At 38.6% G+C, this 288,358-nt stretch overlaps 15 protein-coding genes across 27 annotated transcripts in view; 9 read left to right on the top strand and 6 right to left on the bottom strand.

Annotated features, from left to right (window-relative positions):
* Window positions 1-739, top strand: part of uts2r5 (urotensin-2 receptor 5) — a gene marked incomplete at both ends in the record, with an annotated part of 1,129 nt that extends 390 nt beyond the window's left edge. The window contains 2 exon segments of the mRNA XM_079832379.1: window positions 1-701; window positions 703-739. The exon segment at window positions 1-701 is cut by the window's left edge and continues 390 nt beyond it. Of these exon segments, the coding sequence (XP_079688505.1) occupies window positions 1-701; window positions 703-739 (738 nt within the window).
* A 3,337-nt stretch (window positions 740-4,076) lies between these two features.
* On the top strand, window positions 4,077-36,542 carry rnf216 (ring finger protein 216). The gene is made up of 17 exons (XM_079819916.1): window positions 4,077-4,245; window positions 6,297-6,437; window positions 6,528-6,664; window positions 8,131-8,721; window positions 8,809-8,885; window positions 8,976-9,078; window positions 9,205-9,366; window positions 11,175-11,289; window positions 11,385-11,521; window positions 11,663-11,713; window positions 12,480-12,617; window positions 13,467-13,615; window positions 14,235-14,313; window positions 29,411-29,508; window positions 33,035-33,257; window positions 34,928-35,003; window positions 35,087-36,542. Exons 2-17 carry the CDS (start codon window positions 6,371-6,373, stop codon window positions 35,377-35,379), a joined length of 2,496 nt encoding a protein of 831 aa, XP_079676042.1. The 5' UTR covers window positions 4,077-4,245; window positions 6,297-6,370; the 3' UTR covers window positions 35,380-36,542.
* Window positions 36,543-47,024: 10,482 nt separating this feature from the next.
* fscn1a (fascin actin-bundling protein 1a) lies at window positions 47,025-54,930 on the bottom strand. Of its 2 annotated transcripts, XR_013817094.1 has the most exons (6): window positions 53,178-54,113; window positions 50,326-50,482; window positions 49,171-49,292; window positions 48,817-48,984; window positions 48,236-48,738; window positions 47,025-47,993 (listed from the first exon to the last, which is right to left on the bottom strand). XR_013817094.1 is itself a non-coding variant. In XM_079824080.1 (5 exons), the coding sequence occupies exons 1-5, from the start codon at window positions 53,998-54,000 to the stop codon at window positions 48,533-48,535; spliced, it is 1,476 nt and encodes a 491-aa protein (XP_079680206.1). In that variant the 5' UTR covers window positions 54,001-54,930; the 3' UTR covers window positions 47,025-48,532. The 2 variants fall into 2 exon arrangements, 1 of the variants encoding a protein (XP_079680206.1); XM_079824080.1 differs by having other exon boundaries at window positions 47,025-48,738; window positions 53,178-54,930.
* Window positions 54,931-82,570: 27,640 nt separating this feature from the next.
* On the top strand, window positions 82,571-86,297 carry actb2 (actin, beta 2). Of its 2 annotated transcripts, XM_079824106.1 has the most exons (6): window positions 82,571-82,716; window positions 84,026-84,155; window positions 84,243-84,482; window positions 84,788-85,226; window positions 85,315-85,496; window positions 85,602-86,297. In XM_079824106.1, exons 2-6 carry the CDS (start codon window positions 84,033-84,035, stop codon window positions 85,743-85,745), a joined length of 1,128 nt encoding a protein of 375 aa, XP_079680232.1. In that variant the 5' UTR covers window positions 82,571-82,716; window positions 84,026-84,032; the 3' UTR covers window positions 85,746-86,297. The 2 variants fall into 2 exon arrangements, with proteins under 2 accessions (XP_079680232.1, XP_079680233.1); XM_079824107.1 differs by lacking the exons at window positions 82,571-82,716; window positions 84,026-84,155 and adding an exon at window positions 84,577-84,628 and having other exon boundaries at window positions 84,394-84,482.
* A 19,737-nt stretch (window positions 86,298-106,034) lies between these two features.
* On the bottom strand, window positions 106,035-168,904 carry tnrc18 (trinucleotide repeat containing 18). Of its 5 annotated transcripts, none has more exons than XM_079823962.1 (30): window positions 168,728-168,904; window positions 167,036-167,371; window positions 149,348-149,494; window positions 141,475-141,579; window positions 138,724-140,472; window positions 137,036-137,138; window positions 134,279-134,484; window positions 133,549-133,695; window positions 133,192-133,376; window positions 132,473-132,899; window positions 130,813-131,775; window positions 130,253-130,404; window positions 129,316-129,449; window positions 129,021-129,188; window positions 128,753-128,936; window positions 128,154-128,526; window positions 127,020-127,280; window positions 123,341-123,583; window positions 122,223-122,617; window positions 121,713-121,841; window positions 120,537-120,681; window positions 119,306-119,423; window positions 113,349-113,424; window positions 112,777-112,885; window positions 112,124-112,240; window positions 111,517-111,675; window positions 109,903-111,197; window positions 108,630-108,866; window positions 108,426-108,500; window positions 106,035-108,340 (listed from the first exon to the last, which is right to left on the bottom strand). In XM_079823962.1, the coding sequence occupies exons 2-30, from the start codon at window positions 167,244-167,246 to the stop codon at window positions 108,134-108,136; spliced, it is 8,820 nt and encodes a 2,939-aa protein (XP_079680088.1). In that variant the 5' UTR covers window positions 167,247-167,371; window positions 168,728-168,904; the 3' UTR covers window positions 106,035-108,133. The 5 variants fall into 5 exon arrangements, with proteins under 5 accessions (XP_079680088.1, XP_079680090.1, XP_079680091.1 ...); XM_079823964.1 differs by having other exon boundaries at window positions 120,537-120,678; XM_079823965.1 differs by having other exon boundaries at window positions 121,713-121,838.
* A 27,233-nt stretch (window positions 168,905-196,137) lies between these two features.
* On the bottom strand, window positions 196,138-208,968 carry slc29a4a (solute carrier family 29 member 4a). 4 transcript variants are annotated; one of them, XM_079823929.1, is made up of 11 exons: window positions 208,659-208,968; window positions 206,764-206,985; window positions 205,898-206,029; window positions 204,558-204,671; window positions 202,735-202,863; window positions 202,547-202,621; window positions 202,181-202,446; window positions 198,398-198,521; window positions 197,347-197,534; window positions 197,010-197,250; window positions 196,138-196,862 (listed from the first exon to the last, which is right to left on the bottom strand). In XM_079823929.1, exons 2-11 carry the CDS (start codon window positions 206,924-206,926, stop codon window positions 196,729-196,731), a joined length of 1,566 nt encoding a protein of 521 aa, XP_079680055.1. In that variant the 5' UTR covers window positions 206,927-206,985; window positions 208,659-208,968; the 3' UTR covers window positions 196,138-196,728. The 4 variants fall into 4 exon arrangements, with proteins under 4 accessions (XP_079680055.1, XP_079680057.1, XP_079680058.1 ...); XM_079823931.1 differs by having other exon boundaries at window positions 202,190-202,446; window positions 208,659-208,868; XM_079823932.1 differs by having other exon boundaries at window positions 202,190-202,446; window positions 208,744-208,868.
* Window positions 208,969-220,042: 11,074 nt separating this feature from the next.
* On the top strand, window positions 220,043-221,683 carry atp5mf (ATP synthase membrane subunit f). The gene is made up of 4 exons (XM_079817762.1): window positions 220,043-220,120; window positions 221,133-221,240; window positions 221,342-221,458; window positions 221,564-221,683. Exons 1-4 carry the CDS (start codon window positions 220,105-220,107, stop codon window positions 221,590-221,592), a joined length of 270 nt encoding a protein of 89 aa, XP_079673888.1. The 5' UTR covers window positions 220,043-220,104; the 3' UTR covers window positions 221,593-221,683.
* Window positions 221,678-225,242, bottom strand: cpsf4 (cleavage and polyadenylation specific factor 4). Of its 2 annotated transcripts, none has more exons than XM_079817743.1 (8): window positions 224,823-225,242; window positions 224,626-224,676; window positions 224,384-224,536; window positions 224,123-224,218; window positions 223,797-223,890; window positions 223,621-223,699; window positions 222,644-222,811; window positions 221,678-222,549 (listed from the first exon to the last, which is right to left on the bottom strand). In XM_079817743.1, exons 1-8 carry the CDS (start codon window positions 224,923-224,925, stop codon window positions 222,481-222,483), a joined length of 813 nt encoding a protein of 270 aa, XP_079673869.1. In that variant the 5' UTR covers window positions 224,926-225,242; the 3' UTR covers window positions 221,678-222,480. The 2 variants fall into 2 exon arrangements, with proteins under 2 accessions (XP_079673869.1, XP_079673868.1); XM_079817742.1 differs by having other exon boundaries at window positions 221,682-222,549; window positions 222,644-222,808.
* A 1,612-nt stretch (window positions 225,243-226,854) lies between these two features.
* bud31 (BUD31 homolog) lies at window positions 226,855-230,381 on the bottom strand. Its single transcript, XM_079817435.1, has 4 exons — window positions 229,958-230,381; window positions 229,596-229,718; window positions 229,343-229,509; window positions 226,855-227,065 (listed from the first exon to the last, which is right to left on the bottom strand). Exons 1-4 carry the CDS (start codon window positions 230,049-230,051, stop codon window positions 227,015-227,017), a joined length of 435 nt encoding a protein of 144 aa, XP_079673561.1. The 5' UTR covers window positions 230,052-230,381; the 3' UTR covers window positions 226,855-227,014.
* pdap1b (pdgfa associated protein 1b) lies at window positions 230,162-234,839 on the top strand. 2 transcript variants are annotated; one of them, XM_079817414.1, is made up of 7 exons: window positions 230,163-230,452; window positions 230,554-230,696; window positions 231,002-231,093; window positions 231,729-231,824; window positions 232,645-232,763; window positions 232,956-233,107; window positions 234,306-234,839. In XM_079817414.1, exons 2-7 carry the CDS (start codon window positions 230,684-230,686, stop codon window positions 234,368-234,370), a joined length of 537 nt encoding a protein of 178 aa, XP_079673540.1. In that variant the 5' UTR covers window positions 230,163-230,452; window positions 230,554-230,683; the 3' UTR covers window positions 234,371-234,839. The 2 variants fall into 2 exon arrangements, with proteins under 2 accessions (XP_079673539.1, XP_079673540.1); XM_079817413.1 differs by having other exon boundaries at window positions 230,162-230,696.
* Window positions 234,840-235,525: 686 nt separating this feature from the next.
* shmt1 (serine hydroxymethyltransferase 1 (soluble)) lies at window positions 235,526-241,717 on the top strand. The gene is made up of 12 exons (XM_079817400.1): window positions 235,526-235,662; window positions 236,577-236,675; window positions 236,891-237,036; window positions 237,202-237,317; window positions 237,426-237,586; window positions 238,424-238,505; window positions 238,895-239,107; window positions 239,727-239,843; window positions 240,622-240,744; window positions 240,863-240,979; window positions 241,105-241,215; window positions 241,303-241,717. Exons 2-12 carry the CDS (start codon window positions 236,589-236,591, stop codon window positions 241,473-241,475), a joined length of 1,446 nt encoding a protein of 481 aa, XP_079673526.1. The 5' UTR covers window positions 235,526-235,662; window positions 236,577-236,588; the 3' UTR covers window positions 241,476-241,717.
* A 201-nt stretch (window positions 241,718-241,918) lies between these two features.
* On the bottom strand, window positions 241,919-246,706 carry smcr8a (Smith-Magenis syndrome chromosome region, candidate 8a). The gene is made up of 2 exons (XM_079817390.1): window positions 244,155-246,706; window positions 241,919-244,032 (listed from the first exon to the last, which is right to left on the bottom strand). Exons 1-2 carry the CDS (start codon window positions 246,293-246,295, stop codon window positions 243,585-243,587), a joined length of 2,589 nt encoding a protein of 862 aa, XP_079673516.1. The 5' UTR covers window positions 246,296-246,706; the 3' UTR covers window positions 241,919-243,584.
* Window positions 246,707-246,846: 140 nt separating this feature from the next.
* On the top strand, window positions 246,847-256,465 carry top3a (DNA topoisomerase III alpha). The gene is made up of 19 exons (XM_079823508.1): window positions 246,847-247,446; window positions 247,563-247,622; window positions 247,715-247,788; window positions 247,965-248,040; window positions 248,131-248,239; window positions 249,004-249,147; window positions 249,241-249,411; window positions 249,503-249,606; window positions 249,699-249,773; window positions 249,950-250,032; window positions 250,251-250,458; window positions 251,395-251,580; window positions 251,669-251,798; window positions 252,666-252,779; window positions 252,901-253,066; window positions 253,223-253,369; window positions 253,479-253,601; window positions 254,693-255,426; window positions 256,127-256,465. Exons 1-19 carry the CDS (start codon window positions 247,276-247,278, stop codon window positions 256,279-256,281), a joined length of 3,030 nt encoding a protein of 1,009 aa, XP_079679634.1. The 5' UTR covers window positions 246,847-247,275; the 3' UTR covers window positions 256,282-256,465.
* Window positions 256,466-257,541: 1,076 nt separating this feature from the next.
* On the top strand, window positions 257,542-270,839 carry flii (FLII actin remodeling protein). The gene is made up of 30 exons (XM_079836797.1): window positions 257,542-257,655; window positions 258,876-258,986; window positions 259,104-259,175; window positions 259,788-259,868; window positions 260,060-260,145; window positions 261,593-261,754; window positions 261,910-262,013; window positions 262,118-262,293; window positions 262,468-262,625; window positions 262,724-262,808; window positions 262,966-263,113; window positions 263,792-263,925; window positions 264,017-264,229; window positions 264,372-264,551; window positions 264,644-264,726; window positions 264,818-264,892; window positions 264,981-265,064; window positions 265,143-265,314; window positions 265,400-265,504; window positions 265,626-265,817; window positions 265,927-266,115; window positions 266,226-266,365; window positions 266,650-266,857; window positions 267,249-267,403; window positions 267,497-267,557; window positions 267,659-267,787; window positions 267,889-267,995; window positions 268,583-268,688; window positions 268,989-269,054; window positions 269,462-270,839. Exons 1-30 carry the CDS (start codon window positions 257,593-257,595, stop codon window positions 269,594-269,596), a joined length of 3,780 nt encoding a protein of 1,259 aa, XP_079692923.1. The 5' UTR covers window positions 257,542-257,592; the 3' UTR covers window positions 269,597-270,839.
* Window positions 270,840-271,164: 325 nt separating this feature from the next.
* Window positions 271,165-283,686, top strand: znf598 (zinc finger protein 598). 2 transcript variants are annotated; one of them, XR_013817029.1, is made up of 13 exons: window positions 271,165-271,500; window positions 272,299-272,411; window positions 274,870-274,999; window positions 275,083-275,294; window positions 275,715-275,932; window positions 276,019-276,136; window positions 276,211-276,386; window positions 276,472-276,559; window positions 277,753-278,603; window positions 279,942-280,101; window positions 281,140-281,284; window positions 281,774-282,239; window positions 282,993-283,097. XR_013817029.1 is itself a non-coding variant. In XM_079823270.1 (12 exons), the coding sequence occupies exons 1-12, from the start codon at window positions 271,174-271,176 to the stop codon at window positions 282,131-282,133; spliced, it is 2,898 nt and encodes a 965-aa protein (XP_079679396.1). In that variant the 5' UTR covers window positions 271,165-271,173; the 3' UTR covers window positions 282,134-283,686. The 2 variants fall into 2 exon arrangements, 1 of the variants encoding a protein (XP_079679396.1); XM_079823270.1 differs by having other exon boundaries at window positions 281,774-283,686.
* Window positions 283,687-288,358: the final 4,672 nt, after the last annotated feature.

Genomic DNA, 288,358 nt, shown 5'->3' with positions numbered 1-288,358 from the left:
ATCTTCATCTTGACCATCATGTGCACGGAGCGCTATCTGGCTGTCGTGAACCCGCTTGACACCTTCGGCCGGTCCCGGCGCTACAGGCGCGCGGTCACCTGCCTCGTGTGGCTCTTTTCCTTCATCCTGGCTCTACCGACCATGATCATGATCGACCTCAAGAGAGACGTGCACAACGGAGTAGAGAAGCGCATGTGCCACCCGACCTGGCAGATGACCGCGTACAGGGTGTACCTGACCGTTCTGTTCAACACCTGCATCTTGGCTCCTGGATTAATCATCTGTTATCTCTATCTGAAGTTAGCCCGGACCTACTGGCTATCGCAAACCTCTGTGTTACGATCCAGAGAAATGAAGACGTGTCCTAAGCAAAAGGTGTTATATATGATCTTCGGTATAGTTCTGACCTATTGGGCGTGTTTTTTACCCTTCTGGTTGTGGCAGTTGCTCAGTATCTATTATTACGCGCACGGGAGGCTCTCGAGCGGCACGGTGGTGTACATTAACTTTGTTGTGACTTGTTTGGCGTACAGTAACAGTTGCATCAACCCTTTCTTGTACACTTTATTAACGAGAAATTATCAGGAATATGTGAGGGACAGACAAAAAAACAGCAAAGAGTTTAAGAAGAGGTTCAGACTGTCATCTCAAAGGTCTGTGTCTTCTGGGAGTCAACAGTTCTCTAATACTTTGACTAATACACACTAATGGCATTCTGGACGCATATAGCAAATTGTGAGAATATTTCTTAAACATGGCATTTGGATAATTGATATTGAATTGAAGTCATGGTGTTCAGGTTATTCATTTCACAAGGGCTGAGTCTAGTGTGGTGAAAAGAAGGATTTTAGGGGTCACTCATTTTTTTCACACAACCAAACAGACAAACTTTAACCATGATATTACAACAGATTGTTAGAATCTGCAAACAGAAATACCATTCATATCAATTATTCTTATCTTTAAAAAAGGACAGTATGGGGTCCAGATATGGCTATAGTCCTGCCCCAAATAATATTAGTTGGTGAATGTTCTAGCAATGTTAGCTTTTGGTTCCCATAACGTTCTCAGAACAAACATTTTTTAAATCCCCCTCCCCCAAAAATGCCAAAACCTAGACATTTTGGTTTTTAGTTAGCTTTCTTTACATATAGAATTACCTTTTGTTCTAAAATAATTATGAGGTATGTTGGAAGCTAGATGATACGATCAATGGACCATTTCTGTATAGATTGATCATTATATGAATGTTAACATTTTGCACTATTTGTTCTTCATGTTATGCATATATCACTGAACAATTCTGATATTTAGATATTAGTAAAATGGCGACGTGGTTCTGAACTAAAGGACCATAAATACAGACAGGGTGTTTCTTAATAAATAAAGAGCTTAATGTGCAATAGTAAGTTATGTGTTCAGTTTGATATTCAGTTTCTGTTTATTTTAAATCACACACAACCCTCAATATCATTTGTATTATGTGCTTGTATGTGTTACTGTATATAAAAAGGCTAGTTTACACATGAAATATTTTGTACTTTATATTGTAGTTTTAAAACTATTGTCAGTTGTGATATTTTTTGTTCAGCTGCATGCTATTAATAAAAGAGAAAGCAGATTATGTGCTTGAAATACTTATGTTGCATATGACCAGACCTGCAAAAATGTCCACATTTATGTCTCAACTTATTTTTAAGCCCTGATGCCTGGAATATTATCAATGCATCACATACCTATAGGCTATTTTGTGTTCTGTTTTACTAAATTGTTAAATAATAATGCATGAAAAACGTTATTATTTGTATGTTTCCTCTTAAGTTTGTCTTCTTGTTTGTGGAAATAAACCTAAAGCCACACGATCATCAATTTCCATAGCAGTGAAAGCGGTATTGTTTTCATGGCCTGAGTAAACTTTGCTTAAGTGCTGAGCAGTGAGCTGTGAAATCGCTTTCAGCTGCTTATACAGGTTCACACCACCAATAAACTAATGCTCAGAGTCACTTCAGGCTGTTTTCCATAAACAGGTTAGTACATTGTTAAGCATCCAGTATTCTCTTGGACAAATAATTTTTTGAATTCTCTAAACGGTCAAGTGGTATCGAAGCCAAACACTTATCAGATATTGTTCACATGCACACGCTGTACTGGCTGTTCTATTATATATTTATTGAGGAATTGAAACCATATATTTGGCTACTGTTATCCTGGTGATCAATGCTTTTTGGACTTCTCGACTTTCCTTCGGTTGTGCAATAAAGTAATAAATGTCATGACATGGCTACTATTCATGAAAGATGTACTTCAGTAAACAATTTATATCTCATGCAAGAAATATATTTCCACACAGCAATATTTTAGCTTACATTTGAGTGACAGAAAAAAGTAGAACCGACAGTCTCATAGTTTTTGTATTAACTTTTTTATGAAAAAGAGGTGCTAAAAAAGCATGAAAAATTAATCCAATGGAAGAGAGAAAATGTAATGAAAATACAGTTATTAATGAGTTTAATTAATACTGAGCAACATTAAAATAATAAATAAAAAGGTACAAAAAAGTATTGTAATAATTAAAGAATTTTAATAATAGGCCTACGTAACAAAACATTATTTTTACATGGGTTTTAAATCCCAAAAAAATTTATTATTTTGTAAATATGTGGCTGTTGCATGCCACCATCACTTTGTTGAGCCACAGATCAAAAGATGTTCTTTAACAAACCAACAGATTAACCAATGAATGTATTTGAATCACGTTCAAAGCAGCAATTTTCTGTAACATTTTCTGTTGGTGCATCTTCTCTTTTTCGAACAGCAAAGCTGTGTACGGAGGTGTTCTGATCATTTTGAATGTAAAATGAACATGCACAAGCTCTTTAACATTATGGTTAATAAAGCTATTTCTATCTTTTGGACAGAGCAAATCTGTTCTTATTTTGATGAAAGATTTAGAAAGATCCCATTTGCACGTGTTGGCTACCGTTTTTAGTGGCTTGGCAGTCATAATTGCAGGGTTCTGAATCTGATTTCATTGATGGCATCTCAATAGATTATCCTGCTGTTTATGTCTGAATTTGCCTGACGACTGCCCAGGTGACACAACCAGATTTTTTCCCCCCTGACTTTTATGAATAGCTGATATGTTTGTATAGCTATTTGCAGATGAACCATTCATTCTGGAACAAAAATATGTTTTTTAATGAGAATACAAAAGCATTTAGAGTAGGCTATGGCACATGAGTTGAAGCCCACAGGTGCTTCCTCTCTTTGAGTTAGAGAAGCAACGACTGTGGTGGCAGTTTACATTGGTAAGATCCCATGTTTCGATTCCAAGTTCATTCTTCCATATGGCGCCATGCAGTCATGGCCACCCTATGCATGCTTTTCAACTCACACTGACCCACTTTGAAATGTCTTCATCATTTCAATCATCACCTTTTGCAGCAGAGCCTGTTGCATCCTAAGGGAGTCTCAGCATAATTGGCCACTGTTCATCTCTCCCAGGGCCAGCATATTTTCCATTTTCACAAAATGAAGCAAAGGATGGTCACTTTGTTTGACTTGGATCTGTGCCACTCAGAATAAAGACTTGCTTTCTTGGTTGTGCAAAATTGTGACTCTTTAAAGTCACCATTCTATCTATCTATCTATCTATCTATCTATCTATCTATCTATCTATCTATCTATCTATCTATCTATCTATCTATCTATCTATCTATCTATCTATCTATCTATCTATCTATCTATCTATCTATCTATCTATCTATCTATCTATCTATCTATCCGAGATTGATAGTAGTGATTTGTCCATTTGTTCATTAATTTTCAAAACTCAAAACGGTCTTCACGTGTAACTCAAGCTGTTTTATTACAAAACTTTGCATAGTGTATTCATAAAGTTGTATTAATTGTGTATTAAATAAGTAACCTGACTGAAAAATGTAGGCTAGGCGCTGTGATAATCGGTTGGTCCGGAGGTTTATGTCGAGTTTTGAAAAATAACATCAAGGTTTTGATATTAGCGCCACAGCGATTGTATACTTTTTTATTAAGGAAAACAGAGACACCTAGAGGACATACACAAACGAACAAGAGAAAACAACGGAGGAGAACTACAACTCTCATGATCCTTCACCTATAGCACGACGCATTTGCGTCTGACGTCACACTCTGGCTTGTTTTGGCCGTTTGTTTCGATATCCGGCGATCAAACGCTTTCGATGTGCTGGAAATTGTGACTGAGAGGTACGTGCAATTCACGAAACAGTCTTCGTGTGTTGTAGTCTTATTAGAGCTTGTTTACCCTCGCCATTAAGTTAGGATGAAATGCCTGGCTGAGAGTGAAAATCTGTCTTGTTTAACTGATGTCAGCTGGCGCGGAGGGTTAACGCCAAGCAGCTACGTTACGTTAGCTGAGCCTGGCTAGGGACTTTAGCGAGTACATATTTGTTTGTTTCTTTTGTCCTGCTTTATATTTTACTTCTCTAACAATATCCACCTCGCGTTTTAAAGAAAAAGGAAAACGAACGACCATATTCGTAACATCAACAGTGTTTCTCAGCACTGCTATGCGAAATCAGCTAGTCTGTTCTGGACAATCTAATGCAATTAACAGGCTGTGTTTTAAAACCTTGTGAGCTGACTACTTAGACTGCTGGTCTGGGTGTCACAGAGGCGTTTGATCTGAACCATCATAGATAAACAAAACAGAAACACACATGTCTGCACACAGAGATACTCAGTGACAGCACGAAATTTAAATATAAAAGCATTATTCCTCAAGGACATCAACTCGTCTAACTCTTTTACCTTCAACTTCCTGTGTTGTTCTTAAACTCAAGCTAATAATGGTCATGAATATAATGTTGTGGTGACAATCTTTAATTCTAGGCTGCTTTAAAAATGTTTGGAAACTACATCCCTTCGTGGGAAATGAGATCTTGTGTGCACGCGCAGCCTCTCACAGATCTGATCTAGTGCATCATTAAAGTCAGCATGAAATCAAAATGGACCATTCTTATTTTCATGGAATATTGCAGTATTTATTATAAAATATTTACCTGTGCACGTTATTATTATTATTTTAATTAATGTGCACTAATCTTTAAAGGAACTCTCCACTTTTTTTGAAAATGGGCTCATTTTACAAGTCCCCTAGAGTTAAATAGTTGAGTTTTACCGTTTTTGAATCCATTCAGCCGATCTTTGTATCTGGCGGTAGCACTTTTAGCATAGCTTAGCATACATCATTGATTCTGATCAGTCCATTAGCATCTCATTCAAAAAATGACCAAAGACACTTTCAATATTTTTCCTATTTAAACCTTGACTCTTCTACAGTTACATCGTGTGCTAAGACAAACTGAAAATGAAAAGTTGCGATTTTCTACACCTATATGGCTAGGAACTACTTTCTCATTCCTGCGTAATAGTCGCGGATCTTCGCGGCCGTACCATGGCTGCAGCGGCGCAATGATTCGTTGGTATTCTGTGAAACATGGTGGTAGTTACACCTTCGACTTACAGTCACAGCCCTTTACAACACACAGAACCATGGCTAATCCACAGGTAAATCCACAACACAATTTGTCGGCTGCAAGCCTGAAACTTTCTCTGCAACTACACAAACTTTGTGCCGGCCACATTGAAAGTTACCTAGCTGGGGGCTACTTTCAGGCGCTGTAATATCATTGCGCTGCTGCAGCCATGGTACGGCCGTGAAGATCCGCGACTATTACGCAGGAATGAGAAAGTAGTTCCTAGCCATATAGGTGTAGAAAAGCGCAACTTTTCATTTTCAGTTTGTCTTAGCACACGATGTAACTGTAGAAGAGTCAAGTTTTAAATAAGAAAAAATATTGAAAGTGTCTTTGGTCATTTTTTGAACGAGATGCTAATGGACTGATCAGAATCAATGATGTATGCTAAGCTATGCTTAAAGTGCTACCGCCAGATACAAAGATCGGCTGAATGGATTCAAAAACGGTAAAACTCAACTATTTAACTCTAGGGGACTTGTAAAATGAGCCCATTTTCAAAAAAAGTGGCGTGTTCCTTTAATCAAAACAACATCTCTTCAATGACATGTTTACAGGTGTGAGGGCGTAATTTTGTTCATATGAAACCTCAATTTTTTTCTTGTTTGAGAAGCCATTTTACTCAATTATACGTCATAATAGGGAAGAAAAGACTATCGCAACTGCTGTATTTTACTGATTTTAAGCAACTATGACTGTGTTTAGATCAAAACTGTGATGATTTCACCATGTAAGGTAATTAATGTGGGGTTATTTCAGGTTCCTGTGTGTGTGCATGGGTGTTTGTGTGAGAGGGAGAAGGTGGACGACTCAGGGAGTCTGTGTGTCTTATCATGGCTGACGGGTCCAGTGATGATGATGTCATCCACCTGGCTAGTTTCAACACCCATCGCAGTCGAGGTACTAACACTAATGCTTTATTATAAGGAATAGTGGCATTCTGTATGTCTTGACCCCTTTTTGTGTTTCATGTTTTTTTTTTTGTGTCAGCTAAGAAAGTTAGGACGAGGACGTCCTACATAACCATATCCTCATCGTCGGATTCGGATGATGAACCTGTCAGATTTGTACCAAATGCTCCTGTTGTGGTCAAGGATGATGAAGAGGAGGAATTGAGCATCTTAGAGGTAACTGGAGCTGTGTGTAGTGTTCCCTGCTCCCTACACACTTAGCACAGCTTATCCGTGGAAATATGATAATAAAGTTAGTATGATAATATAGCCTACTAGTGGTGGGAGTCAGCAGAGACCTGGTGATTTATGATTTTTATGTCAAATGGGTTATATGAAAAAATAGCATGATAGTCATTTAGAACTTTGATTTATTGAAAAAGAAATGAACAAATATCTGCATGTGGCTTTGATACTTTGTACAGTTGTTTTTCCTATTTCGTTTTAATTTTGTTCGATTTGTTTCATTTAATATTAATGTAAAAAAATTAATTCTATGATATATTAACGTAAACATTTAAGGTGATTATCATAATCCTGAAGCAAAGCCAAAGGGGGTTATTTTGCAATATTGACTGGATGACTGTACGTTATTCAATTCAATTCAATTAAATTCAATACATTTATTGCCATGTCAACAAGTTGATAGGAATTTGTCTTGGTACAACTCTCAGACATAAATTACATAAATGACAGACATCATAAGTACAACAACAGACAATGTTCCCCAACAATGCCCAGAATGCCCAGTTATCCTGCTTATGACATGGTTGGTTACATACCAAATCAATAAATCAATTATCAAATGATAAATTGCTTCCCTTCATTTGTAAGCAGCTTTGGGTAAAAGTGTCTGCCACAGTCGACCAGTCAAATGATTCAAAGAGCTGTCTAATAGGCTTGCTGTTGTATATAGACGATATCGGTATGCAATTTTATACAGACTTGAAGATGGAAACATTATGAATGTTTTTTTTTTCTGTACTTTTTTTATACACAAGAAGCACGTTCAACATGCCATGGTAACAAACAATATAATACCTGCTTATCAGTGAAAATGTTCTGCATTTTCTACCAATTGATATTGAGAGGAAAATGAGGGAATACAGCATTTTTTTTAGATTACATGTAGTCCCACTTGTTTCTGTGAGGGGCCCAAGTTGAGGACATGTGTGCAGTTTCATTAGTTTTTGGTAAAACTAATCCTCTGAGTGTGTAAATTAATAATTTACTTTCCTTTACCTTTCAGTTTCATCTTAATTTTGTAGGTTAAGTTAAAATAAATACAAATAAAATTCAAAGTTTAGCATCTTTTATGTGTAGGCTGTTGCACAGAAAAAAACATAGCGGCCCCCTAGCGTCAAACCAGCACTAATACATGTATAACTGGTTTTAATGTAGATATTGTACCGATATGAAAGTCTACTGTCTAGTGTTTAAGTGTGACTTAAATGTCCAAATGCTTTTTTGGACCGCTGTACTATGTTTTTGTTTTTGCCACAAAATCTTTTTCTCAGGAAAAGTAACCTAAGAGAATGAGAAGTGATCTTTCTGTTCAGTGCCTGAATCCTGAAAATTGCACTAAAATGTGATGAGTGGTTCCTGTTCAAATTTTAATTACACACTCTCTTTCCATCTGACAGCCACAGCCCTCGCCTCATCGTGAGCTGATCCGACCTGCAGCCAAGTGGGCTGCGAGCACCTTCCCAAGCCAGGCATCTGGGTCCAACAGACATCCTACCAGCGCACACGCTCATCATCCTTCTGTAGTCGTCGCACATCCTACATTAGGAATTCAAGCCATAGGTGTCTTAACCACGGACCAGAATGCTGTACCCTCGACGTCTAGAGAAAATGCCTTGCACAGACCTCCATTGCCTGTTAAGGACTCACTGCCCATTGATAAGGACCCTTCAGCTAGTGCACACTCAGTGAATCAGGCCAATATTGTTTTGTCAGCTCCACCCACCACTGAATCAGGTCAGTCCGACTTGGCCCGCAAAATTGACGTTGTTGTCTGGTCAAGAACTGAAAGGCCTTCTAAAAGGCCTCGGACGCCACAGGACACTGTGCTAGTAGATGTCAGACAGAATGAGCAGCCGGCGGCCCCTCTCTCTCCTGCACGATTCCTCGAACCGGCTGACAACGAGAGGCCTGGGCCGTCAGCACCCAGAGAACCCCTCATACAGCAGGCCCCTGACCGGACGTCCCGCGATATCCTGGTGAAGGGGGTGGTGAGTCTTCTGATTAGCACCTCACGTGATATGCGACTGTTTGTGTCCTACATTAAAGCTTTGGTTTGTTTTGACTCAAATTTTCAGATGGACCTTTTCCCCGATGTGCAGGACGCATATGTAGCAGAACTGATAGAGAGTGGTGATCTGAAAGATTTAAATGTGTAAGCACAAGCCTTTATCTTATTTCTTGCTCAGACGTACTTTGTTCACATGTGATGTTTGTGAGACATCGTTTGGCTTCTTTAACACAGAATATGCAATATGTTGTTGGAAAACCCTGACTATCCGAAGAAAGCAAACTCAGTTTTGACACAAAGCAGTGTTCTCCTCGAGACAAATGATTCTGAGACGCAGGTTTGTACTTTGTTTTTTATCCATAGTTATTTAGTCAGTAGATGTATTTGGTGTTGCTACTATGAATTAATTACATTTAAAATATGTAACTAATATGATATAACTTACTTTTTCTCTGTCATGCAGGAAAGTGAAAATTATTTTGATTATTTCAAACTAAAGACTGTTGGCCCAGAGGTTGTCATTCAAGCTGCAGACTTGCTGATGGGTGACTTCAGAATGTTGAGCTGTCAGGATATCAAATGGGCCCTGAATTGCCTCAAAGGACACTATGCAATCACACGAAAGGTGCTCATTCATACCTATTAGAATTCTTCTACAAACTCTGTAACCTTTATGTCAGGTTGAGGTTGACATCCAACATCATTCTGTCATTAAGTGTTGATGAAGCTTGCGGATATCAGGTGTAATAATTAATCTGCCAATTTTATTAGGCTTTTTGAGATTATCTACTGCAGTGCCATATTAAAAGTGGTGTCAATTGAAACTGCAGATATCCTACATTTTCAAATGTCATTGTATGGTTTTATGGAAAAACTGAGTCAATATCTCAATATTGATTTAAAACTATTTTGTGTTAAGAGTGGTCACACTCACATTTACTGTTGCTTGGCAAGATTTTGAGTGAAATCTAGTCATTTCATGGTAATCTGCAAGATGAAGAATTTCTCCTGGTGGACTTCAAATGGCAAAGAAATTTCCATGTGCAAATTTTGCATCAGGTTCAAGTTTGGTCAACTTGACACAAATTCACAGTGAGTCAAGTCAAGTCACCTTTATTTATATAGCGCTTTTTACAATGGCGATTTTTCAAAGCAGCTTTACAGTGTTAGACAGGAAAATAATGCAACAGAATTTAATTTGGCTGTACAGCCCCTCTGGAGAAAAAACGGTGATGTCATCCAGCTCATTTCAATTATCATATAGTGACAATGCGGGCAGATCAGTAATTTAGTTGAAAATCTATTTGAATATTTAGTTGAAAAATAATGTCCCCAACTGAACGGGTTTATTGAGGATGTCGTGTCGATGAGGCAATTATCAGATAGGAATATTCGAAAGATCGGAGTCATCACGCCAGAGACGGGTTTATTGAGGATGTCATGTCGATGAGGCAATTTCAGGTCTAATTTAAAGTGCCGACCAATAGCAAACCTCTTGGTTCGCCATGACCTTTCCTTGTGCGGAGATTCATAAATTTGCAAAAAGCAACAGAGTAAAGCTGATTATATTGACGCTGACTACACAGCCAGTTTTGTATAGCACTACACTTCAGTGTTTTAAAATGATCCATTAAAAAGGAGGCGATTTGAAAAGCAGTTGTTTAGGATTGGTTAAATTGCTAGTTGGCAGAATTGCTTTAGGTGTTTATTTCATCGTTATTATTCCTGTATCTTTCATTGTATGTTGTCACATTTAGTCCTGGTTTCTTCCACCTGCAAAATGCCATTTGCTATCATACACATTTTATTAAATTGAACATTTATTGTATTGGTTCAGAGTGCTGAATATAGTGCTTGTATAGACTCTTAAAGGTATAGTTCACCCCAAAATTAAAATTATCCCATGATTTACTCACCCTCAAGCCATCCTAGGTGTATATGGCATTCATCTTTCAGACGAAAACAAACAGAGCTATATAAAAATGTCCCGGCTCTTCCAAGCTTTATAATGGCAGTAAATGGCAGCCCAAAATTTAAAGCCCAGAAAAGTGCATCCGTCCATTCTGAAGCGAACCGATGGGTTTGTAAGAAAAATATCTATATTTAAAACTTTATACAAGTAAAATATCTAGCTTCCGCTAGACCGCCTTCCGTATTCATAGTTACGAAGAATGTGTAAAATTTTGGGCTGCCATTATAATGCTTGGATTAGCCAGGACATTTTTTTTAAACTCTGATTATATTTGTCTGAAAGTAGAATGTCAAGTACACTTAGGGTGGCTTGAGGGTGAGTAAATCATGGAGTAATTTTCACTTTTGGGTGAACTATCCCTTAAAGATATTGGCATTTGCATCAGCCATTGAAAACCCCATATTGTTTTACCATATTGTTAGTCAGTTGTATGGTATTAATCTCTCTGGTATCTCTTGAAGGCCTTATTCGAAGCCCTCAAGAAGTGGCAAGAAAACTCCACTGACCCCTCAGGGAAGAAGAAGAGAAGGAGAGAGCCAAATGAACGCGCCTTCATCGACTTCAAGTTTGAGCAGGGTGACTACATAGGTTTTCCTCCTTTTTCATCCCTTTAAACGCAAAATAAAACCAGGTAAAAGGTGAAATGCTCATTTTCCTCTTATTCATCTCAGGTTCTTTTAAACTGGAAAGAAAGATGTACTTTTTGGAAAAGAATCGCAGATGGAGTCGCGGTAACGAGACTACACTGGAGCCGTCTCTTGTGAAAGAGCAGCAGTTCTACGAGCAGAAAGCCAAGGAAATGGCTGAGGTACTTTACACGGCACACTTCTTCAATTTACTTCTGATGGTTCCTTCTGAAACAACCCAAAGAAACAGGGTTGTGTTGAATTGAGCTGACAGGCTGTTAATTGTTCAAATAATTACCAGGGCTTTTTTCCCTTGCCTATAGCACGAAGATTTCCTTTTGGCTTTACAAGTGAACGAGGAGCAGTATCAAAAGGTGGGTGTGAAGAACCAGTTGTTTATGTACTTTTGATGCTCCTGTAATGACATGTCCAACCACATCATAAGAAACAAATTGCAACTTAAAGAGTCTATATTATGCCCTTTTGCAAAATCTTGATTTTGTTTTTTGGCTGTACTAGAATAGGTTTTAATGCTTGATGTAAAAAAACAACATATATTTTACATTGTTGCAACATCTCTTCCCAGTTTTTCAGTAATGTCCTGTTTAGTTCCTGTCTCTATGAAGCCCCTCTTTCAAAAAGTTCAATGTGCTGTGATTGGCCATCTGGACCAGTGTGTTGTGATTGGTCAGACACTTCCAGTGTGTTTGGCCAATGTCACACCTCTTACCATAACTGCTATTTTTAACACACTAGCAACTCAACCAGGCCTCTGCCCTTTTTTTTGCATATGCCTTATTATTTAAATGAGGAATATTGTGATGTGTACATTACTGGAAATAAACTCAAGACTACAATCGAGGCATTTGTGGGAGTTCAGAAACAGTGCTTACCGATATAGAGAATAACTCCCTTTGGAGTGACTTTGTAACTCTGCAGATCTTTTTCATGCTCAAACAGCAATTTACACACTTTTGTCTTTTTCAGTGGTTTGATTGTTGGAAAATATTGTATTAAACAGACAGTTCCAGCTGTAAAATCCGATTAGAGGGACCTCTTTCATCCTAGTAATGTGTTTGATTTATAATCCTGAACTTTGTGATTTTGAGAGCATGTGACACTTTTGACCTGTGCTCTCAGGACGGGCAGTTGATTGAATGTGGCTGCTGCTGTGGGGAGTTTGCCTTTGAGGAGATGACCCAGTGTACAGACGGCCATCTATTCTGCAAGGAATGCCTGGTTAAATATGCCCAGGAGGCAGTGTTCGGCTCAGGAAGGGTAAGTCATCTGTGACTGGAGAATTGAGAATAGACTTTCAGTCTCTGGGGTTACCTTTGTTTCTTTTGAATTGTATTACTGGAAACGGCATATGCGGTCACAACCATTATGATGTCATGATGTTTTCAGGCATTGTGCACAGTGTTGTTCTCATGGTTTTAAAAATCCTGTGTTTTGGTTTCGCTTTGCCTTGGGGTTTTTGGGTTCTTCCCAGTTTTTCTCCCATTGTTCTTTCATTTTCATTCTAATAATCATAAACAAGTTCTAGCATAATTTGTTTGTATGAAGTTAATTCCCATTAGACAAAATATCAGTGTTAAGACACACTAGCATTCAATTTGACTTCTGATTTTTTTAATGTTTGAGGTCTCTTATGCTCACCAAGGCAGTGTTTATTTGATCAAAAAATACTGTAAAATGAAGGAATGGATCTTTAGCATCATTACTCCAGTCTTCAGTGTCACGTGATCCATCAGAAATCATTCTAATATGAATGTTTGCTGCTCAAGAAACATTTATGATTATTATCAATGTTGAAAACAATATGCTCAATATTTTTGTGAAAACTGTAATTTTTTCAGGATTTTTGATGAATAGAAAGTTCAAAAGAATAGCATTTATTTGAAATAGAAATATTTTGTAACAAAATAAATGTCTTTCACTTTTGATCGACTTAATGCATCATTGCTAAATAAGTGTTGTTTGAAAAAGAAAAAAAAAACACTTACTGACCCCAAACTTTTGAATTGTGAAGTTTGTAGGTTCAATGTATGCAGGTTGCCACCACAGGCACTCACTGAATTTTACAGTTACAGTGTATTTTGTAAAAATAGTTTTGTTTGGTTGCAGTCAGAGTTGAGCTGTATGGATGGGAACTGCACCTGTTCCTTCCCTACCAGTGAGCTGGAGAAAGTTTTACCTGAAAACATTCTGTGCAAATATTACGAGCGACAAGCAGAGGAGGCCATAGCAGCCACCTGTGCTGATGAACTAGTCAGGTGAGTTAAACACTTTACTTACTTGGTAACACTTTACGGTCTCATTTGTTAACAGTAGTTAATGTATGAACTAACAATGAGCAATACATTTGTTTCAGTATTTATAATCTTTGTTAATGTTAGTTAAAAAACTGTTCATTGATTGTTCATGTTAGTTCACAGTGCATGAAATTAATGTTAACAAATACAACTTTTGATTTTAATAATGTATTAGTAAATGTTAAAATGAACATTAAGATTAACATGCTGTAGAAGTATTGTTCATTATTAGTTCATGTTAACTAAAGATAAACATTTAAACCTTGTTTCCATTTACTCTCATGTTGATAGAAAGATGTATGACTTTTCTTTATTTGTGAAACACAAAAGATGTTTTAATCAAGGTAAGTGGGTGGTAATTAGAGCTGTCAAGGAGCAAAAAGGATAGAAAAGTAATCCACATAAATAGTTCATACAATTTGTGCTCTATATTTTCAGAAAAAAAAAATATTGACAGCCATGTGATAGCTTTGAGTGAGAAAAATTTATTCAAAACAGAGAAAATGTGGACACTTCAGATTTAAATGATTCATTGTGTTAATTCCTGACAACATTATTTTGCTCACTTTCTGTTTTCAAGGTGCCCGTTTTGTAACTTCCCAGCACTTTTGGATAAAGGCATTTCCCTGTTCAGTTGCCCAAACCCTCGCTGCAGAAAGGTTAGTCTGTGTGTCTGGATACACAAGTGTTTGAGTGTTGTTCATATATTGCATCTCTCTTTGCAGTGATCTCTTTATAAAAAAAATATGGTCATGAGCTGGTTCACTTCTCTCTCCCTCTTTCCACTTCTATTTCTGAGCCCCCGAATGGTCACTTGGCGGCGCCATGTGGCTGTGGAAAGGGTCAGCTGAGTCTTTGGTTTGCTTCGGTCTGGGGCCCCATAATGAACCATGCTAGTGGATGTGAAACTAATGGTATTTTTTCACTGGCAGGGTTTACTCTGCTGGAATTAGTCCGGTCAGGGGAAGAACAGAGATGGGTATTCATCACGTCAGCACTCTGAACCCTAAACAGAACTTAACAAAGGTTGGGAAGTTCAGCATAACTAGATAAATCAGTATTCCGGTATATCACGGTCTCATGACGTTTCGGAAATCATAACCAGGAAAAAGTGGATTATCCCTCCAGGAACATGTTGTGCTTTGTTAACCAAGGTTTCAGAAAAACAGACTGAATAGCATCAAGTGTTTGTTACAAGCAGTTAAGGACTACCTTAATTACATTTTTATAACAGTGTAATAGTAGCTCGGCTGGTTTCAAAATAAGGAAGCTTTTCCAGTAATAACTTTCTTTTTCCAACAAGTAGTGACAAAAGCATGACATTGCTGGTTATCACATTGCATTTTCATTCTAAATGAAACTGAACTATGTTACATTGTGCTGTTAATAACTATGTTGTTGGCTTCTTTATAGAATTAGAGTGCTTTGTAGTTTTATTTTTGCTCAAGTTTCATGGAACATAAAAGGTGTCCAATTTCCACATAATAATTCAACCCTGGAAATTGTCAGGGTTGTTCCATTGTTCTCTTTCGTCATGGAAAACCTGTCAATATCAGAGATTTTTTTTTTTAAATCTTTGATTTCTTTCCAGGCGTGGAAAAGTCTAAATGACTTAGATGTCAGTTTAAATCATGTAAGTTAAATATATATATATAAAATATACTCTTTCAGATAAAATAAATGTATTTACTTTTCAAATTCAGCTTTGCCATTACACAAATAAATTGCATTTTAAAATATTACTATATTGCCAAAAGTTTTGGGACGCCTGCCTTCCCATGCACATGAACTTTAATGACATCCGATTCTTAATCCGTATGATTTAATATGGAGTTGGCCCACCCTTTGCGGCTATAACAGCTTCAACTCTTTTGGGAAAGCTTGGAAAAATGGGAATTTTTGACCATTTTTATAGAAATGCATTTTTGAGGTCAGGCACTGATGTTGGACGAGAAGGCCTGGTTCGCAGTCTCAGCTCTAATTCATCCCAAAGGTGTTCTATAGGTTCTAGAGGTCATGCCAGTCAAATTCCTCCACACCAAACTCGCTCATCCATGTCTTAGTGACCTTGCTTTGTGCACTGGTGCGCAGTCATGTTGGAACAGGAAGGGGCCATCCCCAAACTGTTCCCACAAAGTTGGGACCATGAAATTTTCCAAAATGTCTTGGTATGCTGAAGCTTTAAGAGTTCCTTTCACTGGAACTAAGGGCCCCAGCCCAACCCCAGAAAAACAACCCCACACCATAATCTCCCCTCCACCAAACTTTACACTTGGCACAATGCAGTCAGGCAAGTACCGTTCTCCTGGCAACCGCCAAACCCAGACTCGCCCATCGGATTGCCAGACAGAGAAGTGTGATTCATCACTCCAGAGAACACGTCTCCACTGCTCTAGAGTCCAGTGTTGGCGAGCTTTAAACCACTGCATCCGACGCTTTGCATTGCACTTGGGGATGTAAGGCTTGGATGCAGCTGCTCGGCCATGGAAACCCATTCCATGAAGCTCTCTACACACTGTTCTTGAGCTAATCTGAAGGCCACAGAAGTTTGGAGGTTTGTAGCTATTGACTCTGCAGAAAGTTGGCTACTTCTGCGCACTGTGCACCTCAGCATGCGCTGACCTCGCTCTGTGGTCTTACATGGCCAACCACTTCGTGGCTGAGTTGCTGTTGTCCCCAATTGCTTTCACTTTATTTTTCCACTAACAGTTGACCGTAGAATATTTAGTAGTGAGGAAATTTCACGAATGGACTAAATGCACAGGTGGCAACCTATCACAGTACCACGCTTGAATTCACTGAGCTCCTGAGAGCGACCCATTCGCTCACAAATGTTTGTAGAAGCGTCTGCATGCCTAGGTGCTTGATTTTATACACCTGTGGCCATGGAAGTGATTGGAACACCTGAATTCAATGATTTGCAGGGGAGTATCAATACTTTTGGCAATATAGTGTATATTAAAATATTTTAAATTCTAATAATAGTTCACCATTTTGATAGATACATGCAGCCTTAGTAAGCATAAGAAACTTCCTTCAAAACCCCAAACTTTTGGATGGTAGTGTAGGTCATCTTAATTTCTTTTTGTGAGTGCAGTTGCTATAAAATGTACATCAAAAACCAAATAGTTAGGGGTCAAGCACAGACGGTTTTGTTAGTAGTTTGTAGCTTGACAAGATTCACAGTAGCCCTCCCAACACTGGTTACAAGAACATCTGATGTTTAGTCTTTAGTCTTATCAGTGTTGGGCTGTGAGGAATGCATCAGGCAGTGCCAGGACACAGAGAGCTGTCTGTCCGTCTATGTGTTAGTGGATGTGTCAGCTCACAGGCGGAACATGTCAAGGACTCTGAACTCACAGCTACTTTCTCAACAGGCCTGAGAGGAATGCTAGAGCCATCTGCAGTTTTTCAGGGCTATCTTTCCATTCATCTGCCATCCTTTATTTCTATCTCTGTCTCTATTTTAAACGGGAAGCCGCTCGATCGGCCATGTCTTTGGCCTTCCTCTCTATCACTTTTAAAGTAATACAAACATGTGGGAGGGCTGTGATCATGAGTGCCTGTAAGCTATGTATGTACACATACATTGTAATTGAATGTAAAGTATGTTTTGAGTTCCTGACATTTTGAAGCAGATTACTATTTCCCAGATCACTTTTGAGTCTTGGAGTGCCAGGGGAAAATGTTTCTTGTCCATTTGTGTGATATTCACAAGCAGGGGTAACAAGCAAACTTCACCCTTTGGGTGAATGACCAAAGTGATACTTTTAAACCTGCAAAGTCAGCTTTGAAGAAGCTGTCCAACTTGTAACTGCGGCTTAAAGGGTCATGATACGAGTTGTTTTTTTGTAAATGTTCCTTGAGGTTCACTTAAAATGTTAATACATTTTTTTTAAAATGACAAAAAAACAAAAAAAAAATTGTGACAAAAGGATTATTTTACTTTCAAAGTTACATTACACTGTGCCTCGTTTACAAAACAAAGTTTTCCGAACAAACGTATAATCCTCCGACATGATCTGGGACGCCGTTAAAATAATGCACTTGTCTCCAATGATGACTTTAATAGTGCTACATCCTCTCCTAGTCTAGGGGTGAATAGGGAACGACGAACAAAAAAACATATAGAGATACTTTGAGCTTTCCAGCCCCAGAATCACCAAACCAAACATTGATGTTTTATTTTATTTTCTTATAAAGCAGGGATAAGAAATAAAAAGCTACGACTAAAACAAAAGTACACAAAAAAGAAACAAAGGACAAAATATTTCCCCTGGAGGAGGACCCAAACAAAAGAAAACAAAATGCCTCTACCTAAAGGGAAATGAGCTTTAACTTGAAAATATGGTCCACCCTACGATACCCAGAAACTTTTAACATATCACGAATTACATCTACCAAAAAAGCACATTGTGAAACATATATTGTAAATGAACTAATCTCCGACTGGTGGGTGGAAAACCTCAAACACACAGTCTCTCGCCTTCCCCAACGCTCTCTATTGAGCTTTATCTTGAAATCCTCTGGCACGCACCAGTCAGTGCATGGACAGTGCCTACGTAGGCGATTGAAAGCAGGTTATCGCTGTTAATCTATCAGGGAAGCAAGCAAAGCGAAAGAAAGAGGAACACAGATTCCAGTAATTATGGTTTTAGGAACAATAACCTGAAACTTGCATTGAGAGAAATCTTATAACTGTGGTATAAATGGAATTATGAACCATTGACCGTCTTTGTAAAAGGCATGATGACGGTAGGTGTTCCCTTTATAAGACTTGAATAGCCCACAAGCAAGTATATGCAACATGGTACTTGTGTTTTCTGTCATATACCGGTTGTCCTCTTGGTGGCGCTCTTGTTCTATAATGCCAGTGCAGTTTTGTTGTTCCACACATCTGCTGCTGATTACACACTCAACCCCGCCTCACATTTCTGCAGCAGCTCTCAGCAGGGCAGGAGAGGGGTGCAGGGGAAGCTGCTCGAACGGCCATGTCTTTGGCCTTCCTCTCGGCGCCAAAGATAGATTAAGTGTGCCATCAGGCAGGATCTCCATTTTCTCCTATACATCTTCCTCCTGGTGGAGTCACAGGACTGGATGGGGGAAATTGAAAACAGTTGTGTGGTATAATTTCATAATGTGACCCACTTTCACTTCCTCTTTCTGGCTCTCGGCGTGGCATTCCTATCGAGATGGAGAACTGAGCTCTCTTGCACAGCAGTGCTTGACTTGGCCAGCATCATGAAAACTTTTCCAAAGCTGTGCTTCTCTGGAACAAATTTGTTGGATAGCTAATCTGTATGAATTGACACCCGCCTAATAAATGGTGCATTATAGTGAGCATATAGGCAGTGCTGTGGTTAAGTGGTAAAACATCTGGGTTGCCTGAAAGGATGTAGGTTTCAAAGGGTTGATCTATGGTTTTGCGTCATCATTTTTTTGTTTTGTTTTGTTTTCTCCAGAATTCCATGTGGCAGCAGCACATTACATTTCTGAAGAAATAGAAACTTCTGATGATACATTTTCCACTGAAGTAAAATGTCAACAAAAAAAACATTGTTCAGTAAAATTAAGGCCCAAAAAGGTCTATTGTCAGTAGTGTAGCGCTGTGTAAAATTATATGAAATATTACATAGAAATCACTTTCCAACCATGCTGCTTTCTGTTGGTCAATGAGGCGAATTCACATGACCAACTTGAACCCACAAAATCTGCTTGGGGAAATTTTTCGCCCTTGCACGAAATTCCCAAACATTTCTTTTTAAATGACTGGATTTCGCCTGTGAAAATTGGGCAGGCACTGTAAATGTGACCACAAGTGTTTTTATTAAGCCCCTTCCACACAAAGCATTGATCCCAGAAAATTGCTAAGAGTGGCTTCTGTGTGATCCCGAACACATCAATCCTGGGATGGGGACCTAGTTACATTGCCAGCATCAGTCCCAGAAAGCGCCCTGTGTGAACTAAAGGCAGGATCAATGCGTAAGGTGTGTGTTGTAGTGATGACGCTGAAGCGGAGATCGTTCGCCAGCTTAGTGGAACAATACGTGATGCGCTAGTTTGTGAGCAAATATATCAGATCATAAGCAAACTTATCCGATGTCAAGGGTTTTTACGGGATGTGTGAACGCACGTACAGATTCCAGAAAATCACCCTCTGTGTGAATGAACCAAAATCTGTGTGAAAGCCTGCTTTACAGTTCCTTATAACATTACCGGCCACTGGTGAGTTTTATTCACTTGCGCTATTGATAGACCTCTACTCTGAATATTGAGGGTCTTCCACTCGGTGTCTGTGGCAGTTATGTGCCTGCTCTAATCATTGTGTATGGAGATGTTTGCAGCTGTCTAACCCACATTTGTCCATGGTAGTAACAGTCGGATGTGGAAAACTCTGGAATTCCAGTCCCACATCAATGACTTGAGTACTCATGTTTTGGCACATGTTTTTCCCTTCTGTCTCTCTCATGTCTGATGTCCCATATTTGTATATGTGGTGATGTGTGCTCTCAAGTTCCTGTCTTCAGTTGTGAGGAGACGTCTCTCTTCCGGCCCTCTTTTTCGCTCTTTTCCCTCGGTGAAGTTGAAAGTTGTATAACTGACACACTTTTCCCTCTCTGCTACCTCTGTGGTTCCACCCCTCGTAGTGAATTCAGGACTCTCATTGGCTAGACCTAGATCCTTCAAATTTGAAATGTGGTACAGTTTATATTCGACCCAGATTTGTTGTTTTTTTTCTTAGGTTTGCACATTTCCAAAAAATGCATTTTTCTCACTGTGATTTGTTAGTTGAGGCTTTCACATGCAGATCTGCCAACTTTCCCCTCTCTCTGGCTCAATAGACTGGCTTTTGTTTGCACTTTATTTCCCATGTATCCATGTTTCTCATCTTTGTTTTGATGGACTGCAGCAACTGCAGCCTGTTTTCTAAAACTCATGATTTTGCACGAGTTCAAGAGTTTAATAAGAGAGAGAAATTTGAGAATTTGGTATAGTTAAGATAATTAGTAATTTTTTTCTGCAGCTTTGATATAATCCAACATGCTCTACCATTCAAAAGTTTTAGATTGGTATGATTTGTTAATATATTAAGTCTATTATGCTCACTAAGGCTGCATTAATTAATTGAATGAATCACAAAAGAAGCAGTTGTGAAATATTTTTGTGGAAACTTTTTTTTTTTCAGGAATTTTTGATGAATAGGACGTTCAAAAGAACAGCATTTATTTGAAATGGTAATGTTTTTTAACAATATAGATGTGTTTGCTGTCACTCTGGATCAATATAATGAGTCCTTGCTGAATACAAGTATTTCTTAAAAAAAAGAATCTTACTGACCCAAACTTTTGAACGGTTGTTTATATAGTATATATTCTGCTCTGTATTGCATTCCATCGAACAGATCCAGTTCAGACATGCTGCATACTCCATCATAGTTGAGTTTATAGGGAGCTGTGTTTGTTCGGCCCTGCCTCACAGTACTTATCATTAGCCAAACCCTAAAATCTTGTGCGTTTCATTAAAAACACTTTTGTGTTCTAGCTTTATGATATGTAGCTCTGGCTGAGGGATGGTTGTGTGTGTTAGCACACGCTGTGGGTGTGTCGCTCTGTCCCTGAGGCTCATTCAGGCCTGTGCTTCTCTAGAACAAGCAGCCCCCCAATCAGATGCTCAGCAAATCTCCTCTTCTGCCTTATAAGGTCTGCTGCTGCTGCACGTCTGGTGAGGAGAGAAGCACTGAGCTTATTCACAGTGCCTCAACAGATGTTGCAACAGTTTGTACTATTAACACTCTGTAACTATGCTGTTTTACTTTGGAGAACTAGCCATACATGCACTGGAATAGGTCTTGGTAGCTGCATGATTATGACAGAAGTCAAAATGTTATTTATTTCCTTTGATATTGCCATTTTAGATTATTAGAGTTTACAATAAAATGCTTTCATTTTATATAGTACATAATTACATAGTGATAATTAATGCTCCCATCTCATTATAAACAATAAATGCATAATTTCACATGACAATGTGTCCCGAATGTGCAAGCAAACACACTGTCCTGCAGCCAGCTGCGACAAGCCCCTTAAAGGGTTAGTTCACCCAAAAATGAAAATTCTGTCATTAATTACTCACCCTCATGTCGTTCGACACCCGTAAGACCTCCGTTCATATTCGGAACACAAATGAAGATATTTTTGTTGAAAGCTGATGGCTGAGGAAGGCTTCAGATAGGCCTCCATTGGCATTCAGTACATTTACACTCCCAAGACCCATAAAAGGCACTAAAAACGTCGTTACAAAGTCCATCTCACCACAGTGACTCTACAATAATTTTACGATGCGACAACAATAGTTTTTGTGCGCAAAAAAAAATCAAAATAACACCTTTATCCAACTTGTTCTTGTCTTCTGTGTGTGCCTCCACGACGCATGCGCGAGAATATGACGTAGCGCCAGCGTTCGGGAATCCATGAAATGCACACTTTAGCCCGATTTTGAGAACTACGCCGAGACCTAAAGCACGATCAATGTAGAATCCAACAGCTTAGACACGCGCGTCTTCCTCTGCTTGTAAACAAATCCCTTCTGGGTCATTTGTCTGAGCGCCGGATCTGCGTCATATTCTCGCGCATGCGTCGTGGAGGCACACACGGAAGACAATAACAAGTTGGATAAAGGTGTTATTTAGATTTTTTTTTTTGCGCACAAAAACTATTGTCGTCGCATCGTAAAATTATTGTAGAGCCACTGTGGTGAGATGGACTTTGTAAAGATGTTTTAAGTGCCTTTTATGGGTCTTGGGAGTGTAAATGTACTGAATGCCAATGGAGGCCTATCTGAAGCCTTTCTCAGCCATCAGCTTTCAACTAAAATATCTTCATTTGTGTTCCGAATATGAACGGAGGTCTTACGGGTGTCGAACGACATGAGGGTGAGTAATTAATGACAGAATTTTCATTTTTGGGTGAACTAACCCTTTAAAGGGATGTTACTTTTTAACATTTTATTTTATTTTACTGAACTAAACAATACATGTACAGTACCACCTTTAAAGGTAGGGTAGGCAATTTCGGAGAGGCTAGCTTTGAAAGCATAAGATCCCACCCTCCCTTCAGAGCGTTCTACAAAACCACGCCTCCTTCAAAACACATGAACGTGAACAGTAGAGTCTGCAAAGCTTCACGAGAGACAGCGTTAAATTACCTCATGTCTTAAAGCACATAACATTACAATAATAATAAACGTAAACCACTTGCAGAGCTCGGACTTATACCACCTGACTGCTGTAGATTCATTTCGCCGTTGATGGACTCAGATTCTACATCAAAACTGATGACGTGAACAGTGCTAGGTACGTCACAGGTTGCCATCTAGTAATTATTGTTATGACATGGCATGAACGCAGCTTAAGCTTGTTGTTTTGGTTCTGGAGGAACTGTAAAAGGTGGCTGCTGTTTGTTTGCGGCGCTCAGTGACTACAACTCAGCATAGCCTTACAGAACGCGCTGTTGTTGACGTGTGATGTCTGAGCAAGCAGGGTGCGCAGAAATATTGAAATGCATATGTTGACAGGCAGGTTAGAAATTGTTTCATTGCATTTGGACTAGACATGTGCCGGTAAACGGTAATACGATATAGCGCAATAATGAACATGCACAATATTATCGTGGGCACTTCAAAATACCGTGAATAATTATTTCTTATGAATTATTGCGATTTTTAGAATGCATTTTAAAAATACTTTACCCATCAACCGTTTAAAATGAACAATACGTCAAAGAGGAACGCGTACTGATGTAAACAAACCCAACGTGCATGAGCCGAGCACATGGCGGAAGGAGTGAAGGACATGTCCTGAATGAAACGCACATTCACTCTCTGGCAGCAGAGGGCGCTGACAGAACAGCAGAAATGCAGCCGTTTCCCCGGTAATTCTCGTAAACAAAACCAAATACTTAATACTTAAGGCTATTCATTTTCAAACTCAAACATTTTATATTTTAATCTGGACTAAATTACATGCCCTAGATGTTGTTTGAATATGTTCTGATTGTTATTCAGTCACACACTTCACAATAAGGCTCTATTATTTACCATTAGTTAATTCATTAACAAACTGACAATGAAAAATACTTCTAAAGCATGTATTCATCTTAGTTAAATGTAAATTTCAGCATTTAATAACACATTATTAATATCAAAAGTTGTAACTGTATTATTTAATGGACCTGAGCTAACACTGACTAACAGTTGCTTTTTTAACTAACATTATCAAAGAATAATAACTGTAAAAATGTAGTTATTCGCTCTTTGTTGATGTTAATGCATTAACTAGTGAGACCTTATTGTAAAGTGTTACCTATTGTTCTTTATCATTCTTTTGCACTTAATCTGTTTTAAATATTTGTTTACTTTATACAGTTTTGTGTATTGCTTTCTTGTATTTAAATGTTTGGTTCTTTTGTTATAAGAAAGTTATTAAACCTGTTATAATATGACCACTTTTTTTGCAACAAATTTCAATATCGTGATAATACCGTATACCGTGATAAAAGCTTCAGCAATTAATCGCAACATGAAAATTTGATACCGGCACATGCCTAATTTGGACTGAATGCAATGATTGGACGAACAAAGTTGCAAGCAAAAACGGCAGCATTTGATCATTTTCACAAAGCTTTTATTCTAGCTTCATGCATTCATTTGAACCAAAAGACTTGAATAAGTTGCATTAAAAAAGCTGACAAAATCATGTTTTTTCCCAAGGCCACAACGTGCATAAGCAATGCATTTATCGCTTGTTTCTGTTTCTTTTTTGCCTGTATTTTGGTTTGATTTAATAGCGCCCCCTGCTATATAAACGTGAACAATGGCAGGGGAAGAGTTAAGGGTTAGTTCCATAGATATACATAATAAAGGCTAGATGTCTTACGGCGGAGTCTCTAACGTCATCACAGGCAAGCTTTCTGGCGGGCTCTGTGGTACATGATGTAAATTGAGTGATCTGGACGAACACAAATACTCTTATCTCACTGAAATCTTGACGGATTTACGAATGGTTTGTTTTTTTTACAAACGTTATTAACGTGGCTATAATTCTGGATGCTTGAACAAATTCTGAATAATTATTCATAAGTATGCAGTGTCATAACTACATCTCTGACGTTTATAACAAACCGAACAGTTTGAAAATCGGTAGACTATTGAGCAAGTTATGGTTATTTAAAAAGTACATGCACCACTAAAACACAATGTTACGAGTGAGCGAGCTGACTGTGACAAGATGGCCGTGTGTAAACAGCGCAGCACTTCCAGAACACCGGCCTAACATTGGTCGATGTGCACGAGTCGTTCTGCCGGTGAAACTAGGAAGCACTGCACTGTTTACACTGTCAACATCGTAAGAGTCTGACATAGACTAGAAGAAATTGTTGAATAAAGTCATTATTTTTGTTTGTTTTTTGTGCACAAAAAGTATTTTTGTCGCTTCATAAAATTAAGGTTGAACCACTGGAGTCACATGTGCGATTTTAACAATGTCTTCACTACCTTCTGGGCCTTGAAAGTGTTAATTAAATAGCTGTCTATGGAGGGGTCAGAAAGCTCTTGGATTTCATCAAAAATATCTTAATTTGTGTCCCGAAGATGAACGAACGTCTTGCGTGTTTGGAACGACATGAGGGTGAGTAATTAATAACAATTTTCATTTTTGGGTGAGCTAACCCTTTAAAAATAACCATATAAGGTTACTCATTAAAACAATCTCGGCAGTACCATTATAAATTATATTATTATATCAAACATTTGATAGCTTATCGTATTAGAACACCCCCCTCTATATATTTTTTTAAAGGGATAATTTATGCAATTTAAAATTCTCACTTTCATGTTGTTCCAAAACTGCACTTACTTTCTTCTGTGGAAAAGAAGATATTTTCAGATATTCCGATTATATATATATATATATATATATATATATATATATATATTTCATATGAATCCGTGATCTCCAAAAGTGTTTGGTTACCAACATTCTTCATAATACCATCTTTTTTTGATCCGCAGAAGAAAGTAAGTGTGCTTTTGTGGACTCTCCCATTGTAATCAATGAAATTGCCTTGACTGGAGAATAAATGTCTTATTTTTACCATGTTTATACCTTGTTGATTATAATTGAATTGTTTTAGTTTTGTTACATCTCGGTTATTAGAACAAGATGTTGTTATTGATAGGCCTATAGACTAATTTATATGGTTCTGATTGATAAGCGCATTCATATGGATATTGGTTACAATACTCAGCCACTGCAAAGAAAGAAGCGAATAATATTTTGATGCATTGTCAATTAGACCTTAATAAAAACGGCTTGTGGCTTCTCATCTGAGGGGATGTGGCTATGATATGAAAGCTGAGTCCATCAGATGAATGGACCGTTTACACCGAAAATATGTTCAGCCCAGATAAAACTAGCGTGACTACCTAGAGCTGTGGTTTCGGGTTGTAAGGTTTCAGCTTAAATAAAGGTATGCACACAGCGATTAACAGGAAAAGGAGGGTTATGCGTTTTGGTGAATCAGATTTATGTTACAAGAATGTGCGGCATGACCACAATCGTCACCCTAGGCTTGTTTTTCTGAGATAAAGACTTGCCGTTAAAGCCGTTTTCCTCTTGTCGCAGAAGCTGTTTTTCCAGTTTGTTGTGGTACTTTGATCGCTGCGCTAGATGTCAACCATCTATCTTTATTACACAAAATAGACCCTTATGCGGGTGCAAGCGAACGCTACATGCATCCTGTGTGGGTAAAAGGTTCCTTTGGTTCATCTGCAACAGCATTTTAGTGATAAATTATGTCTTCACTTTTTTTTTTCCTGCTCATTAGATATATCACCCTGTGCAGCATTCAGTACTGATTCATGGCACACTAGCCTGCCCGATGTCTTTTCCTGCAAGAAAGCGTATTTTTCCTTTCATTTCTGTAGTAATTTTTGCTAAAAGGGTTAGATGACGGCTTAGAAATCATGAAAGAATAATGTTAATGGGGCTATATATTTCTTTGGTTGCTCATACACTCCGTAAATCATACTTGCTTTGAAGGAATCCGCAATGTTTGCCAACACAGATAAGAGCCGTTGCATAACTCTGAATCTGAGGCTGACTCTGGCCTCTGTCTGAGAGTGTGCGCCCTGCTGATCAGGAAGTGTCAGCCTGGCCTTGCAAGGTATACTTTGCACCAGGAAGCACTGTTTGAAGTGATGTCAGTGTGACGTCACAGCTGTATTTTTAGTCGCGTATATAAACGAAGGTACCAGCAGTGTGTTCACACCTCTGACTGTGATAGTCACCTCAACTGAGAGTTGCATTAATTTCCTGTTAACTGTGTACATGCAATTCAGTGACGAACACTTGAATCAATAGTTAAAGACAATTCAGGAGATTTAAAATATGATGCCTCCTAACTTTTGTAATGTAATGTAATTTTTTTTTTTTTTTAAACAAATTAGTTGTTATTTTTTTAAAGGAAAGTCACGGCAGATGGTTTTTCTTGATCTGTAAACCGCTGCTTTTTTGATGGGTCAGTCGTTACTTATTTTGTTTTCAAAAAATATATTATGTATTCTTTCTTTTAAGCTTTGAACCCAAACCCAAGAATTTGCATACCCGAATTAAAATGGATATAGTTCATGAAGCCTTTGAAATAGAAGCATAATTGTGGTCTCACATGGCCGTTTGTTATCATCAAGTCATAAATTGGTTAGAATAATTAAGAAATCATGGCTTAAATGTGTTGTAAAGTTTTTTAGAAAATAATCTGTTGAATGGCGTTGACCCTCCCATGCTGTGCTGTTGTGCTCCACTAGGGGGCAGTACAATACTGTAGTACTATAGGTCACATGTCTCCATGCTTCACACCTCGTGGCTATCATCTGGCCTGAGGTTTGCATCATTTCACTAGTGTTTCTGGTTCAGCTTTTTCACTACAATACTGATGAATGATTTTTTTTTTTTTTTTTTTTTTTACAACATGCAGCCTGAGGCTGGATTCCATAAATGTATTTCTGAGGAAGCCACTTTGCCTATTGTAGCTGGTCATATAGAGATGTTTCCCACTTAAGATGACGCCTGGGGACCAGGAGCAATTGTTCTGAGGGCTTCTGCATCTAACACTAAGTTGTCATTTATCATCTGTCACTGTCGTTAATATTCAGCTTTATCTTTAATTATTTATGCTAATGGAATTTTCCATGGGGACTGTTACCAGGCAACACTGGGTTATGGGATTAGAGTCAGCTCTCAGTGGATAGTGGCCACATGTGCCGCTTCTCCATCAGTGTATCTCGTTCTTGTTGGGTTACAGACTGAGGAGAAAGGGGCTGGATCCTCTAAAGCAGCTGCACACAAAAAACAACTAAGATTTTTCACACAACTTCAGCTAGTATCTTAAAAATGCATGCAACTCTGCCATTTTGGAATTATAATACTTGGCTGCAATCCATATTTGGTTGACAAATGTGATGGACCGTAGCAATTGTAGATGTGTCCATTAAATCCTAATGTTTTGTAATAGCCAGGTCTGTGCCTGTGAAATGCGTAGGCGTTTACATAGTCTTCACGCTCTGAAGGTTTAGCTGCATGTTGCACTCAGATGTCCTTTCCAGTCAGCTGAAAGGCAAAGCATTGTGGGCAGGCATGGCTAAAATGGAACAGATGAAAATGTTGTTCCTAGGCAACCAGACAGATGACGAATCACATCCAAAGTGGAGGGCAGGGAGCTCTGCACCCTTAGTCTGCGGTAGCTGCTTTCTGTCATGTTAAGAACGAAAACGGCTCTAATTGAACGTTTAGATTACCGTACTTTATTCTTATTATAATTAACAATTCTATAGCCAGCCTTTCTTTCAATATTCAGGGTCATCTATTCGAGGTCAAGGATGTTCCTTTATTTGAATTGTTTGCTGAGGCAAGCTATTGCACATACTTATGATTAGGCATGTGAACAAACCTCTAACTTGGCTTAAGTGTTTAACTTATACATGAAACGTATCCTTTACTGTTTATTCTGTTGAGATGGGTTTTTTTTAGCCAACAGACCTACTTTTTTCACCTGGCGTACAGTAAAATGGCTGAAAATCCCATAGACTTACATTGAAAGAGGAATGTGCTCCATATCAAGGGACCCAAATGGACTAAATTTACATATGAACACGACCGGAGAAGAAAAAAAAAAAACCACGTTGAGTGCGTGTTAGAAAATCCGGTCTGTGCATTTTTGACTACCTTTGGAAGTGGTCGAAAGTGGACAAGCTCAAAACGTTTTAGAACCCGTTTACACCTGTATTTAACGTCGTACACTAGTGATTCAATCGACCAAAACGCATCCTAATACCAGGTGTAAACAGGGCCTTAGAAACGCACTTAAACATGCATATTTTCTATTCAGTGTATGTGCAGTTATATTCGTGTACAGTAACACTGGTTGTACAATACATTGTATTGTATTGACATTGGGGTTAATTTCAGAAGGATCATACCCAAAATACTAGCAGATTATGCAGGACTAGGAAGCAATATTCACCTCTGAAACAATGCAGGCAACACTGGCTTCTTCCGTATGCACAAACAGAGGTGACTGAGCAACAGGAACGTGGCCCTTTTTCCCACTGGATGAATGAAGTGTAGTCCAGGTGTTTCTTGTTCCACTCTGCTTTTCAATTGTGATCAATAACACAGATGCTTGTTTGTGTCCCCTTCCTCAGGAGAGTTGCAGGAAGTGCCATGTGGTGTGGAAGGAGCATGCGGGAAAGACCTGCGAGCAGGTGATGGAGAGGGACGAGATCCGGCTGCGGGTGGCCTTGTAAGTGCCTGACTGAAAACTCTTAGCATAGGCTTGTTAATAATGCATCCATGCACTCGGTGGTGCTCGGTAGTGTAGCGAACCACCTGGGAGATCATTAGCATTAGCCTAATGCTGAGTCAGCCATCGTTTCCCCAGGCCTTTCTCATGGCACACTAAAACACTCGCTGTATTTGACGGATTCCCCTGAGTGTTGTGTTTGCAAATACACATCATCCAGAGCTGCCCCTGTGCACAGCAGGCATTCATGAGGAAGTGTGCTGGAGCGCGAGTGTCTGTGTAAACTGGGGCAGCCTATCACTGCTGGTCGATCTCTAAACTGGACAGGATGTGATTGCATGGTTTCCTTCCTGTCATTGGATGGGTTATACACATGGATCAAAGACTGTGTGTCCTGTTTGCCCTGAACCTTTTCTTTGCCTACATTTATAGAGACAGGAAAAAGACCCTAACTGAGAGAATGAATTACAAATGGTGTCACAATGGCCAATTGTGTTTTCACATTGATATGATGCAGTGAGATAATCTCTTATTGGTAAGCTTCAATACCAGTATGCTTGCTGTCTATATGTAGCTAGTGAACAGCAGCTTTCTACTAAGGCAGCATCCTAATGCAGGAACACATTAAGCTTGTTTGTAATGCTCCTCATAGGCAGCAATACAAATAGAGCTTTTCATGTCAAGCACGCAATAGAGTTTGATGTTAGCATTTAGCCAAGCTAATGGTGTTGTACTCTAAAAAGCATTACAAAATACATGATAGAAATATTAGTTAACTCTCTCCCTGCCATTGATTGAATTTCTGTTATACAGTAGGGGGTGCTATTACGCATCTTCTGAAAGAGTGCTGATTCTCTGCATCAAAACAGACCAAAAAAGAAGAGTAGAAACAAGTGATAAAAGCATTGCTTTTGCACGTTGTAAAACACTATTTTCTCTCACTATTTTACACTGTTTTTTTCTTCAAAATGTTGCTTTTTTCATAAAACGTATCCACATTCAAGTGTTGATTTAAAAACAAAAAAGCTAGAACATGAAGCTAGAATAAAACAGTTTGTTTTTTCTTTTGATTAATTGCATGTTCAAATATTCATACATCAAAATATTCTGGGGGCTATGACATTTTTGTGAAAATTATCAAAAACACAAGCGGTGGCTGGCAACTTTTTTTTTCTTTCTTCAAATGCTGGTGGAGAAAGAGTTAAAAGAGTCAATTTAGTGCTGTCAAATTCATTAATCACATCCGAAATAAAAGTTTGTGTTTACATAATGTCTGTGTATGTATTGTGTATAATTATTCTGTATATATAAATACACACACATGCATGAATATATTTAAGATTTGTTTATATATATATATATATATATATATATATATATATATATATATATATATATATATATATATATATATATATATATATATATATATATATATATATATATATATATATATATATATATATATATTCAGAATAATTATTCACAATACATACACAGACATTATGTAAACACAAACTTTTATTTTGGATTTGATTAATCGCAATTTAATTTTCAATATAACAATTTTTGTTGAATGAAAAACAAGTACATTTATATCACCTTTCTTAGTAACGCTTTACTATAAGGTTCCATTTGTTAAAGGGTTAGTTCACCAAAAAATGAAAATTCTGTCATTAATTACTTACCCTCATGTCGTTCGACACCCGTCAGACCTCCGTTCATCTTCGGAACACAAAATTCAGATATTTTTATATACTAAAGACGTCGTTACAAAGTCCATCTCTCTACAGTGGTTCTAAAATAACTTAATGAATCGGCCACAATAGTTTTTGTGCGCAAAAAAACCCTAAATAGCGACTTACATAGTGATGACAATTTCAAAACAAAGCATTATGAAGCTTCGAAGCGTTATGAGTCACTGAGCCGAATGATGATTCGGATCGCGTGTCAAACCGCCAAACTGCGGAAATTTGGCGATTCAAACCGCTGAATCGACTCAGTGATTCATAACGCTTCAAAGCTTCATGATGCTTTGTTTTGAAATCGTCATCACTATGTAAGTCGTTATTTAGGGTTTTTTTGCGCACAAAAACTATTGTCGCCGATTCATTAAGTTATTTTAGAACCACTGTAGTGAGATGGACTTTGTAACGACGTCTTTAGTACCTTTTAAGGGTCTTGAGAGTGAACCGTGCCATTGTGCCAATGGAGGCCTTTCAGAGCCATCAGATTTCAACTAAAATATCTTCATTTCTGTTCCGAAGATGAACTGAGGTCTTACGGGTGTCGAACGACATGAGGGTAAGTAATTAAAGACAGAATTTTCATTTTTGGGTGAACTAACCCTTTAACATTAGTCAACGTGAACTAACAATGAAAAATACTTAAATGAAAAGCACAGGACGCGGACATTTAATAAAAACAATTAACCAAATTATTATATTGTGCACACAATTTAGTAATACGAGGGAACGAATTAGTAAAACATGCTGACTTATTAGCAAGTCGTGGGATTTTTTTAATTTGTGGCCTAAAGGCCTGTTCACACCGGGACGATTTTCATGCGGGTTTATCGCAGACGTTTAACGCCTTGCGACTAAACAAAGGCCGCCAATGTGATTGTGCACACCGCCAGACGTCTAAAACGCCAGACGTAAAAGCGGCATTTAAAAAAAAAACGCCTCGGGTTCGTTTTTTTATTTTGACGCAGTGCGTTAAAAACTGGCCGACCAATGAGATCAGCGCTTTTGTTCATGTGCCTGGAGCTGCTGAAGTGACAGTAAAACAGGACTTGGTGGCTCTCAAGCACAAAGCGGTCTTGCCGAGCAAACACTGATACGCCGAAGAAGTAGTAAGTAGATCAAAGAAGAAGATGAGCTGCTAATGCTACTTGTTAGTTAGCAAAAAGTGTGTGAGTGGTTTTGGCCATAGACATAATATATCTGTGGTTTTGGCAAGCACGTAAATACTGTCTCTCCTCTTCTTCTGTGTGACAAGCGAGTGTCAGAAGCGTAAAGTGCTGCAGCACCACCTTGTGTACCGGGAGCGCATCTACTGAATGTGCACGTTCACTCACCGCATCCCAAGTGAAAATCGATTGGGTGTGAACACTCAAGACGCGCCGAAAAACGTCACGAAAAACGCTGGCGATAAGCGTGCGCGATATTCGTCCCGGTGTGTACAGGCCTTTAATGTATTTTTTCTGCATGTCGTGCGAGACTCTGTAATTATTATCATCATTATTAATAATAATTTAATAACAAATGTATTGCTCATTGTTAGTGTAATGCATTAACTAACGTTAACTAATAGGACCTTTTTGTAAAGAGTTACAAATTTTTATCGTAATATTTGCATTTTAATTTTTTTTTACCAATTTTAATTTTTTTTTACACTGAGCTTCTAGCACTGCACTATGGTATTTGGAATTTAAAGCAACATTGTTAAGGTAGGCAGCGCATTAGATTTTGAAACAGAGCTTGCATATAAACCTAAACCCAAATGTCATTTGTTTTATGGCCAGTGAGGAAAAGATGACCGCTGCCCGTGTCAGGAAGTGCCACAAGTGTGCCACAGGTCTGGTGAAGTCAGAGGGCTGCAACCGAATGTCGTGCCGCTGCGGCGCCTTCATGTGCTACCTCTGCCGAGACCCTATTAACGGCTACAACCACTTCTGCCAGCACGCTCGCTCGCCCGGCGCCCCCTGCCGACACTGCAAGAAGTGCTCGCTGTGGACGGACCCCACGGTAAATATTACACTTCACACTTCAGCATCCACTTCTTTTGCTGAGAAAGGCTCCTTTCATGATCAACGATAGCGTGAGATCATCCTTTTTAAAACAGCAAACACCTTTACTTTCTATACATCTACTCGGTTTACAACAGGTTTAGTCCTCCTGTAAAACATTTCAAGCCCTTTGTTCACAAACATAATCCTGTTACAAGTGGTATTTCCTGCTCCTTCTTTTTGAGCCTTATTTTGTTATGTGATTTTAGCTATTTATAATTTTTTTAAATCATGCCCTAAATGTGATGCATTGATAGTTTACTCATCGTAAGAGTTTCAATGCGGTCCTAGAATAAACATCAGCTCATAAATGGTTTAATGGCTTTGTGTCAGCTTTGTAAACAGTTTAACATATGAGAAGTACGTCAGTGAAGCATGTTTGTTCACATACATGTTGATGGATGAGCAGTGTTACCGCATGAGTACTGCAGCTACCTGAGTCAACCATCAAGCATTCGCCTTATTGTTTTTACATTTTTAGCACTCAGTACGATGATGACTACAGCAAAAATTGCTCATTCATTATTGATAACACACTGAGAAATTTCCCATTTATTAATCACAAAAGGATGTTATAGTACATTCATAGTAGATCAATAAATGGCAAACATTATACAAGAATTTAAGACATTGTCTTCTTTTTTTATCCTTATTTTGCTCAAAATTATTTTTTTGTTTAAATGAATTAATAAAAACGTTACCTAATAGAATGTCAAGATTTTCCACATTCTCCACATTTAATAGTATGTAACACAATTAATCGTCGACTTAAATATATATTGTCAATATTATATCATATATGTAGGTTTTTAGGTTGGGGCGAAGGAAAGGGTTGCACTGGATTTATAAAGCATCATTGGAATATGGAACAATAATCATTTTTGTCTTGATTACCTTTTTTAATAATCATTGGAAACCAAAATAAAATCGATTTAATCATCCAGATCTTCTCCACACCATAAAAGAAGGATGAGAAGCTTCATTCGTTCAGACTTTGTGCATCATGAACATGCCAAGTTTGAATGTAGGGTAACTTAAATTAGATCAGAGAGCTAGTTTTTGGCCTTGACGTGTGTGTGGTCACCATCACAAATTCTGCTAGTTGTCCATGGGAACAATAAAGTCCGGGTTTGGAACGACTTAAGGATGAGTAGATGACGATGGAATTGTCATTTTTCAGGCAACTATCCCTAAGCAATGAGAATAATTGAGAAATCCTTTTCCGGTTGATCCAGGAGTTTCACTAATTATCCGATTATGGCATTTGAATCCTGTTTTTGTGTGAAGAGCGCAGTCAGGGTGCCGTCCTGCTGACAGCCCGGGGGCTGCAATTACCCCTCCATTCAGAGCCGTGCCTAATCACCTGGCACCATACACCAGGCTGACTGGTGAACTTGGGCGGTTTTGTGTTTGAGCGATGAAGTGGATTCCTCCCAAGTTCATCTCATGTCCCGTTTTCGCCAAGGCTGTGGTCTGACGCGGACATTGGCATGGGATCGTTTCTGGCGGGGGTTTGCTGGTCTTTTCACATGGTTGAACCGTAACCGGAGAGCCTGATTGCTGTGCCTTTTTGAAAGGCTTTGTTGTTTTCTCTACTTGCTCATTTTCTGTGTCTTTTTCAATCCACAGCAAGACGATGAGCGAATCATTCAGGAGATTCAAAAAGAAGGCGAAGCCGAGTTAAATAAGACCACCAATCAGTCAGGTCCGTGTTCCTCAACTGGATAACTTTATTGGGCCACCTAAACCCGAGTCCTGTCTAATGATCTCCTGTAATCTCTCCCACAGAAAACACAGGGAAGCGAGTGGGTCCTCCCCCCGAGCCCATCCCAGCGAAGCGCCCTCGGGTCACAGTGCAGGCCCCCAACGCAGCTCCTCAGGCCGTACGCGCCCCTCTGCTCATCCCCCAGGTCATGCTGCCCGGGCCGCAGCAGCGTTTTTTCCTTCAGCCCATTCCAGCCCCCTACGTGCCCCCGTTGCCCAACCTCCCTCCAGTAAACTACAACCCACGTAACCTGAACTTTGACTTCAATATGCCTATGCACTATGGACCACCGCATCGCTTCTTCAGACATCTTTGAGGACACCATGGTACAGAGAGCCACGTTCGAACTACTAAAAAAAAAATCTAAGCTTCTGTGTCTTAACTGTTAGCCCTCGCCGTTTTTTTTCTACGTATTTTGTAACCAGATCCAAACTGATTTTTCTGAAGAGTTTTAAGGGCCGCCTGTTGGCTTCTTTGTTGAAAGTCGTTTTTTTGAACAACATACAGAGTGAATAATATGAACGCCTGTTAGTTTTCAGTTGAATAAAACCAACTTGATTGAAATTTAAACATTGTTTCTTTGCGAAATCAGTCAATATGGGCCGCTTTCTGAAATTGCAAATATATTTGGGTTTGGCTGCAGAATTCAGTGCATTCGACAAACTAGTTAATTTTTTTGTTTGACTTATTTGACATTTTTACTACTGTAAATGCAAATGCCTAGATTATGATTATATTTTGATGGCTGTTGATGCCATTTCCGATCTATAAATCAAACTTGCTAATTGTTTGCTACTAAAGTTTACATTACCATTCAAAAAAATGTTTGGGGTCAGTCCATTTTTAAAAAATAAATTATTACTTTTATTCAGCTAGAATGCATTAAATTAGTCAAAAGTGACAGCAAAGACATTTATAGTGTTAAAAAAGGTTTATATTTCAAAATGCTGTTCTTTCGAACTGTATCAAAGAATCCTGAAAAACATTTTTTTAATGAAAATGTAAGATCTTATCAAGGATCTTATCACGAAGACCAGTAGATGGAGGAACTGTAGATGTAAATGTGATGGTGGAGAGTATTCAAATTTATTTGGATAGACATTTCTTTGTTCTTGCACTTTCATACTGTGAGCTTAACACGCTCTCTCGTGGATGTTTTTGAATTTAGATCTGTTGAGATATTTTTATACACTTCCTTGCTTTCCATGTTCATACATAGCTGAAAAAAGACTTCTTAAAGCTGAACATCAGCAAGCCCGTTGATGCTGAGGAGAAATCGGCAGTATTCTGCAAAATATATGTAAACATGATCTAACGTGTTAAGGTGTGGTCAACTTAGCCAAATTTTTGCAAAATGTCATGGGCAAAGAATGTCTATTGTCAAATGTGTAGCGATCCATGGTCACTTCCAAACTAAGCAGGTCTATATAGGTCAGATTAGTCAATATATTTAATAAATGAACATACAACTTGTTGCAGAAATCTGCTTGTTCCTCAAGTTTTTACAGGCACTGTCCATGTGGACCTGCTAATCAGACACTGATCCTCTCACAAAATTATTCAGGAACTGTTGCTTTTGGCTTATATAATGGAGCTGCTCAATAATTTAGCACATAGGCCCATAATGCCTGTGGAGTGCGTTGTTTATTGTGTTGTATTGCGTGACTCGTCCGTTGGCGTGACTGCAGGGCAGTGAGACTCCTGCAGAGAGTCCTGTCCTCTTGCCCAGAGCTTCAACAAAGAGCCAGAGCTCTTGCCCATTAATGGAGCCCGCATGATCCACTCCTCCTGCCCAGAGGTCCAGCTCTCCTCCCCACTGGCACCAGCCCCTCTGCCCCAGGCCTTGTTCGGACCCCTCATGCCTCGTAAAGCACATTACTCGCCCCACACAGAGCACAAGGCACTTACAGAAGCCTTTTCTTGGTGAAATGTAAAGGACCATCAAGTGGCAATCAAACTAGAAGACATAACCAGCAGCCCCCGAAATCAATGCTGAGGTGTAGCACAATCCTCAAGAGATTAGGGTAATCTGGCCATCTGCACCCATCGGTTGTCGGTGGCATATCTGAGGCAAATGAGAAATGTCTTAAGCAGAGAAGGCCCAATGTCAGTAGTGTAGTGATGCATGAAGAGCCACTTTACTCAAGAGGTCACTTCCAAACTAAGCTAACGTGACAAATTTGTGTACACAACAAACTTGAATATGATGCGAACGCATCCCTCATGCAAAATTCCCAATTGTGCATATTTCTATTCAGATGACTGCATTTTGGCTGCTGAATTTCACCATACCAAGTTAAAAGTGAGCACAATCTTACACCGAGTGTGTTACAGTCTTACTGGTAGCTGGACAACCATCCCAATTCTGCTGAAATCTGCAGATTTTTCTCTGGTTTTTACAGGCACAGTTCGTGTTGACCTGCTAATCCGAGACTGAACATCTGACCAAATTACTCAGGAACTGTTGCTTAAGGTGTCTCCGTTTGACTTTGTAACCTCCTAATGGGCCAGCAGATGGAAGATCTTTAGGCCTACAGGTGTGAAGGGGTCGACCCTGGCAGCTTGAGCTCAATGCGCCCACAGCTTAAGAGCTTCCTGAAACTGGATATGTGCCCCTGAATCTTCTGCCTTATGTTTCATTAAGTCTGTATGACTAGATATGGCTCGAGCGAATCCTTCAATGTAAGTCTACCTGAAGATAGATCCAAATCAAGATATTATGAAGATATGATAATATGCGGATGATTTACTGAGGGATGTTATAATCGCTTGTTCAGTTTTCTTTCTTTTGTGTTACTCAACCCCTGCGTAAAGGGCTGGACTCGCAGTCACGAGAGTGTCATCATCCCCTGTTTTGATGCCCTAGGCGGTGGTCAAGCATGTGGTCATGTGACTGCTGGAGCTGCTGTCCGTGTCTTATGATTTCAAACTCCCAGAGACTTTGCTATATTATAGGAAGCAGTAACAAGGAAACTATTTTTATTTCTGTACCAGTACACCCATGTTTTTTTTCCTGGCTTTTGCTATTCATATAGAATTACTAGGCTTTCTGAAAGTCTGGGATTTGAGAAACAGTCACTGGTGTTTTTTCAGCTCTTCTGAACAGACACTGCATCGTCTTTTGGAATTCATTTTCGTAGTGTGTCCATGATCATTTTCTGTATGCATTGTTGATTTGTTGAGTGTGTTCCGCATGCATTCAGCCGATCAGTCAAGCAGTATGCTAACCTAATGTAGCAAGCGGAATTAGTTTGGCTATAATTTGCATGTTTCCATTCTTTATAAGGAAAAGACTTGAATTGTTTTGGCATACTATTAGTATTTCTCCAGTATGTACACTACCATTTAAAGGTTTGGAGTCGGTAAGACTGTTTAATACTTCTATATTCAGCGAGGTTACACTAAATTGACCAAACGGACAGTAGACATTCATAATGTTACACAAGATTTATATCTCAAATAAATGCTGTTCTTTTGAACTTCCTATTAATCAAACAATCCTGAAAAAAATTTGATTTCCACAAAAAATATTAAAGCTGCTGTAAATAATTTTATTTGTGTTCAAGATTCACAAAATGTATATAATGAGAACGTACAACATGCATCCATTTTCCAAACTGTGTTTTTTGTCTTACCCTGAATCATTATGGTACACTTATAATAAGTGTTTATATTGGGACTATCTCAGACCGGTCTGGTAGGAACCGCTGCGGAGGAGCACAGTCCCTGCGTGACTCGCGCCATAGGCATAAACAGAGAGAAGTAGATCCGGCTACAATGTTCTTCCGCAAGACACGTGCAGTTCTGTTTATTAACCACTAGAGCGCAAAAAGTTAGGGACTGCTAGCCTGACAAGCCAGACCCACATCAAGATGTTGGGTCTGGGAACTCACCATTGGCAGGGCTCAATCCGAGGGGTGGGATAAACGGTTGTCTATCAAATTCCCTCTGCACGCAATAGGATAGCGCTACAACCAACCAGAGCAACGAAGAAGGTTAAGCGGAGCTAGTTGATAGATTAAACCTTTGCCATATCCGGTCGGCAAAACTCCGAACACATCTTCCTTTATTATGAATGACTTCAGTGCCGTTCTTTTCTCAAAGAAATGCTTAACTCCAAGTCTTCCAGAGTCGCGGCCAAAGCCGTTTCGAAAAACCACTGTTCGCCAGCTTCTTTGTTTTCAAGTAGCACGCGGAACCGCGGCAACTCTGCCGTCATTATGTTAAGCCCGCCCACCGACTCATATACACGATGTGATTGGCCTGACTAGAGTTTGGTTTTTCCAGCTCACAAGACAACGGAGAGTTGCTGGACGCCACATTATTTTTTGCTGCAGCTAGGGTGCGTCTAGATATTTTAGGCTAACGGACTGCAGCTTTAAGCAACTGTTTTTAACTTTGATAAGAAATGTTTCTTGAGTACCAAATTAGCTAAGAATGATTTCTAGATGATCACATTGTCACAGGAATTGTAATTGCTTGCTTTCTTGACTGTATTCGATAAAAATTTTGACAGACCAATCGATTTTGAAAGTTTTACACAAAACTGAATATTGAAACTTGCAAAATTGCCTTTTCGAGGTACAATGTTGCAAGATGGGGTCATGTGAGTAGGCTATTGTTTGAAATGAAGGAAGCGTACTGTCAGTGTACCATGTACAGTATTCTATTACGCACAGATCTTGTTAAAAATAAAAATAGCTTTGCTGTCACAAAAAAAATGCAAATGCATGGAAAACTTAGAAACCACATGCATAATTAAAGAAACGTCATGACCTCTCGCACAGTGCAAACATTGTTCTTTTCACACCGACCGTTACAGACACATCTGTGCAAAAGCTGCTGCTCTGATCCGTTCATTCAAAGGCCCACGTCTGAATCTGAACTCAGCTTCTGTGATCTCGACCGCCACATACGTCTCGTGAAAATGATGTCTAGAAGAAAATCACTGCCTGCCCACCTGAAAACTGCAGTTCCAGACCCACCATCAACCCCCACAATAGAGCCCCCTTCATTTCACATGGTCTGAGTTGCCATGGAAACATTAGTCCTCAGCCAGGCTAGATCATTTAACCCTTTCAGTTTCTTCTCTTAGTTCATTGAAAGCCTGAATGGGCGTCATCTTCAGCAGTCATGTTCAGGCTTTATTGTCATAATCATATATAGCCCAGTTTGAAGACAGGCATAAAGTTGGTTTGACGTTGGACGTTTGCAAATTTAGGGAGTGTCTCTAAAGTTACATACGACATTGGTATACACATTTCTAACTTCAATTACATTTGAACGGAATGACTTACAGTATCCAACCCAACTGTAAAGTATTCATCTAAGTGTCGGCTATGATGCACACCTTTTACATATCAGGGGCCGGTTGCATAAACCGTTAAGACTAGTCTTACAAGTTAGACATACATTTTTTTCTTTAAGACTGTTCATAATTTTTTTTAATCAGTTACATAAAAACATGTAATTAATTGGCTAATTTGATACGAAAAGTAAGACTGAATGCCACTTGCCTAACTGCTAGTGGCTCATACTAGATCTTAAGACACTGTCTTAACATAATGTCTTAGTTTATGCAACTGGCCCCTGATCATATTTTATCAAATAAACTGTCAAATCATATCTAAATATGGATGCTTTTCTGCTAATTTGCCATATTTTGTAACTGATCCTGTACAGTAGCGAAAAGCATCAATATTTCGACATGATTTGACAGTTTATTTGAAAAATTATCAAATACGTAAAAGGTGTGCATCATAGCTGACACTAAGATGAACACTTTACAGTTGGTTTTGATACTGCAAGTCATTCTGTTCAAATGCTATTGAGCGTTAAAGTATGGCATATTTTGTATATGATCCTGTTCAGTAGTGAAAAGTATCAATATTTCGACATGATTTGACAGTTTATTTGAAAAATGATCAAGTATGTAAAAGGTGTGTATCATAGCTGACACTTGGATGAACACTTTTCAGTTGTTTTTTTACTGTAAGTCATTCTGTTCAAATGCTATTGAGCTTTAAAGTATGGCATATTTTGTATATGAAAATTTTTGACATGATTTGACAGTTTATTTGAAAAATTATCAAGTATGTAAAAGGTGTGTATCATAGCTGACTCTTGGATGAACACTTTTCAGTTGTTTTTTTACTGTAAGTCAATCTGTTCAAATGCTATTGAGCTTTAAAGTATGGCATATTTTGTATATGAAAATTATCAAAATTTCGACATGATTTGACAGTTTATTTGAAAAATGATCAAATACGTAAAAGGTGTGCATCATACACTCTAAATAATGCTGGGTTAAAAATAACCCAAATTGGGTTGAAAATGGACAAACCCAGCAATTGGGTTATTTTAAGCAAACATTTAACCCGACCGCTTGGTTAAAACAACCCAATTGCTGGGCTAGTCCATTTTCAACCCAACTTGGGTTATTTTTAACCCAGCATTTTGTAGAGTGTAGCTGACACTTAGATGAACACTTTACAGTTGGTTTTGATACTGTAAGTCATTCTGTTCAAATGTTATTGAAGTTAGAAATGTGTAGGCCTATACCAATGTCGTATGTAACTTGAGCGACGATCCCTAAATTTGCGAATATCGAACGTCAAACCAACTTAATGCCAGTCTCATATTGGCTTATTAGACTGACAATCAATTTGGTGTGAACTCACAAATGGCTGAGCGGCTTCCTGTTCGATGACCTAAACCAAATTTCACAGAGTAAAGAATATGATACAAACTGTCTTTTTTGTGTGTGAATGACCCTGAGAGCACCCTGCATTTTCTGCCATGGCCTGGCTTTAAAAAACGTTATTTAGTCATTTCTGAGAATTGTATTTGTAGTTGGCTATTCCGCAAAAAAAACAGTTGAAAGAAACGGTTCCTCATTTATAAACTGTTGCATAGAAACAGTCCTAAAAGAGCACAAGTCAATGTCCAAATGCTTTACTTGAGAACGGCGAGTTGCAAGAATGGCTCAGTTCAGGGGTTTTCAAACTCGGGTCCTTTAGGGGTCACAAGACAAAGCGTATATGTTTGCTTTGTATCTTTCTAGTGAGTTTTTCTCACTATAGTACCCTTTATCTCGCTCACCGGGGTTGTGAGTATTTTTAACGCAATACATAAGCTGCTTACATACATTTATTGTGAAAGCTGCTTAAACAAATCATTTTTAATAGAAAATGTTCTTCTTCAGGTTTATACATCCAACATTAAGTATAGCCACTTTAAGTTGGGAAACAATGTATTTATAATTGCACACTATTTATCTAACAATTTAAATGTTTTTTCATATAAAAATATATAGACGAATTTTAGGAAGGGGGTCCCTCATAAAAGGTTCATCATATTTGGGCATCATAAAGTTTGAAAATTTATAATAATATCTTCAGTATTACTCAGAAGTCTAGTTTCAAATATAATTCCTTCGACGTTTTGGTGCTTTATGTAACGCTATGTAGTGTACATGATAAAACCCGTTCAACATTTGTGTTAGCTACTGTATACAGGCCACCAGGGCATAATACAGACTTTATCAAAGAATTTGCTGATTTTCTATCAGAGTTAGTACTGGCCGTAGATAAAGTACTAATTGTTGGTGATTTTAATATCCATGTAGACAACGGAAAAGACGTATTAGGATTAGCATTTAAAGACACACTAAACTCTATTGGAGTTAGGCAACACGTGTCAGGAGCCACTCATCGCCATAATCATACTTTAGACCTAATATTGTCACATGGAATAAATGTTGATACCGTTGAAATTCTGCAGCAGAGCGATGACATCTCAGATCATTACTTAGTATCATGTATACTTAATTTAGCTAAGGTTGCAAAGCCGCCCCCTCGCTTCAAAAATGGCAGGACAATCACTGCCGCTACTAAAGATTTATTTTTAAATAATCTTCCTCATCAGTATCATCTGCTCAGCATCCCAGATAGTATAGAAGAACTCGATGTTGCAACAGAAACTATTGACTCTCTCTTTTGCAGTACTTTAGACACAGTTGCTCCTCTGCGCTTAAAGAAGATTAAAGAAAATAGTCCAACGCCGTGGTACAACGAGCACACCCGGGCCCTTAAAACAGCAGCCAGAAAAATGGAGCGCAGCTGGAAGAAAACAAAACTAGAGGTATTTCGTAATTCGTGGAAAGAGCACATGATCACATACAGAAAGGCCATAAAAACTGCTAGATCTGCTTATTTCTCAACTCTCTTGGAAGAAAACAAACACAGGTATTTATTCGATACAGTGGCTAAATTAACCACAATTAAAGCTTCAACTTCTGATGATTGTAAACAGCACAGCAGTAATGACTTTATGAACTTCTTCACATGTAAGATTGATAATATTAGGAAGAACATTTTAACCATGCAGCCGTCTACTACAGTATCACATCAGACAGAGTATTGTAGTGTCACTGAGGAAAAATTACACTCATTCACTGCTATAGGAGAAGAAGAATTGGCTAAACTCGTTAAATCATCAAAATCAACAACATGTATGCTTGACCCTGTACCGACTAGGCTATTAAAAGAGATGCTACCAGAGGTCATAGATCCTCTTCTTAATATCCTTAATTCCTCTTTGTCATTAGGATATGTACCGAAAACTTTTAAGTTGGCTATTATTAAACCACTTATTAAAAAAAACGCTACTTGATCCTACAGAATTAGTCAATTATAGACCAATCTCAAATCTACCCTTTCTGTCAAAAATACTAGAAAAGGCAGTGTCTTCACAATTATGTTCCTTTTTAGAAAGAAATGGAATCTGTGAGGATTTCCAGTCAGGATTTAAACCGTATCATAGCACTGAGACTGCTCTCATCAGAGTTACAAATGATTTACTCTTATCATCCGATCGTGGCTGCATCTCTCTATTAGTGTTACTCGATCTTAGCGCTGCATTTGATACTATCGACCACAACATTCTTTTGAATAGACTCGAAAATGATGTAGGTATTAGTGGAATTGCTTTATCATGGTTTAAATCATACCTATGCGACCGTTATCAGTTTGTAGCAGTAAATGAAGAGATGTCACACCGATTGCAAGTTCAGTATGGAGTACCGCAGGGCTCAGTGCTAGGACCGCTACTCTTCACCCTGTACATGCTACCACTGGGAGATATCATTAGGCGTTAGTTTTCATTATGCTGACGATACTCAGCTCTATATTTTTTCACGCCCTGAAGAAACTTACCAATTCACAAGATTAACGGAATGCATAGCTGATATAAAACATTGGATGACCGGTAATTTCCTGCAACTCAATTCAGAAAAAACTGAATTTTTAATTATTGGACAAAAAAGCTCCACAAGTAGTAACCTAGAATACTCTCTAACACTTGATGGCTGCTCTGTCAAGTCCTCGTCGTCAGTGAGGAACCTGGGTGTGCTCTTTGATACCAATCTTTCGTTTGAAAGCCACGTTTCTAGCATCTATAAAACTGCATTCTACCATCTTAAAAATATATCTAAATTACGGCACATGCTCTCAATGCAAAATGCTGAACAGTTAGTTCATGCGTTCATGACCTCAAGGCTAGATTATTGTAATGCTCTACTGGGTGGTTGCCCTGCTCGCCTAATAAATAAACTCCAGCTGGTCCAAAACGCAGCAGCTCGAGTTCTTACTAGAACCAGGAAGTATGACCATATTAGCCCAGTTCTGTCAACACTGCACTGGCTGCCTATTAAACATCGCATACATTTTAAAATCTTGCTTATTACTTACAAAGCACTAAATGGTTTAGCTCCCCAATACTTGAGCGAGCTCTTAACATATTATACTCCATCACGTCTACTGCGGTCTCAAAATTCTGGCCAGTTGATAATACAGAGAATATCCAAATCAATTGCAGGCGGTCGATCCTTTTCCTATTTAGCTCCGAAACTCTGGAACAGTCTTCCTAACATTGTTCGGGAAGCAGACACACTCTGTCAGTTTAAATGTAGACTAAAAACACATCTCTTTACTGTGGCATACACATAAAACACTTTTTCAATGAAATGATTGTTAGGCTGCATTAACTAGGTCAGCCGGAACCGGGAACACTTCCCATAACACCTGATGTACTCGTTACATCATCAGAAGAATGGCATCTACGCTAATGATAGTCTCTCTGTTTTATCCCGAGGTTTACTGCAGTCAGCCGGATCCGGGCCGTATCCAGTTCAGAGGGTGGACCTGCGCCCAGAGAAGACCAACACAGGACCCCGAAGTGTCTGGGAGACCGTGATTAGACTCCCCCTGCAACTGCCTCATCGACACGGCATCTCAATAAACCCATCTCCGGCGTGTTGACTCCGATTGTTCGAATATTACAATTAAATAATACTTAAATCGATATGTCATCCTCAATAAACCCGTCTCCAGCGTGTTGCCTCCGATCATTCGAATATTGCACTTTAATAATTATTTAATCAACATCATCCTCAATAAACCCGTCTCCAGCATGTTGCCTCCGGTCCCTCGAATATTCCGATCTATTATGACCTCTGACCTGTAAAGCTGCCAGAATAATAATAATAATACGCTGTTTGTTAATTGGCCAGAGGAGAACTGGCACCCCGACTGAGCCTGGTTTCTCCCAAGGTTTATTTTTCTCCATTAGGTCACCTAATGGGGTTTTGGTTTCCTTGCCACTGTTGCCTCTGGCTTGGCGTGCTCAGTTGGGGACACTAAATTTTTCAACTAAACATCAAAATAAATCTAATTAATAAACTAAATTAACCATATAAACTAAATTACTGATCTAAAGCCCACACTGTCACTGTATGATAACTGAAATGAACTGATGACATCAGCGTTTTCTCCAGAATGGCTATACAGCTGAATAAAATTATGCTGCATTATTTTCCTGTTTAACACTGTAAAACTGCTTTGAAACAATCTACATTGTTAAAAGCGCTATATAAATAAAGTTGACTTGACTATTCCACGTCAAAGACCGTTCTTATAGTAAATATGAATGTTCAACGTTTGCCGTGGATTTTAGCATATGTTCAAATCTGCGTATGCGCATTTTATAAATGATGCCCAGTGTCCCACAGCCCTGACGTATAATGATATTGAAGTAAAGCCGTTATGGGGACGTTAAAATAATGACAAGAACGTTCTACAAACCAAAAACTAACATTCTATTTCCATTAAGAAAACTTTTTTGGCTAACCAATAACAAACCTTAAAAAGGAACATTAGAACAATGTTAGGGGAATTAATTTTGTTATACAAGCCAAAAACTAACCTCCTATTTCCATTAAGAAATCTTTCCTGGTGTTAAAATAACGCTATGAGAACATTAGAATAACGTTCTACAAACCAACGCCAACCAAAAACTGGTAACCAAGAATTGTTAGCTGGATCAAGCCTATGGTCTGAGCATACCCATTTCTTTATACATATTCACATTCAGAAACACTGAAATATTTAGCTTTTTTTAATCCATTTACGATCCTTGCAGCAAGGATCACATGCTCTGAATTTGTATTTCTATCTGCATTTTAGCTACTGAAACCTTCATTGTCTGCTGGCAGTACAGCATCCACTCAGACTATTTTAGACTACTTGATCTTCTAAAAATGACACTTTTGTTGTTTCAATAACTCAGCAGATGGGATCGAAATCATTTTGCAAACCACAGCTCCAGCAATAACACAGAACAAAAGCCTCATTGATGGAGTGGCCGCCAGCTAAAGGAAAAAAAAAAATGGAGTTGAGGTCTCAGGAGAAAACAAATTTGTCTCCTTTTGAGCTCTGCTGCAGCCGGGTAAGCTTTCGAAACAAACTCTGGGAGCTGCGGTCATACTTCAGCGAATCCTGGTCAAGCCTCGTGACAATTAGCTAGATAAAGACATATCACAATCTTTATGGTGGTTTTGCCACTTAAAGAGAATTCAAACGTTTGAACGTTTCTTTTCTAGAATTAAAAACAAATTCAGAGTTTCATATTCAAACCGTATTTATTTCCGGATTTAATTTGTACCCATGGCACATGAGGAAACATAACCATAATATCAAAACAATATAAAAAGACATTTGTAAAGACTTTACAAAGTATAGATGTGGAATGTCTTTTTCCCCCCATATTGGCCTTGTAAGGCACAGTCATTATCATTCCCTTAGCAATGCGAGATCAATATTCAAGATGTAGTATAAACCATTCTTTAATGAACGGTTAATGGCTCTGTTAGTTTGATGCATACCTGAAATCTAATTAAATCTTCAATCAATCAATCTTGTGTGGCGTTACAGTCTTCTTTTCTGCTTTTTCCACTGAGATCTTAATGCACTGTAATGTGTATAATGGAGCAAGGTTTATGATAATGCCTGTGCCTTCTCAAAAACAGCAGCAAAAGTGTAAGGTGACATTTCCAGTGACTTTTCCAGATCAGACCACTGCACGATTCCAGTGAGCGCAGATCCGCCATTCCTTTGGGATTTGTCAGGATCAAGAGGAAAAGTGGTTTAAATTGACCATAAATACTGTTGAACCTGCAACAACATACCTCACATCGGTATCATCACACCCACAGCACACAAATTACTGATGACATCACTTTTGAGTTGCAGAAAACATTTTCATTTTTTAATATCCATTTTACAATTCCAGGCGCATCCCTAAGTTTGAGATGAGGGACTGTACCCTATCAATCCATTTCTCTTGGTTTTTCCTCTTTTTAAACATTAAAATTACTTCTAATGGCACAGATAGTGAGGCAGTTCCATCACTGCCGTACTTCAAATACGAAAACAAAACAGTGTAGCTCATCACCATTTCAGCGGTTTAAGAGCTTCCTTCATAACTCTGTCAAGTGTATGGAACGGAAAGAAAAAAAACCCACAACAGAAACATTCATACATTTACCTGTAAATATTGCCTTTGTCCTCGGATCATGAGGGTAGGTACTTATGACTGGCAATACAGTGGGAGGCATTACATATCAATAGCTCACAGTCACAAGGTTTTCTTTAACATATTTTGCTATGTGTTAATATTAAGAGAGTGTGAGGCTCATACAGGACTGTGCAAAGACAAGGGAGAGGGATCACACTACAATCTGGTACATCAAAATCCTGTGGCTCGACATGTGGCCCCCGAATAGTCGATCTTCCAGAGAGTAGACGGAGATTTGAATGCCAGTCAAATATTATGACAGATTAAGAGATGACATGAGATGCGCTTTAACCACACAACACAAATTTGGATGCCAGTTAAGTCCCAGAAGTTCCAGTTGTGGCCACTCGTCATCAATGGAAACCGCACGACATTGTGGCACACAAAGCTGGAGTATTTAGACATGTATACGTGACTAAAGTAAGTCCCTTCACCTTTAGGTTTCTCTCTGCTATCGGCCTGTGTGCTCACTCGTATTCAAAAACCATATTCAAAATGCATAACAGAAAGGGAAAAAAAACTGGAAAGAAAAAGCCACAGTGGTTACTTAAGTGCTTTTAGTACTCCCACATAGTGGAGCCGTCCAGATCATCGGCGTTGGCCTTCAGAACACCTGCGTGATCGCCCTTGAGATATTTCCCCTCGGCTGACTTGATGGCCACTTTGTTGTAGTCGCAAAACTCGAGGAAGAAGTCCACCGGGGTGTCGCTACTGCTGATCACGTTCGATTCACTGCCCACCATCCAGTACTTCCCTGTGGAGTCTGAGAAGAGATTCCAGGGGTCAAGGGAAGTCTTAACCTTCATCAAGGTAAAGTCAAAATTGAAAAGTGCAAACAAACCTTGTAAGCTGTAGGCTCCATCTCTGAACTCCAACCCAAAGACATCATATGAGGAGCGGTTGGAGTCCAGGGTGCCCGTCACCTTCCTGCAGCCAATGAAGCCATGCTCCCCTCTCAGGACGATGAGGGGCCGATTGATGAGCTTCATCAAGAACTCCTCGGTCTCACCTGAAAAAGAAATTTCCCCGAATTAAGAATAATACTCACGCGATAACATTGTGCTATTGATGGGTTTCATTTAACATGGCCACCCACTGAGTGGCAATCCATCAACATGCAGTCTTAGTAAATCACTGCAGCATTGCCAAACAAAAGGTTGAAACCGCGGAAATGGTGTACAACACTCCACCCCACCTGCTGAGTCAATAGTGGCAGCCAGCTGTCCATTCTTTTTGGCGGCCACATATTTTCCATTGGTGGCACGCAGGGTTATCTTCTTCCCATGCCACTCAATGTCAAAATAGCAGTTGGCAGACCTGGGTGAAGAGATTGTACATGAAACTATGAAATGTCTCTGGAAATCATAATAAAGAGAACAAACAAACAGGGCAATAAAAGACCTAAAAAAATGTGTTAACCTATAAAAAAAAAACTTTTACTGAACCACAGAACGAGTTTGTGAAGGAATAATATTCTAGAGTGCTCTTGTTATACTACATTAACAGGATTAAATAATTTAAAAGGTTTTGTTGTATTTTAGTGGCTTGCCAGCTTGCAAAATGGCAGCCAGTTTAAACTTTGCATGGTACAAATATAACAAAATATAATTGAATTCAATTAAAACTGAACGAAAGAACGAAAACATTTTTATTCCACAAGGATTAAATTGATCAAAAGTGACAAATCTTTTGTGACATTAATGTTTTTAATAATTCAAGTAAATGCTTCTATTCAAACAATCCTCTGAATTAAAAAAAAAAATGCATCACGGTTTCCACAAAAATATTAAGCAGTGGTTTTCAAAATTGATAAGAAATGTTTCGAGCACTGCATCAGCATATTATGATTTCTGAAGGATTATGTGACACTGAAGACTGGAGTAATGATGCTTGAAATTCAGCTTTGACATCACAGGAGTATATATTAAAATATAATACAATTATTTCAAAATATTTACATTTTACTGTATTTTTAATTGAATAATGCAGCCTCTGTGAAAATAAGACGCTTTCAAAAAAAATTTTTTAAACATCTTACCAACCCCAAATTTGTGTGGTCTCATTTTAATGGTTTTCAAAAGGGTCTATAAATTAATTTATCATCATTTTAATGTACAATTCTGATGTTGAAGAAAATTGGGAAGGGTTGAAAATACAGCTTATAGTTTTTATCTGATTTTCGGTCTACAATTGGTTCATGATTGACCCACAACACACAGAATGCAAGATGACATTAAAATTGGACCTACCAGTACACAGATTTTTACCCACTATCTAGTATGAAAACATCTACAATTCTAAGCTCGTATGATACTCTTCATTGTGGTATGTTTCTGTGATTCACACTCACTTAGTCGAGGCAGTGCACTGGAGGCCACCATTGGCTGTGAGGGTCCAGTATTTGCCAGTGCAGGTCCTGAAGGCACACTTCTGCGTGTCCTTGCTGATTTCCATCTGGAAGGTCTCCTGGTCACCTTCTTCATCCTGGTTGGCAGAGAGGTCCATGCCTGACAAAACACAAAACACAGCCTACTGTAAACCCCATTATAAAAACCACCAAACCCCTTGCAACGCATCAGTATGAGCCCACAACGCATCTTTGATCTGGATCAGACATGGTGAGTGAGCAGAGACGGAGTTAACGGCCGTTTAGGGATGCTGATCTTTGGAATTACTTGACTAAAGAGTGTTGAATGCCAGGGACTATCGCTCAGGCAATTGCTTCGACCTCCTCTCACACACACATACACAGAGTTAATCTCCTTAGGAATTTTGGACTGTCATATATGCCAGGATGCTTAGTGGGAGGCTTCAGGACAACAATAGTCAATGCATCCGGTTTGTGGCTTGGATTCATGAAGCTCGGTGAAAGACCAGACCACCAGTCCTCTACTGCAGGAAATCGAATTAAACTCCATTGTATGCATTTAGACAGACATTCATCAGATAAAGTTTGTATTTATGGTCTAAACCTCTTTAGAGAGGAAAACATAATTTAATGTCAGGTTTTTCAAAGGAAACATCAAAGATACATTAAGGGAAACATGACATGCAAGAGCTGTCATGTTATTTTAACCTCTACTTTAATAAATCCTCCAAAAGTTGGTTGGAGAAATCGAGAAACGGTCAACTGTGGTTTATTCTTCAAATATACATGGTCATACACATAACCTATATTTTTAATCTGCGATTCACCATGATTGCTTTCATGTTCCCATTTCACCAAGCTCCTAATACATCTACATGAAATTGCGTATTACCACCGCCGTGGCCTGGCCTCTGGAAGGCGGATTGAGTTTCCCCAGAAATATGCGTGCCTGAATGAGCAAGGAAAATAAATGACCAAGATGAGAAACACATGGCTGCAAATGGAAGATCTGCACAGGAGGATGACTAAGACACATGGAGACTTGCTCTAAATCAGTCTCGGGCAGGACAAGGGGGTGGGAAATTCCCTCAATCATTCTAAGGAGGTACGTATCCTCAACCGGCATTTAAATGGTTTGGGAGGATCTTAAGCCACCAGCAGACACACCCCCCAACCCCCATCACTCGATTCATCCACACGACAACTGGAGGGGTTCTATTCCCCAGCGAAAAGCCTTTAACCTTGGCAGCAAAATATTGTAGGAACATACTTCCTGGAGGTTTTAGGTTTATTTCACAATTACAGTGAATTGCCAAACACTAAAATGAGCTCATCGGTCAAGCAGCCGCCATCCTATAGCAGAATGGACAAACAATTCGCAAACGAATACAAAATATTAGCGCAAGACACGGTTGGGAAATCATTTGAGCATTTCTGGAATGACAGACATCCGATGTCGTTACCACAAAGGAAGGAAGAGCAGGCAAGCGAGCAGGGAGACTCCTAATCTTTTAAAGACAGATGCATTTAAGCGAGAGTGTTTTTTTTTGTGCATGCTGAAATGGCTAAACTTGTGCATAGCGAGGCTCTATTGTTCTGCGTGCGGGGCTGCCTGAAGACTCTCAGCAGCTGGGCTGCATGGTGAGCTGGGGCCCAGAGCATGCTGTCTTTGTTCTCCTTCTACGCTCAGCACACGCCTGAAATCTCGACCCCCTCACAGATTTTCTGAGGAAGGGCTCAAAGGGAACATGCCACAAACATTGAACCTTAGGATTGTATCCCTGAAGGCAAATATTTGATTTAGGACAGGGTGAATGGAGAGGACTAGTGGGGTCTTAGTGTAGTAAGATGTGATTTGGATGTCAAAATTAAATCCAGATTGTTGCGAGCAATTGGCACGAACTGCTTTAAAAGAAAAGTCTTGCACTGCCACAAGGCTGAACGAATCACAAATTTAACAGAGGCGAGTTTTAAGAAACAAAGGCCATATAGAAGAGCCAATCGTGACCTGCAGAGACCACGTGCTTCCTGGCACAGGCCCAACACACTGGCACGGTCCGGTCTCATCCAGCCATACTGGTAAACCAGAGCCGAGATTGCCAAATAAATCCCAGACATCCTCTCTTAATGATGCCATTCATGTCATTTCATGTCAATTTAGCGGTTATTAAAACCTAGCGGAATGTCTCATTTCATTTTCTGCAGTAATGGCGCTGTTATTGTGACACCAAAAAATAGCAATATATCACCAGTCCAGCACTGTATAATTTGGTCCATTATATCAGTCTGGCAGTCTCCGGTCAGCTCCTCTGGGTGTTTACAGTATAATGATTGCCTTCACTCTCAACTTAATTACAGTATGCTGGCCTCGCCAAAATACCGCATTATAGAATTAACCGAACAGTTCTGTGCAAAACTGAAGGGCTTGAGTATGGATTTCACTCTCAGCAAACAGATTTCTATTGTGACAATAACCAGTGTACTGTAACCCACAGGGAGTCAGACAGACAGACAGAAAATGGAAGCAAAATGGAACCTTACTTGAATGCACAACCAGATTAATCCATTCTCAGGAAACATTTGTGAGTAGACTAAACTGGGGCAAAGTGAGGGATATGGATTTTTTGCAGGCTTTTTCCCCGCATTTGCACTGATCCACCCAGGAACCACAAGAGAGAGAAAAGAGTTGAATAGCTATAATTAAGAATGAACTGTAGATAATTATGGAGGATTTATAGCAACCCAACCCTGACTGATGATGCCCAGATAAAATGGCCACTCTTTCATAGATGAACACATCATCAAATAGCTATGAATAAAGCAGCATCGTTTACCTTGCCTGGTGGACACATTCCTGTCGTTGCCAGCGGTGAGGACCACTTGAGGGTGGCTCTGCTCCAGAACAAAAAGCTCGTCTTTGCCAACCTTCGAACTCTTGCCGGACTTCATGGTTCCACTGGGGCCAGAGGGAGCCAGGTACTTCCCAGTGCAATCTCCGAAGGCAACCTTCCCGGACCTGAACTCCAGCGTGTATCCAGTGGTCTTGTCGGGCTTCTGGGACAGGCTTCCGTCGTTCTTCAGGAAGCGGTTGTCGGAGGTCTGTAGGTGGTACCTCTGGTCCTGGAAGACCAAGGTGATGAGGGAATCAACGCCCCAGGGAACATCTCGGTCAATGGCGATCTCGTTCTGCTCGGAGCTCAGGTGCGCGTATCTTTTCCTGGTGACGCTGAAGATGTTGACCTGAGGGTGCATGGCAATGTGCACGCTCCATTTCTCTGCGATGGAGATCGTCTGGGCGAAGCAGGTAATTCTGTCCTCGGTGCCACCCAGGTAGCGCTTGTGAGGCTCGGACTGCAGTGACCAGCGCCCATCATCATGTGCAGTGATTATGAACCGACAATCCTCGGCCGGGGTCTCACAGTCACCCGTGATGTTGCCGTCTTTGTCAGCTGCGATGTACCTCCCCAGGTGGCTCTTCAGGAAGAACATGTTCGAGTCGTCGCCGTCCTGCTCCAGGGTCCAGATCTGTTTCTTCTTCATGCTGGTGGCTGATGCATTGATCTTGAAGCCGAACGTTTCAGCCGTGAGGTACTTGTTCCCACAGTTGATCAATCCGAACTGGATTTTAAGCATGTCGCTGGTTCCGTTCGCAGTCATGTTTGCTGTTGGCCTTCCTGGAATGGGTTCTGCTGGTGCACTGTGGATGATGTTGATGGGTCTCTTTGTTTTAAAGGAGCGAGCGTGCGCGCGCCTCTCTCTTTGCAGCCTCACAGCGCGAGCGCACTGACACAGCTGTGGCTTTTATAGACATGAGTGATGTCACGCGCGCGTCCCGCCTCCATTCAGCACATCCCAAATTAAGTTGGGAAACACAGAATTGGATAATATGATGACTTTTCTGTCCCTATGATTTACTTACTCATATATTTTATAAAACGAGTCACATATTTATAAGAAATGGCTTAAATTAGTCTTCTTTATCGCTTAAACAGATGTAAAAGACATTAAAAATACTATTTTGTATTTTACACACCTTTTTATTGATATATGCATTCAATTTGATCATGTCCTCAGTGCAAAGTAATCAACTTCCACAAGAACTATAAACCATGAAACGATAAAGGCTATGCCTCTAATCATAAACACAAATCATGTTCAACTTTAGTTATTTTTTGTAAAATTTTCTTAATTAACCGTGTCCCTGAAGTCATCTTCCACCCTGTTAGGATGTATTTCTCGACTTCCAAAAAAGACCACAATTCCATTTAGACCATTTTCAGGAAATTACATCATTTATTTTTCCTGCTGGAATTCAACCGTACAAAATTAAGTAAGCTTCAACTCTCACCTCTACCTTTTTTTTTTTTTTTTTTAGTTTTTGAAATGTTATCCTGCTTGTCCCACTCTTAAAGTTCCACCCTGTTAGGCTCTGTTATGAAGAATGTTTGTCCGGTCAAAAAAACAAACAAAAAAACATATCTGACATGGTTATAAAAGTTCTGTTTATCTGTAGGTTAGCTAGCTAAACGTTGATCAGTCCAAGAGCTATGGCTAACTTAGCTTTAAAATTGTCCACCCTGTTAGGTCTATAAACCTAACAGGGTGGAAATTCTAATAGAATAAATTGTATTTAGTGTGTATTGCAAATTCTATACACTGTTATGGTCTTCCACCCTGTTAGGCGCCGTTCCACCCTGTTATAGGCGCCGTTCCACCCTGTTAGGCGGGTCATTTTTAAATAATAATTTGACAGCAACGTTGAATGTTTTGCATACTTATGTCTTATTTTGAGAGGTGAGGAGCATTAACAGCATACAGTATATGTTTTTGAACACATTTTTTTTTATTATTTACCATGAATGGGTAATGGGAAAATGGGTACAAAAGTACCAGTTCTTAATAATCAAGACATTCCATTCATTATTGTTTCAAGAATAAAAAACAATACCATGATGGCATAAGGGACATATACTATCCAAGAAAAGCTCATTATTGTTTAACATTTACATTATTAACATTTTGTCCCTAACAGGGTGGAAAACCTTCACTGCCAGTGTCTGAACAATGAATCTACCCATAATTATTATTTTTTAAGTCCCTGAGCTTGACCAATGTGTATTCCTGATAGTTAAACGTGTCACAATTTTGGGAGAATACTTTTTTACCCCAACATTTATGAAGCCAAAATGTTACCGCATTCCAGGAATGACCCGACTAGTGAAAGCGTTTAACATATGACAACTTTTTGAAATACAGTGGTTCTAATGCATAAAATAGACGCAAGCGTCCTCGCGCATTTGAGGTCGAACTCATTGTGTGCACTTAAAAAGAAAGTTCACTAAAAAAATCTTAAAATGTATTCACCCTCATGTCTTTACAACTCTGTTAACTGTATGGAAGAGGGAAAAAACGAAGACATTAAAAAAACAAAAAAAACAAAAAAACAACAAAGACATGCTGCTGAGTAAATGATGCAGAGCAGTAGGCATGTAAAAACATTTTTTAATATGACAAATCACATAACAGATCTTGGTGTAGGATTTCCATAAACCATGAATTTCCATAATGTTCATGCTTCATGACATCTCTCAGCATTTGTTTTACTGCAGGACAAATTCCGCTTCACTGGCCAGTGAGAGGATGAGGAAACACAATGCTGTGTTTATTCTGCACAAAGATATATTCATAGGCTGCACATGTTGGTCAGTGGGTTCAGGAAGGTCTAGTCAAATAAACAGCAACTCCATCCAAACACCCCTGGCAGAGTTTCAACAGCAGCACACAGGCATGAGAAAATGATGCAGGACAAACATTCCACAGTCTTTGTAGTTTCTAAGATTCTTTCATATGATTCATCATCAGTCACACATTCCTAAAGAAATGCTTGAAATGTCTTTATTGGCATACATTTACTACTACAGGAACTCTTCAAAATGCATTAGTGTAAATACACAAGCACATTACAGCTTGTTTGAAAAAATCAGCTAAATTGAGGGGTAAATTCAGGGTGATTGGGACACTTTTTGCCATTGAGAACTTGGAAAAAGTGTCCAAATTCACTGAATTCATTTCAATAACTATTGTAACATTAAAGCCAAATTCTGTTATTAGATTATTTAATCAAATAAATGCAAAGATGGGCATTTTGTGTAGTGTAACTGGACCAGACAACGAGTCACCTGTTGTATTTGCATGTCAGATATGTATCAGACATACTGTTAAAAGGTGAATAAGGGTGTTTGAAGGGGGATTCTCAAAACAGCATTCATTTTGTATGGTTATTTATTTTTATTCATCTTTGGAGAAGTTCAGAGTATCTCTGAAAAGTAAAGTAGTGGATTCTGGTGTATAATTATGAGAGAGATAATGGCCCGGTTTCACAGACAGGGTTTAGATTAAGCCTAGATTAAGTCTTAGTTCAAGTCAAATTAAGTCAACTTCATTTCTATAGCCCTTTTCACAGCACAGATTGCTTCAAAGCAGCTTCACAGTGATGACAGGAAATTCATTTAGTTTTAGATGAAAAGCTAAAGTAAGTTTTTGATTGATTCATTTCTGTTGTAAAAACTGATTTCAAAATGTAAAAAAAATATTGCACAAAATTAAAACAATAATGTAAATATTTTTATTATAAGTGTGAATGTCATATTTTTGACTTTTTATCTAATAATGAGGACTTTTAAAATCATATTTTCAACATTTTATCTTATAATTATGACTTAGCATGTCGTATTTTCGACTTTTTATCTCACTATTATGACTTTTTAAATCATATTTTGGACTTTTTATCTAATAATGAGGACTTTTAAAATCATATTTTCAACATTTTATCTTATAATTATGACTAAGCATGTCGTATTTTTGACTTTTTATCTCACTATTATGACTTTTTAAATCATATTTTTGACTTTTTATCTAATAATGAGGACATTTAAAATCAAATTTTCAACATTTTATCTTATAATTATGACTTAGCATGTCGTATATTTTCGACTTTTTATCTCACTATTATGACTTAAAATCATATTTTGGATTTTTTTTTTAATCTAATAATGAGGACTTTTAAAATCATATTTTCAACATTTTATCTTATAATTTTGACTTAGCATGTCGTATTTTCGACTTTTTATCTCACTATTATGACTTTTAAAATCATATTTTGGATTTTTTTATCTAATAATGAGGACTTTTTAAATCATATTTTCAACTTTTTATCTTATAATTATGACTTAATGATAATTGAAATGAGCTGATCAGTAATATAGTTGAATATTTAGTGTCCCCAACTGAGCAAGCCAAAGCCAAAGGTGACAGAGGCGACATTTAGGACACCTAAGTAGCTTTTTAAAAATGTTTAGGGGAAAAAAAACATATATCAGGTCAAGTTGCTTTCAGTTAACAGCTAAAACATGCATTTTAATCAGGGACTAGCTTAAGCCTTGTCTGTGAAACCGGCCATGAAAGACAAAAAAATGGTGAATGTGTGAGTGAAAGAGAACATATTTTCAGATTTAGCTGGACAAATAAAATACTGGGATAGGACAGTTATGCTACTCAGTTTGTTGCATTTTCTTTTGTATAGTGCTTTGGTAATATCGTTATATTGTGTGTAAAAGCAATAATTTCTATAAAGACAGAGCAAGAAAGAAAGATGAAATCTACAACTTCCAGTCAACTGCATTTTAGCTGCCATCACTTATCTGGGACGATTAATGAGCTGAGAATGGCCGTCTACTTTACACAAATGTAAAAGGAAGTGCCGATTTAGCAAAGCCATCTCCCTTTTGATCCTCATGCATAATGGCGGACAGTTGTGGCATTTGTCTAGGGTGACGTTTACTTAAAGAGATAAAGTGCAAACCACATCATGTCTGCAGCACAAAATTTCACTTTAATCCTTCCAAAAGATAAAGCTGCTGGATTCAGAATGGGTGGGAATCTATCTGCATTTCTAAGTGAAAGCTATCTTTGTTAACAGTGTGAAGCCAGAGCAGTTGCCATGGGGATGATGCTCCAATCTGCTGTGCTAAAATAAACCAAGGTCTGCAGCGTTAGCACAATGAAAGCTGATCACAGCAAAGCAGACACACGAGGACTTTCAGACACAGAATCTGTAGAAAGCAATGGCATACTGGTCAAAAGTTAACAGAACCAGAAATGGTTCTTGTGCCAACATAAGGTGTCATATCATTAAGCATGCATGTCCTGTAATTTACATAAGGAGGACATTTTAAACATTAATAAAAGCCTCACTGAGAAAAACAAATAGTCCTATATTAAGTAAACGCATCAACTGAAAGACTGTGGCCCTGCTGTGCATAATGTTCTGTCTGATCCAAACAGAGTCTTTTGTGTGCTGAGAGTGGCAGAGCGGGGTGGGCATGACTGCTGATGTGAGGCTGACTTTGCAGATGCCTGAAGCCACGCGGCATGGCAACAGCACACAAACTCTTGTGTGGCTGAACGCTCGGTCACATTCAACCCACTCTCTCTCTCTCTCTCTCTCTCTCTCTCTCTCTCTCCAAACAGCAGATGTGCACATGGAAATCTTTTGAAACATTTCGCATTGTCTCACTTGAAGAAGACGAGGAAGAGGTGCAGTGCCTGGCATTTTGATGCCATGCTGCAGTACTGCGTCAGTATGCGACCTGGCAGCCCCCGGAGCAGATGCAGACTCCTCCAGCGCCCACATCCTTGACACTCACACCCCTCTGGAGCCCAGCCAATCAGACAGAGCTGCTGACAGACACAGCCTCATGCAGCCCCTCCCTCTAAGTGAAACCATCAGAGCCGAGAGTCTGCATCACAGAGCTTCTTTGTGTTCACCATGATGAGTAATTTCTCATTTCAGCAGCACATTTACCTCCCGGGCACTAGATGAGTTGACAAAGTAAGCAAAACAGTTGTTACTGTGCACTTTTGGCTTTGCATGTGCTCTTAGACTTCCACAATAATAGTGATTGTGTTACAATAAATGCAACATACGCACACAAACTCATATGTTGGTTGCTTAAATGCTCCTTTACAACAAAACCTGAAACATTTGTCAAACGTGTTTAGATGATTTACAGTGGCCCAAGAGAATATTTGGCATTTTTGTCCTAATTTTGAACACTATATCTAAAATATAGCAAAAATGTTATCATTTAAAAACTTGCATTAAAAGTGTGTTTGTGTTCTCTTCTCTTGTGAAAAAAAGTGCACTTAATTGTATTGAATGTGCACTCGCCGTGTAATTTAAATCTTAAAATCAAAGAAAGGTCACTTACACTCTAAAAAAAAAAAGGTTCTATATGGCACCAAAAATAGTTCTTGTAATCATAGGGGAACCTTTTTTAGTGCTATATAGCACCATTTTTGGTGCTTCAGTGGTTCTTCAGCGGTTCTTCAGAGGTTCTTCACCGGTTCTTCAGAGGTTCTTCACCGGTTCTTTGACTAAGGTGCTATATAGCACCTCTGAAGAACCACTGAAGCACCAAAATTGGTGCTATATAGCACTAAAAAAGGTTCCCTTATGATTACGAGACTTTTTTTTTAGAGTGTACAGTCAAACCAAATTTTATTCAGACACCAACATTTTCTCACATTATCACAGTTTATTCGCTATAGTTTCGAAAATGGTAATAAAATATGACAAGAACTCATAGTGTGAGAGAGTGTCATAAAAAATTTATCTTGATAATGTCAGATAACTAACGGATTACAATCAACCAATCAGCGGTCAGCTGTTAAATTTAAACACAATTATAATACCCCCTAGGTCAACCAATGACAGCAATGCTTAATTTTGTTCAGTCTGTGGTGCAAAAGGTCGCATTAGCAATTAAAGAAAAAAAACTAGGGCTGTCAAAAGATTAATAGCGATTAATCGCATCCAAAATAAAAGTTTGTGTTTACATAATATATGTGTGTACTCTGTTAATTATTATTTATATATAAATACACACACATTCATGTATATATTTAAGAAATATTTGCATGTATATACTGTATATACATTTATATAATCTATAATATATAAATATAAATGTTTTATATATAAAAATAATATTTTTTTCTTAAATATATACATGCTTGTGTGTGTATTTATATATAAATAATAATTAACAGAGTACATATATTATGTAAACACAAACGTTTATTTTGGATGCGATTAATCGGGATTAATCTTTTGACAGCCCTAAAAAAAACCACTTGTGGTCACATGGTCAGGTCAAAGTGTCTGAATAATTTTGGTCCCAAATTTGCATAAATGTTACCAGTAGTCCACTGTAATACTGTATGAATAATTTTTGTATATAATATGTCACAGTTTACTTTATTTTGCTATCCTCACTTATATAAATGGACTATAGTGTCCTGGCTGCACCCACTAAAAAACATGTATCTAGTAATATAAGTGTAATTAAAAAGAGTGTACATTCGTGACTGTTTCTAACATACTTAAGTACTAGGGGTGTAACGATACACCAATGCCACGGTTCGGTTCATATCACGGTTTTGGAGCCACGGTTCGGTTCGGTTTGCTGTGGAGTCAGGGTTCATGGCAGGCACGCCAGCAATAATAACACTAGATTCACTTTTAACTTAATAACAACAACAATAATTCAACTTATTAACTTTATCTTTATTAACTTTATACATTGGCTTCATGTTTTCTTTAGCATACCTGAGTAAACTAAAATTAAACAAATGCCTCCACTATAGACTAGTCTAGACTAATTTAAAAACAAAACAAAAGGAAAGTTAGGTTTTCTAAGGTGAGAGAGACTTTTTATTTCGTAACAAGCTACGAAAAGGACACTGATAAATAGCCTTACAACATATCATCTGACTGCAGATACTGAATCGGGACAACACATTTTTCTCAAGCACTCCGCGACCCACTTAGAACCATAGATATGTATATGTAGCCTACACTTGGAAAACAGAAGTTAGTGTATATTTAGTAAATAATATTATTATAATAAAATACAGCTTGTATTAGTAGTTAAAAGTGTACTAATTACTATTTAATTAATGCCAAGGGAGAAAAAAATAGTTCTAAGGTGAAGTGAGAGCTGGGCGGGGCACGTTCGGTTCAGCATGAGAGTATCGCGGTTCCTACCGTGGGTGGTGTATCGCGTTTTTTCGGTTCGGTTTGAATATCGTTACACCCCTAATAAAGCTGCGTTCCGTAAATTTTGCCTCTGTGTCGCCATCTCTGTTTGAAACCTGCAATTGCAGTTATTTGCGGAGTTATCATCTATACGCGAGTTGTGCGTTGGCGCGGCTCCTCAACGCGGATGAATCTAATGTTTTGCTGTCAGACACCGCACCTGTGTGGATACTGTACTTCAGAATGTACATTACAATAAATCGTGCTACCAACGGTGATTAAATCTAACGTTCGCTCGTATATCATTAAACCATGCAAATTATTATTATTGTTATACCTTGTTCTCAAATTGTTAATGCTAACAAACATCAGCATTGCGTGACTACATGTATTTAGGGTTTATAAGCGTTAACTGTAGATTTAAATTTCTGTTCAGTCTAATCTTTTGCTTTTGACGGGTGAATCTCCAGGCCTTTCTGGATTACAATCCTCCATCAAAATGATACGTTTAATTATTCCAGCTGCTGTGAGAAAAGGCTATAAGTGATCCACTGAAGAACATGCGGTATACATGCTCCTCACGTGCGTTACTACTACTACTAGCCGGACTCTTTCTTTATGTATACAGACGGGACGTAATGATGCAAAGACATGCTTGAATATCCTGCGGAAACCCACCATACCACTCTAATTATAACACATTATTACAAGCTTACCATTGTGAACGGGGCTAAGGTAAGAAGAAGGTTTTGAACACTGAAAATACTCTAAATTTTATTTTGGATAATTTTTAACCAAAAAAAGTTACGGACTGCAGATTTAAGTACACTGTAAAACAGGCAGTGTCAAATGAACTTTTGAAATGAAACTGAAATTTGAACACTATTTGGGGTCATATATGGTCCCAATTTAGAGTAAAAGTACACTGTTTGTAGTGTTGCATTTATGGTGTTAAAAAAACACCTTATAGTGCAAAAAAATTACACCATGAGTGAATGTAATCTTTTACACTTTCTATTGTACTATTGTACTAGTTTTACACTATGGTGATTTTAACAACGGTTTGCTAGTGTTGTTTTAATTCAGTAGGATTACTCTGAAAGTGTTAATAATAAAGTGTAATACAAAAATATTTAAATATGACATACAAGTTTCAACTGAAACATTAACATCAAAGTATATTGTAGTTTCACGAGTTCGTTTACCCATGTACTCTTTAGCTGATAAGGTTTAAGCGTATTTGGCTTGCTGTCCGCGGTGGAGGGGCTCGAGGAAGCTGCTTCTACTCAAGCTTAGATTTACCCCCCAGGAACTACTAGTGCTAGGAAGAAGAGAAAGGTAAACATGAATGTAAGTAGGTGGAGTTGGGGAGGTGGAGGGATGCAAAACGACTGATGCCTGATGGAGGTAGGAGGCTGCTTATATGCTTAGCAGTTGATTGAAAGATTAGATGGGTTCACTCCTCCCGAAATTATGTTGTGAACTTCCCTTAATGCTTACCATAAAAGTAAGTAAGAAATTACATATAAAGATACTTAATCTTACTTAATTTGGGCAAAAACTCACTCTAAAGTTCGGCTATTTGCATTTAATATAAATTTAAACTATAATACATTTTCATTTAATTGCAAACAAAATGCAATTAGGTGTCTAAATATTACAGTAAGTTTGCACTTGCATATATCCCTTTAAAAGTATATATATGCATGCTGTGATGCATCATATTCCCGGTAGACATCACGTGATCAGCTGACGCGAGCTTGACTAACGTGACCTGCCAGAACTAACGCTATACGCTGGATGCTATTTCCAAATATTTTTTAAAAATATGCTGAAGTGTATTTCTTTTTGACAAGGGTTTATATTAAATAAACGCCACTTGGTTGGATATTATGTAATGCAATCCCGTTCCTGCATTTTTAAATTGTGCCTAAAAATGTCCAAGCATGTCTAGGGTCACTGTATATCCCTTGTCTGATATAGCCAGTCATTCATACTTGAGCACATACACTGAATGGCGTCCTGAAACATGACGTGTACTGTGGAGCTTTGTTGCACGTCAGCCTATTTTTGGACACCAAACCACAGTGGAAGAATCCAAGAGGATGTTAAGGGATGTTACTTTCCTGCATGGGCGTATGTTTCTTCCACACTTCCTCTTTACTCTGGTTAGGTGACAGCAAGGCAAATCAGACAGAAACACAGCAGCAGGTCACTGACCCAAATGATGTGCTTAAGAGCTCTTTTTCCTCTCAGCTCTCGCAACTCATGGTCTCTTCCTCTCAGCTGACTGAACACTGACTGCCCTGTTTCCCACAGATCTGAACTGATAGCAGCCACTTCTCTGTGGAAAGTTTGCACTGACTCACTGACCTACATACAGTACAGTGAGATGCTCTTTTTGGGTTAGGCATTGAAAGCAGTTGGCTCACACCTATACAAAATGATGATCTGGCACAGGTAAATTAGTTACATCAAGTTAGTGCTAGTTGGGGTTTTATCATTTGTATTAAACCTATATGTTTTCATGTTTCTATTCACCATTGAGTGCAAAGGGTTTTATTAGAGAGCCAGATTTGTACTATGCACACATTAATATTAATAATAACAAGGCAGAACTTTTTCTGATGACTATTCCACACGCTGGAATGACATTGTTTTGGGCACCGGAAGAAGCAGAGGGAGTCCAGGGATGGGGTGAGGGGAACAGGAAGAGAGAACAAGGGTATCCTTCACTGCCCCCTCCTAAATCGACTTTATTTCCTAATAAAACATTATTATTGTCCTGGAACATACATATCATGTCAGAGTTGCTCTTCGTCATACAAGGACATTGCACTGTCAGGCTCAGATGCAATTTTGATTACACTGTAATAATATATAACAATATTACTGTTTCTATTGTATTTCTGATCAAACATATGCAGCCTTGATGAGCATAAGAGACTTTTTCAAAGGCATTTAAAAATGTTACCGGCCTCAAACTCAAACTGGGATTTGAATACCCGTCTGGATGTCCTTGCACGCCGAATGACAATAGTATGACTGAATTAACACACATTATGACTGCTCTGATTATGTTTTATCTTGCCTAGGGACTCAAGTGAGCCACAGCTACAACCGGAGCACCCGCAAAAACGGCTGCATGACGTCCCTAATTATATGTACCAGCTATTATATGTACAAGTCACAAACAATACACAATTTGACACCATATAAAAACAATGGCACCTAATCCGAATGGTATTCAAATGTGTAGAATGGTGCTGATTTGTTTAGTTCTGAGGAGCAGCACTTTACTGGATGTACTACTTCCCAACTGCAGCTCTTTCATCACAGCCTCCACTGCCCAACAAAAGGCCATGCCCGAAACCACTGGTGAGCGTTCCACCCCTCCAGCGGCTGGGGTGAAAGGTCACAGGCTTGTTTTTGTGGAGGCCCAAGTCTGCTAGAGCGCTTGCCTCCTCTTTCCCTCCTGCCATTGTCATGCCGGCAGGAAAACGGTTGCTCTGCCTGAGCCAAAAGCAGCAAAGAAAAAAAAAAAAGCAATCTTCTCCAAAGGGAGAGGCGGGGAGTGAGTGTCCTGTTTAATTCATCACTCCAGCAGCGGTGGGTTAGCCCCTCCACCCAGACTGCAGTACTCTGAAGTGCTGAATAACTGACGGGGCTGCCCTACATCTGCAGCAGGGGCTCATGAGTGTGGCGTGAGTGAGTCTGAGCCTGTCAACGCTGAGACAGCAGGCAGCAGAGAGCGCCATGAGAGCTCTAGAGATTACGCTCCGAGCAGGCAGATATAGGTCAGTCAGACCCTGAGACAGGGCAGCAAGAGAGGAGGAAAGGCGGTCGTATACTGCAGAGATGTAGAGAGAGTGAGGGGAGGGGCGACTGCAGTGTGCGCCACTGACCGCATGAACTAGTAAATGCGCGAGCCGGTCGGAAGGTGGCTTCTGTGCCCTGCAGATGCAAATTTTCCTTAATGTCAAGACTCAGCGCACAGGCATTTTATTATGATGTCGAGCATCATAATCGCCTTTACCGACCCTGCTCCAGTTCAGTAAATTAAATTTCATGACACACACAAAAAGGGGCGTTGGATTACAGTGCTGACATAACCTGATCAAATCAAGGAGCCTGAGACTGTGATGTCTGAATTTCGGCAGATGGAAAACATTGTACTTTTTTCAGACATTATTAAACATTCTTTTCATAAAAAGAGGTTTGTTTAAACTCATTTTAGCACATTCTCACATATTATACTATAACCATTCTTAAGTTCATTCAGGAATTATATCGTTTGCCATCACATTACTAATCCAGATGTGACTATGTGGAAAAAGTCAACAAATAAATCCACTTATGATTTAATGAACGGTTTTCTTATCAGCACAGCTGTCTTTTAGACTTGCTGCTAATTGCATACTCCTAATAGAAAGATAAAGTAGATCCCATGGTGTGAGAGATACTGTGATCATTCTGTGTCCAAATAAACATACTGAGAAAACAGTTTGCAGTGAAATCATTACCATAGAAAAGAGAATAGGAAAACAATTAGGCCTACATGTCTACAGTAACATGTTTGGGAACCAAACATCTGGAACCACTGGCAAAAATGCTTCCATTTTGCATCTTTATAATTAAAAAATTATAATTTCATCACAAAATGTATTATATATCTCAGTATTTGGATTATCCCTCTTTTACTTTAATGACAGCAGTACTTGATCTGCATGAACTCTGCTAGTTTGTGTAACTCCTGATGATGATGTTCTTCAGGATGATTTGGGATCAATTGGAAAGAGCATCTCGAGCTTCAATGGAAGAAGAACATCTGACCATCTGTACAAAGAGTCACATGATCAATTTACTTTAGCAGTAAGCATGCATGAAGACTGGCAGGAGCTGCATTTGTGGTGTGGTTATGGTTTCAGAGTGGAAACCAGGTTGAGTTTACGCCCTCAGCACTGGTATCTGGAACCAGGGTGGGTGATCTGTCAACGGTTCACTCCTGTAAATCCCCCCCACCTCATCCACCTCCTCCGGATCAGCCTGCACTCCCCCGCCTGCAGAGCCCATTAGATGCCGCACATAAAATCCTCTGAATGGGCTCTTTCAGATTAGCACTGATCCCACATTGTTTATGCGGAGTAATTAGGAGCACACAGGAAAGCCCGGAGGTTAATTACAAAAGACTAGATTAAAGTCATATCTCTGTCATGTCTAAACAAGCAATGCACTACAATGCACTCAGAGACCCCAAACTAATTTTGGTTGCATTTTTATGTTGTCTATTGTGTGAGATTTCTGCACAACTAAACACTCACCCATCTGCCATTAGGTGGGAGATCAGAATAATTTCACACATCATTACTTTAGCAATATTCAACATTTTAGAACTGTAAATGACACTTTTCTATCACACACAAAATGTTCTTCTCTTTGCCTAGTTTTCATACATTCAACTATACATTTCAAAAACTGCTGTTTTTTAAATGGATAGTTCACCCCAAAAATTTTATTGTGTGATCATTTACTCACCCTAATTTCATTTAAGACTTTCTTTCTTCTGTAGAATATAAAATAAAGATATGGTGAAGAATGCCTGTTAACCTGCCAGGTTTAGGGATCACTGACTTCCATTGCACACTGTAAAAAATTATCAGGTCTCCAATTTAAAATGTTCTAAAAAAATCTAAATTTTGTCGGCCATTTTTCAGTTGGCCAAATTGAATTTCTGGGAATTAAATTGCATCAATTCACAGAAATTCAATTTGGCCAACTGAAAAATTTAAATGTGATCGGTCACTAGAAAATTAGAAAAAAAAATGTACAGTGTGCATGGACAAAAAATATACTAAAGTTTTTCTCAAAATATCTTCTTTTATGTCACACAGAAGAACGAAAGTCTGCGGAACAACATGAGGGTGAGAAAATGATGACAGAACTTTCATTTCTGGGTGGACCACATGACTGGCAGTTCCTCATTATATCCGAGTATCAAGTTGAACCCACTCCCCCAGTTTTCACTCACACACAGCAGATTTTCCGGATGAACGAAACAGGAGAGTGTCATATCAAACGGGGCTGCGCCACTGAACAAATAAAACACAACTCTGGTCTCCTCCTTGGCCCTGGATCCCCTTACACGCTGCCCTTGGCTCCATTGATCTTCATGAGCAGAGTGTGTCGGAGGGATAGGGAACAGGATCTGAGGAGCTGAAATGCATGTCCTTGAAGCTGCTGATATAGAGATGAGAGGTCAGGGTGGCAGTGAAACACAAACAATAACCTTTAACAGTTGGTTGATGCATGATGTGTCACCATTAAGAAGAAATTATAAATAACCATTAGGCTAAACTCCATTATTGACAATAAATGATGTGCAATCACAATGTCTGACTGAACCAGTTGTCACACTGACATGGTTTCCTTTCGGGTGAAGCGTTATGTGGATTTTGTGGCCGACTGGGGCTCTGCTGTGCCCTCTACCGAACCTTTAGTGCAACTGCATCATTTATAGTTACTGCAAGGCCACACGTCTGAATACCAAGGACCCTAGAAATATTTGGACACTTGAGTCTCAAAAAGTGATTACTCTGCTATAGGACATTTGTGTAAGCCTGATGGGAAATAACTTCATACATGTACTAAAATCCCATTAAGACCAGTTGATTAAAAGTCACTTTGTAAAAATAGTACTGAGGAAAGTCATTTGTTGCAGATGCCATTTGATATGATGCATTATTATCTAATGTAATGCCATTCATTTGTTTAAATGTTGGTGCTTACTGTGGTAGTCATATATAAAATGTTTTAAAACTACATTTTTGTATAATTTTAATACAATTTTGTTGTACGTAGCATGTCTACAAATAAGAGTTCTTTATTGGCATTGATGGTTCCACAAAGAACTTTTAGAGGTTCTTTATAGTGTAAAAAGGTTCTTTAGATTATTTAAATGTTCTTAACACTAAGAAAATACTGTAAGAGTGTATGCACACAGTCCGTTTTTACTAAATGTTAATTTTGTAATAACAAGCCCCATATAGCATCAACTGCCATTCATGCTGTGAATGAGGACTATGAATGACATATCTATTTTTTGAGGTGTAACCAAAGCTTTCATATCATGTGCTTGTCTGAAGACTCTTGCTGGCTTCCCTCCCCCTCTGTCCTCACTCAGCTCTCTGTCTCCACAGGGTAAATAAGGTATTTTATATGCTAATGATATGCTCTGGCCCAACAAAGAGCTTCTGCTCTCATGTGGGGGCTGATTCTTTAGACCATTCACAACCAGCTGTTTGGTCTCTTTCTCCACACATATTGGGCCAGTTGTTAGAAGTTAAATTAAACTAAAATATTGAAGAACCAGATTATAGATATTTCAATGAGATGTTATTTAAAACTGTGCCTCACTTATTGAAGCTGTCTTCTCAACTCTGTAATGTTTTAATGCTCTATCGTGAATAACAAAATATTATCATTGATGCCAGTCAGAACCTCTTTTCAAGTGTCATATCCTTTATATGTGGGGGCACAAACCATCTGTTCAGAGTGATGTTTCATTAACATCTGGCACAAATGGCCCAACACACACTACTGATATCAGAGTACAATCTGCAAGGTTCATGTCCATTGTCTCATTTAGGCAGACACTCTTTTGGATGCTGATTGTTTACTCTGAAACTGTGCCAAAATCCCTTTCTCTATATTACGGCTGTCTTCCGAACAGTTCTCCGATACTTTTTGTTGTTGTTGCTAAACTGTAGGGTAAAAAATGCATAAAAATATGAATAAAACATCAGCCTATACAATGTCCTAAAGTTATTAACCAGCCCACCCATGCTTTCCACATGTATCAGAGAGCAGTGGGAGTGACCAGAAGCCAGCTGTAGGCCCGTAGGTTGAAGCTGGTGAAGGAAAAGGGCCTGCAGGCACCACCTTCTCATCTCACGCTGAGCCAAGTCTTTGTGATCTGAGATCCCAGCTTACCACTGCCCATCTGTCCAGCTCCCAACAACACACATTCGCTCATTCATTAGTCAAACCGCAATCTGCTTGCCGTGGCACACGTCTACCTGGCACTAGTCCATTTGTGTTATCAGCATGTCCCATCAGGGAAACAATATTTAATCGAAGGGAACATCTGAGTACTAAAGAAAAGAACATAGCTAGTCTCCTTGCATATACAAAACTGGTGGTTTATTAAATATATGTCAAATTTGAGTGTATATTAGGACAAATCATAGAACACATACTCTGAAGGAAGAATTCTGCCATCTATCTGTGGAGAAGTGCTATACTGCCAGAGTTGACTGCAGTGTTTTTCTACAGTGAGAGAGAGATGTGCTTTACTATTAGGCCTGCTTTAAACCCTCGGACCGATTCAGGTTTAAGCACTAGGACAAGGACAATTATCGCTAGGATTTCACCTGTTATATACCGTGTCAGGAAAAACAGTGCTGAGATATAATACCTATTTGAATACTGTGCAAAATCCGATTATTTTACTAAAAGCATAACTTAACATAAAAATTTTACTGTGCAAGAATTTGAAATCGACGATAAACATTATTCTTAGTTTCAGAATTGGACTGATAAAATCGAGAGGCAGAGGAGATTTTCTCAAGATGCGCAAACTTTGTAAAACAACTATTTTCTATAAGGCTCAAAGACACCAAATTTATTTAAACTGAAACTTTAAATTTAGCAGCAGACATTTTTAAAAGTGATTATTGACTCAACATAAATGTTTTTAAGTAAAATGCATTAATTATTGTTTGAGGGAAATAATTGTTTTGACTTAAGTTACTACGTGTCACACTGAAATAATCAGATTGGCTTTAACCATTTATGTAAAAATGTGTACTTTGTGGGTATATTAAGTGTTTGTATGTTGGTTTGTAAAAAAAAATCTGAAATATTGTAAATATATATATATATATATATATATATATATATATATATATATATATATATATATATATATATATATATATATATATATATATATATATATATATATATATATATATATATATATATATATATATATATATATATATATATATATATACTGTATATGGCATGTGTTAGGCATAGGTGGGATGAGGTTAGTGTTTACCTGTAGTAAACATAGTCAACAGGATGGCTAAAGAGATTAGGGGATTGTGGCTTCTCCCAGCTCCATTCAAACAGTCATAAAATAAAGCAATGTGGCTAATTAGCAGGGATTGCCAGCTCCAAGAGGGAGACCTGTCTGTCATTACCTGGCCTGAGCTCCTGGCTCTCTCCGCCCTTCCCATCATGCCCACAGCCTGGATTTCCTTTTTAGGGCATAGCTGTCACAGACCTGCTGCAGGCTCTGGATTCCCCTTGCTTCCTTTCCTATTCATTTCACAGTGCTTCCTTTGTAATCTCTCTCTCTTTCTGTCAGAATCTGTCAAAGTTTCTGAACCAGTTACAATTGATCTTATATTTATATGCTCATGTTCATATATATTTAATAAATATAAATATATTATTATATTAAATATATTCATATTTAAGTTTCAAGCTTTATTGGTATGGTAACCAATTCTCCCAAAAGAATAAACAGGAAGAGAAACACTTCCCCACAGCCCTTCCTAAACACCAATAAACTGCAAAACAATAGTGCATTCAAGTCATGTCGGAAAGATTGTATTTATGATTTGGAAATGGGAAACTCAGGATTTTCTTTGAGACTTGAGTTTCTGAGATGGGGCAGTCAATGAAACAACATAGTTGAAGCAATGGATACAGCATCTTTGATAGTAAATTTGTTCAATGAAATGTATGTAATTACTATTACTTTAAATTACATTAAGGTGACGTAGTTACATTGTACTTACTGTTATACTGTTGTACGTACTGATATTACTATAGTAAGTACAAGTATAGTAACATGTAACAATGTCACCTTAAAATAAAGTGTTACCACAATTTTTTATTCAATAAAACGAGTTGTGTGTACAAACTACGATAGAATATATAACATTTGAGCTTACAGCATCTTCATAAATTCAACACACCTGGTGCACTTTATTCTTTATTCATAATTTTGTTAAAGTATAGAGTTGGACGTGGACATGGTCATCTTGCTCAGAACAAAGTGATTTGCACACACTTGATGTCATAATTACGAATTTCCAACTCGTAAATACAAACTTTCCAGAAGGACTTGAATGCACCATTAGCCCTGATCCATGAGGCCAATGTGCGCAATAACAAAAGGTAAAAAAAATAATTTAATTGAATATGTAAAAATGTAGTTAAAAGTGATTAAATGAACAGTTATTCTGTAACTGTCAAATAAATCATCTATATACATCAAAATGCACGTGAAAGGAATGACTTCTCGAGATAAACAAAATAAATGAACAATAAAACATTGTACACCATTTGTGTAAAGTGTTTCCTTTAATATGCACTTAAGGTATGAAAAAGATTTGCCCTATCACTCTTGTCCCTATATTTATACTATATCACTATAGCACTGTCACACTCCTGTTCCAGGGCCTTTAGCCCCATGTTGCCTTTGCATTCATTTGTAATGAAAACAAGTATGCTGTTTCATCAATATTCACCACAGTGCTCTTATTCCTTTCTTACAGGAAGCGGAATTTACAGACTCAAAAACAGGTGAAGTGACGTCAGCCCTCATCCAGTAAACAGATCTCAGCCAGTCAGTCAGAAATAAAGAGTAGCGGTTGGGATGGGCACACAGTATGAACACAGAACCTACCAGACTTGGTCTGTAGGAAAAGAAATGCTTTTTCTATGGCTTAGCAAGATTATCGCTGCAGTCACGGTACCCTTAAAGGCCTCTGACTGACCCTCTGTTGCCTGCGGCAGTTGGCTTGACTGTGTTTTTAGGGAGGGAGGGAGAGAATGAAATGGTGCTGAAAGAGAGGTGGAGAGGCTTCCCAGCGCAGAGACAGAGCTAATAGAGGGAAAGGCCAGGCAAAGGGCCAGCCAGAATACTAAAATGTCTCCATTTTATTACCCTAGAAAACAGCAGAGCCCCTAAAAACAGGCGTACCTCTCCTTTTTCGAATAGTTCATGCACTGGAACGAGTGCTTACCAGAGAAGGCGTGTGAAAAGCTGGTTGCATTACAGTCAAAAAGTAGGTCATGATTAGGAAAATTCAGCTCGAGCTTTAACAAAGTCTGAATGTGAATAATTAATAGCATTAAATCCTGGATGACGTGAATCAAATTAGTAGATTTAAATGCTAAGCCCCCACTTGAGCATGATTCCTGAATTGCAAGTCAGTGTGGTTTAAAGCTCTCTAAATATCAGCAGCCTCTATGTTCACTTTGCTGCCTCATTACATGGTTAACGGGCCCGGGTCTTCCAGCTGTGTAAAACGTGCATTATGTAACATGAGGAAAAGGGGGGGGGGGGGGGTGTTATTCCTGACCTACATTATGTATGTTGGGTATGCCTGCACTGAGGGATGTCATGAACTATAGCGCTCATTCTCAGTCTGTTTTTAAACACAGTTTAGTCACCTTAGTCACGAATTTGGAGACCTTGTTTTTCTTTAATGGCTACATGAGCTATGATTTCTGATTTGTTTTTATGAAACACTAACCAGGTTTATATGGAATCTTGTTTCCACCACAGAAAAGGTAATTGTGACCTTTTCTCACAATTCTGACTTTTTTTCTCGCAATTGCAAGTTTATATCTCACATCTCTGACTTTATAACTCTCAATTCTGACTTTATATCTCACAATTCTGACTTTATATATAAAAGCCACACTTTTTTATTATTCCGTGGCAGAAAGAAGCTTCTATAGATTTAAATAAATGAATACATTCCCCAATGTTTCTCAATTCTGTACACTTTGCTCACATAAATTAAATAGTTAATGCCCATTTGAGTGGTTGTTGACTGATACAAGTGCTTAACTCTTAATTACATGGTCATCAGGTTCAGCTTTCCATGAGCCAATAAGATTTAGTTACATAAGAGCTGCAGGTAAATCTAGTGGGCCCTCAGGGAAACGTCTTACTGTGCTTCCATGAAAGTTTGACTTTCACCCAAAAACCACAGTTTTATCCCACAACGGCAAGTTGATGATTACAATAAATATCAACCATATCCACCCTAAAAAAACGTTTGAGTCAAGAGTCATGCCACAGCATATAATTTCCCTCTCTAAAGAACAGTTGTGGCACACGCTGAGACGTAAACATAATTCTTTACAACTCAAACTGGATCTTTATTGGCAAAGTGGTCACTAGCTTTTGTATTCTTGGCCAAAGGGAGAGGAATCTTTTGTGTCTCTCAATCTTAAACATGACATTGGTTCAGTCAATAATCAACAGCAATTAAACAATCTGCTGAGAGGAATTTACCGCCTTTTAAACCAAATGAAAAGCCGCTGTGGCCACATCCACAAGTCAGTTCTGAAGATATATGACTTCTGTTGCGACACAATGCCATTTCCTCTCGCAAATCCAACTGAAAGAAAGTGACAAGCAACCCCAAACTCCTTTAAAGACATCAGCCGCTGAAAAAAACATTAGCATATTATGTAATGGAAGTTTGTGATGAAAAGGCAAAGCAGAGAGATGTCCGAGCTTACAAGGCAAGAGTCGCACACCTTCGGAGCCCCAGCAAAACACAAGCTTAGAGTGCAATGAATGAGACGCATGCTTTGATGACTAAGTTTGGCAATCACTACCTGCTAGTCTTCTCCATATATGGAGCCTGAGAAGTTAGAGTTAAAGCTAAGCTCCGCCCACCGGCTCTTGTACTAGTAATTGTTTGCTGTCTAAACAGTGTAAGGAGGGGACGAGCATGAGAGTGATCGTGCAAGTATGAGAATGCGTTCATGTTTGGGAGAGGCAGATTAAGAGTAAGAGAGATTCTGAAAGGGAACGAGAGACTGTTGATAGTATATATCTTGGCTTAATGTATTGTGTCAAGTGTAAGTGTGTGAAAGTGCAATGTGAGCGTGTGCTGTTGATAGGACATAGCAAAACACAGAGAGATAAAATCAGCTATCTGAAGTTGAGACATCATCAGTCATCATTGCCCTGCCAAGGCTGACTATATATGGATATGACCTCGCTAAACCACTTCCTTCTTACTCATAGTGAGGCAGACTGTAGGCAAGCCTTCGTTTAATTTTTTCACTAAAAGAATGAATGAGGAACACACAAATACAAACACACACACACACAAAAAAAGAAATTCAACCGTAACCTGAAGGAAATACTGTAAACTAATTTTTCTGTACATTGCGCAGGACGGATTTACATAAGATATTGAAATATGCAAGCATGTGTGAAGGAGAGAGACTTATATTGTGGAGTTTTAACCAGAAGTAAAAAAATCTTCTTTCTTCAATCAAAATTGCCCAGTATCTTTGACCAAGCACTGCTTCATTCATTAGGCCTCGAAGTTTCAATCTGATTTCCATGAGAAAGTCCCATGTGACAAGGGCCTTGAATTCTTGACATTGTTACCATGTGACACACTTAAAGATTTCCTTTTATGGCGGTTGCTGTTACATCGACCAGAGGGCGAGGTCTAGCACAGCCAAAGTGCACAAACGTTCTACAGCAAAAAGCCCTTGAGGAAATAAATATGAAGAATCCTTTTGCGGACAAAGTTAGAGGGAAAAATGCAGCGCATGCTAAGCAGGATTGCTTGCTATATTGTATCTTATCACTCGGCATCTAAATTCTTAACATATCTGGTGATGTCAGGGGTTGCTGTCAAACTCAAACATAGTTTCACAGGGCTGAATGTGTATAAAAATATCAAACTTTTTCATACTTCATTTACATGACGTTATTTCATGTAAATTACATCATATCACAGTAGTTAAAAGTACATTACGTGTACGTTTTTCACACATTTACAAAAGCAACTCTTTCCGTTGGGAATTATTCAGAGCTCTGCGCCACACCTGTTCCATAAAAGTTGCCAAATTGTTCTACAAGAATGGACTTGTCTTTTGCTTCTCATTCACAATCAGTGCCTCTGGAGTCACTGAAGAAATGGCAAAAGACTTGTAAGGATTGTGGCAAAAGGTTACCAAAAGAACAGAACACATAGGTCATGTTAATGTTATGTTCAGCTAAGTCACAAAATGAAGTGATTGTTTTGCTTTCTTTTCAGCATTACATTAATGACTGATTAAATGAGTTGTACATATAAAAAAACAGAACACATAAAATGCCTTCTGGTGGAAGGAATTATATTCATAAAATTATCAGACAATACAATTAGACAATAAAAAAGGCCCCCATTAATAAAGTAATAAAGCACCCATATTAGCTGGGCAGCTGTTTACAAAGTAATTTTTAAAAAAAAAACAGTTTGTTGCTGTAATGTTGTTTTTTACACATCAGTGAGAGAGAGGTGTGCATTGCATGGCATGATGAGAAACAGTAGGCACATACTATTAGTAGGCTGCACATTCCTGAGTAAAGCTCTCAACACACCAACATATTTGAATGTGATTTCCTGTGCAAACTTGCAAAAGAAATGACATCCCTTAAAAATTCACTTCCTGTAAGACATGCGTAGATCATTCCCTTATTTGGCAACTAACAATGGCCTTTAGTTTGCAGGCTGTGGAATTTGAGTCTTTTAAGGAAGGAGCTATATTTTAATGAACGTATTTTCTTGACTGGGTCAAATCTGAATCTTTTAAAAGTCAAAGAGTTCAAATCTGGTTAAAGTTAAGACAATGACAATTGTTAATTATTAGGTCAATGCTCAGCCGTGGGTTAGACTGGCAGTGGTGTTAAATCTGAGTGGAGAGTTGGTGTATGTTTTGTGCACGACCCAATATAGGTCTCTGCCAATGTTACTGTTGGACTTGAGACAACTCAGTCGTCTAGCCAGAGATGTTATGTGCGAGTGCCACACCTCATCACACACTTACAGGCATCACTCAGGAATGACATATCTTTCGTGCACCAGAGACATTAATATGAAACTATGAAACTTGAGAATAAAAGAAATGATGAATAGGGTCATTACAAAATGACAGCAAGTTTTGGTAACGCTTTCGTTTAGAGTCCAATTCTCACTATTAACTAGTTGCTTATTAGCATCATGCATATTACTAGGACATTGGCTGTTTAATAGTATTTATAAAGCACATATTAATGCCTTATTCTGCATGCCCATATTCTACATCCCTTAATCCTACCCAATACCTAAACATAACTACCTCACTAAGCAGTATTTAGTAGTTTATTGAGGCAAACGTCATAGTTAATAATTGGTTAATAGTGAGCCCTAAACTAAAGTGTGAACTAAATTTTCATTATAAGATTTAGATAAAGGTTCTGGTGGAGCCAACATGACTGGCATGATTAGCAGATGCAAGTCTGGCAATTTTTCAAAACATTTTCTGAAGAAAAAGTGGAGCTTTCCTGTGATAAATCTGCTGAAATTATGCTACGGTACACTCTCAGACAAAAAGGTACAGCGCTGTCACCGGGGCAGTACCCTAAAAGTGCAGAGTTGGACAGTAACAAAGTACATTTACCTCAGTAGTGTACTTAAGTACACTTTTATCTGTACTTTACTTGAGTATTATTTTTTTTCTGGAAACTTATGACTTTAACTTCACTACATTTGAAAGACAAATATTGTACTTTGCACTACTATACATTTCTATCAAGGTCCTAAAGTCGAAAGTCGTTTCTGTAGCAGCTTTGAAAATGTGTTTTGGTGAGTTTTCACATAAACAAAGTTGATTATGTCTTAAGTGAGCATAAACAGTTGGGAGAATATCGGAGGTGTATCAATGTATGTGTATTGGCTCCGATTAAAGTGACTTTGTAAAGAGCTTTGTAACTTTTAAACAAGTATTGAAATGAGTTCAAGGTAGTCGTATGCTAGCATGTCAGATGGAGCATCACTGACTGGCTTAAACCACCATGATGGCAACAATGCAACAATAATAAAATAATGCATTGACATAAAAAAAGAAATTTACTTTTGATACTTAAGTACTTTTAAAACCAAGTACTTCGTAACTTTTATTTAAAGGGATAGTTCACCCAAAAATGAAAATTAGCCCATGATTTACTCACCCTCAAGTCTAGGTGTATATGACATTCTTCTATCATACGAATAAAATCAGAGTTATATTACAAAATTCCAGGCTAATCCAAGCATTAGAATTGCAGTAATAGTTGCTCTGTTTTTGAAGTCCATAAAAAGTGCATCTGTCTGTCGAATAACGTGCTCCACACAGCTCTGGGGTGTTAATAAAGGCCTTCTGAAGCGAATCAATGCGTTTGTGTAAGAAAAACATCCATATTTAAAACTTTATAAAGTAAACTTTCAGCCGACCGCCTTCCCTGTTCAATATATGGAAAAATTGTTGAAAGTTCCCCTGCCGATCGAAAGACTAACGCGACCAGGTCCGCTCGTCATGACGTCACGTACGCATCTTGAGTTTCACTTTCAACATTCAACACTTTTCCACGGAAGGCGGTCGGCCAAAAGTTTACTTGATAAAGTTTTAAATATAGTTATTTTTCTTACACAAACGCATCGATTCGCTTCAGAAGGCCTTTATTAACACCCCAGAGCCGCGTGGAGCAGTTATTTGACGGAAAGATGCACTTTTTATAGACTTTTTATATGCCACTATTGATGCAATTCTAATGCTTGGATTAGCCTGGACTTTTGTAATATAACTCCGATTTTATTCGTCTGAAAGAAGAATGTCATATACACCTAGGATGACTTGAGGGTGAGTAAATTATGGGCTAATTTTCATTTTTGGGTGAACTATCCCTTTAAGAAAAAATTTCACTTGTAACGGAGTAATATTTGACCAGTAGCACATTTACTTTTACTCAAGTGATGGAGTTGTGTACTTTGTCCACCTCTGCAAAAGTGAAAAGGTAAATTTTTGTACCTTACTTAGCCTAAATGGTACATATTACTTCAAAAGTACATGTACCTTTTCGTTTTTGTACCTTAGGGTACTGCCCCAGTGACAGCGCTGTACCTTTTTTCTGACAGTGTATTCTGCTTTGTTGCTAGGGCGCTATTATGCTGTTCTAAGTAGCCGATTCAACAGTCTCTATGAAATTTGTATAATATCATCATGCAATTTCAATAGAATAAACTGTGCTGGACCAATTTTCAGCTGAAGTTCAATACATAGGGTTAAGAGGTTCGGAAAATGGGTGCTATGAGCAATAGTAGTAGTGACACATGATTTAGCCCCACTAATCAAGAAATGTGCCATTCAGGGTATGAAATGATGATTTGCAACTGATGAAAGCAAATGTTCTGAAAGCATCATCATTTCCATAGCAGCATAGCTTAAGCCTGCCACAGGAAGTTGAGTAATTCCAGCAGGAAAGAGATCCTGCATGCTAATAGAATTTTATATATCTGAGAGCAGTTTCGACATTCATGACCCTCGGTCAAACATACACTTAATGCAAAAGTGTATGTTTGACCGAAGGTCATGAATGTCGAAACTGCTCTCAGATATATAAAATTATATTAGCATGCAGGATCTCTTTCCTGCTGGAATTACTCAACTTCCTGTGGCAGGCTTAAGCTATGCTGCTGTTAGGCACAGTAATCTCTCCCATGCTGGTTTAAAGGCTGACTGAGTCTGGAGTGTGGACGTGCACGTCTGACTCATTCCAGGGCCAATCCCTGCTCAGCCCTCCTCTCGCGAGCAGACAGATGGTGGAGGGTCGATTAGCAGGCCTAGGGTCCAAGTAGAAAAGCAGATATTGCTAGAATCTGACCCATGCTGCAGTCCAATTTCACATCCCCTCTATAGCTCTGGGTAAATCCCAGTGCATTTGGGGAAGAAAACTGCAGGCCACACAGTAGTGGAACCAAAGTAGCCATGAATTAATGATCATAAGCATGCATTGAGAATGTCTGGACTTAAAAATTGTAAATATGGTTTTTATGCAATCTCTGGAGCAGCATGCACAAATTATATCAATATAAATTATTTATACGTCAGTCATAGGGAATGAGCCCCTGCAGTAGTCACAGTGGGGTGCTAATAAGCCACTGATCTCCATTGATCAGCCAGCACTGGTGTGAGCAGAACTTTTTAATAATACACATTCTAGTGCAAGAAGGTTGCAAAACATATGCAGCATTAATGGGATGGTTCACCCCAAAATTATCGTCCCAAACTTGTATGAAGTTTTCCTTCTTCTGTGGAATTGAAGAATGTGCTTTTGTCCATGTTTTTGACCCTAGAATGACTGCTTGGGACCCCGCTGACTTTCAATTAATGGGCCAAATCATTCAACAGTTCCAAGAAATAAAGTCATGCAGGATTGGAACAGGGGTCAGTGAACAATAATGACAAAGTTTGAATTTTTGCATGAACTATTCCTGCTTTAAATGATGAAAGCTGATGATACACAAATGTATATGTTGAAGTGTACATGCAGCCATAAATGAAAAAAGCAAAGAGGAAGTGAAGATTTGGTATGGTAAGAAAGAACACAGTCACAACTGTTATACTGAGGAACACAAAAATGAGGAACAGTGGAGTTTTTTATTTCTTGGTTGGTATCAAATCCTGTTGCAAGTGGTTTGACAGCATAAACAACGATACAAAAAATTCTCTGTCTGCAATAGTTCGGCTTAGAATCACATTGGAACATAATTTGGTTGAATGTAAAACCACCACAAATGTATCTCAAATCAAGCATTACCACATACTACTTGAGTCATAGCATATAATGCATATAATGCACCAAGGAGATGGACGAGTGGATGAGAATCCTTTTGGGCTATAAAGTAGGGGGCTAATCCAATCTCTAGACTAAGAGGCCAGCTGTCAGTATGTGACTTCCTTTCCAGCTTGAGTATTTGACTTTACTTCCACGCCATCAAGCAACCAAGTATAAATAAATCTAAAATCAATCGGTGGTCCTTCTGCTATTTGTGGGGGGCAAATGGTGCCCTTCTGCTCTGTTTAAATGCTTGTTTCAAGATGAAAGTGTTTCTGCTCAACACTTATGAGCAATGGGGGGGTGGGGGTCTAGGGCGTTTGGTGATTTGGATAATGAATTGTTGAACTGAGGGAACTGAGTTTCATGCCAGACAGCAAACTTCTAAATGCAACAGATTTCACAAAAAAAACAACACACCCAGAAACTGGCCCTTTGAGAAGAACTTCATAAATATGCATCTTATCATCATGTTGCATAGTGTGTTAGGATAGCTTTGGTATCAGGAATGAGATAAGAAGTTGTGAACCCTGAAGAACAATGACATTATCATGGTGACAACCCACAACATAATTTTAATTGCACTGGATATCTTATGTCATGGGGCAAAGCTGAAGATCATTAGGATAGTACCTTATTTAGAGATGAATGGAAATTCTGAAGTGGGGGGAAGGCAGGCTGCTATCAGGGAAGGGTGGTGGTCCTCGGGGGGACTATGGACTCACAAAAGCACATCTGCTGTAACAAGACCCCAGTCCAATCTAGAAAAGTTACAAAGAAAAGCATGGTTGTTCAAAGTAAAGAACTGGCTGCATTGTATGATTTATATCACATCACAATAACCATAGTTTGATGCCTACTTTCTATTTACAAATGGTGTGTTTATGGGGGATGCTTGGCATTCTTTAAAAGTAATGTTGGGGGATGGGAGGAAGAGACCTGATGAGTCCTTATTGATGTCTTGTTAGTAGATAAACCTTTTAGACTTTCTTACTTTTATGCATATATAACCCTTCTCATTAAATCTCTAAATCCCATGCATGTTGGTTTAATTGCTGATGCTAGAATAATAAAACTAAAGTAGTCATATTTGTTGTGCATTTTTAATCCATAATCTATATTCAGATTATCACATCTAAGAATTGAATTCAAAGAAACTCATTTTACATTTTATTTTACAAAAAAAGCACTTGAAATTGAAAAACATTCTTGTCAAATACATTGTAAACGTATCGAAGACAAATAAGTCACAAAACCACACTGGCCTTGGTCTCAGCAAGAGATTTTGACATAATCAGCTGTTTTTGTTTATAACTGCCATTGAAGGCCATGAGCATTACTCCCAAGTTACAGATTAAAAAGTCACATGAAGCTTGCCAACATCACTTCTGCTCAAGCACAGCCTTATCTATTATTCAAACTATGACAACATCTGAAATAGGCAAGAAATATATATATTTTAATGAAGTTGACCATGAATATCTTCAATGTTATTTTAAAAAAAATTTTTGCAATGGAAACAATGTTCTTAAGATTTATCATTATTATAAATCTATCGAAACCATAAGCCAACATGTAACATATTTTAGAATGAGAAACCAGACTTGCCTAGGAAACATGTACAACAAGACCAAGACTTGAATGCTGACATTTTTACGACATGTCTAATATAAACCTGGGCTAGGCCCACTTACAGCCTTACACTACTATAACTTTATGATCATCACCATGTAACATGCACACAGCACACACCTATGCATGTAAAAATATTACTCTGTAAAACAGTGAATTTTGCACAGGCAACAATTACAGGAACGCACGCCCCATTCATTCCAAGTTTCATTAATACATTTCTATTTATTTGACAGCATTACCTAATGAGCTAGTTGCTCAGCTAGTTGCTTCTACAGGAAACAACAGTCACTTCACTTGATTATCGTCATTTCAATGAAAAATACCCCTTTTTTGCATAGAGAAGCACTTGGTAGATTCACACACAGAAGTATTATGGTACTATTGTGACTACAAGAAGAAGTAAATGACCTACAGAGCTGCTGCTGTGTTAAATTGAAAACAAAACACAGTAACCAGGAGGTGTCCACCACTATGTTATACTGGCACTTGTAACTTTGCACAGACTTTTTGAAAGGTTGAAAAGAGTGTTATCTGCGTTATCACAGCAAAATACGCAATTACGTAGGACTATGTATTAACACTCGCACATAAAATGGTCAGTTTTAATCAAAGTCGCCTAGGCCTTATTCTTCAAGAAGTCTAGCTTCCCCTTCTTTCACTCTCAAGTTGCAAGAAAGCAAGTGTAGCAATGTGCACGCGACAGCCGGGTGTGTGACGCTGGACCAATCAGAGAGCAGAGCTCCGAAAGTTTACCTTTTATGGCTAGAGCCGGGCATGTGCTGTCGTATAAAAGAGCGCGCCCAGCTTTTCATCCTCACTTTGAGCTCCTCCACACGCAGCTAGTGCGGAATATCATCAGCTTGTAACCCATTCTCTTAAGTCGACAAACCCCCCCAAACCCAAGGTAAGTTGAATTTCTAAAGCTTTTAGAGCCTTTTATTGTATTTTAGCTCATTAATATTAATTTAAATGTGAAAGTAGAGTGTGTAAATAAAACTGGATAAAGTCATTACACTAAAGTTACCGGTCTTTTTATGGTGTTAACTTCTAAATCTGCTTAAAAACGGTAGTTATTCTATAATACGTGGTTATTTGTATGTAAATGATTGTTGTATTTTAAATTTACTGGACATGTCAACTGGAAATGGCGTTAACTTAACCGTTGTAGGCACGACATTGAATGGGCCGGTGTGAAATAAGCGTTTACCTCCATTAACATTTAACATATGCTGTGGTTAACCGTGCTTTAGTAGTTATATTCACGACTTTACAGTTTTGAGGGTGTTCGTGAGGCATGTTACACTTGATGGATAGCCGGCATGGGAAGTTCTTTGTGCAGGCGTTGCTGCAGCAGGGTGTGACCTACTTTAGCTAGCCGGCTAACCAGCTTTCACCTTCTGTAAACCTGCTAACCCTAATGTTCACTCATACAACCTAAATGGTCAAAGACAAGCTATTAGTTCACTTTAAGCACATCCGACATTTTTTGTGAATATTGACTTTTTTTTTTATATCGTAGACCTTCAGTCTTTTACATAAGACCGAAGATAATCGAGTACTTCATATTCACCATTAACGTAAAGCGTTTCGAAATCTAAGGTGTGGTCACATTCATAACCGGTGTAACGTGTAAGTTACTGGTTGCGTTTAAACTTATAACGTACTTGTGTCGAACATGAATTTCTCTTAAATCCCTTTGATAAAGACTACAATATAAACTGAATGGGCTGATGGTGATCGCTCATGAGTGCTTTTGGTGTGAAGTCTGCTCTTATGGAGTCGTTGAACTGACTGCAGATCTGTGACGCAGTAATGTTGGGCAGACACCCGTCGAAATTCGGTTGTGTAATTGATATCAGGCGAGGATCGAAGAGGATGTAAAACTACATTTGTGTAGAATTTAGGGAGTGGCCCTGGCCTGATGAATGTCGAAATCTGTTCCTTTTTACTGAACTCTGACTCTGGCTGAGTGCCACACCGCCGGCAGCCGCAAAGCGGCTCAATCCATTGCCTTTTATGGTAATAATGAGAGAATGCAGAGGGACTTCCTTTGTCTGGCATATCTGAGGCGCGTATTGTCACTCTAGCACCCTCTAGCGGTCAGACTGTAGATTGCAGCACGAAACAGGAAGTTGACTCCACATGGTCACATGCTCACTGCCACTTTCTTTCATGGCCGCGGTGCACTTCTAAAACGTGTTTCTCTTTTACAGTTCAGCCATGGATGATGAAATTGCCGCACTGGTTGTTGACAACGGATCCGGTATGTGCAAAGCCGGATTCGCTGGAGATGATGCTCCCCGTGCTGTCTTCCCATCCATCGTGGGTCGCCCCAGACATCAGGTGAAAAGCGGAGGATAAATGAATGAGAATTATTTTTACGTGTTCCTAAACCGTGTACAAAAATTAACATGCTTTTCTTTATTACAGGGTGTCATGGTTGGCATGGGACAGAAGGACAGCTATGTTGGTGACGAGGCTCAGAGCAAGAGAGGTATCCTCACCCTGAAGTACCCCATCGAGCACGGTATTGTCACCAACTGGGATGATATGGAGAAGATCTGGCATCACACCTTCTACAACGAGCTCCGTGTTGCCCCAGAGGAGCACCCCGTCCTGCTCACAGAGGCCCCCCTGAACCCCAAGGCCAACAGGGAAAAGATGACACAGGTTGGTTTTTGGCTAGCAAATGGTGCTCTTTGAAGTCTCGTCTGTCCTGTTGCCTCATCTTAAGTTCTCCTTTTCATTCGTTCACTTCCTCCAGGCTTTGTTTCCTCTGAGCTCCTGAGTTTCCCATCTTTTGTTGGAAGCAGCAGGTTATCTATACTTTTGCCTGCCTGTTTTGCTGTCCTCCGCACTCTTATTCTTTGTGCACTTGTTTCTTCACTCTGGATTTCCAACTAACCCCTGCATGGATGTGTGGATGTGCTGTAATCACTTGAGCATCAGTTAACTTATCCCCTCTCTCTTTCCAGATCATGTTCGAGACCTTCAACACCCCTGCCATGTACGTTGCCATCCAGGCTGTGCTCTCCCTGTATGCCTCTGGTCGTACCACTGGTATCGTGATGGACTCTGGTGATGGTGTCACCCACACTGTGCCCATCTACGAGGGTTACGCTCTGCCCCATGCCATCCTCCGTCTGGACTTGGCTGGCCGTGACCTGACTGACTACCTCATGAAGATCCTGACCGAGAGGGGCTACAGCTTCACCACCACAGCCGAGAGGGAAATTGTCCGTGACATCAAGGAGAAGCTCTGCTATGTGGCTCTTGACTTCGAGCAGGAGATGGGCACCGCTGCCTCCTCCTCCTCCCTGGAGAAGAGCTACGAGCTGCCCGACGGACAGGTCATCACCATTGGCAATGAGAGGTTCAGGTGCCCAGAGGCCCTGTTCCAGCCATCCTTCTTGGGTAGGTTTCTTGACAAACGTTACCTTGTGTTTGCGACTGTACTCTAGATTTGATTGAACTCTGGTTAACCGTTTGTTTTGCTCTGCAGGTATGGAATCTTGCGGTATCCACGAGACCACCTTCAACTCCATCATGAAGTGTGACGTCGACATCCGTAAGGACCTGTATGCCAACACTGTATTGTCTGGTGGTACCACCATGTACCCTGGCATTGCTGACAGGATGCAGAAGGAGATCACATCCCTGGCCCCTAGCACAATGAAAATCAAGGTGAGCGGTGGTCTTAACTCTGACCTTTACCTTTTCATGTCAGTCTGTAACTGAACACATTGCAAGTCTGCATCGTGCTAACGGTTCGTTTTTGTCCCCCCACAGATCATCGCCCCACCTGAGCGTAAATACTCTGTCTGGATCGGAGGGTCCATCCTGGCCTCCCTGTCCACCTTCCAGCAGATGTGGATTAGCAAGCAGGAGTACGACGAGTCTGGACCATCCATCGTCCACCGCAAATGCTTCTAAACGGACTGTTACCACTTCACGCCGACTCAAACTGCGCAGAGAAACTTCAAACGACAACATTGGCATGGCTTTTGTTATTTTTGGCGCTTGACTCAGGATCTAAAAACTGGAACGGTGAAGGTGACGGCAATGTTTTTTGGCAAATAAGCATCCCCGAAGTTCTACAATGCATCTGAGGACTCAATGTTTTTGTTTTTGTTTCTTTAGTCATTCCAAATGTTTGTTAAATGCATTGTTCCGAAACTTATTTGCCTCTATGAAGGCTGCCCAGAAATTGGGAGCATACTTAACATTGTAGTATTGTATGTAAATTATGTAACGAAACAATGTCTGGGTTTTTGTACTTTCAGCCTTAAAATCTTGGGTTATTTTTTTTTTTTTGTTTTCTTCCAAAAAAACGAAGCTTTACCATTCAAGATGTAAAGGTTTCCATTCCCCCTGGGCATATTGTAAAAGCTGTGTGGAACGTGGCGGTGCCAGATATTTGGTGGGGCCAACCTGTACACTGACTAATTCAATTCCAATAAAAGTGCACATGTGTAAGACATCCTATTCCTGTGTGACTTCCTGTTTGTGCTGAATAACTTATTCACGTATCTTGGTAGACTCAATTTAACTACATTAGTATCCACATATAATAAATCCAACTATTCCCTACATTTAGTTCCAGAGCACTCTGGTGAACGTTACATGGGTTATCTTGACTCTTAAATTGGGTATTTTAGGTGGCTTTCTCTAACTCTAAACTCTAATGTCTATTATGAGATTATCAAAATGGTGGCCATGCAAAATCACTTTCAAATGATCAGACTAAACTAGCAGAACATGGAAGGAGATCTATGATCAAGACTATCTAAATGTAGCTAGAAATTGCTTTTAATTGGTATTCCTTGGGACAACTACACACGCTTTATAGGACCAAATTTAGAAATAGAGGTCAGTTATAGGTTTGCCACCTGTAACTGCTTATGCATAACTCCAATATCGAAATGTAATGTCGGCATGACTGACACCTGAAGTATGTGGGGAAGATATACAGACGATAATTTTTAGAGGTTAAATTACTTGCAGCTTAATTTTTACCTGTACAATTTATTCATCAGTTCATTAACTCTTAGGGAGCTGTTGAGTACAAATGTATGTGCCTTTAGATTGAAGTCTGAACACGAGAGCATTATGCCGCCTCATGGTCAGATGGTCCTGCGTTTTATTTTGTAATTCACACAACTGCACAGCAGATGGCGCTACACACACAGGAAATGAAATTCTTATCGAATTCAATCTTTGAATTGAGAGAAAAAAAAGCTACTGAGCAGCACTAACTCAGTGTGTGTGTGTGTGTGTGTGTGTATAAGAGGCAGTGGTTTCTCTTGGGAATAATCAAAACATGTCTCTTTCAGTAAGTGACATGAAATAGAATAACAAAACGTGGCACATATCCAATTTGTGCTAACAATATACACCAATAAGTGACAGCTGTTTTTAGGTTGATCCTGGTGTGCTCGAACTTTGGTTATTGATGTAGTAGATGCTTATGGGCGCCCTAGTTGCATATGATTTACTGCAAGCTGCGTCTCTTCTGACAGCACTTGATGAAAAATGATCAAGAGAGTTTCCTGCTGTGTACATCTGTGCCTGTAGAATAGCCTATAATACAGATTGTTGGCTACTTTATTAATATAACCGAGGGAGCCTTTTTTACTTTCGTTGTATTGAATAACAAACTGAATCAATATTCCTTCTCTTCAGATTTACTTTAGCTGCATCTTTTATTACTACCACTTACCATGTAATTGTTATTTTTGTAACGCCGTCTCAAAGACTAGCCTTTAATGTTTTATTCATTAAGCACAAATGATTTACAAATGAAACGCATGAATCTTGTGAATCTTATAATCATTCGAGTTAATCTGAATTTGCTCCCAACCCCCAACACAAGCGCAAAATGCCATTCGTCCCTTTAATTTAGCCTCCCACGCACATTCGTACGTCCCACGGGGGTCCCACGCCCGTTCTCTTGATTGTAGTGGGGTTTGTTCACGCAGGCCATGCACGAATGTTCCCCTCCATTCATGATGAAATAATTACACAGAGGAACAAGCCACTAATATGTGAGTAGTGGGCGACGGAGACATCGGCATTCACAGTGCTATTTCCCATTGATTGCACAATTATCGGAGAGACTCATTTTGTCCTATCCCACAGACATGATTTATGATTGATTGCTTAATGCAGATACACTCAAGTATGTTTTATTTTTGTTGTGATTTTTAAACGAACAGAAGCGAGGGGTTCTGCTGGAGGTCAGTGTTTGGGACGAACTCCAGTGTCATTAGATCCATTGTGTTCGGGGCCCCTCTGGACTAGAGCTGTGGTCCAATGAGCTCTCAGAGCAATTTTGAGGTGCCTCACAGACAGTGTCCGACTGAGCGGGTATTAGACAGGCCCTCTGTAGTGTTATTTTAGTTTCATTGGGATAGCAGATAGGCTACTAGTTTTCATTAGAATTTGATACACTACCAGTCAAAAGTTTGGAATCATTAAGATTTTTTTTTATGTTTATAAAGAAGTCTCTTCTGCTCACCAAGGCTGCATTTATGTTATTAATAAAAATACAAAAAAGCTGTAATATTGTGAAATATTATTAAAATGTAAAATAACTGTTTCCTATTTGAATATATTTAAAAATGTAATTTGTGATGCAAAGCAGAATTTTGAGCATCACTACTCCAGTCTTCAGTGTCACATGATCCTTCTGAAATCATTCTAATATGATAATTTGCTGTTCAAGAAACATTTATGATTATTATCAATGTTGAAAGCAGTTGTGTAAAACATTTTTTTTTTTTTTTGGATTCTTTGATGAATATAAAGAACAGTTCTTCAAAAGAACAGTATTTATCTGAAATAGAAAGCTTTTGTAACATTATACTGTTCAAAAGTTTTGGGTCGGTAAGAATTTGTTTTTATTTTTTGGGAAACTAATTTTGGGAATAACTTAAAGAAATTAATATATTTATTCAGCAAGGATGCATTTAATTGACCAAGTGACAGACAGTATAGATATTTATAAAGTTGCAAAAGCTTTATATTTCAGAAAAAATGCTGTTCTTTTGAACTTTCTATGCATTAAATAATCCTGAAAAAAATTGCACAACAGTTTTTAACATTGATGATAATAATAAATGTTTATTGAGCAGCAAAGCGGCAAATTAGAATGATTTCTGAAGGATCATGTGACTCTACAGACTGGAGTTATGATGCTGAAAATTCAGCTTTTACATTACAGGAATAAATTGCATTTTAAAATATATTCAAATAGAAAAGTTATTTTAAATTGTAAAAATATTTCACAATAATACAGTTTTTTGCTGTATTTTTGATCAAATAAATGCAGCCTTGGTAAGCAGAAGAGACTTCTTTCAAAACCATTAAAATATCTAAAATGATTCCAAACGTTTGACTGGTAGCCTAGTGTATATATAGTTTTCTTTTTAATCTTAATTTTTTTTAGTTTTGTTGTATGCTTTTATAATTTTTTTTTTATAATTTTTTTTATTAATACTTATTCCAAATATATTTTAGTATGTCAACTTAAACTAAATGCAAATGAGGTATATTGCCTTGGCAACTAGATGTGCGTCCCAATTTAATTTGCGTACTTATGCCCTATTCTATCTGACGTTTTGTAGATAATTAGTGTGAGTATGTTCACACTGAAAACTACCAAAAGAAAAAGCACACTTTAAAAACCCGGATGATGCACTTAATTAACCGGAACAAACAAAGGCTGTGTCCGAAAATGCCCCCTATACCCTCATTCACTTGAAGGAGTGAATAAAACGAGTCAGCCATAGTGTGGCAGAAGGGCTGCTGCTTTTGCATAGTTTGCACTTGCTGTTTAATAACTATTTGACACTTGGCAAACTGGCAGCTCCAGTAGTAATGAAAAGATTTATCTTGTACTCTGTCATGGAAACTATAGCATGTATAAACATTAATTAAACAGTTTAATAATATATTAAAAAGCAATTTATACCTGTATGATATTACGCTGTACCCACATTTGACCAGAAGTTTGGAAAATGGATGGATGGATGATTCAGCTGTGGGTGCCATCTTCTGGCGAGGCGAGGGAATTCATTCATTATCACAGTGGATTATGGGTACACTCGGCTGCACACTCATTATTGCGGTGCATTGTGGGATTGAATGAGTGCACTCGATATTGTCCACTATGGTTTCGGATACCACTATAAATGACTGTCCCCTCAAATAGTGCCCTATTTAAGGGTATAAGGGGTGATTTTGGAAACAGCCGAAGTGTGGAATGTGGGACACTATATGCACTATAAACTGTTGCAGCTTTAATTACATAGCGGAGGGGGAGGGGCTATCAGTACATAATGAATGACAAAATAACCTTAAAACATTCATACACGATACGGTTCAGTAGTGCATAAATGCATAGTGCGTCGGATTTGGGACACAACAAAAATAAAATAAGTCGGCATGAAATGGAAGCTGTGATAGTCTTTCCTTCCCTATGTTGTGACATATATCCGAGTGAAACAGCTTCTTGAACAAGAAAAAATGTAATGCGGGACTTGATTTTGTCCATCAGGAATTGTTTGCTGTGACGTCATGTGATTGACAGGTTGTCCCGCCCTCACGCCAGTAAACACATCGGAGAAGAGATGTCACTGCAAGAGGGAGGGGGAAGATATTTTGATTATAGATTATAAGACCAATAAAAAATGTGCACAACTGAATCATTTATAATAATAAATACAGCAATATTCCATAAAAACAGGAATTATCCATTTTGATTTGGTGACTTTTTTTTTATTCAGTTAAAAAGTATTTTATTTCAATTGACAAAGTTTTTCCTCATAGTTTTAGTAAACTATAATAGCACCTGATTCTCCAGATGAAACCTTGGGAGAGGAGAAATTATCTGATATCTTCGACCAGATATATTATCTGGGCCGCCAGATGCTCAGTATCTGTGATGATCTAGCCTTTTTCTAACTTCGAGAAATAAATCTTTTCATCATCCGGTGTAGTATAATTGATCGGTTACAGTGTCCTTGTAAAGTTTCATTTGAAAAGCGCGTCTTCCACTTTTGGTACAGAGTCCCATTTCCTGCAGAGCCCAGGGGACAGTTATAATGGCAGGTAACTCATCATTAGGAGACACTTCTGCAATATGTTACAATACTTACGAGAAGACACTTTCCATTTTGTTTTTTATTTAAATTCATATAGTTTTTAAATGTCTGCATGACACAAAACGAATTAGTATTTTGGATGCACACAAGAACAGAAAATAGATGTTAAATTATGCATTTTATTCAAATGAATCACTATTTGCAGTTTTCTTTCTGGAATTATATGTAAAACATTGTTATAAATCAAATCTGCTATGTCACCTAACCCCAATATAAATTTCATTAAAAGTGTGGGGAATGTGCCGCAGTGAAGGAAATTGAGAAGATGTTGTCTGAAGTAATGGATAATCCATGAGGGCGACCAAACGCAAGCCGTCTGTCCATTGAGCAGTTTAACTCTGGCCTCAAATAAAAATATTGAGAAAGTGAGACAAGCCATCTGGATGTCACATCTTCAGCTATTCTAATAAACAATATCTCATCTTTCATCTTCTAGTCTTGGAATAATAAATCCAATCATGCAAATAAATAGATTCTTTAATTCCAAGTTCAATTTGCTTGCGGATTAGAGGCTTTCTGAGCCGTCAGAGGGATTCTATACAACGTCCCTATTCACTGGATGTCACATTCATCATGGCTTTCATTACAGCTCCGCACAGGCTCGGCACTGAATGATGTGCAAGAAGTTGCTTTACACTGTCACTCCACAAAGTCAAGGTGTTGTGATCATCCTTGCATTGCTTTGACTTGTGCAACAAACACTGTCATGCCACTTTAGAAAGAATCCAACCAAGGACAGTGTTTCAGGCAATTATGGGAGGCATTTTACTTAGGCCCATATTTCATTAAACAATATAATATTAATACCCCAGTCCCCAGCCTTCTTAAAATACTAAAATCTGCCATAAAAATACTGATAATAACAAAGGTGGTAAAACAAAAGGCCACATGATGAATTCATCATAATATCCATTTCCATTAACAATTTCTAATGCTAATGCATTGCTGCAAAACACCAACAGTGTAACACACGACTATGAACATTGACTGAACAACATGTGCATAAAAACTCAGTTCGGTCATGAAACTCTAACGTATCGCTGATTGGTTGTCTTGCGGCCGTTACTACAGGCAATCTGGCATTTCTTCCTATCTAGGCTAGTATGTATATATTCGGTCTGACACAGGTAGCGACACAGGTAGATGATTTTCGTTCAGCAGTTTGGATCGCCAAATTTCAGCAGTTTGGCGGTTTGACACGCGATCCAAATCATCATTCGACTCACTGATTCATAACGCTTCGAAGCTTCATGAGGCCGTGTTTTGAAATCGTCATCACTATATAAGTCGTTATTTAGGGTTTTTTTGCGCACAAAAACTATTCTCGCCGATTCATAAAGTTATTTTAGAACCACTGTAGTGAGATGGACTTTGTAACGACGTCTTTACCTTTTAAGGGTCTTGAGAGTGAACCGTGCATTGTGCCAATGGAGGCCTTTCAGAGCCATCAGATTTCAACTAAAATATCTTCATTTGTATTCCGAAGATGAACGGAGGTCTTACGGGTGTCGAACGACATGAGAGTAAGTAAATAATGACAGAATTTTCATTTTTGGGTGAACTAACCCTTTAATGTCACCTTGTTTTATGGAGCAAGTATTCGTACTTGCTTTGCAGCAGCAGCAGTTTAATTTTTTTGTTTTTTTCGTGGTCTAGCAGAGCGAGTTTGTGTACTTGCCTGCAGCAGCAGATCTAGTCCGCCAAAACCAAACCAATTACTCATTTAATAAAATTGTGTTCAAACAGAGAGTTCAGAGAGTTGTCATAACTGAACTGATAAAAAAAAAAAATAATTAACAATAATATTAAATACGATAATCAAGTGATTTAATATTAACATCAACACTCAGGTCCTTTATACTGTTGTTGTTGCTGACGTTATAAAAGCAATTAGCTAAATGTATATTGAACCAAACATCATAACCTAAAACTCTCATAATGCACAGACGAAAAGAGATTTGCTCATGTTATTTTAAACCTCACACTCGTATGACTTCAAAAGACATGAACCTGAGTCTTTTTTTGCGGCTTGACAACACTCAACAAACAGAAGAAGCAAACAGCAAAGTGAGGGTAAGTACATGAAGACATCATTTTTATTTGTGGGGCAACTGTCCCTTTAAGTGGCTTATTGCTTCATTGAGACCTTGACGTGGTACACAAGTGGCATGTAATAATAATTCCTGAGACAAAATGAGTATTTCCCCACTAATGACTGTCTTATTATAACATTTGTGTTATAATGACACCTGAATATTCTCTACAGGCCCTAATCCTCTGACTCATCTCTTCACAGCCCATTGACCTGCTGTCTTCATTTAAACAGCGTTGTGTTAGTTAGTAATGTGCACATAAGTGAGTAACAGCAGCTCTGTGCTCAGTTGGTTTGCATGTGTTGTCAGTGGAGCTTTACTCCACATACAGATATATGTCAAAAAGCACCATGTGTGCCATATTTTTTTAGACATATACCATTTTAAAAGCATCATATAGAACCACCATTGAACGTTTAGGGCTTCTTGAAACGGTGCCCAAATGGCACAGTAGGTGCAGAGTCCCGCACTGGGTGCATGGTTAAAATGTAGGCCTACGTGTCAAAAAACACACTCCATCCCTGAATCTGTAAATCTCTCACCTGTGTTTTCACTCACACAGCTGGAGGTGACATCCCCGCAGCATTCAAGACATTTACAATGCAGGCTTGAGATAGGAAGGTTGAATTCTCAGGAAATGGCTGGCAGCCCTCCAAAAAAAGCTGAATTCTATTTTGCTTAGCGGTCAGCCTTTTTGTCACTCCCTTGCTGCACGACATTTACAGACAAAATGTGTTTTGCCTATCGGACAAATAATGTGTTTGTCGAGGTGGGCAGCATTACAGCTAACTAACACATCACAGTTGAGACATAAGATGGGCCTCGGCAAGTGCGTCATAATGTAACACTCCACTGGTGACACTGGTAGAACTGCACTACTGCAAGTTTTTTGCTCTTCTAAATGCAATTACAATGAATAGGGACTGAAGCTTTCAAGATTCTAAAAGGACACAACAACACCATTAAAGTAAATGCACTCACAAAGTGATCATATTACTTGTGCACTATATTATATTCTCTTGAAGCCATATGATACAATAGCTTTGCCTTTGTGTGAGAAACAGGGTTATTATCATTAACTAAAACTATTACAAAACTTTTTGTTAATTATAATAAAGCTGAAATAAAATAAAATGAAATGAAATATATATTAGATAAAAATGTATTTTAGTTAATTCCCAATGAAACATTTTTTAATTTAGTTTTAGTTGAAACACTAAAATTACTAACTGGAAATAAATAGAGAAACTAAAAATGAAATAAAAATGAATTAAACCTAAATATTAATATTTACAAAAAAAATCATAAAAATAAAATGACAGACGCACAAAATTACTAAAAATTGAGAATATAAACATAGGCCTACATTTTAATTCAAAATATATAAACTAAGACCTTAACTGGTTTTAAATAATCTGCGCTAGATGTTTTCTGCAGAATATTGTTTAAGCAACATAGAAGCAGTCCTTCATTAATTAAAAAAAAATTATGATTTTTGCTGTTGAGTCAGATGATTACTAACCGCTTTGGTTTAGTTCAGCGACGAATTCATCAGACTGAAGTTTTCATCAGACTTTTCACAGCAGGTGCTTCAAAAAACGATTAATTAAAAGAAACGGTTCATAATCGCTGAATACGGAACGGCACACTACTAGTATATACTACTACATTGACTACAGTAGTAGCCAAATCCAGCAAACGTTTTTTAGCGACATTGGTCGCGGCGTATGTTTATGATTCACTAAAAAGAATCGGCTCTTATGAATCAGTTATTCTCGAATCGAACCACACTGGTAACGTTGCCTGCAGTCCCCAAATGCGGCCATTATTTATCATTAAATAATGTTTTATTAAATTACTGTCAATTTAGACTGTGTATTCACAGTACAATTAAGGTAAAATAGGATTTTATGGTGCTAAATATTCAGCAGCAGGGGCATAGATTCAGTAGCGTGTTAGCAATGCATTCTTCAAAAGAAAAGAAGAAAGAAGAAAGTCATACGGGTTTGGAGCAACATGAGGGCAAGTAAAGGATGACAGAACTTACTTTTTGGATAAACTTTTCCTTTAAACGTGTTTTGGAGCTAATGGATGCCTTGTCATAGACTGCCACTTTGTTTATGTGACTCACCCTGTCAAGCTGTTGAAAGCTGTCAGAAATGTCCCAGACACTGGGAAAAATCCACATCGCTCATGGTCACTCCCTGCAAACCCCGGGACAGAGAGCAGCTGGACTCCACACTTAATGGACCCTGTGCTGCAGCACAATCTCGGCTATCCTGCTGCTCTCCAGATGCTGTGATCTACAGATGAAGGTCATCAATCAATCTGTAAAGACATTGGGTATAGAATGAAACTAATGAGCTCAGAGGGAACACTGAACCTCTTGGCCTCTCTGCCTGTCTCTGTTCATTTACCTCAGGGTTGAACCGGTTATATTGTGGATTGTTAAGTTCGCTGCATATAAAGCACTAGTACCACAGGTAGAGGTGTTATATTCAGTGCAGTGCCTGCGAATGCTGCAAAACTAAAAAGGCTATGGTGACTATGATAGATTAGATTCTTTTCAAGTTAGAAAGCGCAGAGCTGTGCAAGGCTTGATTGAACATCACAGGGGCCGTCGACCTGCCTGCAGGGAGCAGAAAGACAGTTTCCACCCAACTCTCTCGGCAGGTCTGGCACCACAGGGCAGCTGAAAGGAAAAGAGGAACGAGGTTTACTTTTTCACATCCTGGCGTCAGTCGTCGGTGAGTGAACTCTGCTTTCAACACGCAGTTTACAGGATAAAGCTCAGCGCTTCAGGTGTGTTTACAGTGGTCTGGACCATCTTATGCAAGAAGGTGAAGAACCTCCAGGCAGTTTGGGTGTTGACAGCTCCATCTTCACTGTTTGTTCTCTTTAGGGGAGCAGCGGCAGTGGGATGGGAGAGCTCCATCTGGGACTCCTGTTAGAATATTTGAGGCAGACCCAACGGATCCCGCAGGAAAGGAGACCCTCACCCCTCCAGGCAACATAGATCAATGGCCTCCTCTGCCTCTCTTTGAGCAGATGAATGCATCATATGTTAGCATGCAGCGAGAGCGCTCAGACCCTCAGTGTGTAGTTTCAGAGAATTCACTTCACATGTGCTCTTTTACGCCAAAAAAAGAGCATTAGTCAAGATTTGATTAAAATTCAAAACCGTCTTATGCACTCGCACTCTTGCACTTAATATGCACTCTGCATATTAAAAAAAGCGTGCTTTGTTATTACTGGCAAAGGAGCTGCACTGCAAGTACTTTCAGTTGATCTTGGTGGAGATGCTTTTGTCAGATTAATAACCAGATAGTGAGCCATTTGAGAACACTGCACAGTCTTCTATCCTTTTCTTTTTTATGAAGTAGTAAAAAGAAAATGTCTCGCACAATCAAAACGTTTGAAAAGGAACATAATGGAAATGAGAAAAAAAAAAAAAGACGATGGAAAAAGAAGGAAACAGTTTTTGGACCCACTTTAATAATTTGATACAATGCACTTACTGTGTACATACATGTTTTTACACAGTACTTACCTAACCCTACCCTTAAATCTACCCATACCACCACACCTGTCCCTAACTTTACCCATATCCTCAATAGCAGCAAAAGTGTTTTGCCACACAATATGAACACAATAAGTAGGCCTACATTGTTCGTATTTTTTGATGTAAGTACATAGTAGGCTAGTTAAGGCCACCTAATATAAAGTGCGACCCAGTTTTCATTATTCCCCATTCAGACTGTTTAGAGTTGAATTTTGTTCTAAGCTAAGTATACATATGTTAAAGCTAGTTCCAGTCAATCAATCATCAATACCATAATCATGACAACACAGAGGGGATATACTCGTGTGAAAAAGAAAGTACACCCTTTTAAATGCTATGGTCCGTTTATGTATCTAATGTCGCGTTCCAGGCAACCCGTAACCCGTGTTTTTCCAACTTTCTACCCGTGAAAGTGCACTGGAACTGCAGTCAAACCCGTGACTTCCCACCTGTGAACTCGTACTAGATCGATGTACTCCCAGTTACGAGCTCTGACGTCACATAGCCCGCGAAAAAACAATGACAGCCCCATACGGATGCGGTGTTTATGAAACAAATATACAAATAACGTTAAATAAAAGGTATAAAAGCTTCTCTTGCCATATGCGCCGTTTTTTCCCCTCCGTTTCCCTCAAATAAGCAAGTAAGCACCTTTGGCGATAGAAATGATTGTAAATTTAGCATAAGCCCCGTACGGTCTGCCATGCTTTGTTTAAATGTAGCTACCACACAATTCCTTGCGCTCAGGCAGTTTGGTGTGACTTTGCCTGGAACGCTACAAAGTCGTGAGTCGTGGTTTGAAGTTGTAATTTACAGCTCAAAAACCTGCCTGGAACGCAGCATTAGTCTTTAGCAAAATTAGGTAAATACATCATCAGATGAACAACAACACATATTATACCAATTAATTATTTATTATTAATAATAATAATAATAATAATAATAAAGCCAACATGGGGAAGCCATGTGTGACAAACTAAGTACACCTTACAATTTAAGGGGTTATTTCACCCCAAAACTATAAGGGCCGTTTGAGGATAAAAAATAAGCAAAAACAATTAATTTAGTGGCCATTTTCATTTATTGACAGACACAACTTCAATAACTCCAAACGAGACTTAAAATGATGGAGTGGGTCACATTAATCCTAATCTTGTTTGCAGTCAATCTAAATATTAATAACATTTTGAGAGTTTTGCAGAATAACGTTCACCAACTAATCATCACCAGATTGAACCCACAATCTCATGGGTCCTACATGAAACCTGGCACTGCTTTAAGACAGAATGTAATAGCATCCTCCTAGCCTAGCTTTTGTGAGTTATTCTTCAGGACAACAGCCAATGTATACTGGCAATTGAGCTGAGCTTCATGATGTCCCACTGTTTAAAACAGCGACAGTCAAAGTGCCAAAATGTTCACTGGACTGATTGGAGATATCTTCATTTGAAGCGATTTCCTGTGTAAAAACACTTAATTCCAGGCCAAGCTTTGACGTATGCCTTGAGAAACCAGCCCTTGATTGCATGGTTTGTGAAGTCTATTGAGGGCGAAAATTCTCCTCCAGCTGATTTCCTCCTTCTCAACAGCAAACCGAAGGGGCGTCACAGACATCACCTCCACCAATGTCAAACCATTCTCTGCAACACAGAGCCAGAATTACTGTTAAATGGCCCTCTTCAAAAGACATTCTTCCCAGGTGTGTGCGGCGTGCTCGCGGATCCTGTGGCCACTGAATTCGCTCTGCTGGCAGAGGAACGAGTAGGTGCCCTGTCGCTGATTGTTGTTCGCCTTCCTCCTTCACAATCGTCACAGCTAGAGGACGTAGCCAGCCTTTATTAACACCTCTGTCTGTCAGCCCCTCACTTCTAGGGACCCAACTGCTAATTCCCGAATAGATCGGCAGTCATTTGTTAACGGTGACTTGATAGGAAGGCAGCAAGAAAAGCACTCCTACAGTGATAGATCTGTGTTTTTTCCCACCCAGCCTCCTTTCAGACCGCGTACTTTGGCAATCTTTAGGAAAAGTGCTCTGCAGGGTTTGAAGGTCCCATTTTGTCGAACATAATGGCTCTTGATCCAACCACTGCAATCACCCCCCCCCCCACCCCCTCTCCTCTAAACCGCCTTTTGCTCACGCTGATTTCCGGTTGTCTGGTTCTCACTCACGCACAGTCAACCTGAAAGAAAATGCTGAGCTGGAGCGTGGCTTTTCACCTCCATAAGTCAACTTTGGCACACCTGCCCAGCAGTTTATTACCAGCACGGCTGATGTTGTTGATGATGATGTTGTTGCCATCAATAGCAAAGCATGTTCGGCGAATAGGTTGAATGCTGTGAAATCATTGATGTGAGTCCCATGCAAAGTTCATCATTCAACACCGCAACAGATTGGCCAATAGAAAACCAAGTGGGAATGCTTGTGAACTGCATTTTACATTGGCCTTTAAATTGCAATGGAGCATATGCCGCCACTAGATAGCCAACACGCTCAAAGGCGCCATCAGAGTAAATACATCTCTGCACGTCAACGCAGCAAAACAAACGCCCCTCTCCGGTGAAGTACTGCGAAACAAATTGGAAGCGCTTGACTGCAGATTTTATTATGAAGTCTGGTAATAAGTTCAGTACTCTGAGGGCCGAATAACCCACATACACTATGATTCACTTCCGTCATGCAATTTCACTATTGTAATTTTACTTTATAAAACATATGCAATTTCAGCCAGCCCCTTGCAAGACAGCTTATAATGTACAAAAACACAATATCTTGTCATTTATTGCTTTCCATTACAAAAATACCATCTTTTTTTCCCCTGTAAAAGATAACCATTTCAAGCAAAATGACAGTGTGATATTACCAAGGCTCTGGGTGTCTCTCTCTCCCCACAATGGGAGCCTGGAGATTCGGTGACAGTCGGAATGGGGAGTCGGCCACTAATGTATCTACACAGCAGGATATTGGAACAACAAGGCAAATGGCTCTCCTGTGAGTAGCCAAGGTCCATTGCACACATTTTCTTGGTTTATTTCTAACAGGTGCACGCGCACGCAGCACACGCATTGGCGCTGAGTGTTGTTCTCTCATTTTGTCTTAATGCTGAGGCAGTGATTGCTATGCCCCGGAGATTACAATATGAATGTGGCCCTCCCTGAAGCGGTTTGTTCAGCCGAGAGCGCGGTCAGACATGCATCTCTGGGTTTCATACTGCCATAAATCCTGCTCCTGTTGAGGGGGAAGCAATTTGGTGGGGAGAGCGATATGGGCCATGACAGGACCAGGTCCTGGGCCTCAGAGCCGTGACAAAGGCCTCGTGGCCCCGAGCAATGCCGGTCGGCTTGTTTGCTGTCAGCACGCGCTGTAATGAAGGAAGGCAGAGGCTCTGGACTGAGACTCCTTCCCATCCACAGACCCCAGAGGGTCAAAGCACTGTTTCGCTGAAATGAAGCCATTTTCTAACTGGCAATCACTTGTGAATTATTTCACTTTCCCTTTTAAACTGATGGACTGGGACTGCCGGTAAATGTTTGTTTTTATACGGCAATCATTTTAATGGGTCATAAATGGTAAAATGCTCCTGCAATATGGACGACCCTTGCTCTGAGGAACTTCATGTTTAATGCATTCCTAAAACGAATACTCAATCATATCTCCAGTCGAAGCCCGTGTTGAGCAGTGAAGGGGAACAGTGAAAGTCTTCCATTCGGAGGCCATTTTATGGTGGCCTTGGTGATGTAAGACACAAAATGGACCCTGGATATTGTGAGGAAGTGTAGAGGAAAAGTCAACCATTAGTGTGTAGAACTTCAAATGGCATCCCTGGTGAGAGATTAAGCTGCCGACGTCCTCTCCATCACAGTACGCTTCCATCGTTCGGCGCGCTTTAATTGTTCCACGCCTCAGTTCGTTAAATGAGCATTCCAGCTAAATGACTCCTGAATAGTTTATCATGATGGAGGGTATGAATATTGCATGGCTGCTTTCTGCTTTTTTTGATCTTATTAGCATAATGATTCTTTGCGTTGTGCTTTGGCCCCTTCTGACAGAGGATCATAGCTTGTCGAGAGAAAGGAAGGTGGCCTTTGGTGGGTTTATTGGAGGGTTTAATTGCTTTTATAAGCTTTGACAGGAGCAGTTGACTCCCGCAAGGCCACCGCGCTGCTCTTAAAATGACTCACAATGGTGATTTTAGTGGGTTTTTTGGCGTCACAATGCGTGTAGCCATAGAGTATAAATGTGTGCTCCTTTGAGCAATGGCATCTCTTTGACTGTTGTCATCTTCACACGCGGCGGGAGTCGCTGATTACTCAGGGCACATTATTGAGCCGTAAGTGCATTTGCCCGAGAGCTCCTGTTCTCTTATTTAAATTAAATTTCATGATAATTCAGAGGTGATGCACCTTTCAATATTTTTTAGTCACTTGCTAAAAGCACAAGCAGAAGAGTGCAAGGAAAGTCAGTAGTAGTCAGTAATTACTCATAGGACTGGATTGAGCACCCACACAAAAGACACAAAGATCATTACTACACATCCTAGGGTGCAAGTGCTACTCTGATTGTGCTTTTTTGCATGTTTTTGTGTGCTCAAAGAGAAGCAGATGTGGCGAAACAACTTTTTTTCTCATGCGTTTCTCAAGTGATTGACGTAAAAACTGTTGAGTTGACTTGACATCAAAGCAGCAGATTCAAATATCTTTAGCTTGAATGGATCGCAGCCCCTCAGACGCTATGGTTGTGAATGACTTTACACTGGAGATATGGAGGGAATCCGAGGGATTAATTTCCCTTTGTGTTTATGAAAGTAATTCATGAAAGGATTGCGAAATCCTGTTGAAATATAGAGAACCCAAATATGGGAATATTGGATAGTGCAGGTCGAAATGAAAATTCAGTCATCATTTACTTGCGCTACATATCGTTCCAAACCTGTATTACTTTCTGTCTTGTGCATAACATAAAAGACTGTTGTAACTGTTTTTCAATACATTCAATACAATGGAAGCCAATTGACTTTCAATGTACAGCTAAAATTATGTAGGGTAAACGTACCCATTAAGCTCACCAAAGTCTACATTGAGACATTTTAGTGCACAGGGTATTGGTTTGTAAGTTATGTTAAAATAAAATAAAATATTAATCTCTCACACAATAAAATTTTAATTTATTTTAAATGCATTTAAATTAAGATATACATCATTAAATGCAAAAAGTCTGGCTGTGCTTAATGGGTACATGTTTGTACCCTTTAAGCACACCCCTGTTGCCTTTTTTTTTGGGGAAAAATTCTTAAAACAACATTTTTAAAGAATAATTTTATAAAGATTAACTTGAAGTGACAACCATGAGTTAATATTTAAAGTCTGTTTATGAAGTATTTACACATGTTTAATGTATATGAGCTTAAAGGGAGCACACTGAGCTTTATAAGAACAGCAAACCTTTTTTTAATTAATAAATATTAATGAATTAAATAAATAAATAAATAATCTAGGTCATGTATTAAGTTCATACATATTTTAATATGAACAGCTGTTATTGAAAATATCTATGAAATTATACTTTTTCTTATTGATGTCACACTGAAGCTGTGATTTTCATAGTAGTGCACCCTTTAAGCTCACCTTACAATAATATGAAGTCTTTAAAAAAAATACAGCAGTGTAAAACCACAGAACATCAATAAACTGTACATTTATAATATAATGGATTTAAAAGTACAAGCCAGAAATGCCTGTGAAGTAATATATTAGTGTAAGCCACAATCTTATACAGCTAGTAAACTAACAATGATCCGTAGCACCTGCGCTATGTTGCTAAAACGATCTTTTGGATCTAACTGTAATTATTTCCCACATCCACGTTCCAGGTTATAATATGCAAAAGTATAAACATCAATCTCTTAATTTTGCAGTAAAAAAGTTATACTTATCGAAAATAAAGGCTTAAACATCTAAAAAATGCTCCTCTTCTGGTGAAAGTTTTCAGACAGCTTTCAAAATGGCCGCCAGACAGTGTGAACACATGGATACCCATATCTCAGTGTGCAATGGTCTAATTAGCTTGAAATTACAGGAGGTATATAGTAACAAACACATCAATTGGTTAAGACATCAAGTAGGATGATAAATATTGTTTTCCTTTTTATAATCTGAGCTCAAAGATAGTAGTGCTTAATGGGTACCCAACTTGAGCTTGATAGGTACCTATAAAAAAAATTATCTTCTGCAAAAGTTTGGAACGACATGACTGTAAATATAATGCTGACAGAATTGCCATTTCTGTCTGAACTATAGGTAAAATATTTAAGTTAAAACACTTTTGCAGTCATGCGTTTAATCATTCTTTGTGCTTATTTAGAACATTAAAAAAAAGTATGAGAATTCATGATGTGTAGATGCATTTTGTCAGTAATACAATTTAAGGAGCACTTCCATTAGATTGCATTATGCTAATTTTATGCCACTACAAGCAAAATCAAAGGCATACATTTTCAAATCTCATCTGCAGTGTTAATGGAAATTGAGAAGTTGTGCTTTTGATGAATAAGAAATAAGCCAAGGGGTTTTAAATGCAACATGATTTGTGACAACACAATGCAGCCATTCTTTCCCATTGCAGTTAAAATGCAATCTCTTCCATATTTAGACTAGGATGGTGGAACAGCAGCTCAGATGGTTTCAAACAGTGAGGTCAAAGTCTACCAGCCCACTTCTAATAGAACTTCCCTGTATTTCACCATGGTAGACCACAGAGCAGCGTATAAACGCAAAGTCACAAACATGTTTTGCCATTTTGACAGCTCATTTCCAGTTGAGGAACTAATTTCTGAACGGTCAACAAAGCAAATATGATTCACTTTAATTGCTCAGGAAACCGTTTTTCCCCTCAAGCAAGCTTCGTTCCATTGGCGAGTGGAGAATTCACTAAAAATGTTGCACTAGTATTTGCAAAATGAGCTCAGCTTCAGTTCAATGTTATAACAACAGCTGCTATAAATTGTAAATTGTTCCAGGAAGCTCTAAAACGGTATCCTGATGAATGTGATTGCCCACGAGGGAGACCCAGAAACCGCCTCTTGCCTAACAAAACACCCAGGTGACCTTTTGAATCTATTGCACCTCTGTGAACGGCACCAGAGTGTGCAATGAATCATCACGCATGCTGAAAAACGCTTTCAGAAATAGGATTTTTTAGGAATAGGAAGGGAGGAAAACATTTCATTGCCAGTTAAATGGCTCAAGGACTAACATAACACAAATAACACTCATTCAATAAAGCGCCGCAATGTTGTTTTCACAGAGTACAACATTCATTTTCCTCAATGTGGACATCAATTAAGCCGTGTTGTGAGATGAATCCTGTTTACAGCATTTCTGTGGTCACATGACCAAAACTTCAGCATGATTGTGGTCATATGGAAGACTGCATGTTATGGCATATTGCTCTGCACTCGCAGGCATCTTAAAAAAGCACTTATACAGCAAATGACAGGCTGTAAAAAGCTTATCGGGTCATAACAGTTCTCCTAAAAGGCTTGGGATCTGCTGATTTGTTCATCTGACGTAATACAGATTCAAACACTTGATTTTAGTAGCAATTCAGAGCCAAATGGTTTGACACTCAATTAATGAAAAAATAAAGAGACAAAGTCGATTCCATTTCATGACATTTATTGATGAACTAGAAAATACTGTGATACTAAAAGAATTGAAAAACACTGATAATGCTGGTTGCATCTGTAAAAAAAAAAATCCAATCCCATTAGGTTTACACACACACACACACACACACAAGTCAACAGCAATCTATAATATCGGTTTCAGTTTTTAAAAAATTTATTTCGTTTTTTACAAGATTAAATGTGTTTACAAAGTATATCCGTACTCATCTCCCCCTCTCATAAAGGATCATTTACAAAACATTGATGCTTTAAAATTTCAAATAATTTCAAAACTATAGCTTTTACAATTTTTATTATTATTTCATTTTGTAACAGGACCATACCAATGCTGAAGGAACAGCAGATGAAGACCAGTGAAGGACCAGCCTCCAGTCCACACTAACTTTCTCTCTCTCATCTCCCACATTCACGAACGCGTTCCTTCCCTCACTAGCAGCTACCTCACAGAATCCAAATTCAGCAGTATTGCACATTAAGCATGGAGGACAATTGTTCAGAGAGGGGGAATGTCATAAAGCAAGAAAAAAACAGAAAAGGTTGAACAGAATCATGCAAACAGTGAACTATTATGCTTCTACTCGGCTATACACTGTTTTCTAATAAGCCAGTTAAACCTTATATATCATAAAGATACACTCAAACGGACCCTGGACGAGTAGTAGAGGACGTGAGCGATTCATCCCACATGACTGCTACCAGCAGAGGCCACTGTCTCATACAGTGACCCGAGGGGAAGGAATGGACTCCGACCTCCGTTCACGTTACACTACGTCACAATAAGCAAAATATACTTTTATTGATTGCTCTAATATTATTCCTAGAAGCATATATGCAGTTTCTAAAACATGCAGACAAAAATACTCTAAAAAGTGCTTTACAGCTTGACTCAAGCTCAGAGTAAACTTTTGTTTTGAGGGGCACTTAAATTGTACAACTCGCTAAACAGGCGAAAATATTTGACACAAAAGACTGTCAAATAAAAATAAAATAAAAAAACTTGCTTAATGTTGCTTCAGATTCACTGTGCATTTGAAGATCATTTGGCATTTGAATTAGCTTTGGGTATGTGTAAAATCCTCAACCAAATTAGGTGACTTAGAAAAACAGTCCAAACCGGAATAGGCTGAATATTGTTTTAAGCCTCAAGACGACACGCATACAATGATAAAACATGTTAAGAAATACAACCTATTGAATATCAACAAGATAATATCTCTTTAAGAGAGACTGGGCAATGCAATATGAAACGTACATGAAAAATATATATATATTTCAGACATTTCAGACCACTCTACTATACGTAATAGTGTCAACATTTCTATAATATAAAGAAATTTCCGAAATACTGAGTAGGCCAAATATTTTCCAATCGCAAAGACTGGAAGGCTCTAGTGTCCATACCCTTCTTGATCTCACTATCCTCCCTCAAAAAACGGGGGGGAAAACAAACAAACAAAAAAAAGAAAAAAAAAACGACAGAAAGAATCAATAAGTATGAAATCAACATCATTCACAGAGGGTACTCATGGCAAAAGAATTAAAAACAGGCAATGGTTTAAAAGCCCAAGTGCACTAAGTATAATAATACCACCAAGAGAAAATATCAAACAAAAACATGAAACGTTTAACCAACGTGGGAGGTAGAAAGAATTACAGAGTTTAAAAATTTTGGCTGGGCAAAATCAAATGTAGCCTCTAACCTCATGTTTTCTATATATATCATGGTAACCATAATTGTTTAAAAAAAAAAATTCTTATTGTTTTTCGTTCAGTACTTAAAAAAAGATACACATAGACATGAAAAATGTTAAAGGAAAACAATTTCCTTCCAGCATCAAACACCACACATGTACTTGACGAACACGTGTCCAACCTTAAAAAGAAAGGAGGAAAAAAAGCAAACATTCATACCCCCTTTGAACCATAAAAACGAGGCACAAATAAGAACCATAATTACAATTAAGCAAATAAGGTGTTTGCTAGTCTCCATAAAATCAAATACATTTCACTGGTCTTGATTAGAGAAGCAGCGAATACATAGCCTGGTCCTAACAGCCTCTGATGACTGATGGCACTTTCTCTGGAGCACAATATCAATCAGTAGGACCTATTTTACAAGACAACATTCAGACTTTGATTCTGCCGGTACACGGCAGCTTTTAGGGACCAAGGTTAAGGCTATTAAGAACGAACCGGAAAACGGCTTGGAATAACGGAGAGTAAAAAGTCAACATGGAGAAAAACGTAGACACGTGAAAGGCAAAAAACAACTCCGCTTTCAACTTTCAACAGATAACGTCACCTGCGCCGCTGCTATTTGTTTATTTGAAGAAAGTGCTTTCATGCATGAGATGTAATTGCTTTCTGTGGGGGGTAATTCTAGAAAAAAGGGAACGTCGAGTAAAACAGACATGATAAGCAAGCGTAGCCTGATTATATGGTGCTTTTAAACTCTCCATCTCTCACTGACCCTGAGAAGCAATGAGAGAACTGAAATGGTTTCCCCGCGAAACGCTTCACGTCCACCTGAACGGGGGATTGTCAAGGGAAGTCTGTCCTGTGTAATACCAAGGGCAGAATTTAAGTGCTTTTCGTTGTAAAACTGCATTATGGGACAACTGGCTTCAAATCCTACAAACCATTTGTCCTGTAATAGTAGTTTTGATATCAAGATTACATTACGTTGTCAAAGTAGTGGGCGTCTGAGATTCCAGTAACGACTTACAAGATCTGTACTCTAAAATTAGTTCCTGATATTTATTAACGTTTTCAATTTTATTCACAGTTTATTAAAGCTTTTTTTTTTTTTTTTTCATCTTTTGCTGCTTTAAAAAATTTACCGTCACATAAATCTATGGTACACGAAAATAAAATATATTTGTCCATATCATATATAGCTTGTATGCATGTATTTACAAACGGGTGTCATCTGCATCTGTTTCCATCCCGGTAGAGCCCTTCGCTCGTAAAAAGAAACCTTTCTGTCGTCGCAGCTGCGGGATGAGGATCGTGTATAAATATTCTGATAGATCATCTGGGCCGCTCGGTGGAAAAGTGACTCACACTTTCCTATTAATAAACAGTCCTTGCAGGGCTCTCAGACCACAGTTCTGTCCTTTCTTTTAAGTGCTTCTCACATGGGCCGCAGCTTTACGTCTGGTTTCGTTTTTCCCTGTTCGAGTTCATTAGCCAGCCCTTGAAGATCTGGCAGGGTTCTACCAGTAGTAACTGGACAGCGGAGCGTGTGGTGGGAACGGCTCTCTGGGCAGAAGTGTGACATGGCCTGTCAGCTTCAATTACTCTTTCTGTTGTTGGTCCCACAGCCAAGGAAGCTGGTTCCAAGCAGGCCTTCTCACCCAGGGAACGAGTCCTGCAGAAGTGGTGTCACCTCCATTCCAGCCGCTCCGGTGATGGCTGAGGCAAACGGGGCTCAGCGGTGCAGATGCAGTTGACCTTCGAGACATTTTTGACGTGCTTTCGCTTTCTTTGACAAATTGCACTCTTCAGCTGGAGATTCCTGAACATCATTTGTCCACTGCATCCGCTTCACTGGGTCAAAACAAGGCGCTCCGATAACAGGCCAAACAATTGAATCTCTGCTAGTACAATTTCACAATACCAACAACATCGACTTCATGTGTTTGAAATGATGTGCAAACATGACATCTGCTGAACTAATCTCTGATCTCAACTGATGCTTGTGTCTTTGCCAGGACGTTTTCCATACTCGTTTGATTAGTCAGGCTTTGGGTAAAGCCAGCACATCTGTCTAGCCCTTGTATCTCATTGGTTTTGTTCAACATGTCTCCCTTGCTGATTCTCAGCAGATTACTGGAACCCCATCCGTGTTGAATATCATTCCAGTGGTGGGTTCATAAGTCCCGGCCAGGTAGTAGAGGTCTTCGCTGTCCTGGTACTTCTTCGTTTTAATCATCTGCTCATATTGCTCAAGGCTGACCACCAGACATTTATGAGAAATGGTTTGGACGTCATTCTCATCGATGTGAGAGGACTGGTACAGTGCCCGCTGAAAAGAGAAAGCAGAGTGATCTATCTGTCTGATTTCACCCAGACGAAGATAATCAAACCGTATACTTGATTGCTTTTCTTACCTCCATGAAGTCTTTCCTCTGGTTGGAAGCCTGCAGAACAGCAGGAAGACTTTGGCCGGACATTTGATCCCAGTTCTACCAAACAAAATTTGATTAGTTACAAACCCAGATAAAGACTTGGACAAATCAAAGTCCAAGCACACTACTAATATTACTATGCCCACAAACCATTATTATTGTTTAGGAAAGGAAGATGAAAGTAACCTTTTTGTCATGAAGTTTCTTTCCAGGGTTGGTTTCCTCAGGATGGTAGAACCATTTGACTCGGACCACCATGTTGTTTCCCCAGGACTCCCACATGCTCTGGATGTGTCCAATAAATGGGAGGTTGGGTCGTCCCGCAGACAGGAACACAGCACAGTCTCCAATACGGATCATTTCCTTCCCACGCATTATGGCTTTGTAGAAAAGTTTCTTTGCCTTCCCTTTCATTCCTCGCCTCTATCAGAAGTTGAAGGAAAAGCAAAAGGATGTTTCTTCGGGCACTTTTATGTCCCAGGGGTTGATTTTTATCAAAACGGATTTCAACACTTTTTTTCCCCCTTTTATTATATAAAAGGTCACATTTTAAATCGTCTTGGAAACTTTCTTACCAGTCCTCAACTCTTCAAAATAAAATGATAGAAAATCTAAACAAATAGTGAAATTATATTTGGGAGAAAATTATAATTTTTTTTAAACACTAATACATTTGTCAACAATTAGCCTACTTTTTTACCACTGAGACAAAGGTGTCAACGTGGAGCATGTTTGAGATAAAATATGACATGATATGTGAAGAAAATAAAAATAAATCAAGGTAAATATGTCTTAAAGAACATCAATATATCATTTCCATTTAAGCTGAAATTTTGTTCAATTATACAAAAAGTGTAGAAATATTTAATTATGTGTATTTGGAATACATAAAATGCTAGCTTTAAAATGAGCCTAAGCAAGACAAAGGAGTCAACTATTTTATTCCAAAAATACAAAATGTAATTTCATCACTGTCAATTCCATCAAGCCCAAATGATACTTTGGGTTTGCATATGCATATGCTAAGGCATGCATACAGTGTGCATGCAGTAAATTTCACCAGCGTAGTACATGCGCATCTAGATTTTTCTGACTGCAGATAATGTGTACGTTCAGCTCCCATATGTGCCTTAATTTATTTTAGTTAGGTAGTTAGCTGACCCGGCTCGTTGTTTCACAATTGAAAAGACGGAACAACAAACTTGGTCATAACTTTTGAAGAGAAATAGTACAGACACTGGACAAGGATGAAAATGTCTTGAGTCGAGTGCTTGTGTTTGTGCACCCAACCAAATGAAGTATATTTCAAAAGGTCATGTATTTGGCTGTACACATACACTAAACGTTTGTGTCAAAATTGAAGACTTTACACAATGCTATTAAACAACACATCACTTGAGATGTGGTAGAAATGACACTGGTGGGAATTTCAGAAAGACAAAAAAATCCATGGGCTCACCTGAGTAGGCTTTCCAAACCACTTCCACAGCTGTCTGGCAGGAAGGAACGCGGAGATCTTGGGCCTGTTCTCGACGGATGGTAGCCTTTGTCTTTTTGCCAGTTCCTTAGTTGTTGGGAGGTGGATTCCCTCTCGTCTTTTGGGGCGACCGACACCCTGTTTCACCTTCTGATCTCCCTGGGGCTTCTGCTGCTGAGTAGCAGATGCCTGCTGTTTCTGGAGCTTCTGGATACTGGCAGCAGGCCCCGTTTTCACCTTGGCCTTCTCGTCTTCCTCTTCTTGAGGAGGTGCGTGTTCTGTGGCAGGGGATGGTTGAGAACCAGCAACCGGTTCTTCATCTGAGCTACAGGAGGATTCTTCATCGCTGGTGGTGGAGGATGATGATGATGAGGAGGAGGAGTGGGATCCAGCTGAGGATGAGGAACTGCTCGTGGATGAGCTGGAAGAGGTGGGACTCGAAGCCCGCGAGCTATTGGAGCTGGTTGAGTCTTGTTTGGGCTTCTTTTCCTGCGAGGCCCCTCGCTCCTCCTCTCCGTCCGACTCCGAGCTGCTGCTGCTACTGCTGCTGCAGTTGGGACACTCCAGTTCCTTCTTGTCCTTCTCCCCTGAGTTGCTTACCTTCATCAGACCTTCGCTGCCACTCCCCAGCTTACGAACGCTGTAGGTGGACACGCTCTCGGCAGTAGGCGGCTCGGCCTCTATTGGCTTGCTTTTAGCCTTCAGTGTTTTGTCAGCAGTGGATATTGTAGTGTAGCTGACACCCATCACAGACTTATTTTCCCTTTTGGAGAGGTTCTGGCCCTCCATCATCATCAGGGCTTTGGTCTTTTTGGTTTTGGGTGACATGACTCCCTCATGGTCCAGCTTGATAAGGATCTCAGTCTGAGGTTGCTTGCGCTGCATTTTCACACCAAACCCAGATGCCTCCTCTTCAGGCTTTCGCAAGCGTTTGACCGGCTTTCCTTTCCCTGCGGGACTCAGTGTCTCATTGTTGGATATAAAGGAGGCCAGAGAAGATGAGGGCTCATTATAGAGATCCACAGACAGAACTTTTCCATAGAGTGGCTGCGAGTAGACAGACTGGGGCTGGGAACGCACTTTGGCTGGGGGCTTGATTCCTGTGGTTTTCTTCTGGCTTTCATTAGATACGGGAATGGACGGGCTGGCTGTGCCGACTTGCTTAATTTTTCTACCTGGCCGTGGGCCGCTTTTCTGGCTGGACAGGGGCCTCTCAGGGACCTGCGTCAGGGTTGGCGTTTCAGGCTTTTCATGCTCCTTTGGAGCGACTTCAGGCTCTGGAAAGCAGCACAGGAGGGAAGGTTTTAATATGCCAGACCAAAAACACACTTACCTCTATAAAAATGCTGGGAGGCTAAAAGCTGTTCCTGTTCTGACAGTAAGCTCTTTCCAAGAAAAAGAAAGTGATTTACTATCTATGAAACCGCCAATCCAGTACACTTTTTGTAAGATCACTGCATTTCTCATTTCAGTAACACCAGTTCTGACTGCTTGATGGTTAATCTGAACCAAAGCAATAATCACAAAAATATCTCTTCTATACCAGCCAAAATGTAAATGACGGTAAATGTTTGGTTCAAAAGAAGTGGCAATTACCAGGCTTAGGTTTGGGTTTTCTTCCTCTGCCTTTGCTTTTTGGAGCAGACTCCTCTGTGTTTTTGGGTGGCGTCTCTTTGCCATCAGGTACATCCTTACTGCACTTCCTTCCTCGCCTTTTGGTGCTAGCCACAAGGAGGGCAGGGGACGGTTCCGCACCTGTTCAGATAAATTCAATGTAGAAAATATCATTAATAGACTTTCTGCTTGACAATTGATAAAATAATAACAAATACCAAAATATTGGAAAATTTCTTTTTCAGCTTCAAAAAGTGCTTTTCAGCTTCATATATTTTGAAAATGATCATACACAAACATGTTCAGAGTCACACACACATTAATATTTACCCAGTGCTCTTAAATACTACACACAAGCCTTCAAAAATCTTAAAAAAAAAAGCAACCCCCTGGCAACTAGTCGAAAAACATCTTTTACTGAATCCATCATCAAGTTTTAAGAGCAAAACCAAACAAAAATCAATTGCTGCGTGGACTCCAAATCAAACAGAGCGCATATAGACTGTTTACAAAACTTGGACATTCAGGTAACGTTTCATGTGCTCTTTCATGCCTTGGCTTTTTACTCCCTGCTTAGCTGAATACTCACACTGAATCTTGTAGTCCGCCGGCAGCAGTCTAATATGAGAGAGAGGGATTCGGCCCGTGTCTCCATCGTCAAACTCCACTGTAATCAAATCGTCCACATCTTCCATGTCTGGACTCCCTGTGGACACGTAACAGGGTTGACGACTGACGCAAAAGAACACGCATCACCTCAATTTACATTTCCACTGAGTGAAACAGCAAACACTGCTGTGCGAAAGGAGCGACCGCATATTTCTCAGTGGTGCAGCAGCGGCTGCAGGGATTCATACAGGGCCTTTTCATTCTCATTGGTTGACGGCGGCAGTAGCAGCGACCTCCCTTTAAGAGTTTCTTGACAAGCCTCCAGCTCCCTCCTTCCTCAGCAGGAGGGAAAATAAATAATAATAGAGCAGAGCTCTGCATGTAGCTAACCACACCATCCTTCATTCCCTGGCTCGGTTTATCTGGCAGTGCTTATGGGCTTGGCTAAAAGATTTAGATTAAAGGAAATGAAACAACCCTGAAAGGTTCTCTTACTGCGCCTCTGTGCGGAGGACATTGGATATTTGTGCATATTTTTCCATTCGAGAGACGTAGATGCAGTGAAACGCATTAGATAATAGTCTGTAATAGCCAGTGAAAGGAGCTCAATTAAGCGGAAAAGGAAAACTGTACCTCTGACGACCGTGCCAGGGTAGAGGCAACGGTACTGCTGGCTCCAGTAGGCTGCGATCCGGGTCCCCTGGGGAAGGTATCTGACGGAGGGAGGCTTCACATCAATAATCTGTAAAACAAAGGAAGTGTGGATCAGAGAGGATTATTAAATCAACACCTGTGTGCATTCAGACATTTCACGGCCATCTATCTTTTAGCATGAATAACTAATGAATCCTTTTCTGGCGAGGAAATTTATATTTTGTGTATATAATCCATCTTAGAGAGGCAGTAATGGCTAAGGTTGCTCTTGGCAGTGGTCCGCTTCTAACGGTACATTAGGAAGGAAAGGCGGTAGCCGCGAGAGCGCATGTGCCTAAACCAACAGACAGAGGTACTGGAGCAAAACATGCCCTTAGCTTAATAGCAGGGGAAGGTGCTAAACAGCTTCTATATTACAGCATGCCCCAGGCCTGTTCAGCAGAGAGAGGAAACTGAGGAGTGTGCCCGAAGTAAAACACACAGGCCTGTTGTGGTGAGCCGTAACGTGTATGTGGGTCAGCGAACGGTGTAGGACAGTGTGGCGTACTGACCGCCTCCTGTAGCAGCTGCTCCAGGCAGTAGATATGTGGCCTGTTCCCCCTCTCGCCCTCCACCACCACGCTGTATCTGTAAGACAGGTCACAGTCATGAGCACAAAACAAAAATCTAGGGACTGCACATCCTGATGTCACGGTATCATTAACATCAATATGAAAATTGCAACCCATTGTACTTTCATAATGTGAGTTATGAATCAGGATGCAAACAAAACAAAAAAAATGTAGGGCAGGGCACAACGCCCTTCCAGAAAACACTGCCACCATTATATTAAATGTTATTTGGCATTAAGTGCAAGTAGTGACGGATCTTTTCTTCCACATTGTGAAGTCTATCTGAGTGCAACAATAAATAAATAAGGGGGAAAACATGTTGGGCTTGGTTCTATCCATTAGTTGTCGAATGGATTTAGGCAGATCTAAATGTGAACTTGTACCCCCAGTTTCACAGACAAGGCTTAAACCTAGTCCCAGACTAAAATGCATGTTTGAGCCATTTTAACTGAAAGCAAACTTCAACTGATATATCTTAAAATATGTCCATGCCATTGTTTTGTCTCAAGATGCACACCAGTTATGTAATACACATTTATCAAAGCTACTAATTGAACTATGTATAATCCTGTTTTAATCTAAACCCTGTCTGTGAAACCAGGCTGTAGTCATTTAGTTTAAAGCGGACTAAATGATTGGAGAAGTCCCGCATAGGTCATCAGAGAGAAGTCTGTCATTTCACCAGACAAATAAAAAATTATATCAGACATTAAATATCTACAATATTTTAGAAAGACTGCATTAACCAAAACAATAGACAAAAGCAATTGCTGAAGTTAACATCAACTAATAGGCTTCACATCCCTAGCTGATATCTGCAAGAAGTGAAAGCCAAGCAAGTTATTACAATGTGATGAAAGATTAAGACGACCATTGTTTTTATTCTTTGGTATACCATACACGGATGAATCATTCACTAATGGAATGTGTAATAATAAAGTAAACAGGGTCAATTTGTCAACTGTGGAAAGAAGGTGTCTATACCCAGAGCATAATGGTTTTGTCTAAAATGATATAGTAGTAGGCTATAGCCTCCTAAGACCCAGGAAAACACAGTCTTTTGAATTTAGTATTTTTTCATGTCATTACACTGTATTTTTTTGGGGGAAATATAATATTTTATTCATATGTTATGCTATGTCCTCGTATGTGGACACCGGGACAAAATAAAATGACATGTATAGGCAAAAACAATGGGATTTTTTCTTTTAGGCTTCAGGATTTTTTAACAAAACTTTGTTTAAAGATGATTCTCAACTATGAAAGATAAAATGGAATTATTTGATATACCATTTTACTTTATGCAATATGTGGGTAAAATGGCCATACATGGGTTTTCCCATGCAATGCAATGTATCTATACTCCATCTAATTTGTATATTAACGTGTTCTTGGAGCAATATGTAATGAAAAAAGAAGTGTAATAATGGGAGTAATAGTTGGCAACATTTTCATAATACTATGTAATATTTTATAGGAACATTGATATGCAATTTCTTTCCCTATTCACTTGTTGTGTCTCCTAAAATGCCTGATAAACATGGTGTCCTCTAAAGTGGACATGTATAAATCAACGCCGTTTTGTCCATATTTTCATTAGAAGGAAACCCCATAAAACATTTTCCTGAGATGTTGATTAATAACAAACTATTTGAAAATAAGTCAGATTTAAAATGATAATTACAAAATATTATAATTTTCTATAAGAGTGCTAAATTTGATAATTCAGTCATTTTGAAGTTGTTGTCGTGGTGAAACCTCAAAACAAATGGTTTTTCTGAAAAGCCCTGAATGTGCTCTTTACAGGACAAGCCCAAGAGCATGAAGAGAGCTCTTTTGAGAAACACACTGAGCTTTGAACAAGCCTTTAATTCACAATGCCCAAAGGAGCTTGGCTTTTTCTCCATCTACCCTCCCCTCCTTATTCAAGCGCAACCCTCAGGGACAAAATCTGGAGGGGCTTGCCCTTTAAAAAAATAAAAAATAAATCCTTGTCCGATAAATGTATCGTTTTGCTGTTTTTATTGTCTTTACTGTCAGGAAGTCAGAGCAATGGGAATATGCTAGAAAAGTCAAACAGTTTCTCGGACGCATCACATGTGAGAGCCAAAATGGGCTCTGATGCAAATGGAAAAAAGGAATAAAAAGAGGCAGACCGGGCTAAGTCAGTGTGTAGGCTGAGCACAATCCAAACATAGGTTTCTCTCTTCCAGATCTGGAATATTATTTCTGGAAGTTGGCAGGTTTTACCTTTGAAGAATTTGCAACGCCCACTTCAAGCTCAAGAAAAAATAGTTTCCACTGCCAAAGTGAACCAACATGCAAACATCAATATTGAAAAAAAGGAAGCTATCAGAGTTTTATTGGCTGTCGGAAAGAGGGCGAAACAACGACCATCTCTTTAAAGTGCAGGTCACTCTATTATTGGATGCGAGTACACGGGCCTTATAAATCAGCATGGGTGCATACATGTGTGACGTCCAAGATGGGGCTTCTGGGTTAAAAAAAAAAAACAGTTGGATGTTTGGCCTCTTTTCATTTGGATTCATGAGGGTGCCTGCAGTTCAAGCATGGACCCAGAACCAGACTTCAGAGGTGTCCATCACAGAGTGGCAGCCTTATTACTGTGACATGGACCTGGGAGGTGATGTGGGACAGCCTCCCCCAGATCACTTTCTCCTGGATCTGGCCTGAGGGGGAGGACTCTGCTGGCCAAACCTGATTGGTTCTGTCTGCAAAGCCTGGGATAAATTCACACCAGCTGCCTCAGGGGGGAGAAAGATTGACCGGCCGAGCAGGGTTAAATATCTGTCATGTTTGTGGATGGCTCGTCTGATGTGGGCTTGGGACACAGGAAGAGTCGCCATAAAAATTGTTTTTGTTTGTTAAGTGGAAGGGACGGTATTCGGTAGTAAAGGTCAGCATGAAGTCATTTGTCATTGTAATAAAATGTCCTTTGGGAAATCCTTGATTCTGACCAGTCATTCTGCAGTCAAATATTTTTGTATAATGACCGCAAAAATGTAACCGATTTCCTAAATAACTAGTATAATGTGTCTTTTATTACCCCACAGTCTCTTTCTTCTCACATAATAAAAATAATTTTAGCTCAGATCAATTTTTCACATCTATTGATTTATTTTGGAAGTAGCTTTGTCTTGGTCGCTCTGTGTGGGTTTGTTTTGCTGTTGAAACCTTGAAACTGTACTTAATTCCCACACACTCTGCAAAACATCACTTCATATAAATACATACTTCAGCATTTCAACAGAACAGCATAAAAAATGCCAATAAGAAATCCCAATTTCATTCATTTCATCAAGTTTATGCTTAAAAACAAGAAAAAATATTGTGTGGCGTAAAGAAAAAACAAATCACGTGTATTTTTCTTACCTCACTGACATATTTTTCTTGTTTTAAGCACAAACTCAATAGATTTTTTTTGTTGAGAATTTTTCGATATTTTTAATGGAAAACGAGACAAAAATACTAAGCAAGAAAAACATTTTTGAAAAACAAATGCACAAAATGCAATTTACCATATTATATTTCTCTAGGAGAAGACATTCAGAAATCTTTTTTTTTTTTTTTAAGTTTAGCTGTGAAAAAAAAAAACTTTCCCCCCATCTTTACATCTCTAAAAAAAATAAAGAATGTCGAGCCAGTGAAGGATGGAGTGAAAGCTTCAATTAGTTTTCCATTATCCATAAATAATGGGCCTGTGCCATTAGCATGGTCTTCACGTCGGAAAGTGTGACAATGGCTTTGCCAAAGGACTTTTCTGAGCAGAACACACAGGCTTCATGAAAGCCGAGGCTCAGGCTGAGAACAGACACTTTTCCTTACCCTAGATTTCAGTTCCAATTCGACACCGGCTGTGTGAGTTATTGACTGCACAATTAACCAGCCTGCTCTCATGGACTGCAAGTATGTTCATGCCTGCAGAAGCCCAGGCTCTCCACAACAGGCTCAGTTAATGAAGACAGGCGAGGCATATAAACAGCAGCCGTGGCGACAGTGGCGGCATATAAACATCCGAGTGCCCAAGCACGGATTTTCAATCTCTGGATGCGTCTAAGGTGTTGTGTAGCGCAGGCCGTCACAGAATTACATTTCCAGAGGGCAGGGTGGACAACAAGCGATCTGTTGCAGTCAAGCCCTCCGCACTAGCGCCTGCTCTCATCATATTAAATCCTCTAGCAACCAGTTCTCACCGTCACACTGAACTACCTGCTTTGAAGAGCTGCGGTAACAGTCCTGCACAAAGGCACCTTCCTTTCCTTGGCTGGAACGGGCTATTTTTAGTACAAGAGGCACACGCAGAGCGAGCGATAGAGGGAGAGATATTTCACTGCCAAAACATGACAAACATATCTCATTATGCCATGCAAATGTGCTGCAAACGAACAGATAAAATCACCACCTTTCTGCCCCCTTAATTTAGGAATACACATTTCATATTAAACCGGAACTAGCATCCAGATTGTCAGCATGCTGCCTGACCTCTGGCTCTCAGACCACTGGAATTTGGGAGAAGGGAGTTTGAAGGATGGCTGCTCCGCACTCTCGGACTGATAAGAGGAAGATGTGATTCTGTGCTGAATGCTAAACAGTCATTGAGCAACCGTGGGCCGCTGCTCTAATGAAACTAAAATGGAGGACAACACATTTCACAGAGGGCAGAAACGCAACCCCTCTCATTAAAGATCCACCTACCAGATGCTACACCAGTTTGACATTTTTTCACCAAATTAGATTATCCTTTATAGGGATGACTTTGAGGGGAAATCTCTCGCCCCTCAATAGACTAAAACTTGTTCATCCAAGTGGATAATAGGCCATGGGAGACTACAGAAAGCATACAAAGTCCAAACAAAACTGCCCATTTCTGTCATCGCCTCCCTCAAGACAATTCACACCCCTTCTGTTTCCTGACCAAACAAAATGTTGCACTTCCAAATTTTTCCATGGAGAACACTGAACTGGACCTTACAATGGGAAAAACTTGGCAATAATTCCCTCCCTGTAACACTAAAAAGAATCTGTAAATGACCAGGGATCTACAGCTAAATAGAGCGCAGGATAGACAGCCAACTTTTTAGCGACCTTGGTTCCAAGCCTTGAACCAAACCAACCGGCTCTGAGATTAATAAAACATTACATTTGATTCAGAGCCAAAAAATTAAGTACTGAGAATGATGCGTCTCTGCAATGTATTTTTACACAATTAAAAAAACAGCTAATTTTGATCTTTAATGCATAAAATCATGAATTTGGGTAGATGGGAAGCTAGATAATTTGGCCTAGCTAGCTTTACTGTGAGTTTCTCTGATTGGTGAACTCGTTTCAGAATTGAGAATGTTGCAATGGATTTGTCAAATTTATTTGGTGTACAGAAGAATGCACCCTCGTTTACATAGCAAGATCGTTCACTCATTCTGCCATACTATGCGTTGCGATTTCTCCCCTTTATAGTAACAAGTCCAGCCTTCTAAATAAAGAGTCAATCGCCCATTGGTAAAATCATTTCATCACTCCAGCTGCTGTTAGAAGCTCTGGTTTTCATAGAAATAGTCAGTTTCCTAAAACGTTCGCTTAGAACTTCTTTTCTGATGTGAAATACACACTTTTTAAATGATTTGAGCCTAAGAAATAACATTAATGGGACTCATTTCAAATACATAATTAAAACGTGAATTTGGCAAGCAGTTTAAGATTTCTGTATTTTCTCATTTAGGTAAATAGGAGTTGGTTTTTCCTGCAAATTAATACTTTTTTTTCTTTTACAGAAACCAAGCTATTGCAGCCTATAGTAACTCTTAATTGGGCAAACAATATGGAAAACACAGCAGAGGGTATAAAGAGAATGAAAAAAGTTCGGGCAGGGGGTCTCTTACATGTCAGGAGAGTGAACCGTGCTGACGTGGCCGGCATACAGGAGTTTGTCATCCATAGGGATGAGGACCCGTAATCCATCCTGCAGTTCATCTTTGTTAATGACACAGTTCCGAGGGGCTGGGGGAAAAACAGAACAGAGGGAGATGAGCAGTGCTAAAGAGAGACATGTTGAAACACGTGCTCATACATAAAGTGAGAAATCTCATCGCCACCTTAAAGCTGCAAATGTTAGAGAAAATAGCTGGTTTCCAAAACCGAGGGAGCTGTTTATGGATGCAGCATTTTAATGCGAAGACTGCTCGCAAAGGTAACTTAATTATGCTGCTTTCCAAGATACCTCATTTTAGCCAAATTCTAAAGACAGCATCGCGTGTCAAACGTGGAGAAGTTAATCCCAGAATGCACAGCGAAAGGGTCCGTGAAAAAAAAAATCCCAATATGAACGTCAATTATAAAAATATACTTCTAAAAAGGAAATCTTGAAGAAGGCAGAACCAGAACACACAGCTGCAGTATAGGTCCTAAACCCCACCCTCTCCATGTAATCGAATGGGACATGAGCCAAACGAAAAAATCCAATTACACTTAAAACAATTTTTTTTCCAAAGATCGATTCTGTCATTTTAGGTAGTTATCATGTAGACGTGAAGTGTTCATTTTTCCAATGAGTTTGGTTTTAGTTAGATATTTAATGCAATAAAAACAGATTGTAACATCATGATTGACAGCTGTGTTTGCGATTATGGAAGTGTGGGCCACAGCTTCACTACTGTGCAGACTCGGGATCTGAACGACGCAATCGTCAACGACCGTTACTTGGCTTTTTTGGCTTTATTTTTCTACAGTGGAAGGAAGCAGAGATGCGATGTCCATCTTTTCTGTCCAAGTAGAACATTCCAAATCTGTCACTGCGAGGTTTCACTGCGGTTACAATGCTGTCAATGTAGATAGCAAGCAGCTCGCAAGGTTTTGAAACGGTGCTAATGCATGAATGTATGAATGCAATCAGGCCGAATCAATTTTCAGATTTTTAATGCTGGATTAAGATAAGATGCGCTGTGAAATGATCTCGCCCTCACGTCATTCAAAAGACATTCACTTTTAATTGCATCCATGGCCAAGAAAATGAAGTCTGATTTAGTCATAAAACAGCAATTATAAATGGGGAGGCAATGAAGGAAAAGAGCTCGGCAGCCTTGATGACAAGAGGGAATGAGAAAAGAGTCTCACCGGGGGTGCAGGGTCTTTCGGGCTGAGCGCTCACAGGGGGATTCTCATCCTCTGAGAAGCTGCTGTCCTGGTTAGGCTCAAAGTCCTCATCAGCAGCCATACTTTCCATCAGTTTACTGACAGCACCGCCCTTCCCTCGAGCCTGCTGGGGGAATTCAAGCACATTTTGCCCCAATTCCTGTGACAATATGAAATATTGAACACTGAGCCATTGTTGGTTCAGTTCTAAAGATGAGACCCATGTGCTTACTAGAGGAGAATTGATTCAGTAAAACCCATTTAGATGACTGACAAGCTCGGCACACGAGATGTAGGATTTCTTGATTTCGAATGCGGCAAAATACCCAGAGGAGTTCCCGAGCTTGTGCACTGTGCATTATAACACGTGATTTATATATACAATGACAAAACAGCAGCGGTGGAGAGTTTTTAAAATGCAGTGGAGATTTATCTTGCGAAGAAAAAATTAATTGTGCAGAAGGGGCGGAGAAATGGATGGAGCGAGATGTCGTTTGGTTAATTTCGCTGCTTTCCCGCTGAGTGTGCAGTCTAATTAGGCTTGCTGCTCTACTGCACTCTCCCCTTTTCTCTCTCCCACTCCTTCCCCCTCTCACCTCCTTCCCTTTGGTCATGGTGGGTACTGAGAGCAGGCCTATACAGACTGGGACAGGGGAGCAGAAAGGGGCGGCTCATTTAAATGCAAGGCTTCTCCCAACAGGCCTTGAGCCTGCCAGGTAAAATTATTCCAATCCCTTTCAGTGTTTCTCCTTAGCGTCACAGTGTAGCACAAAATGGCTGCCCAACACTAGGTCTGTTTGAAATATTTATTACGTGGCATGCTAAAAATGTGAGTTAATGCACAGTGCATCATGTTTTTTATGTATCGAAAGTATTAAGCCAATATAATATACAATTAATGTAATGTACTATTTAAAAAACTAATTGGGCACAAGATTGCTGTAATACTACACTTGCTACAAAATAGAATTTTATGAGCTTAAATAAAATTAATTGAACACTTTTTTTTTAATTATTATCCCAGTTGATGTTGATAGATTTTGGAATTTACTCAAGATGTAACTATCATTTCTGTTCATCAGCCAGAATATTGTCAAATATTAGGCCAATTTATCACTTATTAGCATTGCAATGTCAGCTGAGTTAGGCAATAGTTACCTCTCTGGCTTTGGGCTTGACCTTGCTCTTGCGACCTGGGCTGACAGGCAGAGCTCCGGCACTTTCCGAGGGTGTGCTGGAGAGCTGGGGTGGGGGCAGACACAAGGGGGTCTCCTTAATCCTCTTCTTCTGGAACATTCACAACAGATACAAAAGCCAAAACATCAGCATGGACAAGAGTGAAAAGCCTCATACAAATGCATGACACAACTGGGCTCAGTTCTCCCAGACATTACAGCCATTCAACAACATTGGATAGACAAGTAAACATTAATAGGCAGTCATGTACAAAAAAAACAATAGAGGATTCAGAGGGAGGAACGGTGATTGCTGGTAATTGTCGCCTGGCAAGCAGCAGCCATCCTTTTGTGTCCAACAACATGACACTCACAGCGGGAGGCTTTCTTGTCCGACAAATGTGGCAGGACACCAGCTGGTATCAAGCGCCCTCGCCATTTCGTTGGGGCTGGCACAGAGGACTCAATCTACATCAATAAAACAAGGGCTTACCTTGTTGGGGTCTTTCACCTCCTTGGCTTTGGCCAGCTCCTTGGGGCTCTGCGGAGATGCTTTGGGGCCACGGGCAGATTTGGGAGTGAGTGGAAGAGGAGTTTTGCCGGACGGGGAGATGGGGGTGGCTTGGGCAGCATCATGGAGAAAGATGCGTTCACTCCTGCGCCGCGTCCACTGTTCGTCTTCGCTCCCGTCAGCGGTAAGGTCAAAACTGAACTCCCGGGGTTTCTTGGGTTTGCGTCCACGCTTGCTGGGGCTGGAGTCTTCACGCATGACGCTCGCAGGAGGCAGGAGAGGGAGCTCAGGAGCCGACCGCTTGCCGTGCAACAGTGACGGAAACTTCTTTCTCATTTTAACATCGCTCTCCGAATCTGTAAACTCGAACTCTGTACCTACAATCCAGAAGATACAACCTTCGGTTATTACTAAAGCATGCAAACCAAGTGTGCTCGCACAAATTCAAAGTGACTTTTATGAACAACACAGCAGAAATGTAAATACTAGGCCATCTATAATTTAAACCATCTACATGTGGTCAACTCATTTGCCAACGAAGAACGACAATATAATGTGCACATGTAAGAAATAAACAGGGCCAGATGTGGGAGCAGAATTAAGTCTGAACACTGTTGCAGAGCCTTGGAATAGTTAATGAAGGGGGCTGTTGGTCTCCGCTGGCAGGCTTGTCGCGTGCGCTGCTGGGTACCCGCTCAGGATCACAGCCCAACCTCATCAAAGCAAGGCCTGTCAGCATCACATTCTCAGCGAGTGCAAGCGGCGCAGCAAACACACACAAATGTGGCTAGAGGATAATGACACTCCATTCTCAAGGTGGGGCTCAACTGATGGGTGTCTATATTGAATAACACCCCTACTGAGTGACTGCTCCGAGCACAATGTGTTTTCATCTGCCAGCACCTTTCAATTCCCTCACTCGCCAGTGCACATGCACGACACAGCGCAACAAAAGACAGCCAATAACAATGCATCACCTTGTCACCTGGGAATTCAAGTCCCAGCAGGCTTGGAAAAGCAGCTGATGTCACAGAGAGATTACAGATGAATCTAAGAGTGTAGAAAAAGATGCAATCCATTCAGTAAGAACACTTCCTTACCCAGTAGACTTTGCCGTTCCACTTTCTTCTTGGCTTTCTGTTTAGCCTCCAGTTGGACAATGGAGAGCGGATTGGTGACAATGGGGCTCGGGATTGCGCTGGCGGCAAAGCGGGCCAGAAGACCCAGTCCACTCTCTTCTACAGATGACGAACACAGGCCGTCGCTTTCATCAAGCTCATAATCATACCCATCTTCATCATCATCGTCATCATCCTCGTAATCATCCCGCTCGGTGAAATAATCTGGTAACAATGGGAAGACAAATCATTTAGGATGTTTGACAAAATATATGAGGTTCAGAAATGAATGAAGATGAAGCCTGTGACACGACCCATTATTTGAATCAGGGCTTTTTAACTCTAGTCTAGGAGGACCAGTGTCATAGTTTAGCTTACCAAAACAAAACTAATAAAAGGCGTTCAGAACTACTTGTAAATGACACACTTAAAATAAACATTCCAAAATTGTGTTTTTGTAGTGATGCCACAGAAGAAGTACTTTTCAACTTTTCTATTTTTTTCTTAGTGTGAAGAACATTTTAACAATCTAAAATAACCTTTTCCCACTATAAAGAACCTTTTTGTGCAGTGGAAAGGTTCCATGGATGTTAAGGTTTCTACATGGAACCACAGATGCCAATAAAAAAACCTTTATTTTAAAGATTGTACAGACAGGTGGGTTAAATTAGGAATGGTTCTTAAGTCTGCAGGAGACTGGCCCTCCAGGACTCCTAAAGAGCCCAGAATTAAAGGGATAGTTCACCCAAAAATGAAAATTCTGTCATATTTACTCATCCTTATGTCAGTCCAAACCTGCATTATTTACTTTGTTCTGTGGAACATAAAAGATTATATTTTGAAAGTTTTTTGTCCATACAAATGGAAGTCAATGGAGTCCAATAGATGTTCAGACCCCATTGAATTTCACTGTATAAACAAAAAGTCATATTCATCCAAATATAATTTGTGATCTGATGGATACAGGTTTGGAACGACATGTGGGTGATTATATTTCATTTTTGGGTGAACTTCTTCCAACCATCTGTTAAAATGAATGCCTCAATCCCATGCAATTAAATGACAAAATATCCAAAGTATTAAAGACCATGCTAGTTATCTTTGCAGAACAATAAACCCAAATAATTCGATCCGCATTGTTATGAATTCTAGATGACTAGCCCTAATGTATCATTCTGCCAGCTGTAGTGTTCTTCTCACTTTTACATATCCATTGTAATCTAGCACCGCTGAAGCAGACTTTCTCTAGATTAATGTGTTCTTGCTCAAATACTGCAGCCCACCCACTGCTACATAAGATTACTGGTGGGGGACAAAGCCTGGTTTCATGCGGGCAGTATAAACTAAGCTGGGCAGGCAGGATCTCGCAAGCGTAACATTCAAACCTTCAGAGCTTTAGGGCAGGATTTAAAATCAGCATGGCTGCTGGCTCGCTCCAAATCAAGAGGGGCAGGGAATGCAAAAGCCCAAACCAAATAAGAGAAGCCAGTAAAGTGGCCTTGCCCAATGTGCTGAATGAGCTGAATCACTGAAGGAAAAAAGGGAATTGAATAAGCCACAAGCGCTGCAGAAAGTTAAGGTTGCTGGCAGAATCCCTGACTAAGAAAGTCATCAATTATTAAAAGTCTCTTCAGCTCGGCGCTTGTCTAAACTGATGAAGGACACAAAAAAACAAACCTCAAGGACCAACTATAAGACAGTAGGTACCCACTTTAAGCAACAACCCCTTTTCTCCCATTCTCTGTAGGGTGAGAAACAAGTTTGGAGATGGAAACAGACACATAGGACGTTGGAGTGCAGTTGTGAGTAGCCAAAGCCAGAGGTGAGTTTGTTAAAGACATGGACTATAGCAGACAAAGACTTTGATTAGTTATGTTGTTAACATAACTTTATAGATGCCACAGCGTTAAGACCTGAAGCATGTATTACATGAACTGACAGCAAGCAAAGGATGTGTACAGGAAGAAGAAAGCTGAACACAAAGCAGGCTCTGTGAGGACAGTCCTCCATGGCTCCTGAGACTCTGGGTCTGGCCTGGACGCAACTCAGACCATCAACCACTTCAGCCATGGTTATGTTCTTCTCTTTTAGCAGTAAATTATGAAAAATATTAAAAACAGCCATGGAACGTCTTCATAAATCAAATGAATTAAATCTAGAAATTGAACAAAATCTTAATTATAACTGGTTTCTACCAGGTTCAACATCCATGGGAAACATTACTCAGTTATGCATTGTACAACAATGGCAAATAAATAAACACAGCAGCTGTAGAAGACCTTAAATTATTAATATGACCAAGAAGGAAAAGGAGGAGAGGGAGAAGATCATCCTGAACTCATCCTCCATTTAAATAATAAAAAACATTTCCCACCAAATACAAACATAACCATGGCTTGAGGGCATGTAACAGGAGGTGAGCATGTTAAAAAGGCATTTTAGAACACCTCATCTGTTATCCAGTTTTTTTGTTTTTGTTCTGTAACAGTGTAAGCACAAATTAGTAGAAATTATGGAGAAGTCACAGCAAAAGAGGATGGTGGCCTACTTACAGAACAATGCTCAAGGCTCAGGTGACATGGATAGTGACCTCACGCTGAACAGCTGGCTGCCCTACTCCCAGCCAAGCCCTTTGCTTCTTATTTTGTTGCGGCAGGACAAGCAAATGCACAGACCGATAGACATTCAAAAGCATCATGGGTAGGAGAAGGGGTCAGAGGTGGAGGGGTGGCCAAGCAGCTGCAAGGAGAGAGCGAGCAGTCTAGAGAAGCTAGGTTATTCATTTTTTAGTGAATCAGGGAGCTCCCTATTTTCCAAATATCCCACAATGCATTGCCTGTCCACACATTTATCAGAGTGAAAAACATTTCTGGAACTGTTGAGGATTTATGATTGCAGGTTTTGGTGGATGCTACAAATTCCGGTTGTGTGCATGTTGATTTATTGCCTTTAACTTATGATGGTGGTATGCTCTACTGCCATTGCCTTCACATTTGTGTATGGCACCAATCAAAAAGATAATGTATAGATGAATATTGTAAATGCAGACAAACATTAGCCAACATCCGTCTAATATCAAGTCAAACATTTTCTCATCTGTTAAATATCTGATCTCTTGGGAGAACCGAACAACAAGTAGTTAATAATGCTTCTCAACGTCATTTGGCCTAATGAATCTCATCAGCACTGCTCAGGAGTGCTGAATTTATGCAGAGATCTCCTTGTGACGGCTCTTCAATGATGAAAGGGATATTTGAACAACAGGAGTGCGGAGCATTGCAATCTAACACTCTACAGCAGGAGATTTAGGGAAAGAGACAGAGAACACCGGTTTTCTTTACTTTAAGTAAAAATGAAGTCAGCATGTTTAATAAAGCTTGGGTACCAAACTGCAATACAATAAAGAACACTTTCCACACAGCCACACACATTTTAATGCACAATGGCAAGACATTCCTATAAAAGTAACAATTTAAAAGAGACTCTAACAAGAGTCGATTATATTATATACAGAATGTGAGGTAGCAAATTCTGACACAATGAAAAAACGTCACCATGAGCGATAGTCATGGCTAAAAATACAAGACAGACCAAAAATAAAAAGCTAAAACCGAGCAGCTGCCATCTCGATTTTGTGCATAGTGAGGTATGCTTTATTAACCTTGGTCAAATGAGTCCTCAGAGGAGCTGACTCCTGCCTCCTGTAGCAATAAAGCAAAGTGCTTATGTTTCCTCTCTTTGGCCGCCTGCTTGGACTTGAGTGATGAAGACGAAGAAGAAGAGGCTCTCTTGGACGACGAGCGCTTCTTCTTGGTTGGAGTGCTGCACAGGCCGGGGAGCTGTGGACGTGACCCTGTTCTCCCCAACAAGGAGCTGGGAGGCCAGCCATCCTTCAGGGAATCGTCCTCTTCTGAATCCGTGTCTGGTACAAATCACAAAACACTTCACTCGGGATGGAGGACCAAAAGCATGATGAACTAAAAACCGATTCAAAACAATTATACTTAAACCCATGATGCAACACAGGGTGATAGTTTATCTATATATACACACACACACAAACACTACCAATCCAAAGTTTGGGGTTAGAATTAATACTTATTCTGCAAGGACACGTTAAACAGAACAAGTGACAAAGACAATGTTAGAAAAAAAAATCCATTTCAAATAAATACTGTTCTTTTGAATGTCCTATTCATCAGAGAATCATGAAAATAAATCCTGACATTGATAATAGAAAGGAAATGTTTCTTGATCAGCAAATCAGAATGATTTCTGAAAGATCTTGTGATCAAAATTGAGCTTTATTACAGGAATAAAATAAAGTTTTAAACATATTAAAACAGTTATTTTAAATTGTAATTTTTTTTAAGTATTACTGTTTTTACCATATTTTTTATCAAATAATTGCAGCCTTGGTATGAGAGATTTTAATAGAAATTTTGATAGAAAAATGACTGACATATAAGTATAGCTTTATTATTTTTAAACAACTTTACAATATTGTGATAAATACTGTTACTGTGATATAAAATTAAATAGAAAGAAAATGGAAACCTTTGATTTTTTTGGCAAAAGCTTGGTTACACATGCAGTCCACAGCAATTTATTACAGGTACTATCATAAACACATAATGGTAGACAATTATCAACAAACTGTCCATTACCAAAGACAAATAAAACCCCAAAACATTTAGCAGGAAAATGCCCTTGTGGTTCAAGTAACCTAACATGAGAAATAAAACAATGACGACGACAACAACAACAAAAAAATACATGTAGGCTACTGACTTACTGTTAGAATAGCTGCTGATTTCTGACCTCATTGGAGAATAAGGTGCTTTTCGCTGGCCTTTTCCCTTAAGGCATGGATCTGAAGGCTTCGTTTTGGCAGCCATTTTGCTTTTTCCTGCTTTGGAAGGCTTGTGAAAGATGCTGAGATCTTTTGAAAGGCTGGATTTTCCCATCTTGACTCGCATGTCTAAATCGGTGAGCATGGGGACTCTGCTTCCAGAGCTAGCCCTGGACTTCCCCGAGGAACCTTCTGTGAATTTACAAGAGGACTTGCTGATTTTACTGAGCTTAGTGAGGGACAAGGCCTTGTCAAGTTTGGATGCCAACTGCTCCTGCTCGCTCACTCGGCTCTTCTTCACAACCATTTTAGATGCCTGTTAAAAGAGATAAAAGAATTCAATGTATATTATTAAACAAATAGGACAGTAAATTGAAAAGAAAGTGCAGGAATGGGATAAGACACGTTGCAGACTTGAGCTGTATTGAGTTATGCGAGCTGGGATGAGCCATGGCTCCAAGTGGAGCATGTTTGTTTAACAAAAACTCACATTTTCAGATATTTAGGAGCTTTTGTACATCTCCAGTATAATAGAGACTGACCTCGTGAGAGTAGCTTGAAGATGCCTCCTGCTCGCCCCAGCTCTTTTTTTTCTTCTTCATTCTCAACGCACTGCTATCTTCCTCCTCCTCCTCCTCCTCCTCATCTCTGTTAGAGGCCCGAAAGCGCTTCCTCAGCACCTCCCCACTCTCAGAGTCCTCTGAGTACAGCACGCTTCTGCCCAACCTGCAAAACAACAGAGCGTTCAGCTGCAGGGCAGGCTGTGGTGAGCACAGCTGGGCCTTATCGGTGCTTGAGCTACACACTCACTTTGCACACTTCGAATCCAGCTTGCTGGAGGGTGGAGACAGTGCACACAGGCCATGTTTCCTCTTTCGGGGACGTCCCGGGCCCCTGCGGGCTAAACTTCTGTTCCCCTCCTGCTGCTGGATCTGTTGTTGTTGCTGCTGCTGCGGTTGCTGTTGCTGACGTTTCTCTCTGTGAATCACAGGGATCATAAATTGCAGGTTGTTTGATTGTTAGTGGGACTAAGTGAGGTAGATTGGCATTACTGGTCTTAATGAAGTGACGTTAATGGGATTTTTATGTTAATTGAGAGACTCACTCTTTGTCTCTCCGTCTCTGCAGCTTGACAAGATCTCGTTGCTTTTCTTTGTAGCGCTGCTGCAGCTCGGCAAGTCTCACACGGTAGTCCACTTCTACAGTGTCCATTCCCTCCAAAGAGGATTTGGAGAACATCTAAGAGAGAGAGCAAGATTAGCATCTGTGGTTTAACTTCTATAGAACTCTCAGCAGCTATTAACACTGGCTATAGACATCTGGCCGAAATCAAGTGCACAGGCATCCAAGTGGCTAGAAAGCTTAAGTATTATTTGCTAAAAGCTTGCTATGAGATATCCCTATGCACAATGTGAAACACTGCAAAAATGTGTAAACTGTGTAAAATGCCACTGGAATTTGTAAACACCTTTCTAGTTGTAAACTAACACATTTGTGAGAAATTCAAAAGCTGCTGGAATTTTTAGAAACTGCTTTAAAAATGTAAAAACTTTGAATGTCACTAAGCTGTACACACTGCTAATAAATCAATGCCGCTGGAATCTTTAAACACTGTTTAAAATGTAAAAATCCAAATGCCACTAGTTGTAAACACTGTTAACAACAGCTTTCCTGTAGCTCAAACAGTAGAGCATGGCGCTAGCAACGCTAAGGTCATGGGTTCGATTCCCAGGGAAAGCAAGAATTGACAAAATGTAAGATGTGTACCTTGAATGCAATGTAAGTCGCTTTGAATAAAAGCGTCTGCCAAATGCATAAATGTAAATGTAATGTAAATGTAACAATGTGAGCAATGCAAACGCTGTTGTTTGTAAACATGTCAGAGTGTAAAATGTTAACAGTGCTTGTATTTCAAACTACAAACATCCTAGAATTACTAATTTGATAGCAAAAAAGCTAATGCAAAGTGATAACAGAAATCTTAACTTCTTGAGCAGAAGTTTAAAAGAGGGAGAGGAAGAGTCATAAAAAGGCAAGCATACAGGTTCATCTTTCTTCTGTCTCCAGCTGTATTTCTTATTAGGGTTGAGCTCTCTGGGGAGGCGGATGATAATCTGAGGCTGACACTCCATGGCTTCCAGGAGGATCTGCCTGCCAGCTTCCAGCAGACTCTCCAGTCCACAGAGTATTACAGCTGCACACACAAACACATGATCGATACCAACATTAATTACTTCTAGGGAGCATGGGACAGCCCCGCATTCTCCAATACATCAGTAAATGGGTGTTTCTTGTGTCAGAGTGCATTAACAAATTTGACACCCAGATACATCCAAAATGTATATATTCTTTAAACGAACACATTTCCTCTAAAAGATTCATAGAAGAACAAGCAGCACTGACGCACTGTTAATCAAATTCTGAATATACTGACTAGAGCTGAAGCCATTGCTGAGCTTGTTTCAGCACATTTTACTTTACAGCACACTACAGTGAGCAAACCTCTCTCCCTAATCACCGGTTCCCTTAGAACTGTTGGAGCATGCTTGATCAGGTCGCACATCCTTCAAATTATCATTCCTCTCTCTGAAATGAGACTCACCCTGTGCGTCATCTCTGGGTCGCCTCTGCATCTCCAGCTCTGCCATCTGGCTGAGCAGGGCCATGCCTTCCAGAGCAGTGGACTCTAGGGGACTGACGCCCTTGCAGAGCTCAGACCTAGAGGTGCACGCATCTGCCAGGATGGACACTGCTCCGGCCTGCGGAAGCTCGCTGGCCGTGACCAGGGCGAACATGCCTGCCATGGGGTCTTCAGGCAGGATGGCCACCGGTGCGGAAGAGGGCTGAAGGTGAGGAGGGCTTCTGTTAGGCAGGAAAAGATTGTCAAGTTTGGACTCTAGGTGTGGAGAGTCAGGGACAGGATCTCTGAGGTCTACTGGGTTCAGGCTATCAGAGAGATCAGACGGTGGTTTTGTCGGTTGGATGTCACAAGTCACAAGGTGCGTGTCAGTGTAACTTGATGAAGATTTGTAGACTTGGTCTACCAGACCAATTGAGTCCTCTGCAGTTTCTGCTCTGGTCATTATTTCAGCATCTGGCCTAGATGTCTCATACAGCCCTGGATGGCTTGAGGCGGCAGCTTCGATTTTGACAGCCTCCCCATCTTCCTGGTCTGGTTCATTCTCTGGCAATGGTGAGGCTCTAGGGCGGGCCTCGCCCTCTGTGGGGGAGTCTTGGGTGGTGATGGGTGCAACCCTCAGGCTGTCCTGGCTCAGAACATCTTTGTGGTCTTCCAGGTTTGGCTCTTTTTTGAACACAGTGCTGCCCTCATCCATGGACACTGGCTCTCTGGATGCCTGAAGCGGCTCCACTACCACTGGAGAACACAAGTGCTGGGGTTTGACATCTGTTGCAGTCGCCAAGTGCTCGGTTGTCTCAGCCGGCAGTGGCACATCTGGTGCCAGGCCGTCAGCATCTGCAGCAGCGGCTGGCTGGAGGACGTAGGGGTAATGGCTGCCGAAAGGTGCCGTTATCGATTGGTACGGGTAGCCAGGAGGAATTTCTGCTAAAGAAACAAAAGAGAGAGCAATTTGAAGGGCTTGGAACGCTTATGCAAAGAGTAGAGAGGCTTTAGTTCCCTGCGACAGTGACAAAGTGATTAATAACCCCACATGTTCTTCGGCACAGGGGCTTTATGAAACTTTCATGAACCAAATGGCCCCAGCACAAGCATCCCAAAAGCCCTTATATACACATAGGCCAACATGCTCGTGCATACTCATACATTCAGAATGCACCGTGAGCAGAAAATCTATTTATCCTGAGCATTGAACATTTTTAAAGGGAAACCACCAGGGGATATGGGTACAAAAGGGCTGCTGTCATAAGAAGTCTCTATTCCAGTGAAGAGACAGCTGGTAATCCCATATGTGGGGATATTTGCAGACTACTCATTAAGACTGCACTACCCTACACATTCTGACATGAAGAATAGCACACTGCATTTGATTACTGTCCTGTGTGGATTCTCAGTCCCCTCCCAAACATATTTCCTTAAATAGCAATATGGTGAATAACGGCAGTGCATTATTTCCTTTCATTTTTTGATTAGTGTCCTTCTCATTTATTGCGCAATATGCAAATAAACACTAATTACTTCATATGATAATTACTTCAACTTTGCAAATTCATAGATGATGCGACAAATTAAGCAGGCTCAAACCTGGACCTTTCATTTGGGAAAGATGACCTTTTCCACTTACCCCGATACATAGATGGGAATGGAGTAGTAGTTTGCTTCTGTAGACTGAGTGGTTCTTTCTCAGGCACTTCCACAGACTCCTCTTTGGTCTGGATGGGGGACGTAGGAAGAGGCGATGCCGAAACAGGGCTGACTGAGTGAGGGACAGGAGATGACGGATGGGAGTAGGGCCGTTGAGGGAGGGACTTCTCCACTTTGGGTCTCTCCTCAGACTTCAGTGCAGTGACAGGTGAAGGCAACGGTGGGACGGGCAGCGGCGTCAGGGCTTTTCTATACGAGGTGGAGGGGGTTGGAGAGCGTGGGGGAGGCTTGCGTGAGTGCAGGGCTTGAGTGGGGATGCCCGAGAGACTAGATTTGGCCCCTTCAGATCCTCTCTTGTCTGTTTTTTCATCCAAATCTGTCCTAGGTTGACTTGCATTTAATCTCTCCTGCACCAAAAAAATCTGAAATTATTATTTTTTTTTAAAACAATAAAAAAATATATATATATATTTAGTTTTTCCTTTTTTTAAATATACTAAATTACAAGTCTGTTAAATTGCTAAAAATAAAGACCACTGTACAATATTTTGACCTTGATTGGAAGGCCTAATTTATGCATTTGGTTTTATGCCCATTTTCCACGCTAAACATTCAGAGTTGACCTTAAGGACTACAAAATGGGAAATACAGGAGCGTCTCCCTGCGATTATAATGACATTGACAGAAACAGTCTCATACCACCAACTGTGCGTTCCTCTGCAGTTCCATGACCTGTGCGGTCTGGTGCTGGATCATGTAAAGCTCCTGTTGCCGCAGGAGCTGCTGGTGGGAGAGGAGCTGGAGCTGATGGGCATGCTGCAGAGAGCTTCCTGTCGGCGGGTACATGGCCGACCACAGTGGGGGGCCTCGCTCTAACATCTCGGCTTTTAAAAGAACAAGAGGAATATTTGAGCATTACGAATCAACTTTATCTATTCTGCTACATGTCAGGGATATAACTCCCACTCACTTTTATAAATGCACGTTTTGTGCATGTGTGAATGGAAAGATGGTAAAATATGAATACAGAAACTGTGGTGAATATATGGGACCTACCATAGTGTGGCAGATGCTCTGTCGGAATAACAACCACCTGCCCAGTCTGTGGATCTCGGGCAAACTGGTAAGGTGGGGGGATGGAGCCTGTCAAGGCAGGAGGATATCCTGGAGGCAGCGCCTGATGAAGGGAAGGGGGACCCAGTCCTGTACAACAACAGAGGGACAAAAAATGGTTGGGTTCACCATATTTGTAGTTGATGGTCCATTTTTGCACTTGCTTTCTGGCAGCTTTGTGAACACTCAAAGAGTTAATCCCCAAGAGAAACACCATTCCCACAATAATCACACCCCTGTGCATGGAGCACGGACCTTGTTGAATTCCTGCCAAGATGCACAACACTTTAACTACACTGATTTTCTTAGGGGACATTTTTGTTTTTAAAGTAAAGTCTAGACAGAAACTCGAAAGTCAGAGAACTGTGAACTGACCGTGCTGTTCGCTGTTATTCTTGGATGGAAGTTGTGGAGTGAGACTGATTGTTTCTAAAAATGTCTACAACACTCAGCCTAGACAAAATGCTTGGGCTGTCAGGCAGGGTCAACAGACTGCCTTGAGGAAATAATTCAGTGTCCAAATCCCATTCAAAACACAGTTCTGCAGTATTCCAGAGTGCATGACCCTTTATAATGTATTATTCACTACAATAAGAATAAATGCATGGCAATTGCTTGTTGTAACATGGCACAATTCTTACACTACAGCCATAGGCGGGAAAAAGATAGGTACCATATGGAGATCCAGACAACCACATGGAGGGAGCTCCTGGGCGGGGCAGCCATGGGTGGGAGGCCAGGTGGGAGGTGGGGTCAGCAGGCCAGCGGCCTGCACCAGCCATAGTCGGTCCACCTGTCACCATCAGGTTGGGGTTCAGTCCACTAGCAGACACCATAGGTGAATGCAACTGAGTGTAGTCTGCCAACTCTTTATTCTCTCTGTGAATGAAAATAGTCTTGCTTATTAGTGGTTAACCAATCTATTTTAAAGTCCGTTAGTTTGCATTTTCTAATTGCACATTAAAGTCTCAATCTCCATAAAAGTTTGTTATAAAAAAAAAAAACCACCTTTGCTTTAAAAAAAAAAAAAGAAAACTTGCAAAGATACATCCTTGATGAAGTATCGTTAAACATTTGATAAAAATATGCATATAAAACTTCTTATATTAACCAAAAAGTCTGTTTTCTAATTTGTATGTTCTAAAAAATATTCTCCAACATTTAAAAAAGTCATTCAACCCTTAATGTTATGGTCGCAATTCTACCTGAATGAAGAACAAAAGTAAATCACCTGAAAATTATTTCGAATTTCTTTAGATATTCCCAAGAAATCCCAACTTAAAAATCTTAGAGGTTAACACCTAGTATGAGGGTGAGAAAAAAAACTAAAATTAAATATATATTTTTTAAAAAGTCTGCTAACTAAGAGCCCAATATCCAGGTGCCCACATTTGACGACCAGAAAAATGTAACATAGATGTTTCTACACCGCAAAATCCATGCTTATTTAAGCCCAAAAGGAGGACTGGTGGCCATTTAGCCCCAACTGTGACACAAATTCCCCAGTCTATGACTTCTATTCTGTCTTAGACTTAAGGACAGACGCTGATGGCGGAATCCTGCTGAGAGAGCCAGTCACTTTTATAAGCACCAATTTCCCCAGTGGGGGAGACTGACTTTTTCTACTCCTCGAAATGAGCCACACTTTGAAAATAGGCTCATATTTTGCAGAGATCTGTTGCCATAAATCTGTCCACTCTAAAGAAAACCACGCTGAGAGTGTGACCAATGAAAGTAAAATGTTGCTCCGTTAAGCCAGTGTGTGGAATCAAAGAAACAAGAATCCTTTCACACTGGCTGGATATGTTTAGTCCTTACTACAAGGTGAATGATTTTAATAAAAGGGGGCTTTAATTAACATACTTTTATCCTGACTTTTAACATTTAAGAGATACCTGAACAAAGATAACATCTATTTGGCACATTTAAACACTTCAGGATTGTCGCTAAATGTCTGCTGAGATTTTAAACTAGCTTCAACCAAGGCAGTCGAGAGAGTATCTTTAAAAGATCCACACATTCAAGGCGTCACTGATTTGTACTGAAGTGACTTTAATGAGTCACCTTCACAGTACATTTATGCATTAGTTGCCCCTATCACCAGCTTCCACACAACATCAAGGTGCAAAATAAAAATATAAAAATCACCAGCTTTCTTTTTAAGCATAACGCTGTACTTTTTTGTAAAATTTTCTATCAGTTTAACAGCAACCTCTGAACCAAAACAGTTAACACCCTATGTGTAACAAAAAAGCACACCGCATTACAGTGTGAAAGTAGTGGAAAATACCCATATCTTAAAGCTGGGACTCTAAATGGTGGCCTCAGTCATTTTTTTTTGTACTGGATGACATGGCAGTCAATTTAGGCTTATAAGGACCGTTAGCAATGTGGACGCCACCAATGCCACTGAAGAACTGCATTTGCAGTAGTCTGTTACTGGTGTTACATGGTGTTTGTCCATACACCGATTACATTACTTGTCCACCGCGTCATCGCCCCAACTGTTGTTTTGGCTTTTTGTAGAAATAAAAACCATTTAGCTCAGTTGAACAACCGACGCTACAATCATAAACTGAAAGCATCAAGAGTCACAGGAGTCAGATTTCACTTATTAAGTGACGGGAGTAGATGACTGACAGGACAATGGCTGAGGATTTGGTGCACACATATCGTTATTGACAAATATCTTGTAAAATGTGCAGTGAAAAGTGAAAAGTGAGCACGCATTCAAAGCGACTTCAATACCCCACATATTGACAGTTGCTTCCTTATGCCTGAAAACTATATATAATATCTAGTCCCAAACCACCAACCGCTGCTCAGGACAAACAAGGGACTCATGAACAACCATCACACACACACACACACACACACACACAAACAAAAACAGTTGTGTATCCTCTAGGTAACGAAGCGCATTTACGTATTAACTTTTGAACGGGGTCATTTTTATAATTTGTGCTAGCATTTTGTTTCAGGGACTATATAAACATATTTTATGCAAAATATCTTCAGGACAGTACTAAATAAAAAAATAGTTGAAAAAAATGTATCATTCCTTATGTCTGGCTCACCACAAAAATGACCAACGTCAACGTGATTTTAGTCCTCAATCTTGTTTAAAGCACCATCAACAGCTGTCACCACACAGTTAAAATTTACAAGCCAGTGAAACAAACCATTATAAAAATCACAAATGCAAGAGTTTAAGCTAAGAAATGACTTGTGACCTAAAGTGAAGACGTTCACAAATATAATAAGAGCAGGTTACAGTGTTCAGATCTACTAAACTAATGCTCCTATAAAACTCCAAAAGCAGGATTGAATTAGATAGCACGATGCTTAGTACATTTCTGAGAGCTCGCTTCAACATGCACTCAAAGTGCTCAGGGTGCTTTATGCCAGCGGTTATCAACTCTCATCTTACCTTAACACTTTCTCCTGCTCACGCTCCACACGTCCCGACAGTAGGCGCTCGTCACGGTGGCGCGTCCTTTCGTCTCCTTGTTCTTCCTCTGTGTGGATTGGGCCTGCAAGGTTAAGACATTACACTAATTGAAGATTTGTTTTTAATAAATGTGCTAACTTTGTAGTGTTTGCATTGCCAACGATAATCACATTTTTCACCATTTCAGATGCGTGTGATCCCAATTTACACATTTCCCACCCTTCTTAGCTTAAAAACAAAAGTCAAACATTAGTAGTGTCTGCCAGTCTGGCAAGACTTAAATGTTACCATTTTCTCTTTATAAATACACCGCTCCAGAGATAGCCCAAACTCTAAGGGTGTTTATCAGTCCCAACACTCAGCACGTCATATTCAGCGTCTTACACATGAGATTGCAGACGGACTGTGCCGAGGGGAAAAAAAAACCTATGCAGGGGTAACATATCACATTTACAAGAACCCATTGAGGCCCATCAATCACTTATCAATGTTTCAACACCACTGTGGCGTCATATATGGTTCAAATTGCTCTTCATAGAGAAGCAGCCATTTGGAGAAACATCACACAAAACAAGCAGCATTGCACATTCCAAACTAAACGGGTCTTTGAAGTTTGTGTTCAAAATACACAGCGTTGTAAAAGATAAACGTGTAGAACGTATCCAAGCGGGATTTAGTTAGGAGTGTATTGAACCTTTCAGTACTGACAGACAGCGGCTGAGAAGAGATTGTGTTCTTTTAAACAGAGGAGGGGGACGAAAGTGCACACAGATCTCTGTCATGCTCCAGGGAAAAGGTTTCAGTCTGTTTCCAAGGTTACCAAAAGCCTGTCCGACATGCTATCCGTTTGCATCAAAAAGAGGGCAAATTAGTCAAGCAAAGCTCTGTCCCTAACACTTGTTTTAAATGTAAATTCAAACCTTCTCTCAGAGTGTGTAGACTAATGTTATTACTACAATTTCCTTGCACACAAGAGAACATAAATTAATGCCTTTCTCCCCACCTCTCTTTCTGTCCCTTTCCAAAGCTCAATCATTCGATTGCTAAGCAACAAAACTAAAGTCATATTAGAATGCACTGCTTGTTTGCCCCCTTTAGTAGAGCTCGGTAAATTATGTTTATAAGCAGTTGGGCATGCGGTGTCTTAGTGAAAGGTTTAACACACTGTCTAGGCTAACAGGAAACACTGTGGGCCAAAGCAATAGCAAAGCTCATGCTGTTTAAGAAATCAAAACAAAAAGGGAGCAACCTTGCTGCCGAGCAGGCTCATGTAAACGACCCTGTCTTATTTTCCATTGTTACAGCCCAGTGTGTTGTTCTTTGGTTCCATTAAAGTTCCGTGAAAGCATGTACCAACAGGGGCCAGAAATGTACAATGTATCACACCTTATAGGGTTAGCTGCTCTTTTTTTTTCTGCAGAACACAAAAGACATTTTGAACAATGTCTCAACTGTTCAAAACATTAAACCCCACTGACTTTAATTGTATGGAGTATGGACAAAAAAAAAAAGACATGGCATTTTGTTAAATATATCCTTTTGTGTCCCACAGAAGAGAGCAAGTTGTACAGATTCAGAACATCAGGGTGAGTAAATGAAGTAATTTTGAATTATTGGCTGAACCATCCCTTTAAGAACAATGCATGCAAAGATATGAGGCAACGTACCTTTGATGGATCCTCCAATTGGCCTGTCCCTGTCTGATACGGAGCTGGGCTTGCTGCTGTTGTCCCTCTGCCGGGCAACAGCCACCGCAATGCCTACTGGGGGATGACGAACCTCCGCTTCCCCCTGAGAAGAGCTTCCGTCTCTGCCAAAGGATTTAGCACTCTCTGGTCTCTCAGGTTCCTTCTTCAACTGCTTTCCAGGCTGCTGGGGTGGAAGATGCTGAACTCTAGACACTCCGTGATAACCAGCTTCCAGTTTCATGCTGCCCAGTCCTCCAAATGGACTACGGCTATCGGATCCGTGCCTGGAGCCAGACTCGTTGGAAAAGTTGCCACTGTATTTTATGAGGCTCTGCATGGCTGAAACCTCCCCATGGCCCTCGGGGCTTCTGCCGCTGCCTACCGGTCTGTGCAAGCCAGTAGTGTCTAGGTACATTCGCTTGCCCTCTTCCTCACTTCGGGGACCATGGCTGTGTTGGGCCGCCAATGTGGCGATGTGACTGGTAGCATAATTGCCCATCTCGAAAGGCTTCCATTTGGGCTCAGCAGAACCCAAGCCCTTCAACGCATGCTGCTCCGAGTGAAGTGTACCTGGATCCATTCCAGAGAATGGATGGCCCGACCTTTGAACCCTATCCCGCTCTTGGCTGCGGGATTCAGTCTCAAGTCCCGTTTTGATCATGTGTTTTGATGTAGTGTTAGTTAAGTCTCTGGCATCTGGACTGTTTCCAGATTTATTTGTGCACATTTCTAAATGCAAGGGCTTTTTCATGGCCAAACCGTTTGACCTAATTATCGAGCCTTCCTCTCGTAAAATGTCTCTCTTGACATCCCCATGAGGGGGCGACTCACTCCTAATGGAGAACCGACCATGGTCCATATGTGTTCTCTCATTCCCCACCTGCAGGGCTGATCTGTGCGAGTCCCTCTCCCTGCTCTTGTCATTTTTATTATCTCGAGCTTGGGAGGCAATTTGAATTGGCCCTTTTCGCTCATCGTAAACCTCGACAGAAGGCACATAAGTAGGAGCTATCACTCTCTGTTCTTTGCTTGGCTCTTTCTCTGTAGAGTAGAGCGGGTACATGTTGGGTGGCATGTGGTGAGGGGGAGGGTAGGTGCCAGAGGACACCAGCCTGGGCGGGAGATGGGACGGGTTGGGCTGCAGGGAAGAGGGACTGGCATACGACACATGCAGCGTGCCAGCTGATGTAGCAACTGAATCGCATCTTTTCTGCTTGTCAGTGGAAAGGTGGCCCCCTGGCCGACTGGTTTCGTCATCCCGGTCCCTGTCCCTCCTGTCCTGTTCCGTACTCGGGTGTCGGGCTGGCATGCCGCCACTTGTCCTGCAGTTTCCAAGTAAACTCTGGTGAGTTTGTTTAGGTTTAGTGTCCGTGGTGTTCAGAGCAGGCGAGTGCTGGTGAAAGAAAGGCCGAGCGTGCTCTGTAGTCTTCACAGACCTTTCTGAGTTGCCCGCTTTGCGCTCATCTTCTGCCTTGACATCCAAGGTGAGGTCCACCACACTGTGTGGCCGTGACTCCTCTTTAGGCCTCTCTCGTTCCTTCCTTGGGAGAGAGTGGCCTAGGTCACTCTTACAGGCCTTTTCTTTTCCCAATTCCCTGCTTGAGTCTTTAGAGCTTTTGTGAGGAGGTAGGGCCTCCATTTCCCTGGAGAAGGAGCAGGGCATGTGAGCCACTGGGCTCCTGGCCAGTGCAGACTGGGAGTGCACTGAACCTGGCAGGTAAAACCCCTCTGAGAGAATAAGAACAAAGTAGAAAGAGTGAGCCCGACAAAGCTTAAGACATCTGGTGTAAAAGATAAGACTGCTCAAAGGCCATAAAGAGCAGAAAGTATATAAAAAGATGGACCATAAACTAACTTGTTAAAACACTCTAAACAAGGCACTAGCTGCGAGCACAGCATCACAGATATCAAAGGACTTGCAAAAGTTCATGCACTAGTTGGTGAATGCTAACAAAAACAAAGTGCTGCCCTTTTCCCTCAGCTCTGAGGCAAAATAAAGTCTTACATGGTAATATTTTACTGTGACACAGGAAAATTACACAGGGCATTGGACACTTTTTTAAAACCATGCATTCTATGCAACTGCTTTAAGTAACCCATCTAGCATAATAGGTAGCAATCCATTAAACCACTCATCCATTCACTTCTGTTTAGTGTAAAGGCTAATTTCCATCTGATAACATACTACAGAAAATAATAATAGAAAGAGAACATTCAGAAAGCCATACATATACTATTGGTATTTTCCTAAAGATATGCCAAGTTACTATTTCATTTCATCCCAAAATCAAAATGAGACTCAAAATAAGAAAATCCTTTCACAAAAACAAAATATAACCAAAATAAGAAAAATGAATACATTTTGCATAAATAGGAAGGTTGTTTTTTTTTTACACTGAACTTGTATTAAATTATACATCAATTTAATTTAGTACCGGGACAAAAACATGACATTACTAAATAAGCAATTGTAATAATATACAATTATTATTAGTAGAAGTATTATTACAGTAGGATACATGCACATCAAGAGTCTTATAATAGGCTTAATTTTCTTTGCACATTTTCCCTCCTTTTGATTTCGGGGTGAAATATGACCTGGCTATTTCTTCACAGTTTAGAGAGATTCACTTTACATACACATTTGGTCTAAATGTTATGATGATAGTCATATACACACATATATCACAGAGATAATAGTTAAACATGACTTTACAGACATATACAGACCTTTTTGGGAGTCATATAGTGCATGTTGGCTGAGCTGTGGATGCTCAAGGTGGCCCAAGGGAATGTAAGGGCTGGAGTACAAACTGCTTGGCAAGTGAGGAAAACCTAGAAAGGAGAGAGTACAGGTATGTCAGGTCTTAGTTTACTATTCGAGAGAACAAGAGAGTGGCCCACACGGTCAGGTTTACTTCCAGTAATTAATGCAGCATCTGTATCTGGCTATCATCAGGCAGAAGAAATGATAGTACAATAACCTTTGAAAACAGTTTATGACAGTGGCACATTGACTGTACATCGGTCCACAAGATTTTTCTCCAGCTGAACAAAAATCTTTCCAAGTCATTATTCATAGCCAAATTATGCACATTTACAAACACATGGATTTGACGATTTATCATCTTATCAGTTCCTGAATCTGCTTCATAGCCAGAGCAACAGCTCACCTCGATCCAGACATAAAATTGACTTATTACCAACACCCAAAGCAAAGGGAGAGGAATATTTCTCACATCTGACATCTGGTAACCGGGGAGCGGCCATTCACACATGCAAAGTCATGAATTCCATCCAAGATTTCACCAAGGGCAAAGATACACAAATGCACATTCATAACCTCAAACACTACAAACAGCCATAAACAAAAAAGCACAAAGGCACACACAAATAGTGCTGACAAATAACGTTATCCCTCCTTTAAAAAAATAAGCTTTAATGAAAGACAAAAGGGTTGTCAGAGCTAAGAACAAACAGCCCTCTAAAGATAGAAATGCTTGACATTCAAAGGGGAGGACCAAATATTTAGAGCATTATCCTCTGGAGTATGGGAACATGTAAGTGCATTCATCATTCCTAGTTGTAAAAGATACAATCAAATGGGGTGGATCACATCCTTCATTCAGAACCTTCATTGTGAGACTTTGATTGTGGGTGGGGCATGCTTGCATTCAAAACAAGCAAGATCCAAAAGGCGCATACAAGACCTGTTGCTGCTTTCACGGAGCGGCTTGTCAGGTCTGTACCGCCCTGGCCCGCGGTGCAAGCTGATCTGAGAACGACTCTGCATGAGGACAGTCAGGCAAATGAAATGTTTGTTTTCGGATGGCAGATTCTTAAAGCACGCAATTATTCTGAACACTAGCGGCTGCATCATGCAGGCTTGGCGGTTTGGCAAGAGGTCAGGTGGTGCTGGAATGACTCATACGAACAACCCTGAAGAAATGAGTATGCACTGAATCAAAGAGCGCAAAGTAAACGTGTTTGCGCTAAATGCTAGCTGCTGAAATGAGACGAGAGCTGCTTCTGCTAGAAAATGAATGGTACGAAATGAAGCCAGAATGTGCACTTCTCCCATCCCTTTGGCAAAATTGCAACACAATCAAGAGAGGCTTTGCTGGAGAAAGGTCAAGCAGCCATTATATTGGCCTAGCTACAGGGGCACATAGCTGCTGGAGCACTTTTTTATGATTTCACAACAAATTACTGCAACTGAAGAAGACCAGAAAGCAGAGGGTTAGGACTAATGTCCAAATAAACAGATTAAAGGGAGAATATTTACAACACAGCTGTCCATGCATAGCAAACACTTCATTCTTGGCGTTCAAATTTGAACGGACCGTTCTCCTCTGAGTGAGGTTATTGACAAGCTCAGTTTATGAACAACAGCAGGAGTGTCTTAGGTGTTAGGTGTAATGGATTAGTTCTTACCGGCAATGCCATTTAAATCAGGTCACATCAACCATTATGTATTGACTTGCACGGGCCCAGAATGGTCAGTTTTCCGAAGCAATGAATATTTAGAGAGCGATAGCAGATATGGGCAGGTCAAAGGTCGACAACAGAGCTCTAAAGCGAGGTTTATTGAGGGCACATGAATACAGTCTTAGAACCTTAAAACGAAACAGTGTCTTCAGCCTCTATGTGGATCTCATATGCCATTGAATGGTTGACAGACCAGACAGTGCTGCCTAAAACAAGTAGTGTCAACAGTATGCTAAATAAAGGACTGAGTCAGCCCACAAAGCTAGTGTGGTAATATTATCCAAGTCACGTGTTTGCCAAAATGCCAGTGGTTGAGATGTTTATGTATGCATTGTACCAGAGACATTCTTCTGTCTATCGGTCTAAGTAAGCAACATTCACATGGAAAGACTGCATTCATTTTTTGTTTTAATTGGGAGTCGGAGACAAAACATTGCACATAAAACACCAGGGTTACTCAACACTTATCTACAATCACAGCCTTGCAGTCAAAGCAAAGTCTTCGTAATTAGTGATAACAGTAACATGAGAACATTAAGTGTTATCGACAGTCCAAAAATAAAACGTCTAAAAATACAAGCTTGTTTTAAAGTGCACAGCGTGTTTCTTTATGGCACTACAAGTAAGAAGAGTGGTGGTTCAAAGGCTGTCACTTTATTTAGTACATCTCAGGTGACCGGGTAGTGCTATGCTGCTGATTGCATTCCCACACCATACCGAGAGATGATTGAAGGCGTCCTACTCTTAGCAACAGGGCTAGAACTGCAATGCCACATATATTTCTGTGTTCTTCGGCATGCCACGTGAGGGGTGCGGTGGAGGCAGGAGTGCCCTAAATGTACAGCACATCTAATCTCAGTTAATCTTGGTTTCTCTAGTGTGAAAGTCTCAACCTACATGATATCTGCAGACTAATTCGTTTTGATTGCCATTTCCTGCAGTTCTGCACCACAACGTGCCTAATGCAGAGAAACTTCCTGACAAACCAGGAAGCTATATAAAGGGTTCCCACACATGTTGACCAATGAATTCTCGGTGCTCTTTCCATTCGTTCATGATTACTGGGAAGGATTTGTATATCCGGGAATCATTTTAAATGGGTTGCTGGACAGAATATCCATTTGTATGCAAGGTCTGAAGTTTTTTAATTACTGGAATATAACCATTTTAACTGTCAGTTTGTCGTCTCTAAAAAACATTAAGACAAACACAATGTTTACAACAGGCTTTCATGCAAGTTTTCACTCTACCCAAACCGTTCAAAACGGCAATAATCAAGCCAATATCAATCAATTTAAAAGTTGTGCAAACTAATAACAATGATACGTTTTTTTCATTTATATATATTTTTTTTTACATGCATGAATCTACGATTACTACATTTCCATGAGGTTTCCAGTCAGTCCCCTAATATTTCCAGGTTTTCCATAGCTGTGGGATGAATGTAAATAAGAGAACCTCCTAAAAAATACTTCAAATAAAATAACGGTTTTGTGTGACTGTAAAGAGGAAAGATGTGCGTGTGTTTCTGGAGCACAGGAACCATTTAACCTAGCTCATTCTTTAGGGATCTATGACGAAGGACAGTGGAAGGTTACTTGTAAATGGGCTACGTGTGGAGAGGGGAATTTAGCTCAGAAAGGAACAGTCAAAAAAGCAGGCCATTAACATTCAAAAGCAAAGATGCTACGACACCCTTGCTGACATCAAAAAGAAAAACACTTCCCTGAGGTTCGGACTATATAAAAGTCAGAGAAAAGGCTTGGAAGGAAAGGATGTGGTTCAAGACCTGTATTTAGACACAGAGGTCAGAAGAAGTTGCACCAATTTCAACAAACCTATTTATGTGCACCAGAAAGAGGCACCTACCAGAATTTCTGTCAACGTGCATCTGCCTCCACTCTCCCTCTTTTCATTATCTTTATTATATAGCTCCAATTTCACAAACACATCAGTATTCAAAACCGTCATCTGGACCCCAGGGACGCCACAGGAAGCGCAGCAGAACATCAAAGTGCTACCTGCACCAGCAAATCCATCATCATAGTCAAAGAGGGGCATTCCTTTCTGCGCGGAGCCCAACATGTGACAGGAGCAGCAGGCATGGACACTCTATCAATCACAGAGCGCCGCCCTGCAGCCAACATCGTCTCCTGCAATCCAAAAGTGGATAACAGACACAGAAACATGCTTGGACACACACACAAAAAAAAACTAAACATTGCAGCTGCGAAGCTACAGCAGCCCGTGAATTAAGACCAGGGAGGACACATTCCAGGGATATGTTTCTCTGATTCTTGCCTAATATAAACAGAGGAGAGGTTCAAACTGTCATCTGCGCTCGCCCCGATCCACACAAGGAACCCTTGTTGTGGAACGTCTCGTCCTCACAAAAATCTCATTAATGTGTACGCAGAGATTGTGTATTTTAAAGTTAACCGCTGCTCAAGGGTTTATCGCGCAAAGACCCAGCGCGTATACAAACCCCATGTCAAACAAACTGTAACATTTCACAGTTCGCTGCAATTCATGTTTATTAACTGAACTTCAAAAGATAAATCCAACAGCATGGAAGTGGCTTTTCCCTCTGATTATGGAGTATTTGTAATCTACAGTGGGGCGAGTGCGGCGTGCCTGATTGTTTCACACATTTAGTGTAAAAATACACGAATTCCACAGCTGCTACTTCGACTTCCTTCAGTTAATAAGAGCCAGGTGCACCCTTCAGAATAAACAGGCATGTTCAAATATTTTCACAGGCTGCAGAGACAGAGTACACTTCAATGTCAGCTATTCATCGCATTTCTACGGAGGCAGAGCGAGGCAGGCTTGCTATGATCTGTGCCAAGGTTTTAGACAATTCATCTGTACTTTCTCTGCAGGGACTTGAAACAAAGGCCTATGGGTACAAGGCCCTTCAACAAACCTTGTTAATAATCCGCCCACGCCCTTTTACAGAGCTAGCGTTGCTTTTCTTTCGATTGTTTGGCATACATGTGAACCATTTTGAAAGCTAAAATCTCTATCTTCTCAAAATGGCAGGGGCTGGAACGGCTTCAGTGCCGAATGAATCATCTTGTTTGAACATGCAAGTTTGAAGTTACAGCACAGATAAGGACTTGACTTTATACACCAAGATGAGGAGGAGAAAATATGAAGAAATGTGTAATGCAACTGCAGGGCAAAATTATAGAATCTCAAAACTCTTCGGGGCTCAGCAAGCATGGCTTGGTGGCCCACTGACTTTCAAGCCAGCTGATGTAACCGTTATTGGCACTGTTGAATTATTACTCGGTCGACACTAAAGTTATGTAGCTAGCTAATATATGCCAGGTTGTCATCCACATATGTGAATTTCAGAAAATTCTGGATAGAAGAGAGATACGAATAAATTCCCAAATGTGCATAAAACTGCTTGTGGTGGATGAAAGAATAAATAAAAGTTGATTTATTCATTCAGTCTGTAAGATGGCATGCCTAAACTACCATGCTGCTTTATTATTTATGAATTTAAGATATTGTTTAAGATAAAATTTTGTTTTTAAGATATTTACATGGATGGAAACTATAGGTATAGATTAAGTTTTATTAAAACTGCAAGAATGATTTGTGATAGCCTTAGAAGCATCAGTTAAAATTAGAGGTCGACCGATAGTGGATTTTACCGATCCCGATAGCTAGGTTGGACCACACTTGCCGATAACCGATTAATCGACCCATAGTTTTTAAAATGGATACTGGATAAAAAATAAAAAAAACAATGCTGAACTTTGAAAATGTGCTAAATTAAAAACATATAAATATGAATATTAAAATGAGAAGTTCTAACAAATTTTTCAGAAAATAATTTTAACATTAAAATATTACAGGTCAAATTTGTTTCTTTACCTATAATCTAGAAACATGCATGTACATTTCATAGGTAACACTATGCAAGTCCCTGTATTAACATGAACTATATACATGCATACATTTTTACAGCATGTATTAATATGAGCAATACAACTGTACCTTGATCATTCATGTTAGTTCATAGTGCATTAACCAAGGTTAACAGATACAAATTCAAACAATTTAATGTTGAAATTAACATACTAACGATTAAAAATACTTCCACAGCATTTATTAACCCTAGTCAATGTTACAAATGGAATCTTATTGTAGTGTCACCATTTCATACAAATCCAAACAGTCTGCTTTTTTAGAAGGCAATTATCTAATAAAAAAAACGAATGCGCTTCTGCTTTGTTTATGTTTCTGTCGGCAGAATGATGATACAGTTTGCATTCTCACATCACTAATTTTATATGTGCAACATTTGGGTCGGATGTGCGTGTTTTTATCGCATTGTTATAACTGCTTGAGGCACTGCTAATCTTAGCGTCCTCTCAGCCTAGTCGACAAACATACACACTGCTGTTCTTTACCTGTTAATGCAGCATCTAGTCAAGAAATTAATTACTTTATAATGATTTGGCAAGTACTGTAGAGTTCTGTATTCATACCGTTTCGCTGGCGTGTTTTAAACATCAGAAGTGTCAGCGCTCTCTGTGCAGCGTGTGCTCTCCGTTCAGCGCGCAGCCTCACATGGTTATGTAAACAACACACGTGAGGGGTTGTTTTTTCGCCTCTAGAGGCCGCTCTCATGCTATATCATGCCAACAGACCCATCTCAGAGCTCTTGTACTGTGTAATGACAGCGCACACGTCTCAGCCGCTCCAGCAACGGACGCAACGCGGGAAAACTATCGGTGAGGATTTTTGCCGATAACCAATTGTTCCACCAATCAACTATCGGTGCCGATTAATCGGCAAAACCGATGAATCGGTCGACCTCTAGTTAAAATTAATCTTTAAAAAAAAAAAAAAACATTTTCATATGCCACAGAGTTGCAGTATAAATGTATTGTATAGTTCCAATTTTATTGCTATTTATAAACCTAAATTTAATGCTTTAAAAATGTACACCACTATTGTCGTTTTAAGAAATTAATAATTTTATTTAGCAAGGATACATTCAATTGTGATAGTAAAGACATTATGTTACAAACGCATGTTTTTTTCATTTCCTTTTTAACACCATTCCAGCTTCTATGGCTTACAACAGATATACATTTCCAATAAATGCGGTTCTTTTGAACTTTCCATTTATCAAAGTATCATAAAAAACACTGCATAACAGTTTCCACAAATGCATTGATAATAAGAAATGTTTCTTGAGCAGCAAATGAGGATATTAGACTGATTTCTTAAGGATTTATTAGAATGATTTCTGATCATGTGACTGCAGAAAATTCAGCTTCACAGGAATACATTTCTTAAGATTTAAATTTTAAATTTGAGACCTTATAAGCTGCTAGAAATCCTAGTTACATAACACTCTACATCTAAAGACAGCAGTACAATATAATATACATTGTACTGTTATACAAAAGGACAGCAGCACTAATATCTGTCTTAAGCTCTTGGATATTGACTATTGACCGATACCAGCTATTTCAAGAAAGGAATTGGTTACAATTACGTTGCAGCAGAGTGGCTGTCAGATGTGGCCTATTCTACATTAGGACTGCAGGGACGAAATTGATTTTATATTGTCTTTTTTACAGTCGTTGCACACCATTCACACAAATCGAGTTCATTGACTTCAAAAGAGAGAGAGTACGTGTAATCCATCGCAGGCATCAGACATGACTGCATATTACACATCACCGGCCGACAGCCTTAACCAGCCACACGCCCACTTATCAAAAACAATACTGCATCTTTATCTGCTTAAGCACAGTCCACACCATATGCTCGTACTCCCAAAACCAAGTCAATTTCCATTAACTTAAAATATAAAGCTGGCTAAAAGTCCCTGTGGGTTGCATCACAGAGGGTGTGTTTTTTCCATTAGCCCGTCCACCCGGCCCTGCCTGTCACCCAGACCTCTGACAACAGCCTTTGTATTGTCTGAGTTCACTGATCTGCCAACAAACCTAATCGTTAAACCCAATACGTTCAAGCTGCCGTGCGCAAATGCAGGTCCCTCTTGGTTCTAAGCGGTGACATGCTTTGAAATTACTTCCCTCCTTTTGCGGCACAAAAATGTACAAAATGCAGTGATTCTTACCTTCATGAGGGTGAGAGGCCCAGAGCTGGGCCATTTGCAGGCTGGCTGGGTTGGGAGTTCGGAAGGCCGGATCCGACGGCCCGTGAGCGCTGGAGGCGCTAACGTATCCGCTAAGGAATGGGCTCGAGGCACCTGGGAAGGCATCACCTGCAAAAGAGATGATCAAATGTTTGCTTATGAAGTGACAGAATAAAATGACGCCATAAAAAGACCGTAAGCGCTGTCATTTGTTATGATGACATTCCACTCAGGAGAATAGCCTTGGAAAAAGTGGAATGATTAGTCTGTGAAGAACTGCAGTTTTCTTTTGAAATTCAGGAACCGCGGTCACAAACCTGCTCCCACTGCCGGACAGCCTTTTAATTCCCTTCAAAAGAAGAATGTTTACCGAGAGGCACAGAAAGACCACAAACATGAATTGCTTTTGCTTGTAAACAAATGTCATGAATAATTATTACTCATCCTAAATGTTATGTTAACCGTCATTACAATAGCCACCAGATGTGCGGCTTCAAAAGGGGGAATGTCTAAATAAAAGCGTGTTTTCTATTTGCCAGCTTTGACATCGGAGCGAGGGATGACGCAGAGACACGTATGGTATTCGGTCCGCTGCCTCCCTGGAGCTTTTAAAGTCGAATAGATAAAAACAACAGCAATAGCATATGCGGTTTCCCCACTGAAATCGGCAGAAATGTTTACAAATGCTGTTCAAGTCCATAACCACTCTGGAAGGGTCACTAAAATTCCACGGGAATTGTTGAAGTTCCCCCCGGTAGGAGGAATACTGCTTGCATTTAAAGGGATAGTTCACCCAAAAATGAAAGCTATCATTTACTCCATATCCATATCCTTCAAAACACAAAACAGACAAGAATAGCATCAATTAAATCTGTTCGTCATAGAAAACAATTGTATCTCTTCACCAGACTTTTTTTTAGCTCTTTTAAGTTGTTACCTTGACTTATAACAGAGGGACAGAAACCTCTGAGGTTTCATTAAAATATTTTAATTCATGTTTTGAAGATTGGTTTGCATGAGGGCGAGTAAATGACAATTAAAATTTTGCCCTTAAAATCCCTTTAAATCAACAAATTAAACCCATACGCCACACCATTCAAGCATGACGTATAAATGAATGGCTGTGGAAATTAATGAGCCCTTCCCCCAATTCCTCCGATACAACCGCTCTCCGTTCCCACATGCCTTTCCTCAATCCAGCGTGGGAGGGGCACTTCACACTTATTACTCAAACCAGAGATGGACTCAGACACACTTTCACAGATACACATACACAGCACTTCCTCCTGTGCCGCAGACACCTTGGCACAATGGGTCCATTTTTTGCATGTGTAAATAGTGCATTAGCATGACAAGAGGAGGAGGAACAACAAGGCATCAACGGCAACATGAGCCTTTTGTAGTAGAGGTTAGCATGCGATTAACCTAGGAGGGAAGCAGTCTTGCTCCGCTGATGAACCGTTGGGCCATTGTATTGCGCATCGCTAACAGCAGATGTGAACCCTTTGGACTGCATCTAAACATTAACCACAGGAAAGATTAGACCTCTGGATGGGGTGCAAATGGAGGAGAGGAGATAGCAGAGGAGGCGGAGGAGACCCACTTGGGAAATTTGGAAGGTTATAGTGCAGTATGCAAGACAAACAGAAAGAAAAGAATGTATATTATTACAGAAAAGTTCTTCTAAATGCAGGACTGCACACCACAGGGCTTGTGACACTGGGTCTACTGGGCAGGCCAGGGGTGCATTTCAGACTCTTAAGCCTTTTCTTCAAACACACAGCAAGGGCACTGCTTCATTTATTTGAACAGAAGATCTGGACTATGGTAGGGGTCACGTGACAAGTCCTCGTGTTTTTTTTTTTACCCATTTGAGTCCAGTCCAATAATGCAACGAATGAGAGAGGGGTTATTTAGGAGACATTGTAATCCAAAGCAAAGAGCCGTACTACAGGGTCATCCTCTCTTCGAGGGTGCAATGGTTACTGGGTAACTCAGCAACTGTCCAGTTTACAGTTCACTCCTTATGTGGTTTGAATGAAGAACCTTAAGGGTTACACTTTAACCACTACACCAACACTCCTTTGAGGATTTTCAAAAGTATGGAGGTACTTGCTCATCAAAGATCTTATTTAAAATAACAAGAGTTCATACGGAGTTAGGGAAATCTGAAAATGGGTCATGATTCAATCAGATTTGATTGTTTTGGAACAATTCATTCATGTCCAAAAATAAGCTGAATACTAAATGTAACTGATGGTTTGCACTATAGTTGAATATTAACAAAATGCATCAGGCTATATACATTGTCTCACAAATTTAATTTCACATAAGAAATTGCAGGCACAATTTATTATTGATCCAATAGAAAAAGGATAATATCAAGTATGAAAACTAACACAAACAGATGCTTAGTAGACTATTAAATATATATAACAGATTTGGATATAATGACAAAATGTACTGACCAATAACACCAAGCACAGTTATAGAAATAACTATAAATTAATGGAACTTGACCAAAAAAAACAACAACAACAAATAAATAAAATCACAAGATAGGCATAAAAAATATAAATTTAAATATAAATACAAGTTAAATATATTCTCCAAATGTTACACAAATATGCATTATATATTAATAAAATCACAATACATTATTGGCTAAAGTTTTGCACTAGATGCAGGAATGGGATTTGTTTTCATTCAGCTCAATAACATTAATGCCAGGCAATAATATGGGGCAGTCATGGTAGCTGGCATTCAGCTGTATGCCTAAGGTGTTCATTTCAATGCTTTGTGCAGGTCAATAAAGTTATTCAATTCCCATATCAACATTAAAACAGAAAAGGGCCTTGCCTGAACTCTTTCAAAAAGCACAAAAAGTCTAATAAATCTTTGCCTTTCCTTTCTATGCATGGGAGCACATGTATCAACTGTTACTGAAATGTGATGAACTTGACAATTTAAAAAGAGGTGGCATCCTAAAAAGTCTCTTTGTCTGGATGGGAATAAAATTATTAAATTATGGGAATAAAATTATATAAAATAATTATTCCTAACGATTCCGGTTCTAGTTCCATTAACAATTTTTTAAATAAAAAAAATAATCAGAATATTCTGACAGTGCAACATCAACAAATTCAACATACATCGTAAACCCTAATGCACAAATTAATTAATTGGTGTGAGTAGGGCAAACTTAAAAGCAGGATAGGTGATTTGTTCCAGAAACATTTTTTGTTATGCTGGCTTAAAGTCTCTTCATATCCTGATAGCCATCACGAAGTTCAGTGGTCTAAATGTGTGTCTGTTTGTGTGTATATAATCATTGCATGTCATAGGGCTGCTCGATTATGGAAAAAATCATAATCACGATTATTTTAGTCAATATTGAAATCACGATTATGTAACATGATTATTTCACATGACTTTGGGAATGTGTTGTATTTATTAAAAATACACCTTTCAACAATTCAATTGAAATTGTAACATCTGTTGTAGTTTTTGAACTATTAAAATAAATAATATAACATATATTCGAATCAAAGTATAAAAGTATTCACGTAAAAATGATAACCACAAATAAATAAGATCAACAATATGGTTCGGCTATGCTTTTCATGTACGTCAAACATTAGTTTTCAGGTACAGAAATGTATCAAATGTAAAATAACATTGCATATTTGAGTGCATAAATTAAAGATTAATCCTATTAAACTTACAAAAGCTATTCAATCAAGAGCGGTGAGTGATGTCCTTGTCTTTTTTTGTTTGACATTAAACAGACAGCAGTAAAGGCTACTGCCCCTTTAAGACCTCGCGTCTTCTTTATCGACTGTATAAAGTTCACTTAAGGCATATAAAGACTATGTCTGCTAAGATACTCATCAAGATGGACATGTTGACATACGTTTTGTGTGAGTTTGTCCGTTTAAGAGCAAGACTTGAAAGAGAACTCAATATTTGCGCGCTGAGAGACGTGTGCGCGCTCTCGGATGAACGCACAGAGACACATTTTCTCACAGCGCGCGCGGCTTCTCATTCTAAACCTAAACCCTAAAGCACTAAACCCGGGTGATGACGGTGAAAACGACTGGTCATATTCGAAAATATGGCAGCACTCGCAATCTCGCATGCATTGAACAAAGTTTTCAAAGAGAGAATTATTTGAAAAATATGAAGGAAAAAAAGGACGTTTACACGGCTCCCCTGCTCTCGTCAGTTTTTGTTTCTTTATTAGATTGTCATAGGTCACTCTGTTTAATTTTCAAGTGGTTAAACAAATTCGTGGTGTTCCCTTGCGTTGCAGCCACTACCATGTAGCAAATCTTAGCATGTTTCTGCTCGTCGTCTGATTCCTCGAAGCCAAACTGTTCCCAGACAACGGAGTTGGTTTTGCCTTTTTTGCTCACCAAACGCTGCTGTAACTGCCCTCCTTCTGCCATCTTTACTCGCGCCGAGTTTTTAAATTCCAGCGGATGATATGCACACGAGACTCACGACCTGAGAGAGATTTGTGGGTTCGGGAGGGGCGGATGTGCGCGTGCGCGTTTCATTCAGAACGCAAGGCAAAATAATCGTTTTTTCTCGATTGTACTATTTTGGTGATCGTTGGGAGGCAAAATCGAAATCGAAATTCGATTAATTGCACAGCCCTAGTCATGCCCTTTGACAGCACAAAACGTTCATTTTACAGGTTATATCCACTGATCTATATATAGAGAACAGTGGTTATATCCTTATCTGTAAATGTAACTAATTCACGCAAGTATTTCCATTTTGCATGAAAGCACGTCACTATGACATTAAAGTCCTCATGAAATCAAAATCGATCATATTTACTTTGCTAGCACACATTACAGGTCTTAGGGTGAGCAATTAACCCGTGCAAGTTAATACACAGAAAAAATTTTTTGCCGTGGTAATCTTTAATCAAAATCTGAAAAGTAATTTCCGGATCTGGAATGGCGTTCTGGAATGGCCACTCCCCTCCAACCGTTAGTCTGCGGTTAGAGAGACATGGAGAGGAGGAGCTCTGAAGTAAAACCCTGCCCTCTATTCAATATTCAGTTTCACTTGGAAATAAGTCATAGCACTGAAATAAAATCAGTTGCAACTTCCGGTTCACTGGGACTTTAAAGCTTCAAACTTCACTGAATGAGGGCCAGTGTGGCGGGCGCACGCATGCGTGTCAAACAGACAGAACGTCCATATTGAATGTGTGTGTGTTCCTGCAGAACATTTCTCTTGCGTAGTAACTTATTTTGCACAATGTATAGCACAGATATACACGTACGAAAATTAACCATGGTTCTATTAGATAGTAAAACCATGTTTTTTGGTGTATTGTATGGTGTATTAGTATAACCACACAAATACCATAGTTTAAAGGGGCTATATGCAACTTTTTCCCCAAAATAAACGTAACAATAGCCTTTTTATTTTACCATTTATGTCTCAAACATCTCCTGATGAGCATACTGACACCTTGTCCACTCACAGTGGGTGCACCTATAAGCCTGTATCCTATTTTTCCTATTTTCTGGCGGGTCGTTTTTTCCCGCGCTGTCTGCGGATGTGACGTCACCACCGCTGCGAGAGCGAGCAGAAAATAAGAGCAGTTCTGTTTTTTGGCCACAGGTGTCAGTCGCGAGTTTAAATTTCAGAAAAACGCATATAGCCCCTTTAACTATGGATTGAAGCAAAACTATGATTAATTTGGTTACCATGGAATAACTACAATAACCCCGTTTTATTATTATTATTATATTTTGTTTGTTTTATTTGTTGTAAAACCATAGTTAATTTTTGTATAGTATATTCACTTTGCATGTTTTCATAGCACTCAGCAGACGTTCGTTTGAAGGACAGCATTGGGCAGGATGGGGAATAGTGTGTTTTGCCAGAGAAAAAGGCATTTATCCGATTAATCGAAAAAAAATAATCAGCCAACTAAACAGTTATCAAACTAATCATTAGTTGCAGCCCTACATCAGTGTGTTTCATGCCATGCAGAAAAAGACTGACGTCAGTCACCGAGCAATGCAATCGAAACAGCAGCCACCTTTTACAGTTCCTCCTGAACCAAAACAACGAGCTTAAGCTGCATTCACAACATAACTACTGTAATTTGGAGATGGAAATCTGTGACATAATACTCGGAGTGGTTCATGACTCGAATTTATGCGTTTCAAAACCAACACTATTAATGCCAAAATGAATGGGCAGCAGTCAGGTGATACAGGTCAGTGCTCTTTAAGTGGTTCATGTTCATTATGTGCTATGAGACAAGGTAGTTTAACGCTGTCTCTCGTCTCATGACGCTTTTGTTTGCGCCCTGCTCAAAGCTAACTCGCTATTGCTAGCCTCTCTGAAAATTACCTACCCTACTATTAAATTAAGCAAATTAATTCAAACTTATGAGCATTTAGAACTCACAAAACTGACACATTTTAAGTAATCAGAATTGCTTTATTTCTTTTAATTTAGACAAACTTAAATGTAACTGAAACTGGGCTGGGATTTCTATTTCCCAGCATTCTTTGAAAATTGCAATGGCACTCAAAAGGGAGAGTAAATGCTAAAATTAAGTGGTTTTATTTATTTTTGAAAAATGTATGTTAAGTGGGAGATTTGGGAGTGTTTAATGTTTTGCTATACTCATTTTTTTAGACGAGTTTCTGTAAATGTTATGTTTTTTGATGGGGTTTCCATCTTGGTGAGGAGTGGAGCATGAGCTTGGTTTGAGAACAATGTTATATATTGCTCATTCATCAATTGCTATGCTAATCAAAGCAGTGTTACCAATTAGCAAGTTTGCATTTATTAAATTGGCTATGTATGTTCCGCTGCTAAGAATATTTAAGCTGAGATGACATGATAATTTTAAGTTAAATGTACGAGTTACTCAAATATGTCAAGTTAAGAGCAATTAACATGTATAGTACAAAATAAAAATCTGCCAGTTCTGCTTAAACTTTTTGAACTTCTTAACTTAAAAAATTGAGGCAACTGATTACTTTTTTTTCTGCAAACTTATTGGGGTTTACAGTGTAGTAGTATTTTACAATTTTTGCAAAAAACTATTTTTTCCAGAAGAAAAATCAACAACCTATTTCACATGTGTTACAGGACATAACTGTCCTGTTACTATGTATGTCTGCTATCTGCCATCCCCTATCTGGCTGTCCACCCCATCCATCACATCCTAGAGCCGTTTAGTACGGTCCATTTTACTGCCAATGTTTGTCTATGGCTGTGTACTTCACTGCTGGGTGCGGCTGGATTGACTGAAATCACAAGTTTGTCCAGACTTTTGGCCAGGCACAGTATACATTCTTGCAAATTGAGTACAAGTAGCCTTTAAGTTTCTGTAGGGTGAACGCTCCACTCAAAAGGAATCACAGTTATGTCTGCTCCACAGCCTGTAACATAAGCAGCAGCAGCAGCTCCTGTCAAATAAATAAAACTAAACCTCAAAGCCAGCATCATTCCTGTGTGCAGTTTCCGCTCGCAGTGTGAAAACCACAACACAACAGCAACCATAAAACTGTTGCCCCGATCAGTGCCGCAAGATCGTTTACCTAGAAGTACGTCCAAGAAGGTTTCAACAGGAATTTACAAAGTCAGTTTCACATTATCTCTGAAATATTCATTTCCCATCTGCAAACATTTCCCAGTGCCATATAATCCCTCTGAACCCAGAGTTTGCAGGGCACGTTAATTGTTTCCAATCACTCAGGTTTATAGCGCTCAGCCGTCATCTAAGATGCATGAAGAAAAACACAAGGAGTTCAGTAGGTCAGAAATAGTTCAGTTCCTTAACATGAGAGTTTTTCAGAAGAGTTCAACTATTATCCTCCTCCGAACGAAATGGCCACTGTCAGAAGACCAGCTGAATAGAACACAGGAATTTCCTAATTGCTCACGTTGCTCAACTCAACTGCAATCCAACAGGCCTTGCGCAGAGCTTTCGCAATTCCCCAACCAACACCCCTTATAATTAAAGCCAGACCCTTAAAAACAATTCAGAAAGAACTGTTGTAAATTAGAGAAAAGAGAGACACTAATTAGAATAAGGTCTTAAACCGAGGCAAAGAAAACGGGACCATTAAAATACTCAGAGCCACTCTAAACTGGTCCTTCAAAGCCCACCACCTGCTCTGAAAAACATAAAAAGCACTCCCACACGACAATAGACGACATTATGATAGACATTACAATGCTGTAGACAAAGCACACTCAGCAGACCAATTCACACATAAAGGGGAAACTGGATTTAGTGTCATTTAAAGCAAAAACCACGACGGAATCAAATAACGCAAAACATTGTGAGTATACACAAAAACATTTCAATGGCAAAGTGCATATTTACGTTAAAATAACTTTTCCTTAAACTATTTTTCTCCTCTAGTCATTAGAAAATCAAAATTGATCCATTTATTAAAAGGCCCTGCCCTACCTTTTATTTATAGTTTGATAAGCATTTTCACTCAGAAATTCTTTAAAATACGGAAGTTGGTCCTTTTTATGCTGACTTTAATGTGCAGACACAACTGTATAAAAAAATTAACTAAGTAATTAAGTACAACAACATGCAATGATCAGTCTAACATAGCAACATTATCTCAAAATATAAACATCTTTTTGTTGACTAATAGCAATTACATGATCATACACAAACTACACCATATCATCTTCCACTCAAGTGTGTAGCCTTTTAAAACATGGCTAGGGAATTATTTCTTTGATACCCAAATATATAACAGAAGGGCAAAAACCTGCACAAAATCAAAGCAGTGATCTAACAAGCTGCTCGCTAGTTTTGTTATTAAAAGGAAGAAAGTGTACATGCCGTTTCCTTTTAAGCCTACTGGTACTGGTAGCCCAATGATTATGGTGGAAAACAGCTGTTCAACTTTTACTACTAGCCTACTATTAAGAATTAAACCGCACCCTTGTTGAGCAAAGCGACAATCACTTGGAAAAGTATACATTTAAGATGTTTTGAATGTTATTTTTGGAAGCATTCCTATCCATTAAGTGTGGCGTATTTTCATGGCCCAATGGAAAACGAGTAATTTGGGATTCTATTTCAGCTCAACGCATCACCTGCAAAGAAACAAATATGTCAAAATTTACCAGTTCTAACAAGTCAACCTGGATCTTAAACAATACACTGAATTCCTGCATCTCACCTGCACTGCAGGGCTCAAACTGAAATTTTTGTTCAGATGTTTTGACTAGATAAGAGTGACAAAATAATTGCTGCCTATAGTGGTAAACCCAACATACTGAGGTAATCTGTGTCTAAAAAACTAGGTTCAAAACGTCAAGTTTAGGCGTCACTGCCTATTCAACTACCAAGCCTACAACTGTGTTAAACAATGTGTCTGGGCAGCAATTCATCCTAGAAAATGGCAAGGATTATACATGGCCCTTTGTTGTATACAATAGTGAATGTTTAGTTCTGCATGCAGAGTTTGTCCTTTAGTTTGAGCAGAATAACATGAAGTCATAAAGCACATGGGAAGTAAACATAATTCAGGACAAAAGGTACTTTTATTTACTATTTAAGCAGAAGTACAAAGACTCCCAGTAAATAATCTTTAAAAAAAAAAAAAAGTATGTTCTATTGCTGTCATAGGATTTACCTTTGAGCTCCACCCGACACCTGATTGGTTACCAGAAGAGGGAAAAACATGAGCCAGCAATAGAAAGGTCAAGCACATTTATGACCATCAGCATTCAATCCTTCCTTTCAAGACAGAATGCTTTTTATAAAGTTTAAAAAGAATGCCGTTACAAAAGTGGTAATGCTTTTTAAGGTAATGCCCGCGAACAGAGCCGTGACCTTGTGGCCAAGGAACAATGTGTGCATGCCCACAATGAAACATGGAAAAAAAACAGCATGAAACACACACACACACACAGAGAGGCAGCTCTGTAGTATGTGACAACACTCATCAGATCTACTTCAAACAGCTGTGCGATGTGACGCAGTGCCCTTCTAACATTAATATCTGCACTGAAGAAAAGCCGCTCATCACCTTTTCATTACCCAAGAACAACCTTGCACATCAGTGACATGGAAAATAAGGTTCTGTGTCCAAATTCAAGATCCCACCATTCCTGATATTACACAGGGAGCTGTGATTTCACCTGACCCTTTCATCTTTCCTCAGACAAATTAGCACATGATGGCACATGCCAGAAGGGAAAACAAAGGGTACTGTGAAGAATTGCACTATTATTAATTATAGTGAATAAAAATTAAAAAGAAGGGAAAAAAGCACATTTCTACATGAGATGATCACATTTTAAAATATAAAATACAAATTACAGCAAGTAACAGGAAAACATTCTGGAAGCTCTAGTTTAACTAGATCCAATTCAGATGGCATTTTCTTTTTTTTCCCCTTCTTAAACTGATAAGAATCCTAGTAACTGTAATAAATAACACTAATAAACGGATTGCTTTACCGAGATTACTCAATTACTCAAAACTGCACATTTAAGGAACACAAAGCAACAAATAAACCAAGTAAATGAAACTCAAATGAATGCAGCAGTATGCATTTGGTCACTTTTTGCCACAGCTGGGCAAGCTAAAATAGTACAAGCGTCTTCAGCACTTTGTTCCAGGCACTGTAACTGGAGTAAGTGATATAAGAGCAGGGCTGCAGTGCTGGCTTTCATTTCACATCCTTTGTTAGCTTTTCAGAGGCACGGCCTAATCCCAGGTCAGGTCACGTCACTGCTACCCTGTGTGGCCCTTCCCCCGATATAAACTACCCCATCCTCATGCAGGCCGGTCTCTACTCTAGTCTACACCACCCTCGCTGCCCTTTGGCCCATCCTTGAGACACGTGTGCACATGCAGCCTTAGCAACTTCAGAGGAGGACACTAATTATTACTGCTAGTGACTCAATGTACTGTAAAATGTCATTATCAGCCTATAAAATCAATTTTAGATACCAAATTATAAAAGAATTTCCAGCAAAGCAATCACCAGGACAAAGGTTTGAAAATCAAACCTGCACAAAAAATAAAGAAGTTTTTTATTTTATTTGACATAATATAACCATGACCATAATAATAGTAAAATATTATATTACAATATAATATAAACTGCACTAAAATAGTCCTAATTATAAATGCGAAGAGTCAAGGCCCGGGTATACTTCGGCCGTCCGCGTTCGTGCACCGCCCGCATGACGTAATTTTCGTCATTCGGAGGGCTCGCGGCCGGCCGCACACCCCGTCCGCGCGCAGCCCAAATTTTGAGACCGCGCGGACGGTCCGCGTGCAACAGCGCATGCGCCAGCAGTACAGAAGAGTCCACTAGGTGGCAATACACACAGTATTGAGCACAGTGTTCAGCCGTCGAAGAAGAGTGTGCAAAGACCGGTTTAAAAACAACACGCTTGAGAAAAAAAAGAGAGAATTTTTGATTCTTCAGTGTTTCTTCCAAACTATGTTGCAATGGTGGATCCACTACAGTTCTTCTCCGATCATGCCCAGCAAATGTCCCTTTGATGACAGGACTCAGTGCTGCCCTCCGATGTCTGGTAGAGCATAGACACTTTTTTACTGCGCATGTGTCGAACGCGATCCTCCGCGCGCATCCGTTGTGTAGTATACTTTAAAAGACGCGCGGACAGGGCTGCGCGCGTGACGCGTCCGGGCGCGGTAAGTGAAGTATACCCGGGCCTTAAGCAAACCTATATGTGGCATGAATAATCATAAATCAGCAAGCTATTTCAGCTTTGTCCTTTGGCAAAGAGATCCATTTTCAACAACAGAAAAGCTCAAGGTGAGCTTTTTCTAGGCCACGAGGTTCTGCAACATAGAAACGTGATCTAATCAGCCTCTCAATCACTTACAGTCAAATCACATTTTAATAACATTTTTCCCACTGCCACTTTTTGCAGATGTTAAATCAAGGATGTTCCATTTCCCACTCTTGCTGTACAATAGGATCGCCCTAAAGGGAATTCTGCATTAGTTCCTGGCACTTCCCTGGGTTTTCTTTCTTTTTTCGGCCAGCATTATGAAGCAAGACTGAAGATCAAACACTCAGGGAGAAGAGCTTCAAATAACGAGGAGAAAGAATCATCCAGACACTTAAAACAGAAAAATAAAGCTGCAAACACCCTCCAGTGAGACCCTCAGCACTCCTCATAAAACACGTTCATGTGAGCATGTCTAACAGCCAGGGCATTTTATTTCAAATGTGCGCACTGCATAACCCATGTAGGATGAGCAAATGGGGTCTACGCGGCAGGACACTAAACACTTTATGTTTAATTCAGAGGAAAGTCAAGGCTGCAGGACGTTTACACACATCCTCCCCCCTTTGCTCTCTTTCCATCAGTACCTTCACTCTTTCCATACCACTCAGGACGAGAGGGGGTTGGACTCCTGCATTTTACCATTCACCCTTTCAGCCGAGCTCCTCGCCTGTCACAGTAGATCACAATGAGGGACAGGTCTCATACTGTCTACTACGGCCCGCTCCCGGCCCACGCTGCAGGCAGGCCACAGAGTAAGTTCCACTGCCATGATAGAAGAAGACAGCAGCGAGGACGGTCACACATTAATTCGCACTCGCCAGCCACATCCCATTGCTAAATAAACAGCAACAAATCACTGGTGTGGCTCCTTCCCCCTCTCTGCACTTTATAGGAAGGTTCCTGTAACCTTGAAACCTCAGCAAAGAGAGCGGGAAAGGATAACACCTGGATGGCAAAGGCCATTTTTACAAGTGGGTTTTCCCCCCTAAAAGCACCCTTCAGGGTATAAATGAGGGTTTGTTCCCTTCCTGATTAAGGCAGCGCAGCCATTTCTGGAGAAGTCATCAAAACGACGGTATAATGTATGGCTTATTAAACAGAAAAGGCTGAAATAACAAATGTAACACAACAGGAACGTTCATGCTCAGCTCTGGATACCCGCAAGCTAGAGTAACAACATGAAACTCTTTAAAAATAGAAACATTTCACAGAAAACTGAGCTGCCATTTGGGGTTTTAGCAAAAAGAGGGTGCTCAAATGGAATCAATAAAACAAACCCCAAAATCTAGAGGGGAGTGAACCATGTGGAGGCAGTCATTCCTATCTTAAGGCCAAACACCAGGGTCCTCTATTAAAAACAGCCCATAAACCACCAGCAGGGCTGCAACTCTGGGATCCTCTGATGCGGCATATGAAAATCGATCAATCGTACATTCCAAAAGGCAGCGCACTTCAAAGGGCATATCAAGCAAAGATTTGCATTTTCCCATGATGCTTCGGTAATACAACGTTTCACAGGAACCCTGTTAAACGAGCAGAAAGGCACGTTTCATGCATAACATTTCATGTTCAGCACATCGAACAAACATTAACATCCCCCTATTAGTAAGACTATTACAATTTCTAAAGCTAGCATTACTAATATAAGACAAGGAAGCCAAAAAAAAAAAAGAGTAATGGATGATTGTTTAATCTGAACAATAGACAACCACCGACTCCAAGACAACCCATCGACCACATCAAAATTACCTTAGTGAATCATTCTCTGAAGTTTAGAAAGCCAGATAATCTCGAGGTAGATTAATACCCTTTAACAATCTCAGAACATGTCAGTCATTAGCCAGAAATTGAGTATGACAATTTAAGTTGCTCCGTTCATCCTCCTACCAGAAAAACCATGTTAATGCTACGGTCCCTAAACTACAGTATCATGAAGTTGAGTAAATCACCTAGTTTCGACGTGCCCTTGCAATCACTTTCAACTGCATTAATTACGCTGTCATATAAATCGTATCATATATAAAATAAAGGGGACTCGGATGTAGTGCTATGCATAATGCTTTGCTACTTTCAGTGTGAAGACCAGCAGATGGGCAGGTTATATACCTATAAAACGCTCCAGGATTCATGTTTCTCAAACCATCACTTTAAACTCTCAACATCCGCTGGCATTTCCTACTCCCAAAAACACGGCCCTTTGGGTGATGATTCATATCATTTCTGCCGTGTTTACGGGTTGGTTTTAAATTGCAGCACTGTAAATATCAAGAGGTGTTCAAAACATACAAGTTGATCATATATTTATATTTGAATAAGTTAAGAAGCAAATCAGTGAAAAGTACTAAGAATCTAAATTGTACACATGAGAAAGCCATTACTCAAAAGGAAAACATGCTTCTGCTCAGGAACAAAAATGGCCATTAAATACAACATTTCCCATTTAAATACGTCTTTTAAAAAAAGCGAAAGAAAGTAACTGTAGTTCTATTAACATTATGATATAAAGCCCTTGTCAGATTGCAATGCTTGCAGTTTAAGACATTACTGATAAACCCTGTGGAGGGGGAAAAATGCATTTCCTATAGAAATGCTCTGCAACTACATTTGAGTAAAAAGCTTTCCATCACATCACAGCAATGCAAACCATTAAAGTTAAGGGACAGAATGTTGTCACTTTGAAATCCAAGAATAACAGCCATCTGTTGAGTTGGATTCATGCGTGAAATTTTTTGGAATGGGTGTTCAATGTTGTACATGTTTGCTTCACAAGCTGGTGCAAAAACTCCAAAAAGGTCCACCCACCCCTTTCCAAAAACAGAGCGGCAGTTACATTTAATTTCGCTTTAGCTACTTTCCTTGTGTAAGAGACAAATAACATTACAAACTAAAATACTCATTTACACGGTTTTATCCGCTCCAGAACAACTGCTTTATCCTTTCTTCTGGACAACTGCACAAAGACTTACATAATCAAACAGCAGAGCAGTAATAAGTAATGAAAACCAGTACACTTCTAAATCTGTTGGGAAACATGCATATGGCACAAAGTGAGATTGCTTTCTTTCACACCCCACATCTACAAATCCATGTACATTCAATACCCAAATTACATATATTCCACATGAAGTTTCGCTCACATGCCCCTCAAGCCTCACCATGTGACTTGGTTTAAACCCAACAAACCAGAAGCCACCCTCCCTCGTAACCTGGCACTGAGACTGGGGTTAAAAAAGCAGCCTTCCTTTACAACTTCAACATATCCGTGTATAAAGTGCTTGAAAAGAAATTAAAAACCTCACTTCCCGTGATTGCACACTGTACAGAACATTGAACAAATTTGAGTTATAGCATGCTGCTCTTAACTCTTCCATCTCTCCTGTTTGGTAACTAATGCATCTAGTCACATAAAAAAAAACACATATTCCATATAGTCGGCAGAACAAGAAATCAGTTTCTCTCTTAAACAGAGGAAATTTGGCTATTCAACGGTTATTATTGGAAAGAATGGAATGTTCAGGCAGTTCCCAGGAAACTGAGTCATTCCATAAACATATGATGTATGTATCCACCACTCATTACAGCTATGCAAGACTATTTATGAGAAGAAAAGGTCATAAAACACAAACAAACGTCTCAATGAGAATGTCAGTGTGATGACCACATGGTCATGGTCAAATATATTATCTTATATAATGTTGTCAGAATTAATTTTTTTTATACAGAATTACAATTAAGGTGGTAATGTGGTAGGTTAGTGCGGTGCCACATAAAAAGTTTTAGCACCCATATTGGCAAGATCAAAAAATAAATAAATCAAAAAGCACATATTTGGGCTCATGAGCAAAGAGCTCCACGTGCCCTTTGAAGGTCTTGCTTCTAATGATTCTTGTACCCAAGAAATCGCAAGATAAAGTGTGTACACACACACACACACACAGCAACAAAATGCAATTTTTAATTCATTAAAAAAAACTAGATGACTCAAAGCTCAAGGCAATAATAATAAAACCATCATCTATGAAAGTTAATCATCCAAGGGTAAGGTGCTGTCAGATGCAGTGATATAATTTATTACACTTACTACCAAAATCTTATCAGTACAATGCATCCAATAACATGATGTAAAAATGTCATGGTAGTCGAAGGTTAGGGTGAGGACACAAAAGCAAAAGCGCTCTCAGTTCGATGGGAAATATGGTAAACTGCTGACATATTCACACCCCTAAACAAAGTGAAATCTCCTTTCTTGACATTTGCAAGTGTTACATCTAGTTGAAGGGGGGAAAGGAAAAGGAAGTCTGAAACTTCCATAATCACTATATAAAATGATTAACAATATCATTGATACAGGATACCTTTTCCACTTTTTTTTATTTAAAACTGGAACATCGCTGACTTCTCAACACACAATCCCAGCATTGTTGTCATTTGTGATAGCCTTTGATGGTTTCTTCTACATTTGTTACAACTAATTTGCATTGGGTCCAGCCCCAGGACACAAGGCAGCTATTCTATTTGGCATCATTAACTCGGTTTCGGCAGTCGTTTGTTTTATGAAGACTTACAATTTAGAATTTTTAACAACTATAACCAACAACAATAGCTACTGAATTATTTTAGCAATATAAGCTGTAACACGTTCATTTCAATTAGTGCACATGACAGAAGCCACCATTTTACAATAACTGAATGAGGCAGTAACAAACTCAAATCTATGACCTGCAGAAATACATAATCACCACGAGTTCCTTCTCTGAACTCTATAGCTCACAATAAAGCTTTTTTTGCATCCTTGAAGGGAAAATCACAGCACTGTGTTCTTCTCCCCATCCAATTAAAACACCTCAAATTATGTCAATACGCAGAACAAATTAGTGGATTTTTTTCCTGAGAAGGATCATTAGGCATGACATTTTTTACTTCAAAAATAATTTGTTAGTCTTAAGGCATCTTGACCACAACATAAAGATACGCTTCCCTTGATAAAAGACAACAACAACAACAACAAAATATTATGACTAAATCACATATGACTATAGAACATGTTACTACAGCTATATGCCTCAGCATAAGGTCATCTTAACACTTACAGAACAAACAATGCACCTCAGCAAACATAATTTCCTTTTAATATGCAGTGTAGACTTCAGAAAGCATTTCTAAACACAATGGTCAGACACTGCGCTTTAAATGAGTGACAGAAGGCAATAGTTCACTCGGGAAGAGCAATAATTGTAGTGTTTGCCCCAGCCAGGGGAGGGGGAGTGATGGAAAACAAATGGTGCAATTTCAGTCATAAATCTATACTGTCGATTTTCAATAGACGCTAGTTAAAACATTAGGTCTTTTACCCAAAACACAACTCGTGCTTCACTCAAACGGCTGAAAATGAAGTTGTGCCAAAACGCATTACTCTTTACGGTTTTAGTATTTTTTAATGTTGTTTGCGAGCGAACAGAGAAGAATTACGCGGGTGATTTAGTCCACTGCTTTAAAAAAAACAACAACTGTTTGCATAAATGTTCATAACGACAACTGAACGCTAATGTGAATGTGCTTATCTGTAGCCGAACGCGACTATTGCTTTGAGAATATATTCATTATTATACGTATTTTACACAAGTGTTAGCGCACATACCGTCCGTATAAACGTAAACGGATGCATTAAATATTGTTTAACAGTATTAAACATTATATATCCCTTCCCATTTTCTGTAAAGTCTTACTCGATATAAAAATGCGAGGATATGAACAGCACCGCGAATTGTTTACAAGACGCTAGAAAAGTTAGAAAGCGACGGTTATGTTCTTCACTTTAAAACAAAATAAAATGCTGTTTCCCGAAAGGAGTTCAATTAAAGCTGAACTTACTATGGTGAGAATGTAGGTTCATGGCCGATGAGAGAAATTTTCCAGTGTGTAGAGCCGCCGGGTGCCCCGCGCCCAGATGACCGGGAGAAGGTGGTATTCTGCCGGCCGCGGCTGCCGCGCCGAGTCGGTGCGACTCCATGGGCAGCCCCGAGAGATGGGGCGGCGGTACGTGAACAGATCTGGGGGGTCCGAAGTCTCGGCCATCCATCATCCACAATGACCCAACTTGATCAAAGAAACAGTCCGATCGGGTAAATCCGAATGAGCCAGTCTTAATGGCTATAATGTCCCTAGATTCCTAGGCAAATCAGTATCCTTATCCGGCATTCTGCCGACCTACAAAAAAACAAAACAGAAGAAAATATTCTTGATAGATGCGGATCACTACTGAACTGAATCCAAAATTATATGGAGATGAACATAAGCAGTGCTGTCATAATGACGCAGTTTTAATCTCAACTAGATCATTGGAAAAAGAGAGTAATCTTCTCAACTGCGAGTGGTGAGGCTGCAAACAGACACCAAAACGTTTAATATCACTCTCGAAAAGTACGTTTGAGGATAAACCGACGGTAATGCCTCTCGTAATGTGCATGCAGGCAGTATATTGGGCGAAAATCCAGCCTTTTGGTGGGGACTTGACCGATCATTCGCGGAATAAGTGCCCTATAGTCTCATTCAAACGGATTACAAACATATTTATATTCTTCGTAGGCTATGTATAAACGGCCAAGAGCAGTCCGTTTATGCGTTTGAACGCGCGACGTGTACGAAATAGTAAAAATATATAAATTTCTAGAAAACGAACGTAGCCTACCAACCACCATTTGCGAAAGTCTGGTGTCAGTTTTTGTAAAATAAACATGTTAATGCTTATAAAAACAATATTATTCTCTTTTTTGCCTCTTGTAGGCTACCTTTTAACGGACTGTTATTGACCTCTGCGAAACGTTTGTATGAAAACAAACCAGGATTATCTACTCCAAATGGGCTGCTATTAAGGCATAAAGCACACAAGTCGGTAATATATAAATGTCTAAATTATGATGGTAGTATCCCAGAAAACTAGTAACTACATGTGTATGCAGATACAAACAATTTTATGTAATACCCAGCTGAACAGTTTGTCACTGCAGCCTCGTCGTAATATCAGGCGTTATTAACTTCAACCCGATGGTAATGTTACTAGGCTATCGTTTGCGCGGTTCCACTTCTTCCTTTCCAAATATGATTTAACGTACTTTATCAAGTTGTGGTTGTTGCTATTATAGCAGGAATTTTAATACCGCCTAATTCCCCTTTTCACACGGCAACTTTTGGTAGCTTGGACGTTGCTGCAAACGCCAAGGTTAAGCAATCGGTGCAAAAACACGAATGAAAATAACAAGGAATCAAAGTTTAGATACGCGCATGTTATACAGCCATGCTTCATGATAGCAACACCAACCCGATCGACAGCCACGTTTCAAACTTTCCCGTTTCTATTTCCAGAAACGAAACTTTTACGCCCAAACGTATCGCTCGAACGCACCGTTTAGTAAAGCCGTGCTAAACCTCGTTAGTCAAACTATTCCCCGCCTTTTCGTCGCGAAAGCAGCACATTCTTTATAAAAGTGTCTCCGATTTTGCTTCATAAACATCATGTTACTGTGTGACGGATCATGTGCGCAGAGAAAGCTGGCGACGTCTTACTTGAAATGGCGACTCAGTTTATAAAATCCAGTTTCTTCGCAAAATCCGTGAGAAGTGTGGTGGAAAATGTCTTAGACTCCATTTACAAACCATCCGTAGTTACGCAGAGCGAAAGCACATACGGGGGGAAGGCCCTGTGTTCAAACCACTGTAGCTCTCGGTAAACTCTTCTGCAATGAAACAAGCATTGTTTAACAAGCTCCGCCTCCGCGAAGCTCACCCGACACGTTCTACAACGAAGCATATGATTGGTCTACAGATGTGTCAATCAACTCCATGTAAACACTTTGGCTCCTCGCCAGCTCTATAAAACCAATTATGGAACAAGGAGGTTGGACTGTTTCAAGCTCCCCTTTCTTCAAGACTTCAATGATCAAAACAAGCGAAGAATTTTTGGAGGGCAGTTTCAAGGCCGCTCAAATTTGACTCATTAAAGACGGATGCGGACTTGGTTATATTATAGCTAACTCGATGAACACACACTATACACGAGTCCAATTTCTAAAGCATTTATGGTATGATTTATACTAGGCCTAGTAGCTCAGACCAAGGGTTTTCGAAGTTGGGTCTGGGGGGTATCGCAAGAGGCGCTTATGGGGTTCCGCGAAAATAATGAGAGAAAATATGTTTTGGGGACTCGCAAAGTTACACAAATATATGTATTATGTTCAACACTTTATCTTTTATTGTCTTATCTTAAAACACTTCCAGTCCCGAGAACGCAAAAATATTTTATTTTACTGACAGCATTAGTTTTTAACTGAATAACATAGCCTTTTTAGTTTAGCGACACATACATTCAAGAATTGTTTGTTATATAGGCTGATCTTTAAGCACATTGTGACAAATGTGAGAATTGGAAAAATAACCTGTCAAACTACATTCTCCAGATAATGTTATTTGGCTTTTGTACAAGCCTACTATAACATTTTTAATTTAGGAATGTTGTATTGTGCTAGCCAAATATTTATTTTCACACAGTATAAATGTGTTTTACACATGGAAAATATCTTATTTGAAGGCATTAAAAAGTTTTGAAAATCCCATGTGAACACAAATGAGATACTCACTCTACCGAAGGCTTGTTATTTCTTTAAATTTAATTAATTTTTGTCGACCGGGTATAGCAAATGTATGTTTATTTCTATTAAATATTTGGAAATTGCCCTGGCCTGTGATCTGTTTTCAACAGACAAAATCACCGCCTGTGAAATAAATATCAAAAACCTTTTTACAGTTTTCTGAATCACCCATTCACGTCCAAAGTCAGTCATTGAAGCATGGCATCACGATTTAATCTGAACTTGAACCGCAAACTCTAGGCGATCAATCGATTAGTTCACAAGACCTTTCCACATTGGGGGCAAAAAAAGATGATTAGAAAAAAAAACGGGTGCGGTTTCTAACCGCCCCTTAGTGCGCCTCACCAGTGAGGCGGTTTCAAGGCGTCCTCGCGAAGGCAGTGGGAAAGGGTCACACAGGAGGAAAAGACCTACGTGAATTGTCAGGTTTTAAAGAAAAAAGAAAAAGCATACCTCAATTGCAACTCCTTCCAAAATGACAACACTTTCGGGGAAAAAGCTGCGCTTCAGGACTGGTCGTTTTCTCCAAGGACTCGCGGTAACAACAGCGCCGATTTGCTATGGAAACCGTTCGTCTCGAGACGCTGCGTGGTCGTCAGTGCAGCCCTACAGCTTCATGGCGCTCTGAGCGCGTATGTTATTAATGACCAGCGGAGCGGCAGTAAATGGCAGACGCACTCGGGTTTGTTCGTGTTGGCACTTTTTAACTACTGATAAAATACCTGGTTTCCTTTGGATGTTGGTTGCATACGTGCGCCTTTCCCAATGCCTATAATCAGCATGGATTGTTGATTTAGGATCCTTTCTTTCGTCCATTGTTCACGATGACCCATCATCTCGATTGTTAAGGTGGGTGTTGAATGCGTTTTGGAAATAAACATTTTACATATAGCCTACCAGGCCTATGCTTTGAATTGTTCTGCCTTTTACGGTTATTAACATATACAGGACTGAAAAAAGCTGAATATTTAGTGAATATAGTTTTTTTGTTTTAAATCAAGGAAATGTATATAATTGTAATTATTAAATATTTTGAAACCTATGGTTAATTTACTAGTATATTATACATGATATGCATCCAAGAAAGATATGTTGAGGGACTGGTGCATTAAACTCTCGCAGTCTTTTATTGTATTTTACCCATTTTTAAAGTATTTCATATTTATTTTTGATCAGAGTCTTTTACATGCCTCAAAGCAAAGTACAATGTATACAAACAAAAAGTTATTAAACACATTTTAAAAGATACATGTCTGGTGTATTGAATTTATTACACAGTCAGTAGACTGCAAGTTCAGTTTGCAACATGTTAGTCTCTGAATGCTTCGGATGAGAGCAAAAATAAAATGACAAATTGAATCAAAATTATGTGGAATTTGTCCCAGTTTCATTGTCCGTCCTGTCCACGAGTCAGTGTATTAAAATAAGTAAATGGTTAAGCCTACACAATTCTCAAACGAAATGAGAATTGTAATGCAGGGCTTGACATGAAGACTTTTGAGCTGTATGCAAATCTTTGTTTATTCAGACCAGAAGGGAACTAAATCATTTAGTAATAAACAACGTACAGATGTAAACCAACACACATTTTGCATGGTGTGCATAACAGGCCCTTTTCCTGAAATGTGCAAATAACTAATCCCCTGAATTTGCAAGTCACAATGGTCTGTACTTCCCTTGTAAAAGGAAATGGAAGGTAGATGTTTGTAATTATAATGCAAATTCCCCAAAAATTCATGACAGGACTAAAGCATTGACACGCATCAACAAGCCCGTTTTATTAGCTTCTGAGTGTCTTTATTGCTTGTTTGTTTGTTTGTTTGTTTGTTTGTTTATATATATATATATATATATATATATATATATGTGTGTGTGTGTGTGTGTGTGTGTGTATATTCATTTGTGAATAAGCAATCATTATATTCAGCTTTAGTATTGGACACTATATTATTGACATCTGAGTTCATTTGAAATGTGTTCACAATTCCACAAAAAAAAAATGGTATTCCTGAAAAAATAAATGCCTAAGAAATATGGAAACTGTCACGTTGCAGAAAGAAAGTATAAATAACTTGTGATTTGATGATTATTAAAAAAATGTCTGATGTCCGGGTTTTCAATGTACTTCTTTTGGCAGAAATATAGGAATATACTGTATATGGCATATTATCAATAATTGAAGAGTATGCATGTTAGGCAAACAAACCGAATCTTGCTGGGTAAACTTTTTTTTTCAGTATGCTGGGAAAATATCCTACAGTCATGAGGGAAACGGTTTCCTAAAACAATAGACTTTTATGTTCTTGGCAGACACATTTTTAACAAAAGAGGATCCAAAAGTAACAAAAGCCCTAACTTATTGTAGCCACAGAGATGATAGTATAATGTTGCCTCTCTACCAGTTTAGCAAAAGGTCAATTCTATAAAATAAAGATATCTGTCTCCCACAGCCTCTGTTGCTTTTGAATCAGATGACTCATAGCAGCTACTGTGTGTGTGTGTGTGTGTGTGTGTGTGTGTGAGAGAGAGAGAGAGAGAGAGAGAGAGAGAGAGAGAGAGAGAGAGAGAGAGAGAAATAAAAGCTAAACATTGTATTTTGTTGTGGCTTCCCTTTCCTAACAATCTAACATATCTGGTGCAGTGCATGTTTTGTTTTAAATGCTTCTTTTGAAAAAGATGAAAGATTAATATATGGATTTTTATAGAATGGGAGTGTTTGGTAGGCTACATTGTGTGTAAATTTAATGGATAATTGTGTATAAAATGTTATTTAAAATGGCAAACAATTGCTTATTAGCTTTAGCAAATACCTCATTGTTGATCGATCACAGGCTTGTGGAAGAGAGGACCAATTCGTGAGGATTTCACCCTGCCTTCTGTCAAGCTGCATATGAAGGTCGAAATTGTTTCACTATTATTATCTCACTAACTCATTAATGATTACTGTGGGTACAATATGTCCTTGATTGGGTCGAAAAAATATATTAAAATGTGTCATGAGAAACAGCGCCATCTAAAGGTAGCAGCCACACACTGTATGTCAGTGAGCTTCATTTCTCAAGGTCCTGAAAAGAAAGGAGGATAGAGCTGACCTTAGCCAAGTCATGTAATTAAACATGATTGTATCTAACCATGATATTTTAACAGCTGGCTAAGCTCGTTTTTATAACTTATTACCCTATAATTTTCATACAATAGATGCAAAAGAAATTCACCTCTGTTTCAGTGCAGGTGTGACCCCCATAAAATTGTGGAGGAAAAAAACCCCCCCATAAAAATAGACATAAACCAAAGCATCTACTTTTGCACTAACACTGAAATGACCAGAAAAGTGTTGTGGACGTTAGCCAAGAGTGCAATCTTTTCTATCCATCAGCAATAAAGATTACTATTTATCAACAGATATAGTTTACAGTCGAGGGCAAAGTAATGCTGTGCACTAAGTGTAGTAAAGGTGTTTTATTTATTTATTTAAAAGCCATATTTTCACTAATACATTAGACAACTAAAGCCATAAGTGTTTGAAATTATAGTAAAATCATAATTTGAAAAACTTCAGAATGCATGCTATTATAATGATAATGTTATACATGATGCCGGCTATTATTTCTGCTTGTGTCAGAGATGAAAACCTATACTCTTTAAACATATTATTCATATGTGCTGAAAGCTGTGTTAAACAACATAATTAAACAACTGGAAATGTAAGCAGAGATGGGCAGTGCAAGGGGAATGCCAGTGTGATATTTTAAGAGAGGTGTTTTTCTGTGGTTGTTTGACCACTTACATCTGGCAGAGCAAAACCCACAGAAATAGATTTTCAAGAATCGGCATGCACAAGTAAAAATGATGCCCTTAAGTTCAGTCATGCCTGTTTGATTCCAGTGGTTTTCCTATATCAGTGATTTTAGTCACACAAATGCTTTACATTGGTTGCCTGGGGCAGATGTAATCTACTTTACTGCTTTATCTGCACTTTATGGAGGCACAACTGCTTACTGGGAAAATACTTCAGTGCATCAAAAGGTAAATAAACAGCTTAGAGAGCGCTTCTGAAAAAAGACATCCCTATTTTACATCACTTAACAAGAGAAAATCTGCGTGTCTTTAAAATAGCATTTATGTGAAATATGTTTGGATACAGAATTGATTGCGCTTTACAGACTGGCATTTTTTGAGGGATCCTTGGTAGAAATCCTCAGGGAATGTAGCTTTCTGCCTTCCTGTGCCTTCAGTCTTATAGGCAGTGACAACTCAGCGCTTGACAGGCGAGTGAGACAACCTGCCACAGAGCTCAGAGACCTTCCCAGGATGTCAAGCCCTTCTGGGGCTTAATCTCAGTGTGCTGGGCCGCTACTATATGACAGCTTTTAATTCTCTCTGGGCAACATTCATCATGCACTGTCTGCTATGGGCGCTGGATCAAATGTACCCCAGGATATTCACATTTCAGCCAGCGTGTCCCAACCCACTTTACACCATCACATATATTCATGGCTCTTTTATTCATGAGTTTGTTTGCCTTTTGTTAGACTGCTCTCTCCCCTGTGCAGCGTCTGTCTGTGAGTGACAAGAGAGCGGCCGGTAGACCAGACGGAAAAGGGTTTACACATCAAATCATACAGTGAGATGTGATATTCATGGTGCATATTTCTCTATATCTAGATCTTCTTTTTATTTTAAAAGGAAATCAATAGGTGAGATCATTTTCTTATGAAATATTTTCTTTGACAACTCTTTTTGGTGTAAGAATGTGTCAAAAGCTAAGAAATTAAACAAATTACTGTATTGTACATTATTGTTTTTTATAACTAGCATAACATCTGCCACAACAGCCATGAAAAACAATCAAATGACAGCTTTTAATGGCAGTCATATTATGTTTAAAGGGGTGATGAATTGAGAAATCAACTTTCCGTTGAGCCTTTGATATATAAAAGTTCCTCGTGATATAAGAATATCCTGTAAGTTTCAGAGCTGAAAACTTCCTTGTTAGTCAAAGAAAAGCTTTTATTGACACCAGGCCCCTGAAAACACTCGATCTTTGAATATGTCGACCATTGACGTCATAGAATGCAGAAACGCCGCCTCAACAGATAAATATGTACGCCTGATTCTGTAGCCCCGCCCACCGACTCGTGGAGCTAAACGGATCACTCTACCAAGCAATAAACATGAAGGTTCCAGCTCACGTGTGTAAGACATTGCGCGTTTGTGCGCTTCATTTCACAGCAGAATCGTTTGTAAACAAGATACAGGTCGAGACTGGATTTGCAGACATATTAAAAAAAAATAACATTCCAATCAATCGCGGGTGGATGAGAGATGAATCATTGTGTTTGTTTGATAAAGATATTTTGCGAGCCCTGTGAGCGTTTCTCCAGACGCTTTCAAAACAATTCCCACATGTACTGAGGGGATCTAAAGCTCATTAAATATGCAGATCTTATCCAATCCTAGCCATGGGCGTTTACTTCCAAGTCTTCAGTGTGGCACGCCCATCAAAACCAAGCGTGTCTTGAGAGAGTCTCAAAACCAAGGTAGAAAATAGCCTATTACTTATACATTATGATGTTTTTGAATGTAAAAAACACACAAACGTCATAAGTTGACCTCAGACAACAGTACAAAAAAATGTCTGTCATCGAAACTTTAGACTGCATTTTTTTGGACATTCATCCATTTTTTTCCGAAATATTTTTTATATAACTAGAAATTACAGAAACACTTTAATGGAATATAATTCAGAACATAATCTAATATATAAAGACTGTAAATTTCATCTGTAATTTAGAAATCTGGTGAAATATTCCTTAGTTTCCAGTTTTAACACAAGGACTTCAGCAAATCCATTTGTAAAACCTTAATCTTCCTCTGGAAAGAAACATTGTGAATAAGAATGTTGTTGTGGCTTAAACATTTCCAGTGAAATCCAATCAGGGACTTAACAGAAAGCGTCTATCAGACTCTGAGGGTCAGGGAGAGCTTTCAGGAAATTAAACTTATTTCAATGAAAAATTAAACGCAGTTCAAATCAGGCCCTATTGAGGGGGTGTTCAATGTGGGTGGGAGAGCGTTTGACATTTTTAATTAACTCGGGCTTTGTATTATCCCTGGGTTCATCACAAACCAGCAGTGTACCTCGGGAGTCGAGATGCAGACTTTCAAAAGGGCACTGCTTCAGACGTTTCGGCCAGAGCTAAACTACGCACATACATGAGCTCTTTCCCAATAACCCTACACGCCTGACCTCCCGTGACCTTCCCGCTCTCTTTGTCTGCCAGCTTCTACTGACTTCTGGTCCTCAAGTGTCAGTCAGAATAGAATTTTGTTGCCAGAGCAGAATTTAAGTCCATCTTCTCCCCTTGAGCTTTGGCTGAGTTCGCACACACATGACACTCCGTCCTCAGCATGGGGAAAAAAGGCCCTCATGCAACACTACTGTTGTCTAGCCACAATGTTCGCAGTCGCACCCCCCACTGTTTCAAGAGGCTTTGACATATCTGACCATTCATTATTCACAATACAGCATGGAACATTTAGAGTCCCTCGACGTGCTTTGATTTAAGCTCTGTGATCATAAACATATCACGACAGTTTGGCTTTTTAAGCCATTTTTTCCCCCTCTTGTAAGTGTGCTTGGGTTCTGATGCTTAATAGTGAGATTAAATGTACTGTTGCCGTAATGATGTTGTTTATGCAAGTTCGTGTTTTGTTATATGCAAATAACACGCTGATCCGATGCACATCAGAGCCGCAATTAAACCTTAATATCAAAAGAGTTCTTTAGGGCTTCGGAGTTGAGAATAATATCATTTTAAAGTCATTTCTTTATTTATTTACCAAACTCCACAGAAAGACTGGCTGATTACATGCTTGCTGATGTGGATTATAGATGAGATTGTAGAATATAATCAGTGCATATTTATGTTCCTAGTGCTACTGATTTAAATTTTATGCTATTGGATCTTTGAACGCCTGGACCACATGTTTCCGTGATATGAAGAAATTATTTTGCTTTATCGGTGATGGGGGAAAAGATCTTGTTACTTTTGAACAGCTGCTAGGTACAAAGGGAATAATGAAAAGTACACAAAATCAGAATGTTCACGCACTTTGTTGCTCCCACCATCTTTAAATAGCACAAAGCTGGCACTGTGTTCTGAGGATGGCGATGGTTGAAAACTTGCTATTAAAAAGTCATGGGAACAACATAACAGTAAAAAGATGCATGCAATTCTGAAGAAAGAGGTTGATTTTCATGGAAAAACATGCTTTATCTCAGCTGCTCATCTATGGTGGAGTTTTAGTGGGTGTCACAGTCAATTAAGTGTAAATGGATTTTGAATATAAAGTAATATTATTTGGGGGGGGAATAGCTATAGCTAATTATTAATTAAATAAATGCCATGAGCAATTTTGTCCATTTTCCATCAATTACCTCTTTACAGTAAATAGGGCAGACCGGGGAGTGTTGTAACATTATTTGCTTTAATGTCTGTAACTCAGTCATTTTACTTTACTTAACTTTTTTATTTATTTACAGTTTAAATATAAGTACAGTACAGTTCAGGCCCTTCCCCCAACTCCACCCATTTCATTAGCGCTCAAACCATTTTAAAGGGTTAGTTCACCCAAAATTACTCACCCTCATGTCGTTAGATTTTTTCATCTTCGGAACACAAATGAAGATCTTTTAATGGAATCTGAGAGCTTTCTGTCCATCCATTGACAGCCACGCAACTACCACTTTAAAGCCCCAGGAAGGTAATAAAGACACCATAAGAGTATCCATGTGACTCCAATGGTTTAACCTCAATTTTAAAATACTAATTTACCATTTTATTTACAAAATATTAATATATAACACGTTGTCACGCAACATACTCTCCCATTAACAAAAGTTGATGCGCATGCGTGTTGTGTTGGTGCGCGAGTCTGCTCTGCACTCGCGTCAACACAAGCATGAGTAGGCTAGTGGGGTGCATTGGAAATAAAGGGGTAAATTATGTTTTTTTCCGCAAACAAAGTACTCACGTTGCTTCATAAAACTGGGGTTAAACCATCTTACGGGAATGGAAAGACATGAAGGTGAGCAATTAATGACAGAGTTTTCATTTTTGGGTGAACTAATCCTTTAATTCAAAAGGTAAAAAAGAAAATAGTATTTCAACAATTACATAAAACACTAAGGTAAAAGTAAAATGATTTAAACAAAGAAACCTGCTAATGCCATTTAATGTTCTGTCATTTAATATGCATTAACCTGATCACAAAGTGAAATAGGCCTTTCACTTATTGCCAGGCATTTCACCTATTCACAGGTACCCACAAGCTCTGCTACTGCTTTATATTGTTTTCATACAATAATATGAGGTTGGTAATTGTCTTATAATGGCTTATGATACTAGTTAGATCTGTTTATTTACATTTCTAGACCATTTAACTGGGATAGAGTGTCTGCAACACCTGTTTAAGATTCAATTTACCACAAAAAAAACATGTTTTTGCCTTTAAACTGCTTTAACTTAATTGTGCATATACGCCAGTGTCATTGTTCAGTAAATAGCTTGCATGTCATCGTTAAAGCTTCCCACACTTTCGATTTCAGACATAGGGCTTCTCTCTGTGGTTGAAAAGGGGAACGTACTAACAGCATAGAGACCCTAAAAATGAGCACGAGATGCAATAAAAGTGTTCATCGACTGGTAGCAGTCATCAGCACTCCAAAGAAGATTTTATTTTGTTATGAGAGCCGTGACAAACAAGCAGTGGAACAAAACCCTCCTATGACATTTTCAGAATTCATTGTATGCCTATTGATCCATAGAAGAGGGACAAATGACTGTCATTTTCTGCTTTGTTGCTGGACTCAATCAGTCTTGCTCATTTTGCTTCACGTCATCAATCACATACAATAGAAATAATTTTGCTTGATGTATTTGCTTTCTGTGTCAATACATAGAAGATTAAAACCGCAGAATGCATCATGGTATCATAAATAAACAGTTTATGGGAACCTAGTAACATTAAATGACTAATTATAAATGGCAATGGTTATAAATGCCTGGTAGTAATAAAACAGCAGTACGTAAATCTAATTGAACAGATGTTGACTTTTTTTTTTTAGTCATCCTCAAGCTATACATTCCGAGAAATAAAAAGGTACACATTCAGCACAAATGCAATCAAAGACTGTGCCACAAATGAGTGTTATCAATAAAGACATGTTTTAGGACATGAAGCAACAAAAACACAGTATTGATTTTGTTCTACCGTGATGCTTATCTTAGGGTCTAAAGAGTCTTTATGTGCATGAAGGTGACTCAGAGCTGGATGGTAAGTATAGCTGGCCATGAATTCTGGGAAATACAATGTGATGTGCTTCAGCTGTTTGCCATTAACCCTGGCGCACCTACCTTGGAAGGTCATCTGACCTCTCGCGTGTTAAATAAAGGCCTGATGCTTTGAATAAATTGGTCAGATGAAGAGCAGGATTGCTGTGGCACAGCATTGTGATACAATGACCCACGATGCTTGCGATTTATAGCACAGCTTTTTATTTAGTGATAAAAGCTGCTGTGATGGAAGGTGACAGCTTCTAGCACAGAAATAAATCACACAGAAAATGGAAGGCTTTCGCTTTGACCCTGCATATAAAGAGTGTCATTTTGCATTATTGATCTCTGGGAAACCATGACCGTGATGATGGATGCCTACATTTCTGTAAACCTGCATGGTTTTGAAAAATATCAAGTGCATGCATTAGGGATATAAATTATTAATATTTCTTTGCTTCTGACCATGATCAAAGTTGTTATTATTATTTTCTTTTTTTAGGTTCGGTGTTGTGAAATATTGACGTACGATATACACAAGGAAGCATAGAGCTTGACAGAAAGAGGATGATGGCTTTCAAGCAGGCTATATTGCTGCACAAAAGCTTTAATCTTTAAACCCGAAAAAATCTTTACTCATTACTAAATCACAGTAATCATAACGTTGATCAGCATTCTATGCAGCTGCTGGAATAAAATAATGTAGTCTTTATTTTTCACAGGAGGTTTTATGCAATAAAAACAACTAACTCATATGAGAATGTTAACAAAGTTGCAGCCGTGTGCAAAAACCCAGCGTGAAAGTGGCTTTGAAGTTTGCTAGCGACTGTGCAAAAATAGCATAGCATGAAAAAAACAAACTCCGGTTAATACGCACTGTCTCATTCTAAATGCACCCACACTGCATTTTCATCTACCCGTGTGTGGTTTGCGTAGTCGGTGAATCTGAGGCCTCTGGAGTGCGGGCGTCAGCCTCTATCAACCACAACATGCATGCCATTTCTGGGCATGAAAACCACAGCTCACCCCGGGAGCCGAGACTTAGCATGCCAAACAATACCTTACAGTTACACTCTGTCTTTTCAGCATTCTTTTAATCATGACATCATGAGTATCGGCTTCCTCCTCTGAAAAGGCGCCCAGATGCAGCTGCTCCTGTCACTCCACAAAGTAGACAAGTGCACACAGATGAGAGAGAAGCTTTGCGGCTTTGGCACAAAAGCAACTTCACATTACAAGAATGAGAGACAAATGTTTGAAAGACTTTAATGAAACTGTCACTGTCGATGATTTATATCCAGCTGACGATGTTGTGCTAATGCTCAGGAAATGTGCATGATGCTAACAACACTTTCAGATGGTTTCCTGATCGCTGTATGTCTAAATCGCGTTGGCTTTTATAAAGACACTTGGGTCACATTGCTTCCATTTGATTAAGGCGTATAGGCTATTATAATATATCCTACCTTTTTGTTTCTTCAAAAGTGCTGATACAGGCAAAAATCACAGAGGGCCCTATTTTAACGATCTGAAACGCAAGTGTCAAAGCGCGAAGCGCAAGTAACTTTGTGGGCGGGTCTCGGCGCTGTTGCTATTTTCCCGGCGGGATAAATGGCTCTTGCGCCCGGCGCAAATCTAAAATGGGTTGGTCTGAAGTAGCTTCATTATTCATAGGTGTGGTTTGGGCGTAACGTGAATAAACCAATCCGAGCGTCATCCAACATTCCCTTTAAAAGCAGGTGCGCAAGTTCCATTATGGATTGCTATTATTATGGCGTATTTACCAGGCGCACGCCAGGAGCGGTTCACAGCCGAGGAGACTGATGTTCTTGTAAGAGCAGTGAAAGACAGAGAAGTGAAGATGTAATGTTGTACATTATGGTAAAGGTGATTTCACAGTCTTTTTTTTCAGTCTTTCAGTTTTTTCAGTTTTCAGTCGATTTTTTTTCCTGATTCTTGACGGACAAACCAATTTGTCAGATGTCCTTATATACATATATGTCTTGCCACTATTGGGCAAACAGGTCTTATCCTTAATTATTACAATTAGCCTGAATCATTTGTAAGCTAGATTTATGCCTATTTTTTCACATCTTCGTGGCACACCACAATGATTTCCGTCATCTCATGTGTTAATATTTTTTTAGTGTAACAATTTATGATTTGCAAAAATAACTGTTGCATCTGTGTAGGTTACATGAGCAAAGTGTATGCGCGTTGTGCACGCTATACATTGGTCAAGCATGCGCCTTTAAAATAGCATAATGAACAACGCGCAACGCGCAACGCGCCACTGACTTTAGACTAGGTTTTTTCTGGTCAGTGGCGCAATTGTTTAATGGAACAGCAAAATAGCACCAGGGATTGTTTGCGCCGGAACACGCCTCCTTTTTTGCGCTGAACCGCCCAGGGAGCGCAAGTTCATTCACTAGTTTAGCGACGTGCTTCTGTGGAGGGAAAAGCGCGCTTTGCGCGGGTGCAAAATAGGAATGACACATGCGTCGGTGTACAAAGTCAATTGCGCTGGGTGCAAGATAGGGCCCAGAGACTTTTTACAGTGTTTTGTCTGTGTGACCTCTCCAGAACAGCAGGGATTTTCTGTAACACTTTCTGCTGGTTACATCGTTACTTCACTAGGTGTGGCGTCAAGTACCGAGTCATTGTATCATTCATTTAACCAATTCATTTATAACACTGATTCATTCAGGAACTATACAAGTGACAGAGAGCACATGAATGCCTCCAAGATATCTGTAAAAGAGTGCTTCTTCTGTTGTGTAAACATCTGAATTAACTCTGACATGACCACTGTACACTGCAAAAAAAATCCCCGTAAAATTTACGGTAAAAAAACGGCAGCTGTGGTTGCCAGAACTTTACCGTAAAAAATACAGCAGTAACGTTTTAGGTTTTTAGGGACAGCACCATATAATTTAAAGATTTATAATGTAATAATTACGGTAAAAAAAAAAAAATTTACAGTTCAAATTTTTTAAATATTTTAGTGTCACCATGATGATGTTTTCTGTTTGTGCGTATGACACTGTGTGTGTCAGCTTGTATATTTTCCTCAGCTTGAGTAAAAGTAACTTGTGATGAACCATGTGGCTTTCTTCTAACCACCTGTGTTTTAATGATGGTTGTCAGTATTATTAAGGTAAAAAACTGAATGTAGTTATTTAGTAATTAACAGTTTAGTAATAGCTTAGCATAGAACATTGAATCTGATTAGATCGTTAGCATCTCTCTCAAAAAAATTACCAAAGAGTTTCAATATTTTTCCTATTTAAAACTTGACTCTTCTGTAATTACATCGTGTACTAAGGCCGACGGAAAATGAAAAGTTGTGATTTTCGGCCAATATGGCAAGGAACTATACTCTCATTCCTGCGTAATAATCAAGGAACTTTGCTGCCATTCCATGATATTACGCAGCGCCTGAAAATAGTTCCTAGCCATATCGGCCTAGAAAATCGCAACTTTTCATTTTTCGTTGGTCTTAGTACACAATGTAACTACAGAAGAGTCAAATTTTAAATAGGAAAAATATCGAAACTCTTTGGCCATTTTTTTTTGTGTGAGATGCTAATGGTCTAATCAGATTCAATGATCTATGCTAAGCTATGCTAAAAGTTCTACCGCCAGACCTGGAGATCGGCCGAATGGATTTGAAAACGGTAAAACTCAACTGTTTAACTCTAGGGGAGTTGGAAAATGAGCCTATTTTCAAAAATAGAGGCGTGTTCCTTTAAGGTCAATCCGTAAAACGTAAAATGTTTTTAGAGTAAAGTACAGCTGCCATTTTATTACTGTAAAATTCAGTAATTAACTTCCCTAATTAACTAGTTTCCTAGTTCCCTTGTACAAAAGCATTATCACACTTGTAATTGTTTTGCTGGGCTACAGTTGTAAATGTGTCAGCTGGATAATAATTTTCTCGCTTAAAATGCAGCATGCGTGGTGAACGCAAACCACAAATTTCAATGACCTTTGGCATTGTGTAGTTCTAAACTTGAGCAGCACATTATATAATTGCAGCTCATGTCTGCAGGGATTGACTGTCAAACACATTTACTACAGCATTGTGAAGCAGCCCTTGCCACGTTTGAATCATGCAGTGTTTTTCCTCCAAGGATGTAATGTCTCTAAAATGTTAGTCATACCGCATGGGTGGAAACCTTCATTACTCATTTTGCCTTATGAGCTTTCTGGCTCAGACCAAATAAGCTGTTAGCAGCACCCCTTCTCCAAAACGAGATACCCAGCTGTGTGGGGAGCATAAAATTATAAAACGTATAAAGGATTGGGAGGAAGTAGCAGTAAAACATATGCTATTTCAAGCCCAGCAAGGCTGATCGCACTTTGTTTCCTTTTGATTTCTAATGGTTCCATCTCCTGTGCTCTCTGGGGTGTGTCCAATGCATAGAAACAGCTGTCTGCAAATCTGGGTCATACCAGCCCAGCCTTCATGGCCTTTAACAGAGCAAAAGCCAGGGAGCATGACAAACAGAAGCCATCCCATCTTCTATAAGACCTTAGAATGTTTTTTATAATTTTGCACAGATTCAATCAACATGTTTTATAACAAAACCCCGTACCCATGTCCTTGCTGTCAAACCGTTTTTCCTGGATTTGTGAACGCTTGAACAGAACATTGATGGATGCAATTTTTTACAGGCATCCCAGACATCCTTGGGGGTGCTTTATAGTGACAGTAAATGTGGCTTGGATATTGAAACGCACCCTGCAATTCGCATGACAAGATCCAAAGCTCTCTGAATTGCTGTGCCTTATAGCAGTATTCAGTGAAACAACATTATCTAAATACTCCTATGACTTGGCTGTCTTCTTTTGAACAGAGCATTTGTCAAGAGTCAAATCATTGCTGTTCTTGCAAGAATTGTTTAAAGCATTGCATGGTCAAAAAAAGAAGAAGGAATTTTTCAAAATCTAATAGGATCAAATCAAATGTGATCTACTAATAATACAGGTTTATTTGATTTCTAGTTGATTCTTAAGAGTTCTTTTTGGATATTGTGTCATCTTTATCAGAAATCTTCAAGTCGATTTAAATAACATATTGCTTCAGGGTACTTAAAAAAAAACACATGGGGAATATATAAGACTTGAAATCAATCCTGATAAGATTTTTTTGAAATTCCATTTGATGTTCAAATCGGGGGCCGGGACCCACTAGGGGGCCACAGCAAACTTCCAAGGGGGACTTAAAAGTTGACATAAAAAGATTTAAAATAAGACAAAACAAGCAGTAAAATAAGCAACTACAAATCAAGATATTTCTTATTGATTTCACACAACCCTCTTGCTTGGCTATATGAGGACGCCTGTTTTAAAAGTGTGATTACTAAAAAAGTTGTAAATTATTATTGTTTTTTATTTTTATGAATATACATTTTTATAGTTATGCCAAACTCCAAATATTTTAATAGGGTAGAAATTTTGAGTACACATTTTTTTGTTGTTGAAATCCTTATGCTTAAACCTGTAGGTCACGAACATCTGGAAACAAAAATCATGGGGCCTTTGAATATTGTTGTAGTCAAAGGGCTGGTGTTAGGCATTTTATCCAGATAATCTTTGGAAACCAAATAAATATTAAGGTTTTTTATTTAGTGTTAACATATAAAGGCCCGATATACGCAAGCAAACTCGAAGAACAAACTGGTGTGACGAAAATCCGGCCAAATTAAGTTCATTTTGGGAGTTCGAAACAGCTTGCCAAAGTGAACCTTTCAGAAAATTTTCAGAAGCGAAAGTTTTTCACTCACTCATTCAATGGAAATTAACTAAGAGTTTTTCTATAGTACATAATGCAGTCCTTTTTAAAGCATTAACATTGTGAAAACCATTAGTGGAAGAGGAGAACAGTGGTTGTCCTGACAAACCAGGTTTATAGAACAATAAAACACACTTGTACTCAACTGTGAAGCCTCACTGGAGAAGAGTTACAGCACAGCTTCAATTCATAAAATGACTTTCATTGAATGCTGGCCTGGCTTACCAAAAGTGACGTCACAAGGTTTATATGCTCTCCTTTTCGACACAATGCAGTAATCCCACCAGCAGCCATTTCAGTGGAGTCATGCTGGGTAGCTGTAAAATGGAGAACGACCATATATTGAGAGCTGATGGGAAAGCAATTTTCTTTTTCCAGGGAACATATTTCACATGGTTCTGGTTCCACAAAAAGCTTTGAACATTTTCTTGAAAATAATAAGTACCAATAGCAGATATATATAAAAAAGTTGGCCTAGAGAAAGTGAGGGATCAGTGGAGATGCTCACTAATGCTGTGGACACCAGCGCCTTCATTCAACACCGGCAGACATTCCCTGGCCCAGATTAAAAAAAGCTCCCTGTGTAACACCTGATCTGAAATTCAATCCCATATTGAGTGTATGTGTGAGTGAAAATCGAGGTCATACTAATCTGTTCCTCTGTCTCTTCCTGTCAAATCATAATCCAATCCATAACCTGCCACTGAAGCCATATACAAAAGTAAATGCATAATCCCATATAAGCCTACTTTTCACCAAAGCCCATAAACTACAGCTAATGCCTTGTGTGTTATAAAAAAAAAAGAGGTTCATAAATGATATCCCAAATCAAGTTTGTACCACTTTTAACCGTAAAAGAGGTTTAGCATGCGGAAACGTGAATGGAACCTGAATTATAATCATGACACTGATGATTTGTATTCAGTTCTGTACTGCACAATCATAATCCTGATTGCATTTGTTGCTCAAAGTGGATCTTTTGCCTGCGCTTATCTCCTAATCCAGAAGTAGAAAGGCTGGATGCGGTGCTTTCAGAGAAAAAGAATAAAAAAAGAAAAGAAAACAGAGCCAGCATGTGGTCTCTAGTGTGATTCCTCTGTTGCTTCTGTCACTGTAAAATCAAAGAGCGAAAACGCAATGTCAATCACTTCCTGGAATATCTCTGAAGCAACAAATTTATTTCACTGTCTTGGAATTTTTAATCACTGGTCACACATTCATAGCCTTTTTAACAAATAAATAAATAAAAAGCATTGCTGATAACCACCAGTGTTTGGGGAAAGCTATATACTTTTAAAAGTAATGCGTTACAATATTGGGTTACCTTCTAAAAAAGTAACTAATTGCATTATTACATCACTTTTTATGGAAAGTAGAGTTATATTACTTCTGCGTTACCTTTTCTCACCTGGGGCCTATACCATGAAGCCGATTTCACTAGCTAGCCAGATATGTTTAATCTTAGTTTGTGCTAATTCTGGGTTTTAGGTACCATTAAAGGGATAGTTCACCCAAAAATGAAAATTAGCCCATGATTTACTCACCCTCAAGTCATCCGAGGTGTATATGACATTCTTCTTTCAGACGAATAAAATATATTTATATAAAAAATTAGATGGCTAATCCAAACATTATAATAGCAGTAATAGTTGCTCTGTTTTTGAAGTCCATAAAAAATGCATCTGATAACAAATAAAGTGCTCCACACGGCTCTGGGGTGTTAATGAAGGCCTTCTGAAGCGAATCGATGCGTTTGTGTAAGAAAAATATCCATATTTAAAAATGTATAAAAAAAATTTCTATGGCCTTGCATCAGCCGTCCCCGCGCCATCACTTCCGGCTAATAAGGTCAATATACATGCAAAATACCGGCGCGATCATAGATATATAGATGTACAGAGAATCCTCATAAGTGCCTGCGCGGATCGGTCGAATGAGGCATCTACATATATATATATATATCTTTGATCACGCCAGTATTTTGACCTTATTCGCCGGAAGTTATGGTGCTGGGAATACTAGATGACGTTCGTCTGATATGAGGTGAAATAATAGCATAAATACCATTCGGTTTCTCGCAGAAAATATCTAAAATATCCCCATTGACATGCATTATACGACTATCACACTGCAACAGTTGGAGTTAAAAATCTTCAACCTGGGGGTAAGCAGATAAACATAAAAATTTCGTTTTTGGGTGAACTATCCCTTTAAAGTGGTTTGGCTTTTAGCAGTGTTCATCTCCATAGTAACTTACACTCCATGGCTAACCAGCTCCAGGGCAGGTTATGTTCTGGATAAGACATCTCAAATCTGAAATTGGACCAATCAGCTGTGAGCAAAGTGACACACCTCTGATGCAATAAAGTCACTCCCCCCAGTTTCTACTCCAAATTAATGGTCACTACATAGCAAATGGTTTGTAAAGACTAAAGCGTCTGGCTTCTAACAATGCTTATTTATAATAATCATAATTTTGAATGATTTGGATATAATTTATGTAATTATTATAACCTTAATCAATTACACATGTATCATTTTAGTTAATCAATCATTAATAGGCACTTAGTTAAAATGAATATAAATAGCCTATATAAAGGTCATACAAATAAGCTTTAATATCAATAAATGAAGCTATAATTACTACATGTGAGCTTAAATGTTCAATTCTCTCTATATATCAACTAAACTAACTTCATAATTTTTACCTGCATTGACGTAGTAAGATTTTTCTTTAAGTTGTCCTCTTTCATAGACATCTCTTTTCTTGCTGTGTAAATTTTTTTAAATTCTTAATATTTTTCAATCATGTAATATTCTGCAGAAGAGAGAAGTGAATCTCAGTTTCCCTGATCCACAGCGTGTGATTGGCAGTTCACTACTGATGTCACAGCTAAACTCTTAAACTCAGGATCAAAGCCTGAGTTGACAGAGAAAGCTGATGATCAGCATCATGGGACCAACAAAGCCTGAATAGATTGTTTTGGTTTTGTCAACTCGAAACTAATCCTGTAACCCTGAGTTTGTTAAACTACCATCATGGTACAGGCCCCCGGGCTGGGCTTGTTTTGTTTTTTTAAATAACAAATTAACCAAAAGTTGGCTCTTTCACACCAAAAGTAAAATGATTAAGCCTCAGGCTGAAGGAAATGTAAATTCATGCCTGTACAGTAGAGGGCACAGCTCAAACAAACCTTTCAGCTGTGCTGCCAATTCTGGATTGAAGAAAAGGACACCGGAAAAGAAAGTTCAACACTCTTACTTCAGCAATAAAAAAGAAGAAATGAAACACAAATGTGATGTTCACCTTAAGTCATTTTTACTTATTCGTATGGTTGAATTGGACCATCAAAGGTCAGCAGCAAAGACAGTGGTTGGAAATTGAGATAAAATACATAAAGTATATTTGTGTTATTTAACATTTAATTATTGCAGGATATTCTTAGTTTGCATTTGACTGTTTTTATTCACTTTGAGAAACACTGTATCTGTTTTTTTTGCAAGTGAGATGAGTAAATGTCTACTCACATTTAGTCAAGAACTACAATATCCATTATGTGCACACACAACACCTCTACACTTATGCTGCTATTACGAGCTCATCGCATTCAAGTTTTAACTTGAGAGTTATTTTTTAACTAGGAAACTAGTATTTATGACAATTCCGATAGCACAAGGCAGCATAACTCACGATTTCTCTCAACATGGGGACAAGAGAGGTGTCAGTCAATGGGAAAACAAAGTAACTTGCATTACTTATTTGAAAAGTAACAGATATTTTGTTGTACATTTAAAAGTCGTGTTAGTAACTTGAAAAATGTACCTCCAACACTGATAACCACCATGTGTTTTGGACTCTCTGTCTCATAGAATTCTGGTTTGATGAAAATAAGCAATAACCAGCATAGCCTAGCCTGGACCAGCATGGAAATCTATGAGAAAACCTATCTGATAACATGATACATGAAGCTTGTGTAGATACTTCTAGTTCTTAAACAATGTGTTTTTGTCTTCAGTTTGAGCCGCATCTGTCCTTCCCAGTGTTTCTCCTGCTCTATGAGTCATCTAGTGTAGCCACATTAGCACCTTCACAGTCAAGTCCGACTCTTAGCACTGTCTGGAGCAGCTGTGTCAAATGTAACCTTCCCAGTCTGCTCATTACAGTCTCTGTATCCCTGCCATTAACTGGGTCATGGTAATTCAGACACCCACAAGTGGCTATTACAAGAGCCCTGACTGTACAATAACTTAAAACCAGCCAACATGGAAATGAATGTGCTGCTCTAAAGACATCTAACCCAACATACAACAGAAGCACCTCACCCTACCCCATTAAAATGCGCCTTGCGTCTTTTCTTGGTTGTGCCTCCATTCTGTTCTTCTATGCAGATGAATGTTTTGATTAATATAATCTTATCAGAACAGATGGACAAATAAATAACACTTTTACAAACAGTGATTCCCCAGAGGTTTGTCATTTTAAATGATCCATGTCAGTTTTTTTTGTTTGCTGTGACAACAATCTTTCAGCTTCACGTTACCCACAACCAGAGCTACTTTTCAGTAATTTCCTGATACATCCGTCCCGACAGCTCTAAAATATAAATTATAGATATATCAAAGTGTATTTGGGTAAACATGGTTTGGAAGAAGGATTTCTTTGCACTCTCTCATTAATAACATATTATTTCGCTTGAAATAGAAACCATCTTTTACAATTTTATGTTGTTTGTACCAGTGCTTGGTTACTGTCGCATTACATAATATAAAGTGACTTTACAATACCAACCACAAGTTTGGAATAATTAAGAATTTGTTATGTTTTTGAAAGAAGTCTCTTATGCTCACCAAGGCTGCATATACAAGAAAATACAGTAAAAACAGCAATACTGTGACATATTATGACATTAAAATGAACAGTTTCTTATTTTATTTTAATATATTTTAAAATGTAGCCTAATTTATACAGTGTCTTCAGTGTCACATGATCCTTCAGAAATCATTCTATTATGACATTAAACATAAAATTTAATTATTACAAACTTTTGACCGGTGGTGTATATAAATATATATATATATATATATATATATATATATATATATATATATATATATATATATATATATATATATATATATATATATATATATATATATATATATATATATATATATATATATGTGTGTGTGCGTGTGTGTGTGTGTGTGTGTGTGTGTGTGTGTGTGTGCTTTTACCAGCACAAGCAATGTACTTTAGAAGTATACATACAAGTAAAAGTATGCATATTACGATGCAGAGTAGAAAAATAAAAAATAAAGTATAAATCAATGAACTTACACGCTCTAACAAGTATATTTAAAAATTTGGTCAGCATAAATGGTTCGAATATGTAATTTGCTGTTGTATTATTAGTTCCTTACATGATGATCATTAGAAAGCTCTCAGTATAAAATGGGACTTCTCAGTACACTTCCTGCAAGTAGGCATAAGTCAAGATTGGGGCCACAGTGTCTGGCATGTCATTAAACATTCAACACTGTCTCGATTAGAGGTCTCACAGCGGGGGAAAAATTGTTGTACGATGGTATGATGTTCACGATCTGCTCCATCCCTTGAGAGTGCACCTCCTTGTAATCAGTATGTCTGTCACGACTGAGACTCTCGCTCTGACATACTCACAATTTAAACCGTTCACATGTCTTTTTCATGAGTTTAACCTTCAAGCAAAATAACTCCATTGCCACATTTTTATTGGATCGTCCCTGGCGGAAAGTAACACATACACATCTAGTATTTGCTTGGGTGTGCTGACACTTGTACTAGATGAAACAGATATTAGATATTGTGCAGTCATGTGCGTGTCAGAGAAAGTGTATGAATGCAACCTTGGCAATGTCCTTGACTCGCTGAGAAGCTGGCTACAAAGAACAAGAATATTCCACCACAGCTTGGAAACACAAATAAAAAGCCCCTACTTTCCCAAGGGAAGGACTCCTAAGTAGGATATTTACAACGAGATACCGTTGGGTTTTTAGCTTTGAAACATATAAACTAGATAGCCGGTGACAACAATGATAACAAAACTATGTCAACAATGATAAATCAAGGAGAGAGAGGGTTTCTGAATTGTTACTGGCCAACAGTGTGATTTAGAAATTATCAGTTTGGAAAAACTTGATTCTCATTGGTCAATTGTGGCATCCTGCAGTCCGATATCTCCTAATATTCACCATCATCTGTGGCAAACCTGTCTGATGTCTCACCTACAAAAACTTTCACGACATACTTTCATGACTCACCTACAAAAACAGCTGCCGCCATCTTGCGTGTCTGTTACTGACAATGACCATCAGTGGACTTAACTTTTAATACTATCAGTATTTGTGTTATAGGCCCCCATGTGCTTTTTACATTACGGTGGACAAATGTTTTCCTTGTGGAAGCTTTTTCACAAAACATGACCGCTTCAACTTTTTGGAAAGAAATTCATATTTTCATTCAGCAAGCATACATTAAAGTGTCCCTATAATGCTATTTTAAAGTTTGCTAATTATGTTTTGGACGTCTCCTACAACAGGTTTACATGCATCAAAAGTCATTTTCTCATAATATTCATTGCACATCACATTTAAATCCCTCATTTGCAAGCTGCTCTGCTCTGATTGGCCAGATGGCCCAGTCTGTTGTGAATGGTCTACCGCGTACAGCACGTGTTTCGGACGCTAAACACACATTTCCATAACTGTACTTCAGCTCTGTCCAGAGGCTTCCTAAAGCTCAGCGATTGTACACACTGTAAAGACAGTAACTATGACATTGATTTTACCATATCAATCTGAGTGAGAGTCCGAATCGATGATGAAACATTGGAAGAACTAGTTATTCAACCCGAACCGCCATTGCAAGGACGACTTGAGCGGGACAAGATGTAACATTAAAGTTTGCAAAACAAATCTAGCTTCATCCTTTATCTTTACTCAAAGTAATAAGAACAGACAATCTGCATTAATAGACAGTTCACTTTTAGGTAATAGTGGCCCACAGCTGATTAGCATTAACTATTACAGTAAGACAGTAATAACGCGAGTTAGCCGGTTAGCAAAACTACGTATTTTGAACACCCGGTAGAAAATATACATCAATAATTATTCATACTTACTGAGGAGTAAGCTGGTCCAAATAAACTGGGTACTGACCCATCTTTCAAGAGCAAGCATTTTGTGAATCCCGCGTTGAACGTTTGAGGGCGGGTCAAGTTGTTTGCGGGCGGACAATTGGCGGGCATTATCCAAATGTATTTTCTAGTGACGTAGCACAGATTCAAACTACAGACGACTCATTTGAGTGGTTCAGAGTCGATCGTGCACTTTCGACTTTTACAACTTTGCAGAACGTTTACATTCACAATCAGAGAATATCTGAAAAACCAGGGGCACTTTAAATTGGTCAAACGTTACAGTAAAGACATTTATAATCTTACAAAAGATTTCAATTTGAAATAAATGCTGTTCATTTACATTCTATTCAAAGAATTCTGAAAATAAAAAAAAGTTTCACGCAGCACAACTGTTTTCAACATTGATAATAATAAGAAATGTTTCTTGAGCATCACATCAAATCAGCATAGAATGATTTCTGAAGGATCATGTGACACTAATGATGCTCGAATTTTCAGCAAAAACATTTAAAAATCTTATCGACCCCAAACTTTTGAATGGTACTGTACCATGCCATGCTATTAAACAGAATAACCAGTCAAAGTCAGTCCAAGGAGCCTCAAACTTACTCTGACATTGTTCTATTGGTGTGTATCCAGTTTAGAGGACAGGGAGCAAAGTGGTATTATAACAAAGGATATAGAAGATAATTCCCAGTGATGAATTGGACGTCAGTAGGCACATCCTGGCCTTTTTAACTTTCAACGAGTTGATCCATCTCCTCTAGAGTTTTGGAGGCTGCTCAAAACAAAGCGCCAGAGAACTAGAGCAGAATGAAAAATGTTCAGGAACTGTACTATTAGACACCAGAAACCCTCCAGCGGCCAGACCAAAATTAGAAGCCTCTTTGTAACCAAGACTACACCCTATTTTAATTCTCTATGGAGTTAATTAGGCCAGCGTGGTTACAACACATACTATACATAATGTTTCCTCGGTACTCTGCTCAGGTGGTTTTGTGAAACAAGAGTGTGTGGGAAAATGGTAGCGGATATATCCTCGAGCATGAGAAATTCCTGTTATTTTATAGGCTACCTGAGGGAAAGTCAGACTGTGGTATTTTGCAAAAATGTATGCAAATGAAATGTATGCAAATAGTTTTTTTTTTTTATGTGGAAGGTTTTTAATTATTGTTTTGCCAGTATTGTGGTGGTTAAATAACTGGTTAAATAATGATGGTGTATGTTGAAAAAAATTCATTTAATTTGCCAATTCTCTTTTCCATATTATATATTTTCCCTTATCTATACCTGTCAATAAAACAAGTGTTGCTATTTGAAACCCGTGGAGTCAATTCATGAGCTGGAGAGTGACTGGGATCTCCCATCACCATTGTGCCTTGAGCAGCCTCAGGTTGCCACAGGGGGGCTGTCCATATAGTAAAAATAGCTACTGCAAATCTAGAGACTAAATATTTTAAAAGTATGGAAATAAGCCTTTCCTGCTGCATGCAATTAAAGCCTAATAATTAGGGTTGGGTATCGTTTGGGTTTTTTTCGATTCCGGTGCCAAACCGATACTTTTAAAACGGTTCCGGTGCCTAAACGGTGCCTGAACCGGTACTTTTTTTTTTTTTAAAAGGCCACCAAACGAGGTGGATGACATTAAATGGCTTTTTATTTATTTATTTATTATTTAAATTGAACCATTTATTAAACGTTTAATGTATACTTAAATGTATGAATATAAATAAATACAAAACACAATTTACTTATTTACAAATTATAATTGACATATTTACAAATTCACAGTAAAACCTAAGCCACCCAACTACAACAAGCCTATATAACTCTAAACAGTTACAGTAATAACAGCAGTCGTCTGTATTCTTGCTCTGCTACAAACCAGCTTCGAGCTTCAGCTTTATTTTGAAATATGATCATATTCTCTGGCTAAATATTTTTGAACGCATCGCCTTAATGTTTCCATGGTGACGCGTCATGTTTCTCACATGACACACAGCAGCCGCAATAGCACTGACAGCTCAGCTGTATCGGGTTTATTTCGTTTTTTCTTTTTATTCAAAATATTCACAAACTTCTTAACTGTGTCACGAACTATCTTATGTTCAAATGTGTGAGTGAATGTGTGTTAGTTGATCTATAAAGCGCAATGGGCGGCGCCATGTTAGTTTGCGCCTCAGAATCGGATCTGTCGGATTTACAACACTGAGTTCATTCTCGTCTCACGAAATACATGAAAGTAAGTGACCAGTGAACTGGAAGAAGAATAGAGTAAACTATGTAGTTACTATATAATGTGCATTTATCTGATGTGAATAAAACACGTAACGTTAGTCAAATTATAACCGTCTGAAAGGATTGTCATTGCCGCTTTCATAGACATCAGTGTGGGTTTTTTGCTAGTAGCCTACTTATGAACATTTAAATGTCTGAAACCTGAAATAAACATGATGTCGTTGAAAACACTGAATAGTTGTCATGAGTTGTGATGTGTCCAGCGCTGAGCGTCTGTCTCTGGCTCGGTGCAGCCAAAGCGCGAAAGCACGTTTGAATTTTGGCACCGAAATGAGGAACCGAAATCTGCGTTCTGATTCGGTCCGGTACATACCGGATATATAAGTACCGGTGCCATATTGGAACCGGATTTCGGTACCCAACCCTACTAATAATATGACTACTGTCATTATATTCAGTAAAAAATAATTGGGTGAGGGCTACCAACCCAGCAGGTTTTATATGAATGTATTAGCTAAGAATAGGTCAGCTAAATTAGGAGGAAACTTGTACTGTGCCTGCTATCCAGGCAGGCAGGGATCGACTGCATAGAATTTGATTGTCAATTGCATTTATATTCTGAAAGAGTCGCTGTAAATTGTCTGGCGCGTTAATGGATTTTGCTGATTATTCCACCATGTGTTACCTCCTCATAGCAGCAGCATATCACCGCAGAAAAGAGCATCTCCAGAATGTCCTGCCGTGAAACCAGTGGATCATCTGCTCTCTGCATTTGAACGAGGATGTAGGCATTATTGTACACAACATGAGCTGTAGATCGTGGTGTATAGGCTATATATTAAGTTATCATTTGTGTTTAATCAGATTTATCTGTAAAGAGAAATGTAACGCATGCAGCCAAAATAAAATTATATAACAGTGCACATTGTAGGCCTATTTGTAATGTTTTCTAGTCTGAAAACGTTGTGCAGCAGCGCCATCTGCTGTCTTAAAGACTTACACGTGGCAGGCTTTTTTTACCCACCTTATTTTTCAGAAAGAGGGCCCGGCCATTTGTAATTTTAACGTGTCTGACTTCATGTCATTGGATTCCAGTTATTTCAAAACAGCTCGTTATGCTGCTTGATATTGCAAACTGGTATTTCTTACCATATTATTTTAATGTATTGTCTTAATTGTAGCAAACAGTTTTAGAGTTTACTGCATTTTGATATATTCTTGTCAGTGGCTAATAAATCGGAAGTCTCACAGAAAACACGTGACTTCCGCGTTGAAAATTAAGGTGGATACCTCACATAAAATTCTAACCGATAGCAGTGAAATATGCCGAATTTCAGACAAATATAAATCTTATTTAGCCTATCCCTGTGACAGCCCTGGGCTCTCTAAAATAAAAAATAAAAATAATAATATTAATAATCCCTTGAGGGTGAGTAAATGACAGCATTTTCATTTTTGGGTGAACTATCCCTTTAAATACAATTCTAGGCTATTCATAATGGTAATTATTTTGACACCATGTAAATTGTGTAGGACGGAGCCATAATCATTCAATCTGCTTTCTTCATATAATTTTCTTAATGTATAATGTCATTAAGTAAAGTACATTTTCCTGTTTATCCCTGTAAGGCTGCATTGAAACAATCTGTATTGTATAAAGCGCTATATAAAATAAAGGTGACTTGACTTGACAGTTTTAAAATAACAACTGTCACACACCCCGAATGAAGATAACTTGGAAAATTTGGAAGACAATGCAGGAAAATTTACACAAAAAGAAAAGAAAAAAAAGCATTTATTTAGAGATGTTTACATTCAGTTAGCTTTAGCAAAAAGGTCCAGTGTATCCATATTGCACTCAAAAGACTATGATTTTCTTTTTCGACAAATCCCTTTAACATGCATCCAGACATAATGACCTTCATCTAGTACAGTTCCTCAGTCCTGTCAGAATGTACTCATAAATGTTCATGTTTGTCTGTCAATACCATATACAACACCACAAAATGTGGAGTCAGACATTAAACATCAAACTTATTCGGCCCAGATTTTCACAGTGCTACCAGCTTTATCACCACAAAACTAACGTTTGACATCTTAACGAAAGCGAACATTTGGCAACATGAAGAAAACTCTCCCGAGAACAAAAGAGGCAACACAACTTAGAACACATATATAACTCTTTACAGTGTCAAAGCTTGTTTCTTCATCTATTTGACTACATTCACAGGCACACAGCATTGCAGGCGGGCCAAAAGAAGCCTGCAGCAGAGGTCTGATTTATGGGAACTGCGGAGTTGCTACACAGTGTGGCAAAGGTGCCGTCTGATGAGATTGATGACATGTTTTTTTGGCTTGGACTAGGGTACTAGTACCCCTGGGTGAAGTTGTAGCCAGTCTCTGAGTGGAACATGGAGCCTGAAGCGGTGAAACTGTAGGCAGCATAGGCGACCACAGAGCCCAGCATCAGTCCAGTCATGTAGGACACAGTCATTATGTTCCCTGTGGGACAAAATCACATGAACTAAAAGTTAATGACTGCATCTCTAGAGAGGAGATTATAAATGCATCTTTCTGAAGGTTTAGACTAACATACAAGCACCTGTTCATCTGAATAAACTTTTGCATTTATACTTTTGATACATTTACCTGCCAGCTCCCTCTGCTCAGGTGCCACCTTGCCTGCAGCATGAATCATGGGAACACTGCCAAAGTAGCCATTAGTGATGCCCATGAGGAGAGAGAAGATGCAAGGCCATGCCGGGTGGCTGAAGGTGGGCTTCTGAGCGGGATACACACACATGATGAACAGAGGGATGAAAACTACTCTCACACAGGAAAAGAAGAGAAGACGAGTCCCGTTCCATTCATACGGCACAGCTGCCAAGATCTACACAAACGGACAGACAAGATTAGACATCAAATGATTTCAAAGGATGTTGAAAATGACAATTAAACCGTAAGGTCATTATGTCTCTGAACATACTTTGCCCACAAAGTCGGATATGTTGAAGACGGCCATGATCAGAATGGGCAGCCATTCCCCCAGTGTGACATTCCTGATCTCAGACTCCAGCCCAGGAAAAAGGCACAACGTGATGAAGTAAGTGACGGCAATAGACAGCATGTAAGTCCAGATCACCCGGGCAACCACATAACGATGCAGGATCATGTCTGCAACAGAAGGGGTCACTGCTCGGTTACCCAAATACATGAAAATTAGGTGGTGTTGACAGTATACTACCATTCAAAGTTTTGAGGTCAGTAAGATTCTTTCATTCAGCAAGGACGTATTAAATTAAAAGTGACAGTAGCAACATTTATAAAGTTTTCTGTTTCAAATAAATGCTGTTCTTTTGAACGTTCTATTAAACAAAGTATCCTAAGCAAAGTTTCATTTATAATAATCATAAATGTTTATTGAGCAGAAAATCAGCATATGAGAATGATTTCTAAAGAATCATGTGACACTTAAGACTGGAGTAATGATGCTGAAAATCCAGCTTTACCATCCCAGGGATAAATTATATTTAAAAAAAATATTTTAAATTGTAATAATATTCCTCAATATTAATGTTTTACTGTCAATAAATGCAGCCATGGTGAGAATTAGAGTTTCAAACACTGATTAAAAATTCACCCAAACTTTTAATTTTTGCCTATTAGGAATGCACAATATATCGGTAACAGTAACATATTAATCTGAAAATATTACATATTTGCAGTTTTATATTTTTACATTGTTTGAGGTGATCTAACGCTCACTTAAAACACTTAATTTAATAACACCATTAAGGTAATCTTTAGCAGAATTCATAATGTACACTATAATGTTATGTTAAATAATTTGTATTTATTTAGACAAAATAATAAAGTATTTTAATATCAACCACTCAGTTTTTGGCCATGACATGAAAATAATTAATAATAATCAGTTTATCAGTTTAGGCTATATTGATGCATCCCTAAATCATACTTTCTTTGTAACATGCATGAGGAGTAATATATAAAATACAGTATTGTAAATGAGATCACACCTTTGATGCCTGGCCAGCTCCGTTTGATCTTTGGTTTGGGCCCATCAAATCTTACGTAAGTGTTTCCTCCAGCAAAATCTGTGCAGCCGTCTTCAGCTGGGGAAGAGCCCACTGCACCATTACCCTTGAAAACAGACAGGACATCTGAACGATTCTTACTGAATACATTACATCCGTATAGGACAGTGGAGTGACCATTAATAATGTTTTTTTAGTTCAATATGGCAACCTTGCATTAACTAATACATGTAACAAAAACGAACACATCAGAACCAATGGCCGCATCAAGGAGGTCACTGCAACTTTGTAAGAGCGTGCACTGAATTCAGATATTGTAATGCTGCTCTTGATGAACTAGCATTTCTGCAGGGGCTGTGTGAGGTGGGCCATTACTTGATTAAGTCTCTCTGAGCTAGTAAAACCACTCTCCTTAATTTGCTGAGAATAAAACAAGAGCATTCGGATCCTACAGCAGCACAGATAGGAAACTGCTCAGGAGAAATACCCCTATCACAAGCCACACCTAAGCTCTAGCATAGAAGAGCATTAAAGTCCCCATGAAATCAAAAGTCTTTTGGCTTTTAGTATGAATATGTTAGTCTTACTTTTATCTAAGCTAATGTGCTCCAAAACAATGACAACATTTGCATTTAAAAGATACACTACCGGTCAAAAGTTTGAGAACAGTAAGATTTTTTAAATGTTTTTAAAGAAGTCACTTCTGCTCACCAAGGCTGCTTTTATTTGATCAAAAATACAACAAAAACAGTATTATTGTGAAATATTTTTACAATTTAAAATATTTTTTTTCTATTTGAATATATTTTAAAATGCAATTTATTTCTGTGATTCAAAGCTGCATTTTCAGCATCATTACTCCAGTATTTAGAGTCACATGATCCTTCAGAAATCATTCTGATATGCAGATTTGCTGCTCAAGAAACATTTATTATTATTATCCATGTTAAAAACAGTTGTGTAAATTTTTTTTTCAGGATTATTTAATGAATAGAAAGTTCAAAAGAACAGCATTTATCTGAAATATAAAGCGTTTGCAACATTATAAATGTCTATACTGTCACTTGATCAATTTAAGGCATCCTCGCTGAATAAACGTATTCATTTCTTTAAGTTCTTTCCCTCAAAAAAAGGGTAATACAATGTTACAAAAGCTTTCTATTTCAGATAATTACTGTTCTTTTGAACTTTCTATTCACCAAAGAATCCTAAAAAAAAAAAAAAATTAAACATTGATAATAATCATAAATGTTTTTTGAGCATATAATCATCATATTAGAATTATTTCTGAAGGTTCATGTGACACTGAAGACTATAGTAATGATGCTCAAAATTCAGCTTTGCATCACAGGAATAAATTACATTTTAAAATATATTCAAATAGAAAACAGTTATTTTACATTTTAATAATATTTCACAATATTACAGCTTTTTTTGTTGTATTTTTAATAACATAAATGCAGCCTTGGTGAGCAGAAGAGACTTCTTTAAAAACATTTTAAAAATCTTACTGTTCTCAAACTTTTGACTGGTAGTGTATAAGCATTCGAAACTTACTCACTTCCGCCAATATGGATCAATGATTCTTCTCATCAGATTTTCTGCCCAATCAAATGCTCTCTAGAATCTAAAATGCCCCGCCCCCAAATAGAAGCTGAATCTATGGCTGAAATTGGTCACTTGTTCACACATTTACTATTTTCTACATGGTTAATGGCACATAGTGCACTATATATGGGATAGGGAACGATTCAGAAAGTGTAAATATGCTTTCCATTGGCATGAATGAAGTCTGGTTTTCACGCAGTCTGCTCCGGTCCAGAGACACGACAGCACAGAACGGGTTATATGCGCGAGTCTGCGCATATACCAGACAATGTAATTTAGAATCAATTCTGATAGAAATCCCACTACCAATCATTCTAAACAAGGAATTCACGGATGAAGATGAAGAAATCATCTTCAGGGGAGAAACAGCTGAGTGCTCAGTCTGTCACCCACAGGAAAAACATGAGGTTACTCTGAACTGAAGTGCTTTTACTCCGACTGAACTGCCTGTACCTGAGTGAGCACTTAAATCACGCTCTCCCTGTGACCTTCTCAGAGCTGCAGAGAGCACCGAGTGGCCAAGTTATGGGGGGATTTTACAGAAAACACAGCTGAGTATGTATAACTAAAACAGTCTAAAAACAGTCAGCTATATTTAAAGAGATTTATGATTCTACATTTCAATTAATTTTATCACACATTACCAGCAGAGCATGATAATGCAACTGATTTATTTAATTCCAAATGGATTTCTGAACCACATGTAACCCCTCCAGTCCTACTTGCCCCACTCCGGCATTGGTAAATACCGTAAATACCTAGCGTAAGTTGCTAGTGCGCCTCTTGAGATCAGGGGAGTGAGGTTTACCAGCACAGCACTCACTAGCTGGCCTCCGTTACACATAGATAGCAAAGACAGAAGGTTTGTTGTTTAATTTACACAGAATTCTCTGGGACTTTTGTTGAACTGGGCAGCAGTAATTATGACAAAAACACTTAAAGCAAAAGTATGAGAAAGCTAGAGCACATTGTAGACACACTTAAAACATATGACTGGGTTAAAGGCCCATTCTCAACAAGAACGATCACTATATCAATAACTATATTAGCGTCAACACCAGTGGACGATATCGTTCTGTTTATTGTTGTCTAGCGTTTTACATGCTCAAGCTCTTTAAAAGCAGAATGGATTCTTATTGGCTATCAATGTTTTTATCATTCATCATCTGGACAAATACGTTCTGAAAGTGATTCCAACGTTATCGTTACTCTGTTCCGTTATCATTACAGTTGTGATGTGAACTCTGCTATTTTTTTATATTTAGAATGATTTTTAGAACTAATTCTTTATCGTTATTGTCCTTGGTTAACTCTTGTTTAGTAGTGCTCATCTTAAAGTTATATGGGTTGGAAGACTACAGGCACAAAAACATTTTTCTTTCTAATAAACTTTTGTTAAACTTCTATTTTGGATCCTGTCATATGTAGATTTCATTGTTTTACCATTGTTCCAGATGTTTAATCTTAGAATATTTAGTGTACTTGGTTACAAAGAAGTAAACATCAGTGAACAGCATGCTTGAAATAAATAAAATCAAGGTTAGCTATCTATATAAATATCTTCATATTATTTATGTATTTATGTATATATATATATATGTATATATATATATATATATATATATATATATATATATATATATATATATATATATATATATATATATATATATATATATATATATATATATATATATATATATATATATATATATATATATATATATATATATATATATATAAAGGCCTATTAGAAAATATTGCATTTTGTATATATTTTATTTTAATTATTATTAATTATGCATCATATTTTATATTTCATTTTATAATGATAATTTATTAATATATTTATATTAATACATATCAATACAAAATATATTTTAATATAAGTATATATTTACAATGTGCATCATTGCCAGTCAAGCTGTAATTTTGTTAAATTCTGCAAAAAGAGAGAAATTGTTATTAAATTGTATGCATTAGAATTAATAAAATACTACTTCTTTTTTTTTGTAATCTCATGTCCAGCACAGACTGAAACAAAATACCTGTTTTTGAGATGTGGTGAAAATACCAATTGTTTGTTCACTATTGGAGAAAGGCCATAAACAGGTTCATCTTAATAAGTCCTTCTCACATTTGACATGCAAAACTTACAAATCTTACTTCTTCTGTAATGACATCATGGTGGACCTGGTACTGGGTTCCATGGTGTGAGTGGTCTTTGGCATGGGACAGGCCCTGTCGTGCCAGACTCGTGTAGTATTGGACAAAGCGTGTTCGTCGCACCAGCATGTGCAGGACAAAACAAACCAGCACCATACAGATGGAAATGACGAAGAAGATGATGGTGTTCTCCCTCTCGTTTTTGATCAGTAGTTTGGTGAAGATACGGCTGAGTGAAATCATTACTCCTGCCGTGCCTACACAGGAAAAACAAACAAACAATGATAATCTTGTTTTTGCAGTTTGCCCAAACATTATGTTTTTCATGACCACATTTGATGACTAAAGGCCTCTTACTCTCTCCGGTCATCACGCCCTGTGTGTAGCGCTTGGGAAGCATCCCCATGTATCCATAGAAACTGGACTGCTGCACTGGAGACACAACAGGGTAAGAGACTGTTATGGCTGGAAATGGTTGAGAACACAATGTTCTGAGCCTTGCCCAACAGCCTAGATTCTGCGGAAAGGAAAATATGAATAAATACCTGTACATCCAAATGCCACAGTGCCCATAGACATCAGATTGATGACGTATGATTGTTTTGTGGTGAACTTCTCCAGCCACACATCAAAAATGGTGACAAAAAGCAGAGGTCCAAGTGCAAAGAGGTAACCTGCAAGAGATGAACTCAGATATAAACAGATCTGACATAGCACAACTCAAAAATAAGTATGTTTACAAGCTGCTTAATTCAAAAAGTTTAGATAAAATAAAAACTATATTCATAAAATGACCCCATGATGGGAACCCTTAAATGGTTCTTTATACAGTATATGAAGCACCCGATAGAATCCTTTTAAGGTTTTATATTTTTTATACCTTGTCTTCAAAGAGTGTACAGAATGTAACCCATCAGTGATGTTGTCTACACTGGATGCGGCTTGGCACGGTGCGTATGACGGAGTATTTCTGTGCCAAATACACTCCATACATTTCGAGTATGGCCCTGTATGACTTCATAAAGGGGCAGAATTGCTTGTATGGGCACTTTTCCCGGATGAATGCATGCGCAAATCAACCCGAGCGAGCGATCAACAAGCTTCATTCGGGTTACGGAAGCCATTGGCAGTGCTGTCATTTAGTTTTTTTAGACCACAAAATCAACAATGTCACTAAAGAAGTGTTTTTCAGGTTGTGAGGGAAAGATAAACTTTTTCAGCTTCCCAAATAACGTAACGTAGCACGTAGGAAACAGTGGATGCAGTTTTTTTTCCAGAGCAGCAACAGAGTTCTGCAAGTGTGTTTGTTTGTTCCCGGTCATGAGTCAAAACCGCAGGCGGTGAGTGAAACTGCATCAAATGTCTGTTTTGTTGGCAATCGGCGTCTAAGTGCATATAATGTAAACAACACGAACATATAGTGAATCAAAAGTTATCCAGGGATAATGTGATGATGTATTGTGTGTGTGTGTGTGTGCGCGCTCATGACTCTTTAGCTCCGCCCACTGCATGCCTGCACAAGCTTGGGTGTTTTCGGAAAGAATCGGTACAGCGTATCTGTCTTTTATAAATATGATAAAACTAAAGACTCTTTGGAGATATGAAGGATGCAATACTACTCCATAGGTACTCAAGACTAACATAAGACAAGCAGAAACTGTGTGTGTTATGCCCCCTCTAAGACATTTCTCCTTATATAGAACCTTTTTGGAAAAAAGAGTTCTTTAAAACTGAGTCAAGAATCCAAGGTTCTCTTTTTCTAAGAGTGTACAGACAGGCATTTTTCAAATTATCATCTTGTGTGTTCCACAGAAGGAAAAAAAAGTCATAAGGGCTATTCACACAGAGATGCGCTTTATTAAAAGTTTAACTTATTATAACTTGAGCGCCACGTTTTTAGAATGCAGTCACGCGCGAAATGCTGCCAAAGACGTCAGTCAATCATGTGTTTACATTAAAAAACAATGAAAAAATAGCACAGTGGAATGGAAAAACACGTGTGAACCGGCCCTTACAGGTTTGAAACTACATGACGGTAAGTAAATAATGACAGAACGTTCATTTTTAGGTGAAATGTTTCTTTCAAAGCATGAAATGGCCATATTATTCCATTTGCTGCTGTTCTTGATGGTCGCTAATGAAGGGTTTGTGACTGTGTGTGTGTTTTGTGGTGTCATTTTGTGTTGTTTTTCTACTGTTTCCATTATCTTAGTGTGTATTTAGTGAGTGTTATTCTTCAGGTTCAGATGAGTGATGCAGCTGTCAGACTGGACTCCTGCCGCTCCTCCCTTTCCCCTCGGGCCAGCAGCTCTCTCAGGTCAATCAGCCGCCTCCTCCCCCATCCCTTTGTGCTAATAAACAGACTCACCCACAGTGATCCTGGTGTGCAGGCTCAGCATCTCCACCAGGACATTGTTTAGGATCACGGCCACTAGGGCCACAAGAATATATGTTAAACCCATGTCAAACACGATAGATGTTCCTGAAGGACACAGAAGACAAAGAGGAAATTACCTCCACATTTATTGCACGAACCACAAAGAGAAGTGTCATTAATTTTTTAGATATCAGACCTGAAATATTGTCAATAATCAGTTTAAGCCATTTTGGATTTATTTTACAAAAACAAAGTTATTGTAAGTTGTTAGTCTAAAGTGCTGTGGAAGAAATCACCAATTCACAACTGAGCAAGTTGCACCTTCTGTAGATCATTTGCTTTCAATTTAAAACAGATCAAAATTCAAAAATCTTCGATGATTTATATATTATTATTAGATTATATTTACAGTTTACACTACAGTTCAAACGTTTGTTGTCTGTATGATTTTTTGCTCACTAAGGCTGCATTTATTTGATAAAAAAACTGTAAAAACAGTAATATTGTTAAATATTATTATCATTTAAAATAAATGTTTTTAATATATTTATTATTATTATCAATTATAAATGTTAAAAATGTATTATTATTATTATCAATGTTGAAAACAGTTGTTTATTATAAGAGAAAAACAGTGATGTACTCTTTCAGGATTCAGTAAAGAATAGAAAGTTAAAAAAAAAAGCATTTATTTGAAATAGAAATATTTTGTAACATTATAAATGTCTTTACTGTTATTTTTTGTTCAATTGAATTGCTGAATAATATTTCATACTGACCCCAAACTTTTGACTACACAAAATTATTATCTATTAAACACATTTAATATACTATACTTATTTTGTAATAAATGAATTGTATTTTATAGAAAAATACAATATAATACAAAAAAACTATAACATGCCTTAAAAACTCACAATTAACAAATCATAAGTGACTTCATTCATTTCACATAGTTTTAAATGCTAGGTAAGATATGAGGTAGGGCTGCACAATTAATCGAATTTGTAATCGTGATTTCAATTACGGGTGCCACAATTATGTAATCGTTCAATAAAATGTAATCGCAATTACAAAAAAAGTCCACTTATATTATTCTGTGTACTTAAGATAACATTCAGTTTTTTCCCTATTGTTTTTAGTTTTAGTATAACATTATAATACCATGCATATTTTTTACTTATATGTATATTTGACTTTTGAGGCTTAATGCTATATAATAATCGTAATTAATAAATCGCAATTACAATTTCAAGGGAATAATCGACAATTATGATTTTTTTTGTCATAATCGTGGAGCCCTAATATGAGGCATAAATATAATGGAGTACCTTGAAATTTATGATGCAGGTAGTCAACGTCTGTAATGAAGCTATTGTAAGGCAGCAGGAAGCCCACTCCAGCCAGGAGCATGGCAAAATAGATCCCATGGTAACGGTCATCTGGAATAGGCTCTTCAAACACTATGCACAGAAATCACACACATTTGTATGCACAAACAACAAGTCAGAGTTAGAGACAAAGTCCCACCTATGTTTTATTTGTATGACATTTCAAAATATATGCATTTTAAATATGTCTCTCAGCCTGTCTGCAGTCTCTTTGAAGTATATTTATGCATATGTATGAGACATTTGACATTTTGCTCTCTCTCTCTCTCTCTCTCTCTCTCTCTCTCTCTCTCTCTCTCTCTCTCTCTCTCTCTCTCTCTCTCTCTCTTTGGACGAGGAACTGATTGATAGAAGCACTTCTGTGACACTTGCTAGTTTCCTTAGTTGTGCAGCTTTAGTGCTTTAACACTGCATGCCTAATTTAAGAGATGGGAGAAATTAAATGTTTCAAAATGAAAATGTTGCACATATATACATCAAATGTAAAATATAACTATATGCCTACCAAACTCCACAGCATCTCTTACGCCAAAGATCAAGGAGAAACCTGTTCTCCTGATACATTGATTAAATAAGCATGACCTTTGTAACCAGGCAACATGAGGGGACTACAGACTCTCCACCTAACATGATTAGACCTAAGTACATGCCAAATAATGTAACCTTACCAACCAAGGTGAGTCTTCATCCTTACCAAACCAAAGTATGTTTTTACACACAATATAAGAACTCATCAAATATGAAATAGTGACTTAAATGACAATTTGTAGTTACATTGAGGCACATCATATGCAGCAGAGACTCACCAGGTTCTGAAAGGGCCAGCACTCCTTTATCAGAGATGTCTTTCACCTGGCAGTCCTCTTCTTCCAGCTGGTAGCTTTCGAAACTGAAGCTCATCACCACATTGCCCTCGGGGGTCTGGCCGGGGGTGGCCTGTTTACGTCGCTCTACTCCTTTTGAACCCATAGTTGTGGGCTGAGATGTCTTTCAAAAAGGCCTCTTTTTAACAGTGGCAGAAATATGATCTGTAAAAAGAGAATGAAAATGATTCATGTGCCAGCAACTTACAAAACAGACTAGATCCAAAACATTACATTACAGAATTTAAAGTATAGCTAAGATATTTAGAATTTTTTTTATGTGGTTTAATCACTTATTCCCCATGCGACAATCACATGATATAGTGACATTCTGATTAATCTTAACAATATCTTAAACAAATAAACTATTTTAAAGATAGTTACATGAATTTTGTGGTTTTATTTTGCATGTATTTCTGATATAAATACAGTTTAATAGGCATTGCCATTTATTTTCAATACACAGGCATTATTACTCTTGATTTGAGCTTCTTTTTCCAACTGAGATGAAAGGGGCATGTGATGTCAAATTGGCTCTAGTGACTGAACAGTGAAGTGTAATAAAAGCATGTGAAGAGCAGCCTCAAGCCACTTTCTGTTAAGTCGACCATGCTATGTGACATTTCACTTTTGGCTATATGATGTCTGCTTTTGTGCAAATGCATATAATCTCCTCTTTATTTTTATTTGCGTATGCATGTGTGTGCAATTACTAATGAATTGTCAAGGGATAGGCCTATATTTTGCATCCCTGCGTGTTCTATTTTAGGAAGGGACAGACAGAATCTATTCTGTTAATTCAAATCAAGCACTTCCAGCGAGCAGAGCCTTGGCCAAGATGCCACTGTTGGACGTGCTATTGAAATTGTCTTCATCTTGGAAATCTGCCAATCCGTCCTTTGAAGGAGGCTGGGGCTTGGAATGCATCACTGGATCAAAAGAAAAGCAATCTTTGATATCAGTGTTACGTCACTGACTAGAGAGTGGTTGGGCACATTTTGTGCCTCACCCGACCGTGTTGCATTGAGTGATACCAAACCAAATGGAATTGTTCTTTGCCAATGATTTACACAGTAAGAGTTTGTGACCAAACACAAAGACGTACATCATAATCCACCAAGCTGTCATAGGCATAGCATTATCATAGTGGCTCATGCTGTTTAACTAAGATACTCTATATGTCAACAGTGCTGAAACATGCAAATAAAAAGCATAGAGCATCACCTGCTCCTGAACCATGAACTGTCAAGACTGTGAAGTTACAGATGATAAGCATAAGCAAGGAAATGAATATGTAGCCTATAAAAGCTTTCCAAAATGATGCGGAGAGGCAATAATAATAGAAAAATGGGCTGCAGGCGAAGGATCTAAGAGGAACAACAAAAGGACCTGATGCTCGCGTGCTTTGTTGATAGCCTAGTGTTGTGTGTTTGACACAAGTTAAACCTTTGAAAATGAGTTAAAAAATGTTATGAAAAAAACAAGACGCACGTCAAAATCCAAATTAAATATGAAAACTTGCGTATTAAAACCTACTTATACACTTCGCTATATATATAAATAGCAGTAAGGGGGAAAGCAGCAGTACAGGCTATGTCAACGCGCACTAATTTATTCACTTTCTTTTTTTTCAAAACATATATCCCTTCGAGAAAATCTCCTATTTTCTGCTATCTGTAGGATGCTTTCTTTCAGGTCCTTTGTTGCTCTCACGGGACTTGTTATGGTCATAATCAAATCGCAGCATATATTTCCATTATTCATCTCGCAGTGCTCATGCATCATTTAGAGAGACAAAAGCGATACAGTTATCAGAAAGACAACAGGTTAAATCTTACCCCCGATCAATTAAATGTCTCTTTCCTCCCTTGTTCGCATGTTATTCCATGCAACCACAACCCTTCTTTAGCATTTTCATCATACGTGCGGTGTTGTTTAGGTTCTCCGGTGTAAATATCCTCCTTGGCAAGGTGAAGAGCCACAGATCCGCTGTCATTCTCCCTCCCACACAGCGCGTTTGTATCGGTCTACAAGCCTCCAGCTTGTCTGCCAAGGAAACCCGCTTTCCTCATCGCTCTATTAAAGGAAACCTGCTTTAGTGCACTTCATGATTCTGAATGCCCTTATTTCTATAATGCCATGCAAACTAATCATGCAGTTTCACAATTTAAGTATTCTTTTGAAAAATCTACAACTATAATATAAAACAAATAATTAGAATGTATAGGCCTATATATGGCATACTTAATTCTGATTGGTCAGTTGTGGTATTCAGTTTTGTATTATTATTTTTGAATAGATAAAAATAATACCTATATTGTTATATAATTTTCCTCCTAATGCATGAAATAAATTGTACACTTACCTTTTGCATTCAATTGTCTGTTTGGACCCAGTGGAACAAGCTTATAAAGCGGTCATAACTAAATATTTTTCAACTGAAACCATATTGTATCTAATCAGGGACTTCTCATTAATGAGTGAGTGTTAACTTGAATGTTACCATGTTTTTACCATGCTATTATTTCATTTACCCCCTTGTAATAAATTAAAAAAAATTGAAATTCTATGAAATTTCAAAGAATGAGAGCTACAGCATGCAGGTGTGATGCAAGAAAAAAAAAAAAAAAAAAAAATATATATATATATATATATATATATATATATATATATATATATATATATATATATATATATATATATATGAGAAGTTGTATTTGAATATATCATTAGATGAAATAATAACATGAAATATGAGAATTACCAGGGTGAACTTCATTGACTTCGATAGATTTAATTTTATTAATTTGAAACATTAACGCATGACTGCTCAAAACAGTCTAAATGTATGACTACTACTTGCACAAACTTTTACTTTCTTATGAAAAAATGATGATAAACAGCTTGTATCTCCTTTTAATTCTGAAATGGTTCAACAATAGGTGGCAGCAAAGGGAAATGTGGATTTTTTTCTTTTCCATACCCTCTTTCCTTTTTTAAATTTAGAATATGTTGGTCAATTAACTTTTGCTCTACAAACACATTAAAACACCAATTTGTTTTTGTTTTATATTTTATTTCAGAATTATTGTGCATGCATGCGCGAGCATGTTTATAAACAAAATGCAGCCCAAAATGCATTGGTTTAAATGGTTATATCTCTTGTATTTTAATCAATAAATTGTGTATATTTTGACAATCCTATCAAATTTACAAAATTTTAATAAATGTAAAGAATCTTTATGTACTTTTTCTGGGTCCAAATGGACCTAAATGCAACAGAAGGGTTTAAAAAGAAATGAATACTTTTAGCTTAATATTTAAGAATGCATTGAATTGATCAAACATGACGCTAAGGACTTTTAAATTGCTACAAAAAAAAAAAACTATTGCAAATGCTATTTTGAACTTTCATGAAAGAAACCTTAAAAAGGTTGAGCAGCAAATCAGCAGAATGATTTCTGAAAGATCATGTGACACTGAAGACTAGAGTTCTGAAAATTGCTCTGCGGCACAGAAATGTTTTTTTAATAGCCTAGAAAATAGAAACAGTCATTTTAAATTGAAATGATATTTCACAATATTACTGTTTTTACTGTATTTTTACCCAAACAAATGCAGCTTTGGTGATCATATGAAAAATTGGTAAAGGTCACACCCAGCTCACAGAGAAGAGTGCAGAGAATAATAACAAATAAACAAAATTAATCAAACAAGAAAATCAGGGAACAGGACTGAGAACATCCTTATATTTATATATATATAAATATACATAGAAAAGCCAGAAAACTAAAATAAATAATTATTTATATATTTATTTCCTTATTTATGTATATATATATTTTTCAATATTTATTTATTTATTCTTTTATTTATTTCTACATTTATTCATTTTTATTTTTTCCACATTTATTTATTTCTACATTTATTTATTCCTACATTTCTTTGTCTGTAGGGTAATGAGGAGAGCGTGGTTTACCTCAGACATAGCAATCGAGCTCAGAGTAGGCGAGGGCGAAGCGTTGAGGCCACAGTGACACCTTGTGGTCGAAATACAATAAGTATAAATTGACGTTGAAAATGTTGCTGTTCATGTTCGTTAGCCCAGGACATTTTACAAATCCAGACCAGACGATGTTCTACGGCCATGTCCGGAATAAAGAGTAGCCTATCCATGTCACACAGTAAAGATTTTGGCCATAAACCTATCCAAGTCACAGACAGTCTCAACGTCAGTAGGCTATAGGCTTATTGTATTTTGACCACAAGGTGTCACTTTGGCCTCAACTCTTTGCCCTCGCCTACTCTGAGCTCGACTGCTATGTCTGTGGTAACCCCATAGACTGTAAAAAAATATGGACGTAGTGTCCGTGAAGTCACCCATAGGATTCTGATGAGCCGTTCTGAAGAGCAAAGTATGGACGAGATGGCCGTTGACTAACAGACAGCAGATAAATGGCTATCCACCTGTCACTTGAAGTGGCCACGCCCTTAATTATGCAGAACTTCTATGCTTTATATAATGTAAACTAATGAGTTATAAAAAAAAAAAATCACCCCCCTCACAGTTGTCATGAAGGGTAAAATTAGCCGTATAGACCAAAACCAAAATTTGAACCAGGCTGTAAACCTGTTTTAATCTGCTGTAAAGTTGGCCATTTTAACATGGGGCTCAATGAGATTCTGCTCCCTTCTGGAGCCTGTCCCTAGTGGCCAGTCGATGAATTGCAGTATATGTCACTTCCGTATTGGCTTCAAGAGAAACTGCGGGAGGTTGCCGCTTGGGTAAACCACACCCTCCTCATTACCCTACGAACACAAAGAAATGTAGGAATAAATAAATGTATAAATACATAAATGTATAAATACATAAATGTAAAAATAAATGGTAAATGGACTGCATTTATATAGCGCTTTTAACAGACCTACGGCCATCCAAATCGCTTTACATTTGCCTCACATTCACCCATTCATACACTCATTCACACACCGACGGCGGTGTCAGCCATGTAAGGCGCCATCCAGCCCATCGGGAGCACCTGGGGTTAGGTGTCTTGCTCATGGACACCTCGGCACTTGGTCAGGTGGAACCGGGGATCGAACCACCAACCTTCCAGTTTGTAGACCTACATGAACCACTGAGCCACTGCCGCCCGTAAAGAAGTGTATAAATAAATAAATATAGAAATGAATAAATGTGGATATAAATAAAAATAGAAATGCATAAATAAATAAGAGAATAAATAAATATGGAAAAAATAAATACATACCTAAATAAGGAAATAAATTTATATATATAATATATATATATATTCTATGCATATTTATTTATGTATTTATTTATTTTTTGGCAGCTTTGGATTTCCATACGTAACATCCACAAAAGAAAAAAAAAACAACAAACACAGGAACTCAAGGGTTTCCAAAGGTTTAAATACACAAGGGTTAACAATATAACCAGACACACCTGGGAACAATCAAGACTAATGAACAGGGAGCACCAATCAACAAAATGACTACAATGGACTACAAAACATAGCAAAGAACATAAAAGAACACACTAAGGGAATACAGTCCTGCATGACAGTAGCATTTATATACCATGGTAACATGATAACTATCTTCATTTGTAGTCTAATTTAGTGTAATTTTAGAGACTGATAAACTTGATCATATTGAAACACTGAGCTCTACCAAATATGTTATTTAGTCTATTACATTTGTTTCTGTAGAAAAAAAAGAAACATTTGGAAAAAATAATAAATTGGCAACAGATTGGAACAAGTGGAACCCAGTGCGTATACATTTGCAATATAGGTTGCAAATAAATTGTGTCATTATTAAAAGTTCTTAACATCTTTTGAATAATCAATGTGTCGTACGGTTGCACATGGTTGGGCAGCATTCAGCCTTGAACGTGATTTTGCATCCGATGTTCAGACAGCATTATTGGGTAAGATCAAAGCTCAACAGTGAGTCTCAATGAGGAAGGGGCATATGATAGATTGCTTTATTTGCCTTTTGGAGGAATCAATGGACACCTTTTCATTTTGAATGTGCTAGTGGAAAATCTAGATACCACATGTATAATACACAATGCTGCTGTTATATGTCTGTCATCACTTATTGAGAAGGCAACAAAAACAAGGTAAAAATGCAGAGTTCACCAGTCACATGACCTGCCAAAGCAACAATGCCCTATAAAGGGTCCTCTGCAGGGAAATTCTTTCTGTTTCGTATTTACGATAAATATCGTAAATATATAACTCATTCTGACTGTAACCATGTAAAAGAAAATGTCAGCTGAATACTTTCTCTTTGAGCCATTAATTCAATCAATATTGAGAAAGGTTGCAAAATTCAGACACAGGGATGCTTTCTTATTAAAATACAAAGAAATAACACACTTTGTGTATGGCTGAGCCCAGCAATATTTGAAACCCTTGATTTTATTCCACGTGTAATTTTCATGAATTAGCAGTTTTGTCTCTGTTTACCATTACGTCCTTCAATAGTGTAAGGTATTTATCTTGTTTCCACGCAGAATGATTGATTCAGGATATTCTCTATCCAAAAAACCTAATATATTGCAATTGTTTGGTTGACTGATATTCATAAGGAAGTCAACTAATTCAATCAATGGGTCATCAGTCTATATATTCCTTTTGTTTTCACATGCAGCATTTGCAGGCAAATGAGGTAAATGAGTCCGTTCTTAGCCTGGATGTTCTATCTACCCAGTGGGAATCTAATTTCCTACGCAATGTCATTTCCCCAGAAGGCCTCTGTGCTTGTGTATTCCCAAAGCTGACTGGGCTGTTTCATTACCTCCTCTGTCACCTGCTCTGTGAAAGTACAAAATGGCTCAAAGGCATTTGCCCATAAGGCATTTTATACATTTTGCGCAAAATGGTAATAGCAGTGTTAACTGTAATTTATATTTTACCATGTGCAATTTGACAGAATGCATATATAGTATGTGTCTGTTTTATTTATTAAGATATAAAATCACAGTAATAACAATCCTGTACAGACATCAAATCATATTAAAACAAGGCATTCTGAATCTCATGTTTACCCAGTGCATTATTGGCAAAAAGGCAACTATATTGTTTATAATTCCTGAAATAACTATCTGTAATTTAATGTATTTAGTTAATTTTTTTCCCATTACAAAAAAACCTCCAAAACAACCATTTCAGCCAGCCCACCCTCAACAAAAATTTACTGACTGCCTCTTTAAAATCACCATCAAATCAAAATGGACAATTCTTATTTTTATGGAAAAAACATATTGCAGTATTTATTATAAATTATTTATTTGTGCACATCATTATTTTGTATTAACTCATGTGCCCTTATAATCTATAATCTTTCCCTCTTGCACTGACATGTCTTCTCTGATGATGTGTTTACCGGCATATGGGCGGGACAACCTATCACTCACATGAGATCGACCAATAGCAAACCACAATCATCCAATCAATTCCTGATGGAAAACATCAAGTCACGCCCTACATTTTTTCTTTTTTTCAAGAAGTAAACTATAAACATTTACACAACATCGTTTTCAACTGAAAGGTCTTTATGTGTTTTGAACATTAATTTGCACGACAATGGTGTTTTGGGGGGCTGAAAATGTAAGCTTTGTAAAATGGGTTTCAAAGCTTTTGAAAACGATACCGTTATCATCCCAATGTAAACAACAAACATGATTAATTAAACGATAAGCTATTTCCTCACAAAAGCCGTTTATTTAGCATATTGAAGCCTCTCCTCCATTGATATCCATAAAAAACTGCCTCTTGATCCTTCCCTGTGTACCGCCAAAGCCAGAGCTTTAGCGTTACGCTTTTTTGTCTAAAGGTTGTGTAACGGAGGCCAGCTAGTAATTGCTGTGCGAGTAAACCTCACTCCTCTGATCTCAAGAGACACTCTAGCGCAACATGACATCATGACTTTGCGTAAACATACTTTCTAAACTTTCTAAAGCCAAATGGCGTGTTATCTGTACGCATTTTGAGCTATCCGCGCGTATGTCTACGCCGTGTGATTCCGCATGTATGTCAACGCCGTGTGATTCCGCGTGAATGTAAATGGATTTACAAACATACTAAATTATATTTTTTTGAAAATGTAAAAATGCAGAATGTTTCTTGTGATGGGTAGGTTTAGGGGCAGGGGCAGTGTGTGTGAGTGTGTGTGTGTGTGATGGGTAGGTTTAGGGGTAGGGGCAGTGTAGGGGGATAGAATGAAACGGCGTTGATAAACACACTAAAAAGCAATTATGCGTCTTGATAGCACGCCAAAATGGCATAGCGAATTGGCGTGTCATACATACGCTATTTTATGAGATCAGTCTGGACTGACGCTAGAGGTTGCAGCCTTTAGCCTCCTTGCTAGAGCATCTGACTCTCATGCCGGCGGACCCGGGTCTGAGCCCCGCTTGGAGCGGGGGGTTCGAACAGGAGGGGTTACAGTTGTCTGCTTTCCTTCCAGTTGCTTTGGTGTTTCTTTACAAAGTAGCATTGCCAACAACTGGCCTGGTGGGATAATACAGCATTTTTAGTCGTTTTTGTGGATCTGTGTGAACAGGGATCGTTTTGACAACGTTGTCATCTGTGCACGAAAAAAGCAAAAGCAAAACTTTTCAATTTTAGTACATCGTTGTTGTGTAAACGTACCCTCAGATGTCACAATAGGAAAGATTGCAACTTCTGTTTCATGTCGATTTTAAATACATAAAACAAGACAGCTTTAGCTGACAAGGTCCTGATTTCATCTATGTGCTAGCTGCCCTCTAGCTGAGTTTTGAGTTGATCACTTCTTATTCAGTTAAATGCTACTAGTAGGGCTGCTGTTTCAGCATATGGTGCTGCAGGAGACGAGTGATGAACCATAACATGCAGGAACAATATCCAGACTGGAGAGTAATGAGATAGGGCTCAAACACTGCCTGTCATTAATCGTGTTTACTGCTGGGGTTTGTAGCACATCATGAGCTACCTTGACAAACTGGAGGAAATGTTCTCATATCATGCAGCGCAGCGACAGCTATAATAACAAATCAATATGTTATAAGTTTTAAAGCTTTAAGTTATTAGTTATTCCAACAAAATATACATTACATATCACAAATCCCAAATAATAACTCGAAATAAGATATATTTTATCTAAACCACAATGAATGATGAAGCTATGGTCTGACACTCATAAATAAGCCATAGAAGATGTAAATTAGATATGGATAGACAAACAGTGCTTGACTTTGTGCGAGTAACAGTTGGCGTAATGTCAAACAAATGAAAAAAATGAGATATATGATCTGATCCTAGACCATACTAAGTATTAATAGTGCCTTCTGAGCACCGTATAGTCTTATTGCTCACTTGTCCCAGAACAAGCTTTTAGAACCTTTTCAATCTGTGTTTCGATCAGGACATAGTACTGAGACTGCCCTGGTTCAAGTTATGAACGATCTCCTTGCCTCTGCTGACTCTGGTGCCCTTACTATTCTGGTGCTGTTAGATTTGAGTGCGGTGTGTCACTCTTTGATTGAGAGACTGGAGACTTGGCTTGGTATTTCCGGTACAGTCTTGGAGTGATTCAAATCTTACCTTACTGATCGTACAGTTTGTTGTTTTAGGTGACAATAAATCTAACATTGGACAGGTTTGTTATGGTGTTCCTCAGGGGTCTGTCCTTCGTTCGCCCTATACTTTTTAGTATTTACATGCTTCCTCTAGGGCAAATCATTCGAAAGCATGGTTTGGGGACCACGCGATTTCGTCGCTGCTTTTTGCAGATGATGTTGTCATGTTGGCCTCCTCAGACCAGGACCTTCAGCATGCACTGGGGCGGTTTGCAGCCGAGTGTGAAGCGGCTGGGATGAGATTGACTCAGCGGCCATCTTTGAAAGGCCTCTCAGGCAGCTATTTCAGTCAAATATCAAATTCTCCAAAGCTGTTCACCTAGCTTACGATTAAATTTCATATTTGAAATCACAATGAAATCTGACAACGTTATCGTAAATTTTGTTTCTAAACACTCAAATCATGACAAAAAAAATTAATTTTTCATGATAGACAAGCCAATGCGCATGTGCAGTCATGAGTGTGCATCTCAGAAGCTAAAGGCAGCTACAATGACTTTTCCAATTGGTGATTGGCTCTTTTTATTTAGAAGGCGGGACTTATTACGCCATATTACGTGTTGCACTTTCTCCCATTCATAGTAATATAATCTATGTATAATCTAAACTCTTTGCTTGCACCCCAGGGCCTCGCAGGACCATCCTGGATCTGAACAGAGGCAGCATACACTTGCAGTGCAAGAAAACAATGCAAACACTGCAGGCTGAATTTAAATCATTTTCCAAGAACTGGAATTAGGTACGAGGGTGTTAAGGAGCCTAATAGCCCCAGGGAACTGTTTCAGAATCTAATAGAGTTAGTCTGTGTACTATAATATCATTTGTGAGATTGTGGGAGGGTGAAGGGTTTACAGGATGTGGCATTTATTGTACCGTAGACCTTGTGCATGCAGAATAGGTCATTACTATAACAATTATTTCTTGTATATGTAATGAGATTGAATATTGTAAATTAAAAATCATTATGCTATACATGTTAATTCCTATCATGACAGTTATTGCAGATATGAATATATAATGAAAAACATAATAGTCTCTCTTCTCTGCCAGACAGATTTTTGATATATTGTCAAAAGCAATTAGCTTGTGAGACATGCAGTGAAGAAGAATTACTTGGACACACTTCAAGACCTTAACTTTATTAATACAATCAGTGTAAACTGATCTCCCTCGACAGCACTTGTAAGATTAAAAACATAGGCTGTGTTCAGAATGCAATATTAGATTACTGAATACTACACAGTATACACTGTACAATGGCTACTATTTAAACATTTTTTTTTTAAATAAAATCATATTCCACAATAAATATATACAACAATGCTACAGCGATATGACGATCTTGACAGTGATATCGTCAAGTTATCATCTTGAAAATAAAAAATGATTGAGCATTTTGAATCCGATTTTACGTAGAAATTTACATTTGCATTAAGCAGACTGAATAATAAGTCAAGAAAGAGGATATTTCTTCTGGTTTACCCATCACAAAGGAAATAGCAGGTCAAGTTCGGCACATTGCAGTAGTCCATGCAGTAAAGTAATTTGTTTACTGCTTGTTATGGCAAATGGAAGTAGGTCATTCAAGTAATACATTTAGAAAACATACTATATACTGCAGGTCTGTAGCAGTAGTACGAGTCAGTATGTTCAGTATAGAACATAGACACAATTTTAAAAAGCAGCTGTGTGGTTGCATTATAGAAAAAAAAGGTTAAAGAAAAGAAAGTTAGAATCCGCTGGCACTCAGGAAATTAATATACTCTCTAACCTGCCCATGGCAGATAAATGAGCTAGAACAATAATATTCTTTCCATTACATAATTTTCCTATTCATGAGGATTATTAACTTATTCAATTAGAGTCTGGAATTGAAATTGGCCCGATCTTCCATCTGTTAGCAGACATTACAGATGAACTAATAAACCTTGGGTCTCTGAAAACATAGATTAGAAAAAAACATTATTTTAAAATTTAATATGCGTCCTACGGCAATAAAAGAATAATATTTGCAGAGTAAACATATGGATAGCGAAAATCAGAGCAGACATGTGAATAATGAAAATTAATATAATGTAACTGCATACCGGACAGTTCTGAAAGACTATGAACTGATGCGTCTCTTTGATGTGACTGCGGCACCATCTTAATTAAAATCTCAAAATTATAATTCTGCCAGGGATTTTTATGGCAGAGTGGAGTAATGAATGGCACTTATGCCTTTGACCTCCTGTCTAATGCGTCTACCACAGTCTCTCATACATTCTAATGAGATCACCATGACAGCCTTCTCTTTTTCTCATTTTCTGAATGTTATTGAAAACTGGTGTACAACCATAGTGAGTTAAAGAAAATAATCAAGCATTTTGATTGCAACAATTAATTGGTATATAGCTACTGTCTTACAATGATTCCCTCTACTAAATGCATTTAGTCACTATAGTTAAATCAACATTTACTTTACTAAGTTACTAAATGCCATGAGGAAAAAAAAAACATGTAATACAGAGCAGTTTAAAGTATATACATTATCTGAGACCTACCTATCCACTCAAAGGCTTTCAGCTGCCATGAGAGCGGTTGGTCTTCTGCCATACAAAAAGATGTATGTGCACCTAAAGGCAAATGGCTGTACGAACGACTTGGTTTAAGATTTACTCTGGGCCTTCAATTAAAGAAAGAGCCTGTAAATACTGATACTGTTTTAGCCATCTGTATCATCTGTACTGTATGACTTTGAAACCTCAGATATTCCTGACACAATGCTGAATCATCACATTTTGTAATGTTGCTAAATTAATATTGTAAAGTTATTAACAGAGTTTGGCATAGAGTTAAATACACTTGCCTCTGAACATCCCTAAAACAACTACCTAATTTTGCTACAATAAATTCAGTGTCTAAAAGTACAATTCAGTGTCTATATGTCTCTGTTGCTCGGAGGTGATGCTTTTGCCTAAAACAACATTACAACCTCTGCAAAAATCCAGTCATTTTATTTCTCTTTAGCTAAACTAAACAACAGACCTGCATCTAAAGACACAAGTGTTCACATTATAAAAAACAACAACAAGGGGTGAATACTTACCATTAAGCACATGTTTACACCAGAAAGATGCAGCATGTGTTTTGATTATAGAGGTTTTGATTGCGTATGCAGTTAATGTCTCCCTCCAGTGGTACCAGTGTATAAATTAAACAGACCAATAATAAAATAATATTATTAGTTGTTGCGTTTTAGATGCTAAGATTGTTTTCACGTACTTTTTGGTGTCATCAGAGATCATTTAGCCAGAAAACGTGCTATTTTATTAGTGTAATTGTGTAGGCCTGTATAGAACTTTGCCTTAATTTAATAACGTTACCAGAATAAACAGATACGATTGTTTTGGTTTGTTTCTTTCATTACATTGATATAAAAGCCAAAGCATTTATTTCCAGAGTAATGTGAAGGTTATTTATTTTCTTTTTTTGAGTAATGTGAAGTGAACAGCATAGGAAGTGCGCATGGCACAACATTTAGCACCGGTCACGTGTTCTGTAAACTCCGCCCCTTATTTTGCCCGTTGACGTCACTCCATTTCACTCCCAGCGTACCCCTCTGCAGCCATCATCTTGAAGTTCAGAGCAAGATGGCGGATAAACCAGGTATGGCTGAATGGGAACTGCATTGATTATTTTTCACTGTTTGGCGTGATGGTTTTGCATAAATCGCACTGTTTTGTTCATCTCTGTCTGAAGATAAGAATGGAGTGAATGTTCATTGTGTCGTTTTTGCGTAGTGTCGCTGAAGGCCTCGATGCAGGCAGACGCGAGTCATGTCAAGGACTTTCAGTAACATTGCCTGTCTGCTTACGTCCATGACTGAATATAATGTTCACGACATGCACATCCTCCCGTGAGGTATTCGTTAGTGAATCGTGCTGGTTAGTTAATGATAAAAAACAAATACATATAGTGAAATACCATATAGTTTAGTGCAGGGGTGGCGAACTCCGGTCCTGGAGGGCCACTGTCCTGCATAGTTTTGCTTCAACCCTAATCAAACACACCTGAACAAGCTAATCATGGTCTGAAGGGTTACTAGAAAGCTACAGGCAGGAGAGTTTGATCAGGGTTGGAGCTGAACTCTGCAGGACAGTGGCCCTCCAGGACCGGAGTTCGCCACCCCTGGTTTAGTGAATTGCCTGACTCAAGAGTAAAAGAGAGAGAGAGAGAAAAAAAAGAACAAGTGTTCAATTTTGTGAGAAGATTGCCATTGTGTTCACATTCTGCAGAAAATACCTAAATAATTTAGTAACTATTAGTACAGCTAATCTTGTGGCGTGGTAGTGTTCTCCTTACAAAAAAGTATATTGGCATTACCAAGGTTATTGTATATGTTTACACCATGGTACTGAATAGTTACCTCATAGTACTGAAAATGATACTATCGTAATATGTCAAAAAGCAGACAAACATAATGTTTTTTTTTTTTTTTTGGTCTGCTTGGAACTAATTTGATAAAGCGCATTTTGCTTTAGTGTCAAACTCAAGTGTGACAATCTTTACCTCGTATATGTTTGCGAACTAGTACGGTCTGAGTTTCATTTGGATTCACTGAGTTTATTGAACAAAACCCAATAAAATGTATTTACTTACAATTGTGTTTATTTGTCAGTTGCCCTGGCCCAGAAGAGGCTTTTGGACGTCAAACTTGGGCAATTGCCATCGTGGCTCGGAACAAGAGACTTCACCCCAAATGGACTTATTGGTGGAGTTCGTGGAGGTAATGACTAATGCATTCAACATTAGAAACACATCTTTGGTCAATATTATTATAATCACTTGTTTGTGCGTTATAATTTCACTAATCAAATCTTATTTCAGGCTATGACAGATATTACAACAAATACATCAATGTGAAGAAAGGAGGTATTGGTGGTGTTGCCATGTTCATCGCTGGTTACATTGCCCTGAGTTACCTCTGGGAATACGATCACATCAGTAAGTGCTAAAAGTATTGGTGAATCTGTAGTAATGTGTCCTTCACCATTGTACTGTTGTCTAAATTTAGTGTCACTAAGAAGTATTTTTCTTGTCCCTCAACAGAGCACGACAGGTGGAGGAAGTACCACTAAAACAAACCCTTCGTCTGCAGCAGTGTGATCATCACACCTCTCAGTTTTTCTGTTTGTGACTGTGACCAATAATAAAATGACATTTAGTTAATTTGGACTCTTTATTGAAAGCATACGAAAGTGTAGGCTGTATGTACAAGAGCTTGATTTATTATTCACATTTCTTGTGATGAATTAAACATGTATTAAATTGATTGGGGTTTAAGACGTTTGTGTTTTGTTTGGAGTCGGTAACATTGCAACCAAGATCTTTAAGGAGGGAAATGTTCACTGCATTTTCAAAGCACAAGAATGTGGGAAAAGGGACACATGATCCTCTTCAAGACACAAAAGCTAAAGCCGCATGAATAGTTTGTTATATGCTAGTTGTCATATTGCAAAATACAGAACAGTCAATGATAATGCTTTCATAAATTTATTGTAATAAGTACAACTCAACAGTCTTTTTTTTTTAATAGATACAAAAAAGCATCTCAATAGACCGCAAAATGATGCATGTCTCTTCAATTTCAGATCATATTAGCTGCTAATGGACACAATGGATCTCGCTTAAGACTCGTTCATCTATTTTCTTCTAATTTCAGCACTGCCTTAAAGTTTGAGCAATCAAGATGCTTGTTACTCCAATACAAAAGACTCACATTTCAAAGTATGTGATTTATGTAAGGTTTCATGTGAAAAAACAAAAAATTGTATAAAAGTGGTTTTACTACTTCTACCTTTTGGATGTGTAATGACTGTGGTGCTCTTGGCACACGGACAGTGAGGTAGAGCCACATTTACATCACCCATCTCTAACCTTTACAGTGAAAGGGTAATGCACCAGGAATCAAATACCTCACTTTGCAAGTCATAACCACAAATATTGGAGATCCTTTATTCAGAAAACTACTGTCCACTCAAAAATGCAAGGTGTCCTTTTGTGCATTTGTTTGCGTAATGGCCCTTCTCACCGCACTGGAAGAAGCAAATAGACATCGAATGTAATTGCACATTTTGAGAGCATCAAATTAATATGGCTGACAAAAAAAAATGTATGCAGTGTCCTCACCTTGTAACACGTAACTTGGTCCAATGGACGAGGACCGCGAGGTCCACCCATGTTGTTGTTAGAATGCATTATCCCAACAACATTTGGCATTCTCTGGTTGTTGATATTGGTGTTGGTTAACTGGATAAGTGACTGTGACGATCTGTTCATGGGCGGCATGTTTTGCTGCTGGAGAATAAAATTAAGATGAAACATTGGTATCAAAGTAAGCATTGGTGTTAATTTAAAAGTTCATTTGTTTGTGTATTGGGTGTACTAGAATAGTACGGAGCCCTTAAACAGACACAGTGATAAAAATGGGTGTAAAAATTATGTTTTTGGGTTCTGTCTCAAATGTTTTGCTTTCTCCCAAGAAACTTTACGTTAGCATTTTTTCACATCCCCATCTCCTTTTAGGGGCTCCGTAGAATAGGTTAACATGCTTTAATGTTCAAAGAACATTATTTTTCACATACTGTACATTATTGCAGCACTTCCGTCTGAAAAGATTGCAGATTGCACTCCTTACTTTAATCGCGACAACACTACAATTCACTGAAGCCTCGCCTTATTTCTTTGCTTATACTTACGGGCAGGCATTATGCTAACATTTCAAATTGTGACAATGACGTTTGCGGATATTAATATCTGGACTTTGCGTTTTAGGCAGGTCTGGATCAGTGTTCTTTGTAAGGCAGTTACAACAGAAAACATTTGATGAGTTTTGGTCATTCATGTTCACCACAACAGTGTTTTGGGGGGCTGAAAATGCAAACTTTTGAAAATGGGATTCAAAGTGCAAGTTTTTGAATTTTAGTCGTTGTGGATCCGTGTGAACGGGGATCGTTTTGACAACGTTGTCGTCTGTATGCGAAAAAGTAAAAACTCTTTGTCGTATAGACAATCCCTTTTGTGGGAGACTATGTGCTTTGCAACTTTGCAGATGCATGTGCGAACAGATACATTACACACTAAAGGAAAAGAAAAACCTTAAAAACCTTTTGCTGAGAGTGAGACTGTGGGTGTTGAGGTAATGGTGGCTGTTCAGTCGCACCCATTGGGAGTTCAAATCTTGGGCTAGGAATTACAAAATAAAAATTCACGGTTAGAATTGAAGCAAAGTCACAGGTATGAATAATATGTATATGCATGAATTACATTGACAGATACTCACTGCATAAATTTGCATGACTTGCCCTCTGGGCAGAAGCCAACAAGGTAATTTACACAAATGACTCTTCTTGTGTGTCTGTGCCTGCAATCCGGACCTTAAGGGATGATGGTGGAAATGGACATTTAATATTTTCCGTTGCAATCAATTTTGAAATATCTGTAATGTAACTTTAATTTCAATATAAATATTAATTTAAACATTCATTTAAAACATGGGATCCTAGCTTAATTTAACAGAATTGGATGTAATATAATGTTTATAAAATGTAAAAAAATATATATAAATGTAAAAATGCAAATATCTGAAAATCACTGCAAAAGACTTACCATGCTTACAAAAACCCCTATCGTACCATGGGCAATCTTTAATCTTAGATTCTGGGTCAATGTGCAAGAATGGACACTCTTTGTTACTGCACTCCCCTGCACAAAGATATTATTAACACTATTACAGACAGACAGACCGAGATAGATAGATAGATAGATAGATAGATAGATAGATAGATAGATAGATAGATAGATAGATAGATAGATAGATAGATAGATAGATAGATAGATAGATAGATAGATAGATTTTCAAATACTAACCAAATTTAGAGTAGAAATAACATTCAGGCATCTTTGTCATATCATACTCGTGTAAAAATTCACATTGGTCTCCTTTCTTGCATAAACCTCTAAGCCAATGCTTGCACACCACAGTCTTTTCTCCACTAATGTGTCTGAAGGGGCACATTCCACCTGTCAAAAGAGAAAGCTGTAAAGTCTGATCAAAAATAATAAATCTGATTCACACGTAAAAACCTTAAACAAGCTTTTGCAATACATGCCTTTAATACAGGCAGCTTTCATGAAGAACTCGCATACAGCAGCGCCAGATTCTGTAGAATAACAAGAAAACGTTTGTACCATTATTAAGTCTTGAGTCCTAAACAACAATAAAAAAGCAGTTCGTCTTATAAATTAAAAAAATACAAAACCAGAAACAAAGCATTGAAAATATTGATCAGTGCTCCTGTTCACTTACTATCCATTCCTGGAAAAGGCAATGGTTGAGCGCCTAATTGTTGTTGTACAGCGAATTCTAGGTCAAACTTGAGGTGATCGACAGTTGCGATTAATTCCTGCATTTTGGTATTATATTCTGTATATATTTTACCAGCAGCTGAAACTCTTCCCGTTATAACACCTAATCAGAAAACTAAAATAAGTCTTGATGGCTAACAACTTATCGGTTTGCCTTTGATCAGGTTTAATACAAGACGTAAAAAGAGAAAATAGCGAAAAAGTATGCAGATGTATTAATTGAGTAAACGATGTTTAATGTAGCGCATGAGTGGATAGGTAAAAGAGATAAACATTGTAAATAAACAGTTGCTTGTAGAACCGTCTGCTTCAACAGCGCTGCTCAAGAGTGACCCCTGACCCACGAACTTCAGCCTGTATAATCGATTACAACAGCATCGAGGGGTTTCCGGAAAGCGCGAATTTAATTTCTTAAAACGAGTAATTTCGTCTTATTAATATATAAATATATTAACATGTGCTAATTATCTACTGGTGATTTGTCGTTAGATGGCGACTTGGGCGAAATAAACCACAGAGAATATACGAAATAATTATCTCGATCAGTGTGTTGGTTGTTGATTAAAATGTCTGCTGTAGTCACTAGCGCCATGCAGTGCCAAACAAGAGTGCTGACGGTGGTGTGGCTGGACACATTGTACTGGGGTTTCAAATTTTAATATCAAAATGTATTTAATATACATTTTGATATATACTATACTATACAGATTATGTTATGTGCAGGATTTCAGGAACTTATTACAACAAATGTAAAAACAATTGTCGAATGCAAAGCCTTTTGTGTGTTTCTACACTTATTTTCTGCTTGTTTATTTTAACCCCAGGCTACTTCATAAAAAATAAACGGGAATGAAAGAACAGAAATTACTCTGATGTGTGTGAACTTATGAGTTTCAGTCATACATTTATGTATTTCTTCATTCCATATTTTAGTTAAGAAAATATAGAACATAGCTGAGGAATCAGAGGAGTTCTCTTTAAGCTTGGCATGTACATTTTCATTGAAGTATTCTGAACAGATAAGGATGAGAATTAAGTCACATCCACTTCTGAAAATGTACAAATGTGATGCCCTCAATATTTTTTAAGATAAAGGAATAACACATATTCACTCATTAATAGATTGCTCTTAAGCTGCAGGAAACTGATGTGAAAACCAAATCTGTACCATCAGCAAAATGAAAAATATATATTAGGGACATTTTTATTGACATTCTGCAGGTGTTAGCTGAGTGATTAGGCAGTTAATATTGCACATCTGGAGGGGAAAAAAGAAAGATAATTTCCATATACAAGCATCATGTTCCAAAAATTAAGTACTTGTAATCAGATATTACGTTTTAAAATACTCATCAGATGAAAATACTTTTTGATGATCATGTTATTCTCTCAATTATTCACATAATTTCATATTTACAACTCAACCTCTTTGACCTAATATTTTTACTTGAAGTGCACCATGAGATTAAGTTAATACGTTAGGGCAATAATTCTATAATACTAAATAAAATGTATTACATGGTTCTCTGATGTTGGTTAATAGTCACATGAAATGTGAAAGTGTGAAAATGTATTTTGATTGTTTTTAATTTAAAATTATTTATCTTAACTTACTAAATTAACTACTTCTCTTTTCATTAAATACAAAACCCTATTATCCTATTCAAATCAATGTGATAAACGAGTTAGGTCTTAAATAATCTAAAAGTAATCCAAAAGTATTCTGATTACCTAAAATGTGTTACATAAATTGCTTTACTAACTACAATTTGTGTCTTATAATTTGGAAACAGTATGGGTTACTGTTTCCAAATTACAAGACAAATTGTAGTTTTTAATGCAATTTTCTAAGTAATCTACCCAGCACAGCAAGTCCCTAATTTTTTTATGAAAAGAAAAAGATGAAAACCCTATTCTAAATTATTCCTTTTTCCAGAGCTGATTTATATATAGTAGAAGACTGGACACCAATCCAGAATGATTAAGACACAGCAGAGTTTAATAAAAAAAAAAAATTCAAAACATACATAAAACAACAATCATATTATTTCAACAGATCCAACATCGGAATGACAAACCATTAAGTGTATTAAAACTACAAATCAAAGACCAGCAAGCCGTTTCTCCTTTGTCTCATCCAGAACATCCTCTGCATCCACAGTGAGTGCACTCAATGATACGACCCTAAGAGAACAAAGAACAGATTAGGGACAGTGGAAGAAACGTAAAAAAAAAACCTTGACATACATAGTTACTCATAGGACCAGTGTTTGGTGAAGAAAGGACTTGAATAACTTTAAACAGCCTAGATCACTAGGCACAATTCCTGCTTTTTCCCACAGGCTATTTCCCTCTTGCACAGTTATACAGGTGCTGGTCATATAATTAGAATATCATCAAAAAGTTGATTTATTTCACTAATTCCATTCAAAAAGTAAAACTTGTATATTATATTCATTCATTACACACAGACTGATATATTTCAAATGTTTATTTCTTTTAATTTTGATGACTATAACTGACAACTAAGGAAAATCCCAAATTCAGTATCTCAGAAAATTAGAATATTGTGAAAAGGTTAAATATTGAAGATACCTGGCACCACACTCTAATCAGCTAATTAACTCAAAACACCTGCAAAGGCCTTTAAATGGTCTCTCAGTCTAGTTCTGTAGGCTACACAATCATGGGGAAGACTGCTGACTTGACAGTTGTCCAAAATATGACCATTGACACCTTGCACAAGGAGGGCAAGACACAAAAGGTCATTGCAAAAGAGGCTGGCTGTTCACAGAGCTCTGTGTCCAAGCACATTAATAGAGAGGCGAAGGGAAAGAAAAGATGTGGTAGAAAAAAAGTGTACAAGGAATAGGGATAACCGCACCCTGGAGAGGAACCACTACGAACAGATGTATGCAAGACACGGGTTTCAGCTGTCGCATTCCTTGTGTCGAGCCACTCTTGAACAACAGACAGCATCAGAAGCGTCTCGTCTGGGCTAAAGACAAAAAGGACTGGACTGCTGCTGTGTGGTCCAAAGTTATGTTCTCTGATGAAAGTAAATTGTGCATTTCCTTTGGAAATCAGGGTCCCAGAGTCTGGAGGAAGAGAGGAGAGGCACACAATCCACGTTGCTTGAGGTCCAGTGTAAAGTTTCCACAGTCAGTGATGGTTTGAGGTGCCATGTCATCTGCTGGTGTTGGTCCACTGTGTTTTCTGAGGTCCAAGGTCAACGCAGCCGTATACCAGGAAGTTTTAGAGCACTTCATGCTTCCTGCTGCTGACCAACTTTATGGAGATGCAGATTTCATTTTCCAACAGGACTTGGCACCTGCACACAGTGCCAAAGCAACCAGAACCTGGTTTAAGGAGCATGGTATCCCTGTTTTTAATTGGCCAGCACACTCGCCTGACCTTAACCCTAATAGAAAATCTATGGGGTATTGTGAAGAGGAAGATGCGATATGCCAGACCCAACAATGCAGAAGAGCTGAAGGCCACTATCAGATCAACCTAGGCTCTCATAACACCTGAGCAGTGCCACAGACTGATCGACTCCATGCCACGCCGCATTGCTGCATATATTCAAGCAAAAGGAGCCCCAACTAAGTATTGAGTGCTGTACATGCTCATACTTTTCATGTTCATACTTTTCAGTTGGCCAAGATTTCTAAAAATCCTTTCTTTGTATTGGTCTTAAGTAATATTCTAATTTTCTGAGATACTGAATTTGGGATTTTCCTTAGTTGTCAGTTATAATCATCAAAATTAAAGGGGCTATATGCGTTTTTCTGAAATTTAAACTCGCGACTGACACCTGTGGCCAAAAAACAGAACTGCTCTCATTTTCTGCTCGCTCTCGCAGCGGTAGTGACGTCACATCCGCAGACGGCGCGGGAAAAGACGACCCGCCAGAAAATAGGAAAAATAGGATACAGGCTTATAGGTGCACCCACTGTGAGTGGACAAGGTGTCAGTATGCTCATCAGGAGATGTTGGAGTCATAAATGGTAAAATAAAAAGGCTATTGTTACGTTTATTTTGGGGAAAAAGTTGCATATAGCCCCTTTAAAGGAAATAAACATTTGAAATATATCAGTCTGTGTGTAATGAATGAATATAATATACAAGTTTCACTTTTTGAATGGAATTAGTGAAATAAATCAACTTTTTGATGATATTCTATGACCAGCAGCTGTATGCCTCCCATGGCATATCCCTGTACATGCAATACTCCCACGGTTTAGTGCAATATCTTTGTAAATGAATTCAGTCCTATTTATTCATTTTATTATTCACAATACTTTAAACATGTTTATTCTGACTAAACCTGTGTCTTTATACTTTTATATTTTACTCTTTTATTAATGTCTTGTTATATTTATGTGTGTGTACTGGAAGCTTCAATACCAAGGTAAGTTTCTTGTGTGTGCAAGCAATAAAGTTCTTACTGATTCTTACCACTTCAAGTTTTCCCTTGGGAACTCTGCATATGCAATTTGTTCCAAAGTTAGTGTCTCGCGTCTGAATGCACCGCAGACAGCACAGATTTTCGTAGCCCTGTTTCTTCCATTTGGCAATCAAATTTTTGTCTGCATAACCCTCTTTGATGCAGTAGTCGTAAAGCTCTGGGAATGAAATTGGAATGGAAAGTTAACAAAGCGCAGCTCTCGAAATAATACAAACATTACAAAGATGAGTCTCTCTATTATACCTCGACTGATGGCTTTTCTCTTGTAGAAAAGGTCGAAAATGTAACGGCTGCGTTGATGGTGAAGTCGGAAGATTGGCCATAGAGACTCAACTTTACGTTTGCCCTCATGTGGCTCGGTTTCAGCTGTAAATTAAAGGAAGCATCTGTTAATAACACCGTGGTAGACGCATAAACGTGATATTATCTAGCAAATAGCCAAGTAAAAAAAGTGTTACTAAATAGCCTATTTAAATGAAAGGGTTAACTAGATATATAAATATTATTGTTTCATTACAACAGTGTTCCTTCTAATCATTAAACGTTTCAAATAAACAATCAGCTTGTTAGCATTCTGGCTATAGATTGTAGCTTGCTTAACGAACCTTCGCGCATTTTCTGGTCCAGTTCATCAAGAGTTGGCTCTATGAGCTCCCAACCATCTGGAGGTGGTTTCCTACTCCTTTTCACCTTAGGCATTGTGTTATTTAGGAAATATACGATCGTCTCAGTTATTTAACAACAGCGAGCTTGTGCATTAGGAACTCTCCCGATTTCTGTCGCCAGGCCGATGACGTCACTCTAGAGGTCCTTTTAGTAGGACTTGTTGTTACACGAAAGTTGCGTCAACGAGCTGTCTTTGTTCTTACACATAAAATACGCACTATAATTACTATCAGGCTTATTTTATTTGACATTCCATTGCTAAAATGGATTGCGCTGAAATCCTGACGAATGCACATGTCAACATTGATTTTATTATGGTGAAGCTGTAATGTTATTCTCTCTTCCAGTATATTGCATCAGGCTAGGTGTCTGATTGTGTGCCTGAGTGTAAATATAGTAATATGGACCCACTGGCTATATGCTAATCGATGACTGTACTTACTTAATCGTGACATTTTATATTTGTTTTATTTAATGTGTCGCCCCGAGCCAATTAAAACCACGTACCATAAATGACTGCCATTTTTACCTACAGAATTGGATACGCGAGAGTGTGGTGAAGTGAGGCAACCTGATATCATAACTGTACCCAGCTTTTGTTGGGACTGGGAGTGTGTTTGAGTCGCTTTTTTTATATATATATCAAGTTAAGTTTAATCTTCATCATGCCTAAAGGAGGTAAGAGATCATTTAGTTTTAGTGCGATCACTGGTTGAGCATGTCATGAGCTGGTGCTGCTTACATAGTCTGCTTTTATGATTGACATATACAGTTGGTATTCTGTAACTGTTACTTTTAAACAAAGTATTCTATTTTATCTGGGTATTTTTCATTGAGAACTATACTATTGGAAAGTTACATATATCCCAGCCAGCCCATATATATATATATATATATATATATATATATATATATATATATATATATATATATATATATATATATATATATATATAATCCAAGCATTTTGTTGCTTATTTTAGGGAAAAAAGGTGGCCATAAAGGTCGCATGAGAACCTACACAAGTCCTGAAGAAATAGATGCTCAAATGAAAGAAGAAAAAGAACGAAAAAAGGTAAGTTGTATTGCAACTTCAGACAGAAATAAGAACACATATGGGCAAGAATGAGTAATATTCTTAAAGGGATAGTTCACCCAAAAAGGAAAGTTCTGTAATTTATTACTCGCATGTTGTTCCAAACCCATAAGATATTTGTTCAACTTTGGAACACAAATAAATATCTTTTTGACGAAATCTGAGATTTCTGTCCCTCCATTGACAGCCTGCCCTACGCAACTACCACTTTCGAGCCCCAGAAAGGTAGTAAAGACTACCTACATTTTATGAAGTGCATTATGAAGAGGGTGAGTTTTCATTTTTGGGTAAACTAACCCTTAAATAAGATGAAACACAGCAGCTCCCTCTGCTGAAAGAGCTTTGAGTAGTTTCGCTAAGAATGGCACGTTTATAAACAGCTGTCTAAAGTCGGCATGACATGAAAATTAACCCCGTCTGTTTACCAAGTGTTTCTTAATGATCTTATTGTGAAGGATTGATTCATCTATGCAATGTTGTTTTGACCTCGTCATTTTTTTATTCCAAATCTTTTCTCACTAATGCAGTGACTGACTTCTCTCTGGTGGCATATGCCAGACTTCTCCAATCAAATTAATTGTTGTATGTGGTAATGATGAATTTTTACATTGTAGAATGAAGAAGAAGAAGGTGCGGCAGTGAACGACAACCAGAGTGAGGACAAACTGACAGCATCAGGCTCAGAGGACAGTGACGATGACGGGTCTCAGGTAAATCTGATCTCAGAATTGATGATTCCAAGTTCCTGCAAAGCTGTCCATCTTCTGCAGATTCATTCTTCAGAGACGTAAACATGGCAGGACGTAGACATTCAGTCGGTTCTGATCACAAACGTCAGGCACACTGTTAAGGACCGCTCAAGAACAATAACTATATTAGCGTCCACACCAACACATGTTCTAACGTAATGTTTATTATAAGCTTGTGCTGCAGTTTTGTCATCTGTCCCTTTAAATGCTCAAGCTTGTTAAAGTCTGTGGATGTTTTTATCATTCATCAGCTGAAAAAAAAAATCATTCTAAAAAGTGATTCCAACAATATTTTTACTCTGTGTTGTTATTGTCTATTTCTCATAGAGCTAGAATAATTATTAAAACTTTATAATTATCGTTATAGTTATCGTCCCTGGTTAAATTGACCTTAACTCAATCTAATTAATGGGGAATCTCATTGGGTGGGGCAGAGCATTGCTCTTTGATTAGTCTCCAAATCACTGTTTAGAACGTAGGAATTATATATGTTTTATTTAATGTGCATTTGTAATTTTTATTTAGCTTTAATTGATTTTTATTTCAGTTTTTGTAATTTATTACGTCAATATAAACCTATTTATTTTATTTCAGTTCAGTTGCAATGGCAACATTTCTAATTTAGGTTTTTTACGTCTAAGTTTACGTCTTTTTTATCCAATATTCTTATTTTATTTTTCTTTTAAACTTATTTTCATATTAAAGTATTTATATTTCAATAACATTTTTAATACTTTTAGTTTCAGTTAACAATAACAACACCGTCTCCTTTTTGTCACAGAAAAGGAAGGGTGTTGAGGGATTGATAGAGATTGAAAATCCTAATCGAGTTGCCCAAAAAACAAAGAAAGTCACAGAGATAGAACTTGAGGGTCCCAAACAGCTTTCCAGAAGAGAAAGGTAAGAGACAAACGTCTTTATCTCCAACTACTTGTTACCCTCTCATTTTTCACCATCATTTTATTTGTATAATTTTTTGTCACTGCTACTATGCTTGCTTGATATACTTTATTATGTATTATTTATACGTAGTCTTCTAGACACCTGTTCCTTTTCAGGTATTTCATTATATATATTTTTTCCACATTTTAGAGAAGAGATTGAAAAGCAAAAGGCCAAGGAGAGGTATATGAAAATGCATTTAGCAGGAAAGACAGATCAAGCTAAAGCCGACCTCGCTCGACTCGCAATTATTAAAAAACAACGTGAGGAGGCCGCACGGAAAAAAGATGAGGAACGTAAAGGTAAATCTTCAGCCCACGGCAATGTTGTAGAACAACTTGTGAAAGGCCGCATTTACACTGCAGGTCTTGATGCCTAATGCCTAATAATTGATGCCTAATTCTAATAATTTGTTGACCTGAGCCCAGTTGTTCAAAAAGTTAAATCTGGATCAGAATGATCTAGATTTGGAAATCCCATAGCAAATCCAGGATCATGTAATACCGTTTTTCAAAGTAAAATAGGATTGGATCACTCTGATCCAGATAGACACTTTTCCAGATTACCAAATCTGGTTTACCAGTGCTCCAAATGGGGTTACATTTCACAATGTAGGCTGCTAGCTATGTAAAGAACAACAGGTAGAAGAGTCAGTGTGTGTCACTTTAAGTGTTTTTATACAAAAAGAAAGAAAACAACATAAACAAACAAACGTCCCCTTCCATTTTCATTTTCCTTCAAACAATCAGACCCCTACAGAGGCACTAAAGGGACATGGGAGATATTTAGTTGTCTCGCAAAAGTTTTGAGCTCCCCAAAGAAAGTTTGCATCCATTCGAAAAGAACTCAAGTTTTGAGAGTTAACGCAAAGTTTCTTGGGAGAACACAAAAGCATTAGAATTCAGTCGTCCTCACATCACCTTTTCCCTTAGGGTTTCCGTAGCCCCTCATGTGACCCACAACAAAAACAAACAAATAAACATTTAATAAGTCCTTAGAAACTACTTTTGACTGGTTTATCTCTGATGATTGTGCCAATTTAGTTTATAGACGGTGATAAAAAAAAAAAACACTTAAAATTAAATATATTATGTTTCTTTGATATTGACAGCTGTTTAGGAGGGTATTTTATGGTGCCAAAATATTTATATCGTTTTTTACTTTACTGTACTGAAAGGGCTAATATCTATTATTATCAATACCAATATTCAATGACGTGCATTGAAAGTGGAATATCTGATCTGTCCGCTTGCATGGCAGACGCAAATGCACATATCCAATTCATATCAGATTTATTTCCACATATGAATGAGATGTGAAACCGATCTGAGAATATTGGAATCCATGTGCTTTTTTCCTGCTTACACATTAGTGGGTCATATCCGGTCTGTGCCACATGGGAGGAAAAAAAATCGGAATTGGGTCATTTAATGTAAATGCAGCCAAAATGTCTCAATGCAAATCAGCGATGAATTAATGTTTTCTTCTTTGTCATTGTAGAAAAAGAAGCAACGGCAGCGGCAGCAGCAGCGGCTAAAGGACTACATACTTTGTCACTCAAGTAATCCAAATATTGGATGTTTTAATGCATTTGTGGACAGTATACAATTATATTGACAATGTTATTTTTGAAGACGACGAAAAAGATAATGTGGTATGCCATGTAAGATGATATAACACAATGTTCCATTGAAAAGGAATATTTCAGAGTATATTAACCCAGAAAGCAGGCATTTAATTGTCCTAATAAAATGCCTTTGTGAAAGCTCTGATGCTTTCACTAAAGTGAGTAAATCTTAATGCTTGCTTTCACTCAGTGATATTAGGAGTATAGACATATTTATTAATATATTAACATATTGCCACATGCAACTGAGTGGACTTTGCTGTCTCAGTTTAAAGGATTACTGTAAGAATAAAGACATCTGTCCTCAGTTGTAAAGGACCTGGTGTTATTCAGAATGTTCTGATGATATTCCCTTCAAACAATGTAAAAAATAACATACCAATAAAATGTCAGAACGTTTTATTATATTGTGAATTGTTTGGTAAGTCCTAATCCTATTTTTGAAGCCCTTCCGATGAGCTGTTTTGATTGTAGTTGTGTAATGGTGTAGTTGTTGTCATATGTATTGACATGTATATTATTTTTAGATCATTATATTATACATTACACAATTTATAGATCATTTTCAGGGTGCACTAGAAACATATTGCGAAGATGTTTTAAAAATATATATTTTTAGTATAATGGTAACACTACAATAAGGTTTTATTAGTTAACATGAACTGAAAGTAAACAATAATTCTTCAGCATTTATTTGTTCATGTTAATTTCAACATTTACTAATACGTTTTAAATCAAAAGTTGTATTTGTTAACATTAGTTAATGCAATGTGAACTAACACAAACAACTGGATTTTTATTAACAACTATTAATAAATGCTGTAACAAATGTATTGCTCATTGGTAGTTCATGTTAACTAATACATTAACTATTGTTAACAAAAGAAACCTTATTGTAAAGTGTTACTTATTGCATATATTGGTATTATCAACCCCTGAAAAGCCCAGGGGGTCCTTAAGCCTTAAAATAAAAGCATTTATGAAGACTAAGTTGTTAAAATGTAAGTTAAAAATGCCTACTACTACTACAAAAAAAAAAGTAAGAATGCAGAAAATTGCTCTCTGTATCACGCCAGTCGTTAGTGGGCGGGGCAGGAGGAGAGCGATTAGCCACGCCCCACAGCGTGATCATTGGTCTCCAAATTTCGCGGACTTTGGCACGAGGAAACCTAAAACTAAAAGTTCACATTGGAAGTAATTTGGGACGAAGCATTCATCACTTTTGTTAAGGTAAGTGGAAGAACATGCCCGCTGTATATTGCAGCTATGTTTAAAACTTAGGTAACGCAAGTTGTGATTTAGCAGTGTATCAAATCAAAACCTTGTGACTGCATGTGCTCCACTTCTCTGCAGATTAATGTCAATCTGTTATCTGTTGTGCAGATATGCATAAAGAGCCCTTGCATTCGTGCTATAGTATAAGCAAAGAATCACATCGTCTCCGTTTTTATTCATTAGTTAGCGTTAACTCGCTTGATATGAATTATTTTAGTTACAGGATGTATTTCGCGGGAAAAATGTAACCCTAAAGGCAGTAGTTCCGGTTTATGTGTCACTCTATTGCTGCAAATCTAATTTTATTTTACCCCTAAAGTTATCGACAAAGTTATAAAACATGGAAAACCTGTTGTGGAAAAGTTGTGTTTCGTAAGCGTGCTCTGCGCTGGCAGCTGCAGTTACATCATTTGATTGACAGCTGAGCTGTGTTATCTTAGCATTATATACTATTAAGATATTTATTCATATTCTGAATTAGCTTTTTATTTTTTCACTTTTCATACATCTTTGGCTTGTTATAAATGTTTCTATTTAAACTCATTTCACTTTGTTTGAGTAATTTTAGTACAAAAAAAAGTTTTAATCAAATATTTATATTTCATTTAGTTTCTGCTTTCAGTTAATAAACTAGTTTTAATTTAGTTAAAAACAACGTTCCATCTTTGTGCACTACATTGAAGATTACTGAATATACTGAGTCTAAGTAAGACTCAGTAGTTATAGAACAATAAAATACTGTGAATTTGAACCAAGAATGCCCTGCTTTAAAAAACTCAAGTACATTAATGCTTGTAACAACAGTGTATACAGTATGTTTTGCATATGGGAGTCTTCTCACATTTAACAATACTATTTTTTTCTTCTAGAGGTCATCAACTATGGCTCAGCTCAACGGCCATAATAATAAAACATGGGAATCTCATAACAAGATGATGCTGGAGCCTCTGAGCACAAATGATCCTGAGGTAAGTGTGTGATTATATATACTGTATACAAACAGCCTCGAGATTATATTATCTTGAAACCATGTGGTGAACCATGAGTGATATTGTGAAATGTGTCTCTTAGACTATGATCTTCCCCCTGACTGACAGCTCATCTGTGCTCGACTGAATTAAAACAACTTGTGTCATTGCTTATTATCTGTTTATAGCATTAATATATTTTCTGTTTGCACTAGGTATTTGACATAATAAAGAAGGAGAAGCGGCGGCAGACATATGGATTAGAGCTCATTGCCTCAGAGAACTTCACTAGTCGAGCTGTTTTGGAGGCTCTTGGGTCCTGCATGAACAACAAGTACTCTGAGGGTTATCCTGGTCAAAGGTGACTATTGTGCAATGACATTTCACGTAGTTTAATTACAATTTTATTTTGTCGTAATGACAATAAGATTAATATTATGTAATTTACACTTTCCACTTACCCTTTGAGCTTGCATATTGAAAAATGGGCTTGTGTTAAATGTCAAATTGTGTTTGATGTTATAAGATATTATGGAGGCACAGAGCATGTTGATGAATTGGAGCGTTTGTGTCAGGCGAGAGCCCTCAAGGTGTACGGCCTCGACCCGGATAAATGGGGAGTGAATGTTCAACCATACTCTGGTAGGCTTGTTTCTGTGTCACTGGACTGTTGCTGCTGTAAGAGATGATGTAACGTATGAAACATTAACTCAAGCGCTCATTGTTATTGTTTCTTTTTTTCCCCCTTAGGGTCACCTGCAAACTTTGCCATATACACAGCCATAGTGGAACCTCATGGCCGGATCATGGGCCTTGATCTTCCTGATGGCGGCCATCTCACCCATGGCTTCATGACTGAAAAGAAGAAAATCTCAGCCACATCTATTTTCTTTGAGTCTATGCCTTATAAGGTAATCTTGTGATTATAATTAGCATTGTGGTGAACTCTTTAGTTAATGTTCATTTCAACATTTACTAACGCATTATTAAAATCAAAAGTTGTATGTTAATATTGTTTAAAGGTGCACTATGTAAAAAAAATCTGTAAAATATCCAAATACCACTAGGCCAGTGTTATATATTTTGTTCAGTTGAGTACTTGCAATATCCCAAATGTTTCCAACTATTTGTAAATCGTGAGAAAACTGTTATTTTTACCCGAGGAACCGGGACGTGTTAGGGAGTCGCCTGTCAATGGCATCATATCTGCGTTCCCCTCGGTTTCCGGTTTTATTTTGCAGAAATGCTTTACTCTCACTGCAGTGTGAACAAGTGTCATAGCAGCCGCCGAGCGAACGCACAGAGTAACGTCATAACATCATTTTCAACACGCTCAGATGTATCTAATATGATAAACAGAGCGGCGTTACCTCATACTCATGACCGGAAAATCGGAAATGGCGCCGTTGACTGTGGCATAATAAAAGTCCCGCCCGGCGACAATGCCATAATAAAGGTCCAGCTGCTTGCGAGGCTTGTGTTGCCACATGACCACATGTCCCAGGATTCTGCGCTCAAACTTGGCGTCATCAAACTACGCCTTTTGTTTTGAATAGGCGATCTCTAGTGGACGGAAAAGTTACATAGTGCACCTTTAATGGAAGTGAACTAACAATGAACGGTTGTATTTTTATTAACCAACAGTAACAAATATGAATAAATACTATTACTCTTTTGCTCTAGCTAATGCTTTAACTAATGGGACCTCATTGTAAAGTGTTACCATTTTTGTTGTTGTTGTTTTCCAGGTAAATCCAGAAACTGGATATATTGATTATGACAGACTTGAGGAAAATGCCCGCCTCTTCCACCCAAGACTAATTATTGCAGGTCAGCGTAGTTTCTTAGGAAATCTGGGGAATGTTTGAACCACAGGGTGTAAAGTGTTGTTCATTTTAGTTGTTGGACAACACCTTTTTAACCTTGCTTAAACTCATTTTGTTAGTTGAGATATTTGAGATATTTTCCTGATAACCTTTTATGTAATTTATACATCTTTGTTCAACTACATAATGTGAAAAAAAACAATACATTATGAAAAAATACTGTAAAGTACTTTTCTAAACATTCTTTTTTTCTGCTATTAGTCAGACAAACATTTAGCTCCGCCCCAAATTCACATCATTGGTTGAACCAGTGTTGCTGGATGGGACAATGTATTTTAGCATTAGAAGAAATGATAAACATCACCTTTAACATTTCTGTGTATCATTGTTAAGGAACCAGCTGCTATTCCCGTAACCTGGACTACAGTCGGCTGAGGAAGATCTCAGATGAGAATGGAGCGTATCTTCTGGCAGACATGGCTCACATCAGTGGTCTGGTGGCAGCAGGAGTCGTTCCATCTCCGTTTGAATACTGTGATGTTGTTTCCACCACGACCCATAAGACCCTGAGGGGCTGCAGGGCAGGAATCATTTTCTTTAGGAAGGGTGAGTTCAATGTGAACTGACCTGTCACACTAAGGCCCTGTTTACACCTGGTATTTTAATCCATCTCTTTTGTCAACTTTTAACCACTTCTGTGCTGATTTTTTTTGAATGGAGGGTCTGTGGGTGGGTAAATATGAGCTTTTTCAGATCTTTTGTTGTAGTAGACAAAATAAGCTCACACAATTTACATATGACTACGCGACTAGAGACTATGGAAAAACATACGGATAGCCTCAGCTTTCTTTTCTGCTCTGACAGCCGCAAGACCATGCACAGTGCATGTTAGAAATCAGGAATGGTGAGTTTTTCATCTTCAAACCAAACTTGGGTCTTCAGCCGACAAAGTATAAAAGCGCCGTCCACTTGTGATCCGATCGACCAAAACTTAACTTATCTTAATACTATCTTAATACCATGTGTAAACAGGGCCTAGATCTAGGCCCTTGACAGCACTGTCATGATCAGTGTTGGGGAAAGTTACTTGTTAAGTAATGTGTTACAGTATTGTGTTACTCCCTAAAAAAAAGTAACATTGCATTACTTGGTTATATTTTATGGAAATTAGTGTTATGTTAACTTTGTGTTACCAGTGTTGTCATGATACACTCTTGAATTTCAGGAGTTCGTAGTGTTGATGCAAGGACAGGCAAGGAGACCCTGTATAACCTGGAGAGTCTGATTAACCAGGCCGTGTTTCCTGGACTACAGGGTGGCCCTCACAACCATGCCATTGCAGGTAAGCGCTGATGTCCTCCAGGCCTTTAATATAAAGGTTAAATAAGTTTGCATTTACACTAGGGATCTTTATGATTAATCAAAGCTCTAGTAATTGACATTTGATTTAAGATTTAGTTCAGTAACCATCCAATCAGATGCAGACTCTCTATACATAGTCATCTGATGCTAGAGTGCACAAGTTTTTTTTATCTATATATACATATAAAGATTACAATCATTGCAAACGCCATGATAACACCATTTGACAAAAAGCACCATTCATTTGTTGGCCTCCCTGTATCATCCCAATCAAGAGTCATGTCAGTGCTTGCCAGGAGAGCATGTAGGTACACTAATCTTACAATGACCTGTGTAGCGGTATGTTATGTACTGGATTCAATCTGAGAGTTATTACTTGAATTTAATTTGAAATTTAATGTTCATACTTAATATATAAATGTATTAAAATACCGTAAACATGATTTTAAATCTTGTTTTTTGTAATTAAACCGTAAATGTGCATTAATTTGTATTAATTATTTTTATTTTTATTAATGTTATCGTTAAAAAAAAACTAATAATTTTTTTATGTCAATTATTAATAATCCTGAAAACTGCCATCCTTAATCTGAGTTCAGTTCCCCCCCCCCCTACCAAATATGTGCTTTAGAAAAATTAAACAGTAAATATTTATTAATTATATATATTAAATTTAGTAAGTTGATGTTTATTAATTACATTGTATTATAATTGATTATTCATATATATATTTTTTTATTTGTGTATGTGATGCGCAGGGGTTGCTGTTGCTTTGAAGCAGGCTCTGACTCCAGAGTTCAAGACCTATCAGTTGCAAGTTCTGGCAAATTGCAGTGCTTTAGCAGCCGCTCTAATGGAAAAGGGCTACAAGGTTGTTACAGGTGAGTTCCTTAAGGATTAGATGTAAATTATAGCTAAATGAAACCATTAGCTGATGGTGATCGAGGTTGGATACAGGAGGGAAACTGTGTTCACTTTATCTTTCATTTTTAAATTTAGGCGGCTCAGATAATCATCTCATCTTGGTTGATTTGCGTTCGAATGCATCTGATGGAGGAAGGGCAGAGAAAGTGCTGGAGGCTTGTGCCATTGCCTGCAACAAGAACACCTGTCCAGGTGCCTTATAAATACTCCATTAATAATATTCCATTCTTTTACAGGGAGTTTGATCTTTCTGTTTTACTACAACAATCTAATATTTTTTTTTTTCACTGATCCCTCTCCCAAACTCCATTATGAAGGTGATAAAAGTGCTTTGCGCCCAAGCGGCCTTCGTTTAGGATCTCCCGCTCTTACATCTCGAGGACTATTGGAGGACGATTTCCATAAGGTTGCCGAGTTCATTCACCAGGGTGAGTTTGTTTTAAGCAATTCATATAATATAAAAGGATATCGTAGTTATAACCTACCTCAGACATTGATTGTGTATCTGCTCTTAGGTATTGAGGTGACATTGGAGATCCAAAGAAACATGAATCCTAAAGCAACTCTGAAGGAGTTTAAAGAGGAACTGGCGCAAAATGAGAAGTACCAACTGAAAATAAACAAAATCCGAAAGGAAGTCGAAGACTTTTCTGGGAAGTTCCCGATGCCTGGGTTGCCAGAGTTATAATTAAATTTAGTCTTCATGAAATAAAGCTTTCTTTTGATTTGATTGGGCACAGAGGCTTGAATAACACTCAAAGGTGCAACACACTCATCATGCACCTCAATGTGATGACCTGTTTGATATCACACATTAGGTTGGTTTCTGTACTAAATTTAACTATCCACTGAAACCGATATCCAACTAGCACAATAGATTTGTACATGCAATACAAATAAAGCCTATTGTAAATGTGAACATGTGACTGGACCTCTGTCTTGGTTATTAACTACACAATTTACTTTTCACTGTTACTATTTACCCTAATAAGTTTACATGTGCAAGTCATTACAAATTCAGAATGGGACAAATCATGTGCCTTTCACTACATAAAATGTAGTTTTTTGCTGAATACACAAACTGTTACAGAGTAGGTATTATACCATTTGATAAAGATGTGATGCACATGGCTAAAATCAGAAATAATTTAATGAAATTGAAGGCAGAGTAATTTCACAGTGGGCAGCAACTTAAAGCACACAGATGACCCTCAAAATTTACTCGACTTAACATCCATAAATATTTTAGCATGAAGATTACACCTCACAATACTGTCTTAAAATAGATTTGTGAAAAGTAGCAACAAAACTGCATGATTTAGACAGTTACAGCAAACAAGATTTGTTCAAAACGAGCAAAAAGAAATAACCTTCTTAGAAGATAAATGCGCTTATAATGGTATGGCTTATTCTCAATTTACATTCAACAGACTCTGCAATTAAATGCTGAAAAATCTGTCTCTGACAAATCGTTACAAAGGCCAATAATTACTGGGTAGCCAAAACAACTTAATATTAAGACACACTTGTGACGAAAACAGCGGTGGCAGTTAAGGTCAATAATTCTGGACTACAACTGCATGCATGCAGTAGTGGAACAATTACAGACAATGTAGTTCTGGCGACAACCACCATTATCGTTCATTTTACAACACCACAACAGCCATTAGAATGAAGTGCCACTTCATCCCCACAGTTACTCATGCTGACGTTGCTTGCACACAACAATTTATATCCATTTGAAATATATCTAGAAAGGCTGAGGAGTACAACACGCAAGATACAATGGAAGTGTTTATAAAAGCCCCCGTATTTTACCAGTTACATTTGTGTTCTTCAAACATGCAGAAGATTGTGTAACAGTTCTCCACGTTGTGACATTTTACATGCAGTACATTCATTCAACTTATCACACAATTACGTTGAAACGCAAAGGGCAGTTGGCTCAATTTTTGTTTGTTTAACAATGTCTGGAACCTTTGTTCTTCTTTGTATCATAAAAAAAATCCCCTCAGATGTTATGTCTACTAGAGAGGGCAGAAACAAAGAGCTAATTTCCTATACTTATAATCAAGAAGTACATTCATTTCTCAAGCTCAAAATGCAAGAATCAAAAAGCTAAAAAAAGGACCAATGCGTGAATTAATGTCAATTATTTATGCTAATTTAAATGCTATGCTAGTGCATTTTATAAAGGCTGTTGGTCAATGGTAATCAGCAGCAGCATACTAAGAATGTGTGTGTGTGTGTAACCCTTCTGATGTCACTTAAGTTAGTTCTATTAAAACTATGCTTGTGATTTTCATGCAGCAACAGTTGCATTGCTTATGAAGGCAAAAAAGCATAAATTATTAAACAGGCTACCAGGACCAGATTAATTAAATGGGGATTAGAGACTCTCCTGCTGTTGTTCCTGTGTAGCAATTACGGTTAATGACAACAAGCCTGTAACTACACAGTTAAATGAGCTCTTTCAAAACAGGTTTACTTTTGCTTGAACGACAGTGAAATCTTGCTGAATCTTGATTTTATTACAGAGCCTCTGTAAGGTCTTCAGACCACAAGAGGAACCCATTTTCTGCATTTTACGGAAAACGGTTTGGCAATAGATTTAAATATGCAACTTTTACTTGAAACAAATAGACCACACTCTGCAACACCAGACGTTCAAACAGCTGCTTCCTGGAATGCCATGAAAATATGCACACACACACACACACACAAAAAGTGATTACATTCAATACATTTGGTCTCCTGATTTTAACCGGGGTTAATGATGAACAGGTAGTGGACACATTCAGATTTTGTACAAATAGCTGGTGGTGTAGTTAAAACAAAAAGACTGGTTGACCAATTTCGAGGACCCCTGAATGTAATGCTGCTTGATAAGCTCACTCAGGTACTGGACAATTTTACTCTCCTCTACAGTGTAGCCGAGTTGCATCAAGAAATTAGTCCGGCGTGACGTTACCGAGCCCTGGTCGTTGATGTCCATGGGAAGGTGGATGTGATGGCAGAATGTGTAAAGGAAGGCCTTGGCTGTAAGCTGAGTCAACATACCCTGAACATGGAGGAAGTAGGTGCTGCCACGTTTGATCTGAGTCCTGTGGTCTGCCAAATGGCTTATTAGGGTACCGCTGTATGGTGGACACCGGAGGGTCTTGTTGTCACAATCCAAAATGCTTATGTAACGGCTGTATCTATTCAAAGAGCGGAGGATGCTGGATCCAGCTGGGGAGGCAGCTCTGGAAAGAAAAATAAAAGGAAATGTCAAAACTCTGTACACTGCACTTTTGGTCACTGATTTAAAGCATTACAAGCAAAAAAACTGATACTGTTATTGATTGACTACATCTTCTCAACATACCTCTGCAATCCAATAAGTTTCCATCTCTGCAAGTCTGTAAGCTGAAATGGCGTTGAAAGCCACGGTTGGATGGTTTCACCGTACTTTCCGAGATTGGGCACGAAAATGCACAAAGCATTGACCAGCTTCCTCACCGTGCCCTCGTCCACCCCCAAAATAACAAGCGTTCGGCCACTCAGAAGGCAGAAAATGGCATGCGGAGCAAATGGATACTGCCTGATGAATCGAAGAGCACTGTGACCAGATTTCTTCTTCTGCTTTAGCGTCAACGCACTGCCATATGTGAATGGAGACACCGTTCGGTCAGAACTGGTGGAGGTGCTCATGTAGCTCGTACTATCAGAGGCATCTTCGATATTGATTTTTGCCACATCCTCTGCGAGAATGCAAGTGTTTAGGTCGGAAAAAGTCGGCCCCATGTTGGGGCTCTCTGCGAAGGCTGACTCTTCCAGAATGTAGTTCACCTGTAAGGCAGGATCTCCCTGAAAAAGAGACAGGGGTTCTTGGTTCACCACAGTGTCGCCACAACACTCCTGAGCGAGCTCAGGTAAAGGTTCCTCAAAAACAAAACTGTCCTGTCCAATACAGCAGGCCGCGTCCATCGGGACTAGATTCTCGTCGGATGACCTACGTGGGACAGCAACAGAATGGGACGTATTTTCAAATGAGGATGCAATGGATACCTTGCACTTTCTTTCAAGGCCATCAAAGTAATTTGCATGTAGACTGGAAGGACTAACACCTCCAAGAGCCTCAATGCTCTTTTCGCTACTGAAACTCCCTTTGGTCTCGGTGTCGGCGGCCTCAGAGGTTTCCTGCGTGACGTCGGATGTACTGGACTCAGGAGGTCCTTCCATAGACTCCACACCTGGCTTAATGTGATCTACATCTATGCAGGTGGTGTAAGAGTCAAGACTCAGCGGCTCCCCAGATAAGTGCAGAATGGGGATTGGTGGGTTGTTGGAAGTGATATTGAAGTTCTTTGAGGTTCCTTCATCCTCCCAGTCATATTCAGCATCGAAGAGAAAACTAGTAACTCTCTGTTTGCTCAGAAGAGCCCTGTCGATCTGGCTGATGTAAATAGAGCACAGATCTCCTCGGAATGACTTCTCGATTACATTTAGTTGCTCTAAAGTTTGGTGAAAAAAGGTGGAGTCGCAGAGCTCTTCTAACGTTTTCAAGCGTTTATCAAAGCACTTTGCAGATTTGGCCTTGATGAGCTGAGGCGTGTAAGAGGACTTTCTACTATCACTTTCAGATTCCACAGTCTTATCTGTGATTTCAGAATGATTACTATTTAGTGTATCATCTGATTCACTTGTGTCAGCCTGTTTCTTGGTATCGCATTGTGCAAAATCCGTATCTCTCTTTTTCCTGGAAGGAAAAGATGTGATTTGCCTCAGTAGATCTTTGTGTTCATAGATGGACTTCTCCATATTTGCCAATTCATTCGCCTTCTCAATAGCTTGTGTGGAATAACAGCCGCTGTTCATTTTCTGTAGCTCTTCCTCTTTGTGCAGCACCGATCTGGTGTACTCCAAGTCTTTCAGCTTCTTTTCCAGTTCATTTGCAAAAGCTTTCCGGTTTCCCAATTTGAGAATTTCCGAAGCCTTGGAAAACTCTGATGACATTTCTTGGAACTGTTGCATGATCTTCCTTTCATCTGCAGAAATGTAGGCCATGCAAAAGGGCCGTACGAATCCACGAGCTTCCAAGTCGTACAGCGTCAGATGATGGACGTAGGCAAAAGCCCCTTCCTTGGAATCACCCAAGACAACTTTTGAGTCCTCCACGAAATTGAGCTTTGGGTAGTTACTGCCAGGTGGATGTCCGGCAAAAGATGCCTGGTAGTCCACAGACATGATGCGTAGTGAGAAGTAGTTAAGGTCGAATGTCCCGCACACTTTGGAGTCATTGGGAATGGTGAGTAAAGGCTGTGGACCAACCTGCTCTGAAAATTCAGATATGAGTAGGAAATCTTTTGAGAATTTTGCATAGGATGTCTTCGTCCAAGGATTTGCATTGGCAGTATGAGTAAACAAAGGCACAGAAAACTCCTCAGGAAGAGACAATGGATCCAAGAACGAGTCTCCAAAGTCATCTTCTTTGGTAAAAGCCACCACATCTGGTGAGCCAATCATGTTCTCGGAGTATGTAGAGAGACATCAGCAGAAATATCCTTCCATGCTCTGGATCTCCATCAATGAAGATATAATGTTTCACAATTAAGACATCATTTAAAACAACAAATCATAAAGATGTTGTGCACTGACTGACGACTCTCTCTCTCTCTCTCAGTCCACTGAGCCAGATCACGATCTGCTATGCATGAGCTTGAAGACGATGCTCTCCAGCCAGAAAGACCTTTGATGTCACCTGCCATAAATCTGAAACATCTGTCAATGGCCACCGCTTATATAAACGTATGTATAATCGGCTGTCTATATATTATATATAAGCGAAAACACCGCTGATACAATATGCTCCAGCTGCTCAATAAACCGACATCCTCTGAAAGCAGCCATATTTAAACGATCATAACCTTCCCACGTGACTGTCCTGATGAGGAAGTGACCGTGTTTCAAAACCCATTGAGATGCCTAGCTAGACAGCAGCATTTCCCAGCCAGCGACTCGGAAAGCGCTTATGATGCCCAATATGATGCCTAGGTACTAACTAGGGTTTGACACACAGACACGGCATTTGTTGTGACGCGATTTGTGGTTGTTCGAGGGGAGAAATTACATTATTCGTGTCATATGACAGGACTCGTTCTCATATCTCTGGAGACTATTTAATTTCACTTATTTATTTGTTTCAGTTTATGACATTTCTTTGGGGAAATACACAATACAGCCATACGGCATTTTAACACATTTCTTTACGGCATTTTTACGACAATTCTCGTCAGGCGCCGAAATTGGAAGTTGTTAGAGTTGATTCATCTGTTGTGTTCACATATTATACTTTAACAGATATATTTTCAAAACTTTGACTTTACACTGATATGTTTTACAATTATAGTTAACTTATAATTGTCAGGGTTTTACTATGCTAGTTGGCACGCTGCTGTTAATGTGCTCCGGAGTGTGTTTTGATCATGCGCTGCTAGATCACAGTTATGAACATTTTGCATAGATGGCTAAGAGTGACAATTCACAGTCGATTGTATAGGCAAATATCTGTAAACATGATGAGACGCACTCAGATTAAGAAAGTGCTCTGTGTTGCTGAGAAAAACGACGCAGCTAAGGGCATAGCAGAGATCATGTCAAATGGGAGATCGAGAAGAGTGAGTGACTTAACTGACTGTTATACACTTATTTTGATCTATAATGTCAGATCTTATTATCATCAAAAGAGTGTTAGGATGATCGTCATTGGTAATGAATCTGGTTTTCTTTACAGAGAGAAGGCTACTCTGTCTACAACAAAATATATGAGTATGAATACAACCTGTTTGGCCAAGTAAGTACTTTTTGGTTCACAACTGTGGGATAAAAGTATATTATAATATATATTGTCTTTATGTGCTGATCACGGTGTTTATTTCTTCACAGAATGTAACTGTACACATGACATCAGTGTCAGGGCATCTCTTGGGTCTTGAATTCAAAGCTCCTTTTCAGAAATGGTAATATATATACATATATATATATATATATATATATATATATATATATATATATATATATATATATATATATATATATATATATATATATATATATATATAGCTTTAATATAATAATAACTTGCCTAATAATAACTACCTATAGTGTATACTTTATCATGTGGTCTGTATCACAGGCATAGTTGTAATCCAGTCCTGTTGTTTGATGCTGAGGTGGAAAAGTACTGCCCTGAAAACTATATACCGATCAAGGTACTATTTTCCATTTATGTTGTTAAATACATTTTTTAGAATATGAGCTTGTATTTTATATTGCAAAAACAATGTGTATACATTCTCCAGAGGACTTTGGAGAGAGAGGTAAGACAGTGTCAAGCTCTGGTCATTTGGACTGATTGTGACCGAGAAGGAGAGAATATCGGCTTTGAGATCGTTGATGTCTGCAAAGCAGGTGAGTTTAGTGCATCATGTACTGGTTCTGTATATATTTCTTAAAACCTTTTAAAGTCGGCATGAAACAGAAGTTGCGATAGTCTTCTTTTCTTCCCTATTGTGACGTATAAAGGGTATGCATTGACGCCACTTTCACGCTAGATCACGTCCCCTCAGCCGGACTGAGTGGCAAAAGAGCGTGTTGCATGATTGGATTTAATAGGGGAAACTGCGAGTAAAACAAACGATTATCAATTATTCAGACTCGATAGTGTTCCTTACACCTTACCAAAGATCCAGTGATCCATGGAAATTGACATGCAGCCAGGAAATCTTGATTCCTGACATTTATATGTGCCTGATTTTGACGCCGGGGAAGTACATAAAGCAAATTGGCCATTGAACGCTTTATATCAATACATTATAAGTAGGTCTAATTCCGGGTGATCACTTATGTAAATGTTATATCATCATATCGGCTCATCTATGCATACTCTCTATATCCGTACAAGAACAAATTCAGGGAGGGACTGGTTGTGGTTTGTTATTGCTGTGATGTCATGTGAGTGACAGGTTGTCCCGCCCTCACACCAGTAAATCATCAGAAAAGAGGGAGGGGAAATTTTTTGATTAAAGATTAGCACGTTAAATTTATACACATAAAATGTTGTACACAGAAACATGGATAAATCATTATAAATACTGCTATATTCCATTAAAAGTAAGAATGAACCATTTTGATTTCACTGTGACTTTAACCTCCTGTGATATCTTTCAATGAAGTGAAGCCAAACATTCAGGTCTTCCGTGCACGGTTCTCTGAGATCACCCCAAACTCCATAAGGAGAGCCTGCGAGACCCTCACTGAGCCGAATATCAACATCAGTGACGCTGTGGATGTGAGACAGGAGCTTGATCTCCGCATCGGTAGGCATTTTAAAATATCAGAGAACATGATCACAAACTACTTTCTTAAAGACAATGTAATGTGTTTATCTTATGTACATTATGTTCCTTTAGGGGCATCGTTTACCAGGTTCCAGACGTTACGCTTGCAGAAGATATTCCCAGAATCGCTCTCCGATCAGCTCATCAGCTATGGCAGTTGTCAGTTCCCAACCCTTGGCTTTGTAGTAGAGCGGTTTAAAGCAATTCAAGCCTTCGTCCCTGAGACTTTCTTTAAAATCAAAGGTACTCTGGTTTTTGAATTTACACAGTTCACATTTAATATTGATGAATGAAGTGCTTTGTCACATACACTTGTATGTAAAATGTTTAATAGTTGTCCATGAGCCTAACGAAGAGGAATCGGTAGAATTCAACTGGAAAAGACATCGTCTTTTCAATCACACAGCATGCCTTGTGCTGTATCAGATGTGCATGGAGGTCTGTGCTTCTACTTAATTTGTTAAGAAGTAGAAGTTTAATTGTTTCTGTCATCATACGTTTTCTGTGCTTGGCTTTAATCTTTTCTTTAGGATCCCATGGCGAAAGTGATATCTGTAACAAGTAAACCAAAAAGCAAATGGCGACCTTTACCCCTTGACACTGTGGTGAGTAATTCAGAAGATGTCTTTTGACTGGTTTTCACAATTTGAAGTACAATTTAAAATAAATTCTACAATTTTAAATATATTTCTATTTTAAAATGTAATCTATTCCTATGATGTCAAAGCTGAATTCACTGAATCATGGAGAAAACATTTTTAGTCTACTTTTTTTTGGTCAGGAACTTGAAAAACTGGCTTCAAGAAAATTGAGGATAAGTGCCAAAGAAACCATGAAAATTGCAGAAAAGCTGTACACTCAAGGGTATGTTATTGGTTATTTCATCCACATGTCAGTGGTCTACAGCAGTGTTTCCCACCTATCAGAATGTTTTCGATGTCTCCCTATTCAACACACTATTAAGCTGATGAGTTGAATCAGGTGTTTTAATTAGTGAGACACCTAAAACATTCTGATGAGAAACTCTGGTCTACAGCATGTCTGTCATCCCTTCACAAATCAGCTTGTCTGTTTTCTTGCAGGTTTATCAGTTATCCTCGCACTGAGACCAACATGTTTCCACAGAACCTGAACCTTACCCTGCTGGTTGAGCAACAGACACAAGATAATGAATGGGGAAATTTTGCTCAGCGCATTTTGGAAAGCGGTGGGCCCACACCTCGAAATGGAAACAAATCAGATCAGGCCCATCCCCCTATTCACCCCACCAAATACACCAACAGTTTACAGGTGAGCAACCCAGGCCCGGTGCCACAAGAGGGCAAAAGGGGACATTGCCCCCTCAGATCTGATTTGTGACCTCTCTTTTTCAATGTGTACCCCCTCCAATTCTGAGACCTGAAAATTTAAATGGGTACAAGTACTAGAAAAAAATAAATAAACGTTTACAGTTTGTTAAATGTCTATGAAAGCAGCAATAAAAATCCTTTCAATTATAATTTGACAACATGTTTTATTCATATCAGATACACATTGTGTAGATAAATATAAACTTTACTCTATTCTTCTCCCAGTTCGCTGGCCACTTTTTACGTACGTCCGCTCAATTTTCATTTTCCTTCAGTACTCCGTCTGGGATTGCGGTATATTCTCTGGTTTTCTCCGGTCAAAATTTAACCGGTCCATTCAGCGAACAGAGGGAGTGGCTGAGAACGATGACGTCGATGTCGTGCGCTAGTTTGAGATGACATGCGTCACGACCAAACGTTAGCCATTGGTTATGGCAGATCCAGAGTGGCTCTGGGCAGATCCAATAGTTTTAAACTTCAACAGAGTACCCGCCTTCAAGGAAGTGACCGCTTGTCAATGGAGAGTGGCCAGACTCTCTATACAAATTAAATGTACGAGAGTCTGGTAGGACCAGGCTATGAATTTATGTGATGTAAATCAGACTGATCCGATTCCCTGAATTGCAGTGCAGACTAACATGGCGGCACCCATCACGTATTATAGATCAGCTAACATGATCATTATAAAGTGATTAAACAACAAAACACATCCACTTACACATATTCGACAATCTGAATATATCAGATAGTTTATGATATAGTTAACAAGTTTATGAATATTTTGAATACAAAAGGAAGAAATTAAATAAAAGCAATACACATGTCCAACCTCTCTGTTGGAACCATTGCAATGTTTAATTATGTGTCTTTTTTAAAGGGAAATGAAAAGCGGCTGTATGAGTTCATTGTACGTCACTTCCTGGCCTGTTGCTCCAAAGATGCTCAGGGTCAAGAGGTGACGGTTGAAATTGAAATCGCTCAAGAGAGATTCTCTGCTAGTGGATTGACGATCATTGCACGCAATTATCTGGAAGTCTACCCTTATGACAAGTGGTACAATAAGGTGATTACTACTCGAAGCATAATGCATTTTATAGCTGAACATATTGAGTTCAGTTCTCAACAGCTTTTATGCCTCTTTTTTTGCACAGGTAATTCCATTATATAGGCCTGACACCACATTCCAGCCCACAGCGATTGAGATGGTGGAAGGACAGACCAGTCCACCTCAGCTTCTGACAGAGGCCGATTTGATATCGCTCATGGAGAAGCATGGCATTGGTACTGAAACTTATTGGTCAAGTTTTGTACCTTAAAGGGATAGTTCACCCAAAAATGAAAATTAGCCCATAATTTACTCACCCTCAAGTCATCCTAGGTGTATATGACATTCTTCTTTCAGACGAATGAAATCTGAGTTATATTACAAAAAGTCCAGGCTAATTCAAGCATTAGAATTGGATTCATAGTTGCTCTGTTTTTGAAGTCCATAAAAAGTGCATCTGCCCATCAAATAACTGCTCCACGCGGCTCTGGGGGGTTAATAAAGGCCTTCTAAAGCAAATCGATGCGTTTGTGTAAGAAAAATATCCATATTTAAAACTTTATCAAGTAAACTTTCGGCCGACCGTCTTCCCTGTTCAATTTATGGAAAAATTGTTCCGATCGAAAGACTAACGCGACCAGGTCCGCTTGTCATGACGTCACGCACGCATCTTGAGTTTCACTTTCAACATTAAACACTTTTCCATGGAAGGCGGTGGGCCGAAAGTTTATTTGATAAAGTTTTAAATATTAATATGTTTCTTACACAAACGCGTCGATTCGCTTCAGAAGGCCTTTATTAACACCCCAGAGCCGCGTGGAGCACGTAATTTGACGGACAGATTAACTTTTTATGGACTTCAAAAACAGAACCACTATGAATCAAATTCTAGTGCTTGGATTAGCCTGGACTTTTGTAATATAACTCAGATTTTATTCGTCTGAAAGAAGAATGTCATATACACCTAGGATGACTTGAGGGTGAATAAATGATGGGCTAATTTTCACTTTTGGGTGAACTATCCCTTTAAATATTTGACATCATTATTAAAAAAGAGATGGTTATGTGGCACTCAGCTTGAGTTGTTGTTGTTGTTGTTGCAGGTACTGATGCAACACATGCTGATCACATTGAGACCATAAAGAGTCGCATGTACGTGGGGCTGACGGCTGACCAGAGGTTCCTTCCTGGAGAGCTCGGCATGGGTCTTGTTGAAGGTAATGAAAGTAGCATATTAGTGGATGCATGCAAATCTATTAGGATGCAACTAAATTACGCATAAATAGAGGCAGTTTAATCTCTGTGATTTGTGTGAAATTAAGTGTTGCATTGTTTCAGGGTATAACTCTATGGGGTATGAAATGTCTAAACCAGACCTGAGAGCGGAGCTGGAGGCGGATCTTAAACTTGTGTCAGAGGGCCAGAAGGACAAAGCTTCTGTCCTCAGTTATCATGTGACTAAATACAAGGCTGTTTTTATTGAATCCGTGAGGAAGGCAAAGAAGTGAGTCTGAATGTAGTAGCATCACTTATTTCAATTCCGGTTACACTTCAAACGTAAACAAGATATACCGCTCTACTTCTGTATTCTGTGCAGCTGGCAATTACATTTCTACATACAAATTTGAATTGAGTGTAATTGTTGTTATATTGCGTGCAGATTGGATGAAGCCTTGTCCAATTATCTGGGCCCGGCTCAGGAGATTACCGAACAGGAGCAAGGAGAGATGGAGATACCATTACCAGTGCGCAAGTGTCCTCAGTGTAACCGTGACATGGTGCTGAAGAAGAAGAAAGACAGCATAGGGTAAGACAACATCTACCAGTTAATTGAACAGTCTGGGTTGTTAGGTCGGATCTGAAATGAAATTGTTTACTCATCTTCTGATCATCTTTTTTTATCTTACTCTGTGCAGGATGCTTCTTTCATGTATGGGATATCCAGCTTGTAAAGCAGCCGTGTGGTTTCCAGACACAGTTCTGGAGGTCAGCAGAGATGAGACAATCTGTTCGACGTGCCGTCCACATCCGGTGCATATGTAAGGATTGTGGTTCTTATGTTGCTGTGTAATCATTTTAATATTGCAAAGCATTTACATTACCTCTCAAAAGTGTGGGGTCAATATGATTTTTTAAAAGAAATTAATACTTTTTTTAAGCAAGGTCACGTTAAATTGATCAAAAGTGACAGTAAAGACATTTACATTAACATCTTATTTGTAATGTTACAAAAGATTTCTATTTGGAAATAAATGCTGTTCTTTCTATTCATCAAAGAATTCTGAATAAAATGTATCACGGTTTCCACAAAAATAGTAAGCAGCACAACTGTTTTCAACATTGATAATAAAAAAAAAATGGTTCTTGAGCATCAAATCAGCATATTAGAATATCTGAAGGATCATGTGATACTGAAGACTGGAGTAATGATGCTGAAAATTCTGTTTTGCCATCACAGGAATAAATAAATTGAAATTGAAATAGAAAACAGTTCATTTAAACTGTAACAATATTTCACAATATTACTGTTTCATACTGACCCCAAAGTTATGAACAGTAGTGTATTTTTAGTAACATTTTTACAATGAGGTTTTCTATGTTAACTTTAGTACTTCCGTAGTTCAACTCATCTTTTAGTACTTTCATAGCTTATGTGAAATAATGAGTAATATTTAATTAAGATTAGCATTTAAGTAAGATGCATTTCTACCTAGATTACATTTAAAACAAGTTGTCAAGTTGTGTATTTTATCCGTTTTTATTTTATTTTTAAGTACTGTGAACATGCATGAATTAACAACAAACAATATATTTATGAATTAACATTAACCTACATTAAAAAAACGCTGTTAAAATTGTTGTTATGTTTTAGTTCATACTGCATTAACTATTGAACCTTATTTTAAGTGTGTGTGTGTGTGTGTGTGTGTGTGTGTGTGTGTGTGTGTGTGTGTGTGTGTGTGTGTGTGTGTGTGTGTGTGTGTGTGTGTGTGTGTGTGTGTGTGTGTGTGTGTGTGTGTGTGTGTGTGTGTGTGTGTGTGTGTGTGTGTGTGTGTGTGTGTGTGTGTGTGTGTGTGTGGTTCTTGTTTTTAAATATTGACTCTGGTTTTATTTATAAAATCTTTGACAGGCTGAAGTTTAAATTCAAGAGAGGAAGTTTGCCACCTATGATGCCCCTTGAATTTGTTGGCTGCATTGGAGGATGTGATGAGACTCTCAGGGAGGTCTTGAACTTAAAATATCTCAGAGGAGGAGGAGAAGCAGATTCTGGCTCTCGGACTAATAACAGCTCTGGGTCAAATCAGCATCATGTGCCTAGAACTAACTCAGCACCTTCATCCAGGGTGGAGAACGTGAGACCTCCAGCACCCAGACCCCGAGCCGACGGCAACCGCCCCCCAGCCAGTCTGCCACCTCCTCGGGCAGCACAACCACCAGCTTCAGCCCAGGGCGGTGCCATTGTGTGTAACTGTGGTCAGGATGCCATTCTTCTCACTGTACGCAAAGATGGTCCCAACCAAGGCCGCCAGTTTTACAAGTGTAACACAGGGGATTGTAAATTCTTCCTGTGGGCTGACCAGCCGACTGAGCAGGGAGAACCTGGAGGAAACAGAGGACCCCTAACTCAGAATTTTCAACCTCCCATGCCCTCAAATGGCTTTGGGAACATGCCTCAGCAGAGGCAAAACAACAGAGGATCTGGAGGGGATGAAGGTGAAACCATGTGTAACTGTAATGAGCCTGCAGTTACCAGGACTGTCATGAAAGATGGGCCAAACAAGGGCCGAATGTTCCACACCTGTGGGAAACCACGTGATCAGCAGTGTGGGTTCTTCCAGTGGGCAAACGAAAATGTGGCTCCAGGTATGACGTCTATCATGCTTTGAACTGAAAATACTGTGTATACATAGGCAAAATTAGAATATCTTGAACAGGATCGTTCTTACATAGACTGCCATTATATAATCGATATAATCGTACACAACATTTCTATTTCAAATAAATTATGTTCTTTTTAATCCTATTCATCAGAGAATCCTACATTTTTTATGACAGTTTATACAATAATGTAAAGCAGCACAACGGTTTTTAGCATTGATAATAATAATAAAAAATGCTTCTTGAGCACCAAATCAAAATATCAGAATGATTTCTGAAGGATCATGTGACACTAAAGACTGGAGTAATGATGCAGAAAATTCAGCTTTGACATCACAGGAATAAATTACATTTTAGAATACATTTAAATAGAAAACAGTTATTTTAAATTGTAGTAATATTGCACAATATTACTGTTTTTACTGTATTTTTGAATAAAATAAATCTAGCCTTGGTGAGCAATCTTACCAACCCCAAACATTTGAAGGGATTTTTACTTAAACATCCAAGTAAACTCCTAATCAGGTGGGACATATATTTTGAGGCATTTTGACATTCGCCTGGTTTCTATCTCACTCGGGTTGCCTTTGATTGTTTTGGATTGTGCTACATGTGTAAATATTTTGTTTGGGAGTCATTTCTTCAATATTGTTAATAATTAATTTACCTTTCCTCTCAATTTTAGCCACAAGTTTTTCTGGAGGAAATGGTAGTAAACCTCCTGGGAACAAAAAGGCCAGCGCTGCCTCAAACAAGCCTCCCACTGCCAAAAGGCTGAGAACCTGTGGAATATGTCATGAGCCGGGTCACACCCGGGTCACCTGTCCTCAGGGCCAGTAAGAACAATGGGTCCTGCAATTTTTGTAAAATACAAAATACACATGTAAATGAAATTAATGTTGTCTTTTGTATAATAATGTTGTTTTATGTTTACATAATTAATTGTATTGTGTAAAATAAAGTTATTTTAAAGTTTTTGTGCATAGTCATATATTTTGAATGAATAAAATGTTGCATGAACTACAATAGTGTTACACAGCTGTGTATAAAAATGTGTATATAGTCTTTGTTATATTAATCCATTATCCTTTAATTAATTATTACTTTATTTTAATTCAAAAGCATTCATTAATTTTTTCATTGTTTTTCTTTAACCCTCTGGTCCTCTTTGTTTAGGGGTCACACTTGGCTCCTTCACGTTCAAAAGTGACCAAAACCTTGAAATGTAACTTCTTCTTTTTTTCAGGAAAACCAATGTAATATATTTTTGTTCAATAATATTTTTTGCTTATTATTTAGAATTTTGGGGGGATTTTATGATACTTCGCAGTATCTATACCATTTTTATGAGCTATTTTTCAGTATTCAATGTTAAAATAGAGACAAGGCATTTTAAAAAAGGTAGATTAGTGCCATCTGGTGGGAGTATTTTTTTCATATTTCCCATTCATTTCCTGTCCGTCATTTTTGACTGCAAAGGCGCCTAGTGACTTTTTGTTTGGACCCTTTAACATATCCAAATCATGTTCATGTTTTTTTGTGTTCACGTTGCTGCAACAAATGTTACCAAGTGTCATACCATTCCGACGAAGCAAACAAATTTAAAACATTTTTTTTAGTCATTTTGGACCAAAGAGGCTTTGATGGTTAAACTTTTCCACTGATCCCCAAGCAATGGGGATCCTTTAGGGGCCCCAGTTCGAAAACCCCTCTTGCTAAATGCAAAAATGTAATGTAAATGCAGTATGGACCACTGGTCTATATAGATCAGTGGTATGGACTCAAATGTAGGCCTCCAAAAACAAGAGAAAAATCCCACAAATGACCTGAACAACTGGGAATGTTGTGATGGGCCCTAGCTGTAATAATGGGGTCCCTATATATTTGTCAAACGTCCTGTAAATGGCACGGCAAATGATTCAGTGTGTTCTGAGTCAACAAATCAATTACTGCAAAAGGGTGTAGTATTTGACCACGCTTTGGGTGGGTTCTTTTATAGAAACAGAAATAACTTTTTAGTGAGTGGCTGGTAACGCTGAGCAGTTAGTGGGCTGTACCATCTGAGCGGGGGGCGGGGGACTGTTTGTTCCACCAGCGGCTGCCAAACTGAAATAGACTGCGTCTCGTCTGCTGCCATATCCTGAATTAGACATGGCCGCGACCGGAGTTCTCCCCTTTATCAGGGGAGTAGACCTAAGTGGGAATGACTTTAAGGTAAGAGTTCTTGTTTGATACGGCTATAGGTACGGGATATTGTTAGTAAATCATTCGCTCAAACGAACAAAGCGATGTAGGTTAGTTAGCGTGTTAAAACAGGTTGAGATGGTAAGCTAGCAGTGCTAACTGTGCTAGCTCAGAAGAACACTGGGCGTTAGCTCGCGACTTGTCAAAATTTGTCGCGGTCAATCAAGTGGTGTGACGGGCAGGGGAAATAACTATAAGCTTGTTAGCAGGTCAGCTGTGTTGGTTGACAGTAATAGTTCTGGCCTCAATAAATGAACTGTGCTGCTGACAGGCTTTCAAAACATGTTTTCTTGTTTGGTAGAGCTTCTTTAAGACTACATAGAGTGCAGCATACGGCATCAATAAGCGTATAAAAAGGAATATTTTGTTTTTTCAAACATGTATATGTTAAATACGGAAGTCTTTTACATGAGTTCCTTAAGCAGAAGTATTATCCAACCTCTCAAGTGTGTCAGTTCACTTGAGTAAATTTGTGATGATGCTCTGAGTCTTTGTCTTATTATATAAAGCCACTTCAGTCAGATCTTATATCTCATATCGAGATGATTGTATCACTGCTTGTGTGAGCAGCTTACTGTTTTATAGCTCATAGTGGGGTCAGGGGGCCACCAGGGGCCTCAAAGGGGGTGATCTGAGGTCTGTGCAAATGTTTAGAAAAGTGTTACAAAAATAAGTGTAAAATAATTTACAAAATAGTTTAAAATATGTAAACGAGTGAATAAAATAAGTACATCCAACTACAGTATTATAATAAGTAAAAACAACTCAACAAATGTGTAAAAATGAAAACAAAACATTTGTATTATTAAAAAATATTTTATTTCGCAGTACAAATTGGGTCTTTATACAATAAACTATGTAGATGTATATCATTTTTGGATGGGGATCTCTCACACAAGAATAATCATTTTAATCTAAACAATTGATAAACCCCAATTTAGCTCATGCTCATGTTGTTGTCATAGCAAACACACCCCATAATCTCCCACACGTTTTTTTTTTTTCTATTCTGAAATGACTTCATTGTACCAGGTTTATCTTGTTTTAGATCAAACTCAGACTTAATGAGGATTCTTTGGGAAATGACATCAGTGTAGCAGATCCATCAAAAACTACCAAATCACTAACACTGAAACTGAATCGCGTGACTTGTCTGATTTGAGACGTTGTTTCTCTTGTGTTTAACACAGGGGGGTTATTTTCCTGAGCATGTCAAGTCGATGAGCAGCTTGCGATGGCTGAAGCTGAACAGAACGGGGCTTTGCTATCTTCCAGAGGAACTGGCCTCCCTACAGAAACTGGTGATTGTGTATTGCACAGCTGAGTCACAATTGCATATTTTGCCACTTGGCTTTTTCAGCATACTAATATCCATTTTTGGATATTTTTTTGTTGTGGTCTCTTTTTTGTGAAATCAGGAACATTTGTCCGTGAGTCACAACAGCCTCACAACACTGCATGGAGAATTGTCAAGTCTTCCCAACCTAAGGGTAAATATGATCGACCATATTGCGAAATACTTCACATGTTCTCTACTAGTGTTACACATAAGTCAGATTTTTGTTATTGCTTAAAAAAAAGAAATTACTACTTTTATTCAGCAAGGATGCATTAAATTGATTTAAAGTCACAGTAAAGGCATTTATGTCACAAAAGATTTCTATCTCATGTACACGCTGTTTTTAAACTTTCTATTCATCAAAGAATCCTGAAAATTTCCTAATATTAAGCAGCACGACTGTTTTCAACATGATGATGATAATAAAAATAGATGTTTCTTGAGCAGCAAATCATCATATTAGAATGATTTCTGAAGGATCATATGACACTGAAGACTGGAGGAATGATGATGCAGAAAATTCAGCTTTATATACATTTTTAATAAATTACATTTTAATATATTACAATAGAAGACAGTTATTTTGAATTGTAATAATATTTCACTATATTACTCATTCACTCTATTTTTGGTTAAAAACATTTGAACGGTAGTCTATGTACTTAAAATTGCTTTTGTCAATAAACACAGCATGAATTTCTATCTTGTAAATATTTACATTGCTCAGACTAGCATTTATTCTGCTCTTGTTGTTTTGCTGTAGGCGGTTGTGGCCAGAGGAAACAGCCTAAAGAACTCTGGTGTTCCTGATGATATTTTTCAACTGGATGATCTTTCTGTGCTGGTATGTAGAGAATGACTTTGTGTTTATTTCTCAGCTAAGCATATGTCTCAGTTAAGTGCAAAATTACAGGCATGATTTAATTTGATGTAAGCAGGGCTGTGTTTTGATTAGTGAAACTATGCAAATTTGTCACAGAATGTGTGCTGTAATGATGGTGTGTGTTTAAATGTTTTGTTCCCTCGTCTATTCAGGATCTGAGCTACAACCAGCTAACTGAAATTCCCCGGGACTTGGAGAACTCCAGAAACATGTTGGTCTTAAACCTCAGTCACAATAGGTACAGTCTATGTTTGTCTATTCTGTAGCCGAGTTCTTGGAAGTGAAGAGTAATGATCTATCATGAAAACATACTTTAAATATTTTAGGATTTTATATTGTGATTTGGGGGCATTTATGTGTGCCTGGACTTGTGCTAGACTTGCTAATGATGGAATGAAAAAGAACACATGGATCTTGGGACCTGTTTGTAAAAGTTTAACTATTTTTAGTTTGACTCCATCATAGAAAGCTCTGCACATAGCACAAAATACTGAAAAACAGTAAGAGCCAGTGCAGATATCCATCTATATCAGTGGTTCTTCACCTTTCTAACTCCAAGGCCCCACATTGTCCACAATGATATTTGAAGGCCCAATGACTTTTCCAGTTGATTGTGATTTTAGTGGATAGGGATTTTTTTTTTTAAGTGTTTCCTCAAATTAATCTAGTTAATAAAATATTTTAGAATTGGGCATGTCTATAAAAATGTGCATTTATTATAAAAATGCCCCTGGAGTTTTAATTAATTTGCATGACTTTACATAAAATCACATTTCTCAAGTCATCTTGAGGCCCCTCAGTTTTCTGAGATCCCCTACTGGCCCCTAGCTTTAGAACCACTAATCTTATATATGTCTTTCTAAAGCCAGGGACACATCAAGCCCACGGTTGGCTGTCAGGCAATATCAGACCGTTTTTAAGCGCCAGACGACTTAGTTTTTTCTGTGTGTTGCGCACCGTTGGCTCTAGTCAGATGGCGTCTGTTTTTTTTTTGTGTTTTTTTTTTTGCCGATTCAACATGTAGAATCAGCGTCTGGCCGTCGGTGAGAGAGAAAACTCTGTTTGGCTGTTCAGCTTAGCGAACGAGAATAAGAACAAAAGTGAGCAAGTAAATCAAAACTTAACAGACAAAAGGCTGTTATAATTTGACATCATCTTACCTGAGCAACACTGCGCAAATATTTTCATAATAACATGAGCAGAATGGAATAAAGAAAGTGATCAGCGTGATTCATATTCAAAGTGGTAAGCAAGCGCTGCTTTGTTTATGGTTTGTATACCTGCAGTCTTGGTTTCGCTCTCCATTTTTGAATGATGAATATAGATGAATATATCTGGTTAAATAGACATTTATCTCCTTTAAATGCAGGCACAGAACACGCATGCTAGTTTACAGTCGCCTGTAGTCCTTTTGGTGTGTTCAGGGGCTGTTTTTTTTCCCGAACGTGAGGCGACAACACAGTCGGCTTTCATCAGAACTAGTTCTTTGGGTGTCGTTTTGGTGTGTCCCTACCTTAATACATATGTACATAGACCTGCGATTTAAAAAAAACAAACTTACTTTATCATTTACCCCATCCCTTCCTAAGGACTTGAGCTATCAAAGTGCACATCCTTTTTTTCTTGTAGTCATGTGAACACTCGTATTATTCTGATAAAGTTCTTTGATGTTTGCTTTCTCACAGCATTGATAACATACCGAATCAGCTGTTCATTAACCTCACTGACCTGCTGTACCTGGACCTCAGTGACAATAATTTGGACAGTCTGCCTCCTCAGATGAGACGCTTGGTACATTTGCAGACCCTGATACTCAATAATAATCCGCTTATGCACGCACAGCTGAGGTAAGGGTAGTTTTTATGGTTTAATTTCCATCTATGCAATTTGTACACTGCCATATAGGAGGAAGGCTGCATTCATTTTAGATGAGATCATCGTGTTTATCAGCTTTGCCTCTGATAAACTCTGGCTCAAATCTGTGACATTGTTTGCTTAACAGGCAGTTACCTGCTATGGTAGCCCTTCAGACCCTCCATTTAAGGAACACACAGCGTACTCAAAATAATATGCCCACGAGTCTGGAAGGCCTCACTAATCTAGGAGGTAGAGATCTAGCGGTGTTACTGCTCTCTCTGTAAAATAATCATCAGTGTCTCTAATTGCTGTTGTTCCTCATTTAATTAATCTTTTGTGCGTTTTTTGTGTAGATGTGGACCTGTCGTGCAATGATCTGACTCGGGTACCAGAATGCTTGTATTCGCTGCCTAATCTCAAACGGCTAAATCTGAGCAGCAATCAGATATCTGAACTGTCACTGTGTATAGATCAGTGGACCAAACTCGAGACACTCAACCTTTCTAGGAATCAGCTCACATCTCTGCCTGTAAGTCCATCATTGCCAAATAAAGTAAAACAGAGGAATTCATCAGTTTGGCTTTTAAAAGAGCTGATACTTCATCACATTAATAATGTTGTTGTTCAGTTTACAGGGATATATTTGATATTTGCTTGCCATTAATCTCATCTCTTCTTTTTCCCTGTTTGATGTGATGTGCAGTCTGCCATTTGCAAGCTGTCCAAGCTGAAGAAGCTGTATGTGAACTCGAATAAAATAGATTTTGATGGGCTTCCATCTGGTGTGGGAAAATTGTCCAACCTGGTTGAGTTTATGGCAGCTAATAATAATTTGGAGCTTGTTCCAGAGGGGCTGTGCAGGTGAGAACTGGCACAGTTTATTGGTGGTTAGATATAATTATAAAACCTATGTATATCCTATTGATAATGATAAAATGTGGCTTTTTGATTTTGCTCAGGTGTGGAAAATTGAAGAAGCTGGTCTTGAACAAGAACCGGCTTGTGACATTACCAGAGGCCATCCATTTCCTCACTGAACTGGAGGTAAATTAACCTTGTTAATGAAGAGAAAAAAAATTTGAACAGTGGTGTATGTTTTTATGTACTTATGCATGAGTGTTTGTTGCTTTAGTCTTTTTGAATATGCTAAACCAGTTAATAAATGCTGATTAAAGTTGTCTTTGTGACGTTGATGTTTTAGGTTTTGGATGTTCGTGAGAATCCAAATCTAGTGATGCCCCCTAAACCAGTTGACAGGACAGCTGAGTGGTACAACATAGACTTCTCATTGCAGAACCAGCTGCGATTGGCTGGTGCATCTCCAGCCACTGTGGCAGCAGCTGGCGGAGGTAAAATATGCTTTTTTTCTCTCTCTAGGAGTTATATTATTGTAAGTATGTGCTATCACAAACTAACCCTTGTTGGCTCAAGATCCTGAGTTTGATAGCCTGACAAGCCAGACCCACGTCAAGATGTTGGGTCTGGGAACACACCATTGGCAGGGCTCAATCTGAGGGGTGGGATAGACGGTTGTCTTTCAAATTTCCTCTGCACGCAATAGGATAGCGCTACAACCAACCAGAGCAACAAAGAAGGTGAAGCGGAGCTAGTTGATGGATTAAACTTTCGCCATATCCGGTCGGCAAAACTCCGAACACATCTTCTTTTCTTACGAATTACTTCAGTGCCGTCCTTTGTTCTTTTCTCAAAGAAAAGCTCCAAGTCTTCCAGAGTCGCGGCCAAGGCCGATTCAAAAGATCGCTGTTCGCCAGCTTCTTTGTTTACAAGTAGCACACGTAACGTCACAACTCTGCCGTCATTATGTTAAGCCCGCCCACCGACTCTATACATGATGTGATTGGCCTGACCAGAGTTTGGTTTTTCCAGCTCAGAGTTGCTAGACTACCCTGGCTGCAAATTAGATTTGCTGCTGCTAGGGTGCGTCTAGATTTCTAGGCTATGAGTTTAACGTTGAAAATTTTACTGTAATGCATCTCAAAGTGCAACATGATCTTTGTGTTATACAGGAAATAGCCCAAGAGACCATATGGCCAGGAAGATGAGGCTAAGGAGACGCAAGGACTCGGCCCAGGATGATCAGGCTAAACAGGTGCTGAAGGGAATGTCAGATGTGGCTCAGGAGAAGAACAAATCCATTGAGGTAAGGGAACAGCAGAACTAATAATGATGGAACCATTATATTGAGACATGTCCTAACCTTCCTGGTCTTCACATGCCTCTTGATCTTTTAGGAGAATGGAGACATGAAATACTCTGACCTGAAAACCAAACGCTGGGACAAGAACCTGGAGAAACCTCAGCTAGATTACTCCGAGTTCTTCTTGGAGGATGTGGGGCAGATCCCTGGTGTTACGATTTGGCAGATAGAAAACTTTGTACCCATGCAGGTGGACGAGGCCTTCCATGGGAAGTTCTATGAGGCAGACTGTTACATTATTCTCAAGGTCAGCAAATTCTAAACAAATTCTAATGATCATCATGTTTATTAAATGTACTATAGTTTAAATATTGTTTCTTTAATTTATAAGATCTGCTCCCAGTCTGCATTCCCTCTTTGAATGAATGCTTTGTAATGCACTTTTACAGACGTTCTTAGATGACAACGGAGCCCTGAACTGGCATATCTATTACTGGATCGGGCAGGAAGCTACACTTGATAAGAAAGCCGGGTCTGCTATCCATGCGGTCAATCTCCGTAATTATTTGGGTGCTGAGTGCAGGACAATCAGAGAGGAGATGGGAGATGAGAGTGAAGAATTCACTGCGGTCAGTAAAACACATGCCATTCCCTGCACAAAATTATGTAATGCTGCATTATCAGCATATGCTTAGCTCTGTTTTTCCGCACTGTGTTTTAGGTGTTCGACAATGAGATCTCTTACATTGAGGGTGGAACTTCTAGTGGATTTTTTACAGTAGAGGATACACAATACCCAACCAGGTGCCCCGCCAAAAACAACACCCAGGACCGCCTCTACTGCTCACCCCTGATCTGACTCACACTAATCCTGTTTGTTTTGTGTTTTGGGCAGGTTGTACAGGGTTTATGGGAAAAAGAACATCCGATTAGAATCTGTGCCTCTGAAAGCATCCTCACTCGACCCACGGTGAGTTTCATGTGCCATTTCACATGTATGTTGATGGGATTGACTCAGATAGTGATTGTGTTTTTTTTTCTCTCTCTTTCTCTTTAAGATTTGTCTTTTTGTTGGACACTGGTCTTGAATTATTTATTTGGAGAGGAAGCAATGCAACACTTGGTGGTACTACAAAAGCAAGGTAATATGAAAACAATTAAGTAGTTTTTTTTCTCTGTCTACTTGTTCAGATTTGTAATAGTCCCCATGCTATTTGCAGGTTATTTTCTGAAAAGATTAACAAAAATGAGCGAAAAAGCAAAGCAGAGATTACGACTTTGATGCAGAATCACGAACCTCCGGAATTCTGGGAAGTTCTTGGGGGACAGCCAGAGGAAATCAAGAAACATGTCCCAGATGACTTCACTCCTGTCCGACCCAAGCTCTATAAGGTCAGGGAATGGTCTATGGTTTGTTGTGCATTCCTTTCTAAAACCACCACGGTCTTAAATGTTTAGTATTTTCTTGTTCTGTTAGGTTGGCTTGGGCTTGGGATACCTTGAACTTCCTCAGATCAACTACAAACTGTCTGTGGAGCACAAAGACAAGCTCAAACTAGATGTGGTTCCAGAGCACAGACTGGTAATATAGTGTTTAGACTGTTGTGATGTCATTTCCATAATGATTGTAGCAGCAAAAAATTCTAGGATCATTCAAAAGTTCCCTGAATACACTTAACTGGTGGAATATTTTCTTGTTATAGGTACAAGGGCTTTTGGATACTAAAGGTGTCTACATCTTAGATTGCTGGTCTGATGTCTTCATTTGGATTGGCCGTAAGTCCCCACGTCTTGTGAGGGCAGCTGCTTTGAAACTGGGCCAAGAGGTGTGCAGTATGCTTCATCGGCCAAAACATGCTGTGGTCGTCCGTAATCTGGAGGGCACAGAGGGCCAGGTAAAATTGACAAAATAAGAGATAATAAGAGAACCATTGGCCGTTATTTCAAGGTATTATATTAAATACCACAACACTCTCTGTTCTAATTCCATGTTTCTCTCAACAGGTCTTCAAATCCAAGTTCAAGAATTGGGATGACGTGTTGAAGGTGGATTATACCAGGAACGCAGAGAGTGTGAAACAAAATGAGGGCTTGTCCGGAAAGGTGAAGAAGGATGCAGAGCAGAAAGACCAGATGAAAGCTGACCTAACAGCTTTGTTCCTGCCTAGACAGCCAGCCATGCCCCTCACAGAGGTGAGACCTGAATTAACAGCTCATTAATGCCAGCTTTTCTGTTTTAAGATGTTCTGAGTAGTTCTGTCAAAATTCATTGTGTCTTTGTGTGTTTGTTGTAAATCTGACAGGCAGAGCAGATGATGGAGGAGTGGAATGAGGATTTGGATGGCATGGAGGGCTTCGTTCTGGAGGGGAAGAAGTTTGCTCGCTTACCAGAGGAGGAGTTCGGTCACTTTCACACTCAGGATTGCTACGTATTTCTCTGCAGGTTGGTCAGACGGCTTCACTAAAATTAACTGCAAAAATTGCAGCCAGGTTGTGACGTCACTCAATTCTTAGATGGACAGAATTCTGATAAACTAGGTGAAATCTTAAGACAAAAAAAGACATAATTTCTATTAAATTTCATACTCAGTGCTTTGTATCCATTTACTGATTTGTTCTAACTAAGACTCACTGTTTATTATTGGTAACTAAAATAATTGTTACTGTCTTAGATAGTACTGTCTTTCATCTTTTATTGAAATGATGGGATATTTGCGTCTGCCTCAGGTACTGGGTGCCTGTGGAATATGAGGATGATCATGAGAAAGGCAAAGAGAAAGGAGAAGGGGGAGACGATGAGGACAAACAGCCTGAGGAAGACTTCCAGTGTGTGGTTTACTTCTGGCAGGGCCGTGAGGCCTCCAACATGGGCTGGCTGACCTTCACTTTCAGCCTGCAGAAGAAGTTTGAGAGCTTGTTCCCAGGCAAACTGGAGGTACTACATGCTTACATGGTTAATTTAACAGATCTGTTATGAAATGGATCTCATATTTCATCTTCATTGTGTTGTAGTGACTCTTATTGCCTTGACTTCATATCGTCAGTGTCTGGTGGCAAACCTCATATCTCCAAAAACCCTACATTTCAGGAAATGGAAAAACACTGAATTTTATAAATATTTCAACAGACGTTGTCAAAGTTGACATTGTGGATACATGGTCAGACACTTGCATGTAATATTATTAACTGAACTTATCAACCAAAATCAAGCTCTAATTTCGCTCTAATGTCATTAGAAAAACCGCATTTTCAGGCAACTTTAACATACATCATGGCATGAATAGACTTTTATTTTAAGGAGGCATCATATCTAATGTATATTTCAGGTTGTGAGGATGACCCAGCAACAGGAGAATCTCAAGTTCTTGTCACACTTCAAGAGAAAGTTCATCATCCACAAAGGCAAGAGGAAGCTAAAAGTGGACAGTGTGCAGCCAAGCTTATACCACATCAGGACAAATGGTAGTGCGCTATGCACCAGGTAACTATATAATGTTATGTACAGGTAGTATTTCATCAGCTGTATTTAAAAGCAAAGAAATGTACATGTGTGGTGTTTCTGTTGTGTTTTTAGGACTATTCAAATAGCCACAGATTCCAGTAACCTCAACTCTGAATTCTGCTTCATATTGAAGGTAAATTATGTATTATAAATCATCAAATAATAATAAAGGTATCAAGATTAATATTTGCAGTGGTTTATAAATGGTTAATAACTCAAATGTTATTTGTGGAGGTGCCATTTGAAAGTACAGACAACCAGGGAATAGTGTACACGTGGGTGGGCCGAGCAGCAGACCCTGATGAAGCTAAACTGGCAGAGGACATCATGAACACCATGTTTGATGACACTTACAGCAAACAGGTTCATTCTAGCTATGGAAATCTAAAACAAGCTCACTACATCTTGATTAAAAAAAAATTTCTTTAAACAAATCTCTTATTTTTTCCCCCCTCTTTCTTCAGGTGATAAATGAAGGGGAAGAGCCAGAAAATTTCTTCTGGGTTGGCATTGGCTCTCAGAAGCCATACGATGAAGATGCAGAGTACATGAAATACGCTAGACTGTTTAGGTAAGCATTTCATTACAGAAAAGTTATTTAAATATACTACCATTCAAAAGTCTGGGGTCAAGGTTTAAAAAAAATTTTTTTTTTAAAGAAATTAATTTTATTTAGCAAGGACGCATTAAATTGATCAAAAGTGACAGCAATAAATGTTCTGTTCATCAAAAAGTCCTGGAAAAAATGTATCTCGGTTTCCACAAAAATATTGATACATTAATGATAATAAGAAATGTTTATTGAGCAGCAATTCATCATATTAGAATGATTTCTGAAGGATCATGTGACACTGAAGACTGGAGGAATGATGCTGAAAATTCAGATTTGACATCACAGGAATAAATTACATTTTAAGATATTAAAATAGAAAACTTATTTTAAATTGTAATATTTCCCAAATTTACTGTTTTTACTGAATTTTGAATGGTATGTATGTATCTATCATATATATTTTAAATCAAATAAATGCAGCTTTGCTGAGCATACTGACCCTAAACTTTTCAACAGTTAAGCTTTGCTTTTATTTATTTTGTATTACATTACATTTTCATTTACCATATTTTTGAGGTAATAATAGATTTAATCTCTGACCTCAGGTGCTCAAATGAAAAGGGTTACTTTGCTGTATCAGAGAAGTGCTCAGACTTCTGTCAAGATGACCTGGCTGATGATGACATCATGCTTCTGGACAATGGGAAAGAGGTAGAGCGTCATGCTTGCAGCCAAACAAATGATCTGGGCAACTATTCATTCATTCATTCATTCATTCATTCATTTATTAATTCATTTTTTGCTGAGTTGTCTCACTAGGAAATTGTTTAGTGATATTTTATCAGAAAAGATTTAAGAATTTGTATCGAATGTAAAAAAAAAAATATTTTGTGTGTTTTAGGCAATCTTGTATTTTTATAACTTTTTGTTGTGAAGAGAGCTGACATGGCATTAAAAAACATTACTACTTCTACTGCTATTCGCTGAGTTGTTTGTTTGCTTGTTTCACAGGTTTACATGTGGGTCGGCACACAGACAAGCCAGGTGGAGATTAAACTCAGCTTGAAGGCTTGTCAGGTCAGTAACAGATTGAGTGGCAGTTTTATTGTACACCAGAGGCCAGTTGCATGAACATAGCCATTATGTTAAGACCGTGTCTGAAGAGCTAGTACAAACAACTAGCGGTCACTTAGGGGTAATCAGTCTTGCTTTTCAGTATCAAATTAGACCAATCTATGTTTATGTACCTGATTTAAAAAAGTTATGTGCAGTCGTAACGAAATTTGGAAAGTTATAAACAGAAATTTGATGACTAACTTGTAAGACCGGCCCTACCACTAGTTTATTGTACACCAGCACTAGTTTTTTTTATTATTGCACACACACACACACACACACACACACACACACACACACACACACACACACACCTCCTCTCAGGCCTTTCCCAAGCCTGCTTAACATGTGTTTCGCCCTTCAATCAGGTCTATATTCAACACATGAGGTCCAAGGATGCTGAGCACCCGAGAAAACTGCGCCTGGTGCGCAAGGGCAATGAGCCTCACTGTTTTACCCGTTGTTTCCACGCATGGAGCGCCTTCAAGACCGCACCTGCATAAATCAGACTCTGTCTGAATACAGTATGAGGGTTCAGAAAACCACACCACTCATAACAGACCTTCCATTATTATTGTGCACTGCATCACTCTCTTTAAAAAAAACTCACATATATATTTGCTAATTGAAGCTATATTACTGAATTTTATATTTGTGTAGATTTAAAATCAGAGGAAGAGTCTGAATGTTACAGCACTTAGGCAAGCGTTAAGAGATCAAATGCTGTATTCCTTAAGGGATGGTTTTTAGAAGAACATATCTGTTGAAGGAGAGTCTACTTTTTTTTAACCATCTGGCTGCACCAATTGAATGAATTGTGAATTGTCTGTTTACTTGGCTAAATTCTGCAGCAGTTATTTTAAAGACGACTCTTTATATCATTTGTTTGGGCTACACTTTTCATGTTTTAATCAGTAGATGCACACATATACTGCCAAGTCTTTCCGTTATTGAAGGGACAACTCTCATGTCTGTTTCAGATCTCACCAATGCTGATTTGGTGCCTCACACCAGTTTTTGGATTTGTTTGCTTTTGAATGTTTCATTCCATCAGCTTCACTGTTTTACTGCTTTCCTTCGGGATGTAGACTCTCATGCCAATACTGATGGAATAATGAATTGCACAGTTTATGTGGGATGTTATTTCATTTATTACATGTCAGAATGAGAATTTGTTTTTACGCCCTTAAACTGCCCAGTACATCCATACTAATGCAGCAGTTAACTGGGTTGAGCCCAGCAATTTTATCTGTGATTGATTTGACTGGCAATCTAGTGCTATTGGTGCAACCGTGCTCCTGCGATTTGGTCTTCACATATCGAGGCTGTTTTAGCTATTTGGCTGACACCATTTGATCAGTCACAGGTTGTGCTTTTTTTTTTTTTTTTTTTTTTTTTAAAGAAAAAAGGAAAGAAAAAGGTTATGGTCCTATGTATGGACCACTTTTTTCTAAATTTGAATGTTTGTTGAACTTGGACAGGGAAATTTGTTTACCCAAGGAAATAAATATTCTTATTTTAATTACGCTAATCAAATTTATGTCTGTCATAAAAGGGATTGGTAGAGGTAAAATATAAAAAATTTTCAATTGATGGTGAGTTCCCCTATTTTGTTTCTTGTCACCGCAGTTTTGTTGTCTGCATATATAAATGTATTTCTACGTGTACAAATATTTTCTGCCTCTGATTTCACTTGCAAATGCTCTATTTATGTATTTTGTATTGAATAAAGTTTCATCGCACATCTGTATATCTCTTGTTGGGTATTTGTCCTTGTATGCATAACTGTATGGTCATTTTCATTAATACTGACAGTTGAATGAATGTTCAATGTATGATTGCACATTTGTCTTATGAGCAAAAATTGGCACAAAGACCGATGTTATTGTAAAGGTTTAATACATTATTTATTGAGTTAAATCATATGTTATCATTATTGAATTAAATGTTACTTTTAGTATTAATTTCAAGCATATTAATACAATTAAAAAAATTATTTTACGCAAGCAATGCCGTATAAAAGTCCGGTGAGCCATAATAAAAGCTCTTCCTGTCTACGGCGAGCAGATCAGTCCCCATAATGCACTGCTCTACTGAACGATTACGCACTCAGGAGCGCGCTTCACCCGGCCTCACTGCCCGTGCCCGTACTGTCTTTTACAACGAGCCTTCCAAATCCATACGGATTATACCGAGAAAACTACAGCACACACAGCCAGTGCCTTCTGACAGTATGGAATCCACCACTAAGAAAGACACGGAGAGCACATGTGTGCTGTGCTGCCAGGACATCGACATGTTCGCGGTGGGGAAGTGCGATCACCCGGTGTGTTACCGCTGCTCCACCAAGATGCGGGTGCTGTGCGACCAGAAGTACTGCGCCGTCTGCCGGGAACAGCTCGACAAGGTGCCGTCTCCTCTCCTCCTCCAGCACCGCGAGCACAGGCCTCGGTTGCTGCTCTACACAACATATACACGGAAACACGACCGCACCACTCCCATCACACTAGCTAGCATGTCGGTTTATAATGGCAGCGGTTGTGTTTGTCAGGTCAAGATGACCCGAAAATGTTTAGTTCAGTTTTGGCATCTTTCAAAAGTGAACTAGATGTAGTTGTTTGAGTAATTGTTATGAAATCTAGTCTTGTTTGTAGTTAAACTTGGACACTTGAGTTCAGTTTAGATGTTAGCTGATTTAGCATAGCAGTGGTGATTTATTGCCTGACGTTTCCATTGACAACTAGTTGGCTTTTTTTGCTTCGTCCTTCACAGTGTTAGTTTACTTCACGTTTGTTATCAAAACATGTATTTGACAGCTGTGGATACATTAGGAACAAAGTTAAGTTTGTTTTTTAATACACATGATTTTGGGACAGCTCTGTTATGTAATCAGCTTCAGGTAACTCCCGTTAGAAACTACTAGACGTGTAGTTTCTCTGACAGGCTGTCAAAGAGTGACGTCATGTCGACGGTTAGTCTCTCGCGTGTCAATCATTCAAGAGTGCACGCGGCTCTGAAGTGCCTGATAAGCACAAGTTACTGTACATTAATCAGCAAGTCTGACATTTGATATACGATTCTGCTTGTAGTCTGCTTTGCTTGATTGACAACGTTGTTCATGTTGTTTAAGGAAGTCTTTCATTTGTTTTTCCCTCCTGTCCTGTAATCAATAATGTAATTTATTATTTTTTTCTTAATATCACAGGTGGTCTTCATAAAGAAACCTGAACCATTTGCCGCTCTGAAAATTCATCTATATCAGTGTGAGAAGAAATATGACATCTATTTTGGAGATGGGAAGATCTATGCACAGTTCAGGTGTTCATTTTACTTTTTTTTTTTTTCACAGCAGAGATGCTAAAACAGCCTTTTAACCATATTCAACATGTATTGTATTTGCTCAGAAATCAGAGAAACTGTCATTTCAACCAAAAACAAATCATTGTTGCCATTGCCAAGCAAAATGTTGAACGTAAGACTAAATTAAATAGTTAAAGCTGCAGTCCGGAACTTTTTTGGGTTAAAAATGATCCAAAATAATTTTTTGAGCAATTACATAACCAGCCAGTGTTCAATACTATCGGCTTACCTTAGCTCGATTTACAACGGTAAGCTTCTAGTAATGTTTTTAATTCCAGTGGTACTGGTGGATTTCCGCGGGAAATTCAAGCATGTCTTTGCGTCATTACGTCACATCTGTACACATAAAGAAGGTGTCCCGGCTAGTAGGCTATATTGCGTGTGAGGATATTGGAGGTGGAAGTTTATAGCCTTTTCTCACCGCACTTGATATGATTAAACTTATCAATTTGATGGCGAATCCAGAAAGGTTCAAACACAATCACCAGTGACAACTGGAGATTCACCCTTTGTAAAATGCGAAAGACTTTGGACTTTCAGGGCACGTCTCAATCAGCTCCTTAGTTCAGTAGTCAGGGCACTGATCAGGACATAAGTCAATGGGCTGACGCCTTGATCAGTGCCCTGACTACTGAGCTAGGGAGCTGATTGAGACACACCCTCGGAGTGGCTACAGAAAAAAAAGAGACTTCAACCGGGCCTATGTGAAAACAAGGATAAAAATGGCTTTTGAAATGTGGCGTCAACTCCGTGTTTTAAAGGGGTTCAAAACGGACACAGAGACCACTTTTTTCTGCTGGACATTTCAAGACATTTCAATGGTTAAATTATGTAACAGAAGCACACTTGTTTGCTTAATTCATACAGTTACGGAGTTTTATTTGTTGTGCCTTTCTCGTTTTGCTATGTGCATTATGGTACATATCAATTATTTTGCGCTAGCTATGAGAGGGAGCAATTCACCTCTACTACACATCAATTTGTTGGTATGACTGTTAGACATTAGACTGCACAGAAATGGAAACTAAACTACAGGTAGCCCTAATACACATTAAATGTAGTCACACTATGCTGATGTTGTTAACATTAACAATTTATAAACACATTGTTTATTTGCACGGTTTGACGTGATATGATAAACGATCGTTAGATTTAATCATAGCGATTTACTGCAACATTTTTTTTCCCCTTAGTTCATCTGAACAAAAGTGGATGTTATCTACGTACTTGTTCAGATTACATTTTCTGGGGAAAATTCTTATGTTGGTCATACTTTCAAAAAGTATAATCTGTGATTCTGAATGACAGTATCCACACCGGCGCGGTGAGTGACAGCCACACATTCTCTTCAAAACATTGGACTCCTCTGCGCTGTGGCGTGCCGAGGCACAATTCACGCAAATAACTGCAATTGCATATTTCGAACAGAGATATGGCGACAAAGAGGAAAAACTACGGACTGCAGCTTTAAAATGAATCAAACCATGTTTCCCACTTGGTTTCACTGAAGGAAACATATTTAAGAATGTTCTTATATGCACCACTGTATGTATTGTATTATAATAATAAATTTACAACACAAAGTAATAAACTGCAATATTTACCTACATATATTTTTTACTAAAACTTGACTCATTAAGACATTTGTTATAGTATACATTTAAGTACTGAGTAATAATAATTAACTACATGTACTTACTATAGGGTTAGGATTAAGGTTTGGTTTAGGGTTAGTTGCATGTAATTATGCATAATTTATTGTTATTTCTACAGTAAGTACATGTAACGTGTAACAAGGAAACTGTAATATAAAGTACTAAGGCCCGTTTACACCAAGGACGATAACTATAAAGATAACGATGAAGATATTGTTCTAAAAATCGTTCTCAATATTAAAGAATAACAGAGTTCACACCACTTCGATAACGATAATTGCTCAGAGAAATTATATTGTTGGAATCACTTTTATCCAGCTGATAAATGATAAAAACTTTTACAGCCAGTCAGAATCCGTCTTGCTGTAACAAGCTCGAGAATATAAAACTGCAGACAAGCACGTGCTTAGAATAAACAACGATATCGTCCACTCACTGGTGTGGAAGTTGATATAGTTATCTTGTAAGCTATCGTTCTAGGTGTGAACTGGCTTTTACCAAGACATTTTGAGATTTTAAGTTAAATCCGAGTTTTGAATCAACTCAGTGGAAGAGTGTTAACATATTCACAAAAATAAATTGGTTACCAACTTTAGGCAATTTACTAGTACCAAATAAAAAGTGCATTTAGGCCTCCAGAATATTTGAATTCTATATTGCCAGCAAAACCATCGCCCCGCCCTATTTTCTACCTTAATATCAACAATATTTGATGATGTTTGTTACTTACAAGCTGTTTTTATCTTTTACAACAAATGCAGGAAGATTTTGTTACATGAATGTCCACATTGCCCAGAACCAAAAGTGTTCTCCAAATTTGAAGAATTAGAGCATCATATGCGAAAACAACATGAGCTCTTCTGCTGCAAGTTATGTGCTAAACATCTGAAGGTAGTGTATTACATCTTCATTGTATTATAGATTTTTGTTTTGTTTGCAACTCCTCATTCAATGGTTTGCTCAACTGTTTACAGATATTCTCGTACGAGCGGAAGTGGTACAATCGAAAAGACCTGGCTCGCCATCGAACGCAAGGGGACCCGGATGATACCTCGCATCGTGGGCATCCACTGTGTAAATTCTGTGATGACCGATACCTGGACAATGATGAGCTACTGAAGCACCTGCGAAGAGATCATTACTTCTGCCATTTCTGTGATGCAGATGGAGCTCAGGAGTATTACAGGTAGAAGACCAGTTTCTGTTCACTTTTCTTTTTTTACTTATATTAAAAAAAAAATCCAGTAGTAGCTCACAGTAGCTATGATTACATGCACTCAAATAATGTCTCATTTGGATTGAAAAGCCTTCATAACTGATCTTGATACAATCAACAGTAAAAAATTAAGCATGTAAACATTTGAATCTGACTAATTTCTCAGTTATGCGTATTATGTTATTTGTGCCATTATGCGTATGTTTAGATGTTTTATGTCATGCGAACGTGTGTATTTTTAGGTCTCAAGCATTACATACCAAATAATGGATGAGACTAAATATTTGCTGAAATCCGATTGGACGAAAAGGAGTGCATGTAAACATACCGATTGTCAGCTGAGCTACAGAATCATTATATCGTAATTTAAATGACATTTTTGTCCTACAGTGACTACCAGTACCTCAGCGAGCACTTCAGAGAGAGCCATTATCTCTGCCAGGAGGGGCGCTGCAGTACAGAGCAGTTCACTCACGCTTTCCGCACAGAGATTGACTATAAGGCTCACAAAGCTGCTGCCCACAGCAAAAGCCGGGCAGAGGCCCGGCAGAATCGCCAAATTGACATTCAGATCAACTATGCACCCAGACAGCAACGAAGAAATGACGGTAAAGCAGAATTTGCTATCTTTGTGAGTTGGATATGGTTATTCACGGGCCGCATGCCTTAAACTCATTTGAATGGCTTTTTTAAGGTCTGGTAGTTGGTGGCGAAGACTATGAGGAAGCGGACCGCTTCAACAGACAGGGTAGACCAGGAAGAGGACGAGGCCCAGGAGGACAGCAGAATGTCAGGAGCTGGAGATATATTAGGTAGGTCCTCATCAGTGCTGCGTTCTAACAACATAAGAGCGCTTATGGAAGACTGAGAGAGTTTTGGTCTGCAGAGAGGAAGAGGATCGAGAGATGGCCGCTGCTTTACGGGCTTCAATGGCCAGCCGACAAGAAGAGAGAAGCCACGTGCAAGACAGAAACAGCCAGAAGCCACGCAAAGAAGAAAAGATTGAGCCAGAGGAAATGAGAAGCAACCGAGGCACAGTGAAGCCGGCGAATGAAATGCAAGGTGTGAGAATTGAAAATATGGTAAATTGATTTTTTTTCCTTCTTCTTCGAAAGTGGATGACACTACATGTTAACCTGTATTTCAGCTCGATCAATTAAGAGTAATGCCTCTTTGGCTGGTCAGGACTTCCCAGTTTTAGGGGCAGCTGCACCCCCACCAGCCCCTATTCAAAGGTATGTCTGTCTTGTTTTTAAAAGTATTTGACACGTTTATGTATTTTTCCATGTAGGAATGTTAATTTGTTATTTGTTTTTTTTAATAGTAGTGCTTGCAATTTTTTTTGTCCAGATCTATTAATTTATTCAAATTCACATTCAGTGACTTTGATGCACTACTTTCTATAATGTTTTTAATGCCCAAGTTGAAATTGATGTTGCTGGGGCATTGTAAAAAATGATGTGCTGATACAACTGATAAATAATATAATATAATATAAATAATTTATAGTATTTGAAATAGTGTAAATAAAGTATAAAAATTACATGAAAAAAATGAATCAAACAATTTAAAGTTAGAAATATTACTTGGCAGCTAACTGAAATTAAATAAGTTTAAGTTAAAGTACTAAAATGACTAAAACTGAAATAAAAATGAATTAAAGCTAGTTAATATTTATAGCTAATTAATATTATAATTTTTTTTAAATTCTATTTTAAATGACAAATTACTAAAAACATGAACTAAAATTTAAATGAAAATGAAAAAAGCTTATATAAATAAAATATTACTAATTAATTATATACTGGCATATAAATAATACTAAACTAGCACTACCTGAATTCATAATGAAAGGAATTCTTGAAAACAAAAAAACTAAACAAAAGAGGGAATGATGTCAACGAGAGAACCGAAGCCATTTCTACTAGCCAGAATATCACTTTTTAGGAGTGGGCACTTAGAACTAGCAAAAGCAAGACACGCTCTAGCATCATTGTGGCGAGTTTTGCATGAACAAGCACCACTTAATCTAGTATTATACATTGAGCTTAAAGGGATAGTTCATCAAAAAAATTTAATTGTCATCATTTACTTACCCTCAAGTTGTTCCAAATCTGTATGAGTTTTTTTCCTCTGTTGAACACAAAAGAAGATATTTTAAAGAAAGTTTGTAATCAAACAGTTGACCGTAGCCATTGACTTCCATAGTATTTATTTTTCCTACTCTGGAAGTCAATGGCTAGTCAACTGTTTGATTACAAACTTTCTTTAAAATATCTTATATGTTCAACAGAGTAAAAAAACTCATACTTAGATTTGGAACAACTTGAGGGTAAGTAAATGATGACGATTAACATTTTTGGATGAACTATCCCTTTAATTTAAACCGATCAGCAATTAACAATGTCATGTCTCCCTATCGTTACAGCACGATCAAACCAAAATCTGTCTCTCTGAAGGAAGATGATTTTCCAAGTTTGTCTGGATCAGTAGTTTCCTCTCCAATGACACCTGCATATACGAATCAACCCAAGAAACATTCATCCTTCCAGGAGGAGGACTTCCCTGCACTGGTCTCCAAGATCAAACCACTGAAGCCCCAGTCGAACACAACGTCAGCCTGGTCTCAAGCTGGAAGCAAACCTGTGGTGGTTCCCAATAAACCTGTGGTTCTGCCCACCAAAACAGCCCATATGGTCTCTTCATCCATACTGTCCGCTAGTGACCCGCCCCCCAGTGGAAGTGTGCCTCAGCCTCTCACTGCCTCCTCTTCTCGCCGCAAAAAGAAGCTCACCTCTGCTGAAACCCACAAAGCTCCACCTAAAGTGAAATGTCCGTCTTCGTCTGACGATGAGGACCCCCAGAGCGGTAAAACAGCCCAGGAGATCCGAACGGTACCAACTATGCTTGACATTTCCACTTTGCTGACAATGAAAGGTGGCTCATCTCAGCCCAACCCCAAAACAAGTAGTAAGAAGAAGCCAGCGACGACTTCATCTCTGGGTTCTCCCTCGCACACTCCGGAGTCTGTGTCTAAAATGGCTCACAAAGAGAACGTTCCTGAGATGAAGCCACTAGATACCAGTGTCGCCAAAGCTCTTGCGGCGCCCAAAACAAACTCATTTATAAATGGACTTGCGGAGAAGCCAGCAGAAGCACTGTCCTGTACATCATTTCCTGAAAATATCCCTTCCCCTTTAAAGCAGCCAGCACCTGACCAATCCCCTCTTTCCAAGGAAGAGGAATTCCCAGCTCTTATCTCCAAAAAACCTCCACCTGGTAAGAGGGTTTCTTTCTTAAAGACAATGCCCAAAATTACATTGCTTATATATTGGGCTGCATGATATATCAATATCCCGATATGGCTTAGTGCAGTTGTCAAATCTCACAGGCTGCAATTTGCTACTGGTTTGAGTGAAACACATAATGTACGACAACCTGTCAAAATATACGTTTGATTAAAAAAAAGCACCATCTGAAAATTAAAGGGTTAGTTTACCATAAAAATGAAAATTAGCCCATGATTTACTCACCCTCAAGCTATCCTAGGTGTATATGACATTCTTCTTTCAGACGAATACAATCAGAGTTATATTAAAAATGTCCTGGCTCTTCCAAGCATTATAATGGCAGTGAATGGTGGTTGTTTTTGAAGTCCATAAAAGTGCATCTATCCATCATATAACTGCTCCACACGACTCTGGGGGGTTAATAAAGGCCTTCTGAAGCGAAGTGGCACGTTTGTGTAAGAAAAATATCCATATTTAAAACTTTATAGACTAAAATAACTAGCTTCCGGCGGTCAGCGGTACGCGAGTCTACTTGCGCTAAAAGAGTAGTTGCCAAAATTGATTTTTATCCGCATTTGGCATTTTGCCGGGTGTTAATTTCAAACCCCGGTTACAATATATGATTGCGCTCTTATTCATGGAAATGCTTATAAACCATTCAAGCAGGATAAGACACAAAAGAGAAGGCAGTGTAGTACTGGCACAGAGCGTCTGTCAATAATCTCTTGTCTTGTTACACAGACACACACTCGTGCGCATAGAAATCTGCTTCCGACAGCGCTTGAACGGACAAAAGCACACGAAATTATGCCAAAATGCCCGTTTTTTCGACTACCCTCGCAAGCACAGTTAAATTTGTTAAACGAAGTCTTAAATGAACGTAAAGAGTTGTGAGAAAATAGGATGCGTCATGTGCGTCAGCTTAAAGTGACAGGAGCCTATTAAACCCGCTTCTGTGATGTCTGTCATTAGTGTTAATCAAAGAACTAAAGAAAATCAAGGTCCAAGAGCCGGGACTCAAAATCGGGTCGCCCGCAGCACAACTGCACTACATGTCGGAGCGCTGCCCACGAGGCCACCAAAATTTTTTGTGTTTTTCTAAAGTGTAAAAAGTATTTTTTCTCTCTTTTTGTATTTTCTATGCAGATGCACTACCTAACAAAATCACCCCAATCATTCTTGAATGGTTAATTCTTTCCAAATAGAGCTATTCAAGCCATCTGGCGAAACAGTTTTTTCATATCACAATATATATAGCAGAAAAATCAAATATTCCATTGTCAGTTTTTTGCAGCCCTACTCATAAGTGCTTCCTTGTGTTTCGTAGGCTTTAAAAGTGCATTTCCGTTGAAGAGCACTCAGAGTGCAGTGCCTCCTCCTCCTCCTCCTCCTGGCCTGGGGCTTGTTGTGAGCAAACCTCCCCCAGGATTCACCGGCATCCCGCTCAACAGTAATGTGGTAGAATCATCAGAGTCTGCTGTTAACAGGTTAGAGGACGTGATGTGTACTGTTAAAGGCGTGTGTGGTGTGGTGTGAAGGGGAAGCGGTGTTCCTTGTCATTGGTGTATTTTGAGTACATAAAAGTATAAACACAACCCCATATTGTCGACCAGTATGTTTTTTCCCCCCATAGTCTTTGTTTCAAAAACAATATACGAGAGAATGCCGATAAAATGCGCCAATATATAATGTATATTTTGTTTAATGTAAGAAACCAAGTGGCATGCTAGAGTTTTTCCTCAACACTAAATTCATATTTCTGGGTTTTTTTGCAAATGCATTTAATCAGCTGGTGTCAAGGTGATTTGTTGTGGATTCATGGAGTCAGTTCCCCTTAGGTGTCCTATCAGAGTCATTGTAGGTGTAGTTTATCTCATTAACTATGAACTTGATCCACAAACCTGAGACACCCAGAAAATGCCCTATTATTTAACTGTATTTTTTATTTTATTGCATTTTTTTGGTCACTGTATATACACAAAATTGCTCAAATTAAACTTCTGTTGTACATTTATTTTACCCTACACTACCGTTTTGGGGTTGGTAAGATTTTTTTTTTTTTTTTTTTTTTTAAGTATTAACGAAAGTAGTACTTTTATTTAACAGGGAGGCATTAAATTGTTCAAAAGTGACAGTAAAGACATTTATAATATCACAAAAGATTTCTATTTCAAATAAATAATATTCTTTTGAGCTTTCAATTCATCAAATAATTTTACCATAGGAATAAATTACATTTACCTACATAAATATTATAATAGAAACCAGTTATTTTATATTGTAATATTTCACACTATTACCATTTTACTGAATTTTTGATCAAATAAATGCAGCCTTGTTGAGTATGAGACTTTTTTTTTTTTTTTTCAGACATTAAAAAAATTCATACTGACCCAAAATGATAAATGGCAGTGTATATATCCCTATAAAATCACTTCACAACAGGAGTTTGTTTTATATATTTATCATTATTTAATGTAAAAACTAAGTGTTTTTCCTCACTTTACCTCACTGTTTTCTTTCAGACCAACACCTGCTACTGGATCCTACCTTGTACCTGAAAATTTCCAGCAAAGAAACATGGACCTTATTCAGTCTATCAAGAATTTCCTTCAAAATGATGAAACCAAGTTCAATGAGTTCAAAAATTATTCAGGCCAGTTTAGACAGGTAACTGTTAAACCAAGATTTCAATTACTATTTTTATTCCCAGTGTTATATTGATATGAAATACTTTTGGGTTATTAGTCCTGCGATGTTTAAAACTATTTAAGCATGCATGATGTCTTTTTATAATTAGTATGCAGCTTCTATGAGCCTATTAGTTAATACAACATATATTTGTAATATTTTAACATTTCTGGTTAAGCTGCTTTGAAACTGTTTGTATTATAAAAAGTGCTATACAAATAAACATGAATTGAATACATTATTTTCAAGTTTTATTTGTCACATCCTGTAGGACCATTTAAAATGTAAAAGGCGTTTTAAAAATGGTGGGGAAACTGCTGACCCATTATAGAACCTTTAATACACTCTTCCTTAAACGTTCTTTGAAACAAATTCAACATGTAAATCTGTTTACACGCTATTTTTTACATTGATCTCTAACATTTGTCCTTTAGTGGATGTTAATGAACTGTCTTTTCTCTTGATCAGGGTATAATACCTGCTGTCCAGTACTACAAGAGCTGCCAGGAGCTGCTGGGAGAGAATTTCAACAGGGTTTTCAACGAGCTGCTGGTTCTCCTACCAGACACTCGCAAACAACAGGAGCTTCTCACTGCCCACGGAGACTTTAAGGCTCTCGAGAAACCGCAGCAAGGCTTGAAACCTAAAAAAAACAAAAAGAAAGCCTGGCAGACGGGCACCACCAGCAACAGCCTGGAATTGGACTGCCAAGTGTGTCCCACCTGTAAGCAGGTGCTGGCTCTGAAAGACTTCAACACCCATAATACCCTGCACATTGGCGATGATGACTTCCCCTCTCTACAGGCCATAAGCAAGATCATCAGCTAGCTGCCACCAGGCGCATGTCCACGGCTGTCTGTGACAAACAACCTGGAGCTGCACCAGGATATTGGCAAGATGCTTGAAAGGATGAGGGGTTGTCGGAGCTGCAGTGGTAATGTTTACTCGGATTGTTCAGGTTCAGAAAGTTTTGACGACACCTTTGTTTAAAGAGGAAAGATCAACCCTAAAACGTGCAAGTGGAACTGTAATGGTTTTGAATAGAGAAACAGGTTTAATCTACTTGAAAGCTTGAGTTTGAACGTTAATTCCAGTTCATCTTGACAACTTCTTTTCATCAGGTTTTGCATGGTCATTTGTTTTTTTTAAAAATTGAAAGGTTGGCTGCCTTTGAAAATAACCTATTTATTTCAGAATGCTCTTGCCGTTCAGTTGAAATGTATTCATTTGTTTACAAACTCTACAGCACATAAAAATGAATGGTTAATATATAGTTTTCTTACAGTAAACTACAGTGATCTGTCAACTGATTTTTGACAAATGACATTTTTGAATGTTTGTTTGTGCTTAAATACTTTGCAATTAAACAATCAAGCCAGGGAACAAAATGTACCACTCAGCACTCCTTAGGTTTCATGTGATTAATTTCTCTGTTACACAATTACATCAGTGTGAGAAACGTTCACCTGCCTTCAAATAATGTATAACACCAGAGGGACATTTTGAAAGTTTGGGGGATAGGATCAGACTACAAAAAAAAGAGTTTTGTTTAAAATACCACATTAGTACAGATGGATGATTCTCTAATTTGTTTGCATTGTTTTTTTTGTTAATTACCATTGTGCTTGTGCCTCTTAAATGGTTTTTTGCCCTCCCATAGGCTCACCATTTCTAATCTCTCTTGCAGGAACTGCTAATTGTGGCACAACCCTGTTGTCAACCGTTTGCGATGTGTCAGGACATATCTGCAGAATAAATGCTGGTCAAACATTATCAACCATTAGATTAATTTATTAAGGCTCCAGTCTCTACTTCATCTGTTCAATGTGTGCAACTCAAAACTATTTACTACACCGATGTTTAGAGGAAGAGTTCATGCAAAATTCTGTCATTTTAAGAAACGCTTGCTTTAGTGCAACACAAAAGGACATTTTAGCATACATTGTTAAAAATAAAGGTTGGCATCTGTGGCAGAAACTTTAACACCCATGGAACCTTTTATCTTGCACAAATGGTTCTTTATAGTAGAAAAGGGTTCTTTAGATTCAAATATTCTTCATACTAATAAAAAATGGTTCTTTTAAGAACTGGCCAATGAAAGGTTCTTTATTGGCTGTGGTTTATTGGATATGGTTCCATGAAGAACCTTCAACATCCATGCACCAAAGGTTTTTTACACACATATATCTTTTACCCTGTTACAGTTTATCACTCTTCGTGTAAATGAAATTGCTCCCGTTGTAACAGCTGTGGTCTGTATGTTAATGAAGTTGTAACACCTCATTGTCTTAGATTTTCTCTGTGTCCCACACCCGTTCCCATTCTATGATCATTTGCTCAGGATGTGATCAACCCAAATGGCACATAAACAATAACACTTGACTTTCTTCTTCTCTTTGATAATTTATCCATTTTGGGGATGAGCTAGTTCTTAAATATATTTTGGAGTGGAATCTGAGTCAAGGCGGACTACAATTTCTTACAGAACCTTTATATTTGAGAATATTTTTGTGGAACTTTATTCCAAAAGGCCCATTCACACTAAGGATGAAAAGTGTAACGATATAGTTCTAAAAAATCGTTCTAAACAGAAAATAATAACAGAGTCCACATCACTACAACTATAATAAAAACTATTTTTGGGGTAACTTTTTTTTGAGCTGATGAACGATAAAAACATTGACAGCCAATCAGAATCCATTTCTGCTTTAAGAGCTTGAGCATTTAAAACGGCAGACAACAAAACGACTCGGTTATTAACATAACCTCGGTTCCCTGAGAGTAGGGAACGAGTCTTGCGTTAGCATAACGCAGAGGGTACTCCGTATTTCCTCGAGACTGAAGTCAATTTTATCCTTAAAATTTTCCATGTAAAACGCAGTGTAGCTGCACAGTACACCTAGCAGAGCGCAGGTGCGCGCTGATTGGCTGTGCTGCTGCAACCGCAGGCAACGAGGTGGCTGCGCGGGGGGAGCCAATGAGATGCCCTCTTTGTTCCCGCCCGCAAAGCTCACCTGAATTTGCATAGCGAGCCTATAAAAGGCCCTGCCTCGCCATAGGGACTCAGTTCATAAAATCGACTGAAGCGACACACTGAGCTAGCACTAGCATGGCATGCTACGCAAGACTCGTTCCCTACTCTCAGGGAACCGAGGTAATGTCAATAACCGAGTCGTTCCCTTTCGAGAGAGTCACTCGTCTTGCGTTAGCATAACGCAGGCCAGGGGGGCCAGTGTAAAACGCTGTGCGTGCAGATCTCCGTAGCCAAGGCTTAAGCCCTAACCAACTGGAGAGAGTGAGGCCCTAAAAACCGACATAGTGGGTTTTCTAGGGGTTAATTGTGCAAATGCTGGACAGACATAGTCGAGCCTTATAGAATGTAACCAGACCGTGTCGGGCTATATGATGCTTGTAAACACATAACGGGTGATATCCTTATTATGTAGAAAACACGCCTGCTTTAGGGTTGCCACCTTTGGTGTGGCAAAATAAGGGACGCCCATTCACGACCCCCCAAACCGACCCCCCCCCCCAAAAAAAACACGTCATGAAATGATTATTTCTACGTTGACAACTTGACAGCTCAATAATAAACCATAAGAAAACATGAAATCAAGTATGTGAACTTGCAACAGAACACTTTTTATATTATTTTACATTTGATTATTTTATTTATTTCTAAAGAACTCTTTAGTAGCCTATTTGGTGCACTTTAAAGGGACAGTTCAGCCCAAAATGAAAATTCTGTCATCATTTACTCGCCCTCATGATGTTCCAGACCTGTATGAGTTTCTTTGTTCTGCTGAACACAAAAGAAGATATTTTGAAGAATGTTTGTAACCAGGCTTCTTTGGGGGCACCATTGACTTCCATAGTAATCATCCTGTGTGTTCAACATAACAAAGAAATGTGTACATGTTTGGAACAACTTGAGGGTGAGAAAATGATGACAGAATTTTCATTTTTGGGTGAACTGTCCCTTTAAGCAGTCATTCTGAACCAGTAGGCTAATCACTTTTTTGAATTTCAAAAATGTATTTTTTTTTATTAATTTACCTAAATTATGACTATATTATCATGTAATTATTTGTCCCATTTTTATCTAAAACATATTTTAAATGTCATAAACTTTATATGACAGGATTATTGGTTATGTATGATTAGCTAAATTATAAATTAATAATTACATTTATTAGGCTATAATCTATTAATTAACCTGTCTAAAAAATAATAATTCTGTCTGCCAAGCTCTGATAATGTATGGAATATTATATTAATATATTATCCATTAAAAAAAAACTATAGGATAGCCTGTGTCTATTCCTCGTTTAGTGAGGTCAAACATTAAATCTACTGTAAGATCTAGGAAAAATCTAATTGTGATTAAACCAGAAAATCTCAATATTAGTGAACAAAAACAATGCTGTCCAAACTTAATTGACATAAGTACCAATGTAGAACATTATATAGAAACTGTGTCTGAACATAACTGTGTAGAACATTATATAGAAACTGTGTCTGAACATAACTGTGTAGAACATTATATAGAAACTGTGTCTATTCCTCGTTTAGTGAGGTCAAACATTAAATCTACTGTAGGATCTAGGAAAAATCTAATTGTGATTAAACCAGAAAATCTCAATATTAGTGAACAAAAACAATTTCTAAAACTGGGTCTTCTAAACATTAGATCGCTCACACCTAAGGCGGTTATTGTAAATGAAATGGTCACAGATAATAGTTTCGATGTACTTTGCCTTACTGAAACCTGGCTTAAGCCAAATGATTATTGCGGTCTAAATGAGTCTACTCCGCCAGGATACTGTTAAGCATGAGCCCCGTCTGATTGGTCGTGGCGGGGGTGTTGCAACAATCTATAGAGATATTCTTAATGTTACTCAGAAAACAGGTCACAGGTTTAATTCGTTTGAAGTACTAGTGCTAAATGTTACGCTCTTAAATGTAAGAAAGAAATCCGTATTATCTCTAGCCTTGGCTACTGTGTATAGACCTCCAGGGCCCTATGCTGATTTCTTAAAAGAGTTTGCAGACTTTCTCTCAGATCTATTGGTCAACGTCGATAAAGCATTAATTGTTGGAGATTTTAACATACACGTAGATAACACAAATGATGCATTAGGGGCTGCATTTACAGATCTATTAAACTCCTTTGGGGTTAAGCAAAACGTCACTGGTCCCACTCATCGTCTTAATCACACACTAGATTTAATTATATCACATGGAACCAACCCAACCGATATAGATATTATACCGCAAAGTGATGATGTCACTGACCATTACATGGTAACTTGCATACTGCGTACTGCTGAAATCTGTCATGTTGCGCCACGTTATCGACCAGGCAGAACAATCCTTCCAACCACTATAGATAGATTCTCAAATAGCTTACCTGATCTGGCTCAGCTGCTCAGTGAACCCAAACAAACAGATGAACTAGAGGAAATGGCTAGCAGTATGAGCACGATTTTATCTAGCACATTAGAAATTGTTGCACCAATTAGATTAAAAAAGGTTAGAGAGAAAACTAAAGCACCATGGTACAACAGTGCTACACATGTTATCAAGAGAGAAACTCGTAACTTGGAGCGTAAATGGAAACAAACAAATTTAGAGGTCTTTAGAATCGCATGGAAAGATAGTATGTCACGTTATAAAAAGGCCCTAAAAGCAGCCAGGGCTGAGCATCTCCGCAAAATAATAGAAAATAATCAAAATAACCCAAGGTTTTTATTTAACATCGTGGCTAGACTAACAAATAAACAAGCATCGCCTGAACAAAATATTCCGTCACAGTTTAGTAGTAATGATTTTATGAACTTCTTCACTGAAAAAATAGAAAGCATCAGAAACAAAATTGTAAATGTACAATCTTTAATGATGTCTTATGATTCAACCGCAACTATCGCCCGTCAAGAACTACTACACCGCTTTACAACTATAGGACAGGAAGAGCTAAACAAACTTATCATTGCATCTAAACCAACAACATGTTTATTAGATCCAATACCCACTAAACTACTGAAAGAGTTGTTACCTGTAGTGGAAGAGCCTCTTCTCAATATTATTAACTCATCTTTATCTTTAGGTCATGTTCCAAGAATATTCAAGTTGGCAGTCATAAAACCTCTCATTAAGAAGCCACAATTAGATCATAATAACCTAGCAAATTACAGACCAATTTCAAATCTTCCATTTATGTCTAAAATACTAGAAAAAGTTGTGTCCGCTCAATTGTGCGCTTTCTTGCAAGAAAATGATATCTATGAAAAATTTCAATCAGGATTCAGGCCGCATCATAGCACAGAAACTGCACTCGTTAAAATCACAAATGATTTACTTCTAGCTTCTGACCAAGGCTGTATCTCAAGGATCCGTGTTAGGCCCTCTGCTATTCTCTATATATATGCTGCCACTTGGTAATATTATAAGAAAACATGGAATTAATTTCCACTGTTATGCTGATGACACTCAATTATATATTTCATCACGACCGGATGAAAACGCTAAATTATCTAAACTGACAGCGTGTGTTGAAGATATTAAATACTGGATGACGTGTAATTTTCTGCTATTAAATTCAGATAAAACGGAGGTGTTACTTATTGGTCCAAAAAACTGCCCACAAAACCTCTCGCAATACAATTTTACCTTGGAAGGATGTCCTGTCACTTTATCCACTACAGTAAAAGACCTGGGTGTTATATTAGACCGCAACCTGACATTCGAAAATCATATTTCATATGTTACAAGAACGGCATTTTTCCATCTTAGAAACATTGCTAAGCTACGTAACATGCTATCTATTTCTGATGCAGAAAAGTTAGTTCATGCATTCATGACCTCGAGATTAGATTACTGTAATGCTTTATTAGCTGGTTGTCCTGCATCCTCAATAAACAAACTACAGTTAATCCAAAACGCGGCTGCTAGAGTTCTTACTAGGTCAAGAAAATATGATCATATAACACCAATTTTATCATCTCTACACTGGTTACCTGTGAAGTTCCGTATCAATTACAAACTATTGCTACT

The sequence above is a fragment of the Gobio gobio genome (assembly GCF_949357685.1).
Source record: "Gobio gobio genome assembly, chromosome: 1".
Classification (NCBI taxonomy): domain Eukaryota; kingdom Metazoa; phylum Chordata; class Actinopteri; order Cypriniformes; family Gobionidae; genus Gobio; species Gobio gobio.
Note: the sequence above shows the minus strand (reverse complement) of the source record. Positions and strands in the feature narration are given on the sequence as shown.

Bases quoted from the DNA above. Each gene is read 5' to 3' on its own strand.
- shmt1 (XM_079817400.1), top strand. From the start codon at position 236,589: ATGGCTCAGCTCAACGGCCATAATAATAAAACATGGGAATCTCATAAC. The intron at 236,676-236,890 runs GTAAGTGTGTGA...TGTTTGCACTAG, and splicing joins TGAGCACAAATGATCCTGAG to GTATTTGACATAATAAAGAA. The intron at 238,506-238,894 runs GTCAGCGTAGTT...ATCATTGTTAAG, and splicing joins CCCAAGACTAATTATTGCAG to GAACCAGCTGCTATTCCCGT.
- smcr8a (XM_079817390.1), bottom strand. From the start codon at position 246,295: ATGATTGGCTCACCAGATGTGGTGGCTTTTACCAAAGAAGATGACTTT. The intron at 244,033-244,154 runs GTATGTTGAGAA...TTTTCTTTCCAG, and splicing joins AAACTTATTGGATTGCAGAG to AGCTGCCTCCCCAGCTGGAT.
- fscn1a (XM_079824080.1), bottom strand. From the start codon at position 54,000: ATGACTGCGAACGGAACCAGCGACATGCTTAAAATCCAGTTCGGATTG. The intron at 49,293-50,325 runs GTGAGTGTGAAT...CTCTTCACCCAG, and splicing joins CAGTGCACTGCCTCGACTAA to GTCTGCCAACTGCTATTTTG. The intron at 48,985-49,170 runs GTGGGGTGGAGT...TTTCTTTTTCAG, and splicing joins TGCCACTATTGACTCAGCAG to GTGAGACCGAGGAGTTCTTG.
- znf598 (XM_079823270.1), top strand. From the start codon at position 271,174: ATGCACTGCTCTACTGAACGATTACGCACTCAGGAGCGCGCTTCACCC. The intron at 272,412-274,869 runs GTGTTCATTTTA...CAACAAATGCAG, and splicing joins AAGATCTATGCACAGTTCAG to GAAGATTTTGTTACATGAAT. The intron at 276,560-277,752 runs GTATGTCTGTCT...CTATCGTTACAG, and splicing joins CCACCAGCCCCTATTCAAAG to CACGATCAAACCAAAATCTG.
- atp5mf (XM_079817762.1), top strand. The intron at 221,241-221,341 runs GTAATGACTAAT...ATCTTATTTCAG, and splicing joins TATTGGTGGAGTTCGTGGAG to GCTATGACAGATATTACAAC. The intron at 221,459-221,563 runs GTAAGTGCTAAA...GTCCCTCAACAG, and splicing joins CTGGGAATACGATCACATCA to AGCACGACAGGTGGAGGAAG.
- slc29a4a (XM_079823929.1), bottom strand. From the start codon at position 206,926: ATGGGTTCAAAAGGAGTAGAGCGACGTAAACAGGCCACCCCCGGCCAG. The intron at 204,672-205,897 runs GTACTCCATTAT...TGTGTCCTTCAG, and splicing joins CCTGCATCATAAATTTCAAG to GAACATCTATCGTGTTTGAC. The intron at 202,864-204,557 runs GTGAGTCTGTTT...CATCTCTTGCAG, and splicing joins GCACACCAGGATCACTGTGG to GTTACCTCTTTGCACTTGGA.
- cpsf4 (XM_079817743.1), bottom strand. From the start codon at position 224,925: ATGCAGGAATTAATCGCAACTGTCGATCACCTCAAGTTTGACCTAGAA. The intron at 224,537-224,625 runs GCATGTATTGCA...CTCTTTTGACAG, and splicing joins GAAAGCTGCCTGTATTAAAG to GTGGAATGTGCCCCTTCAGA. The intron at 222,550-222,643 runs GTGAGGACACTG...TGCTTCTTCCAG, and splicing joins ACCAAGTTACGTGTTACAAG to TGCGGTGAGAAGGGCCATTA.
- actb2 (XM_079824106.1), top strand. From the start codon at position 84,033: ATGGATGATGAAATTGCCGCACTGGTTGTTGACAACGGATCCGGTATG. The intron at 84,156-84,242 runs GTGAAAAGCGGA...TCTTTATTACAG, and splicing joins TGGGTCGCCCCAGACATCAG to GGTGTCATGGTTGGCATGGG. The intron at 85,227-85,314 runs GTAGGTTTCTTG...TTTGCTCTGCAG, and splicing joins GTTCCAGCCATCCTTCTTGG to GTATGGAATCTTGCGGTATC.
- bud31 (XM_079817435.1), bottom strand. From the start codon at position 230,051: ATGCCTAAGGTGAAAAGGAGTAGGAAACCACCTCCAGATGGTTGGGAG. The intron at 229,719-229,957 runs GTTCGTTAAGCA...TTTAATTTACAG, and splicing joins GGACCAGAAAATGCGCGAAG to CTGAAACCGAGCCACATGAG. The intron at 227,066-229,342 runs GTAAGAATCAGT...TTGTTCTCTTAG, and splicing joins CCAAGGGAAAACTTGAAGTG to GGTCGTATCATTGAGTGCAC.
- flii (XM_079836797.1), top strand. From the start codon at position 257,593: ATGGCCGCGACCGGAGTTCTCCCCTTTATCAGGGGAGTAGACCTAAGT. The intron at 263,114-263,791 runs GTAAAATATGCT...TGTGTTATACAG, and splicing joins TGTGGCAGCAGCTGGCGGAG to GAAATAGCCCAAGAGACCAT. The intron at 268,689-268,988 runs GTAGAGCGTCAT...CTTGTTTCACAG, and splicing joins TTCTGGACAATGGGAAAGAG to GTTTACATGTGGGTCGGCAC.
- pdap1b (XM_079817413.1), top strand. The intron at 231,825-232,644 runs GTAAATCTGATC...TTTTTGTCACAG, and splicing joins GTGACGATGACGGGTCTCAG to AAAAGGAAGGGTGTTGAGGG. The intron at 232,764-232,955 runs GTAAGAGACAAA...TCCACATTTTAG, and splicing joins CAGCTTTCCAGAAGAGAAAG to AGAAGAGATTGAAAAGCAAA.
- rnf216 (XM_079819916.1), top strand. From the start codon at position 6,371: ATGGCTGACGGGTCCAGTGATGATGATGTCATCCACCTGGCTAGTTTC. The intron at 8,722-8,808 runs GTGAGTCTTCTG...TCAAATTTTCAG, and splicing joins ATATCCTGGTGAAGGGGGTG to ATGGACCTTTTCCCCGATGT. The intron at 33,258-34,927 runs GTAAATATTACA...TTCAATCCACAG, and splicing joins CGCTGTGGACGGACCCCACG to CAAGACGATGAGCGAATCAT.
- tnrc18 (XM_079823962.1), bottom strand. From the start codon at position 167,246: ATGATGGATGGCCGAGACTTCGGACCCCCCAGATCTGTTCACGTACCG. The intron at 140,473-141,474 runs GTCTGTATATGT...TTATTCTCTCAG, and splicing joins ACTATATGACTCCCAAAAAG to AGGGGTTTTACCTGCCAGGT. The intron at 133,377-133,548 runs GTAGGTCCCATA...TTCTTTTAAAAG, and splicing joins AGAGCATCTGCCACACTATG to CCGAGATGTTAGAGCGAGGC.
- top3a (XM_079823508.1), top strand. From the start codon at position 247,276: ATGAACATTTTGCATAGATGGCTAAGAGTGACAATTCACAGTCGATTG. The intron at 250,459-251,394 runs GTGAGCAACCCA...TCTTTTTTAAAG, and splicing joins AATACACCAACAGTTTACAG to GGAAATGAAAAGCGGCTGTA. The intron at 253,067-253,222 runs GTGAGTCTGAAT...TATTGCGTGCAG, and splicing joins TCCGTGAGGAAGGCAAAGAA to ATTGGATGAAGCCTTGTCCA.